The 288,358-nt window shown below is 35.0% G+C and overlaps 1 protein-coding gene across 10 annotated transcripts; it reads right to left on the minus strand.

Moving 5' to 3' along the window:
- Positions 1 to 27,091: 27,091 nt before the first annotated feature.
- On the minus strand, positions 27,092 to 228,730 carry ADGRL2 (adhesion G protein-coupled receptor L2). Of its 10 annotated transcripts, none has more exons than XM_061121545.1 (21): positions 228,629 to 228,730; positions 193,386 to 193,558; positions 111,658 to 111,871; positions 83,584 to 83,693; positions 76,775 to 77,575; positions 70,099 to 70,392; positions 69,456 to 69,559; positions 68,455 to 68,640; positions 64,576 to 64,759; positions 53,314 to 53,439; positions 52,844 to 53,049; positions 51,595 to 51,768; positions 50,460 to 50,669; positions 49,363 to 49,583; positions 47,972 to 48,038; positions 39,599 to 39,690; positions 37,615 to 37,783; positions 34,913 to 35,041; positions 34,267 to 34,363; positions 32,446 to 32,574; positions 27,092 to 29,121 (listed from the first exon to the last, which is right to left on the minus strand). In XM_061121545.1, exons 2-21 carry the CDS (start codon positions 193,456 to 193,458, stop codon positions 28,367 to 28,369), a joined length of 4,341 nt encoding a protein of 1,446 aa, XP_060977528.1. In that variant the 5' UTR covers positions 193,459 to 193,558; positions 228,629 to 228,730; the 3' UTR covers positions 27,092 to 28,366. The 10 variants fall into 10 exon arrangements, with proteins under 10 accessions (XP_060977528.1, XP_060977525.1, XP_060977526.1 ...); XM_061121542.1 differs by lacking the exon at positions 228,629 to 228,730 and adding an exon at positions 228,374 to 228,509; XM_061121543.1 differs by lacking the exon at positions 228,629 to 228,730 and adding an exon at positions 228,051 to 228,143.
- Positions 228,731 to 288,358: the final 59,628 nt, after the last annotated feature.

The following is a 288,358-nucleotide window of genomic DNA, read 5'->3' on the forward strand; positions in this document are numbered from 1 at the left end:
ATATACAGCCTTGACGTCCTCCTTTTCTTATTTGCAACCGGTCTGTTGTTCCATGTCCAGTTCTGACTGTTGCTTCCTGACCTGAATACAGATTTCTCAAGAGGCAGGTCTTTCCCTTTAGCAGTTCTAATTTGTATCCTTTTGCATCTGTAATAAAATTGTAAATGCTCAGCTGAGTCCAGCTCTTTGTGACCCCATGGACTGTACCCTGCCAAAGGCTCCTCTGTCCATGGAATTCTCTAGGCAAGAATACTGGAGTGAATTTCATTTCCTTCTCCAGGGGATTTTCCTGACCCAGGGATCGAACCCGAGTTTCCTGCATTGCAGGCAGATTCTTTACCAGTTGAGCCTCACCTTAATCATGTCTGCAAAGTCTCCTTTGCCATGGAAGTTAACAAATTAACTTAGGTTTTTGGGATTAGGACATAGGCGTATTTTGAGCTATTATTCTGTCTGCCATAAATGACTTTTGCCAGGGTAAGGAGACTCACAGGCAGTAGCCTCCACTAGGTTTGTGTTCAGATCCAAAGCAATACTTTGAAATCATTTCAAAAGGCCCAAGTATATTTTGCTAAATGTAATTGGTTTCTGTCTACATAGACCTTTCTTGTTAAAATTTAATTATTACTATCCTTAGGGTTGTCTTTCCTTAATTTTTCTTTTTATTTCCTCCTACATACCTACTATTATTAACCCAGATCTCTCACAACAAAAGTTTATATCTGAGAACAGAGAATAGGATTCAAAATCTATTGCTACATTCATTATATTTATTCTTAAAATGGCTTCTGATCCTAACACCCTCATTTTCTCAGTAGCAATATAACAGAAAAGCAATAGCAGGTGAGACAATGAGCAGAGGAATTAACTGCATGTGAGTTATAAATTTAACTCCCCTTTTTGTTAGCTGTATGTTCTTGGAGAAACCACTGAATATCTGTAAGCTTCAGGTTCTTCATCTACATAATGGAAATAATAGTTTTGTTGTAATCACGTTAATATTTAGATTGCTTTCAGAATGAGATCTGGCACAGGGCCTTGTACCTAGGTCCAAAAACACCCCCTTCTTTCCTTCACCTTCACTTACCATTGCCTACCGAAGTAGGGCCTATCTGCTCTTAAGATAACCAATTCACATAATATCATGACATTATATATTCCATCCTAAGCCTTTCTGTCTACATACTCACATCACTGAACCTGGGCAAGGTAGGTCTGACCCCAGGTTAACACTAACAGGCTTTTATAAACCATTTAGGCATGCCTTGTGTGACTGTGGATGGGGGGATGAAATACGAGAGGACCTGACCTTCACTGCATTCTTCTACCATCATCTCATTCTACTCTGCAGTCAGCATGACTTTGTCAAGGTTACCTGAAAACTCCACTATAAAGGAAACCATGTCTGTCCTGACTCTTCAGCAGAATGTGGGGCAAGTAGGTACACCTCATTCTACAAATAGCTGCTGAACTGAGTAAACTAACAAATGTCCTGTTCCCTCTTATTTTTTCATTTGACCTTTTTCTCTGCCCTCCACAATCCACTGTTACTTCTCCTCCCTGAACTATGATCATAATTTAAGGGCTATGGTCAGTGATTTAAGTCCAAACTATGATCAGTATTTAAGCCCAAATACTACTCAGATCTCACTCTTTGCCCAGTCCACACTGTCTCTTCTGCTTCAAAATTCCTCATGAAATACAATCATGATCATGGTTATATCACAACTAGTTTGATCCTTTTGACTGAATGACAAAATTGCTTAATGAAATTGCTTTTTTTGAACAATGTGACTGATTGATATACTGAATTGACTATACAAAATCTAATCGCAATTCACATTTGTAGTTTGAAGCTATAAAATGATATCCAGTGGGGGCCACCAAAAATGTTGCTGGGCTGCTAATGACACTCCAGGGTCACATTTTATAGAATTTTTGTCTCAAGTTTTAGGGTTTCTCATTGTTTCTTTCATAAAGTAATCATGCCAAGGTGTGGGTAGGGACTGGGTGGTTATAGCAAATGGCAAACTGTGTTAATGGGAGCCAGGGAGGAACTTAATTATTCTCCCAATTTCCAAAGGCAATGATGTATCACATTAATACTTTTCCCTTGCTTTTCCTGCACACGAATGGCTGAAAGTGAAATGATGTCCCAGTCCCCAGTGTGTTTGCAAAGGTGTCATAAATTGCACCTCTGTACCTTTTCAATGGAAGAGCTGTTTTCTCCTGATGCTGCTTGTCTGCATAGACCATGAACTGAATGGTATGGGCTATGAAAATAAGTGTTATTCCAAATTTATTCTAGAAGCCTTTTTTAAAAAGATTTTTCCTGAATGATTTCCATTAGGCAGGGCTGATGGCTCTTACTAACCAAGTCTTCTAAGGGTGTGATTTTTTTATTAGCAAATCTGTCAATTTTACTAGGATTCTTTTTTTAAAAAGATTTATTGGGTTATAGTCGCTTTTTAGGGGGGACTTCCCTGGTGGCTCAAATAGTAAAGCATCTAGCTGCAATGCAGGAGACCTGGGTTCGATCCCTGGATCAGGAAGATCCTCTGGAGAAGGTTCTCATTAGCTATCCATTTTGTACATAGTACTGTATAAATGGGGCTTCCCTGGTGGCTTAGATGGTAAAGAATCTGCCTGCAATGCAGGAGTGTGTGTTAGTTGCTCAGTCATGTCCAACTCTTTGTGACCCCATGGACTGCAGCCCACCAGGCTCCTCTGTCCATGGAATTCTCCAGGCAAGAATATCAGAGTGGGTTGCCATTTCCTTCTCCAGCAATGCAGGAGACCGTGTTCAATTCCTAGGTCAAGAAGATCCCCTGGAGAAGAGAATGGCTGCCCACTCCAGTATTCTTGCCTGGGAAATCCCATGGACAGAGGAACCTGGTGGGCTATAGTCCGTGGGGTCCCTAAGAGTTGGAACGACTGAGTGACTAACCACCCCCGCCCCTGCCGCCCCCCGTGCCCCCTCCAACACTGTATATATGTCAGTCCCAGTCTCCCAATTCATCCGATCCCCTCTTCCCTGCTTGGTGTTCATACGTTTGTTCTCTACTTCTGTGTCTCTGTTTCTGCTTTGCAAATAGGTTCATTTGTACCATTTTTCTAGATTTCACATATATGCATTAATACATTTTTCTCTTTCTGACTTACTTCACTCTGTATGACAGTCTCTAAGTTCATCCACATCTCTGCTTCACCTCCTTCATTCCAAATGGTACAGCTTCATTCCAAGGAGCATTCTTGAAATCTCTGAAATTTCAGAAAGGATATATCTGCAACTTGCAACACTGTGATTGGGCAACTCAACATTTCATCATGAAGAATGCAAATTCCCAGGGCAATGCCTAATGATGTGTGACAAGGGCCAGCACCTGCGCGTGTCACTGCACAGTGCACATGGGAAGGGGGCGTCAAGTGAACTTATGATTCTCACTGAATCTCAGCTGAGTCCTTAGGATATCAGACTACATTGCCTTTGGGAAAATAAGCCCTGTGAGTAGGTTGTACAACTGTCAAGTGGAATCCTCCAATTGGAAATATTCTGAGAAAGACTAGATAAAATTGCCAAGGCAATAGAAATTTGTAGGAATTAAATTTTCCTTGGAACTCCAAATTTTATTTGAGACTATAATGTTTAATATAAAACGCCAGTTACGGGGGCTTCCCTGGTAGCTCAGATGGTAAAGAGTCTGCCTGCAGTGTGGGATACCCAGGTTCGATCCCTGGGTTGGGAAGATCCCCTGGAGAAGAAAACAGCAACCCACTCCAGTATTCTTACCTGTAAAATTCCATGGATAGAGGAGCCTGGCAGGCTACAGTGATTTTCACTTTCAGAAACAAAATAGTTTGTATGGTAAAGAGAAAAAAAGGGAAAGAAGCAAGGATGGAGGGAGAGCTTGAGGAGAAGAAGAAGAGAGGAAAAGAGAAGGAGGAAGTGAGGGAGAGTGAAAAAGAAAATTGATTTTGAGATAGATAAAATTATTTCTCACTATTGAGATTGTGTGTCAATTTCTTTTCTTTTTGCTTGTATTTTGAATATTTTATAACCAAAACTTATATTTTATGAAAATTTTTATTTAGAAATGTCCACAGTGCCAGACATCTCATTACCTATTTTGCCAGATAACCAAGATTTCCATCTGTTTACTTGTTCAAAACAATAGTTCTTGATTTCTTTAGTTTTTTTCATGAAAAAGTGAATAAAAACTAAATCTGAATTTTACTCTTCTACACTATTTACTGTTTTAATCTCTCCAGATGCTTCAGCCTTACATATCAGATATAAATCTATGGTTCACCTGTTCTTCAGTTATTAAAGGAATAAAGGAATTCTTTCTTTTTAGGAAAGTTCAGCTCATGATGGCTACCAAAAGTCAGGTAAAAGATGAAATGCTAGGGTAATAGTCATGCTGGCCTTCTGTCACTTGCCTCGCTCTTTCAGTTCTCAACTAAAATGTTAATACTGGAAAAAATCATGATGACTTAAGAATGAAGGTGGTATAAAATAAAGAGAACTGGACATATTGGTCTTGGGAAATTTGGCTTCTGCTCTTGGGTCTCCCAGCTCTACCATCCAATCCTGCCTGTTGTCTCTATTTCCCCAAAAGTAAAATAAGAATGAGAGCTACCCTTTCTACTGCTCAGCAATCTAATAAAAGGATGATGGATGATAAGTATGCATAAGTCTTACACATTTTTAGCAAGCTATATTATTGCCACATTTTTTTTTTTACCTCCAACTATCAGTTAGTTTGTGCCAGGCCCTGTGCTAAGGACATTATATACAAAATGTATGCGTGTGTGTGAGTCTGTCAGTCATATCTGCCTCTTTGAGACCCCATGGACTGTATCCTGCCAGGCTCCTCTGTCCATGGGATTTCCCAAGCAAGAATACTGTGGGTGGGTTGCAGGAACATACCATCCTAAAATCTCAGTTCCTTAAAACAGCTCTTTTCGTCTTCAGACTATTCTCTAGAGTAGCTAATAATCCACGTGGTGACTAAGAATCCCAGTTGCTTCAGTCCTGTGGCTCAGCCACCTCAACTCACTGCCTCCCCCATAGACAGTGAGGGGAGACAGAGTGTGTATGATAGAAAAACCACACACAGGTTCACTGCCTGACATCAGAAGAGACACACAGGACTTTTTGTTTCACTCAGCTGCAAGAAGGCTGGAAAGAGTAGTATTCAGTAGTCTTAGGAAGAGAAGAGAATTTCATATTCAAAAACACTGGTAATGTCTAATCTATTCTAATTTGCACATATAAAGTAGCTACTGGTTGTCAACATTTTATGTGGCAAAAATGTGTTTATAGGGATAAAACAAAATCAAAACCTGAAATGTTTATTGGAGTTCACTGACACTACTTAACCCAGCAATCTAGCACAGAAGTCAGTTACTCAATTCCCATTTTTACTCAGTTTCCAAAGTCACTTGGGCAAGTCACATCTCCTCATGGGTCTTGGTTCCTTAAACTATACACAAGACCCTGAAGTAGCTGCCATTGACAAGTGTCCCTTCCAGATCTCCATTTCACAGTATTTGCCTGGATTGCACTGTGGACGACGGAAGTCCTCCAGAAGAGATGGTCCGAGGAGTTCCAGTTGGACCGCTACTGCCATCTCGCCGTCAGTTCTGCAGGCGCTGCAAGTGCAGCATTTGAACTGGAAGATCCTGCCGATTCCTATTTCAAGACTGAGGATGCTGAGGTCCCACCTGCGTGAGTTTCTCGCTGTGCTACCATAAGTGATTGAATGTCAGAGAAAAAGTTAGTACATGACTCCTAACACTGAAAATGGCGCACTAAATTTTGTCATTTTCCCCACTGTTTTATTATCCTTACCTGTTGAGAGAAAAGTGATTAAGCAGTGAGTGTTAGTTTTACTTGCAGAGTGAGAAGAAACAGTGCATGCAGGTGGAACAACTCCTTCTCTATGATTAGCTAATGAAGCAGAGGGGAGAAGGAATGAGAAGAAATAATAGCAGCAGTCCAAGCCAGGGTGTATTTTGGCCACCTGATGTGAAGAACTAACTCACTGGAAAAGATCCTGATGCTGGGGAAGATTGAAGGCAGGAGTAGAAGGGATGACAGAGGATGAGATGGTTGGATGGCATCACCGACTCGATGGACATGAGTTTGAGTAAGCTCTGGGAGTTGGTGACGGACAGGGAAGCCTGGTGTGCTGTAGTCCATGGGGTCACAAAAAGTCAAACACAACTGAGTTGACTGAACTGAACTGAAGCTAGGGTGTAGGGGAACTAATACATTTCCATTGGGATAGAAACCAGACTGACTTACTGTGAGGAGTTTCATAAAATACACATGATTTTCATCTTTTTTTTTCCCTTTTTTTGTCCCCCATCCCTTGAATTCAAGAGAATCATTATGCCATTGGTCCAAACCTTACACCATGAAACACAAATATGCACAGTCAGAACATGGCTGTTCAGCATACAGTCTTCATCTGATTCTTAGTGTTACAAATGGTATTCACTGCAGTACTTAAATATATCTAATGTCTGGAGAAGGAAATGGCAACCCACTCCAGTATCCTTGCCTAGAGAATTCCATGGACAGAGGAGCCTAGCAGGCTATAGCCCGTGGGATTGAAAAGGGTCAGGTATGACTGAGTAACTAACACACACATATATATGTAGTAGTTTGTTACTTTTAATCCTCACTCCTATCTTGCCTCACCCTTCTCTCCCGGCAATGGGAACCACTAGTTTGTTCTCTATATCTGGGAGTCTGCTTCTCTTTGGTTACATTCACTAGTTTGTTTCATTTTCCATATTCCATGGATAAGTTATAGCATACTTTATTTGCCTTTCTCTGTCTGACATTTCACTAAGCACCATTGCCTCCAAGTCCATCCACTGCAGCATTTATTAATAGTGCATTTAGTCCCATTGTTCTGTGTGTATGCTTTTCTAAGCAAATTAAATAGAATCGATTCCTGCTGTCTACACGCCTGCATTTCAGACCACATGATATCAATGTAGTCAAAATAGAATTATCCAACCTGGGTGATATTAGAGCAAAAGCAAACCTATTCTAAATAAATATTACATTATGTTTTGAGTTCAGCAGTTGTGGTTTTTGTGGAGTGAGTGGCACAATAGGATAAAGGAGAGATTCAATATCACACACAAGTTAGTTGTTGTGGTGGGCTACAAGGAGGAAGGAAAATGAAAGAGATCTTTGAAGACTGTAAGGGAAGGTGTTTGGCAGATCAAGCAGGGGAAATACTCTAGACACAGGGAGGGAAAGGCAAAAAAAGGTGTGCAATTAGAAGAAAATTGAGGTGTCTCCAGAATGAAGGAGAGCAGGAACTGAAGGAAGGGTGAAAACCTGAATTGAGTGGTAAGAAGATTAGTATGGGAGGAGAGAGAAGAATGGATGAGGGTGCCAAGAATAACCAGAATGAATGAAAGAAGTTGAGAGTTTTATTGCTTTGCTCACACTACCTATTTGTATGGTGCTGTTTCCTTGAGTGCATAATTAGAAGTACTGATTCTCCAATTTCTTCTCTTCTTCAAATTTCTTGACAGTAATGAGCACATTACACACACTAAGACTAGTGTTTTTGTTGTTTGAACTTCTGATTAAGTTAAAAAATTTGCCAGGAAGTCCTCAACTTTAGAGAAATTCACAATAGTCTGGGAGAGACAGCTTACCTGCTTAACTCATTCATTTGAGGATCATTTATTGAGCTACTGTATTTGATTAATTGCCCGAGTCTATTTGAATCTTTGTCATTTAGTCTCAAATTCAAGAATATGCTTGACTTTATTTTTTATGTTCAAAGAGACCTGGGTTTCTGACAAGATCTTAAAATCTGAACAAACATTAAAATTACAAAAGTTAATGATGCGTATAACCAATTCACTTCAGAAATTGTGGTCAAGTATGTGTGGATACTATTCATGAAAATTTCTACTTATATTAATGAAGAGAAACTTAGCCTCAATTTCCCTTTGCTTCTCCAGGACATACAATTAGCAATCCAATCCTGTGAATGTTTCCTCCTCATTCCCACTCATCTGTCTCCCACCCAATATCTAAACCACTTTAACCTTTCAAGACTGCAGTTCTCTCCTCTGCTGCTTTTTACTACTGGAATAAGAACTACACACAAGGCCCTATGAACACCTGTGTTTGGTCATTCCTCACCTCAGAAACACACAAAGTCCTTCCTAGAATAAAGTACAAACTTCTTACAGCGTCCTAAATCCCCCACAATTTGTCTTCACAATGTTTTCCAACAGGATCATCCCCCTCCTCTATTCACATTCCACATTGCTTATAATCTTTCTGTGCCTTAGTTTCTACATCTTTGTACTGGATCATAATGGCACTTCCCTTACAGCAATACTGAAGGAGTAAATAAGTGTCTGGCACATAATTAGCATTATCTGCATTAAAGCTGTAAATATTTTTATTTGTAGTACTAATGTGGGGGCTTCCCAGGTGGCAGAGTGGTAAAGAATCTGCATGCCAATGCAGACACAGGAGATGGGGGTTCGATCCCTGGGCTGGGAAGATCCCTTGGCGGAGGAAATGGCAACCCACTCAGTATTCTTGCTGGGAAATCCTATGGACAGAGGAGCCTGGAGGGCTACAGTCCCTAGGGTCACAAAGAGTGGGACATGACTGAACAACTGAGGATTCACACACAGTGCTATGTAAGCCCAACTTTGAATATTTGAATGTAAGTGTATATATTTCCCAATACTCAACTATATTTTCTGCTAACATACCGAGTTTTATTTGCTGAGATGTCCCCCATGATCAGGCCCTGGGTTAGGCATTGTCACATTGTTATTTCATTTAATCTACTTTATATGAGCATACATAAGAAACCTGAGAGAAAACTTAATTTTCATAACCCAAAGAGATCTTTCGGTGGAGAGAATAACTTGCTCCATTTGCTTGATCTTGTAACAAATCAAGTCCCATGTGTAAGTGGACTCCATAACATTACAGGACTATTTCAGCATAGAGCATGAAAGCTGGTTTCATCAAGCAGTAAGATCTATTTAAAACATGCTTTTTTACAGCTGTATTGCATAAAGTCTGGATTTGGAATTGCAACCAAGAGTCATTGAGAAGATTTTCAGTAGGGCTTCTAACCTAAAGCAGAAGCACCTGAGATAGAAGAAAATCTCTTCTGTTTTTAAATATAACCCGAAAACACTTTTGAATCATCTTTCACAACCTACTGCAAAATTGGTGTTTCAGAATATCCAAAATGCCTTCACTGTAATAGAAATTATCCTGCAAGATCTACTTGCTGTTTTTCTTTCTTTTGGAGAAGTGAAATCAATTAATGCCCTTTGATAAAATAATAATTCTACTTTTACTATTTCAAGCACCTCTTCTTCTAGGTTAAATAGAAGCTTCTTTGGGATGAAAATGAAACAGAAGAGTGAAAATGTTGGCTTAAAGCTCAACATTCAGAAAACTAAGATCATGGCATCTGGTCCCATCACTTCATGGCAAATAGATGGGGAAACAGTGGAAACAGTGGCTGACTTTATTTTTCTGGGCTTCAAAATCACTACAGATGGTGATTGCAGTCTTGAAATTAAAAGAGACTTACTACTTGGAAGGAAAGTTATGACCAACCTAGACAGCATATTAAAAAGCAGAGACATTACTTTGCCAACAAAGGTCTGTTTAGTCAAGGTTATGGTTTTTCCCAGTGGTCATGCATGGATATGAGAGTTGGACTATAAAGAAAGCTAAGCACAAAAGAATTGATGCTTTTGAACTGTGGTGTTGGAGAAGACTCTTGAGAGCCCCTTGGACTGCAAGGAGATCCAACCAGTCCATCCTAAAGGAGATCAGTGCTGAATATTCATTGGAAGGACTGATGCTGAAGCTGAAACTCCAATACTTTGGCCACCTGATGTGAAGAGCTGACTCATTTGAAAAGACCCAGATGCTTGGAAAGATTGAGGGCAGGAGGAGAAGGGGACGACAGAGGATGAGATGGTTGGATGGCATCACCGACTCAATGGATATGGGTTTGGGTAGACTCCAGGAGTTGGTGATGGACAGGGAGGCCTCATGTGCTGTGGTTCATGGGGTCACAAAGAGTCGGACATGACTGAGCGACTTAACTGAACTGCACTGAATTATCTCTGTGTCTCTTTATGAACTTTCCCAGAAATTTCCCATATAAATTTGGGAAGGCCAAAACAGTATGAAGAATTCTGGCATCACTATTGATAACTTAGTAAGAACAGTAAGTCAGGTTTTTTAGATATTTTGCTATGATTTCGGAACTGACCAGTTCTTCCTGGTAATAATGTTCATGACTGTCCCTCATTACCTCCTAGTCCAAGGCACTGGGTTCATCAAAGCCATGCATCTCTTGCTCCAGCGTGTGTATACACAAGCTCTTCTTCTCGTCTACGTGGTTTACAACGAGCATGGCATCAAGAGGGCACTATCCATATTCACCTTCAAGACAATCAAGAAGATCCACCCCATGGTGCCAGTGGCAATCCGTGCTGCCTTGTCGGGCAAACTGGAACTCACCGCCCGTAACGCCTTTTCAATGCTATCCAGTGACCCATCCACTGCCTCCCAGTCTACAGCTGGGGGCCGCGCAGAGAGGACCAGGGCCACCGGGTACCACATACCCTGTGGTGGCCACTGGCTTCCTCCTTCCATTGGAGCCTCAGGCTCCCCTGCCTGCTTGGTATCCTTCCGACTATACCAAATGTCTCGCTGTTCACATTGTTCGCGGAACCCAGGGTAGGCATGGCGTGAGTGGGGAAGCTGGAAGAACTGCAGACATGTTTATCCTTTAACGGTGGGTGGAGGGGCAAAGGGGTTTTCTCGGGAGGGGCTTATATACGTTTACAGAACAGAAGTGGCCCGTGGCCAAGCGCGGACAACATGATGCGCCAGTGCAGCTCTATAAGTGATCTCAGTTCAGTTTAGCTGCCCAGTCATGTCAGACTCTTTGCAACACCATGAACTGGCACACCAGGCTTCCCTGTCCATCACCAACTCCCAGAGCTTACTCAAATTCATGTCAATTGAGTCAGTGATTCCACCCAACCACCTCATCCTCTGTCCTCCCCTTCTCCTCCCGCCTTCAATGTTTCCCAGCATCAGGATCTTTTCCAATGAGTCAGTTCTTCGCATCAGGTGGTGATAGTATTGGAGTTTCAGCTTCAACATCAGTCCTTCCAATGAATATTCAGCACTGATTTCCTTTACATGGACTGGTTGGATCTCCTTGAAGTCCAAGGAACTCAGAAGAGTCTTCTCCAACACCACAATTCAAAAGTATAAATTCTTCAGCACTCAACCTTCTTTATGGGCCAACTCTCACATCCATACATGACTACTGGAAAAACCACAGCTTTGATTAGACAGACCTTTGTTGGCAAAGTAATGTCTCTGCTTTTTAATATGCTGTCTAGGTTGGTCATAACTTTCCTTCCAAGGAGCAAGTGTCTCTAAATTTCATGGCTGCAGTTACCGTCTGCAGTGATTTTGAAGCCCCCCAAAATAAAGTCTATCACTGTTTCCATTGTTTCCCCATCTGTCATGAAGTGATGGGACCAGATGCCATGAACTTAGTTTTCTGAATGTTGAGTTTTAGGTCAACTTTTTCAGTCTCCTCTTTCACTTTCATCAAAAGGCACTTTAGTTCTTCTTTGCTTTCTGCCATAAGGGTGGTGTCATCTGCATATCTGAGGATATTGATATTTCTCCTAGCAATATTGATTCCAGCTTGTGATTCACCCAGCTCAGGATTTCTCATGATGTACTCTGCTTGTAAGTTAAATAAGGAGGGTGACAATATACAGCCTTGACATATTCCTTTCCCGATTTGGAACAAGTCTGATGTTCCATGTCCACTTCTAACTGTTGCTTCTTGACCTGCATATAGATTTCTCAGGAGGCAGGTCAGGTGGTCTGGTATTCCCATCTCTTAAGAATTTTCCACAGTTTGTTGTGATCCACACAGTGAAAGGCTTTGGCATAGTCAATAAAGCAGAAATAGATGTTTTTCTGCAACTCTTTTGATTTTTCGATGATCCGACAGATGTTGGCAATTTGATCTCTGGTTCCTCTTTCTTTTCTAAATCCGGCTTGAACATCTGGAAGTTCATGGTTCACGTACTGTTAAAGGATGGCTTGGAGAATTTTGAGCATTAGTTTACTAGTGTGTGAGATGAGTGCAATTGTGCGGTAGTTTGAGCATTCTTTGGGATTGCCTTTCTTTGGGATTGGAATGAAAACTGACCTTTTCCAGTCCTGTGGTCACTGCTGAGTTTTCCAAATTTGCTGGCATATTGAGTGCAGCACTTTCATAGCATCATCTTTTAGGATTTGAAATAGCTCAACTGGAATTTCATCACCTCCACTACCTTTGTTCATAGCAATGATTCCTAAGGCCCATTTCACTTCACATTCCAGGATGTCTGGCTCTAGGTGAGTGATGACATCATCCTGGTTATATGGGCCATGAAGATCTTTTTGGTATAGTTCTTCTGTGTCTTCTTGCCATCTCTTCTTAATATCTTCTGCTTCTGTTAGGTCCATACCTAACAGGTTACTATCCTTTATTGTGCCCATCTTGGCATGAAATGTTCCCTTATTATCTCTAATTTTCTTGAAGAGATCTCTAGTCTTTCCCATTCTATTGTTCTCCTCTATTTCTTTGCGTTGATCACTGAGGAAGGCTTTCTTATCTCTCCTTGCTATTCTTTGGAACTCTGAATTCAAATGGGTATATCTTTTCTTTTCTCCTTTACCTTTTGCATCTTTTCTTTTCTCAGCTATAAGTGATCTCAGCTGCTACATAACCATGCAAAGTCATTGTTTACAGAACATGAGATAAGAGGGTGTGAAAACATGGGGCAAGAGAGCCTGACTGATGCCCTCTTGGCATCTTATAAGATGCCAACTCTTATAAGATCTTTCTATATCTCAACCTCTTTGTCTACATTTTTATACTTTAAAAATCTTAATTTTTATACTTAACTCTTTTATGTTCAGGCTTTTGCTTTTTTTGTGTGCATGTCACCCCAAATGAGATGCTATCCATTTTCCCCCCAAAGGTAAAAATATTTCCTACAGTTTCTTGATTTTTTTTTTTTTTTTTTTTTTTTACACATTAAAGTACTATATAGACCAAGAATCTGCTTTAGGAAAAACTCTTTCAATTGGTCTCTGAGTCTATTTTATATCATTTGTAGATAGGTTAGGTAAATGTTTAATTAAATAATTGATATTTTATAATCAATGGGGAACTGAACATGGAACAATAGTCCAGAGAACTTTTGAAAATTATGGTAAAATATACATGACAAAAATTTTATCATTTTCACCATTTGAAGTATACAGTTCAGTGCCATTAAGTAGATTCACATTGTTGAACAATCATCACTCCCATCCATCTCCAGAACTTTCCTCATCTTCCAAAACTGAAAATAAGGGGCTTCCCTGGTAGCTCAGTGGCAAAGAATCCATCTGTCAATGCAGGAGACATGGGTTCTATCCCTGGATCAGGAAGATCCCACATGCAATGGAGCAACTACTCATGGGCTATAACTGTTAGCCTGTGCTCTGGAGCCAGGGAGACACAATTATTGAGCCCACGTGCCACAGCTACTTAAGCTTGTGCACCCTAGAGCCCATGCTCTGCAAGAGTAGCCATTGCAATGAGAAGCCCGTGTACCACAACTGGAGAGTAGCCCCCACTTGCCACAACTAGAGAAAAGCCTGAGCAGCAACAAAGACCCAGTACAGCCAAAATAAATTATTTTTTTTAAACCTAAAAATAAGAGAGAAGCCTGATTTTTTTTCCCCCTCTGCTCTAACATTTTATCATAGTGCCACATTATTCTTCTCATATACTCACTGGCATGTATGACTGCCAACCATGATCATTTGCCTTTCTAGAAGATATTTCTTGAGCTTCTCAATTGGTGGGCAGGTTGATACAAATAATTCCTAGCCCAAATCCCAATGATTACATGTATTCTTGAGAAACAACTCTCCTGACTGAGGCAAGATCAGGCAATACCAGGATCTTTGTTGTTTCAGCATGGTGCATGCATGCTAAGTCACTTCAGTTGTGTTCAACTCTGTGACCCCATGGATTGTAGCCCACCAGGCTTCTCTGTCCATAGGATTCTCCAGGCAAGAATATTGGAGTGAGTTGCCATGCCCTCCTCCAGGAGATCTTCCTGATCCACGGATGGAACCCATGTCTCTTACCTCTCCCGCCACCTAGGGAGCCAGTGGAATTCATGAAAAATAACTGCTTCCAGGATGTACTGATATGGTTCTTCCTGACTCTGGCTATAAAAAGTGCATGACTTATGGACATATGCACTGTACCTCCCAGAATGCAATGTACTGGCCATTTCAATATTCTTTTTGCTTTCTTTGATGGATTTGGAAAGAGAAACAATTGTGCATTTAGTTCTCAAGCCGCATCCAAAAGCAAGGCCTGAACAGTAGACGATAAGCCCCTTGGTGTTCTGAATAGTTTAGGGATGCATATTTAAGGAGTATAAACTTTTCATTATTGTTTTATATACTCACGCCCATTCTAAAATAATTTCAGACTTGAGATTTCCCAATAAAAGTCTGAGGTGCAAACCTACATAAGAGCAAACTTGCAGGCATACGTTCTGGCATGCGTTCTAAGGAGAGGTCCCTGGGCATTGCCTCTGATACCTGTCCTCAGTGTACCATGACAACTGAATGGCCCAGGTTCAGTACTAGCCCTTGTTTTAAGCATTCAGCTTGGATTAGTTTATCTCTATAGATTCTTTCTCTTAGGTTTTTGCTTTACTTTCTGGCTAGCTCATTCATGCATTTTAAAATATTTTGTTTAGTGTTTTGAACTATGTTCAGTGAGAGAACCACTCAGGATATCTAGACCTCCACTGCCAGAAACCAAAGTTTATTAATATATATGTTCCATATATGGGGCTTCCTCAGTTGCTCAACTGGTATAGTATCTGCCTGCAATTCAGGAGACACAGGAAACACAGTTCAATCCCTGGGTTGGGAAGATCCCTTAGAGGAGGAAATAGCAACCCACTCCAGTATTCTTGCCTGAAAAAAAATCCCATGGACAGAGGATCCTGGCAGGCTACAATCCAAAGGGTTGCAAAGAGTTGGAAATGACTGAGTGACTAAGCACGCATGTTCCTTATATACAAATATTTAATGCGTGTTCAGTTTGCATCAAGTACTCTGCTAGAAACTGGGATACCAGGGAGGAAAGGTAGGCAAGCTACTTGCTCTAATGGAATCATATTCTATTGGAGTTAAAAATCACAAATAAGAAATACAGATATTAAAGTGTTTAATTTTCACTTACACTGAAACAAAATTCCTGGCACAGATAATAGTAGGTTGGAGGGTTCGTTAAAGTGTAGATCATTGTGTCTGGAAGTCAGAGAACCTTCTGAAGTAGGATGGTGGGCAGGATTTAGGGTGAGGCAGCATTCTGGGCTAGGGATGAGACACTGAGTAACTTAATTAGAAACTAGTGGAGGCAGGCATGGAGCTCACGTCAACAGTTTGTCTGGGGCGAGTGGGGTCAGATCATGAGACCTTTGAATGTCAACCCTCAAATTTTATTTTGTTGTCACTGAGAAGTAAGGGAAGTGGGCTCTATATACCTCAGCTGAAGGTGCAAACAGAGCAAAAATGGACCCCTCTGGAGCAAGAGGGAATTTTTGAGCCTGATGACCTTCTGACTTAAAGTGCAGCATCAGCTTTTCTCTGGGTCTCCTGGTTGCCTGCCCACCCTGTTGATTTTGGATTTTCCAGCCTCCACAGTCATATGAGCTAATCCCTAAAAATAAATCTCTTCCTATGTATATTATACACACATCCTATTGGTTCTATTTCTCTGGAGAGGCTTGACTAATATAACAAATATCAAAGCATTCATTTTAGTCAGAAAAAAAATCTTTCCTTACCTGGACAGTTTGTTTAGGGAAAAGTATACACTGGTTTTCTGATAATTAAAAGCTCAACTCTATGATAAAACAGCCTTCTCTAAGATTCAGTGGGTGTTTAAAATCCTCAAGGATATTCTATGTCATTTCAAACACCTCCTTTCATTTCATGAAAGTCTTCCTTACAAAATTCTGTTAAAGCTGGGTCGAGGAACATTTACACTGCATCAACTTGTTACCGTTAAATATTCATACTTGCACTGCCAAGCAATATTATATTTTAATACCAATTGCATTTTCAGGAAGAAAAGAGCTTGAACTCAATGAAACAGATTGCATTCTTGAAGCTTTCAAACTTCCATCAAACTCCTCTCAGCTGTTTTATTTTTCTTCAGCATACATTCTCACTTTTCTGCTTTCATTGGCACCGTTTGTATATTAGTCGATGTATGTTGAGGCGATGATAATTAAATTTCACTTGAAGTTAAGAGACAGAGTGATTAAATTTGAACTTAAATCTTTCTGAAATAGGTAGCTGTCTTGTATTTCACAGAGGGAAAATTCTACTTGAATATTGGGAAGAATATAATTATCTTGTTCAAGATACTAGGTCTTTCAAGAAACAATATGGTATTATCTTGGGAAGAAAGGATAATCGGAAATTCAAAGGACGTTTTCTGTAGTTATTTTACATTTTCAGGAAGAAATTGTACTTCCCTCTTACCCAGACATTTGCCACAAAAGATAAGAGAAATGCCAAGGAAGGCTCTGCTTGCTTCCCCCAGTGTAGAAGAAAAAAGGGAGAACATGTGATGTCTCTGTGTGGCAGGTGGAAAGATAAGGAAGCAATCTATGCAGCAAAAGCTGCCCCAGTGATGGCCACGATTCACTTTCTTCAGAAGCTGCAAGCAACAGCCACGGCTGACAGCTGAGTCCCCCAGTGGCCCTGGGCCTTCTGGGGGTCTAGTCAGGTGCAGCTGGGTCAGACTGCGGGGAGAGGAAGATCTACCCAGAACTGGGCCTGGTTAATAAGGATACCTGGATTAGAAAATTCAGCTTTGCCTATCAGGAATCTAGTTCACCTCCTAAATAGAAGGGCTAGTCAGTTTCCTATTGCACTGGGACTTTAATTCAGCAGTTTCCCTTATTTCACATCCCACATTGATTAAGGAATCTGAATGCAAAAGTCAAAGTTGCATTACAAGCTCAGGTTGTACTTCAGTGCCAGATTGACAATCATCCCTATTCTCAGTGTGAACTGGGAGCAAGCACTAATTAAAATTATAAGCTAGAGAGAACATGCATTGAAAAAAAGAAGCCATCCCTAACCAATAATTCCAGGGATAAATCACAGTTGATTTGCTAACTTATAGAAGTGTCTAGGAACTATGATCTACAAATGTCTTGAATATGATTCTAATCAACCTGCCAAACAACAATCAAGGAGGCATATAATTAGAACAGGTTCACCCAACGAGCAGCACATAACATTGTCTCACCTTGAAACAGTGCATCCTGTCTCAAAAGTAAGAACTCCCAAAGAGTCAGTATTCTCCTTTGAAACACACCCAGACAGACTCCTAGCAATCTGGGGCTTCAGACCTGTCCTGGTAAAGATTCACTGGGCCTCCTGCTCTTTCTGTCCTCCTCTCCTTTCTTTCTGACCCTTCTCACATCTGCTACCTGAACGTGGAAAGGATTCTGAACTGAGATGCCCTTTGTGATGATGCAAATCCCAGTTGGTGCTTTGCAACCAATAATGACAAAGAGCAGGCAGGAAATTCCTAGAAAATATGAGTCAGTCTCTTTCTTTCACAAGCTATTGACACGTCCAGCAGTTCCTGGTTGCACACCACTGCAGGCGTAGAAATGGCTGTTCTTGTTGTCCATGGGAGAGCAAGGACAAGAAAAAACAAAGTTTTGAACACTAACTACTTAGTGTTAGTCTTATCAGACTTCTAAGTTTTTATATGACAGATCACTACATTTATTCTTCAGAAGAGGCCAAAGCAGTTGATTAGGAAATAGCAACATAGAAAAACAACACCTAGAAAAATGTGAAGGTGATATTTCAACCCACGTCTCTATAGTTCCCAGGCTGGAATTGGCCAGGACCTCAGTTCCCTTCATTCTCCTCCTTTTCGAACTTAAACACGCCAAGCTAATCCCTCATTCAGAACCTTTTGACCTTCTGCTCCTTATGTGTGAGATCGTCTCTCTCAAGATCTTCAACCAAATACTTTCTCACCAGCCAGGTCTTCATATTGGGAGGGCCTTCACAGGGAGGCTTTCCCAGCACCCTCCCTCTCTCTGCCTTCTTGTTATAGAGTTCTCTGCCATTCACCCTTCAGATGACTGTGCTATGTGCACAAGCTCTGGAGCCAAACTTCTGGATTTGAACCTGGACTCCTCTGTTTATTAACTGTGGGGTATAGACAGGGTACTTGAGTTCTCCATGCTTCAGCATTACTGTTGTTTAGTAAGTCGTGTCTGACCCTTTTGTGACCCCATGGACTATAGCCTACCAGGGTTCTTTGTCCATGGGATTTCCCAGACAAGAATACTGGAATGGGTCGCCATGCCCTTCTCCAGGGGATTTTCCTGACCCAGGGATGGAACCCATGTCTTCTGTATTGACAGGAGGATTCTTTACTACTGAGCCACTGGGAAGCCCATGCCTCAGTATCCTCATCTGTAAAATTAGGGTTATGAGAACACCTATGGTACCTATTTTTTTTTTTTTTTTTCTGCACAAAGGTTTCTTTTTATTCATAACATAGGCAAAGTTATTTAAGTCAATAAATTTTTAAGGATTTTCACACGTCCTGATTCTTTCCACTGCCAGTCACCATAGTTCCTCCAAAGTCGTCATCTTCAAGGCAGCCCTACAAAAAGTTCTGCTCAATCCACAGCTGTGATGCCACAGCTGTTTTAGTTGGGCCTCTCTGATCTTCAGTGGAGTGCACTTCAAAGTTTGCCACCTGTAATCTTTAAGATCCAATTTCCTCAAGCAGTTCACTATAGGTTCCTGTTTAGGGTCAGGAGATGGGATGTCTAGTTCTCTAAAAGCTTATCAAGTTCAAATGATATTAATTCCTATGTTATCACACCCTAGAACTTGACAGAGATCATTGGGATATGCCAACACCTTTGGAAACTCCAGACACTGTATTCCGAAGATAAAAGCCTAAAAAGAGGGGCCCATCTTTGTTTGTTTTATGTCAACATTAAAACTGAGTACTAGGATCAAGACAGCTGGTAATTTAAAAGCTTATTTAACTTTATAGCCCTGGATTTTGAAATTGCATGAAGTAATACAGGCAAAATGTTTAAAACAGGGACTGCTATACATACACTCGGCATCCTACATGTGTTATTCTTCTTCATAGTACATTTTGGGAGCTAATGTTATCTTCTGGTCTAAAAGTTTATTAGGATGGAGTCTGCTCTGTTCCTTACTATGCCCTCAGCAGCTAGAAAAGCACCTGGAAAATGATAAATTATTCTGTAATTTAATCAATCAATTATTGTCACCTAGAGATTGGATGTTTCAAATTCCATATTATATTGCCTTTTGGGCTTTAGAATAAGATGATACTGGATCCAATTCTTAGTTCTGGCACTCTCTAGCTTTGTGATTTAAAACTCCTTAATTAACTTCTCAAGTTTTATCATTTGTGAAAGACAGATAAAAATAACTACTCTTAAGCTGGATGAATAATATAAGATACAGTCATCAAGGCAACATTATTCAGCAATGAAAACGAATGGACTACAGCTGCATCAATGTACTTCACAAGCATTGCGTTGAACAAAGGAAACCACATAAAATATTATATATTGCAATATTCCACTTTATAACTTTTAAAAACTGTCCAGGTTAATCGATGGTGTGAGAAGTCAGGTAGCGTTACTCTTGGGGGTTTAATGCCTGGAAGAGGAAACAAGGCAGCTTCTGCTCTTCCATACTGTCTTCTCTTCTGGGTATTAATTACATTGGTGTGCTCATTCTGTGAAAATTTGGAAAGAACTACCATTGTAATGTGTATATTTTAAGTAAAGATGATGATGGTAACAATGGACTACTTCCTTGTATGATTGTGAAAATTAAGTGAAATACTGTATAATAAATAAGGCATGAAATAATATAAATAAAGCGCATAACAGAACTCACTGTACACTAATTCCCTTTCCCTCTTTCAACATGGGCATAAAATAGCAGACATCAGGTTCACCACCCACAGGGTATTCCAGGCCCCTCGAAATCTGGCCTTAATCTATCATCCCAGACTTTTGGTACACAACATTATACTTTTCCAGCCTCACTGAACTTCTCACTCAAATCATCTCCTGCCTTTTCAAACCTGTTTGCCTTTCACGTAATTTCCATCCATCTAGAACGCTTTCTACTATGTTCACTCAGAAAACTTTACTTATCCTTCTAAACACACCTCCAGTACTATCTCTTCAACCAAGCTTTTCTGAGTACACAATAGTTGTATCTTTATCTTATTGCAATTATCCTTTTAAATATCCCTTTAATTTTCAAGGATGTTACTTCATTATACTAAGCCTCACTTTCCTCACTTATAAAATGTAGACAATAATAGTTTTTGCATCATGGAATTATTATAAAAATTATAATTTTACATGAAATAATATTCACGAAGGGTTTAAGTTCAGAACTTTGCAAATAGGTACAGATCAATATATACTAGTTATCAACATCATTAATTTAAGGGCAGGGACATCCTTCACTTCTGTGTTCCACCAGTTACTTTTATGCATGAACATGCAATAAATACTTAATCAGTATTTATTAAGGAAAAGCAGCAAGAGACTTGTCTATTACTTTGTAAGAAAGAATGACAAGGCAAAAGAGAAAGTGGAGAAGTAGAAAAACTGAATGATAAACTTCTTTGCATAAGACAAATATTTTTTAATTAACTAAAATATAATAATATTCCAGGAGACTCATTCCCTTGGCTCTCATCAGCCTGGATCCCTGCAGCCCCTGAGTGCTCCCTACAGTCATTCATCCCCTAAAGCAGGCAGCCTGGTGGCTGTACCTGCATTGTTCATAAAAGTGTTGCTGATATAGCCTGTCCACATGGCTTCAGGCAGATAATGACAATCCAGCTGAAGTCCTGATGACTGATTACTTTTACAAAACTCAAAGTCATGGGATGTTTATGCTACTCACAGTATCTTCTGAAAGAAAAAAAAAAAATCTACTATCTATTGAGTGCCTATCACGTGCCAGGAGCTGTGCTAAGGCACTTTACATACATTACTTCTAATCCGCACAGCAACCCTTGGCAAGGTAGGCTGATTCCAATTTTACGGAGGAGGAAACAATTTGAGAGAGGTTAAGTAACCTGCCCAAGAGAGAGCAAAGGCTTAAACCTATGCCTATGTGAATCCAAAGTTTCCATAACCGTTAATACCTCTACTTCATTATTTATATGAATATCTTACCATATAAAATGAACACTAAAATTGGGATAAATATATAAGGATAACAAGTAAGACTGAAATACTGGAGACTTTTTCAATGCTACTATCTTTGTGGTTATAACTCTTGCTAACTATTAAAAAAGAAAAAAGGAAAGAAAGAAAAATTAAAAAGAAATAGGGATTTTCAAAATTTTTAAAGAATGTGAAGTGTTAAGAGGAAAACTAGAAGGAAACTGGAAAGTAAAATTGAGGAGAAATTTGAATGTAAGAAACCTTATATTCCAATAAAGAGTAATGGTTAAGACTAAAAAATAATATAAAACATATGGTATTTTTTTTTAAAGCCAGATTTTTAAAAGAATCAGAAGACAATGTGATGAAAGAGGAAATCCAGACTAAAACACATTCTAGGAAGAAAAAAGGCTAAAATCTATGAAATGATGTTATATAAAAGTAGATAGATAAAATGTTTTAAAATCAAGTAAATAACACACACAAAAAAGCAAGGGAAAATTAAAAACAACAAACTTGAAGAGGAAAGAATCAGAGGAGAGAAAGAAATGAAGGGGGACAGAAGTGAGGCCCAGCAAGGCTGTGCAGACAGACAATCCTCAGCTGCAGCGGCCGGGGCAAGGGGGCAGGAACCCAGCGCACAAGGTCCCCTGTCCCTGGGCTGTCTCCCTCATCACCATCACCCAGAGCCAGCTAGGTAATGAGCAGCTCCCTAGAAAGTGAGAACACACGGCTCTGTGGCCCTGACTCTGGGAGAGCCCCAGGGAACGTGGGTGGGCCAGGCGCTCCCCGGAGGCAGAATCCAGGAGTCTGGCTTGGGCACCCAGGTAAGATCCAATTCTCACCCACAGCTGTGCAGTTGGTGAAGGTGACGTACGTAGGGGCTCAGCTTCCTCACTTGTAAAAACACTTACCCTCCACAGCTGTGAGAACAAATGCAATAAATCATAAAGCTCAGTATAATGCCTGTCTGTAAAAGACAGGCAACAGCTTAACTCAAAGAATCCCTAATCTGCTTGTCCTGAGTTCAACACACTTAATTCCAAGGCTCTGCAGAACACTTTTTTTTTTGGGGGGGGGTGGGGGTAAGTACTATTTTAGTTCAAGCTCTTCATTGTTCACAGGAAAGGTCTCTGGCCAAATGTTAAAGACAAAATTAGACTATGAATTTGAAATGTCCTGTTTGAAATGCACATATATTCACCGTTTCTCTCAAACAGACACACTATTTAACACAACTATTAATTTTTAAAAGAACTGAAATCAAATATTGTGATTTTTCATATGCCTTTTCCATTATAGTTATGGCTCAGTTTTGAAAGAAAATAAAAAGCATGTACATGAATAAATTGTCTCTCATTTTTTGTGATTGTTGATCAGATTGACTGGGTCAACCAGTATTATTTTATTGATCAGGTAAGGATTACCTGACTCGAAATCTTGTGATTTTTTTTTTTCCTACTACAAATGCTTTATGACTGTCTTTTAAGTTAGTTCCAGAGGGAGCAAATCAGTAACTAATAAACTTTACATCTGACTACCACCCAGCTAACAGCCCCACTTCTAAAATCTGAGGTAAATAGCTATCTTTTAGCTGGGGTATCTTCCTCTGAAACTCTTTGACCTATTTAAACTTTTTTTTTAAACTGCATTTTCTTTTATAACTCTATGGATTCAAAACAAACAAACTTCTCTAACTACCAGCAGAGAAACAGTCCATGAGGTACAAGAGATATGCTTGGGACCCTGCGTGAAACCGGAGGTGGTACATGTTGGTTAAACACAAACTCTGGAGCCAAACAGATGCTAGCGCAGGTTGGCCATCACCAGCTGAGAGGTCTTGAGCAAATTTTTCTTCTTTTGCAAAAGTGGATAATGAGCACCCTTCTCAGAGGATTTTTAAGAGGATTAAGTGCAATAAAGTATTTAGTATTTAAAGTATTTAGTTCAGAGTATGGCATGTATGAAGCATTTATTAAATGGTAGGTGCTAGTACTTTTAATTTTGTTGCAATATTATGAAAAGTATTAAATGGGACAAAATCATTTAGTCTGAGATATCTTTAAAAATTAGGCAGCAATTTTGTAGCTTCTTTATTACAGTGTTAAAAGGCTTTACTATTTACTACTGCTATGTTTTGGCGAAAAGCCGTCTGTTTATTAAGATTGATATTTCAGGAGAGAAACATAAATGAGTCTTTCATCTAATCAATACCTCTGATACCTATCATTGTTCCTGGGTGTTCTATATAGTAGCTGTCAGCTTTCTAAGAAAAGATCAAAAGATTAGTCATTTTTTGCCTAATAAAATCAAACAAAAAAGCCATGTTGCTGTGACTGCCAAAACGCTTTTTAAAAACTTAGTTCTGACATACAATTAAAAAATGTTTATGAAAATATATTCAGAAAACCATTCAAAAATTGATCATTCATCACTAGTCTCTTATTCTCACCCAACATTGGTTTACTTAAGATTAACTATGCCTTTTAAACATTTCTAAGAGCTTTAATAAACACGTAGTAGAAAAACGTGTGAAAGATTCATAGGGCAATTTTTTTTTTTCCATGGTAAAGGGTTTGGTTAGCTCTGTTATATTGGGTTACCTGTTTTGTTGTTTCTTATTTCATACAGTGATTTTTATAATGTTAAGTCCTAGCACACCTAACAGCATTTCACAATGCGTGAATTCAGAAAAAATATACAAGTTAAAACAATAGGTTTTACAAGTCAAACTGACGTCTGGAAGGCTTCTTTCTGAGAAACTTCACACTCAGTAAACAGTACCACCACCAGGAGAGGGAGAGAGACTCAAAAAAAGCCTTATTAAGAGATGAGGGGTGGTCTATTGCCAATATTTGAAAAACACTTACAGTATATTTAATTAGTCTAATTACATGGTGCACTTACAGCTTATTAATGCCCTCTGATAGAGATATGTGGCCTTGAAAGCTCAGTGCCCATAGCACCTTGAAATGAAGTTGGATAATGTCCAGAAATTTCCATTAGTCCCCATACCTTTTGGAACAAAGTACTAGTAAAGTGCGTAAAATACATGGTGGTTAAAAATGTGGTATCTTTAAACATTCAAGTTTTTCTGTTTGGTGCATTTAGGTAACATAATGTGTCTCTACAATCATTTGGAGAAAGACTCAGAGTGACATGACAGAAAATTTGCATTTTATACCTTTCAAATGATAATTAGGACGGTCATAAGTTAATCTCCAAACCCACTAGTATTCACTCACCCTTGAGCACTAATGTTCCAGGCTGCCAACACATGCTATCGAAGGACTATTCACAATCAACTTGATACTCACTAGCAGGAAGCATGTGATTTTCACCAAAAAGCATACTAATTGTATTACACAGTGAAGCAATGTTCATCTCCATTCAACCTTCCATAATGTTTGAGATTTAACACAACAATTTCATGGACAGAGAAATATGTGGAACACAGAACCATGTGAAATCTTGGTACTAAGTTTTATTTTTAAAACACTGCAGGGATTATTGCCTTTAAAGAAAATTTCATTATCAATAAAATATGAAGAGCTGTTTCATTTCAGAAATTCAACTTGTATGCATTCTTTTTAGTTTTTCTACTTAGAAGGGTATAACTGCAATAAAGATTTTACTAAGTTGAAGTTTTTTACAAAACACTCTATCCCACGAGAACATCTTAAAGGTCAGCCTTAAGCCTGAGGTTCAAAATTAAATTGATGGAAAATTACATTTTCTCATTTATCATTTAAATACATACATAAAGCAAGCATCCTGAATACACCCATATGACAAGAGCACACGAATTTTTCTCTTAATATTGGGCAATGAATTTGTGTCTGATGCTTCTTCCAGGGGGAAGTATAGTGACAGTGACTTTCTGTCAAATAATTGTTGCTGTTGTTTTTCTGGTTAATATATATAATTAGGCTCAAATGAATGTGGATGAGTTGAGCTGCTGACATATTTAACTAATTTATGGATTCTAAGGGATTGTCTTCCACATAAATAATTTTGAAAGCCTATAAGATGAATATATACAGATGTATAAGTAATAATTTTTTTCTACTGGTGAAGAGAACAAACACAAGCTGGTATTTTAAAATAAAAGTGATCAATCTGGACTAACATTTATCAAGCCAAATCTAAAATAAATAAAAATCATTCCTTATTATTTATTAATAGGCCAGTTGAGTAACTGTCCCTGAGATAAGGTGTAATAATGTGACTTTATAAATATTCACGGTTTTTACTACCAAAGAGAAACAATTAAGAATGTGGAAATTGTATATCCAGGTGAAGTCTGGACAGACCCAAAGAAACTACTGGGTTGATAATACATCAGTCAATAGATTAATAATTTTAAACCTAAGAAATTAATCTGTATTAGGGAGAATCCTGGATAGAATTTAAGGCAACATTTATATATTTTTAAAAGAAAATTCATTTTAAAGAGATTGTTTCAGCAGCAAAGATGAATGATAGCTTCCAAATTGTATTCTCTATTATGAAGACTTATAAATTATCTATGCTGAAGAGAACATTAACCAGTTAAGTACCAAGTGCTCTGCACTAGTTCACATCATACCAGTTTTAGAACAGCCTCAAGAGAAATACTATAAATTGAAAAATCAGTGCTGCCTTTTTTTTTTTGGCAACTCATCACTGAACCAATCTAACCATAGCTGGCCTGTATACTAGGAAGTACAGATTATATTACATTGTAAAATTTCACACTTGCACAGGATAATATATAACAAAACAGAAAATTAAAATGCTTGATTATATAATGTCCTCTTATAGCAGATAAAGGTTTATAAATTCCTGCAGAATTTTACCCAAGGAAATATGAATACCCTTCTCAAGGACAGTTAAATCTGTTTGAATATTAACATAATTTTTATGGTCAATTTCCAACTTGTTAGGAATTAACCATATGTGAATACAATCCTCCATTGTGACCCTACTAAATGTTGATAGTATTTTATTACATAGTATCTACCTTACTACATTCACATTTAGATAAGTATGCTTTAAAATGTTTTTCTTATTACTCTTTTTAAATAGGCATGACTAAGTGTGTCCACATGAAATAAAGTGATTTCTAACTTGGTGGAAGCACTTGAGAGAACCAATAAGCTTTAGAAGAATTTGGTATAAATGCTGATGATGTAGACAGGAAAAATCTATTTGTTGAGATTCAATTATATGATTTTTGAACCTTCCCATGATAAAAAACATCGTCATCCGTAGCTGCCTATAGGAATACTTATAATCTTCAAGCTCTAACAGTACGTTTTAGAATTTTCTTCTCAATACTGATGAAAACTTTTTTTTTAGATTTGGAGAATTTCCAATGCATCTCCTTTTTTTCATTTTTACTTGTTTTGGCTCTGTTGCAATGCAACAAACACAAGTACTTTCAGTATACTTCCCTATTGAAACCTATCTGCCAGATTTTGTGCACTGGTAATTGGCAATTAGAATACAAATATATTCTTTTCAGCATATAGAACCATCAGGCAGCTGAAGTGTATTCTTTTGCATATTCGTGGGTTATATTGTGAAAGGACCTAGTGTACCCAAGGGGAGCTGGGTGGCAAAGTAGCCATGCATTAAAGCCAATTATATGTCATACATAAAAGTGCACGTTAACTACTTGAAAAAATTCACATTTATTTACTGTCAAACCGTGTTAAACTTTACACTGGGTATTAGTGATGGGCTCATTATTAACAGGTTTACACAAAGGGATGAAAAGAAAGGCAGAATTTGGCTGAAACAATTTACATTTCATTAGAACTTTATCATAAAATAAATTAATTACTAAATATAGGCAGAAGGAATATGGAAGAGTAATATTTATGTTTTATTTCATTTTTTAAAAAAGAATAGGCACCTTTTGTTCACTAGAAAGTTTGTGAGAAGTGCCCAGTGCCCTCGCTGCCCCCTGTTCAAGAACAAACAGGGTGACACAACCTTTTCTAGATTTCACCACATTTGTGCAAGGCATGGCGTAACTGGCTTCAAAGAGTTTTCCCCTCATAAAACACGCTCTTTTGGCAATAAGAAATTTAAATGTAAGAATAAGGACTAACATGTCAAAGCAGAACACTGTATACAGTGGAAAATAAGTGAAAATGGGTAGAACTTACCATGACAAAGTGTAAGAAAAAACATTTCATAACATATGTGCAACCAAGAGCTTTTCACAATATTTTCTTCAAACTCTTTAAAATTATTTTTAATGACAATTCTATTTCAGTTGGACACAAATGTATTTATTTTACCCTAGCAATAGAACAAAATATAATTTCTTTAGCCATTTTTGAAGAGTTCATTGTACAGTTGAGGAAACATATGAAATAAGGCCTGTGGCTTGATTGCTAGTGGTTAAACATGTTTTCAATCTTTGCCTTAATGTAAAAGGTTTGCAGTCAACTGCAAACTGCTGCAGAATATCTCTCCTGCTTTTCCAAGTCTTGTCAGGAACAGTAAGGTACAGTAAATTTGTCCCACAGGATTTTAAAGCCTACGTCTTGTATATAATACAATGCAGGCCTACAAAAATGGTGCAGCCATATTTACAAATTTAGTTCACAAACTGCTGCAGTAAAATGGCTGGAAAGTTCTGTTTTGTTTGTTTCACAATTTCTCTAACAGCAGCAGAATCTTAAAATACCTGGTTGGCATCTCTTTTCTTTGTAACAAATAATTCATTTTAGTATACTCTGTATATATACAAAGTTTTTTTATGTTTTATAAAAATTCACAGAACTGCAAGGTTCAGTCATCTTTTTTTTTACACTGGAGAACCACAGGTCAACAGGGCCATCTCTTCAAGTGGCGTTTCAGGGAGCTGCATAGGGCCAATGGAGTCTGTCTGTATTCACTACTTGCGTGTGGCCTCTGGAATTCCTTAGTGGCACTATTAGAGACTTGTCACCAGCTGCATTTGTCCTTCTCTGACGTCTCCTTCTGGAATACACCCTTCTTTGTTAATGGGGATTATGTACCCATCGCTATTGCCCCTGCTGATCTGGTAGCACATCTGGAGCTGGTGGCCAGCTCCAAGGTTTGGCATGCTCTTATAGTAGATGTCCTCGTTCTCACTCCTCCGGGACGGAGACAGGTCTTCTTCCATGTCGGGGCTGCTCTCCTGATAGGGAGAGTCTCTAAGGTTGGGCATGCTTGTGTACAGAGAGTCTCTGTTGGGGGACTGGAGGTGGTCCTCGGCCTCGGCTGTCAGCTGGGACACGTAGCTGTCAGTCCCCTCGGGCTTTGCTTTCTTCTGGGGCTGGTACAGAAGGGAGTGAGTCCTCTGAGGGATGAGCGGCGCCTCGAGCTCTTTGTGATGGAGCTCCAGTCCAGGATTGTCACCGTGCATTAGAGACGAGGCGTCTGCCACGATAGCGTCGTCTTCGCTGCTGCTCCCTCCGATCACAGGCTTGACTGGCAGGGTGAGCTCGAGGTTGTGAGCCTTGCTGCCGCCCCGCAGGTTGTTGTGCACTAATTCTGAAATGATCATCTTCTCAAAAGCGGCGTCATTCAGACTTAGTCCACAGTCCACAACCTGAACGCCGTCGTTATAGTCCCCCTTGCGCAGTGAGTAGCTGTTGTTAAAATTACCATTTAGCGGTAGAGTATCCATGGCACTTGTATCCCTGGCATTGTTCAGTGAATGTCCTGAAACAGAAAAGGGAGGGGTCCCATTACTGTCTCTGTTCCTGATGAGAGGCTCGTTACTTCTTTAGAACAAAACTTTTTAATGTCGTTCAGGACAAAGTTGTATTCGAAAGCTAACACTTGGAAAGTGTCAGGCTTTCCCGCGTTCCCAACTGTAAACAGTTGCAACCCCTTAGATAACAGGAACAAGTGTGAAAAAATAATACTGTTTTCTGGGGAGGGAAGAGGGCATACAGAATGTTGATTTATCAATTTTGAGGAGACAGTATTTATCAATTGATTTTTGGTCAAATCTCTGACACTCTTACAAAGAAGACTTCACTCCATGCCCTTGCATAGTTAATGCAAAGCAATTCATTAGTGACATTTACATTTTAAAGTACGAGACTATGGTTTATAAAAATAAAATTAACAGAATTTGTCCTAAACAACACTAAATTAAAAGGGAATAAGTCACATACAAAAACTGAAGGCAAATGTACAACATAAACCCACAAAACTGGCAAGCAACTCTTTAAACAACATTCTAACATTTCCTTTTTCTGGAGATGAAGTAAAAAAAAAAAAAATGAAGAAATGGACAGACACAAAGAATTCATGTTTAACAAAGATAGCCATCTCTCACACTGACTGGACCAGGGGCCCACAAGCACCATCCAACCACACGATAGACAGCAGGTGGAATGACTCACTTTGGACAACTCACATCATGTCTGTCTGCTCAGGCTATCTGGCCTAAGAGTAGCTGATATATAAAAAAAAGTAAAATGATTTATTGTAACATGATGAAGAATTTCTAAGCTTCTCAGCAACTTAGTCAGAGCAAGGGTTCAACAAATTAGATTACCAGCAATAGCAGCCTTTTGCTTTTTCATTGAATATTTCTTATGATTTTGAACTTTTGTTTTGGTACTAACACTCTAATAGCAATGGCCCCAGGCTTCTAATGGTCAAAGTTTGCCTGCAGCCCTGCAGTTTGCATCAGTCACAGTGACAGCTTCTAATGAACCAGCAGAGTCTACTATACGAGACTGGCCCACAGACACCATGGGCATGGAGGTTAAACGTAGAAATGTTAGATTTCTTAAATATGGGTCACAGAAATTAAACCAAGGATAAGTATTAACTGTGGAATGGGAAAAGGGTGTCAGCCTTGGCTAATACATTTTTATCTCTAAAGGAATGAAAGATTGGATACATCTGCTGAAGATATGAAAAGAGGTTTAGGAGGAAAAAAAATATGGTAACATGCTCTCTTTGTATTTTTCTACAGACACATAAACATGTAAACTAAGACATCACAGTGCTTCTCAGGCAGATGAAAAAAAAAAAGTTTTAGAGAAAATTAAATGGTCTGTACCATGGAAAGTTAGGTTATTCATTCTCAAAATCCTAGAGAAAAAAATCACTTGTCTACAGATAGGTCTGGAAAAAAAAAGAATGAAATGATGTTATTGAAATGAAACTGACCACTGTGAGGCTGCTGCATTGTATGCAAGGCTTGGAGGAGTTTAGGAAAAAAAATTAATTCTTGGAAAAAATAGGAAATTTCCCTTTTTAGTGCTCACTCCACTTATAAAGCTGCAGATTATCCTAGAAAACTCAATGTCACACCAATAAATAACTCATAATTGCTCAATTAATTATCATTAGCAGAAAATAAGAAAATAGGAAGGATCATATTGTTGATTCACGCTATTTTAAAAATTCTGATCCAACTTCTACATTTGAAAAATTGACAATTCGGTTCGTATTATGCTCCGTGGCACATATAACAAAATGAAGTAATGATAGTTCTTTGCAAGGCTTCCTTCAGCCTGGTTGACATAATTCACTAGCTTTATAAATTCATATATGTGCCACAAATTTTAGAAGATCTATTACTAGGAAACATTTGATGTTTTAAATTACAGTGACTCGGGGATCGGTTGCTAGCATTTGTTTCCTCCATAGAGGTATGATCTTGTCATTTTTCTTTCTTTGTATTGTTGTTTAATAAATATAAGAATATATACTGGATAATCCAAAAGGTGTTTTCTATGATATACTGCAGATCTAAGCACATCTTTGGCTGGTTTTGAAGAGGCAACTTTTTCTGCCCAAGTTCAGGTAATTCACTGGAAGACTTTCCACAGCCTGTAGCAAGATTACTGTGGGAATGCAGAAATGATAAGTCAATTATTCAGCATTCGGGTTGACAGTACCTCAGGCTTTAAGAAGCAAATTATTTCAGCATTGCATGTACTTAAGTATGAACAGCATTTGCTACAGACCTCTATTACTGACAAAAGGCAGTACATGTAAATGTACTGTTTGAATTTGGAAACATGTGAGTTGCAAATTGTGAACCACTTGCCCGCTGAGTCTACTTCATGACTGCTACTTATGTTTTAATTGTGCCGGTTAAAAATCATGCTGAAAAAATTTACATTTGATAGGCAAAGTTAAGTTTTACTCCCATACTTGTCTCTCTGTAGGTTGCTAGAGGAAAGCATAAGGAAAGTAAGAAAAACAAGAGAATGAAAAGAGAAGCTGCAGTTACGTTAAAAAAGAATTTCAAGAAAAAAATGGAAACGAAGTTCTGTGTTTAATTTAGTGGCAAATATCAATTACAAATAAAGATTATATGCTAATAGTAATTATGTAATAACTTTCACCAAAATCTTGCAAATTCTGTTAATATTAAATATATTTTTACAGTAAATAAGCTATTAGAAAACATAATAAAATACAGGATGGGTTAGTGACAATCTCTCCTCCTCCCCCCAAAATAACTACAGATAGAAACTAACTAATATAATATTAACTTTATTCTCAAAGTTTTTTAAGACAAAAAGAAAAACTACCATAAAGCTGCACTATACTATAGTGTGGTTAGATTGATAATGCTGGATGCAGTTTTCTATACCTAGGCATCCAAATTCTCTTTATTTAGCTAAGTCATGCCAGAAACAAACTCTGTCAGCAAGCTTTAGAGTCAACTGAATAGTATATTACATAGACAGGATACCTCTAAATGATATAAATCTTGAAGATGGGCTCTCGGACCATGTGATGTCAGTCCTGTAATAATATATTAAGATTTATGCCACCTGTGTCAAAAACATGGATAATTATTTGTAAATACTATCACGACTGAATTTTTACTATAATATAGTGCAGTTTTAGAAGCCTGGCATGGGCAATACCATAATTCTTTTTAACTGAGAAATTAAGGATATAATAATAAATATATGGCAACTTGAGTATTCTAGAGAAAGGGTAAAGATCAGAGCTCTGTTTGGCAGCAAAGAAAGGTAGTTGTATTCGTAAGTATAAGCACACCTGGTGAGTTAAACACGGGAGCTGAAGGGGCATTACACACAACTGTTTCAGCGAGCAATGTGTTATAGGGGTTGTTAGTGCCGTGGGGCCGAAGAAGAGGGTTTGTTAGTAGGTAATTGCCAGTCATTCCTAAAGCAAAGAAACAGAAAAAGATACATCAGTTCTCTTGTTTTAGTGTTACAGTTGCAGTAAAGTACTTTTTGTATTCATCAAGGGTAGTGGATAAGTTGGCAAAGGAAAATCTGCTGAAATTCTCTGACAGTATTTGAACTACTAATTTGAAGGAGAAAGGGGAGAGGAAAGTTAAATTTCAATAATTCACAGGTGCTTTCTAAGTCCCCCAAGTAAACACCTGCTGAGGATGACATTTACTAATTTATACAAAATCACTGTTAAACAAAAATGGCAATTAAATGCACAGAGATCAACATTATGTTTCGAGATGTTACTGCTTAATATTAAAAACCTAACCACTGAAGCCCAGAAGAGGGAATCTCAAACTTTCAGGATTTACAGGTGTGGGATTATCCCTCATGAAAACATCTGTGTTAATACCAACTTTGATACAAGCAGGAGGAAAAACAACTTTCACAAACAAGTAAAAAGTATGACGCATTGCACCAAGCTTCTCTTAGTAAACGCAAAAGCACACATGCTGAGGGGAAAAAGAGAGACTGCGTATGATGAATTATTAGACCATTCACCGCGTCTATGTAGCAAGACTTTTCCTTCTATGATCTTATTTGCCAGGTTTCAAAAATGAATCATTGAATAATTCATTTCCTTTTTGACAGTCATCTTAACAGAATTAGGTAAAACATCAGAGCAATGGAATAAACACACATTTCACTCATTCTAATTGACAAATTACAAACCTTTCAATACTTATCAAACATATGTTTTGCATAGCTAATGTAATTTGGCTAAAAATATTTTAAAATTCAAGTTGGTTTTGATGCCATACATATGCTTTTTTCATTTTAAAACAGAATCTCATCGGAACAATGCCAACAATGAAAAACATCTTTAATATTCCATTGTGATAAAATATATTACAGTATAACAGTACATCAAAACTGAAATTACTTGATAAATTACCTTTCTAAGAACATATAAAATAATATATGATTTTTTTCATAATAAACTGAAATTTACTAAGCTTGTACTCAGCAATATGTGTCTGTAGATGCACTTGTCCTTATCTTGCTAAGTTATTTTATTTGCCATATTAATTTAAGTTAGAATTATACTGATTATGTGATGAGTATAATTGTAGACACATTAAAAATAACAATTCAAATGTAAAAGTTACTTCTTAAGTTCTCACATATTTTAATTATTTATGAAGAGTTACTATAAATGTTTTTAACATTTAGTTTTTGAAAGAAATATAAAAACAGAAGAATTTTACAAATAAGATTTTTTACTACAAAACTGGCACTGTTTAATGTGAGCAGTAGTTATTCTAATTATATTAATTTTTGAAGAAGAAAATTTTCATAAATGTACATTTAGGAAGGAATAATTTGTATCCCTAGGAACATATTTTAATCTATGGCAAAGTATGTTCTCAGAAATTACATTTTCCAGCCTTACTCTATTAATGTGGAGTTTGAAATTATACTTTTTGCATTACATTATTGAATAAAAAGAATTTATATGTACTTTAATAAAGGATAAAAGATGACTCAACAGGTTTAAGAAAGAGCTTATGATATAAACTCATTTGAGAGAAAAAGTCAGTGTTTCCTCTAGAAATATTGTAAATTGGCAAAAGGCACAAAATTTATATAGTAAACTCAAATTTTCCTAGTAACTGACCTTGATTAAGTGTTGAAGTGCTATTGATGTCACCTGAGATAAAAGAAGATTCAGATTGTTTTCTCACAGTGTCATTCCACATCCTTCTTATACGACTCTATTAACATAAAATAGCAAGACACATGTTATGTTAGCTTTCCCAAGCTTACCTTACAGTAAAGAAACACAATGATTTACCTTAAACAATCTGTGTAGGATGATCTTTTGACTTTAAAAAAAAAAGTGTATTGATTCTGTTCTTAAACTAAGGAAGTCTATACTGCTGTGTTTCTTCTTTATTAAGGAGTATTTAATCTTCTAATCTTAAAGAAATGTTCAATTATCATCTTTTTTAAAAGTGGAGATGATGGTTGACTAACAAATGTTTACTGCATGCTCCTTGAGTCCTATATTATGTGAGCTTAGGATACCAAACTATTATGACATACTTCTTAAAGAAGGATAGCTCTCGAAAAAGGATGTTTATACCTAAAGAAACATCTTGCAGAAATACTTAAGAAGATATTAAAACCAAAAAACTGAGAGGGCAAGTATTTGCTACCTAGATATTATACTGAGAAGACAATTAGTGCATCTGAACAGAACATGTCTCAGAAGGCATTCTATAGAGAAGGTTAATTAAAGATGCTGTCAGAGTCTTTGTTACCTGTGTGCCAGAGGAATAGCGAGCGCTGGTTCTGGTGGTGGACGCCTTCACCGAGCTGTGGGGACTCTCAGTCGGGAGGCCACCGCAGCAGTATGAGTGTCTGAAGCACTTGCCGTATTCTTTTCGTACCTGCATGGAATAACCACGAGACCAAGGGATTAATATAAACATACTTGCTCCTTTTGCTCTCTAATTAAATGAGCAGAGCAGATGAAAAGTTCCACTAACCCTTTTCCACGGAGATTACAAAATCAAATTCAATTGAATTGGTAATCGGAAAAACACCTCTGTCCACTAGACAGTTCAGTCGGATTTTAAAGTGTGATATAACATGTAGAAATATGCTTTCTATCCTGTTATTATTGTACAAATGTAATTAATACAATGGTAATATTTTAAAAGCCTTATTCTAGCAATAGCCTTAGTCAACCCAATTTTCTATCTCATGCCAAGAAAATAGGATAAAAACTTAGTATTTTCCTTGCTTAATTACATTTAACCACTTGTAACTCAGTCATTTAAGTTTCATATGCTTTATGTCCTCTTAGGTAGGTCAACACATAAACTTCTTTTACTGGATTGCAGTGTTGTGGGTAACTTCTTTATAATGAAAGACTGCATTGGCACAAGAATAAAGGGGAAATAATGTCCTTTGATACATATGCCATTAATTAGGATGGAATGTTTTCTTCATTTTCTGATGTGTCTAGCTCTAACACTTAGTGTAGAGTCTGAGATGCTTAGTTCACTTCATTAGCACATAAGGGAACTATTTATGCAATTTCCATTCACATTAATGAGTTACCCACGTAATTTCCCTTTTCCCCTGAAGCTTGGATATATGAATAGATAGAAAAGTTCTTAGGCCTAAATGAAAGACTACAGTTTAAAAAGTGGAGTCCAAGCAATGCTAAATAATAGGGCCCCACTTAGGTGGTCAAGAATTGGGAGGAGTGGGGGATATTTCTGGATTCTGTGAAGGTATATCTTGGCATACAAATATGCTTCATGTAGCTAACAGCCAGACTTTGAAATTATAAGGAGGAAGGATGAAAGGCTGCACATGAAATTATTTTTTTCTAGTAGGTTTCAAAACACATTCAAAGCCCCCTGACAACCTTCCACACCTCCTCCCTGCAGATCATAGTTCTATGACCATTGTCACTGCAAAGACCAAAACTCTTGACACTTATTCCTTGGGAAACTAGAGAATTAAAGTCACTAATGACCTTTAAAATCTAAGTGCACTTGCATTTTCATTCTTTTAGCTTTATTTAATTATAGCTATTAGAACAAATAACAAAGTGGTTGAACTTTCAAAGTATTTTCTTTGTCTAAATATACTCACTCAAGCAGTTAGAACCATGATTTTAACTAAATCATCTTATATTAGGTTCTAACAACTCATCATGGCAATATCCAGTATGACGTATCCAAGACTAAGTAGAACTTGTTCAAATGAAGTGAAACACAATAACTTAAGAGATAATTGTTAATTAACAAGCACAGCAAGATCTCTGCAAAATTAATACACAAACCCTATGAGGAAATAATGACGATGTCATTCTTTTTCTGCTAAGTTTATGCTTTATCAAAAACATCTGACTGAAGTTATGATGATCATCTGCATGTATATAACCTGCTCATCTATGTAGAAAATATTTAAAAGCCAAAGTAATTACAAGGTCATACCTGTATAGTATTTAGGAAGTTAAAGTTCAGTGTTATTAAATAAGACATGATACATCAAAAAAATTTTTGCACATTTAATGGCTATTAACTGCTCTGAAATGCTATATAACCAAGACAATGACAATCACAATGGTATTTTATTCAAATAATACCCTCTGGTGTTGGTTTTGCCTAATGCCTATATTGCTATGAATGTACATTATCTGTCAGTATTGCACATTCCACTGTCATTATCTCAAAATTATAGCTTATTCCGAGCTGATGGAAGTAACAACACTATCATCTTGTCAGGACTGAAAACTTAATAGTTTTCACTTTCACAATTCTATTTCTCTGTTCAATTTAGTGACCAACTAGTAATAACAGAATAAAAAGACTACATTAGATATGCAGACAGGGAAAGGATGATACCTAGTGAAAGGCATGGAAATTTTAAACTTAAATGGCAGCTAGTTGATTCTCTTAGGTTTACATCTTACAATAGATTAAAATTTTTCACCTGCAACTTTAATTTTTGAATCATTTTTGCTGACTCCACTTAACATTAAATCAGGACAAAATAATAAGATGGGAAATATGAAATTATTGGGTTTTAAATTCTTTCAAAATTACTCAAAAGGCAACATTAATATTCATACTTATATATCTTATGCTTTTAAAATTGATGCCGTTTAACCTTATACTCAATTTTTGTTTTGAACTACTGTATTCCTTATACTGAGAAAGAACAAGATTATTTAATTTTTTTTTTATCTTGTATACCCTCTGCACAAAGCATTTTTGTAGACTTCAAAGAAAAAATCTTACAAGTATCTAGTTTATAATATTGCCAAATTGAGATTCAAGAGATGACTGGTGTTGACATATCTTATATGTGAAGCCTGAACCTCCTGACTTGCATTACAATTAATTTATGAGTAAAATATGATGCTATTAATAATATGCCAGTGGTAACTTAAAATCTCTATTAAATGTATTATTTTCAAATCAAAGAACAAGTTTTCACTCACTTTCTTTTGGAGAGCACAGTGAAAGATGAAAATGAACACTCCCTGGAAAGCATTAAAGATGGTGAAGAGATATGCCATCACAATAGTCTCCTCATTAATAAAAAGCAACCCAAATGACCAGGTTAGGCCAAGAAGACATAGAAGAGCGAACGCGCCAAGCACCCAAGACCTGAAAAAATAAAGTGAATTTTATTAACAGATTCAATGAGAGAACAACACATATCACACTTAAATATTAGCATATCATTAGTAGCAGTTGACTTTCTCTATGTTCATATTCAAATTCAACAGCATTTTGGCTTTAACCTTTCATTGATTAAAGAAAGAACAATAGCATTTAGTACTGCAGTCTCCAGTGAAAACAGCAACAGCAGGTATGACCTTTTCTTATTCAGAATAAATAAGTATGAAAACTATATTAAAATACAAGGTGTAAATTAACCCCCATGACTCTATTGTCTTTTATGTGCACTGTGGTAAAAGAAATTAAGGAGTCCTTAATTAGTTTACTCCTAAATTTTTAGTCCTGTGGTGCACTCATGACACTGAATAATGTGACACATACAGAAAGGTTAAATGGCAGATAATCACTTAACACCTGAACTTCAGATTCTAGGAAACTAATCTTAGGTGAACCTAAGGTTTTATAACTAAAGCATGAAGAAGCCTAGCTGAAATGGGACAAAAACATGAGAACAACTTCAAAATAAAATAATTTTGGAGAGATTTCATCATGAATAGCTTAAGGAAAAAAGAACTGTAGAAAATAGGACGGAATGAAAGGATTTAAAGTCAGTGCATTCCATGTCTAACTAATGATCTTACTTGATAAATGGCTTATTATCTTCATAGCTAGAAAGCATTATAAGCAGAAAAGAGAAACAAAATTATTAGACAGAATTAAAATAGAAAGTAATAAGAAAGCATTTATATATTTTATAAAATTAGTCAAAATTAAGAAAGTCAAAATGCAGAGGCAAGCAATTAAAAAATAAAGGCATATTATAGTTTAAAATACTCTAGCAAATAAGATATTCCAAAATAATTTAAAAATTAAGGGCAATTCATGATATTGACGGATTTGTAAAAATATAAATCATGCCATAAATTTGTTAATGTAGCATTCTACCTTACCCAGGTAAGTCCGTATTATAGTAGCCATCACAAACACGGTAATTACTGGTGTAGATGAGAAGACAGAAAGAGGAAAAGGAAGAAAAGAGAGAGATGCTAAAGATTAGCTCTCTCTCTTACCATGCAACATGCAATGAGAGCTGGCACTAACCTATCTAAAACATCTAATTTAAAAAAAATTACCTTTACTATAAAATCTGCCATTTTTAACATTTAAAATATTTTCTATACCCCATTATAACCAACTTGAACAATATCTCCTCAGATTTTAAATTAACTCATATTTTAAAAAATAACTGAAAACTCTTATTAATTTTTTTCAACAGCTATCGATTTTTTGTAATTGGATAGCACTTTTTCCATTGATATTTCCGTTTTTTCAACCCTGAATTAAAGTAAACATTTATTTAATTATCATGAAAACAACAGATAATCTCCAAGTTAACAATAGTAATGGAGCAAATTCTCTTAGGAAAACAGGATTAGAAGTAGAAACTGCTCAGAATCCTTAAATCAAAAAGTCATTTAACAAAACAAACTTAATATAATCATATCAGTCATGCAAACAGGAACATCATTTTGAACTGCATTTTAAATTTAAATGAGATTGCTAGTTTATGGAATTTCCATAAAGGCACTAAAACATTTTTTTGGCTCTAGATCATGACAGAAATTATTATCTAATTTCTGACCATTGTCTGTGACATGGTAACAGTGAGATTCAAACTTGATCAGTAAAATTTCATTCTGAATAATTTCTACAGTTGAAAGATGGTATTCATGTATTCGCTGTGGAGAATATCTTTCACTTAGTTTGTCAAGCACTAAAATTAAAATACAAAATACTTACTTAATGTTTTCCAACCTGCTAGAATCTGGTTTTAATGTGTTCGAGTGCTTCACCATTTTGCATAATGTGATCACCAGAAAGATAATATTTAGCTGTTACAACAAATAAAGAATTAGATAACTATGAGAAAAAGTTAAATACATTATTACAATATACTTAATGGGTTAATGCAGTTAAATATCAATAACATGAGTATATGGTAGACACTGACTCAATTTTAGTTTACTTATCATTACTTATGCAATGATCAAGTTGAGTCTACACAAAAAATTTTCTGGCCATGTATGACTGATTTTTTTAATAGATCATTTGACATGAAATTGCAACCTCATTAAATAAGTATCATGTGGTGATGATTAAATAAATTAGAAAGCCTAGTGGCTTTAGCTAGAGGTACTCCGGGCTAAACACCATCTAATGAAAATATGAAGTGAGTTCTTTACAAGGGGCATTTACATTATGCAGTTTATAATGGAAATATCTCTGAATTTAAGACCCTAAAACTTAGTTGAGAGTCTAGTTCTTGATTTTGGCTGATAAAATGAGGAAAATAATATTTGAACAATCCTTTTGTAAAGTAATGTTTAAGGATCAAATGAGATAACTTATGAAATGTGGTTCCTGGTTATATAAACTAAGATATAACTTTTAAAAAATATAAATTTATTTGCTATTTAAGTGTTAAAGGACATCATTTCTTTTTTCCTGATGTCTCTACACTGAATGGAAGTAGGTAAATTCTAAAGAAAGTCTGTTTTGAGTCCCTCCAAACACTCAGTTATGCAACGATTACTAACTGGGGAAGATGGAACCTGACATGGAAGAACAGTCTGGGGAATCAACTTGAATGAACTTCAGAAGAAAAAGGGGTGTGTTTTGACTGAGAAGAGTTAGGGATATGTGATTTCCATTTGCTTCTATGGAAGCCTGGCAGAATGCTGCATGGAGTGAAGGCAGTTCCATTTTTATGCTCCAAAAATAAAACTATGCTAAATTTGCTATTGGGTTTTTTTTTTTTTTTGACATTTTATTTACTTCAGAATACTACTTTTAAAAAGGCAAAATGAAGTTATTTTGTGAGCACTGTGATTAAGTGCAAGCACAAATGGTATATTTAGAAATATGTAAAAACAAAAGCAATTCCTTAGTGGTAAATAATCCACATAACTTTGTCACAGTAACATAGTTTTTACTGAGTCACAAAACCATCTGATAAAATGATAACACTATTTTACTCATACATCACTACTTCTGATTTTATAATTAGGAAAAATGATGTAAGGCAATAAAGAAAATTTTCAAGTCCTTTCTAATGAATTTAGGAACAGAGCAAAAGCTTTAATCTAAGCCATATATCAGTCCTTTTGTCTACTGCACCTTGTTATTTCTCTTAGATGTAGAATTTCCTCTTAAGGACTAAAATGAGGTTAATGGGAATAATTTTAAAGTGCTGGCAGATAGCATTCCATTGTTTGATGTTAATTACTTGAAGACAAAAGAAGCTCTTCACTTAAAAAAGCACTTAAAAATTAATTTCTTAAAATACCGGCCTAGAGAAAAAGTAAATAATTTTGTAAAAAAAAATTCTAGCTTTGTATTCGGGAGGTTATAAAGTCCAGTTAGTCATATATAAATAAAGGCTTACATTTTCAGGGATATTACAGTATCATGCATTTCATTCAACTAATATTTATTGACCTTACTGCTCTACATAAGAACGTGCTTATTGTATTGTGGGTAAGACACAATTTATTGCCTTTGAGAAATTTGGGAGATTTTTCTGATAGTACAATAAATATTTAATTTGGTTTTTAAAGAATCATGGTACAGTTATCTCTATAATTTTTGTAAAGGCAAAATCAGCAATGTTTTTATTTTTTATTTTATATAACAGTAAGCCTTAACCAGGGCAATTTAGGAATGATTAAAAACAGGTACTCTACATATCCTAAAAACAAACAAACCAAAACCCATTTAAAGAAACAAACTGATTACAACTCTTAGGTAAGAATGGCTGCCTTAACAGCTTCAAAGTCAAAATCATTTAAATATTTTGACCCTTCTTTTTGAACATCCTGATGAAACCATTTATTTATTACAAACTTCTAGACTTAGGGTTGCCCCTCCACTCTAACACTTTTTCTTAAATAATTTTCCAAAGCACAAAGGGCCACAGTTTGGAGCTAATTATTTTCTAAGCATATTAATTATCCCCTCAGGAATAAAATAGTAGTATATTAAAGGAAAGAAAATATATTGTTTCGAGAGAACAGCGTCGAAACATGTATATTATCTAGGGTGAAACACATCACCAGCCCAGGTTGGATGCATGAGACAAGTGCTCGGGCCTGGTGCACTGGGAAGACCCAGAGGAATCGGGTAGAGGGAGGTGGGAAGGGGGAATGGGATGGGGAATACATGTAAATCCATGGCTGATTCATATCAATGTATGACAAAAACCACTACAATACTGTAAAGTAATTAGCCTCCAACTAATAAAAATAAATGGAAAAAAAAAAGAAAAGATATTATCCACTGTCACATCAAAACTACTAATACAAGGAAAGAAAAGAATGTGAATGTGAAAAAATATGGATGTATCAAGTATTATGCCATAAAAAGAAAACGAGTAGAAAATGTGAAATTGTGGGGGTGAATCCATTCAAACATATTTTTCAATGAAGAAAAACCAAGCAAAAAAAAATCAGTTATTTAAGAACTAGCTCATTTTCTAATAAAATTGAAATAAAAATGAAGTGTACCTATGTAAAAATAGAGCTCAAATATGATACAAAGACATTTTTTTCTTGTTAAGATAGAACTAACCAATTTGGAACTGCCACAGAAAACATATTTCATTTACTCCTTAAAAAACATCTCCCCTTCTTTTCCCCTTCCCCTACTGAGGGTTTCTTAATGTATATATGTTCAGTGTTTCTTCCTAGCTGCAAACATGCACAAGACATAAAGTTCAGATGATACAGAAAATTACAGGGAAAAAGAAATAGCACCAAAAACCTATAATCCTATTCCAGAAGTGCATGCGTGCTAAGTCGTTTTAGTTGTGTCCACCTCTCTGAGACCCCATGGACTGTAGCCCACCAGGCTCCTCTGTCCATGGGATTCTCCAGGCAAGAATACTGGAGTGGATTGCCATGCCCTCCTCCAGGGGCTCTTCCTGACCCAAAGATTGAACCTGCATCTCTTAGGTCTCCTGCACTGGCAGGAGGGTTCTTTACCTCTAGTGCCACCTGGGAAACCCACTGAATTGATTATTTTACAAATTTGTGATGTTGAGTATATTGCCAAAGACTACGTAGCTGCTATTAATATAGTGTCAATGCTGAGATTCAATATACTGTCTTCTAGCTCCATGGCCCAATCTTGTCAATAAAACTGGCCAGTTTATTCTGGTTCATAAAATTAGGAATCTCCAGCAAAAAAAGGATATACTATACAAAGAGTTTTGTAAATTTTTAAAAGGTTCCACTTCTCTAAAGAGTAATCTAATTACAAATCAATAAGAGATGATAAATGAATTGATATAGTATTAATTAATATATAAAATTAATACATAAAATCCTGTATGAATGACATAAGAAAGTGTGCTTCTCAAATGATTCCCATTTGATGGACTTGCCATAATAACCAATTCTCCATTCCCTTTGCAAAACACTACCATCCATACTCAGCAAATGGCTAAAATGCCCACACACTATTCCTACTAGCCAAACTGTACATTGAATAGTTTTGTTTTCTTAAACCTGATTGTGCTAGTTATATGCACACACAGATAAATATCACACAAACCAATAAAATCCTAGTGGGGAAAAAAAAAAACTGTTGTTTCTAACTTATTTAAAATTGCTTCCAAAAGGTGTTCCTAAAGTGAGTCTATTTAAAAAAGAAAATCTAAAATCCTAGAGAAATAATCATAAAACCACAGTAGAATTCTTGTATCAGATTCTTTCACAAGTGCCTGTGAATTCTCTAATTTACAGAAACTGAAAATAAAAATTTAGCCAAGGCACTAGTAGTCAGGTTGCTAAGAAATTTAGTTAAATCTGACACTAATTTAATCTTTGAATTATGACGATACACAATTAATGAGGCAATGGTATCTTTAACAGGATATAATATCATTATTTTAAGACAAATTATGAAAAAAGACATGCAAGACTTATTGTGAATCATAAAAGCAAAAATGCTAAGTGTGAACTATTTTTCTTCAATGCCACATTAAAAATCACTAATATATATTATTTCTGAAAAAAAACTCTACTATCTAAGAATTGAACATTTTAATACATTATCACCAAAATACATGAGTGAAATATTTTCTGAAATTAAACAAAATATTTACTGAAGTATAAACAAATTTTTAAAATTTTGATTTAAAGTTCTCATATTTTCTCCAGTGTCTAAAACTGCAAATGCTAATTTTTAGTGTCATTGATAAAAATTGCTCTTATGATCTTTCTCAAGAGGCAATGCATTCAAATAAGTCATAATTTTGTATAATAAGACATTTCAATAGATTTTTTTTTCTTTTCTACTCTGTTCTTTTAAAATATAATTATGTGAATCAAAACAAGAAACAGAGGGGCAAAAAGAAACATCTCTGACAAAATCTGTTGTTCAAAACAGTCACCTGAAGACTGACAACCTTAGTTTCAAATGACATACTGAGTGTTTTCGTCTTAGCATTTTCCCTATGACATATATGGCTATTTCCAGCCATATACCTTTGTGCTTTTTATTTTTCTGTTCAGAGTATGTGATTTCTTTCTCCTCACTTTTTTCTTTCTGATTTATTTTCCTGCCTTTCTTATGCATTTAACAAATGAAATCACAACCATCAATGAGGATTTCTCCCTATTTCCACTGGAAGGCAGGCAAAAAGGATGAGAAGAATTGTCTTCACCACCCAACCACTATTGTTATCACTTCAAGTCCAATGAAACCATTTTTTGACCTCATGTTCTTTTTCTTTCCAACATAAATGCTACTAAGTCTAAACACAGTATTTTGGGATAAGTTGAAAGGTGTGATGCATCAGTGAGAAACGAAAAAGATGGAGTTACAGCTATGTACATAGAGATTTGTCTACAGCTGGTACATATGTCGCTAATCATTCATGTAGAAGCCTCTAGTAAGTACAAGGTAAAAGAGTTGTGCTACATGTTTTATGTTAATTCACCAGCCTAAATGTCCATAATTAAGATTAAGTTTGGAGATGAAGCAACTCATCCAGGAATTAATCAGATTTTAATTCTGCTCTCTCTCTCTATGTGTGTACACAGGTAAATAGATAGGTATCTCTTAATGGAATTCTATGTGAAAGAGTGAAAGCAAATTGAAAAGAATTTCAGCTAAAAAGTGTTAAATTGCTAAACAGGGCATTTTCTCTTCTAATAATAAATAATACTCTCCTCCTTATCCCCCCAAAATAATTTCATAAATTACTGCTAAAACACTCTGCCAGTGTAATTTGCTGATAAAATTCATCACTACTTGATGATATGGCTTAGCTAATTCTCACTCACATTGATGATCATGAAAATACAAAGAAGTTTAAAGAAAGGAAAAGGTACCATAGATTACAGAAGTGCACGGTTTGTTTTAAAGCCATCCACCTGCTCAACTGAATCATATCCGTCTGAGCTTAGCAGCTTAAAATTCATTCCACAGCTTGCAGTGCTGACATGGATATGATAAGACAGAAGAACAGAAACACCACTCTGAAGTAACCTAACTGAACTGCACATGTTCTGACCCTTTTTGTCCTCCCTAGAGCTTTTGCTACCTAGCAAATGCAACTCTAAAACTGCACTTGTATCTCCAGATCTTTGCTGTTAGCCAAGCAGAAACCTATTTCTCCCTGGGACTAGCAGCCAGGGAGGTGTTCTCAGAGGAAGACTTCTAAATGAGTGTGTGAGCTGAACTCTTACTGAACTGAATTAATTATTAATGATGCAGATGGAGCTGTCCAAATGATAAGAACAGCTCCTGACGTGTCATGATCCAAGCTTTCATTAAACTATTTCAGGCATACTAATGGTTTCCCACTGCTCATTACTTACAAGCACTTTTCTCATAGATATAATAACTCTAGTGCCTGTAGGCAAGATATCCTATAGAAATACAGAAGTAGGAAGTTTTATCTCCTATAACATGTTTTTTTTTCCTTCATTGAAAATGATTAAAAATGTACACTTATTTAATACTACTAAAGTTACATGATTTCAATTCAGAAAGCTGGAAATACAAAACTATGCTTTCTAGGAATATCAATATGTAATTTTTGTTACTCCTTAAAAGGGTAGTATACAATATAATTTATTTTGTGTAATTTGCTCGAGTGTGTCTGCACTGATTTTTAAATGACCTATATCACCATAAGGAGATATATATGTATATACACACATATATACACACACACATTAATACTAAACAAACGTGCTGAAAAATCATATATCTCACTTTAGGTTACATTTGAGATAATGTTTTACACCTCAATACAATTCTTTGTCTTTCTATGTTGGGACGATTAGAGGGCAAAGTAATTGAAGGAGAATTACTCCAAGGATCTGTACTGTGATTGCTACCTGCTGTTTTGTTTTGTTTTTTAAGTTGAGAACACTGTTCCCCAAAGCCCTTCACATCTCAATATAAATGATTTGGTAGAAGATAATAATGACAAGGCTATAAAATAATAGTAGGCTCTCACTATAAATGGGCAACATAATAAAACATCCTTTACTTCTTTTCTTGCTGGAAGCTGAGGATAAAGGAACGTTAACTCCTTTTGCCATGTGAAAGGTTTTTTAATATTCTAAAGTCAGTATTTATCTTCTGATATAAAAAAAAGAAAAATAAAGAAAAACTGCAGTAGGACAGATGTATAGATCAAATATCGCTACAATGGTCTTTACAATTTTCAAGGTATCAATGTTTGGCCAACAGCTCAGGGAAAAAAGAAGCCTGTGTCTTTGAGGACCATACCTCTTCAACTCAGCTGTTTATCATTTAAATCAAGATAGGCTCAGGCTGTGTTAATTTAAGTAAACCAAGAACAAACACTGGATCATCTGGATTGAATAACTCTGATGAGAAATCAACTTTCCAAGGAACACTTGGGAGTGTTTTACTGGTGTGCTTACTATAGGCATTCATCTCAAATTTTCATTTTACTTTTATAAGTAACTGTATAAAATGATTTATTTTAATGACAAAAGGGTATACACTTGAGATAGTTTTACGTGTCCTTGAACTACTAAAATTTTTTCTTAATTTTATTAAAATACTAGTAACTATAATTATAATACTACTAACCATAGGAAATATCTTAATAAGCTTACTGTGTCACTTTTTTATAGAAAAAACAACCTTGATAGAAATAAAAAGACATAGGTGATATATAAAGTTGATTATGCTTCATTTTCAATCTTACAATAGTCAGAAACCATTATTTATAACAGCATGATGTTAAAACTGAGTGAATGGCTTTTAAATACTGAAATCCAAATATTTTAGCTTTTATAAAAATTTCAACTGTATTTCAAATATTTGATTGGTGATAATTTAAGTAAAAAAAACCTTAATGTCTTTTACTTAAGTTGTATTAAGTTCATTTTAAAACAAAATTTCTTGGAAACCAATATGTGCATTTGGTATTTTAAGTCTTAGAAAAATAATTTTATTTCTAATGAATTTAAAATTCATTTAGTATTATTTTATTACTGTAAGCTTAAAAAAAATAACTGTTTTGTCCCTTAGAAAGAATCTGGGTTTGGAATTTATTTAAAAGGACTAAATTACTAAGTAGAAATTATGATAATAAACATTAACCTAATTTTCTTTTACTTCTATAAAACATTTATTTAATTCATAAATGCTATACAGGCTTGGTGCAGAGCTAATACTATAGATTATGAAGACATAACTACCTAAACTAAACCTCTTAGTAAAAAACTTCACTAGTCAAAAACAGAATATGCTACACATATTATTCCTTTCTAATTCTCAAACTACTTTCAAATCATACAATCTTAACATGGCTTTTATATATACATTTACATATATACATATATTAGATTATGACATCACATTTCTGCAAACTAAATTACAAATGAGGAAAAAAGTACTTCTTAAAAGAAAGAGGGTTTTCAGAAATGGTACTAATTAGCATGTATATAAACTCTCAATAACTATATCATAGGTAAAATATACATTATTTTCTTTTGTAAACTAGACATGTTAATAAAATCTTGGCATGTATAGACAGATAAACAGTAAAACAAATTATCCTTACTTCCATTGTACAGCTAAAACGGCAAAAATAAAAAGGAAAGAAAAGCAGAGTCTGCTTACCAGAATAATGAAGGTAACAGGTCCAATGAAACTCCATATAAAATAGTTATCAACATGAAGCCAGCAACTATTAGGAAAAGAAAAGAACATTAAGTGGATCCTCAACGTCACAAGTAAGACAGAATTTTAAAAATCTAACAAGCAAAACTATCTTTACAGTTGTCTCTGAAAATTGATTTATCATGGACAAGAACAATTTTAATAATTGAGTTGGCTCTGACTTAAAGAGTAGTAATTATTTACCTCAAACTATTGTTCTTCATTTCAGGTTTTAAATTTGATAAAGACATACATAACTGTATTGGGAAAACAATAACCTCCCACCCCAATCCTGAAAAATTAAAACCTCTCAGTTTACTAAGAAAAACTTGAAACTCAGCATTCCAAATTGTCTCATTGTTCTAAAGTTCTTATCTTCAAAATTTGCCTTTCAGATCTACATCTGAGCTAAAATGTTTCACCCGTCTGGAACACAAAGGATAAGAAAAAAATAAGTGTTCAGATGTAATGTTTGTTGTAAAACAGTATATCACAAATATAACACCTCAATTGGGAATGGATGGATACTAGGGAAAAAAAAAAATCCAAGCATAGAATTCATACATTATTAGAGTAAATGATGCATAAACTTATTAAGACAGATTTTACTTAGTAGTTCATTCTTCATACAACATTGAATCCCCAACGAATTTCTTTTGTCTTTCATCATCTGTGTAGTCAAAAAGCTTTCTTTAGTCCAAAGAATCTTTATATAACTAATTTTATCAAAGGAAAAAATAAACAGAATTGGAAGGCAAATTCATGCCTCTAGCAAACAAAATCCTTAGAAACATGGCTATGTCTACCTTCTGTCACTTTCCATAAATACCTGTATTTTTTTTTTTTTATAAATGAATGACAGTCACTTATTTTAATCCTTTCAAACTGCCTGATAAAATATTATCAAAGTAAAACATATGGGATGGAGTGTGGTACTGTCACAATTCAAAACAAGAGTTAGCTAGAGGGTCGGCTGCACAAAGAGAGCTAATGAAGCATTAGCTTAAAAACTGAGTAGTTAAACCTGTCAGATGCTTTAAGTTCAGAAGAATTTCTTGCTTAATATCTTTCTAAGGCTAAAAAGTTATTTACTTTTTCAATTTGTTTCAGGTCAATCTTTTGTGTTAAAAAGAAAGTCCATAATTTAGAATCTGCCTCACCAGAGTACAAATCCTCTGAACCTAGAAAATTACAAAAGACTTGATTGTAATTTGTGCACGGCATGCCCATTCTCTTACCAATAAAGCTTTCAGATGCTATTTTAGTCTGTCAGGGACCCTCACTGACAGCTAACAGGCTTTAAAAAAAAATTATTCACTTGAAAAACACTCAGGTCACTTGCAATTACTTACGCTTTTTCTGTTCCATAGCTCTTATAGTCAATAGCAGCTGAAACCCCAACCACTGTGGCAGGAAACAAGTAACCAGCAACATAGTAGTATTTCTTTCTTGAATATTCACTTTCAAAGACTTCAACCAACATTAGATAGAGCTGAACACCTTCTAGACACATCCAAGCAAAAGCAGCCAAAAAGAAAAAGTGTAACAGTCCTGCAAATATTGGGCATGCAATCTATAAAGGAAAGAAGCAAAAACCCAAAAGGGAACACGTCAATATAAACAGACCACTTCAAAACTATACAGTATTCACTGATAGTGTCTTTAAGATACATCATTATTTAAATGACTGCTTCTTAAAAATCTTTTATTTTAATAAGTGAAAATACTGCTAAATATGACTCAATGCTTATGAAGTGTAATGCTAGATGTGCTAAAAATATCATCACTATAAGACATTTGTATTTTTAGTAAAACTAAACGCAAATAAGAAAACATTTCTCTTCTAGAATTACATATTTTAAATCTGAATATTCTATTTGTAGATAATTTGTTTTAAAAATCTTTAGAAAAATTGCTCCCAAAAACATAAGTTCTACTTTTTTCTATTAGAGAATTTTAAAAATTTTGCTTTAATGGTAAATATACTAGCTCTAATTAGTTAACATCATTTTCCTGTCATATTGTGGAGCATTCTCCAATTTATTCTATAGTGTAAAGCATTAACTAAGTTATCTTTCTTACATTGAGACCTCATGATAAAGAATAAATTGCTCAGATTATGAGGAATGATCACTGGTCAGAATGACTAGGTAAACAAAATGAAAAACTTAATATTATCTTTTCATTTTAGTGTCCCCAGCATTCTTCTACTCAAATTACGTGTTTTATTAAAACCCAGAAAAATGCAACAGTACCTTAATATAAGAAATGAATTAACCCACAATATTACTTAATGATTGGGTTGTCTTTTATTATAAATTATCCTTTAATATTGCCATGTCAACTATATTAAGTTATAAGGTCAAATATTAACAGCAGCACATGTGGATAACTTGTTATAATAATAATTTTCAGAGATACAAGGTCAACAAATGGAAGGGGTACTTACCATGTATTTTGTCTTATCAATGCCTATTAGGAAAATAAATTCAGCAATAAAAAGGTTTATACAAAGGTTCTTGTGAATAGTATTACGGTCACTCTGCAGACCACGGAAAAAGCAGAAAGTGAAGATGCAGATAGCCAGACAAACAAGGGAAATGACGATTCCCACCCAGGTGATGACTGTAAGGAGTAATTCATGAACTCCATCTTTGTACTGAAAATAAAAAAAATAAATATGAAGGACTTTAGTATTCCTATGTTACATTAAATAAATATAATATGAGTTACACATGTGAGAGTTTGTCTTTTAATACTAAACTCTGAATATTCATGTGTGTTCAAATGGGGCTCAATGCTAAAACAAATTTTTTTTCAATCATGTAACAGTTCAATACTATCTTATTGAATTTTATATTCAAAGAATCATCTATGAAAGTAGAAGATTCTACTTAGAAAATGACTGAAATTACTTACATAAACACAGAAAACATTTTAAAGACTAGTTATTTAAAAATAATTGGTATTTTAATGAATTTCCAGACTAACAAATAAGTCATATTTTAAATTTTAATTTTCTCCCTGAGATTTTATATACTAAGAGTTAAGTACATAGTAGATCTGAGAGTTTTCATGCTGTAGTTCTTAAAATATTTTTATCTTCTGGGTATTGTTCTCTTAATCAGAAGAAGAAATGAATTCTAAAATATCCCAGAAGTCTTTCTGATCTTTCATAATCTGCAGTCTTATAGAGTGTGCAAAGTGTTTGGGAACTTACCGAAAAGTTTTGAAATGAGATTCAAACATTTAAGATGGGGAGGGCATGTTAATATTTAAACCCTCTGTCTCTTTTATATAATCTATTGTTGCTGTTAGTTTTTTAAATCCCTGATGCCTCTGCTTAACACCTGACCACAGGGGAAAAACTTAGAACAAGTCTATGAAGTACATGATTTTGAGAAGTAACAATATATAGTGTTGAAACTGCCTAAAATACATGGACAGTGTAGAAACAATTAGAAATCCACATTACTTTGTTTGCTTTTTAGTTACGATAAGCACCCAAAGAAGGGACAATTACACAAGCTGTTTTGAATCTCTGAGGTTTTTCTCTGCTACTAATTAGAAGTGCAAATACTTACTGCAATTTCCCTGTGGGCCATGAGAATTGCAAAATTGGTTAGGTGGCTGCATGCACACGTCGTACGAGTTTTATTAGTGTCAACCAGCTTGCAGCCCTGAGTAGACCAATATCCCATCATAGTTCTCTCTGAGTAGTTCCAGAAGGAGCAGTTTGCATTGAAATAATTGTCAGGCTGGGAAATAAAATGACAAGATAAAATTAGGATTTTATACTCTAAGATGGCAATAGCAATTGTTTAATATGTGTAAAAGGTAATTTAGATTAAACTTTTGCATGTTTCGGACTATAAAGTTTTTCATCAGCAAAATTGTAGGCTATGTTATACAAGGCAGATATCTAACTTAAAAGGGGCTTTATAGTCCGAAACACTCTAAAGTATACTCTAAATTACCAAAGACCCATTTTACACAATTACAATTTCCATCTTCTGATTTTACATACTGATGGTATATCAGATTCATTTTTTCTTTTCTGACAAAATTTGCTCTGATAAATTCTCTATGGACCAAGTGTTTAAAAATCCATCTTGTTTTGGGCCCATTTTTGTTGTAAGGGACACAATAGAGATGATTCAAATCCTATAGTTAGTACATCAAGGCTCTAAAGAGAGTGAAGCAAACTACAGAAAATATGAGAAGAAAACAGCCACACAAATGTATTGTTCTTTGCCAATTGTGGAGATTTACATGGCTATCTATGCCCACTTATTCACTCTAACTACAGCCAAATTCTGCAGACAATCTTCCAATACAGCGCAATTATCTAACTACTAACTTGCGTCCTAAGGTATAGCAGAGGAATCACATCTCTTCAATTCTATATTGTTAAAAAAACACTGCTTGATAATGTGTGTTAGTATAACACAAAACAAACCAAAAAGATCTGCCACATGAAAAAGGCAGAGTCCTAGTACTCCGTTATCATGATGGTAAGGTAAGAGTTAATTTTCATTCTAAAACAAATTACAGGCATTTACATTTTCCTGTTGATTACTGAATTAGCTTTCATTAAGAATACACTTAAATTCTAATAATCACTGAACCAGGCTCATTTAATTTTATGTTCACAGACTTAAATAAACTTGTGTCTCTGACCTAGTCCAACATTTGAAATTCAAATAGGAAGTCTTTTCTTTCCTCTCTGCCACTTCTCCATTCCCCTTCTCTCAATCCACAACATGTCAGTTTTGCTTTCCATCCTCACTGGTTTTATAACCTTCCACTACTTCATTAGCATACATAACTTACATCAATGTGTGGTAAGGTAAAAAGCACAGGATCTGTCAAGTATACTCGGCTGGATTCTTTATTGATTGAAACTGAAATGACGTGGGAATTCACTGCAATGGTGCTATTTCGACCAATGAAGTCAGCACCCAGTTTTATGGTTGCATTTTCGGTACTAAGGAACTGTCCCAGACTCCGGTAAATGATGAATACCAACTTTGCAAGACCTAGGAAGGTAAAAACAGTCATATGTCTTTACAGAAAATATGCTTATAAATAAGATAAGACACAGTAAAGTAACAAAATGAAATCCTTATGAAATCTTTATTCAGATTAAGTTTACTGGGAAAGAGTAGGTGTTATTTTAAATCTGCTTTTAAATGTTAAGCCTTATTTGTTATATTAGGAGTCAAATACTCAGCATTTTAGAATTAACAGGTTTAACTGAACAAAAAACCTATCAATTTTTACAAGATTTTGCTCCATCTTACCATTCCTGCTGTTCTGTTTGACCGTATTTGCAGAGAGTTGGATTGAGCTGCCTGCTCCTTTGATGCCCAGCGGAAATTTAAAGTCTTGGACCTGTCCTTCTGTACTGAGTACTGCAACTTCCAGAACTAGATAAGGTAAAAGATAAAGGAGGAGAACAAAGGGGGATTCTTTATATTCACCGACAAAAAGTCAAATTGCACAGAAACCACTACTCTCCTTGTTTACTATTCTAAAAACTTTAGTGTTCAATTACAACAAAATTATGAACGAACAACTAAATTATTCTAAGAGGTCTTAAACTTTACTACTTTAAAAATTTAGGTGTAATTGTTTTAAAATTTTCTTTAGAGTTTTATATATCTTTTGTCAACTAATTCTAGTCTTTTGGCCTATGAATATGAAGCGTCTGATTTATAGCACACAACTATCAAAGTTTCACTGAAATCATGTTAAACAAAAATATCTCAAAATTATTTTTTGACTCTACGTTAAAGTAATTTTCAGTGACCATTACTTGGTAATGGTAAAACACAATACGAAGTATAAAATTTGAATACCTCTACTGCATGTAGATATCTATTTCTATGTATTGCTACATAATGTATTTTAATACATAGGATTATATAGGTCAATTTTGCAGTAATAAGTTTTCTATAATTTCTAAAAGCAGTTGCCCAGCATAGCATTATTTATGAGAAAATGTCTACGTCTGGCATTATGTTCATACTTCCCATTAATTCTCACTAGTAGTGATCAATTTTTACATACTCAAGTCAGGCAATCTGGTCTGCCACTTGTTTTGGTAAATAATGTTTTACTGGGACTCAATTATCTATTAACATACTGTCTATAGCAGTTAAGTATTTGCAGCTTAGGCCACATGGCCAGAAAAGCTTAAAATGTGTACTACTTGGATTTCTACACAAAAAGTTTGCAAACCATTTGCCGTATGGTCCAAAGTTCAAAATTTCTAATGAGGTAGGAACATTAGGAAACATGTTAGGAAATCAAGTCAAGTCAATAAAGAAACATTAAGAATATTTATATGATCAGCAAGACTGTTTAAAAAATACTGCTCAACTCTGCTTAAAAAATACAATAGTAATATTCTCAACATAAATGTTGTCTACTATCATCCCAATAAAGGTTATAATATTTTATATCAGCATACATTTATTAAAAAGAATGAAAAATATTATTGTTTCTACTAAACTATTTCATATTAGTAATCAGAATGTGCCATTTTGATGAAATGAGAGGAACTGGATGGAAAAATTTTCATTTCAGATATTTGAATTTTTAAAAGTAACACATAATTCAATAAATACAGTCCACATACTTTTCTCTAAATTTTACCCTCTCTGATGGCATATATCCTTGAATAGCTATTTCTGTACTTAGATAAACACGTATACATGTGTTTGTATGTGCATACACATGTACATGCACATACACACAGAGTGTGATGAATTCACTCACTGCCTTTTAGGAAAACGAACTCATACCATTATAGAGTAACTCTTGGATGCTATTTTTTAAAAATCTTTCTCAACTTTCTTTTGTAAAATACTTACAGATTCAACTATAAATATGAAATCATAAAATTACAGAGATTTTTATAAGCTATGAGGCCACATGTCAAGCACCTGAAATATTAAGTTTATAATGACAGACCTGTAACTCTTAGAATTCTACCTGCTGCAGAAGCTGGTTGAGATACTTTGCTTAGAAAGATTAAGCAGGTGAGTATATAGATGATCACTTCCATGCGTGGGTAATGCTTTGAAGGAGACACAATGAATGACAAAAATATACATCTAAAATATACTTCCTTCTTCTTCACACTGAAAGGGGTTCTCAATTATTAATTATTCTTAAAACAAGACAGAAGACAGAGTAGAGGGAAATCTTTTAAGCGTTCATGAAATATCTCAAATATATATGAACAAAGAGTTAATTTCATTTAACTTAAAATAATGTTGATAGTAAAAATAATTTGTTTGAATTTTCAAAAACAGGACCATTAATATAGATCTTAGCAGAGATGCAATAATCAACTTTATACTACAAATAAAGATAAAGGGAAAATTTCTTAGAAACAAAACTGACTAAAATAAAAATTCAACAGTTTATGATCACTTAAGAAAATGAACTCATGGTTAAATATATACTGAATCTTTAACAAACTGATCCAGTAAGTATTAAAAAAATGTTTTTCAACTCATTTCATAAGATATATATATAATTTTGATGCCTAAAACAGTAAAAAGAAAAATTACAGAATATTCTCACTTATTGAAAGTATGTAAAACATTTAATTATATATATGTTAAGTATATCCTAAACAAATTGCGTTTAACTGAAAAAGGCATACATAAATTAATGCATTAGAAAACACATTAATGTATTTAGCCAAATTAAGAAACAAGAAAATATTAAGCGAAAGAATTCAACAAATTTCAACATTCATGTAGTATAAAAAATCTTTATAAGACAAGAAGGATAAAACAAAAATTCCTTGCCCAGATAAAGGCTTAATTATCAGTTAAGGGTTAGTATCCAAACCTATAGGAAAAAAATGATGAAAAACTAGAAGCATATTTTTAAAAGTCAGGATGATCCCTATCACAACTTTTACTTAGCACTGTACTAAAAGACCTAGCTAAGACAGTAATTCAAGAATAACAAAAAGGTACAAAGACTAGGAGGAAAAAGCAATTTGTTAATCATTTACAGAAAATATAGTCAACTACATAATGATGTGAGGGAGACTATACTATCAGAAGGAACATAATTTATCAAGCTGCAATAAGCAAAATCAACTGTATACTAATAAACAATCAGAATATATAATTTTTTAAAATATTATTTACAATAGAAATAGTGTACATTTCCTAGCAATAAGCCTAGGAAAATAGAAATAAGCTTATTTCCTAAAATAAGCCTGTAATTTAAAAAGTATAAGACATTATTGGGAGAAATATATAACTTTTCTAGGAAACCTAACAACAGATAGAGAATTCTATCCTGCTCCAATCTGGGAGAACTCAACAGATAAATCTGTGACACTTCTTTCAAAGCCTATCTACAAACTTAGTATAACTCTAATAAAAAACTCCAACAAAAATTTTTTGAGTATGTGGAACCTGACAGGCTGATTTTAAAATGCACATGGAAGAGATATGCCAAAAAGCAAGTAAGAGGAATTCAATTCCTCAAGGAGCAGGGTTGAAAGAACTCACCAGATATTAATATAACTAAAAAAAAAAAAAAAACAAAAAACCACACAACAGCAACAACGTAAAACAGACACTCCCAACATGTATAGAAACTTGATATATGACAGAGATATCTTGACAAACCATTGGGGAAAGGAATGGATTATGTTTTGGAAGTGCTGAAACAACTGATTATCCATATGGAAAAAAATAAAATTAGTTCCCTCACTAGTATCATAAATAAAATAAACGTCAGGTTGGATTAAAAACATAAATGCAAAAAGGCAAAGCTTTTTCATTTCTAAATAATGTATAAAATCTTTGTCACTACAAAGCAGAGAAACATTTCTTGGTCAGGGGACCAAAAGAAAAAAAAAAATACTATTTTAAAGCAAGATTTCAAAAGTATCAATCTTAAAAGAAGAGACTCATAATTTGATTTTATTATTCTGTAAAACAAAATATTAATATAGAAAGCAAAAAAGAGAAGACACGGGCAGAATAAACATTTGCAAACTATGTAATCTTCAAAGAATTAGTTTACAGACTGTTCCAGAATGCATTACCTACAGAGAAAGAGATAAACAGGAAAAAATGTGGACAACATATTCACAGGAGAGAAAATTAATATACCCAATAAATTAAGTATCTCGCATTAAGTAATCAGGGAACTGCAAATTAAAATATGTGATCAATTCAGGTCTATTAGAATGACAAAATTTATATCAATAATAGAACTTTGGCAAAGAGAGTGATGGGGAACAGTGATATTACTGGTGAGAGTGTAAAATTGGTAAAGCAGTAGAAAGCAATTTGGCAGTATTTAGTAAAGTTAAACATGGGTATGCTCTATCATTCCAGAACTATTTCCAGGTTTGTGTGTGTGTGCGTGTGCATGTGTGTACGCTCATATGTATCTAGAAAGGTATAAAGTATGAGTAAGAGACATTAAAAAAACTTTCCTCTCAGTTTTTCTAGTATCATCAAGAAAGCATAAGCTACTAAAATATCTATCACAGGCATAATTAAATAGCTGTGCATTCTTAGGACAAATGAATGAACAAGAGATGCACATATCAATGAGCATAAATATGAAAAATGTACAGTTATATTTATAGTGTGAAATCATTAATGTTAAAATATGAAAGTGAAGTGAAAGTCACTCAGTTGTGTCTGACTCTTTGCGACCCCTTGGCCTTCTCCATGCCAGAATACTGGAGTCGGTAGCCTTTCCCTTCTCCTGGGGATCTTCCCAACCCAGGAATTAAACCAGGGTTTCCTGCATTACAGGTGGATTCTTTACCAACAGAGCTATCAGAGAAGCCCTAAAATACGAAAAGTAATTGCTAAATGCACATACCTGTAGAGCAAAAGTAAATAAATAAAAACTTGTTAATGCTTATAAAGTAAGAATGATGGCTACCGCCTTCTTAATCAGATCAGGAAGGAGGGGCCCAGAGGATTTCTAGATTATATATACCTATTTCTTTCCTCCAAACTTGAAGTAAATATGGTGAAATGCTATGATGTGGCTCAGTGGGTGACTGGTACACAGATGTTTATGATTTTCTCTATACTCTTGTATACTTGAAATAATATATGCTTTGTTCAACATACTTCCTGAAAGTGAGTACACTTGATCCATAGGAGAACCACCTGGAGCCTCACTCATAGCCAGTGCTGTGGATGGGATTTTAATATAATTATCTGTCCTTATGTTTGTCAAATTCATTTCTGAGTAGTGGCTGCAGTGAGTGGGAAGGGGAAGAAAAGTAAAAGAGTGTATAGAAAAAACTAGGACCTCTGGCAGCCGACCAGCATTGTACCAAGTTCCACTAGCTTGAGTCCCGGGGTGAAAACAACATGGAGTAGATGGTACGGAGAAGAGCAAAGTCGAGGCTCAGGTGACACGGAGTTAAGGAGTTATAAACTTTATTGTTTAGAGCTGCTGTGATTCTGGGGTTTTTGTTACCACAATATAACTAAGTTTAAATTGATATATACAATCAAGTTGGCTGCTAAGCACATTGGTAAAATAAACTATAGGGAATTTTATAATGCTGGATTAGGCTGATAATAACTAAACCACCTAATCAATCTTAAGAGCATGAAGAAAGACAATCAAATATTATGTGTTTCTTTTCATAAGATGCAACAGAAAATCACTGGGGGTGGGGGGAGGACAGGTGGAATGGAATTTAAATCGGAGGTTATTAGACCAGCCAAAAACCTAGAAGGCAGAAGGAAAATTTTTTTCTCTCCTGTAGGAGCAATGCATCAGTCAGATGTACACGAACTTGTTTGTGTACTGGTTAAACAAACTAGGTACTAACAAATTTCCAAAAATTAAATAATTGAAATCTCCTTTTTATCATTTGAACCTATTTTTTTTAAAATTTTTTAAAGTATGGCAATGGCTTGTATTTTTTTTCTTAAAGTCTAAGATACATATTAAATAATTTATAGTAATAATGTAATGTTAGGGTTTGCTTTAATAATACAATGGTGAGAGGAATAAGTGAAAGCAGATTACGTAGATGTTGTTGAAGCTGGGTAATGAGGACTTTTTATCAAAATTAAAACTTTTCCTTTTCTCGGGATATCATTAAGAAAATAGAAAGGAAAGTCATATACTAAGGGAAATCATTCAGAATATACACAGATTGACAAAAGATTTGTATCAGAAGTATATAAACAATCCTGACAGTAAGCGTCTACCTACAATGCGAGAGACCTGGGTTCGATCCCTGGGCTGGGAAGATCCCCTGGGGAAGGAAATGGCAACCCACTCCAGTACTCTTCCATCCAGTAAAATCCCATGGATGGAGGATCCTGGTACACTATACTGCATGGGATTGCAAAGAGTCGGACACGACTGAGCGACTTCACTTTCTTTCACTTTCACTTTCTATAATCCTATTAATAAGACAAATAACTCAACTAAAATGGGCAAAATATATAAGCAGATACTTTATATAAAGATGTATGAATAGCCAAAAACCACATGAAAAGTTGGAACAGTTTTCAGCAAAATGTAACTTAGCAACCATACAAATGAAAAGTGAAACCAAAATGAGATTCCATTACAAACCACCAAAATGACTAAAAAGAAAAAGGCATTTGAAAAGACAATTGTAAATGCTAGTGAGAATGTGAAGCAACTAAACTTGTTGTTAAGGAATATAAAAGGGTTCCTAAATGTTGTTAGGAATATAAAAGGGTACAACAACTTGGGAAAATAACAACTTGACTAGTAATAGTCAAAAATTGGGAACAAACTAAATGTGTGACCAATCAAGTGAGTAGATACAAAAATGTGTCCTTATAATGGAAATTCAGCAATAAGAATGATTTAATTACTGATGCTGGCACCAAAACAGATGAATCTCAATAACATTATACTGTGTAAAAGAAGCAAGATCAAAAAGAGCATACAGTTTATGATTCCATCAACTGAAGGTCTAGAAAAAACAAAATTATAGTGACATAAAACAGATCAGTTTGCTTGGGACTGGGAATATGAAAAAACTATCAAGGATAGTAAAGGACCCTTCTGAGGTGGCTGAAACCTTGACCAAGCAGTTGGTTAAATGAGTGTACATTTGTCAACACTCATCAAAAAGTACACTTAAAACAGTTGCTTTTATTGTCTGTAAAGTATACCTCAAAGTTGACTTTAATAAGCTATACTCAGATATAATTATAACATATAATTTTATGAGGTCACATATAAGGGTAAATCATATAATCAAGTGAAAACAGGGATTCAAGGAGAAACCACTAAAGAGGAGAATCAAATTGTCTTAATAAACAAAGATACTGTAGAGATACTCTAAATTTAGATAAGAACATAGAATGAAGACATAAAAGGATAATGGGATATTTTAGTCCTCATGTCTAAAAAGAGAACAAGTCCTAGGAAAAAGTTGAATCTTGAATGTCATTAAATTACGGATGATATTTTTCACAAAACTGTGAAATAAAAGATATAGGAATATATTGGAATATGTAAAATGATCTTCATAGCGTTAATTCTTGGGTAATCAATACATGAATACATTAAGATAAGGACCTTATTTTTTTGTATTGAGGTATAGCTGATTAACAATGTTGTGATGGTTTTGGGTGAACAGAGAACGTTCATGAAGGGTCACAACCATACACATACATGCATCAATTTCACCTAAATCAAATCCCCTATGACTATACAGGGGAAGTGAGAAATAGATTTAAGGGATTAGATCTGACAGACAGAGTGCCTGATGAACTATGGACAGAGGTTCATGACACTGTACAGGAGACAGGAATCAAGACAATCCCCAAGATAAAGAAAGGCAAAAAAGCAAAATGGTTGTCTGAGGACAACTTACAAATAGCTGTGAAAAAAAGACAAGTGAAAAGCAAAGGAGAAAAGGAAAGATACACCCATTTGAATACAGAGTTCCAAAGAATAGCAAGGAGAGATAAGAAAGCCTTCCTCAGCGATCAATGCAAAGAAATAGAGGAAAATAATAGAATGGGAAGGACTAGAGATCTCAAAAAAATCAGAGGTACCAAGCGAACATTTCATGCAAAGATGGGCTCAACAAAGGACAGAAATGGTAGGGACCTAACAGAAGCAGAAGAGGTGGCAAGAATACACACAAGAACTGTACAAAAAAGATCTTCACGACCCAGATAATCACGATGGTGTGATCAATCACACTCACCTAAAGCCAGACATCCTAGAATGTGAAGTCAAGTGGGCCTTAGGAAGAATCACTATGAACAAAGCTAGTGGAGGAGATGGAATTCCAGTTGAGTTATGTCAAATCCTAAGATGATGCTGTGAAAATGCTGTATTCAGTATGTCAGCCAATTTGGAAAACTCAGCAGTGGCCACAGGACTGGAAAAGGTCAGATTTCATTCCAATCCCAAAGAAAGGCAATGCCAAAGAATGTTCAAACTACCGCACAATTGCACTCATCTCACACACCAGTAAAGTAATGCTCAAAATTCTCCAAGCCAAGCCTCAGCAATATGTGAACCATGAACTTCCAGATGTTCAAGCTGGTTTTAGAAAAGGCAGAGGAACCAGAGATCAAACTGCCAACATCCGCTGGATCATTGAAAAAACAAGAGAGTTCCAGAAAAACATCTATTTCTGCTTTATTGACTATGCCAAAGCCGTTGACTATGTGGATCACAATAAACTGTGGAAAATTCTCAAAGAGATGGGAATTCCAGACCCCCTGACCTGCTTCTTGAGAAACCTGTATGCAGGTCAGGAAGCAGCAGTTAGAACTGGACATGGAACAACAGACTGGTTCCAAACCTGAAAAGGAGTACGTCAATGCTGTATATTGTCCACCCTGCTTATTTAACTTCTATGCAGAGTACCTCATGAGAAATGCTGGGCTGGAGGAAGCACAAACTGGAATCAAGATTTCCAGGAGAAATATCAATAACCTCAGATATGCAGATGACACCACCCTTATGGCAGAAAGTGAAGAAGAACTAAAGAGCCTCTGGATGAGAGTGAAAGAGGAGAGTGAAAAAGTTGGCTTAAAGCTCAACTTTCAGAAAACTAAGATCATGGCATCTGGTCCCATCACTTCATGGCAAATAGATGGGGAAACAGTGGAAACAGTGGCTGACTTATTTTGGGGGGCTCCAAATTCACTGCAGATGGTGATTGCAGCCATGAAATTAAAAGACGCTTACTCCTTGGAAATAAAGTTAAGACCAACCGAGACAGCATATTAAAAAGCAGAGACATTACTTTGTCAACAAAGGTCCATCTTGTCAAGGCTATGGTTTTTCCAGTAGTCATGTATGGATGTGAGAGTTAGACTATTAAGAAAGCTGAGCACCGAAGAATTGATGATTTTGAACTGTGGTGTTGGAGAAGACTCTTGAGAGTCCCTTAGACTGCAAGGAGATCCTACCAGTCCATCCTAAAGGAGATCAGTCCTGGGTGTTCATTGGAAGGACTGATGCTGAAGCTGAAACTCCAATATTTTGGCCACCTGATGCAAAGAGCTGACTCATTTGAAAAGACCCTGATGCTGGGAAAGATTGAGGGCAGGAGGAGAAGGGGACGACAGAGGATGAGATGGTTGGATGGCATCACGGACTCAGTGGGCATGGGTTTGGGTAGACTATGGGACTTGATGGTGGACAGGGAGGCCTGGCGTGCTGCAGTTCCTGGGGTTGCAAAGAGTCAGATACGACTGTGCGACTGAACTGAACTGATTTTCCCTCAAAGTTCCCTCTCAGGGCATTATTTTTCAGAAGTCAGTAAAATATGTACTATATACACTATGAGAAATCTACGCATAATGTTCTTTCTTTAATTAAAAAACAATTAAAAACCAGTGTAAAGGATAATCATGTAGAACTCCGAAAAACACAACTATTAGGGGAAAAAAATTCCTGACCATTCTCAAACTGAGATAAAAATGTCTCAAACATATAACAATATGTGTGTTCTATATATGTGAATCTGATGGGAGCAGACAATGTCAACCTGGCCTATCAAAATTTCTTGCACTCTTGGAAGGAGCTTAAAGTGGGAAATTTTAGGGTTTTTTTTTTGGGGGGGGGCATTGCTTTTAAAATAGTCCTCAAAAGGTTTAAAAAATAAATGGAGGTCACAACACAACACTTCAAATACTTTTTATGATTTTTCTTCTGAGATAATCAAGTCTACACTCGTTTATCTTATAGGCACATCCCTGAAAACATCTGAGAATTATTTAATGTGTATCTTAGAAAATTCATTAGACTACTAAATAAATTAAACTCAGAAATAATGACAGCTCTAGACAGAAAAGAGAACTTTTATTTTCTATTTCTACTAAACAATGGTAGACTATCACTTTCCTTGTGACTGCTCTCCCAAAGCAAGTCAAATTATTTTGACTTAAAATGAAGTTATTTATCACTTCAAACCTCATTAAGTAAATAAAAATATGATTTTAATAATACCCTCTTTCTAAAAACTCAGTTATTTAAAATTTTGTATCTGAATCCAGGTATCATAATTAGGTTTATGTCCACTTCTCCCATACAACTTGCTTTTCTGCATTTTTAAATATAAAGTTCCATGTTTCAGTAGGCACAATAAGATAATAAGATATGGCATCCTAGATAGCAGAACTTCATTCAATATCTGCTGCTCCAATACATTCTTTCAATGACAGAGTAGTCTGTGTTCCCTTTTGGTTTTTTTCACATTTATGCTTTGGATATTTCTTTACTTTACTAAGGGATACTATAAACTTCATCTGAGCTCAACCCCACTGAATAACAATTCTAAATCAGTTAAGCCTATACTGACTGACAAGTTACAGTATACCATTATATACTTAGTATATATACATTATATATTATAGTATAATCAGTATAGAATTATACTAATTTTTTAGTATAATTTCACTGAACTTAACGGTACTTCTTTCAAATATCATCAAAAGTGAATTCTTGCCTCTCACTGCCAGCATTTAAATTCTAAACAATCCTCCAAAACTATCTGCAGCTATTTTGCAATCTATAAAGCATGAATATTCTGCTCTATGGGGGATGTACATCACTGACCACATTTTCACCTGAAAGCAGTTGTGTTTAATATAAACATTTGGCTCACATATCTGTGTGCCTAAAATATTTGACTGGGAGAACACATTCCAGAAAGTAATTTAAATTCATTAGGAACATATCATATAAATGGAAAAGCATTTGCCCTAGTTCCATAGCAAGCATTTTCACTACTTAAGCAATCCATATTCTGGCATTTAAGTACTCTAAACACTTCTTTCCTTTAATGATTTTTTTTAGTTGGAAAAAAGTACATCAAACCAACTTTCATAAGACATGGAATAGATTTTGGCTTCTGCATTAATTTTATGAATGTAATCAGTTACATTTCTTATTAAAGGACAAACATAACTTGACAAAAGAAAACCTCAGCACTTGGAAATAAAAGATTCATATTGGAATCATAATTCTCTTAAACATCTATCTTCTAAATAAAAATTAAACTCAACAACAGATTCACTCACCAATATTTTCTGTGGGCATTGATACCCTGGTTGGTTCTACAAGATTGTCAGCCAGGACAAATGCTCCTTCTTCCAATGTATCCAGCAACATCGTTGCAGTATGTGCTTGTTCAGAAGAATTCATGTGTTTCCATGATTCCAAAGCTTCTGGTCTCAGAAGATTGTCCACTGTATCAACAATTGCCTAAATCCATTAGAAGATCATCATTAGTATTGACTGCTTCTAGTACCAAGGTGACTTTTAATCACTGACTAGTGAAATTGTAATATTTATCTATCTTGTAATATTTATCATATTATACATACTTTATTACATCAAGACAAAAATATGATGATTTACTCTTATGGAAGAATATCTGGACAACACATTACCTGGCCAACTTGATGTCTGACCCTTTCAAAATACAACTAACTGAAGATTAGTAGACTACTATTTAATTATAAAGACTAAGTATATAAAGAGACAGTTCATTTCTGTTTATCTAATCATATCTCAATCATTGAAAAGAAAGAAAACCAGTGTCAGCTCTTAATCTGAGGTATTACACATACATGCATGGTCACTCCTACATATAATCTCAAGACATAAATGTTCTAAATAGAAAACATTGGTATCTCTAGGGTAGCCTAATATATTTGCTAGAAAATAAAATCATGTTGGGTTTTGGAAACCTGAACTAAAATAGTATCCAAAATTGTGCCTTATAACATTGTCTACTATTATTACTAGGAAAAAACCAAGATGATTTCACAGTTTACAAATTATTTGTGAATATTTCCACTCTTCCAATTCCCTGGCTAGCTAAAAACACTAGAGAGTATACCATCATGTGTAAACAATGATCTGTTTTTAAGGGGATCAGGAAAACAGTCAAAATATTTAAAGCCAGACTAATAATTTAATAAAAACAGAAAAGGCGTCTTTATAAATATACATGTTATAAATATTCATATATGTAGGTTTAGTGTATTACCATGCAAAACAACATTAAATAAAAATGTAATCCAGTCAGTTATGCAACTGAAAGTTGGCTTTTGTACTGATACTTACTGCAGCTGTACACTGACTATGGCTTAATAGCTGAAATCACTAAGTTTATTTACTTTCTCCCATGTACCTAGTCATAGTGCATCATTAAACCCAAATATAAATTGCTCTTATCTACTGGCAATCATTGAGAAAAAAGAACATACATTGTACAAACACTACAAAAACGGCCTGTTTGAGGTATTGTATTGAAATGAGCAGGTGGAAAATTTGTTTGAGGCTACTGTCAGAGTGAGATTAATTAGCTTAATCCATCTTAATATCCTTGTTTTGTCTGCCATGTGAGTCACCAAAACCTTCCTAGCAGGTAGAAGATACTTGCAAGTGGAGTCAAAGGCTTTTCTCTCTCTCTCTACTGGGAGATAAAATAGTCAAAATGCTCACACTGATACTGCTGCATCCATTAACTGGAGTGGAACAGAAAGTGGTCTGCTGAGGCCAGATTCATTAGTTACCAAGAAACACAGACTGGAGCCTCTAATCTAAGCTACAAATGAATCCTTTGTCACAAAGCAGGAATTTGTTTCATCTGCATAGTGTAAGTCAGCTTCTAATTTGTAATTTAAGGTGTTTTATTAGTCTTATCTGAACAGAGAAGCTCATTTGAGACATACTGAAAATGACACTGGTCAGAAATTAAGGTCATGCTGAAATTTACTAGCTATATACATAACTCGCTGATGGCATGCTTTCATTCATTTGAATCGCTCCTTATTTATTATCATTTGTATTTTTCTAGTGGCATCAAAACGATCATTATGCTAATCATATTCCTGATGTAGTCTCCCTGCCAAAGAAAGAAAGCTGTTCTACTCCCACTGAGATATACATCCTGGGCAACATACCAATTATTACATTTCACACATTAACTAATACCATAAAGGTGAGCTGAAAATTTCAGTATGACAAATTCTATAAATTTCAGCATGTATTTCTTTGACCCCATTAAACAGGCTAATAAGGGACTTTCAAAATATTACTACCTAAAAAAATACTTTCCCACTGCTTTTTCTTTTAAAGTTCTCAGATCCAACAATGTCTATTACTAGCTAGTGAAATGTTATTTCTCCAGATCTTGCCAACCAAAATTGGTGAAGTCATAACTTCTGACTAATCTCTATTCTACAAAATTTACAAAGTTCTTTTGTTTTGTTTTCATACGTATATAAACTTGTTCTTCAAAGTTTGATTGACTAGGAATATGGTCCCCAGATGAGTAAAGTTAGAAAGTAACTATATCCAGCAAAAGGAACTTCTAAACTTCACAGAGTAAAACAAAATGTAATGTAGTATTATTATTTTGATCTATCAGACAGCATGGCATAATTCTATGGTTAGCCTCACCACGTTTCCTATTTTACTTGCATGTACCAGCGAGGAAAACTGGCTTCAGTAGAAAAAGATTCTGAGGCAAACAGTGGCCTATTATCCTTCACAGAAACATATATATGTACAGTACGGTCACATTACTTATATTTCATTCCTAGTAACCGCTCCCAATATCAACCTGATTCTAGTAATGACACCTAAAATTTTCAAAACAAAACCTATTTTATTTAAGAGTACACCACAGAGATAAGAAAGCAGTGACTTTTTCATGCACATACATTATGACTATACAGTCTTTGATATGATAAACTGCCAAGAATATATCATAGCTGTTTTACTGAAGTTGTTTTTAATCCACAGAGATGACAACAGGGGATAACAAGTCTTTATGATTACTTTCCAATTCAGAGGATATTTCATTTAAATTCCTGTATGTTTGGATGAATGCAAAAACAGCAAAAGATATAAAAATAAGCTATTTGCTTATTCTGAGAGTAATATACCTGGGAAAAGGAACATTTGTACAGCTGATATGGGGCACATTATATAATTATCAAAGACTGAAATACATTGGTTCATGCAGCAAGAAGATAAAGCGTAGCAGGAAGCTGAAGAAGGGAGAAAGCAGGGTGACAGCACAGGAGAGATACCTTAAGGTAAGCCCTGCATGTCTTCTCTCGTTTTTGGAGCTTTTTAGTAAAAGAAAAGAAAATCAGAGGTTAGACTTTTATCTGTTGCATATGGGGAAAGAAGAAGAAATCCTACAAAAATTAAATTGGTGGTCCTGAGCTCAAGTTTATCATGTACTATAGTCCTCTGGATTTCTGCGAGTCTATACTGACTGCCAAGACTGTGTATTCACAGCTTTTAACTTTATTTTACTAAATATAATAATGCAAAGTATCTTGATAAAACTAGAGACAAAATATGTGATAAAAAGCAAGAAAAAACCTATAGAGCCATTTTAGCCACAGATTTCAGATTCATATGAATTTCATATAAATACTTAATAATATGGCTAAAATAACTATCAAATTTTTGTCAAGGTAAGAAAAATTAGTAGCACTAACACACTATATTTCTACCAAAAAAAACTTGTCCTTCTCCCCAAACCTAATATTGAAAACAACTGTTTAGTATCTAACACTCCTAAATGCATCACAATTTTGTTATAATCACAAGAGTTGCCTGTATGAGTTGTTTAACACAATATCTCCAATTGCAGATAATGCCTTCCAAAGTGAGTACTGACAACAACTAGGTAGATGAAGTTTACTACCAACTAAATTTCCCTCAGGTAATTAGCATCATCTGGGGGGCAGTGAGGTGAGGGCACGTTGCTCCTTTCGCAACTACAATTATTTCTTGAGATGTGAACCAAATTAGAAGTTTTGTTTCTATCTGTATGTCATGGGGACCAAAAGTCAGGCAGTCAACTGCTGAAGAATCCAGAACAGACATACAAAACATCTAATTGAAAATAACAGGAAGTTTCTACCTACCTTGTTATAACTCCGTCCAGCTGAATCCTTCTCACTTGGTTTCAGCTCCTGCAGCTGTGCATCAAGAATGTCCACCAATTGCTCCATCAGTCTCACTGAAGAACTCACATCACCAGCAAACACTGGACCTTTGGTATGCTTAGCCAGTTCATTGGCAAGGCTGGCAGCATTTTCTCCACTTCTGATCTGAAATGAGAGTTTATATTATCTCAGTAAAGATTTCTTGTTTGTGGCTTCTTGTTCTTTTTCCAAGGATCTTTGTTGTGGTGAGAAAAATATTCACAAATATGTCAAAATCTGCAACTGAGACCAATAACTTTCTCTTTATTTCAGATGATTAAAGCTTCTTAGATCCTCAAAAAGAAATTAAAGGAAACAAAAGAGAAAAAAAGTCCTTTAAAAAAATTTTGAGACAACTCTCTCATTTCACTGCAACCATTTTAAACTGTTGCTTAAAAATCTTATTAATTTATTCCAATGATCCAGAAATTTAAGTCAGAATGTAATCAGTATAACACTGAGGGTTATTATCTACTGCTTACCTTTCAGAAAGGTAGGTGGTAAAACTAAAATGTCACTACATTGCACTGTATTAAAGTTACTAATGCCTTTCAAGTCATTTTTACTTATTCTGTCATAATCAGCTGTGATATGAACATCTGCTTGCATTCTGTGGATTCAGTTGCAAACTTAATGATATTTGATTTATTAGGCCAGTGCACTATTTGTCTTATGAACATCAAAAGAAACAGAACAAACTAAATATGAATGAAATTAGGCAAGTATGTATTCATTAAAAAGCTTCACATAGAAAACAGCAAGCCCTAAAACATGTGTAACTTTGAATAAATAGTTTACAGACAAAACTATGCATAATTTTTTACTTTTATACAGAACAAAGAGCAACGAAGCTGGTCTTAACATACAAAGCTAAATTATTTATGTTAGAAGTTAAAGCCCTTAATCACCAATGTGTATCATATTAAAAGGTTCCAACCAACCTTCTGAGCCAGCTGATTTACCCAGTGTGAGGTACAGTTGCTAAGATCGGGGCCCTTAGGGTTCCATGTTCCAGTGGAAAGCACGCAGAGATATGAGGCAGTTCCTACAACAGATGCAGAAAACAACAGTGAAATTGAAACCATTTTTCCTGCATGCATTCGGGAAATCCACTATGATGATCCTACTCCGTGTGTTAAATTTTGAATAAACGCTAATGGAAGTAGTTGACAATAACTGACAAAAAGCAGAATATAAACAGTAAATATAAAGTCGGCACAGAAATATTAGACATTTACAGCAAACAAACAAAAAGCCCTTTTTCTTGGGACTTATCCAAAATGATACTTTGTAATGAGAAACGCAGCTGTAAGGCAGTCTCACTAGAGAATCCATGGGCCTAAATCTCAGGCTTGACCTAGGACTTGAAGAAGGAGTGGGAATTCAAAGGCTGGTCTTAAAAAGACTTTTAGAGTTTCAAAACCTTTAAGTTGTCTACATGTGCTATATTACCAAAGTAACAAAATAACAATTAAGTTAGCTATTGTAAATATCTCTTTCCTCAAATAAAATCACTTCAGTGTAATTCAGAACCTACTTAAAGTTTCAATAGTATACATAGTATCAATATTTGACAGGAAATACCTCTCGTTCCCTTGGGACACGGTCGTTCAACCATCATTCCCCTTTGTGTCTGAGGCCACCTTATCCCCCTTGCGTCTAATGCTTCGCAGAATCTCTCTGGCAGGGGAAAAATATTTGTTACAGGAGGAATTTTGGTTGTAGAAACTGCTGGAGGTGCTTTTGTCCCCTTGCTTCCTTCCTGCGATCCAGCTACAGTTGTGCTCATGGGGCCTTTCTGTGAAGTAGTGCTTGTGGTTGATACTGTGGTTTTGAACATCTCAGCTGAAGAAGTTATTGTCACAGCTGTGGTAGGCACTATGGAAAAGAGATGAGTATGTTAATCTCAAACACACATCACATTCATATGTGAACATGTGCACGTGCACACACACACACACACACACACACACAAAATACACAACCATCCCAATCCAACAAAATGGGGATCACTGAGAATATCCACAGGGTAGGAAGAAGAATGAATCTCTTCATTTATTCCAGCTTATTCATATTGTTGGCTATGAACGACTGGCAGTTTGGGTTTTACCCTAGATTTTGCTCTCTGACTGTGTTTTAGGCTTACTTCTCAATGAAATATTTGATAATACAGTTTGTGTACAATTTCAACATATATCATCTAACAGGAAATGAAGGATAGTTTAATATAGAGTTTCAATCTACATATCAAATATGGTGTCATATCAGATATATAATTTAGAAAAAGCCATTTCTTATATAAATTCATACTCTGAAACAATAAAATTCAAAGTATCAACAAAAGTCTGACCATTACATATAATTAGGACAATAGAGAATTTCAAGTCACCCACTCTACATCTTATGGGGAAACAAATCCTGTGACATCTTTCCACCCAGCAGCCATTCTTGCTTGAGAGATTTTTGAGCATGGCTGATTAGATCCAAACAGAAGATAAACTTGGCATGCTTGTTCTGTTTTAGTAAGGAAACATCTGAGGCTTTGACATCTTTACTTTTGAAAACATAGGTATGAAAAGAAAGTAGTTCTGATCACAGGTTATGTGTAATCACATCAAGATAACAACTTGGACCAAATTATGCCTAATTCAAAACCAACTCTACATATTAACAGAGAGTTTAAAAGGACCTACAGTTAACTCACTTAAAAGCAGAAATTTAAAAAGAAAAAAAAAAATTAAGGTTATTCTGGACTTCCAACATTATTTTTAAACTGTTAAATCCATTAGGTTAAAATAATAATGGAGTTTAATGTTTTCCTTCATTAATGACCACTTAGTTCAAAAAACAAAACAATTCTGTCAGTAAAATTTTAATGGCATCATTTAAAATCTATTAGTGATCACACTAAAGCTTTATCAACATTTAGATTATTGAATCTTAAAACTTCATAATTTTGAGACTTTAAATCAAGTACAGCAAATTAAAAATAACTATTTTTAATGATAATCTTATAAAACATTAAGTTATTTTATGGTTTTGCTACACGTAAGAACCAGACTAGAACATTAAAACTTCTTTGAAAACATGTCCATTTATCACTGACATAATTAGTATTTTAAGCTCTGGTCCCTAGATAATTTGTATAATTCTGACTCTATGACAGAGTATGCTAAGCTTATCAGAAAAAGCAGTGTACACCTACTTCTAGATCTTTAGTAGTGACAAACTTCTTGTTACCAATAAACGCAAGATACCCTTTTGACACTCTCTTTTCATTCTATCACTAGAGAAACTTCTTAACCAACTGGTTTATATCCAGGGCATTGGTTACTGATCATATGAGAGAATCCTGTGTACATTAGTCAAGCATCATGCCTAGCCAGCTGTTGCAGAAACCTATTCAAACCTGTTTATCTTTTTTCTGTAAAGCACTTGCCTGACATCTTGTTAAACCTCGTAATTTTCTTTTGATTACAATGCAGCCAAGCTTCCAGTGCTTTCTCAATTAACATTTGTCAAAAGCATCACAATCTTTTGAAGAAGTGTTAAATGAATGTTGCTGAATCAAATCTTAAAGTGGGTGGGAAATCAGAGCAAAGAGAAAAGGACACAGCAGAATGGTTTAGTGCTACCCCCTCTGATGTATCCCTTGACACTGTACTAATTAGTACATATTTAATGACTGAAATATGTATTAACAATATACAATTAGTGATCTATTAGCTAAGCATCAGTAAAGATTCAAATAAATGAGTTAAGGTAGGCAATAAAATGACCTCTATTAAATGCACAAAACTTCCTGAAATATTCTATAGCCCATTTCCATGTGCCACTGATGATACATTTTCATATCTTTTACCTTTTGTTCATTAAAAGAAGTTAAACTTCTTTAAGCAACACATTCTTCACTAATCAATGAAATATTGGGGTATTATGAAAATAAACATGAACATCAACTTTAAGTGGCAAAATTAAACCCTTTAGGAGGACAACTACAAAACTGTGCAAGGAGAAGGTTTAAGAACTTCAAGAAAAGCAATTTTCTAATACGGAAGCTAGAGATGAGGAGGTATTTATAAAAATTAATGTTTCTTTCCTTAGATGAAGACAGGTCACAACAGGGCACCCCATGATGATAAAAGCTTACATTTATTCAGCATTTATGTACCAGATGCCGTGCTAATCATCACTCATGGATCATCAGATCATCTTATTTAATCCTTACCACAATCCCATGAAGTGGGCACTATGATTATCTTTCTTTTACAGAACAGAAAACTAAGTCATGAAGGAGGTTAAGCAGTTTGTTCAAGGTCATTTGTCCATAATGCTCTTAAATGTTATGATCTTACTTTTCTAGACAAAAGATTTTCATAGACTCTGAGAAAGTACGGCACCCCACAAGCAATATGTCCTTATTTTGGAGCATTTAACTGACACTGTGCTCTGTGTAAATCTCTAAAAGAAGAAAAAATGTGGGAATATAAGGTACTAAAACAGTAATAATAAAAAGTTTCACAATGAAATGTTTGTGGCAGAAGACTCAAAACTCAAGAACTTCCTATAAATGGTAGCAGGAAACATGGCAACTCACAATAGAATTATATTGTAAATCTAAAACCTACTGTATACAGCCTTCCCAGAGTTATCAGGTGCCATATCAACACACAGATTAAATGACTTAGCATTCTACCTACCATATATCATTTAAGTACGGAGACCTAGCAACACTAATTAATTAACTAATTAACACTAATGCTAATAAGCTATATATTATTAGGTACCCATGAAAACCTCAACAAACACAGTCAGACTGGTTCAATTTACTATGCCAGTATTTATTGACAACTTGCTAATTATTATCAGCTTTTTCCTATGTGAAAACATTTTAAGGATAATATGTATTTATGATAAATGAGAGGGTAGTTATTTCCCTCTTCCAAGTCCCCAAATTCATCCATTATTCACTGAATGAACACTAGCTAGAGTGAGAATATAGTCTAGTAAGGCAAAAACTGCAACAGATTTATTAAATTTACCCTTATTCAATATCTAAAAACACCAATCATCTTTTAATTACCATTCATTATCAGCGGGAAGATGTTTTAAGAAATAAGTATTCTATGTTAAACACTTCTTAAATAATAAATATAACTGGCTTTCTTAAAAAAATTTCCCTCATGTTGTTTGCCATGTTTCATTATTACTCTAAGTCAGATATTCAGAAACCGTCAGAACTTAAGACAATATTTTTCAATAATGTTTGGGATATCAAAACTGCAGACAGATTAAGTAAGTATAAATCAATTCAGATTAAGACATAGAAAAGAGTTAATATATGACTGAAATGGCTCCCCCCCCCCCGCCCCCCGCCCAAGCCAGCATTACAGAGGAAGAGAGCAAAAGAGAAAAAACAGAGCTAGTTTAAGATAACAGAGCAAATTAACTAAGTAGAGATCACAGAAAGCTAAAAATTTAAAGAAAGAAGGAAGGTGTATTTGAAAGCATTATGAAGGCAAAGTAATAATATACTTGTGCTGTTAGGAATGGAAGGCATGGATTTATATATGGGGGAAAAATACTGCAGCTAATACAGTGTGAAACAGTCCATAATTAAAATGATCCATTTTACAACACAATATATATCTTGGCTACATAGATGATAGCAAAGCCAGTACACAGACTTGCTGTCAGTGGCTTATGGTTTGACCTAAATGTATGGGCCAGAATAGCTCTGCAAGGCCCCATTTACATGCAGTTAAATATCAGCACACATCTTGGACAAGCGAGGCAGGAGTCTCTCTAAAAGCATTTGAAGATAAGTTATAAAGAGCAGGCAAATAAGAGAATATGCTTCAAACATCATCAAGAAAAATTTAGGTCAGATAAAAATCTTTACCACTACGGTTTTAATAAGAAGTCAGTATGGACTTTCACCTTCTGAGAATATATAAGAGAGGCTACTTTGGATAACACAACACTGCTGTAGGAATAAAGCTACCACATATGGCAAAGTTTCTCATTTTCAAAGCTAGTAACTGCTTTTTCCAAAAAGCACCCAAATTATCAAAGATTCTCTCATCTGAAATGTGTCAAATTATTTACTAGAACATATGGCACATGTGGAAAGTGACATTATTACTCATCTTGTATTCCATGAAGTGCTCTGTGACAAGGAGGTGGGCAATGATTCCTTGTTGAGCTGAATCAACCTGTTCTCAACTTTAGGAGTTATTTAATTATAATCGGCATTTAAATTTTTTTTTACTTTTTTTTCCTAATGGAGGGAAAGAGATTTACTGCTACCCAAGAAATATTTAACAACTGTGAGGGTAATACAGGTTACAAAAAAAGATATAATACATATTCTCCAGGCAAGAATACTGGAGTGGGTTGCCATTTCCTTCTCCAGGGGATCTTCCAGACCCAGGGATTGAACCCAGGACTCCTGCATTGCAGGCAAACTCTTTACCAACTCAGCCACCAGAGAAGACCCTTTTACAATGTCAAGTTTGGTCAACTACTGAACTTTGCCTTTTACAAAACTACAGGATAAGAGCGAAGCATGGTACTAACTTTTAGGAAAACAACTGAGATATAAGAATTATCCCAAATTGCTGGCCTCAAGAGAAAAAGATATGTCTGAATTTAAAAATAAATGATACTTAGATAATATCAATACAGATTTTCATGGCCTAATGGAAGATTTCATTGTTGAAAGTTTATCAATGGTACACTACTACAATTTTAAGCCAACAAATTCTAGATATACATGAATTAAAGAAAAAGAGGGCTTGCGCTGGTGGCTCAGGTGATAAAGAGTTTGCCCGCGGTGCGGGAGACCAGGGTGTGATCCCTGGGTTGAGAAGATTCCCTGGAAAAGGGCATGGCAACCACTCCAGTATTCTTGCCTGGAGAGTCGCCGTGGACAGAGGAGCCTGGCGGGCTACAGTCCATGGGGTCACAAGGAGTCGAACATGACTGAGCGACTAAGCACAGCACAGCACAGCACTAAGGCAAGTCATTATTGCTCCTGTGGTATGAAGAAAATTCACATACTTCATATTCTATAATCAAATTAGAAGTTCAACTATAAAGGCTCATGCTTTTGAGGTCCTAGCCCTATGACAATATTTAGGATTTAGTGACTTACTAAGTCACTTACTTATTAACTGACTTAATAAGTTACATTATTCCTTAAAATATGTATAAGCATATGTAGCTATGTTTAAGCATGTGGTTGTATACTGCTTTAACAGAGGAAAAAGGTATTAATTCCTGTTCCACCTTGTTGAAGAGATTGATTTACTTAGTCCAAAGAACATTCTGGTTCCTACAATTCTGAAGTAACTTAATAATGTGAAAATTTCAATTAACTCAGAAAATTGAAAAAATAATTCAGATCTTTTAAACACAAATATTATTGTTCAACTAGAAAAGATTTATAATTAGGCAAACTCCATAATAATATATTAAGAGATCATTCTTTTATCACGAGTATGAGGTAATCTTATTTTAATGAAAATTCAAAACTTAAATTTACCCTCAAAACTTTACTGCAGGAACTGAAGTAACCTGACAAACTAAAATACATTTCCAAAGATTTATAAAGTAATGATCCTTTATAAAGATACCTAAAGAGAACACAAATTTTAAAAATGCTAGCAGAACTGTCTTCAGAAAGCAATACTTGGGATCATCTAGTGCTTAGTCCATGTGTAACAGTTAAAGTCCAGAAATATTGACCTAATACCATCACAAATTTATTGGAAAATAAAAACATGTAATTTTACATGATGATCTACAGACAGCAGACACCAAAACTTTAGAACGCTTATGCCTGGCACTGTACATCAAGCCTAGCAATTCTCCTGGGACTTCCTAACACATATTTCCTTTAACCACTGGCGCCAAGAAGTTAAGAGGTCTGCACACAGATTATAATCAATTCAGAAGTCAGGTAGAAAAAAACACACAAAGCTAACAGGTTTGTAGTTGGCAATACATTTTTAGCAGTGGAAATCTAAACTGATGAAGGATGCTACAATTTTTTGAAACCAACACTTAAATTGAATTCAGAAAAAGAAAATGGACTAAAATAAGGCTAAAATGTACACACATATGACAATTTGAAATTCCACAATATTATCACTTGCCCTTTAACTATAAGAAGGGGAAGAACATAAAGAGGGATAACTTAAGTCTTAAAAATAAACTGTTTAAAAAAGATATAAGCATTAGTAAGTAAAATTCTTACCTTGGGCAGGATCAGGTGGACCAAACTCCAGAGAATATCGTAAAATGAAGTTATTGTTCCACACATAGAGTTGGTTATCTCTTGGATTGTAATCCACTGCAGCAATATACTGGTACTGGTTGGGGAAGGGAACATCTACATATTCTCCTCGGTTTAATCGGGTATTGTAAATATAATCAATTGCATTCTTGCCTGTTTCACTCTCATTGTCTTGATAAACTGACCTGACCACATAAAGGACTCCACAGATCATAAAAGCATTTGAGGCAGCTCGTTTGTCATACACAGTCTCCCACGTTGCTTCAAATCGAAGAGTGTATGGATTCAGTTGGCTAATAACTATCATTCCATTGTTCTGCTCAGTGGCATAAATGACCCATAAGCCATTTTCATCAACTGCTAGGTCAATATCAGTTTTTCCTCCCCATCTATATGGTGAAGTATCATGATAGTTAGCATAGTTAATTATGGCCTCTCCACTCTTAATTCTAGTCCTCAAGTCAAATTTCACAATATTCCTTGTTCTTTCTTTGTTAAAGAAGACAGCACCATCATATACCACAAATCCAGTACCATCTACTCGATTTGGAAGTTTATAGGTTGTCGTTTGGCGACTGTTTTGGAAATCTTCTAAAGATGCATATTCTATTAAAGTATCAGTACGATAGGGAGTCCAGGGCATGAAATAAATTTTATCTGCAGCCTGAAGAGGGTCCTTGCACCAAGCACCTGCCTTTTGTTCAGCTTCATATATACATGGTGAGTCCACAATTGCTTTCAGGGTCCCAGGGCACACAAAAACTAACATTCATAGAGAAAAAACAAGAATTAAGCAAAGTTAAAAGATTATACAAGCAAGCATAAGTTTCAATGATTATAGATCAAAAAAGAAAAATTCACCTTATTAACATTTAATTTTATCAAAATTTATACTTAAAACAAATACTACCTTTCTTTCCTCAAGTTGCTATAACCAATGCACACATTTATTTTCACAAATACAAACCAAAGTTTAAGATCATTCATAATTGAGCTAACAATTTATATTTTTGCTATGTGTTTTATCTTACAGTTCTTTTATGCTTTAAAACTTTGTGCATAAAAGTGAACAAAGTACTTTTAGACCAAACTTAGTACTCTCCCTCCCTTAGCCCACTTATAACCCCCAAAAGCAAAACACCAAAATAAAGCAAATAAAACAAAAAGTCCAGTGTGAAGGCTTATTTAGAACTTCTACGGAAGTTAGACTGAAAACAAAAGTACTTCAGTTGAAGGAACATAAATATTCAGAAAATGCAATTAGAAGCAGAGAAAAGTAAATACAAGGAAAGCAGTGATGAAACGACCAGGAGACCCTGTAACCATGGCATGCTATGGAGAGGGTTCTGGAAGCCAGGCAAGATGACACTTTAATAATAAAATATCCAAGGGTGTCAGAAAAAGAGATAAAGGGTGAAACGAAACAGAGAAAGGACAGCTTCCCCTCGCCGACTTCAGAAATTTTACCCCATCACCAGATTTAGCAGTCATATAATTTCAATGTAAACAGTCGACTTCTTTATGAGGTGCATTTATGAGGTCCTGCTGATTGTATTTTAATGTCAGGAATATTGTGGGGGAAGGGATGGGAGGAGGTAACATCCATAAGGCACATAACAAGGAGCTGGGGTTCAAACTGTATACGTTATTTACCTTTTTGCTCCACTTCTATTTTAAGCATCGGAAGAAAAAAAAAAGTGCAAGGAAAAAAGAAAAAAGATTAAAATAAATTGACTATTAGTCTAAGACTGAATTCGTAATAGATGCTAAATATAGGAAGAATAAGAGCTGTACTACTTTGGATAAAGAGAAACACACAACAGGAAAACCTAGCAGGAGAAAGATACTAAAGTTACATAAAAGAACATGGATCAATCATTTTAGTAGATTAAGGAGGCAATACAAATATGTTGGCATGTTGTTTCACTTAGTGTACCTGAATAAATAATGAAACTCTTCACTAATGTGTGGTACACAGACTCTTGCCTTTCCAAAGTCACTCAGCATTCTTACTAAATAAGTTTTACTTTAAATAGGTATACTACAGACACAACTGCATGCATAGGTGTATTATTTCCATTTATTTTATCATGTGAACTCATTATTAAGCTGACTAAAATTAGGTAAACATAACAATAAGGATATATGTTTATAAAATGGCAATTCAATTTTGAAGCTCAGGTCAAATGTAATGAATACTGATATTTTTACATTTTTCAAAGGTACGTATGTAAGAAGAAATATATAATTATGCAGCTCAGTATGTTTCAATTTTTTCTATTAAATTTTCTGCTTCTAGAAAAAACCATCTTAACTATAAAAAATTAGCCTCCTTTTCAGGAATATATAAGCCTCCCCCTTTATCCCAATAGTTATATTGAAGGATGGGATAAGATAATATACTCTCCCCCCCCCCACTATAATTAGTAACTTTACTTATTTACACATATATTTACTTTATATTATAAAGTTCTCATTAAATTCTCTATAACACATTTCCCAAACTTGTAATACAAAATCTATTTTTAAAAAAAGTAAGCAAAATACATACAAGGAAAAAGCAAGCACAGTAGGCAAGGAGAAAAAGGAAGAAAGAATTATGGTTAGCTCATTATGACATTGTCTACCATCATTAATTTACACAAAAGCAAGCTAGCATGCAACAATCATACTGAGCATTCAAAGCAAATACCTTGATTTCCACAGACCCCATGAAAGGTAAATGCTTTCATAAAACAAACCTGATTAGTAGAGTTACAGGAGAAAAAATCCTCCCTTCAAGATACTTAAAGAAATAGATTATGCAGTTAGGAAGTGTGCTATAGAATATCCTTGCTGGTAAACAGTATTCAAATCATTATGAACTATAAAATATTATTTTAGATTGTATGTAGGCTTTGAAGTATGTTGCCTGAATTTCATAAAGTGATCAGATTAATGTCTGTGATTCCCTCTCTTCCCTTATCAAAATGCATTAGGGTGTGCCAATACTATATCTCCAAACGGATTACTCAAACATACTGTAGTTGCACATTTCATTAAGATGCCTTAGCTTGATTAATTTTTCTTAAATTGCAATAATTCATCAAGATTAAATACTGACCTCCTGAAATACCTTAGGGAAAAATGAACTTTGTCATAGGAAACTTTTCACATTAAGAGACCCTGCCCCAATCCAACTTGATCTATTTAACCACTTTCAGGAAACATACTTGCTCTATTAATGAGTAAATCTGACTACATCCAGTAAAAATGAAATTCAGTGTTACTGACATGGAACAATTCTTTTCTTTATTAACCACTAGTTCTAAAATTACTGCTCAGTGAAGAGCAATATTATACCTGCTCAGAATCAGTAATGGAAGGGCGTGGTGGGAAAATAAGGATAAAAGAAATCATTAGTGGTGAGTCTGCTCAGACTAACTCTATAGACAGCTATATTCTTTCCTTTTAGGAAAGGATGATTTTACTCAAATAAATCAATTAAATGCAAAGAATGGAAATAATAAATTTTAAAATATGTTATGCATTTAAAACAGAAATTAAAACAAGTTCAATAAAGGATGTAGAAAGTATATTTTGTTTTCCACTATTGAAAATGGCTGAGTTAGTTTTATTACTTGATACATTAAATCGACAGTGCAGTTACTATGCAAAATATTAAACAGGTAAGACTTCATTTATGATTTAATTGGTATCATTTATATAAAAAATAAAATGGATATATATTATATATAATCTATAATTTTAATGAAAACTGAGAAGTAATATCCAAATGTAAAAGTAAAAATAAATTAAAACTTTTGATGATTGATAAAGTGCATAAAATATGGATATTTAAAACAAAAGACCTCACATTATGATTTTTATGACAACCTAAAGGATATATAGCTCTGTCAAATTAGTCAAAATTTCATCAACTCAGAAAAATACAATAAAATTAATGAAATTAGTATTTTTATCACAAATATATATTGTAACTTGTCTTAAGAGGCTGTATGAATTAATTCATAACAATACATTTACTATGCTACAGAACAAACATAAAACACATGACTCACTAACATCAGTGGAGGACATAGTTTTGAAGACAAGAAATTGACCCAAACAAAACCTACATACTCTGTATCTGAAGTGACACACTATTTCACTCTGAATAATCTTATGTTTATTCATTAACAATGACACAATCAATAGTAAAAGGTTTTTTACTCATCAAATGAAACTTATGGCTAAATTTATGGTATAATTTTAAAAACTTAATGATAATTTGAAATAAGAGAGTTCAAAAATCAAAACCAAATCGTGCCTATAGGACATGGAAATTCTGATTTGACTATTCCTCTTTATCCTATAGGATCCTTATGACTTGTTTTAAACCCATATTCATTCAATTACTAACCAAATATAATACATGTGTCTGTCTATAAACATACAAAGTAAAACAAACTATAGCATGTATAATGGACTCTGTTGCATAAATTTATTATAAAATTTTCAGAGATCATGGAAAGTTTCCGAATTTTTGTTTTTAAACTAAGAGACAATAGTTTGGGATGGATATGTTCCTGAGGCATTTGCTCAGGACAGACAGTGGCATAAAGCCAGGTGATAACAGACACATAATAAATGCTATTTGATGGTGACAGTTTTTATCAATTAAGCAAAGGGTAAAAGGAGTATGCAAACATTACAACATACTAAAACACTATTAAAACAAGGGAAAAGTGAAAGCTAGGAGATTAAAAGAAAAGTAAGTATGAAAGATGATTATAACAGACAGAAGCATGAGGGGAAAAAAGGAGAGGAAAATGGGGAAAAGAGATTGAGGAGATACAAAGACCCAAAATAAGATCAAAACTATCTAAAAATATCACTGGCAGTGAAAGTCCTGGAATTTAGAGTGTGTCGCCACTGTACGGTATACAGGAAGTATAATTACTTCTATTCTTTAGCAAGGAGTAGTTTCTACAAAGTCACAGACTGCTTCGTGCAAGTATCTAGAAAGGTAACAGCAAATTGATTACTGTCTTTGTTTTTTTTTAAGGACAAACACTAAAAGAACAAATACTTCTCTTGAAAATAGCTATTTGCAGTTTGGTGCACAATGTACAACACTTCTGGAGAACTGAAAAAGTAAAATTTTGAAAGTTAGATGTTCCAGAAGATATCCACACTTTTCTTTCTTAAAAAGCACAAGAAATAACCTTAGAAGTCTGAAAATAATATTTTCTTAACACTGTTTTTGATCTACAGACTAGGTTACAGGAACTGGCTCCAGAGAGACAATTCTTGGCAGCTCTGACTGATTCCACTGTGTGGGAATGGATGCTGTATTCCTTTTCTAACTTGAGGACAGAGACCATGCTAAATTGACGCGAAAGTGACTTTACAGAACAAAATTTTGGTTAGCTCCAAAGAATACAATGTTCCTCTAGTGGCACAGGAGAATGATTATGTGAGCCACCAACACTACACGCAGGAGAAACGATATAAAGATGAGTGCACTCAGTAGGCTTCCAATCCTACAAACGGTATAGAAAATACTGAAAACATAAAAAGCATCCATTTCACGGTAACACAGGAACACAGAGCAGGAATGAAAAGAAAAGATAATCTGTGTTTGGCCTTTAACTGATTCCCCACACAAAGGCAATTTATCAAAACTGCAGGCAGAGAAGAGAGATGTGTAAGAATGTATCACTACCATATTGGACATAGTATAGCTATTTAAAATTGGCCCTTTGTTTTCAGAAATATTTAGAGTTTAAGCATACGAATCTATCAGAACTAGTGATCTGGTTTTTAAGGTTCTGGAAAAAGCAATTTCACTATTAGTTTTGAGTCCATCTTTTTTTTAAGGAGGGAAGTCCTCCTAAAGCAAATCAATTAAATTTCTGCTAAAGAATTCTTAACTCAAATGCCTATGAATTAAGATGACATGACACGTATTATTTTTTTAATTTAAAAAGTAAAGGTGATAAGAACAATACCAAACAAATTAGCTGATAAAAATTAGGCAATATACTTAAACTTTTTAATTGTCTAAAGTGATTTTTTCTCCTGAAAATGCAGAATACAATTTATAAGTATGAATTCTGAGGTTAGGAGGAAAACTACACAAAATTACACTATTAGCTGAAGCCTATTTATAAGTTTCCAATTAAATTTTAAATATCCTGCTAAAGGATATTACTAAAAATGGATGTTGAGAAATTAAAAATACGTGTTACATACTTGTTACATCTATTTTATTTAGTGTTAAGATTTTATCACTGAACTGGTAAAGGACTGCTCCCTTAAGAACAAGGGACAAAAAGGAAAGCACTTGCCTCAGTTAACTGCAGTGGAAGCTTTTACCAGGCATTAAAGTTACCACAACAGCAGGTAGCCATTCAAGTAGCTTACTATGAAAACTGAAGTCAATTCCTTCCTTAGAAAACTGTGAGCCAAACCAATTTGTCAGCAACTGGTGTTGGGCAAAAGTACAGATTTCTATCAGCCCTATTGAATAGCTAATTCAAGTTTGTTTTCTGGAAAAACACTAGCCTTAAAAGCCAAACACTTAAGAACACAGACAGACACTTGGCCAGCTTCACACTATGGCTTCCTTCCACACTTCATGAAGCTAATTGGAGGCCCAAGTCTGTTAGTGCTCTGCATGCATAATAGTTTTGTAGGCCATAAACATATGCTTCTTTCACATGGGTCCTCTTTCAGCATCAACGAGAAATACTGTAGAAAGTGAAAAATACAAACTCCATACTTACTGTAAGGGACACATTCATACTGGACCTCAAGATATTTGTATGTTCCGGGACATGGATCAGGAAATACATCTGACCCAGTAACTACTATACACTGTGTTCGATTGTTGCACCTGGAAAACAAAACAAATCAAACTTGTGTAACAACAATGTATTTATTTATTCTTACTAAAAAATATAATAGAGAGCTGATCCATATTGTCTTTAAGCAACCAGTACCATAAATTTAAAAAATTCAACTGCTAATAGCTTATTGTAAAGAGTTACAAAAAGTCCTATTTTATCTATGTTGTCATACCTCTCTATCATGGATCACAATGAATTTTAACTGCAAGTAAAAAGAAAATCACTGATAGTTTTGTTATTTTAGTATACACTTTAATTGAAGTTTTTCACATGTTCAACATGTACTGAAAATAAAACTTACTCGGTTTCCTACTACATTTAAGAATTAAAATTGCACTTAAAAACGATATTGAACTAGATGAATGGAACTGAACAAAACATGGAGTCATAAATTGAACAGCATGGAAATAAATTTTGAAAACATATTAAAACAAAGGAAGAGCCAGGTTTTTAAGTTTATTCTCTGAATCAGGTTTTTGTGTTGTGTTCTATTACAGATACTTATACACTCTAACCAGATATCAAGCCAATAGATTACACCTTCCATGCTTTTGGCCTACCTATACGATAGAATGCATTGAAAGCATTTAGCATAGTGCCTGGTACATACTGAGTGTCTAAGCATTGCGTTACACTCACTATTTTCACAGATCAATATACTTTTATTTTCAACATATGATTATATAGTCACTTTTTCTAAATTAGTACTCCCTGTAATACAACATTAAAAAGAGTGTCATTACCATGAGGCCTGGAATGCCCTATTTATTCCTATTGGAAGTATTTTCTTATTTTGTATTGTCAATGATTCATTGTCATTGAGACTATTAGGATTAAGTTAGAATCTAGGCAAGATGATTATTTATTTAAGTTCTATGAATTTGTCCCAATGATCTTGTTATAAGCTATATAAAGGCAAGAACTATTTAACTTTCAATTTAATTTTAATTTAATTTCTTTTAAATTTTACTTGATTTCAACCCAATGGAATGTTTGCAGGGGTCTTACCATGTTTTCTGTTAATATATAAAGTAGGAAGACAAAGCAAGCAGAACAATAACATTTTAACAAAATTTACTTAATAATTTGAGTGTGAGACATTCCATAGTGCATTACTAGACTACAGAACGGCAAATAAAGAATGAAAACGTAGCCTGGTTTTTAGCACAACTAATTCAAGTAAGGGGAAGGAGAACTGTGTCAGAGAGGAGTAGGTATGTAAGTCATGCACCTTAGAGCCACTTAAGCTTAAAAGTTAAAAAACAAACACAAAAACAAAAAACCAGGTTGATTTTCCCTGCAGAGCAGTAAGACCTGAAAACTTCTATAGGATCAATTATGCAAATTTTATAGGTCAAGGTATTATAAAATGAATTTCAAGTGGATGCTTCAACTATTAAGTAAATTATAACTAAAATTGCTTATACAAATATTAAGCACAAATCCCTTTATTCAGTATGGTTCAGTCATTTAAAGAAATTTGCCAGTGCTTCTCCATTTAGTGTAAATGACTTAATGTGACTCATGGAAAATTTTGATATCCTAAAATTTTAAATCACAAATGGATTTAAGATTTCACAACATATCAATGTCTATTATTTCAACTGGTTCATTTTCTTCTTAATTTCATAAGAGTTCATCACTTCTTTTAAACTTTCTTGATCCCAGGAATTCTCAACCACTAACCTAGTCCCCATCAAAAATTAAAATCTTTAATTTCCTTGCTTGTAATTATTCATACCAACAAAGATCCTCCCTTTATCTCACCCTCAAACTTCTCAAAAACAAAGAAATCTAAACTCCTGGGGTTAGATACCCCTTTCATACATCCCATCTATATACATTTTATAGCCACTCAACAAAGCTCTGCCATGTTTTAATATTTATAAAAATTGTCTTAATATTTATTCAAAATATATTCATGATAGAAACCTGATAAAATAACAGTATGTTTGCAGGAAGTGTATGAGATAAGTAGTCTTGCTTCCATTAATTTGTTTAAAAGATAAACACCATAAAATGAAAAATAATTGCTCATATTTACTTTTTCTGAATAACTTTGCATTAGTCAATTAACCACAATTACAAGTTCAAATTAATGTCACAATTATAATAATTTATATCAATCACATAATTTTTATTTCGCTTAATAATCACATTGCACAAGACAGCAAAAAGTACTAATTTTAGGGCTAAGTGTTTAAGTAAAATTGAAAAGGTTAAGAAACTTAATGGAGTTCCTACAAATACAGTTATATAGATTTCTAGAATTCACAGCCTCCTAAGATGTCAAAAAGGTTTGTTTTACATATCAGAAGTGCAAGAAAATAATCTTGAGGGGGAAAAAAAAAAGGAATATGGGTACTAAAATAGTAAAGGGTCAGCAAGAAGAGGAACACAAAAAGGTGCAGAATATCAGATTTGTATATCAGTATCTTGATTGATGGAAAAGAAAACCTAAAATCTTAGAGGACCAAATGACGGAAATAAAATTACAGACTATGTATATTCTTTCATGAATGAATGAAGCAAGTAGTCTTAAGTTTCCAAATACAGAAAGTGTAAGGAAACAAGGAAAAAGGAAACACCCTTTGTGAGCTGTTAGTACTAAGAAAAATCCAAAAATTCCTTCACCATTACGCTGTTAGTAAGACTGTAAAACTACAAACTGCTATTATTTAAGAAGACAGGGAAAAATAAAGCAATTAGTTAGCCACAGAGGAAAAGTAAATTCCCACCAACTGCTCAGCTTCAAGTTTTCATTCTAATGAAAATAAAAAGTCTAACTAAGCCCAGAAAGGAAAGGCATTCAACTGTTTGCATTCTCAGCCCTAAGAACATTTCCAGGCTTGAATTCTTCTCTCTTCCTCCATAGAAAAAGATTTATCATAAAGGTATGGCTATACGAACAATGAAAGTATCAGTATATTTAGTAATATATGGGGACTCATTCTGTTAAAAATTTATACTTTTCTTAAATGTGAAACATAAAAATTCAGTATGAATAAGAACAAGGCAGAAGAGGATAAATTGGGTTTTTTAAATAGGTGGCCTTTAATTATGACTTGAAGGAAATGGAATTACTGTTCTCATAAAGAAACACTTCAGCTTTTGAATCACTGAACTTATTTTATTAGATGTAAGGATACTCAATGAGTTAGGATAGTTAAAGCACTGGTTCTCAAAATGCGGTTGTCAGACAAGGAGCATCAATTGGGATCTTGTTAGAAATTCATTCTCAGGTCCCACCAAAGACTAACAGCCTCAGAAACTCTGGAGGCTAGGACCCAGTAATCTGCTTTAACTAGCTCCACTGATGAATCTGATTTATGGGGACCACTGGGTTAGAGGCAGGTTTAGGTATATTAATAAAGACTAGGTTATAGATGGGAACACATGTTTTTGCTCAATAAAATACAAGTGACATAGAAAAGCCTTTAGTGATGAATATGATTTATGCAGCAAGTACATGGTACAGTTTACAATGTTAACATATCTTCCATTGCTAATTTTAATCATAATAATCAAGGATCCCTTGATTCCTAACCTGAGAAGTCTCAGTAAGTACAAATTCTAAGTACATGTATATATCACATGTTGAGCCCACTTTCAACAACAGAGGGAAAGTGTAATCTTTTCCTAGCTAATTAAAGTATCTAATACTAACTACACTTGGAAATAAAATTGTTGGTAATCTGTAAAAATATGTTATGTTTCCTAAACACAAGGTGTCATTAAAAGTAACAGAAATCAAATCAAAACCCAATGAAACCACTGCACATTTTTCTATATTTAACCTTTGTTTTATGTATTCAAATACATTTTAATAAAGTTGCTCAACTATGGGAAAACATACTATTTATTGTTTTTAAAAAGAACTCAAGGGGCATAAAAGCAGTCCTTACAAAAATTTACCTTTAAGCAATTTCTTGGATATAAGATTTAACATCATCGAATAAGTAAATGTAAAACTACATATGTACTGAATCTCAAATTCTAAGCATATAGTTATGTTTAATGTTCTAACGACATTTCCAAAAATTTCCAAAAGTTGGCATGTAGAGGTCAACAGCTACACATTATTTCACATCACTGGTTTAAAAGCGTCATTAGAAAAACACCTATGTATCATTGCTATACATTATTTTAGGTTACAACTTTCTGGCTATCATATTAAATATTTCTTCCTCTAATTTTCAAACCTAAAATATATAATGTTTAACACTCATCCTTAGAATTCCATATGTAAGTAAAATAAATCTAATAATAAACACTTGGTAACATGATCAATTGAGATACTAGAATATAATTATTTCTGATACTAATATTCATAAAATTTACATTTTAATCATAAAACCCATCACCCACCACACACAGAAAATCCAAAATCTTGCTTTAAAGGCCATAGAGCTGCTTTAAATGGAGCAAAAACATCTGAATTAAAAAAAAATTATTTAGCAACTCATTCCTGTCTTTCTACTCATAATGGGAAAAATTATATTCAAAAATAAAGCTAAATGTACATCTCAAAAGCTGAAGAAAATAAAACAAAAAATATTGGAGATTAATGGTCTATTAGAAATTACTTTCCATGTACAATGGAATACCAATATACCTGCTTATTAGCAAAATTTAGAGTATGATATTTAAAGTCAGTGATATTGTCTAGGTTTGTGCACAGTATGTAAGAGAAAAATACTTTCAGGACTATCTAGAGTATCTTTTAACCATCACAATTAGCAGATGGTAAGAAGTTCAAAGTATTATGTCTATTTTATTTTTTAGAGGTAGTCAACGACCTTAGGTTTCAAAATTAAATTCTAAGATATCCATAGTATTTTTTTTGAAATTAAGATAAATGTTGCCAAGAAAAATGTGTAATTGATAAAAATGTCTTTTATAAATATGTATTATAATTAATTTACATACTAGTATATGGAAATTACTTAGAAATTATCAGCACAGATTAACAGTGGTATTTTGAAGAAACATCATCTTTTTATTTTGCAGACAGTAGTGCTTCATCTCTAATGAAACATCAATAATGCAAACTATTAATATGTTGCTTTCCTTAATCTTTTAAAACTGTAAATGAAAGAAGGAACAGTGTACACATTACTTATTATAATCTGAGAATAAAGTATATAAAAATCATCAGCATACCATATCATTTGACTCTGTTCAGAAGCAAAATTATTTGCTAATTGGGGAGATTAGTGCTTAAAAGCAGAGGCTTTAGAATAAAACAGAATTGAGGTTTTAGTTCCAGCCCTGCTGCTTACTTAACTGGGAATCCACAAGCAATGTATTAAACCTTTCAACCCTAGCTTTCTTATCTGTAAACCATAATACCTCCTTTAGAAGTTTGTCATTAAGGTTAAATAGGATAATGTAAGCAAACCCGTGGCAGAATCCCTCAACAAATATGAAATACCAATAACAACAAAAATATCAATAATAAGAGTAAGTACTCCTTTATATAAACTGGATATAGATTTGCAAACCTTAAAGGTGCAGAACATTTTTTGTTCTTCCAAAGCATTCCCTGTATCTCCCATGATTTCCTGTGTATGGCTTTAAAAACAGGCTGAAGTAGTCAGCAAATTTGTTTTCTTTCCAACTCTAATTTTGAATTGTACAATGCCCAACAAATTGCTTTTACTCTTCTTTTCATTATCTTCTGCTCATTATTACACTTTACCAAGTGCAAAGTATGGAGATGAGATTCCATATGTAATCTATTGTGAGAGGTGTTTTAATCAATAGTCTTGTTCTGCTGATTAAGCAGGGGCTTCTGTTTTGGCAAGATAACATTAGTCTCTCCAGGCATGCTCCAAAAACCATTGGGAATCTTCCCCAGATCATTAGATATGCTACAATAAAGCTTTGGTACATTCTCTTTTCTTCCTTAAATTACTTCTTCACTGTCCCATCACTCCCATTTTGACGGCACTGCATTATTATTGCATCTCCCCTGAAACATGCTCTAGAGCTATGTCTCCAGGACATAGGATGCCATTTTCCATTGAAGCTTCTGCTTGAAAATATAAATTAAGAAAATTTCATTATCTCCTGCCAGGGGGTATTATTCACCACAGTTCTAAGGAAGATTAAAAATGCAAAATCTACTGACTTGAACAAATACTCCAGCATTCAACAGAAAAGTTCAGTCTATCATGACAGAAACTAAAAATTAGTGTTTGCTGAAATCTGGAGTCACCCTCTAGAATTAGACCAATTCTTTGTTGAGAATGTATGTGCAGTGTAGATTGCTCCAATAATTTCAATCTCTTAGTGGCATCTGTTATTTTTTAAATTCAATTATAAAATATGAGTAATAACAAGTCTGTTTCTTTCTTGAGATACCTTCTGGAGATGAAATAAATACTTTAAAGGTACAAGGGCAACATGTGATGATATTCCTTTCCAAAGAGCCAAATGTAAACACCATATTCACAGGGGTACTTTGGAAGAGTTTCATCCAAATGGGGAATCTGCACTTTTCTAACTGGACATAACGCCTACAGTTGATACTATAAACCCATTCCCTAATTAACAGACTAGAAATGATGCTCATTCTTGAGTCTCAATTACCAAAAAGTTATCACATGTCAATAAGTAAACTTTATTATCTTCAAGCACACACATTTTTAAAGTTTACAAATGTTACTAGAGAGGACAAAAAAGTAAAATGAAAATAAAGAAAGAAGGTCACTGTCAAGCTATACATTTTTATTAGAGGTGAGTATATGCCTGGTATATAATAACAATTCAGTAGTGACTTTTGAATGAATAATGATGAATGGTTAATCTGATTATTGCTACTTGTAAATAAACACAGTTATTAGAAAATAAGTATCAAACATCTAATTTTGCTTCAATCAGCTGTACCTGATTCTCAGAGAATTCTGTCAATTTGGATAGAGTTTTGTATCACGAAAGCCAATAAAACTAAGGAGACAGATCTAATTTAAAGGGTGGAGGAAAAAGTACCCTTTATCTTCCAAATAACTTTTTCATGCACTAACAATTCCAAATGATCAAGGAATGCAGTACTCTAGGCACTAGGACCCTGTCTTTCTGAGTCCATACTTACAGTATATTTTTTTACACACATAGTAGATTACATTAAAACACGAATAGTTAAGTTCCCAAATAAATTTGCTCAAACAAAGCAATCAAATAAACTGAGGGGATAAAAAGAAGTTATGATCCAAAATAGAAGATTACAATGATCCCCACAGATAAAAGAGGGACTGAGTTGAATGTTAAATCAAGCCTTTTTAAAAACTATAATGAAATGCTCTTTTATCACCTGAACTTCCATTCTGAACAGCTAAGGAAAGTGGGTCCTGCTTTCTTTAAATATTTATTAATGATGATTTGTGAGCCTAACTAATTGCTATATAAACATAACATTAGGAAGCTAAATGATGTGTAATTAATATGATAAAAAAGAGGTCTTCTAAAGTAATGTTCCCATTTGTCACATAACTATGTTCTCATAATTTATTTAATAATTTGTGTATTGTAGAAGATTTCTATCCATCATATAGTATTTAATTCTTTAGGCATGTTAGGATGTTACACTCAGAGAATTATATATTGTGCCTTCTAAAGTGTTCTAAAATCCTTGAAATGAAACTGAATTATTGAAATGAAGTTGCTACCCTCATCTCTAGGAAAATATATTTGAATACTGATACAAGCATGGATACACAATTTGGAAAAATAATATAATTTTATTCCATTCAGTTTCCTATATACTGGTATTTTCAAAAATTTGAAATATAGTCTTAATTTTTTTTAAATTATGACTGTATTTTAATCTTTGCAAATATATTTGAAAAAAAGTATAGAAAAAGTCAATTTATTATTTAAACAACTATATGCAAAACTACAAAATATTTTTCTGGCCTATCAATTTTAAATATAAACCTATTTGACTGAAAAAGTTTATCATAAGTAACAAATATGTAATAATAGAAAATGAAAAAAAATTATCAGGTAACCTACAGAAAATCAACAAAAGCTTGATAGAAAATCCTGTGCAGGCCTATACCCAGAAGGTTGTCATTCTAGTTTTTACTGTGTTGAAAACAGGGATAACATGAAACTGATACCTTCCATAGTCATTCTGTATTAGGAATTAAAACCACAAAGTATGCATACTTTAATATCTATAGTTAAATTTGCATCTCAGAACCTCAAAAACAACCCCTCAAAAATTCCACATTAATTACTAAAATAAGGTTTTTGAAATGGCAATGCTGATTTTCTAAAAACAACTCTCTATGTTTTAGGAACCTTTGAAATTCCTTAGTTTTTACTGGGCCTTGGGGTCAGTTTAATGCAAATTAGGCTGGACTCAGAGTCTTATTAATCCAGTACAAAATCTCTTGTTTGTAGAAATGCACATTCAACAAAAATGCACTTGCTTTTAATAGCAAAATAAGAAATATTTATTTACAAAGCATGCCGCTGAGACTGGTTCATTCACAGGGTCATCAGGTCTAACTTCTTAATGAAAAGAACAATATAATTTAAGTGAGGATAAAAACTATAAATATTTGAAGTACTTTAAAAATACTGCTTCTGAGTCCAATTTTTCAAGACCTCTGCTTTTAATAATTCAAAAAAATTATTGTGACCTGTATCAATTAAGAGCAATTATTTATAAAAACGTTAACCTACTATAGTTTGTACTTGCAGAAACAATCTCATTTTTTTAACAAGGGAAATGGGAAATCACTATGGGATGACCTAGTTAAATTAAATTAGCAAGAAACTTGTTACCAGACCATATAAAAGACACAGCATAATAAGACATGACCTTGCAGAGACTTGGAGCCAATCTATGATGTTTTTCCTTTCTATAACCCTTGCTAATTATCTGCAAAGTTACAGACCCTTTTGTCATGGTTTATTTTTCCTCAAATTGTGAGGGGATTTTTGGTTTCTAAATATTTAATTAGTCTTGTTATGATATGAGAATTGTTGTACATTTCAAGCATTTTGATTTTTATACTCTATTCCTTCTAATTATCCTCAGATTTAGATTGGTCATCCAAAATCTTTGCCTTTTGTAATTATTTACTTCTTAAAGATCATTCCGTGAAGAAATATTTTCACCCTTATGGCTCTTCTTTTCCACAAATGGCTTTTCTGGTCTGTTAATTGCCCGCTCAGAGGATTAGAGTTTGAAATAATGCAAAAGAACATGCAACTAAAAGGAGTTTTAGAGGGCAAAACTGAGTAAACTAGATTTTTGTGGTTGCTATTTTAAATTCACCTTAAAGATAACACCCTTGGTTTAGATGTGATTTTGACAAACAGGAAAATTATGCCAAAAATATTTTTTTCTGCCTCCTAAGATGTTTCATGAGATGTCATTTAGTCAGTATTATAAATCTCTGCATATAAAAGAAATTCATCTCTAGTCTAATTGACAGCTAATAAATTTCTTCTTTTACAGACCTCACTTTGATTACAGCACAGCGGCTAATGTTCACAGAACTTCCTACGTAATCAAAATGAAAGCACAGAAACAAATTCATAAGACTTTTGGTGGCATGGCTTTTAAAAATCTACTATCTATGCAAAAGTTAAATCAAATTTTTATTAAAGTATTTAAAATTGACTCAAGAAAATTTTTTCATTTTTTTATTAAAATGACTACATTCTATACGTGCTCATTTTTTTTAAATCAAGAGGCAAGAAAGCACTGCTGTTCTTTACCCCAAATGAATTCTTTCAGTAAGAAATTTTTCACAACTTTTAGTACATTCTTTCCTCATCAAACTTGTTTTTCAGTTAAATGCACTGTTTTTATTACTTTTATTTTACAGTAGTTTATTTTCCTCATGCAACTTATAAAGTTTATAAACAAGTATATAGAAATGTTTTGTGCAAAGAGGGGATGCAAAAGCAAAAGTGAGCAATATCTTAATGAACTGAACGGATACATTAATGCTGGAGAACAGGGAAATACATAGCATTAATGGTCAACAAAGGGAAAACTCTCAGAAAACAAAATGCTATGCAATTATTCTGCAAGTCATGAATCTTTTTTTATTAATTATGTGGTCTAACTTTGTGCCTCATAAAAACCATAATCTTGTTATCCTTGTGTTATTCTTTCTAATTTAAAAAGATGCATGTGAACTGAATTCTCACAGAAAACACTGTCTATACACTTCCTGAGCTTTTTTTTCCTTATGGAAGAACCATTTGAAGAATCTTTTCTCTGAGGGTAGAGCATTTTTTGAACTGAGGACACCACACTGATAGTCTGAACAACTCCTATATTCCAAATCACAGTGATGCCCTTAATGCAAGCCAAAGAAGAAATGCACATTTGCAAGAAGCATCTGCTAACGAAGAGGGTTAGAGAAGGCTAGCACGTAAACTATTCTGGCCAAACAGTATTCAGTTCCTCCCCATTTACTTGAACCTGAAGCGATCTTTCTCTCCTTTCCCTATGGCAGCAACTGTCTATATAATTAATTTGGCAATTAATGATATTCTGCTTTGTGGCTCTATTCTATATTTTGCATAAAATTGTTATTTAATTCACCAGTATTTTCCATGTTTAAAATTGAGCTGTAAATTGCTTATGTTTTTGTTTATATTATTTTTCAAACACCCCCAAAGAGTGTCAGGCACTTCATTGTATCAGTTCTCATACCATGAATGCCTTCAGCTGTTTCTAGGACCCTAGTCTTATCTCCTCAGTTAGATGTTGTTAGGCTTCTTTTAAATTCCTTGGAATGCCTAGTCCTATTTAGGGCAAAAAGTGCTCACTCAATAACTACTTCCTAAATTGGAATTCTCATTCCTCTATGTTTTACCGAGGGTTTTTTAATTGAAGGAACAACTGAAAGTCTCCTGTTGGTACATACTAATGTCATTTACTGTAATAAAAACTGCAGAAATTTTGTAGAGATGTTTACCTAAGTGTTCTGTAAGACAAGAAATGAAAAACAATAAAAACAAAAGCCTGGAACCACAGACTCATGGGGTACTCTTAGCAGTAGAGCAGGTGCAGAAGGCTAAAAACAATCCTTAATACCCATAATCTGAATATAAATAATCAAATTCATCAGAGAATTATAAAGAGGCAGATACTCTGTGGTTCATACACTCTCAAAATTAATGGAGTCTCACCTAACTGATAAATATACGGCAAATTTCACTGGCTTACTTCTGATAAATCAGAACTAATCTTTAATCATGACAAAATATTCATAATCTAATCCTTTTATCAAATTGACTATCACTGCAGGAGTCTCCTGTGTTTGCACAATTAAAAACCCCATGTTAGCTGTATATAATAAGGCATTACATTTGATGCAAATCCTTTTCTATTGAAATAAGTGCCAAGCTGACAGCAGGAAGTAGCTGATAAGAAAGCAACAAGGCATTGCTGATGGCATTCTCGATAACTGAACACCTACCCATAGGCATTCAGTCTACAGTGTATTACCAAAAGTGCTCGTTTTTTAAAAAAGCACAGATCAAGGCAAGGACCCTCTGTTACATCTCAGTCACAAAGGCAAAAAATTATCTAAAATCAGATAGATAAATGATAGATACCTAAAGTGATAGAAAGGAAGAAAGGATGGAAGGAAGGAAAAGATAATTTTATATCCACTGGTGGTTCCGGTACTAGAAACAGTGAGACAAGACATTATCTGCTGCTATACCCTAGTTACAGAATTTTGAAAGCACAGTTATACACTTATTATACCACATCCAAACAATATCTAAGCAGCAGAAAATAAACGTATGGATATGAAATTATGTTTTACCATTCTCTGTAAGTGAAACTTCGTTGTTCTCAGACTCAATATGAAGGGCTTAAAAAACACTAGTGCTATTTTCTATATTTCAGAGTTTAAAATTTCAAATATAATATTTTATGTAACTATTCCTTAATTTTGAGAAATATATAAAGAACCCCATCTTTGAAAAATCCTTTCCTCTGTAGTCTAAGTGCAAGAAGAGAATTCACAATACCTCAAAGGAAGGAAAACGTTAATAAGATGCAGTGTGGTCTAGAAAGTTTTAAAAAGTGAGGACAGAAGTTGTGTAACTCCTTTAATAGACCTACTCAATACTCCCTCAACGTTTTCCTACCTCACTACATTGCACATCACTTTCCTTTATCAGTTTTTAGAAATCTACTGTGCTATCTGAGAGATCTGGTATCAGAGTTATTTCTGTATGTATCTCATCTTCTTTACAGATTATATTATCTTGGAAAGGGGAGCCTTAAGCATCTTTGAACCACATGGGTAGCACTGTGCTTCATTCTAGAATGTATTGACTTCATAAACGCCAGTGTGTACACTTAAAAATATATATTCTTACCAATTGTTCGCAAATATCTCAGAGTGTTTGACACATTAGTTTGCCTACCACACAACTCAGTAATTATTTGGAAGCATAAATCAATGAATGAAAGATAATTTTCAGAAGTGAAGCGCAGTTCTATCACCATGTAAAACTGGTTTATGTGGTTTGCATAAGTTTCTAACCGTTGAAGGCAGAAGGCTTCCATTCCGTTAACATTCCTAACCTAAATTAGCTCCATATCAGTAACTTATCTAAAAGCTCAGTTCATCGTGAAAGCTCAGTTCATCACGACCTATAAAATGTTAGACTCAAGAGTTTTAAATACCACTAACACCATGTAGAAGCTTGGGAGTACAGGGCTGTATGCTGTGAAATAGCAACACTGCTCTTCTGAAAGCTAACATGCCCTCTTAGGCCACAGATATAAACAGGGCAAGCATATTCAAAAATGAATGACCAGGAAAACATTTTTATCACTGCAGATTAAAGATATAATGTCTACCTAACTATATTGTACACATTAAAATCTACTGCTGTTTTAAGATTTTAACATCTTACAAAAAACACAGCTAAAAAAAAATACAGCTAAATATATCTGAAGTTGCACATTTTATAGCCAGAGTTTTAGAACTATTTTTATTTACAAAAAGTAGTCTAATACTTAAATAGTACAATCACACATAACATTACATATTTTGTTAGAAATAATAGTTTATTAAATATATTTGATGTCATTATTATGAAATAGAAACACTGGAAGATCTTGCTACTGCTCTTATCTTTGACCCTTTAGCTCTTCCATTTCAGCACCCTCATTAATGTCAAGATGCCATTAGAATGTCTGCCCACTTTTACATCTCTACATCATGGACAAGAAAAAATCTTCTGGGTTCAATCAGTAATGTTTTCCTTTTGCATTCAACTAAAAGGCAGAATAGCATCACACAGGTCAGAATATTATCTTTATTAAAGAAAAAGGACAACATGACAAAAGATAAACTTTAGAATGTAAAAGGCCATGTTTTAGACCTGAACTGGGCATTTTTAAAATGTGCTTTAAATTATTTTAGTTTTTAATTGTCAGACTTCTTTAATACCTGTAACCAATATCGCTGATAGGACTTGTTTTTATAATTAATATTACTACCTTCCTTAGGTTGGGTGACATGGGAAGCAGAATTTGAGCCACAGCCTCTGAGACTCTTATAATGCCCTTAGAACTGTCAGTGAAGCCTTAAGTGAAGCAGGATTAGGTAGTCTGAGAAGTACAATTTGGCTGCAAATAAAGGCCTAGCAAATTCCTGGGGGAGGGAGCTCTGAGGTTGGGAGAGCGCTTCAGAAATATCTTAAAATGCAGCAAACATGAGGCGGCCAACCTTCTGCACCCTGGCATTCAGTGGACTTCCTCTAGGGAAAAGGATTTATGATCCCTTTAGCCCATGGCAGTTCCTGGGCAGGGACTCACTTTGAGCCCTTCCGCAGGCAGCTCCCTTGGCAGCTGAGGGGGAAAATGGCCTGCTCTGAAGCGGGAATCTGGAGGGCATACCATAACATCCACTGCGATGCTATAATTGTAAAGAGTTTAATGGACTGTTTGCAAAAACAGTTCTTTTACTACCACTTCTCATTTTCGTGGTTTTTATTGTACTTTATCTTCTTGTACACACTGATATGTCAATCCTGTTTACTAAGCGATATTCAATGGGTTTCCTATGGAGCAATGAACCTTAACAGGCAGTTTTTAATTGGCCCACATAGGAAACCACATTACTATTAATTCCACAGCTACAGCATAAAATAAAACCATTGCTTCTCAAACTCTAGAGCAATTAGACCTCTCGGCTATTTGACTAACTCTGCTTCATGATACCCAATGCAGTTAATTATATTTTTTGATGTTAATAGTCTCTGTCAGTCTCAAGCATAACTTCTCTTTGATGAATATTTAAATTATATTTGAATAAAAATAATCTTGGTTACATTTCATATTCAGTAATCATCACAGCTTAATAAAGGTCTACTTGTCAAGGGTTGAAAGAAACAGAAATTCACATACAAAGGTTCTAAACCAATGCATCAGATGATATACTTGCAACAACCATAATCTATATGTTGACCCAACATACCTGATTATACAGTTTTAAAAGGTATAGACTCACCCACACAATAACGCACAGCTAGACTTCAAAAGTTACTTATAAACAGTCTTTCAGATTATATACGCAGAATTCCATTAATTAACAATGATAACATCTTAGGACTGTGTCATAAGATAATTTAATGTGTGGAATAAAATGAGAAAATTTTTAAATGTGCTAGAAAATTTAGAATTCATTCTCTTCCATCCCCTTGTTGTATTGTTTTGAAAAGTTCTGAGAGTAAAACTAAAAAGAAACCTTTGATTTATAAAAGGATTTTTGATGATGTTATAGAAATCCACTGAAATCATTATTAATCATTTAATGATTACTATGAAATCATCATAATTTAAGAAAAATGTTTTCTGTTACAAAAAGGTTTTAACAGGAGTGGGAAGTGGGGGTGAAGCAAATTTCCAAACCTGGAACACTGGGACAGTGGAAAGAAAATATAAAAACAAAGCCCATTAGTATAATTTCTTGAGTACTTGTTTAAACCTCATATAGCTTAAAACTCCCTTAGTTTATATTATAATAGAAATGCTTCAAACCAAGCATTTATTTAACAAAAAATGTAAAAATGTTAATGTTTTCCTATCTCAGCCCTTTTATTGAATGAATAAATATTTTGTTATCTACTTAATTAAATTAATAAACTGCTTTGTTAAAATTTTAACTTATCAATTTTCTTCTTTCAAACCCTAAATCTTTGGAATATAAAGGAGACAAAATGAAATACAATTAAAAAGAAACAAATATCCTGAAATGCACACATCAACCTAAGACTGTATAGTGGAAAAGTGCCAATTTCTAGTAATACATTATAAATAAAAATAGTAGGAGTGGATTCAAGTTATATAAGGTCTACAGCTTATGAAACAGGGTTACCACTTTAAGAAAAAAATTACAAGTAGAAAATACAGTACCAAAGTGAATAATTATTTAGAAAAAAAGGGTAAGCACAACAAACATCACTAATTTTTAAAAGCCTACAAGTATCACAGTAACAAACCACAAAAAACTAAAATAACATTTTAATAATTTAATTGCTTTCCATTCATTTACTATACTTTCCTTAATATTTTTTTCACCGAGTATCTCAGGAATGTCTCTTCACAATTTCATAGTATTACTTTCTATAATTTTGCTTTTCCACCTAAACAGCTGATCAAAATTTATTTTTTATTATTAATGGTTTGTATACATTAGGTAAACACCTACAATGTGCTCATATTTGTTGAAATGCTATAGTCTGAGCTCCACAAACACAAGTATTCTGATAGATTTTGTTTTATATGATACTCTTTAAAAAAGGAGAACAGTATGGTGCATTTATAATTAGACATACTACCTTTGATCTGTTCTCTATGTTCTATATATAATTCACCAAGAATATATGGGAAAGAACTTCAGTTTTGATTAGTTATCAATAAGAACCAAATCTCCCGCCTGCCGTTTTACACATTTAATGACTAAAAGAATTTTATAGTGTAGCTTTTGATTTCATACATTTTAAACACTATTCCTCTACCACCTGACATATATTATAGGTTCCATAGGACACATTCAAATTGTAATATGATATCTTTCCTTCCACCTTTGGCGAAGAAGAACCAAAGAGCCTCTTGATGAAAGTGAAAGAGGAGAGTGAAAAAGTTGACTTAAAACTCAACATTCAGAAAACTAAGATCATGGCATCCAGTCCCATTACTTCATGGCAAATAAATGGGGAAACAATGGAAACAGTGACAGACTTTATCTTTTTTGGGCTCCAAAATCACTGCAGATAGTGACTGCAGCCATGAAATTAAAAGATGCTTGCTCCCTGGAAGAAAAGACATTACTTTACTGACAAAGGTCCGTCTAGTCAAAGCTATGGTTTTTCCAGTAGTCATGTATGGATGTGAGAGTTGACTATAAAGAAAGCTGAGCACTGAAAAACTGATGCTTTCAAACTGTGGTGTTGAAGAACACTCTTGTGAGTCCTTTGGACTGCAATGAGATCCAACCAGTCAATCCTAAAGAAAATCAGTCCTGAATATTCTTTGGAAGGACTGATGCAGAAGGTGAAACTTCAGAACTTTGGCCACCTGATGCAAAGAACTGACTCATTGGGAAAGACCCTGATGCTGGGAAAGACTGAAGGCAGAAGGGGATGAGATGGTTGGATGGCATCACCAACACGATGGACATGAGTTTGAGTAGGGTCTGGGTGTCGGTGATGGACAGGGAAGCCTGGCGTGCTACAGTCCAAGGGGTCACAAAGAGTCGGACACGCTGAGTGACTGAACTGAACTGATCCGATCTTTAACATTTATGTCACAATCAGTAGACAGTATAACGAGTAACAGGAGTATTTCTAGAGGCCAGTTCTTCACCAGAATAGCTAGTAAAAACTAAACTGTACACAAGGGTTGGGAAGATACCTGGAGGTGGAAATGGCAACCAACTCTAGTATTCTTGCCCATAAAATCCCATGGACAGAGGAGCCTGGCAGGCTACAGTCCATGGGTTCACAGAGAGTCAGACATGACTGAACAACTGAACATGAGCACAGAAGTGTCCAGAAAACAACATAAAAATAACCCCATTAAACTCGAACTAATTTATCACCAATGGAACCTACACTTAACAGGATCCCCAGATACCCTTGGGTACCCCTAAGCAACCATAAACGAGAAGAATTACAACAGAGAAGTCAGAGGATGAAATCAAAACCTTAAAAGATTGTGTTTAAATACCATACTTAAGCAAAATTTTCAAAAATGTGACCCTGTGAGCATGTTGCTTGGGACCCTAAGAATGTCATGGAAGAGGCCTGTGAAAATAAAGTGCTCTGACATTTAAGATTCATTAAGAGATTAATGGAAAATCTACCTTTAGAAACAGTACTATTTTCACAAATTACAGATGACTTCATTAAGAAGTCTGAAAAACAGAAAGGTGTCTTGAAATCGACAACTTATATAGAGGGACACTCATTTCAGACATTCTCTTCAAGGCCAAGGGGCATTCTGAAACCACGCCTTTATTGGTTGAAAACCATGTCTTTTATTGAAGAAAACCATGTCTTTCTTCTGAAAACCATGTCTTTATGCCAAAAAATATTGAGAGAATTGCAACACACATTAGCTACACCATACACTTGACTGGTTTAGAGGAAATAGATATTAAGATTACAGAATTGCTCACTTCTTTGTATTTCTTAAAAACTAGATTTTATCTAGAAATATCTGAGAGATACTAGTTCTCATCTTAATTATGAAATAAAAAACAGCACTAAAAATCCTAACTACACTGCTAAAAAGATATCTGAAGAAAATAGTAAAAAGGATTTAAGACTAAAATTTACTCTAAGACGTAAATATTAGTAAAATGCAATTAGAAATCTAATTACCCACAATAAATTTCCTTAGGAAATATACAATGTAAATATCCGTTCTGGTGTTTCCTGTTATTATTAATATAGTATAGGTGTGCAATCTCATTATATAACATATGGAAAATTAATGGGGCCATAATAAAGGATAGTTTAGCTGTTTTTAAACAACTGAACAACTGAATGATAACAACTCACAATTGCTATGTTTTTGATGTGGCAAAGTCAAGCAGTTAAACTGCTAGTAAGAAAATAAAACAAGAATTTATGGTAAACAAACAAATAAAAATATTTCTCTACCAAATAACATATAGGCAACTTTTTTAACTTAATTAGAAACTTCAGTAAAGTAAAAAGAAATAATAAAAATGGAAAATTCTCAACTTTACTCAAAATTATGTTTTCTTATTATGGCATAATTAAATGTATAAAATAATAAACAGCATACTTTCATACAGTGGAACTATTCCATAGCTTCAATGAATATATAAATTTATTAACTGGTAATAAAAATGCCAATATGAATTATATAAAATAAACAATTCCAAATTCTTAAGTAAACTTTCATTTCTTATACTGGTAGAAAATATGCAATATATCACAGTTCAGTAGCATTTATCTATTAGTTTTTCATAGGAGAAGAAATTGAAAAGTGAAAGTGAAGTCACTCAGTCATATCTGACTCTTTAGCAACCCCATGGACTGCAGCCTACCAGGCTCCTCTGTCCATTGGGATTTTCCAGGCAAGAGTACTGGAGTGGTATTTTCTTTATAACTGTGATTAAATATCAATTTTTATTTGCTCAAACTAAACTGTTATGTTATATTCTTTTATGGATTTTTATAATCCGTATTTATACACTGATACTAGACGTATGACTTCAGAAATCAGATACACAATAAAAAGAAATCATACTTTTACAAACTACTCAATGGGTATTTGAAAATAAGTCTTATGTAAGCAGATTTAGTATGCGTTCATCTAGTTACTTAACATTTCATTGGCCAGAACATTTTAGCAACATAATGCTGAATTACACTTGGTTTCTGTCAATTAATAAATTAATTTGTTTAAATTTACTTTTTAAATAGAAACCAATGTTTAGTGTATGAGAGAATGCTCTAAAAAAGTAAAAATCTACAAGATACATGACAATCCATGTACTACTGAAATGCCACTATCATCTCATCCATAAACTAATCTTTCAAATGAGAAAGCTAGAATAAATAATAACTAAGATTATGAAAAGATTACTATAAATAAAATCTACATCAAATGGATGTTCACATTTACTTTTATTTATTCACCTCTCCACTTTAGTTTCAAAAATAAAAACACCAGAGTTTAAATGAGATATGTCTTTACTTTTAAAAATTCATCCCTATCTTTCATCTGACCAGTATCTGTCCAAAAATCAAATCAAACTCAAATTCTTATGGTATTATTTAAGGCTCTTAATTTCACTGAATAATCCTTAGGAAATTCTCAAGATCAGTAATGTAGTGTCCGTAGAGAAAATGATTCTGGCTTTCTTGACCAACAATACGTAGAGTAAAATCCATATATTGTGTGTGTCTGTTAGTCACTCAGTTGTGTCTGACTCTTTGAGAACCCATGGACTGTAGCCTGCTAGGCTTCTATGTCTATGGGATTCTCCAGACAAGAATACTGGAGTGGATTGTCATTCCCTTCCCCAGAAGAACTTCCCAACCCAGGGATCAAACCCTGGTCTCCTGCATCGCAGGCAGATTCTTTACCATTTGAGAGCTACAGGGAAATAGTACCAATAAAACCAGAAGTTCACACTTTTACTCTCAGTCTACATTATCCAATAGAATTATTTTACAATTTTCACCTTAAAAGAAGAAACAGAGGACTCTGCAGGGCAGAATCTTGGATGTGACATTGTTCCTTTCTCCTACATTTTATAAGCAAGGTCATAAGGGATATTTAGATGATTTGTCTTCTAAGCCATTTTACTAGTCTTTTTTGCACACTAAATGTGAATGTTTAATATGGTTCAAGTTTATTATTGCCAATAGTCTTTCCTTTCTATAATGAGTGCTTTGGTTTAAATGCCCATCAGTAAGTGACATGCAAAGTATGTGTCCAATTAATGTTATCAATAACAGCTTTAATGGTTATTTACTCTACTAAGGTTCAAGAGTTTGTACTGTAACCTCCCAATCCTTGGACAAAGAGAGGTGCCTGTAATTCCAGTTAGTTGTCTTAAAACAAATTAAGCCAAGAGAGAAAGAATTAGCACAAATCCATCACTCAACAGAAAATAACCTAAATACATCACATAGATGATGAGTTAGTAGTATTTGATTTATTTATTTTTCCCCAGATGCATTTTATCTTAATGGACAAATGGTTGATAAACCTGACACCACAGATAGATAAAAACACTTGGGATAAATAGCATAAAGGTAAGACTGCAGTTTCTCAAAAATGCAGGCTTAAACCCTATGAGAATGAATAGGTGCACTGAATAAATATATTAAGCAAGAGAAGGGTACCCCTGACTAGCAAGTATGGATAATAATACAAAAATAAAATATGCCAACCCCTAAAATATTATAAAACATCAAATTAGATAAGGCAGATTTAGCTAATTTTTCCCACTAAAAATTAATATGAAAGGGATATAAATGTATTAGACAGGTTTTAAGTTTATTGATACCTATAAAGAGATCAGGGAACAAAGAATTAAATAAAACCTCCTTCATATACCTCTGCCTTGGACATAACATTTCTTTATAAAGACTGAACCATCAATATAAAAGTGGAAAGGGTTTTATGTCAAGGAGAGCATGCCTACACTGAAATCTATAATCATGAAGTTAGCCAGAGAACACTTGTAGAATTGCAACTGGAATTTAATGAATTTTCTTGCTTAACTTCTGAGCATCTTCTAACATCCATCAGATGTCATACGAGGGTTTTGTGGGGATCTGTGCATGCATTTAAGTATCTCCTTTCTTTAAATATTTTATACACAGTATCTTTTAGTATACTTGAAAATAATAGAAGTATATATACAAAACCTAGATAATAGAATTTTAAAATGATTATTAAATATTATTTAAAAATCAATTTTCATGCAACTAAGATATTAACGAGGTTCCAGGTATAGATACTTTGAGGTTTCAGCCTCTGAGACCAATAGTTCAACCTTTTGCAAGGTTCACAAAGTAAAAAGAGGGTATCATATTGCCCATTTCTTCCCAAAGATATTTTAAAAATAAGTGAGGAGAATATATGTGCTACAAATGTGAATGAGTGCTTTGACTGCAATGACAGTTGACTTTCAGACTGAAATGAGAGAACTACAGTATGATGAGTCCCAAATTTCTCAGCAGTTCCAACAATCTGTTATTCAATAACTCTCTTAAAATGGAAGCAATGCCCTACGTTTTTTCCTTCATAAAAAGGGTCCCTAGTTGTGTGTCCTGCTTCATAGCAAGAAGAGAGGTGAAAAAGTCAATGTGTGCATTTTTTTCAGTCTCATTCTATGACCTACTGTAACATAAAGAATTATGGAACAGAAAACAAAAAAGAAATGCACATATATATAAAATGACACCTTTTATCATATGCTCAGGCACACAAGAAATCATCACCGCTTGAACTGCTATTGGATTAACAATGTTAAAAATGTAATTAACATATGTGAAGATAATAGGCTGGGGCATTGGAAAGTTTAGAAGAAGAAAATTCAAGAATACAGAAGTTATTGAATGGGGTACCGGATGGGAATACATTAACTTGGTCTCTACTCATCAAGCTTACTTTCATCATCCCAAACTTTTTAGACAAGATCGAGGCTCTGAAATCAGTTTTGTCTCTTACTTAATTTATTAAATTGTTCCCATGTTCAAAAAGCTAGACTTTTTCCCCTTAAGTTAAAAATCTCTGAACTGTACTCCTACTTCATTAATCTAGTGTTTATTCCTTTTCTGGATGTCTGTGACTGTAGAGTAGTACCTAACTCTTCTGTCCTATGCAAGGCTGAATGCTGCTTTGTTGATTTCCATCCTGAAACTTTCCTATCCTAAAAATCCTAATATGTTCTTTTATTTAAACTAAGTAGAATAAAATTCTTCAGCATCAATAAAGGAAAAAATGAATCTTTCTTATACTTTAGTGCTACCTTATGAGACATTACCCTCCTCTTCTCATTCTGATTTCCTAGATGGTACCTTTACCTTTTCCACTTAAGTGCAGGGGTTCTCTAGAGCTTTTGCACATACCAACTGCATATAACCTCTGTAATGTCATCTATTCACCTAAAACTACCAACCTTACATTTATGTTGCTTCATCTGTGTGTTTTTCTTTCAACACTCTTTTGAGTGCCAGATCTGTATCTGGCACTTAACTACTTATTTATGGATGGATCACTTAACTACTTATTTATATTCCACCATGTTTCCCAACTTAGAGAAATTTAAACTGGTAGTTTAACAACCAAAAATATAATCAATTTTATTTAATAAGAAACCTATTGTAGTTCTATGAGGTTCTATCCAGTCGGTATCCGTAAGTGGGCTTAAAAAAAATTGGGTAAAATCTTAAAAAGAATAAGGCTAGTTCCCTAAACCTAGGGCACTATTTTACTTTCCTTGGGCTATTTCCACACAAACAAAAGGGCTTATCTTGGAATCAACTACCCAAAATATACCTTTCCCACCATAGGGAAAAACTGAGGAATATTTTTACCATCTTCTTGAGGGCAGTACAGATTACTTTTAGAACCTCTTTGCAATGAGAAAGGTACACTGATGTACATCTGATAGTATGAGTTCAGACTCGGAAAAACTGAACCTACCTATGCCCATTAACCTAACATTTATTATTTTTTAAAAATGCAGTAAACATTTACATGCTTTCTCACTTTCAGATCTCTTGACCAGAGTGTTATAACAAACGTTAAGAGCAACTGCAAACCATAAACTAAGGCAATAGACGACCTGGAAGAGAACTGGCAAATGCTTAGAGTGAAGAAATGAACAGAGACAGTTATAAACAAAAACAGAAGAGTAACTTAGAAACAAATTTAGCACATCTCTCTAACTAGATTTTACCCAATGTTACAAACACTATTTTTAGCAAAATTCTAATTTACTTATTCATCAAATACTCTGAAGTATTTGATGAATAGTAAGAGGGTTTTTTTTTAATTTGCCCTAATGAATTCAAAGTGTTGAAACTATTTCATATTTAAGTGAACTCACAACAATTATCTTTAAAGAGTGCTAAAAATTATCTCTAATGGTAATTATTTTATAGAGTATTAAAAATATATCATTTAGGAAAGAGTTTCATTTCTTACTTTTCAGGATGAGCCATTCAATACATTTAAAAGATAATAGAATCAGTTACAAAAAAGGCCTTGGTTGCATAGTTTTAAATAAGCAGGAAATATAAAATGGAGAATAAATAACAATTATTAATACTTTTACCACAAAGAATTACAAGTGTATTTATTTAGTTGACTCTTAACTGGTGAAGTGATAACAATGAGGAAGGGAGGTAGGAAAGCCTTGAAGTAAAATATAAACATATTTTCATGGTATTGAAATTTCTGTGTTATCTATTACTATACACAAAAAGTGGGGAGTTTCAAATACAACAGAAAAAAATCTAGTGCTTTTATTTAATCTTTCCAAAAAGGAATTTCCTACATTAAAGAAAAAAGGTCTGATTTTTAAAATTATTAACATATCTTTTGATGATTATAAATGGAAAAGTTTTGCCAAATTATTAGGATTTGGTGAAAAAGCTCTTACTTTATTTGTAAATACTGAAAAGATATCTTTAAAAAGGGACAAGTATTCTACATAGTCAATAATTATTCTGTAATAATTCAATTGCAAAAATATTGTCTACCTATTTTTCTTACAGTTATTTGAAACTATGTAACAGTCAGATATGGTAGACTTCCTTTAGGGTTTTTAATCTAACATATACAGAATGGAGTACTGATAAATTACCACTGTGAAACTCATTTAAAACAACACTGTATTCCCTGTCAATAAAAAGTTAACATTTAAATCGTCACTGTGTTGATTACATAATTATAAAGCCACTAATATAATAAAACAATTTAAAAATAAGAGTTTCTACAGGCAGTGTTAGAACTCTTTATTTTCACTAACACACCATAAATTGATTAGAAATTTTCATAAAGGAACAGCAGTATGCTTTCACAGGATTTAAATATGCACAAACTTTAGTTCCTTTAACCTGTGTCATCAAGGGTTTTTCTGGTGGCTTAGTGGTAAAAAATTTGCCTGCCAATGCAGGAGACATGGGTTCAATCTCTGTTCCAGGGAGATTCCACAGGCCACAGGACAACTAAATCCATACACCACAGCTACTGAGCCCATGTTCTAGAGCCTGTTCTCTGCAATAAGAGAAGCCACTGAAATGAGAGGCCCATGCACTGCAACTAAAGAGTAGCTCCTGCTTGCCACAACTAGAGAAAAACGCTCAACCATCAACAAAAACTAAAACAATGAAAATTACTTGCTATCTTATTTTGTACATTTACTATAACATGTCATTATATTTATATTAAGAAGTAGGATAAGGCTTATGTGTTGTGCTAGATACTCAACCATGTATTTAAATAAATAAACTCATAAACAAAAGTTACCTGCAATGTGCAATTCCTCAGGGCCTGGTCTTTCAGATTCTCTTTGTACTAACTCCCACTGCTTTTTGCCTGTCAGTCTAGTAAAAACAGGTAATTACACATAATCGTTTCTCATTTCCTATTTCTCTCTGGCCTAATTTTAGATGTTCATCTCATATCACTACCACTGAACAGTAGGATCAACATGTAAATGTCCACCTAATATAGGCAGTTCCCAACTTTTGAAATACTATGTGCAAATTGTTCTACTACTATCTTATTGGAGCACAGAATTCATTCTTTCAAAGAAGGTAAATTATGTTTTGCAATTTGTTTCACAAGCTAGATTTCAAATCTAACATAGTCTATAAAGGACTTTTCTGCAAAAAAAGAAAAAAAAGCATTTATCCAGTGCCGTTTGTACAAATAAGATTTTACCTTTTTTAAATAACTACCCTTTACAAACTAAACATAAAAACATTTTGATGGAAATCTTTCAAAAGTATTATATATTCTCTTATTTATTAAAAATATCTTGATCACTATCAACATTAACAAAAAACATACTTACTATAATGTGTTATCAATAAAAATGTTAACATGTATTCTGTATGAAATTAGAGATTTTACAGCAATTTGTACCCATATTCTTAGGGACTGAATTTTTTAAAAATAGTTTTTCCATTATTTCCTTCGTTGCTGTTATCACATTTGGATGTTTTCATTGTGCCTACACTGATCAGACCCCAAAAATCTACTGTTCTACTTTTAAGGTAGATTAGCATATAAGCTACTGGACAAAAGATTGTTTTCAGTGTAGGAAAAGAGTCAGGAGAGAGTAAAGGCTTTGAACTGAAAGATAATGGGTTTTCCTAGTATTTTTTCTTAAAAAATCCAAAATCAACAATGTATAACAAATTCTGTCAAACTTGTTTTCCGTCAGAGTTTTTATGTTCTAAATAACAGGAACTGCTGGATATTACTGTCTTAGATCAGTCATAACTAAATCTTTTTTTAATATCTTACATATAAGAAAACTCTAATTAAGGTGCCATGAGTAATAAGCTTAACAAAACAAAAAAAGATGCCAAGAATTAGGTAATCTGTGTTATGGCAGAGGAAGTCCATAAACATTGGCAGCAGTTTTTCATATCCTATTTACTTGTAGGAAGGCAACTGTCCAGTTAAGATATACCATTCATGTTTTATAGTTTATAACACTTTCCAGTACATCAATCTTAAAACACAAAATTAACCAATTGTATATTACCCAAATATATTTCTGTCTTCTTTCCTTCTTTCTTTCCATCTATCTTGCTTCCTTCCTTCTTTCCATTCTCTCTCTCTATCTATCTATTTTCTCTCTTGGCTTTCCTGGTGGCCCAGTCAGTATAGAATCCACCTGCAACATACAAGACCCAGGTTCAATCCATGGGTCAGGAAGATCCCCTGGAGAAGGAAATGGCTACCCACTCCTGTATTCTTGCCTGGGATAGAGGGGCCTAGCAGTCCAAGGAGTCACAAAGAGCCAGATAAGACTTGATGACCAAACTATCACGATTTTCTATCTATCTATCTATCAATCAAGAAAGAGAGAGAATGAGCACTACTGAGTTTTCTTAGCTTTCATAATGTGTTGTTATCTTGTTTGCTTTTTTAAAACAGCATTAATACATGTCATAGATTGAGAGGAAATATTTGCAAAAGACATATGGAATAAAGGATTCTTATCCAAAATATATTTATAAAAAAACTCTTAGAGGGAATTCTCTGCTGGTCCAGGGGTTGGCACTCCATGCTTCCATAGCAGAATGTATGGATTTGATCCCTGGTTGGGGAACTGTGATCCTGCAGGCCTTGCGGCACAGCCAAAAAAAACTAAAAGTAAAAATAAAAAATCTCTTAAAGCTAAACAATAAAAAAGCCACACAGTTAAAAGGGGGAAAGGATCAGAACAGACACCTCACTAATAAACACAAATAAATGGCAAGTAAGTATATTAAGAGATGTTAAACATGATATGTCATTGCAAGCATGTGGCTAAGTGGCTTCAGTTGTGTCTGACTCTTTGCGACCCCATGGACTACAGCCTGCCAGGCTCATCGGTCCATGGACTATCAAGCAAGAATACTAAGAGTGACTTCCCATTTCCTCCTCCAGATTATCTTCCTGACCCAGGCAGAGAACCTATGTCTCCTGTGTCTCCTGCATTGGCAGGTGGGTTCTTTACTGCTGAGCCACCTCGGATGCACTCACAGCATGCAAAACATTAACAACAATAACTGTTGTTGAAGGTATGGAGCACCCTTCATTCACTGTCAATGAGAATGAAAAATGGTACAGTGACTTTGAAAGACATTTTGACAGTTTCTTACAAAACTAAATACACTCCTACCATAAGATCCAACAAGTCATGCTTTGTGGTACTTGCCCAAATGAACTGAAAACTTATGTCCACACAAAAACCTGAACAGATGTTCACAGAAGCTTTATTCATAATTGCCAAAACTTGGAAGCAATCAACAAGTCCTTCAGTAGGTGAATGGATAAACTGCAGTACATCCAGACTATGGAATATTATTTAACACTTTAAAAAAATGAGCTATTAAGCCATGAAAAGACATAGCGGAAACTTAAGTACATATTACTATGTGAAAGAAACCAATCTGAAAAGGTTACATACTGCATGATCCCAACTATATGACATTCTAGAGGAGGCAAAACTGTAACAAAATAGTAAGATCAGTGGTTGCTAGGGGTCAGATGGAGGGAGGAATGAGTAGGTAGGACACAGGATTTTTAGATCAAAATGTTCTGTATGATACTGCAGTGTTAGATAAGGATCATTATAAATTTTTCAAAACCCACAGAATGTACAACAGCAAGAGTGAATCCTAATGCAAACTGAGGATTTTGGGTGATAATGATGTGTCTATGTGAGCTCATCTATTACAACAAATGTAACACTGTGGTAAGGGATGTCGGGATGTTAATGGTTAGGGAAGTTGCACATGTGTGCAGAAGGAATATGATAATTCTGTGTACATTCTGCTAATTTTTGCTGAAAAATGAAGTCTACTCATTAAAAATATTAAGGAGCAATTACTGCCAAAGACCCAGACACTGAAACATTCTTGATATTATAAAATATTTCAAAATTTTGAAGTCTTAAAAAACAAGACTATATTTTGATTACTCTTAATTGTATGATATATAAAAAATGTATAATAATTCAGTCTATGTCATTATCTATGTCAATGTATAAATATGTCAATCTATATAAGGTAGAAATCAACATTAGTAGGGAAAACCCTAACTTGGTTTAATGAATAGGCTGAGATATGGACTGTATCCATCCAGTATGGAATTATGATAACACTTTCACTAATTTGGATGTTGTAGCTAAAATTAGGTATTAACACATGAACGTTTACCTTTGAGTCATAATTTTGAAGGCATCTGGGAGGTAGCAGTCTGTATTCTCCATCTGAAATGGGTCAGCATCACAAATCTTGTCGTCTGTCCGACCATAATTAGCACTCTCAATCATGATAACATCACTGCCTGGACATCGCAGATCTATAGAATAACCTTCACAGGATAATTCTCGACGAACTAGCCCAAACGGTAAAGCTGCTCTGCTGAAACCTTAAAAAAGAAAAATAAAATTAAAATGAACTCATGTATGAAGTATATTACTTTATTTTTTTGAAGTATATTACTTTAATAAATCATTTTCAAGTAATATTAGTCACATCTATATCCGAGAGGTACCAAAGAATGTTTTCAAACCATCCATTCATACATTTATTAATTAATTGCCAGGATCTTTACTATGAATCAGCAATTTATTACTAAATTTTTAAAATATATCTTTACCTGGAGTATTCATCTTTATAAGAATTGCAAATTACTTTAATAAAGTTTTTTCTGTATAGCCTAGACACAATCAGAAACTACGTGGCTCTTTTTGAGTATATCCAAAGAAAAACAACACATTTGATCAATCGATTTAAAAAGAATGACAAGATTAACAAATATAGAATGCAACATTTAATAAAGGAATACTTACATTTATAAATGAAATCAAAGCCATTACATAGGACAATGGTGTATATTATGTCGCTTAATGTAGACATATTAACTGTGCTATGTTGAATTATCTTAAAATACATTTGTCTTCAGTTCAGTTCAGTCACTCGGTTGTGTCCGACTCTTTGCACCAGGCCTCCCTGTCCATCACCAGCTCCCGGAGTTAACCCAAACTCATGTCCATTGACTAGGTGATGCCATCCAACCGTCTCATCCTCTGTCATCCCCTTCTCTTCCTGCCTTCACTCTTTCCCAACATCAGGGTCTTCTCAAATGAGTCAGCTCTTCGACATCAGGTGCCCGAAATATTGGTGTTTCAGCTTCAACATCAGTCCTTCCAATGAACACCCAGGACTGATCTCCTTTAAGATGGACTAGTTGGATCTCCTTGTAGTCCAAGGGACTTTCAAGAGTCTTCAACATCACAGTTCAAAAGCATCAATTCTTCGGCACTTAGCTTTCTTTATAGTCCAACTCTCACATCCATACATGACTACTGGAAAAACCAAAAAGTCCGCCTTGACTAGACAGACATCTGTCGACAAAGTAATGTCTCTGCTTTTTAATGTGCTGTCCAGGTTGGTCATAAATTTCCTTCCAAGGAGCAAGCGTCTTTTAATTTCATGGCTGCAATCACCATCTGCAGTGATTTTGGAGCCCAGAAAAATAAAGTCAGCCACTGTTTCCCCATATTTGCCATGAAGTGATGGGACTGGATGCGATGATCTTTGTTTTTTGAATGCTGAGTTTTAAGCCAATTTTTTCAGTCTCCTCTTTCACTTTCATCAAGAGGCTCTTTAGTTCTTCTTTACTTTCTGCCATTAAGGGTGGTGTCATCTGCATATCTGACGTTATTGATATTTCTCCCGGAAATCTTGACTCCAACATGTGCTTCCTCCAGTCCAGCGTTTCTCCAGAATGATGTACTCTGCATATAAGTTAAATAAGGAGGGTGACAACATACAGCCTTGATGTACTTCTTTTCCGATTTGGAACCAGTCTGTTGTTCCATGTCCAGTTCTACTGTTGCATCCTGACCTGCATACAGGTTTCTCAAGAGGCTGATCAGGTGGTCTGGTATTCCCATCTCTTTCAGAATTTTGCAGTTTAGCAACTGTGCGGTAGTTTGAGCATTCTTTGGCATTGCCTTTCTTTGGGATTGGAATGAAAACTGCCCTTTTCCAGTCCTGTGGCCACTGCTGAGTTTTCCAAATTTGCTGACATACTGAGTGTAGTACTTTCACAGCATCATCTTTTAGGATTTGAATTAGCTCAACTGGAATTCCATCACCTCTACTAGCTTTGTTCATAGTGATGCTTTCTAAGGCCCACTTGACTTCACATTCCAGGATGTCTGCTCCAGGTGAGTGATCACACCATCGTACATTTTGTGACAGCATCACCCTTATGGAACAATGTGTGTGTGCTGTACTCAGTTGCTCAGTCAGGGCTGACTCTTTGCAACACCATGGACTGTAGCCAGCCAGGCTCCTCTGCTCATGGAACTTTCCAGGCAAGAAGTGGGTTGCCATTTCCTACTCCAGAGGATCTTCCTGACTCAGGGATCGAACCTGCACCTCTTGCGACTCTGGCATTAGCAGGCAGAATTTTTATCACTAGCACCACCTGGGAATCCTCTTATGGCATAAAAACTTGTTTCAATTTGTAGAGCCTTGACTGAAAACTGACATAAGTGAAAGGATTGAGACATAAGTAAAACGACTGAGCAGATGGGTATTCATAGGACCTAGCACTGCTCCAATCTAGTCCCAAAAGTTGAAAATTCCCAAAGAGGCAAAACTTCTGAGATTCAGTTTTGTCATTTAAAAAATGACATGTAACACCTATGATGTTACTTTTCCTACCTGTGTGACTCAAAAACAAGATATGTGCAGAAAAGCACTTAATTGAAAGTGCTACATCAACTTATGTATGGTGTAGCAGGCTGAATGTAGATAATCACTGTTCATGAATGTGATAAAAAAACAATTTAGAATTGATTAAAAAATTAGAATTTTAGGTTTTAAAATTTTCAACCAGGGATCCTCTAAAGTAATAATAGAACAGAGAACAAAGGTAAAAGCCAAGAAAGCCAAGAGCAGCCAAGAAACACTGTGTGGACACAGCACATCTATGTGTGCTGGTTGCTACCTATGGGATACCGACCACATCAAAAACTTCTCAGTTCACTTCAGCCGCTCAGTCGTGTCCGAATCTTTGCAATCCCATGAATTGCAGCACGCCAAGCCTCCCTGTCCATCACAAACTCCCGGAGTTTACTCAAACTCATGCCCATCGAGTCGGTGATGCCATCCAGCCATCTCATCCTCTGTTGTCCCCTTCTCCTCCTTCCCTCAATCCCTCCCAGCATCAGGGTCTTTTCCAATGAGACAACTCTTTGAAAATTCTACATTGACCCAATTTCTTATTTCAGTTCTCTAACTTGTTGCCATCTATAGCATTCCTGTTACAAAAGATGAACATTAATTTTTGTATTTTTTCTTATCTCTATAAATTATTTTGCATCACATAAGCTTTCCCTCACATCCCTTTTTACTGGAAAAAAAAATTAAAAATGATATTAAGAAGTAAACTGTTCCAAGACATAAACTTCCAAGCTGAAAAACTAGGTTCTGCCCAGGTCAATTCAATGCGAAAATCTGTTCGTTTTAACTATTGCACAATGCCTCTCACTAAATGAACAAAACTAAAAGTGTCCTGGATAAACATGCATCTTCTTTCTAAGATGCAAATAATCCTGCAAAAGGATTATTGGTTCACACGTTGGTTATCATTTAGAAAATGAGCAATTCTAAAACGTGACTGAGTTCTCAGTTCCACTGAGAAAACAAAATGTAACTGAAATAGAGAGACACAAAAAGGACACAGTTTAGAGCACTAAAGTCTTCAGAGGACTGAGGCAAACACCAGCCTTGGTAGGTTTTTACTAAGAAGATTTATGGTCTTCTGAGATTTCTAAGAGAGAAGTACACTATCAATGAACAAGGAATACAGAAAGGAAGAAGGGCAATATCAAGACAAACAGTAAAGAGGCCAACCTTTCAGCCTTTTCCCAAGTCCATAAATAAATGCTTACATATGTCATTACTTTCTTTCATTTGCTGATACTGTGGTGCTTATATAAACAGTGCATCTTAAACTAGTACTATATTTGTTTTAATTGATTTATTTAATACTATAATATTCATCACCTTAAATCGTGTTCTCTTTCCTAAAGTCTTGCTCAAAAACAAATGAGAGAGCAAAAACTTAGGAAAGCGAACACTTATGATTTAAGACAATGAACAACACAGTATTAAATACTATGAAGAAGCTGACAGAAGCTGACACTTATTTATGTGACAAAATAAGCTGTGTGAAAATTCAAGCAAGTGACATCATGTGAAATTTTGGAGCAGAGCATATTTTAAAAGCAGAGATGATCTGCAATTGTAATTCCTTGTAGATCATATTAGAGAATATTACAAATGAGAACATGTTATTGTAAGAACATGTTATTCTGGCTTAGAGTCAAAATTCGTAAGTTGTAGTATTTGTCAAAAATATAGAACTCATTCTGAAACACTGTGGTTTTTAAGTTCAGCTTTAATTTTTATTGATGATAGTTTCCAGGATTATAATCATGATTCTAAGTGAATTTTCTTCTGCTTTTGAAAGATATTTGAAAATTGCAGAAGTCTGGCAGTTAGTTCAGATAAAAGATTTCTAAGTTAATATTAGTCATCCACAAAAGTAAAGTACGAAAAAGAAAGGAAAAAAATAGAAAGATGTAAACAATTTACTAATGTAGATTTCCAATACAGAGTCTTCTGAAAAAAAGATAACGGTACTTATACTTTCACTGTATAGAACGGAATGAATTCTTCATGGTAAATGTTGATTTATTTAACACTACAACGTTCATTGTCTTAAATTGAAAGTGTTCTCTTTCCAAAAATCTGGCTCAAAAACAGGTGAACAATGATTTAAGACATCATAATATTAAATACTTATTATCTAGTTACTTGTTATTAAAATAGTATTAACATAACATGTTATTAACATTTTAGTATTAAACACTTTTTATTCATAGTATTAAATACTTATTACCACATGGTGCTGTTATTACGTTCATTTTTAATGTATGTCTTTCCTGCTAGACTGTGATGATAGTTATAATTCCAGTGCCTAGATTGGTATATGATACATAATTCCAATAAATTCTGTCAAAAGAAATTGCTAAACTTAACAACTAGTATTTGTCTAAAACAATATAAATTACAATGTGTTTTCTATTTTCTATTGGGCTTCCCTGGTGGCTCAGAGGTTAAAGTGTCTGCCTACAATGCGGGAGACACAGGTTCGATCTCTGGGTGGGGAAGATCCCCTGGAGAAGGAAGTGGCGACCCACTCCAGTATTCTTGCCTGGAGAATCCCATGGACAGAGGAGCCTAGTAGGCTACAGTCCACAGGCAAAGAGGCGGACACGACTGAGCGACTTCACTTTCACTATTTTCTAAATTACAGTGTGTAATCTATTTTCTTTGGCAGTGAAAACAGAGTGTGCATTGAGAAAAAATAAACTATAATCAATAAAATTATGTGTATCCTCAAAACAAGAAAAATATTTAAATTCTGTCAATTTATTATTTTCTAGGTACTACTGGGGTTCATTAGTGTTTCTCAAAAGGAAGATATATGAACATTATCTTATTTAACTTTATTTAAATCCTATGGATAAACATTTATATTCATAAAAAAACAAATCTGAAGAAATATATTTAGTGGCTAACATTTATATAGCAATTACAAAGTTTAGATACTGCCCTAAATGCTTTTTATGGATCACCCTTTTTTATGCTCACCAACATCATCAACAATTACAACAGTAAAAGAAATGGAGTAGTTACTGTAATAATACCAATTTACAGAGTATGAAACTAAGGCATCAAACAGGTCATTCAAGGTTTCAAGGATTTACTGTGAGTTAGATTTTAACACAGGCGAGGTTCTCAGATTCCAGAGCCCATGTTCTTAGTAACAGCCATGAATGGAAAGGGATTCTGGGACTTTCCAAGACCTCCATGTCAATAATATAAACAAGATTTATTTTATAATTTTTCATACTATCTGAAATTCATCAAAAATGTTAGTGAATTGACAGGAAACAATTATTTTAAAGGTTCACACAACATATAGACAATGATGAAAACTGTATTTATGGAAATGCAGTGATGTGTGCCACAAACTTATCAAGAGAGCAAAATCTACACTGTTCAAGTGCAGACATGTATAAAGAGCTCAGTTCAGTTCAGTCACTCAGGTGCATCTGACTCTGCGATACCACTGACTACAGCACGCCAGGCTTCCCCCTGTCCATCACCAACACCAGAAGCCTGCTCAAACTCATGCCCATCGAATCGGTGATGGCATCCACCCTTCTCCTCCTCTATCGCCCCTTCTCCTCCCGTCTTCAGTCTTTCTCAGCATCAGAGTCTTTTTAAATGAGTCAGTTCTTTGCATCAGGTGGCCAAAGTATTAAGAGTTTCAGCTTCAACATTAGTCCTTCCAGTGAATATTCAGGACTGATTTCCTTTAGGATGGACTGGTTGGATCTCCTTGCAGTCCAAGGGACTGTCAAGAGTCCTCTCCAACATCACAGTTCAAAAGCATCAATTCTTTGGTGCTCAGCTTTCTTTATGGTCCAACTCTCATATTCATACATGACTACTGGAACCAGTGTCTGGGTCAGCCTTGTGAACCTGGCTGAGTCATTTTTTCTTCTGGGTTTTAATTTATTTTTCTGAAGAATGAAAGTAATTTCAAAGTCCTATCAAATTTCACCAATCTATGATTCAAAACAAGCAAACACCTTTTAATCAAGTATACACGCTAATGAATAAATTTGTTCCTCATAAACATATATGAGAATGTTAGCATGGATGGACGATGGCAAATAATGTAGACTGTATGTACTGCCACGAAAATTCTCAAAAGCACCTGAGATGAATTAGCCAAGATAGCTCAAATGGTAAAGAATCTGCCTGCAATGTGGGAAGACACAGGTTCAATCCGTGGGTCGGGAAGATCCCCTGGAGAAGGAAATGGTAACCCATTCCAGTATTCTTGTCTGGAGAATTCCATGGACACAGGAGCCTGGCTGGCCCCAGTCCATGGAGTCACAAAGAGTCAGACATGAACGTGCAACTAACACATACAAACACACACAAACCACAAGCAGACATCTTTCCTGACTAACTATTCCAGTCAAAGATTTATTGGAAGAGAGAAAATAAACATGCCCAATTATGAAATCAAAAGAAAAACGTACATAAACTTTTGGGGGGTGGCTCCTAAATTTTATTCAGAAACTCATGAAAATATTCCAGATAATTGAGTTTTACTTCTCATCTTCCTCCTCTTCTTCATCTTAATTAATCTAAAAGTAATGCAATTCATAACTTTGTTGTTAGCAACTATGCATAACCAAATACCTCAAATATTTTTGGTGAGATATTTCAGATACATTTTGTAAAAAGGCACCTTGGAAGTTACAGTAAACTTGCTTTTCTTTTTTCTATTGTTATAATACCTCCACCAAGATTCCCAGCTTTTCCATTCACTTTGACTCTCTCCTGAAGACATTGCTCAACAGTGGCAGCATCCATGCATCCATCTTCTGTTAAGAAGGGTACAGTCAAGAATAAACTTCAAGACCTGCTTCCTACTTCGCCACATGCTTTTTCACAGGCTCCATGGTGGCAGAGGATGGCAGAAAGCATATATTTTTTAAGAAAAATGTAAATTGTTACTCTTTCTTTAGTCTTTTCTCCCTATTTTCCTATAAACTTCAAGGGGTATGGCTTAAAAGTTAAAACTCTTTCTACCAGCAAAGAACTTCAAAGAAGTTTGGAAAGTCTTAAATAAAACTATTGCAATTAATATTAATTTTTAAAATTCAGTATTTTCACTAAGTAAAGCTTGTGAAAAGGCAGAACAAAACTTACTCCTAAAAACATGTATTCTACATTGCTATTTATATCACATTAATATGGGGTGCTTCCCTCATAGCTCAGTTGGTAAAGAATCTGCCTACAATGCAGGAGACCCTGGTTTGATTCCTGGGTCAGGTAGATCTCTTGGAGAAGGAATAGGCTACCCACTTCAGTATTCTTGGAGTATTCCAGTATTCTTGTGGCTCAGCTGGTAAAGAATCTGCCTGCAATGTGGGAGACCTGGGTTCAATCCCTGAGTTGGGAAAATCCCCTGGAGAAGGAAAAGGCTACCCATTCCAGTATTCTGGCCTGGAGAATTCCATGGACTGTATAGTCCATGGGGTTGCAAAGAATTGCACACGACTGAGTGACTTTCACCCTCTAAAGGCTTAGCGAGTCAAAAGAAGAAATCACCAGAGTTATAACCACCTTATCTTAATTGCACCTTCTTCCTTTTGAGTTCAGAATTGTTTTGGAGCCTCCCTGCTGCCTCAGATGGTAAAGAATCTGCCTGCAATGCAGAAGACCTGGGTTTGATCCCTGAGTTGGTAAAGTCCCCTTGGAGATTGGAATGGCTATCTACTCCAGTATTCTTGCAGAATTCCATAGACAGAGGAGCCTGGCAGGCCACCGTCCATGGAGTCGCAAAGAGCTAGACATGACTGAGCCACTAATATTTTCTTTTACTTTTCGATATTGTGCATTTTTCAGAACAATTTTCAAAATAACTGGCTAGGAGTATATGACTGACTCGCAAATATGAATTTGCATCAGAGTCATCTGGAAAGTTTTTTTTTTTTTTTTTAAAGACAGATCTTCGAGCCCTAATCCAGTCCTACTGAATCAGAATCTCTGGGTTCAGATGAAGATAGGATATCTGTATTTGGCAAAAACATATTTATTTGCAACACACTGATATAGTAACTAAGATGTGCTAAGAATTTCTCCAAGGCTTTTTAAAAATAGGTTTTCTTTATTACATATTTGTTAGGTCATCATCATATTTCCTCTTAATTCTCTAATATAGTTTTCCTTTGATCTGTGAAAATATTCATAATAGCCACCATGAAATGTTTATCTTCTAAAACTAATGTGTGGGCCCACATCAGAGGTAGTAGTTTCTATTGAATGCTTTTATCCACTTTTTCTCCTGTCTTGTAAATTTTGTTGGGTTTTTTGAAAACTAAACATTTTAAATAATATACTGTTAGCAACTCTAAATTTCTTTCCCCTGAGAACTATGTTGTTAACGTTATTTTCCTTTTAGCGTTCTGACTGAATTTAATCTGCTGTCTTCTCCTGCCTTCCGGGTGACTCAGCAGTAAAGAATCCACCTGCCAACGCAGGAAACACGGATTCGATCCTCTTCAATCCCTGGGCTGGAAGATATCCTGGAGGAGGGCATGGTAACCCACTCTACTTTTCTTGCCTGGAGAATCCCATGGTGGGCTACAGTCCATAAAATAGCAAAGAGCTGGACATGACTGAAGTGACTGAGCACACATGCACGCACACTGCTCCTGTAGCTAGAAAGTGCTATGTCTATGCTCATTGTTGTTATTGTTGTCACTGTTATTTTAACTCTTATGTTGATTTTCTAGCCTGAGTTCTTACGGATTACACCTGTTCCTGCATAGCTTAGTTCTGTTCCTGCATCGGCCAATGATTGAGCAAAGACTTCCACACAAAATTGATGAACCTGTAATAAGGTCGCCACCCTCTGCTGATTGATTTGTGTGCTAGGGAGAGTGTTCAAAGCTCAAGCAGTTTTCAAGTCAGCCGTGGTTCTTTCCTTTCTGCAGTATCCCCTCACATCTCCTCTGCTATGTGTATAGCTTTCCAGTCAGTCAAGAATGCACAGAAAATGTTTGGCTCCTTCATTTCCAAGGTTTCCTGATTATGCTCCAGACTGACCCTCAGTTTCCCCAACGGGGACCCCAACCTCAGGTTAGCAGAGCTAGGGGGTTTCCCCATCTGTTTTCCACAGTGGTTACTACTTTTACTCCTAGGCATGGGTTTCCACCCTCTACTCTAAATCAAGCCAACTCTTCCGGGCAGTTCAGTCACAGATTTTCAAGACCCCTGCCTTGCTCTGATGAAACTAACCACAATGAAGTAGCCAAAGAATGTGGCAGGGGGTGGGAGGGGGAAGGAGTGTAAGGACAGCCCAAGGCTACAAGGCTTTAAACTTCAACTGTGTGTAATGCAAGTTCCATCAGCTTTTCATAAAGAAATCCTTCCTGATTTCTTATTTGGCTCTGGTTAATTTCTAAAGCCCTAAAATGCGGTTGTTGACAATTCTGTTCAGTTTTATAACTGTTTGCAGGAAGAGGAACTGCTACTCTCTTCATCCCATCATCAATCGAAGTCCCTTTAAGGACTTAACAAATATTTACTGACTACAAATCCTCAAAACAACCAAATGAGATAGGTATTATTATTATTACTATTTTACAAAGGAGGAAATTATGGCACCGAAAAATCATGTTTTCCAAAATCATATACATCAGTAAGAATGAAGTCAAGGTTTGAAACCCCAGTACTTCAGCTCCCAAATTCATGTTCTTCAATGTAATTTTAATGAACGTCCAAATGATAATGGCAATTAGCAGCAGGTGTGGGGACCACTATTGGAAAGAACATAGTTAGGATGTGCTGGGTGCCTCTAGTCCAGTGCAAGAAGGGCAAGAAAGGAAATAGTTCTCTGATGGTCAAGTAGTCAACGAATTTGCTTAATCAACATCAGCAGCATAAAGAAATGTCTAAATTAAAGCTCTTTAATCACACTATGACATTTATTCTAAGTTGTATTTCAATCTATTTCTATCTCAACAAAGAAAAATGTAAGCATCCCAACAAACAAAATATAATCCAATCCATCTTACAATTCTGACAGTTGAAGAAAAAACTTATGGGAGGCCCTGTGAACAAAAAATCAATATTGCTGCTCTGTGCTGTGCAAATGTAAACCGTGGCAAATAGTGGTGCTTGGAGTAAAATAAACCGTTTTGCTCCGTTTTTTCTACTATAAACAAATGATTTTGGAAAGACAGTCCCCCCACCCACCCCCAAGGTATAAAATGTCAAGCGATAACTCTCTGTGCTTTAGGCCAGTGATTGGAATAAATATCTCCTGGCAACAGGTGCAGTGACTTAGGACTGAAATCATTCACATTCAGGGGATAACTCCTAATAAACAGATGTACTGCTATGAGATGGGAATTCGTAAGACCAGAATCGGAATTCTAACATTGGATTTCACATCATTTATGGGCATTTTGCAAGAAAAATGTGCTACTCTGGCAATAAATAGTATGTTGTGATAAGCTTGGACTTCAAGCTCTTGATTAGGAACATTTTGCTTTTCTAACATTGTCTCAATCAGTCTGGTCTTTGGACATTTCTGTAAAATCATACATTTCTTCAAAAGACTTCTTATTAAGCTATAAAACAAAAACTTCAACTTTTCTGGTTTTACTTTGAACTAAACCCTGTCATGGATGCTCCTGCTCATGGCAGCTAGGGTCCCCATTCAGTTCAGTTCAGTAACTCAGTCTTGTCCTACTCTTTGTGACCCCATGGACTGTAGCACACCAGGCATCCCTGTCCATCACCAACTCACAGAGTTTACGCAAACTCATGTCCATTGAGTTGGTGATGCCATCCAACTATCTTATCCTCTGTCATCCCCTTCGCCCACCTTCAGTCATTCCCCATAAGCACCACTTATTTGATTATCAGGGTCCTCTACGGGACTGAGGCTGTGACTTCAAGCCCCACAGATATTAACGTGGACCACAGTCTATTACCAGTATTGCCATATGAAATCATTGATTTATACCTGTTTATATATGTTGAGTTTCATTCCTAAAACGGAAACAAGAAAAATAATTGATGAAGAAGGTGCATGATTTCTATCAGGCTGAACTCTAGTTTAGAAGCTTCCAGAAAACTTATTTCCATTTCATTTTAATTTGATGAAAAGAGAAAGTTGAAAGTAAACCTAAAAAGTAAATTATTTCACTTTCTTCAACTTTTTCATTTATCACTGCATAGTAATGAGATTATTATAAGTAAATTTTAAAAATCAAGGATTTGTAATAAAACTTGCCATTGTATGAAAATCTTTCAAATTGCCAACATCCGCTGGACCACAGAAAAAGCAAGAGAGTTCCAGAAAAACATCTACTTCTGCTTTATTGACTACTCCAGAGCCTTTGTGTGGATCACAACAAACTGCAGAAAATTCTTAAAGAGATGGGAATACCAGACCACCTAACCGGCCTCTTGAGAAATCTGTATGCAAGTCAGAAGTAACAGTTAGAACTGAACATGGAACAATAGACTTGTTCCCTCCCAATCAGGAAAGGAGTATGTCAAGGCTATATATTGTCACCCTGCTTATTTACTTATATGCAGAGTACATCATGCCAAATGCCGGGCTGGATGAAGCACAAGCTGGTATCAAGATTGCTGGAAGAAATATCAATAACATCAGATATGCACATGACACCACCCTTATGGCAGAAATCGAAGAACTAAAGAGCCTTTTGATGAAAATGAAAGAGAATGAAAAAGTTGGCTTAAAACTCAACATTCAGAAAACTAAGATCATGGCATAAGGTCCCATTACTTCATGGCAAATAGATGGGGAAACAATGGAAAGAGTGACCGAGTTTATCTTTTTGGGCTCCAAAAGCACTGCAGGTGGTGACAGCAGCCATGAAATTAAAAGACACTTGCTCCTGGGAAGAAAAGATTTGACCAACCTAGACAGCATATTAAAAAGCAGAGACATTCCGTTACCGACAAAGGTCCATCTAGTCAAAGCTATGGTTTTTCCAGGGGTCATGTATGCATGTGAGAGCTGGACTATAAAGAAAGCTGAGCACCAAAGAATTGATGCTTTTGAACTGTGGTGTTGGAGAAGACTCTCGAGATTCCCTTGGATAGCAAGGAGATCCAACCAGTCAATCCTAAAGGGATCAGTCCTGGATATTCATTGGAAAGACTGATGCTGAAGCTCCAATAATTTGGTCCCCTAATGCAAAGAACTGACTCACTAGAAAAGACCCTGATGCTAGGAAAGTTGAAGGCAGGAGGAGAATGGAACAACAGAGGATGAGAAGGTTAGATGGCATCACCAACTCAATGGACATGAGTTTGAGCAGGCTTCGGGAGTTGGTGATGGATAGGGAAGCCTGGCATGCTGCAGTTCATGGGGTCACAGAGTCGGACATGACTGAGTGACTAAATTGAACTGAACTGAATCTTTGTATACTAAAGGCAGTATGTTAAAAACTCATTCCCTGTAAGTTTGCATAATGTCACTCTATTGTTTTGCTCTGTTAGTTCAATTTAAGAAATAACTTTTATCAATCAAACCCTAAAATAACTAATTTTTGTGTTCATTAACATATAATTCTTTAACCTGTTACTATTATGTGAGGAGTCTAAACCATGACGTATGTAGAAATAAAACAATAACAAAAACTACTTTCACCTCACCTCTGAACTTGTGTTCATGCCAAGAATAGAGAAGATAAAGTAATGCAATATCATTTTCCAGCATCCTGGCCTTGTAAATGTTGCAATTTGTGTGTTAATAAACTTAGTTAGCATGAAACAATAATCCTTACAAATATTTAAATTTCTTGCAAAACAAAGTGTTTGAAATATTTAAGGTTATGTAACCACAAAACTGGGCTTCGTGGGTGGCTGAGACAGAAAGAATTTCCCTGCAATGCAGGAGACCTGAGTTCAATTTCTGGGTGGGGAAAATTCCCTCCACTCCAGTATTCTTTGATGGGAAATCCCGTGGATAGATGAGCCTGGTAAGCTACAGTTCAGTGGGTCGCAAAGAGTCAAGACATGACTGAGCAACTTTCACTCACTCAACCACAAAATAGTCAACTCACTATATATGAGTTATATACTTACTTCCTGTGTTGTTCTGGTTTACAATTGTTTTTATTTTGGATATATTTTAAATTATGAGGTACTTTGAACAAGGATTTTTTTTAAGATGAATGTTTATAGTTTCAAGTAAGATCAATTTATACACAAAACACTAAGATTTACATAGGAATACACAAACATTTCTAATAAATATATGATAAAAAATAGTGCGTAATTAACTCCAATCACATAAACAGCAAAAAAAACTGTGTGATGTGCTAAAATAACAAAATTCTGGACACTCGACACTCAAAAGGTAAAAATATACAGTCAGATGCTATCAGCTTCTTGGTTCAAATATGCCTACTCCAGAAAAGGCTTTCAATATTTTAAGGAGAAAGTATGCATTATAAGTCTTTCAAAACATTTGAACATTAAATTCCTTATTAGAAAGAAATTGATCTCTCCCACTTAAAAACTTGCAAATTATCCAACATTGATTAATAATTCACAAGTGCCACTAATACATAGCAATTTAAAAGTTATAAAATACTATCAGTTTAATACTGAACTTTAAAAGAAAAATCCTTTATGTCTAAAGAATAAGATATGCTACAGATAGATGCTTTTAATAGTCTCAGCATACACTGATAGCTACAACTTTGGAAAGTTCATAAACATACAATACTTTCATTCTGATCTACTTTGAAATACTAGTGAATATTGTATTAAGCCTCAATATTATCCTTACCACCTAGGGCCTAAGCCCTCTGCACAGGATGTTCTAGTCATTTTTCTCTTAAGAAACAATTATTCTCCAAAATCCAGTTCAAGGATTCCCAAACAATAGGCAAAGAAGAACCTGAGGCCAGGTTTGGGTCATCTATTTTCTTTCTTCCAATAAACATTTATGAACACCTAGTCTGTGCCTAAGCACTCCTACAAACACTTGGGATACAACACTGAAATAAATGACAATGATCCCTGTGTCTGGACAGCTTCCACAGAGAGTGAGTTCTCCTTGAGGAGTTATCTTATATATTTGGTTCGCCATTACAATGCCAAGCCTAAAAAAGAGTCAGTTTACAGTGGTCTCTTTATAGTGGATGTAAAATAAAGACATGTTGAACAAATAAATAGGTGTAGGAATGCAATGAGGGAATGAAAAACTATGAGCTCCACTATCAGAGCAGTCAACATGTTATTTACTTTTATTCCTCTCCTACTGAACTCTGAGCTGATGAAGAGAAAAAAGTGAAGCCTATTTATTTTTTTATCCTTACTTTCTGACATATTGCATGGCACACAATATTCAACTTTTGCTTAATTTTATGCATTATTTTATTCATAATTTAAAGAAATTAAACATACTTTAATTTCTTGTACCGTTTAATATGTCAAATATAACCAAGAATATAAAATGAAGATGTTTTATAGAGGGGGAGAAAACACACAAATCACAATTGTGTCTTTTTATATATTAAGTTCCTAGTTTGGAAGTTTAAGCTAAGTACATTATCAGAAAATGTTTTATTTAAAAATCCAGATGTCAGGAAATATATATATATATATATATATATATATATATATATATATATAAATAAATGTAACTAAGGTGACATCCTCACCAGAGTCACCAAATTATGGGACTCAACTATGAAATGCACCCTTACATGACTGACCACCTGCTGGAGTTCAAAATCACCCAGGAGTTGTGGTCACTGGTCATGTAAACTCATCAAAGAAACCAGAAGAGCAACTTTACCACTCCCCCTTTCCTTCCCTCAGTAAACACTCTTCATATTTATTATTTTTATAACTACTAGTTAAAACCAGTTTAACATTAAAAAGTTACTATAAGAAATGCAATTTCTCAAGTCGAATGACTAGAACTACCAAATCAAAATTCGTAAGTAATTCTGTATGAATTATTCATTGACAACAACAGCAAAAAAACTAGAGAATAATTACAGAAAGTAAGAAAATATCAATTTCATCATCTCTTTAGATACAACTTATTTCTACTTCCACATTGATTATTTACTGTTTTCTAACAGTTTTATTATTTTTTGTTACCCTTCCTATTATCAGAAATTCCATTAACTTGCCTCACCCCACCCAACTTCAGAATATACATTCTTAAAAGCACTTAAACAAAGCAAAAATATGAGTCTTGTTCCTTCATCCAGTGACTCACCCCAAGCCAACCAGCTAAAGGACTCTATTCCTTTCCTGTCACTGTATTAGTCTGATGAATACAACTACCAAGGGGTGAAGACCTCATTTAAAGTATTCCCCAGGAAGTTCTCCCATATCAGAAAATCAAAATTCAGATTTTAAGTCTTTTTGTTAATATCTTCTATTTAAACATAAACAATATTTAAAAGCCCCACACCAAAAAAAACCCTATTAACCATAATTTCATTTTTGAAAAGGTACACTTTAGTTGAATCACAAGAAGGACAACAATGTATGTAAGATTTTCATGTCAACTAACTTTTATTTGGTAACAATAAACTCTAAAGGTGTGAAGAAGTTACCAGGGTTACACCTGGCTTCCTCACTAAAGGCATCTATAACGGGGGCAATTAATACCAATTCTAGTTAACTACACTGAAACTGTACTGAAACCACCCACTCATCTCTTTCTCAAACAGGGATTCAAAGGTAATCACATTCACTACTGCTGACTCAAACAAGTATTCTAGAAGGGAAAGGCATTGTATCTCCACAAACATTCCTATGAGGTATTTATTTCTCACTTCAGGTAGGAAAGATAACACAGACTGAAACTAGTCTCAACTCTTATCTTGACTTTTTCACAAATTGTTAGCCACACTAACACTTTGATCATTAAAAAACAAAAAGTGTCAAGCATTTAACCTTTTCCTCACTGAAGAAAGAGAAATTCCTTGTCTTTCTTCCAACATGCCATAAAAGACTTTCCCTAAAACCTCAAAGACTTTAGGAAGTCAGGGCTTTTTAAAAGAAAAATCTATTTAACTGAACACACTCATACTATTGAAGATGACAGAAAAGCTTTTCTGCTAGAGGAGGGAAGGCATTTTCCAATAGGGTTCTAGAAAAAGAAATTCTACTGATGTCCTTCCTTTCCCATCTCAAAAAAGAAAGAAAGAAAGAAACCTCATGGGATCAAAGTTGATTTATTTCATTTCCTCCCCTTTCCCCAAAACAATGCTTAAAATTTTATTATGAATTATATTTTAGGACTTCCCTGGTGGTACAGTGGTTAAGCATCCCCCTGCCAATGCAGGGGACACAGGCTGCATCTCAGGTTTGCTGTGTGTGCTCAGTCACTTCAGCCGTGTCCAACTCTCTATATGACCCTATGGACTGTAGCCTGCCAGGCTTCTCTGTCCATGGGATTCTCCAGACAAGAACATTGGAGTGGGTTGCCATGCCCTCCTGCAGGGGATCTTCTTGACCCAGGGATCGAACCCACGTCATCTTTGTCTCCTGCATTGCAGGCAGAGTCTCTACTGCTGAGTGGGCCTGAGAAGATCTCAAATGCCAAAATGCCAAGAGGCAATGAAGCCCATGCTCCAAAGCTACTGAGGCTATGTGCCACAACTACTGAAGCGCTAGAGCCTGTTCTTTGCTAACAAGGGAAGCAGCCACAATGAGCAGCCCTTGAAAAAAAATGAAGAGTAGCCCTTGCTCGATGCAATTAGAGAAAGCTCGAACACAGCAATGAAGACCCAGTGCAGCCAAAAAAAAAAAAAAAAAACCAACTTCCATGTCTTTAAAAATAAATACATAAATAAGTTACAGGACATATATGGAACTTCTTAAACCCCAAACTAGACAGTTACTACTAACATGTAACTCTCCCTTAATAAACAAAGGCTATATTGTATCTCATGAACAAGTTGTAAAGTTAAATTTATAAAAGATACAAAGAGCAACTGGAATAACTAACCAAGTTTATATAAGATATATAAAACAAAAACTTTTTAAGAAGTTAATCCAGTGAACACCATAATAGTGTGCCGTTATATTCTTCAATGCTCCTGGACCAGTTAAAAGCTGTAAAATGAATGAAACCAAATCCAGTCCTCAGCCCATTTTGTGAATTTCACTTGAAAATGCAAACTCAAATAATCAAAACCACCTCCAAATGGGAATCAGCATTTCTGAAGTTATCTTTTACTAACATCTTTCACACCTCTGCCTAAACACATTTATTGCTCAGTCATTCATTCACGTGTCTTTGTGTTGTCAGCATATTCTAATTTGTCCACCAGACTATTCTTCTGATATAAGCCACAGAAACTAACAATTCTCAAAAGCAAAAAAAAGAAAAAGAAAAATGAAATTCTCAAGTTGGAGTCAACTCCACTTCCACAAACCACACAAAGCCTATTAGCGATACAATTTATCCCTGACAAAGAGACAACTTACACAAGTATTCTACTGTGCTACTCTTAGTGAAAACAGAAACCATTCCCCAAATAAAGGTATGAAGGTTATCATATAATTCCTTAATTGACAATATAATGATTTTGATTGCGCGGTTGGTTTCGGTGTACTATTTACATTGTGATGTTGAGGTCTGTTCAATTTTTAACGGAAAGATGAGGTTTTAACGAACACACTCAAACTATTCTCAAATCTGTGTTACCAGAGCAGTCAGGAAGGGACGAGGGGATGGGAAGAATAAATTTAATCTGACATCATAAAGAGAACAAGAAATTGTACAATGACATCGTACAGTGAAAATGCTGCCTTAAAAAACAAAACGCTACTACTTCTCTGCAGTTAAAATTATATCCTATCTTGTATTTAACTGCCAAACTGAACATAAAGAGAACAAGAAAAAGCACCTTAGCGGATCCAACCCTGCCCTTACATAACACAGCCTGGTGGCATCTTTCATACTTGTGTCCTATATGAACCAATAGCACAGAGGCAATATAGCAGTTCCAACTTCTGTATTCAGACATTTTAATGAATTAAAAGGAATTGTAGGGAGAAAAGGCTCTTAGGAATCCTGTTTCAGCCCATATTGCTGTGACTCAGTGTATTATTCTAATGTCCCTTCCCTGGTAGTTTAAATGTTTATTTCCCTTTAAAACTTTGAATACTTTTAAATTTCACCCTTACGAAGCTGAATATTGCCAGATAAAAAAAGCTCCCTTACTATTAAAAAAAGAAAAAGAAGAAAGGCTTGATAAAGGTCTTAGAAACAAGCACTTCTTATCAGAAAATGAGAGCAAGATTAGGTGAATCTGATTTATAATGACAACAGGCATGTTTTAGAAAATTAACTCCCAAGATAAACTGTCTAAACAAATACCACAAGGTTTAAATACTTTATATAAGAAGTGCTTACAAATCATGAGAATCAGTTTAAAAGCAGGTAAAGGAAAACAAAGGAAAATGAAATAAACATAAGTAACAAATAAACATATACAATGCTCAATTTAATTGGTAAGAACAAGAAGGCAAAAAATTAAAATCTGATGAAATCTTCTAACAAATTACCAAAGGTCTATTTGTTTGAGTATTGTAAAACATATAGCCTCATGTATTTCTGAGATTACAAACTGATACAATCTTTCTGAAACCAGTCTCATGGAATTTCTTTTGCAAAAATTGTTCTGAAAAGAACCCAAAATTTGACACTGATTTGGATAAAAAGATGCTCGTAACAATGAAAAGTTAGGCAAACTAAGGAATCAAAATAGTAAAATGGCTCAAAAGTACATTGATAAAATAGAATGATGCAATCCTCATAGACAATCTTAAAATTCATAAGTGATAATAAATACTACAAATAATAATTTAATAAACAATATTTACTGATTTGGGAATGTGTTCTCAGAAAATTATGCAAAATAATATACACATAAATATGTAGTAACAAAAAGAAACCCAGGAAGCAGACATCCTTTTTTGGGATAAGAGTGACCAACTATTTAAGACCAACTGGGCTCAGCTGTCAAGGAGGTGATGAAAACTGACCAACAAATCAGAAGTGCCAAGAAGCAGAACTTGGGTTAAAGTGAATGGGTGAACAAAATGGCACTGTGCTGAGTAGGATAATGAAAATCCTGTTCCCCTTCTGGGGAATGATCTGAAAATATACCATCTCTCACCCTGAGAATCAAAGTGTTTCCGAGACCTTTCTTGTTCTTAGCTACCAGACTTTGTATATCAGATGCCTACACAGACTAGGTGGTTTTTCCAAAGACTGGATATGCCCCTGCTCCTTACATCCTAATTCCCTCATTGCATCCGATATAGATTTTTCTTGGGTGGTCTGTGCCCAAACATATCGATTCAATAAGGAAAGAAGTATTTTGCTAAAGCAAGGCCTGTCTCCTATAGATTACATGAGTTTTTCCTACTCCCCACCCCTTCCAACTCATAATGACCCTCTCGTTTGTTTCAAATTTCCCCAACCCAATCTAGGCTTCTTCCCAGTACATCCCCTGGATGCCACTTTGTTGTTGTTCATGTTAACCCTTACATGCGGAAAAGTGAGTGAGGGATCTATTTTTAGAAGAAAATGATACCTGTGGCACCAAGGTGTTACGTAAGAAAATCCAGTAATTTTTTTTCATACAATTTTTTTAAATGTACAGTTAACCTACTTGCATATGGAACTGACTCAATAATTTATTCATAATCTAAAAACATAGTTTGTGTATGACTGCTTTTGTAAGTTTCTGTGTACAGAATTCTCTATTGCATGTATGTTAATTTTCTAGGCTTCTCTCTTATTTAAGGGCTCAAAATCTCCCTTCTCTTAAAGCTCTCCCTAGCAGAAGACACAGCAAAAAATTATCATGAAACAAAAATCAGACCTGATTCAGAGACAGAATATTTTTGCACTTACAAAAATTATGTGCACAAGACTCTCCAAGTCATGTTAACAAATGTTTATAGCTTTTTCAAAGAGAGTTAAGGTATTCACAAAGGAAAAGAACACTACAGGAAGGTTCACTGGTTATCGCGGTGCCCTGCATGTACATTCTTCGACTCCTGAGTCCTCCTGAAAAGGCAAACAGTAAGAGGCAGCACATCCAGATTCCTCAGGATGCTGCAAGAATGCAGAGACAAAGAACCACTCCTGCCCTTACTGAGAGGCTCTCTCCATCTCCCTGGTGATGTGGACTTCTGACATCTCGTGTCTGCTCTGCTCTGCAACAGTATTCTATAAGCTTGTCAATCACAATCACTTGTAGAAAACGATCCACTTATATCACATAAGCTGACTAACTGCTTTCTTCCTGTACGTTTTAAAGCCTAGTTGTTGGCTCCACCTATATCTTAAAAGTATTAATATTCCACAACAAGAAGATTTATTTCTAGGAACTTTTAAACTATATTTGATTATGTGGATGTACACTGTTTAACACAGAACATCTAGATTTGAACCTAGCTCCTGTTTACTAGATGTGTGATATTGCTCAGAGGTAAAAATCTGTACTTTGGGTTTCCTTCTCTACAAAATTGGGATAATAATTCCTAAAGGAAACCAACCTGATTATTCACTGGAAGGACTGATGCTGAAGCTGAAGCTCCAATACTTTGGCTACCTTATGCGAAGAGCCAACTTACTGGAAAAGACCCCGATTCTAGGAAAAACTGAGGACAGGAGAAGAAGCGGGCGAGAGAGGATGAGATGACTGGATGACATCACTGACTCAATGGACATGAGTTTGAGCAAATTCCAGGAGACAGTGAAGTACAGGGAAGCCTGGCATGCTGCAGTCCATGGGGTCGCAAAGAGCCGACATGACTAAGTGACTGAATAACAACAAAAAATAGTTCCTACGTTTCATAGGGTTTTGTGATGATTAAATAAGTAACTATATGTAAAGTATTCAAAAGAGCGTTTAACAAATATAAAATACTCAGTTCAGTAAACATACTTTCCTTAAAAAGTGGTGCACTTGATACCTGGTATAAGCTCTCAGCTTCATCTCCAGTAAACTAAGGAAACAGCCTAATTGGTTACATTGTAAACCAGATAAAACTGAATAACTCATTATATGTAGATAATTTGAAGATTACGAAATCATAATTACAGGTAATGAGAAATAAGGTAGTCCCCGTTGTTTCCATCTGTCTCTCATATACTTTCTTTAAGGGCAGAAAGTTCATTTGCCGCGTGTGTGTGTGTGTGTGTGTGTGTGTGTATGCGCGCGTGCACGCATGCACATGCAAGTGCACATGCAAGCATAGAATACTAGCAGATAGGTAAGAAAAAGGGATTATGACACACAAAGATTTAAAATATTCTAGACACAGCATACATTATCTCAGCTAATTATCAGTATGACTTGGCTGAATCCACAGAATTCTGGCTTTTAGCGAATTCTTACTCATCCTTTTTTAAGATTAGAAATAGGATGAGTTTTCTCTGACCATACACTTAAGCTATCCCACCTCACTCCCTAAACCATGTCATAACATTGACAATACATCAATGGACACGCTCTGCACTATCACAAGGCTTTACACTTATCTATTTATGTCTCTCCTTTTAAAACTAAAAATTCCTTGAAGACAGAAATGGATACTTATTCCTGTTTTTATCCCAAGCATCTATCAGAGTGTCTGGTTATATTATTAATAATAGTAAGCACTCAGACACATGTGGCATTAATTTTACAGCTCAGAAAATGGAGGTTTTGGGTTATTTATCCACGGTCAATTTACTATAGAAGGAATGTGAAGACTGGCTGTATTGCTCCTCTAATGAGACCATGATACGTTGTAAAGAAGTAGTTATTTTTGTGCTTCGAGGCCACTTCTCATCAGCACCTGGACAGCCGATTTTACCATGGACATCACTGCAATTCTAAGAAGTCCCTCAAAACTTTTCCTAGGTGTTTAAAATACACCCATCAGATGCACATTAAAATGAAACATGATAAATTTTTCATAGACTATCCAGAGGCTACATTAAGCTTGTTTTGTAAACTATATGTTTGAATATATGATTTCCTTACCTAGTAACATTTTTGTGTGATAACACAAGCCAAAATTTAAATGGATAAATCTGATAAGCAAAATTTCAAAGTCATTCAAAGGTTAGCAACAAAGATTTTAATGATGAAAACTTCATTACATGTAATATTATTATAATTTTTTCTGAGCATTCAGATGATGCCAACATCTTTTATTATTCAAACTAAATGATCAAACACTTAAAAAATAAACCTCTGCAGGATTAAAAAGAAATAGACTAAAAAGGTTCTATATTCTGCTCTATTGCCTTGTTCACCTTTGCTTTCAGTGTCCAGCGCAGTCAGCTTGTCAAATAAACTAACCTCTTAATAAAATTTAATTTCATTATGTCTGAGAAACATGCTTGCCCACACATCCTTTTTGTGATAAGTGTCTATTGGAAATTTGTATGAGTATGCCCTCTGGAAACTGTAAAGAAAGAGATCATTCTACATGGGGAACTAAAGGTTGTTTCCCTAAGCAATACAGCTCGCACAGACTGTGATTCCCAGAGCTGGAAAACTATTGCTTATATTTTTAGGTAGGGCTGTCATCTTTCCTAGATCCCTTTATCTTAATCTTCTATATTTTACTAACAATTTCATCAAAACCAAAATAATCACACATTATCCACTGTTGCTAAATATTCTTACCATTCACTTTTTTCACATTCGATATGTGTTAAACGTTATATGATCTACAAGAATGAGAGATACCATGATGTCAAAAATTTAATGCCAGTAACTTCAATAACAGAAATTACATAACTAACAGCAACTCCACTACCTTTTTACCTATGCCAGACATCCTGGAGTGTGAAGTCAGTGCGCCTTAGGAAGCAACACTAGTGGACGTGACGGAACTCCAGCTGAGCTATTTTAAATCCCAAAAGGTGATGTTGTGAAAGTGCACCCAATATGCCAGCAAATCTGGAAAACTCAGCCGTGGCCACAGACCTGGAAAAGGTCAGTATTCATTCCAATCCCAAAGAAAGGCAATGCCAAAGAATGCTCAAACTACCGCACAATTGTACTTATTTTTATATGCTAGCAAAGTAATGCTAAAAATCCTTCAACCTAGGAGGTTTTACCAGTATGTGAACCAAGAACCAATGTTGAAGCTGGATTAAGGAAAGGCAGAAGAACCAGAGATCAAACTGCCAACATCTGCTGGATCATACAAAAAGCAAGAGAACTCCAGAAAATCTACTTTAGCGTCATTGACTATGCTAAAGCTTTTGACTGTGTAGATCACAACAAACTGTGGAAATTTCTTAAAGCGATGGGAATACCAGACCACCTTACCTGCCTACTGTGAAATCTGTATGCAGACAAAGAAGCAACAATTAGAACCAGACACAAAACAACAGACTGGCCCACAATTGGGAGGAGTACATCAAGGCTTTATATTGTTTCCCTGTTTATTTAACTTATATGCAAAGTACATCATGCAAAATGCCAGGCTGAATGAATCACAAGCTAGAATCAAGACTGCAGACAGAAACATCAATAACTTCAGATATGCAGATGACACCACCCTTATGACAGAAAGGGAAGAGGAATTAAAGAAGCTCTTGACGAACATGAAAGAGGAGAGTGAAAAAGCCGGCTTAAAACTCAACATTCAAAAAACAAAGATCATGGCATCCAGTTCCATCACTTCCTGCCAAATAGATGGTTTTGAACTGTGTTTCTGGAGAAGGATCTTGACAGTCACGTAGACAGCAAGGAGATCAAACCTGTGAATCCTAAAGCAAGTCAACCCTGAATATTCATTGGAAAGACTAATGCTAAAGCTGCGACTCCAGTATTTTGGCTACCTGATGCAAAGAGCAGACTCACCAGAAAAGACTCTAATGCTGGGAAAGACTGAGGGCAGGAGAAGGGGACAACAGAGGATGAGATGGTTGGATACCATCACTGACTCAATGGACATGAGTTTGAGCAAACTCCTGGAGATGGTGAAGGACAGGGAAACCTGGTGTGCTGCAGTTCAAGGGGGTCGCAGTCAGATATGATGGAGCAACTGAACAACAATCACTACCTTTTCAGGTATAATTAGGAATTTCTTCATGATATCTTCCCAGCATCCATCATACTATAATTTGAATTCATATACTTTCAAGACTAAAGATGGAAAAGTCTGTGTGACAGTATAGATTCTATTCTGTTCACAACATAATGACAGCACTCCATAAGGTGAGTACTTAATAAATATACATTAACATGCCAATATAACCTATCATATGTCTAAATGCTATTAGATCAAATTTTAATTTCTCGCAATAATTCCATTTTTAACCTTTTAAATTCCATTTTCTACGAATAGCCCTGTTCTTACTGTATACTTTGGTTTTCTGGTCATGGGCATCACTGAAACATTTATGAGTAAACACCATGTGCTAAATAAGCAAGACACAATATACTAAAAATAAATTTTTCAGTTTCTACCTTTAAGCAGTTCAGTCTTAAAAGTATGACACAGAGCACCTCATACAGTGAGAGAAAGGTGGATGATAGAAAACTATGTCAACAGGAGAGTGTCCAGGAAGGTTCCTTAGGAAAGATAATGTTTTAAAATTGCCAGTATCAAGAAACAGGTAAGGCTCTGCTCATAAGTGAAATGACATAAAGACCACATCAAGGTCACTTATTAACCTATTACTATTTTTAATTGTAAGAACATTCATTAAAAAAAAAAAACTACAATATATGGAATGCATAGTTGAAAGTGTCCCATCAAAACATTTCTTCTCACTATAGTTTTTGTTTAATCAAGAAAGCTAGCCTCATTTCAGTGATTCAACATTTCACATATGTTTGCTTGGTTATTTTGAAAAGTTATCAAATACTTTTTGGTATTTCTAAAATACTAAAATAAAACTCAGTGTACTAAGAAACTCAAATTCAATTAGTGTGTGTGTATAAAGACTAAAACTGATTTTTATTTCACTATTTATCAAGAGGTCTTTTTGACTCACTGTTTACAGTCCCACCCTCATCATTTCATGAATGGCTCTTCTGAAATTCTCTCATAACTCATCATCTCTGTGCTTTGGGTCATTCTCTACTTCAGTTCAACAACCACTCTGCTACCTTTATTCTTCTAAAAGTCAATCTAATTCCAGCAGGTTTAATAGATTTGACAGTGCTCCCAGGTCTTTTTGATAAACTCCAAAAGCCCAAGTATGGCATGCAAGACCTCTTGACTTTCTAGTCACATTCAAAGTGTCTAGACCCCTTTCAATTCTCTACCCCAAGTAAGTAAAATGGTACTCATCTTTCAATGACATACTCTAACATCACAGGGTATTTTCTGAACTTGACTATCTGAAATAATCACTTGCTCTGTATGCTCTCAGAGATTTTAGAAAGACCTAAATTATCACATTTAGTAATTAGGAATAATTATATTTTTATAGGTACTATCTTAGAATATCAATTGTTGCATCTTCCTTATTTGTCTTTTTATTACTAAAAGTATCTGCAAGTAATAAGTTCCATTTTTTAAAAAATTTCAATCTAAGAAAAATTTAAACATCCAAAATTTCATTTGGGGATGTTGGAACTGGGAGAGCCTTTTAGGATTATCCATCCAGTTATTTCTTTACACACACTCACACATAAACTATACCCACATAGATGATACTATATATTGAAACAACATACTTATTGGATTCACATATAATTAATACAAATTTCAAAAATGGACTCATTATAACGTTGTCCATTTGCTATTTTAAGTGCTGATCATAACCCACTAATTACTATCTTCACAACTGTTAATGGGTGGCGGTGGTATTTTATAATTCAAAAAGCACCAATCTAGTCTAAATCCTTAAATAAAGAAATAAGATCCCAGGATCATTATGTGAATTCACAGAAACTCCTGAACTAATGTTAGACGCAATATTCTAAGACACTGGTCACACTGCCTAGGCAACTATTCTGTACATTCTCAATATGCACTTTGTGTTTTACCAATTGGTTTGGTAAGAAATCTAAAACTTCCAATGGACACTCAAAAGTTTTATTCTAGATAAAATAATGATCCTCCTCACATCACATTTAATATCTATTTGAATTTACACTTAATAATCCCTATTAAACATATAAAACATATGATCCGAATATCTATCTTTGGTTAATTACACTAGGGGGCACTTTTCAACATCTCTAGACTTCAGGACTAAGTGCATCTTTCTGAGAAAGGATGTCACATTCCTGGAATTTCAGAGCTATGGTCTTTTAATCCATTACCAGTTTTCTATCAAGGGATTACTGAATTGTTTTTCTTACATTAATTATATATAGAATCCTCAGGCAGAAATTCTGACAGAAAGAATGTAAACGAGCTAAGCAGATGTCATTTTAATTAAAAAGAATACATACAAATATTTCATTTTGAATAGGAATTCAATAAAGGTTTAAAATTATTCTTATTTGGCAGGTTTTGTTGTTTAAATAAGAACACATTTAAAAACTTATCACATTGATTATTAATAATGCAGAATAACTAGTCAACTTAGAGCTTCGTCAGCAAAGGCAGTGAATATCTGAGGAATACATAGGAAGAGAAGACAAAGGAAATACAAAAGCTGATGCTTAACTTGCTCTAAGAATCTGAACTTTCGCTTTCTGGCAAAGAATTATCTGATTACTACCAGATTTAAAAGTCTATAGTTTGGGCAATATAAAAGGTATGTAATTTTGCAAGTAACTGCAAAGAAATAACATGTATATTTTACATCTAAAATGATACATGAAGTACAAATTATGTACAAACTATTTTAAACTGCTTTCAGCAAAAAAAGGTAAAATTTACTTGTTGCAAACATGCTTCTTTGAAGATCCCCAGGGCATTGTTAAATATTAAGTTTTAATTAGTGTTGATTAACAAATATCATCCAACATAAGACCCTTTTAGTTTTAGGTAACTGCTATCAAAGTGACCTGCCTAGAAATTCACAAACCAACAGGGCATGCTTAATTTGTCCCTGTCTTCAAGTAACATCAGTTTGGGACTGTTTCAGTGTACACTTTTACAACAGTAATAGGGTATTCAAATTAGGGGGGCAGGGGGCAGAATTTATGGAAATTCCAATGCTTAACTAAATCACAGAATGAGGTTTTGAAATAGTAAATAATAAATCACAATGAATCCTCAATCTGGTTGTCAAGGAAACTACTTTGCCTCTGCCATAATTGCTGCGATCCCCATCTTGCCCCCTTTGACACCAATCCTTATCATACATTCTGGTCAGAGACTGAGAAAGTAGCTTTTCTATTCCTCTCAGGCAATCATGTAACATGTATTGAGCTTGACTGAACAGGGCCATGCGGCCATACAAACGCTGAATTCAAGGCCTCTCCTTTTCTATATAGAGACAGTAATTAACTAGTAAGCAGCAGTGTATTTCTATCAAGCTTTAGATAACAATAACATATCTCCATGCCATGTTTTAGTAGCTGTGTGTGTAGAAAGTTTGTACTAACTGATTTATTGTCACAAGATCTGTTTGTGAACCAGCAATCATTAATGTCTTAGAGGTAAACATAAATTTTTTAATCCCTTTGAAAATAAAGATCAAATATTACATTTAATAAGACAAATATTTACATTTAAACATTAATATTTATAAACTAAATATTATAAATAAAACAGAAAAATAGTGCCAAATATGTATTATCAGCTCAAATGGGTTACTTAACTTTCTCTTCCTTACATCTATTTTCATATATCAGTCATTTTTAGTAACTATTATAAAATAAAATCCTGAAGTAAATGGGCAGTTTTATGCCTCTAATTCTATATGCTGCTTATTGCTTTCTATTAATTATTTTGATTTTCCTTAACTGTTTTCTAATATAATTCTCAAGTGCTTTCAAATGTATTTCTTGAATTCAAATTGCTATGTATTCTGGAATGCTCAATTAGATCACTCAGTTTTGAAGCTTTCTCTATTCACTTCAACCATTAAATGATATAAAAGTAAAATCACCTGTGTACTTTTCAATGCTATCAGTCTACACTGAAATGAAAATTATCTTCCTTATCAGCAGGACAACTTCCAAAATTCAATGTACACATTCATTCTTTTCTCTTTTATTTATTTAAACTCAACATTGGCTCACACACAAACCATGTTTCTCTAGAGCTTGTCACACTTAACTAGCAATAAAGATAATAACACTGACTACACAGTATTATATGAAAGAATGCATATGTAATGTTTAGCTCTGGTCAATAACTGTTTACTCAGAAAGCATTTAATTAAATTTTAGCTTTCAACAATATTAACAATTTTTCCATTTTCCATTTAAAATTAAAATATCAGGCAAGTAAATTGTACAATTTGGAAGAACAGGTCAGAATGTTTGCTAAAACTTTAAAGAAAATTCTGCAGTAGCTTCTAGGAAACTATATTCTCTCAAAGTATAGTGCCAAAAAGAAAAAGGTGTCAGGATTCTTTAACAAATCATTCACAAACACAGGGTTGCTTAATTCGTATAAGCAATGGAGAAAATCGTTTCATTTGAAACCAGAGAGAAACACTTATGAGTACCAAAAAAATAGCAACTAAAGACTTTTTCTCTTAATCTTTGTACTTGTAACTACTACTGTGGTTATAATTTTTAACCTCAAAGATACCATGTACCTAAGTTTTTAAAAAACAAAGAAAACTGTCTGGAATAAGCAGCTAAGCAAAGAAAGTAACTAGTTTAAACTGATGGGGAAAAGTGTAATAATTATGGAAATTCAGGTAGAGTATTAGAAATGGAAAAATAATGGAACTAAACTGTCTGACACCTAGAAAAGGAAGATCTAGGATCAAAGTTTGGTACATGGATCAGCAGAAAACCAGTAAGTTGCCAGGACATATTAATCTTATACTATGAAATTTATTAAAAGTTTCGTACAAATATCAGTAGAAAACCAGTAAGTTGCCAGGATATATTAATCCTATATTATGAAATTTATTACTTAAAATATTTTTCTCCATTTCTTATCTTGTTTCAATTAGATGGACTTATTTATTTTCTTTTACAATTAGTAACTACAAAGTATCCTTGAAAACAGAGGAAGGGGGCTATTTGTTTCTTCGAAAACTGCCATCAAAGCAATTTACTCAAACCTTAATTAATAATGCAAATAGATGTGAAAAGAACATGTCCCCAAATGTTCCTACTGGCTCAAATACAGTTAATCTGATATTTGAATACTGGTATCTGATTTTCTTGATTGAGTAGTTAACTTAAAAACAAAATTAAAGTACTTTTGTAGTATACTTTAGTACTCAGGTTATATTAGAATGTTATACCTTTTAAAAAATTCTCTGCTTAATTTCTCTTCTAATAAAATTCATTATGCTGAAAATAAACCGCATAACTTCTCAAGCTGAAGCAGCATGCCCCATAAAAGCCTTACTCTCCAATGAAACACACCATACCTTAACTGGGGAAGTTAATTATGTGCTTTGGTTTCACAACCAACTGCTGTTGCCAGCTGCATTCTAAATAAAAGTAAATAGAGACAGTTTGAGCTGCCAACAAAAGACATAATTAAGTAGAAAAAACGCTGTCAATAAAACTTGGCTACAACATTTTAAACTTTGAAACCTACCCAGGCCAACCAGATTTGGACTACATTGTATAGTCAATACATCTTAACCACTAACCATTTGGGTCAAATAATAATGTAGAAGGGGAAAGCTCACAAAAACATATTTGTGGAGAAATAAAGTTTTATATAAATGAAAGTTAAATCAGATGGTTATTTATTTATTTAGCTTTTCTCAAGAATTCCACAAAAGAATAAAGCTCTACATAAAATGATCGAAGGTCTATTTTTCTAACTCTGCTCTTCTAGCTACATTGGAGAGAAACTGGTTCATTACATTCAAAAGATATGTAAGGTCTAAATTATCTCCTGGAATTAGCTGAAAAGGGCTAGTAAAGCATCTTATGAGAACTGCCTTCAGTTTAAAAGATGTCATGAACACAAATGGCATTTAATGTTTCCCTCAGGGTTATCGTCTAACCAGAAAGTTAACTTGTATATTTACAATGTTTCTAAGTTTTCAAAGTGCTTTCACATTTGATAGGTCATTATCCACATAAACAGCTCTGGCTGTTTCGACATACTTTTCAGAAAGCATGACTTTTTTTTTTTAACTGCAAAATAAAAAAGGGTTTTTGTTTTTCTTTTTAACTGCAATTTTTGAGAAAAAAATGACTTTTACCCTGATGAATACAAAAGAGCTTAGAATCTATGTAGTAATTATGAGGTATATTTGGATAACAAAGTCCTTGCTTAAGTTTGCTAGAAAGCAGTGTCTCTTAGTGATAACAGAAATCCGTAAACCTTGCAAGCCACAAGGATTATGTGGAAAAACCACCTCTGACTATTGAGCACCAACCTGATGTTTGGATGTTTAACCAACTTTCCCATGTCTAGCTAGATCAAATGTCATGAACCATCATTTCTCTTATCTTTCCAATTCTCCCTAGATACCTAAAATCAGAAAATAAACTGTGCAAAATAATTGTATATAAATCTAAAGGTTTCCATAGTACATCTATGTTGGCATAGCAGAAAATCAGGGAGATCAGTTAAAATGGTGGACCCAGAAAAATGGCAGTGTAGCTCATCAGGCAATTTTCACCCTCAATGAAAGAAAATGGATAAAGAGAAGAAAGAACAAACTGATGAATCAATCAATATTCACCAACCAGCACTTGGTGTTTTAGCATATTCCAAGGCAGCTTTAGGGCAAGATGAAAACAATCTCTTGCATCTGCATAAACAACTCCATCCAAGGAAATATATATAAGTAAATAATTAGGGGGCACAAACTCTGTGGTGTAAAAACTGGGATAAAGGTAGATTCATAAGAACTGGAACTGGGAAAGAATATGTTATGTAGGAGAGATTTCAGCTTAATCCTGAAGGGTGAGCAAAACAGATAACAAAGGAGGATGGACAACTAGGAGGAAAAACAATTTCAAAGATGGCTGGCTCACTTGCTTATTACTAAGTGCTATTTGTAACACTTGAAAATAACAGAAGTAATCTGAGAAAGAAATATAAACGTTAACATGGGGTTATTATTTAAGCAAAGCACACAGGAATTAAGGCCTTACCCTCCCCACCCAAAGTTCTACCACATCATTTTGTGGCCTGGATCCATTAATTCCCATACCATTTCATAATGATATATAGCTTCACAGTAGCATATAAACCTATGCATCCATAATATGCAGTATGAGTATATTTCACACAAATATCGAAAGAAAAGAGGTTGGTTCCCGGTGGGTAAGTAACACCACCACAATGTTAAAGACTGAGAGATGCTCTTGTAATTAAAGACAGAATTTGAAGAGGCAGGACTAAGAGATTTTAAACTTTCCAGAGAAACCTCTATTAAAAATGTAGGCTGACTTAATCATGCATCTCTGTAAGAATCAGATTAGGTTGTTTCATCTCTTTTACTTTTCTGGAGACAAAGAACATGCAACTACTTGAGAAATAAATCCTCCAACATCATCTGAGACTCAAGGAAAATGCTAGAAAGCATTCCAAAAAGGGCACTTACAAGAATATACATATAGTCACTCTTGGAAAAGGGAGAAATATCAGGATATCTCTTCAGACACAGTGAAGAACTCAAAGTATTATTATTACCACTGCTCAGATGAGACCAAATCTAAACATATTTAAAGGACTTATTTTGTTCAGTTTTAGTAATTAGAGCCCAAAATCAAATTTATTTGTTCTGTATTTTACTTTCTGTAACACTTGATTTTTTTTTACTAGAGGTATGAAGAACAGTCATTGTAAGAAATTTACATTTCATTACAGATATAACTGGCTCACTTGTCAAATGCATTTCAAAAATTTCATTCTGAATTGAGCAATTTATCTCCCATCAATTAGTTACAAAGCTTAAAAAATGGCCTTAAGATTTGTCTAATCCAATTGGCTAATGTTCTAGATGAAGAAATGATAGCCCAGTTCTAAGTCTCTTGCCCTCAGATACACATTTAGTGGCCATTTAGTGGCAGAGAAAAGTCAAAGCAAAAGATTTACCTGCAACTGTAATGATTCTAGTTTTTCAAACATTTACTCCTAAGTATCCTTAATTCTCCCAAGTTGTTTCAGTAATGACTCTGTGTTTTAAGAATAGTTCATTTTCTCCAGGCATTTCCTAATCATACTGACTCCAAGTCTATTCATCTCTATGTTGAATTTCTAACCCTACAATGCTATCTTCAGTCTGGTACTACACTGGGGATAATTCAAGTCTCAAAGCCAATCAGAGGTACAGATTTCCTCTTAAGAGGATTGAGGTGTGTGTAAAAGGAAGGAAGAGGCAGATAAGTTATTTATTATATGTGATTTCATTGATTTGATTTAATTAAATGGTTTTAGGGAGCGGTTCCTTCTTTCAGAATTAAGCTTTAAAACTGCAAATTTTTGATATGAACTAATTGTACTAGAATCCAGTAGAACCAAAATACACATAGTATATGATGTGTATCCTTTTAAGAAAATCATAATTTCTAGTGTGTTCAAGAATAAGACAATAACCACACAGGCCTGTATTTCAAGTTTCCCATGATGCCATTTACTCTAGCTCTTAGTCTTTTATGTGACATTGAGCTATGTTATAATTACAAAATAGTTGAAAAGAATGACCTCTTAATTTAAAAGGGACACATTATAACATTTCTCTCTGGTATGATACTATTTTAATTCCGTTTGTGAAGACATTCAAGTTGGAAAATGACCATCTGTAGTGCGGTTGCATTATTTGGACAAACTAATGAATAAATGTCCTCCTTTGCTCCAAGAAGGAGACCATTAAATGACAGAAATTCAGAAAAAGAAAAATGAATCAGATTGATTCAGCGCCATGTAAAAAAGCATTCTTCATTTATTATTTACAACTTTCAAACAAAAGAATAATCTTTAAACACATGCTTTTTTAAAAGTATAAATTTTCTAAAATCTAGCTTTTACACTAAGTCAAGAAGTATGTTAGCAAACAAAGCAAACAACTAGAATTCAAACTTCCTATCAATTCTTCTCATGATGTCTTCAAATTTATTCATACATATAGATAGGCTATGTCCCAAACATTAATATCTTATAAATGTATAATTTTAAAAACATATACACAGTAACTTCAATTTTACAGATTGTTAAATTTTCATCTATTTTGAAATATTTTCCAAAAGTGTAAGCTGTCAGTATTCACTGAGTTGGGAAAAGAGATAAATGTTTATTTACAAATAAATTATTTTAAGAATGTCAAATCAAATAATAGATTTCTGACCTATACTGTTAGTAGTTATTCAAGTAATTTCTATGCATGTGCAATATGGAACCTATAGCAAGTGCTTAAACTGTGTACCTAGTGAGAAACCATCATCCTAGGTTATGTTACAGAAGAAGGGCAAAGAAGGCCACCATGATAGTCTTCTAGTTTTCCTGCAAGTATAAGGATGGGCTTTGAACAGACGAGATTTACTCACATGGAAAACTATGGCTTCCCTGAATCCCTTGATGCTTACCAAAGGAGAATAAAATTCCCCTCCAAATGATAGTACAATTTTAGAACCAGGAACTATAAATACCTATTCATTGAAATTACACAGTATTTTAATACAGTAAACAAATGGAATAAATATTCCTAGTCTGTTTTTAAATTTATAAACATGATTTACAGGATTGTTTTTTTCTTTCAAACACAATTAAACTACCTTTGTCAAGCCTGACTCATGATTAACACCTGGCAAACACTTTAAAGAGTTTTGATTAATACTAAGCAGAAAAGTCAGCTATGCACAACAACCTCTAAGGGCAAGGTCCCTGGGTTGGGATCCTCCTAGAAATACTATTATATCCTCATTTTAAAGATAAGTAAAACAATGCAAAAGAGTTTAACTGGCTAAAGTCACCAACAGTTGAACACTCCTATTAAAGACTGAACAGGTTGAGATTCATACTCAACCACTCTGGCCCCTATGCTCTCAAGCACTATGGCATGTCATCTTAGTCATGTCAATTGCAGCAAGCCATTTTGATGCAGAGATAAAAGCAAACATTTTTTAGTTTGTAAGTGAATGCTGAGAACCATCCCATTTTACGTCATCCTAAAGTGAGAATACCTATCTTAACAAAACATTGTTACTTCAGTCAGTCAGTCAGTTAGTCCAGTCACTCAGTTGTGTACGACTCTGCGACTCCATGAACACAGCACACCAGGCCTCCCTGTCCATCACCAACTTCCGGAGTTTACTCAAACTCATGCCCATTGACTTGGTGATGCCATCCAGCCATCTCATCCTCTGTCGTCCCCTTCTCCTCCTGCCCCCAATCCCTCTCAGCATCAGGGTCTTTTCCAATGAGTCAACTCTTCACATGAGGTGGCCAAAGTATTGGAGTTTCAGCTTCAGCGTCAGTCCTTCCAATGAACACCCAGGACTGATCTCCTTTCGGAGGGACTGGTTGGATCTCCTTGCAGTCCAAGGGACTCTCAAGAGTCTTCTCCAACACCACAGTTCAAAAGCATCAATTTTTCGGTGCTTCACTGGCATTCAAAAAATTATTATAAAGCGTGATGACTAGGGAGACAGAAATAGGAATTAAGACTCAACATTATAGGATGAGGTGTAGAACAGGAGTGGTTAAGATGAGCACCCAGAGAATCCTGTCTCAGGAAAAGAATCAATTCCACTTTTGACTCTACTACATAAGAGACTGATTGTGGTAATCCATATCCCACTTGTCCGTAACTTGGAAACTATAGCTGAGAATTTATCAATCAGTGAAAAGTAGATTAGCTGTATAAACCAAGGGCAGGAAGTAACAGTGAAAGTCAAGAATTTTTAACAATTTTTCTCTCAGTTTGAGTTATCTCGATTCTGCCACTAACTTACTATGTTAACCTGAATAAACATCAAGTCATGACCATTCTTCAAGCCAAAACTGAAGGGGCTAGATTAAATTATCTCCAAAGTTCCTTTTAAACTTCTATAGACTTTAACTTAGTCACTCAAGGTAAACAAGAATTTATTGACAGTAAAGTAACTCTACTTGTTATTATTACATAAAAAGCTCTGTTAAGAATAAATCAGGGATTTCTCTCATGATCTGAAATGGCCTAAGCAATGGAAAAAGTAATTTTATAGCACTTTGAATGAGTGTAAAAGATTACATATTGCCCACTTTAGTATTATTAAGAGCTTTATAAGAAAATAATATATATAAGTACAGCCTTAAAAACAGGTTGGGATTTTTAAATATTTCACAGTAGACCACATACAATGTTCTGATAGAAGTAAATGAGACAAGAGCTCAATATACAAGTATCTGCATCAAAAAATACTTCAGGAACATATTCAAAGCATATGATAAAATCAATTTGAAGTCCACTTTAAGCAAGCACTAAAAACTTTTCATATTTGTGATTGCAGTTATATAGTCACATGTGGAAAGCATTTTGATAGTTAGGCTTTTCTCAATATCCTAAAAATTAGCTCAAATATGCTAATTTTTTTTAGAAATGTCAACTTTGTGAAGTACCGTAACCGTTCCTCGAAGACATAAAAATGTGAAAATTCTCAAGGTCTAGATTCTTACTCAAATGAATAAGGATTTATTCCACAAGCACTTGATATAGAGTATTCTCCTTTATGCACTTTAAAAAGTTGAACTACTACAGCAAATGAATAATTGATTTATGGTGGAAAAAGTTCAAGTGAAGGACATATTATTAACTGTGCAATAAAGAGGCTGGTTGGAAGAAAATGTACCTCTCTGGAACATTTTAAAAGCAATATTTAAGAAATGCAGATGCCAGATAAGGGCAATGTTCTTCATTTCACATCAGCACATAAGTCACATAGTAAACCCTAAGTCCCCCTCCAAAAACAATAACAAAAGGGCAGATTATATATCAAGCTGAAAATAAAATGCAAGTCTTTTTCCATGTGAACATGTAAAGAGAGTACTGCACTCAATTACTATTTTAAAGAAGAAGATTTAACTGTTATTCCAAATTTCCCAAAGTACATCAATAATCTAATCAAAATATGGTACAAATACTACCTAACAATGAATAGTATAATTAAAAGTCTATAGGAAGTAATGTTATTCACAATGTTTTGGTTATTCAAAAGCTGGGTGTTTTAATTTTACTTGGGCTTCCCCTGTGGCTCAGTGGGTAAAGAAACCGCCTGCAATAGGGGACACCTGGGTTCGATCCCTGGGTTGGGAAGATGCCCTGGAGAAGGGATATTCTGTCCTGGAGAATTCCATGGACTATACAGTCATGGGGTCGAAAAGAGTCAGACACGACTGAGCAACTTTCATTTTCACTTAATTTTACTTAATAATTCTGTTATTTTAATGATAAAAATGTATTTTTTTATACAATTTTGCCCACATCCTGAGAAATACCAACTCTAGTCAGTCAATTTTTCAACCAAACAGCAAAAGATAAGTAGTATTAGGGAAGTGGGCTGGCAGTTGGACAGTTGTTCACTCTGCCCGTCATATTCCCTTAATGAAACTCTGATTTGCCTTTGTTCTGACAATAGCAAACAGCTGCTTGTAAATGAGCCACCTTTCCTAGGCTGCCTCCTATTAGTCCCCACTTCTATTTGACAAGGTCACTTGCTGCAGAGATTTGTAGAAGAAAGTGTGTGCAGCCCATAGAATTAAGAGTTTAGAACACAGGCAAGCAAGCATTTTTCTTTTGGTAGCTTGATCAAATCAAGACTGAAAGTTTTCTCTCAGTACTTTAAACATTTTTCCTTTAAAACTAACTAGCAAATGACTTTTCCATTAAATCTTTCTTTCCTTTACATCTACATGACATAGTATAAAAGACAGATTTAATCATAAAATGGTATTTACAACCACATATTAATAAATACTAGGGCTTCCCCGGTGGCTCAGACTGTAAAGACTCCACCTGCAATATGGGAGACCTGGGTTGGGAAGATCCCCTGGAGAAAGGCATGGCAACCCACTCCAGTATTCTTGTCTGGAGAATCCCCATGGACAGAAGAGCCTGGAGGGCTACAGTCCATGGGGTCTCAAAAAGTCGAACATGACTGAGCGACGAAGCACATTAATTAATTCTAAGATGTTGCTTCTCTGTTGTTTCACAATGAGAAACTTCAGATCTAATTGACACTATAAAGCAAACCTCACCTTTAATTTTCAGCTTGACCTATGATCTTCAGAAGGGCTTAAGCTACTTTATGACAATATCATACAATTAAGTTGTTTCCAAACAGAGGCATGCAGAAAGGGTGGAATGGCCAGTTTTCAATGCCACAGATGAAAACAAAGAAGGCATGTTGGAACAGTCGTCGTTACAAGACGAATCATGACTTTGTGGTTTTGAAAGTTTATGAATAGGAAAATATCTAGGAAACTCTTTAAACATTCTTAAGATTAAATAATTCAAACATCGAATAACAGAACTTCGGAATTAAATAAGCATTCAAATATAATTTTCACTATCTTTCTAGTCATATTTAAAATTACAGAGTTTTAATGTTATTCTTATCTTGACATACAACCATTACAAGGAAGGTGAGCCCATAGTAAACTTTATTGAAGGATAACTAAAACAAAACTGAAGTTCTATTTAGCGACACTGGCACTTTGGATGTGAACACTGTTGAGAATTAGATATTGCCATTTTGAGGGGGGCACTAAGAATCATGTTACTATCTCTAGTTCCCTCATTCTCTACTCAGAGATTACAATACCATTCATAGAATATACAATCTATGTTTTTAAAATTTCCAGCTTCCTGCTATCTAATTACACTTGCGAAGTTTCACCAGTATCAGGTCATGTGGAAGGCATCTGAATTCTAAAAATGCTTTTACTACTTTAGCTAAGTTGACTTTCTACTTAAAGGCTACTCCATTTTCTTTCTAATATTTAGTCATAACTATTATTTTTTTTTTATTTTTATTATATTATTATTATTATTCTCTATTATTTATAATTTTCAAATAAAATAGGTTTTTCTATATTTCAATCAGTATGTGTCAAAGCATTTTTGCCACTATTAATTATAGAGAAATATTAATGATTATGTAAGTATTTATTTTAATGGAACTATATTTAATCATCTAGTGTTAAAAAGTATTCATATAATAAATAATTAAAATACGCTAATAGTAATCCCTTAAAACAGCCTTTACTTTTTGCACAAAGGTTTGAACACTCTAGTAGTTCACTATTAAGAGCACAAGACAGATTTTCAGCTTCATTTATATTCAGAGGCACGCAAATCACCAAAACTCATTTACATCCCTTCATTTTCCTTAAAGCATGTTAACAGCAGGTGTCTATCCATCCCACCTTTGAAATAGGTAGGTGGCTGAAAATGCCTCTACTTTTCAGTCAAGACCCTGAATTAAAAATAAACTTGAGCTTTAACTTGATCATTTTCTCTACAAGATGCAGTAATACAGAATAAATATAGTACTTAGTTTGTTCTTATTTTAATCCACACTCCACATACTGGTTTCACACCACAGATTTGCTTATTTTAACCCTGCATGTTCTCTGAAAACTTGAGCATTCAAGCTAATAAAGCTGACAAATGATCTAGCAAGAAACTATAAATGTTCCTTATATTCTTATTTTATTTATTTTTGCACACCATAGACTTGTCAGCATTCCTTTACACTAATGAATGCTAAAATATTTTCAAACCATCACAATGGGAAAGTAATTATTATATTAGCTGTATACTAGCCCTACATTGTACAAAATATATCTATGTAGATATACATAGAAAAATGTCTTTGCATCTTCTGTTGGCAATTTTCCAGAAATAAAAATACCTAATATTTAATATTATTTCCAGAGACATATACCTCCTTCTACCTAACCTGACATGAGTATTGCAAGAACCAGACTGAAACACAAAACTCAGTCGGAATGAATAAAGTCTTTGTGAGAGGAATATGTCAATAGAAAAGATTACAGAAAATATTCAAATCATCAGCATCACAAGCATTTTCAAAATAAAAATACTGAAGACTAAACTAACATATTTTACAAGTTGATAAAAATCTTTTCAGGGAGAGGAGGTGATTCTACTATTTGAAAATTTTCAGACTAAACCAGCCTTTTAGAAAACACTGTCTCCATATCCATGAAAAGCTAAAATTCAGCAGGGTGTGATCTAACTTAAGTTTTTCTTTATTACTGTGGCCACCTGCATTTCCTCTGAAGTTACAAAACAGATAGGAAGGAAACAAACCAATCTACATTCTAATCTTAAAAATAGATGCTACATTTCTAAACAATTCTAACTTCTCTGGGTATCAGTGTCCAGGGACATATTAATATTTAAAGTTAATGGGAAATAAAGTAAGATCTATTGAAATGTAACTTGAAAAGTACAGTTTTATTTATTTTTCAATCTCCATCAATAACATACTCATTTGTTATTTATTTATCATTCACCAGATCAGACAATAAAAATAATGACTTCTATAAAGGTTAAGAAGAGTATCATTTACTAATGCTCTAACTAGTTAAGGGGTTACAAAGTTTTTTGAAAGGTAGTTTCACTTAAATGCCAACCAATACAAACATACAAATTTTCATGAGTAGAAAAAGGAAAAGCAACACCTCTCCCAAACTTAAGTATGTTTTGGTTGTTTTATCTCTGCTAACAAAGAAAGGGCAATCCACTCCAGTATTTCTGCCTGAGAAATCCCACGGACAGAGCAGTCTGGTGGGCTACAGTCCATGGGGTCTCAAGAGTCCAACATGATTTAGCAACTAAACCACCACAACAAGAACAACAAAAACAGCAATAAAAATCCAAACCTTGATCATTTAGTAACATTCTTTGTCTGCATATAAATGCAAAAATGTCTTCATGGAACTAGTTCTGGCAACTTAAAATGCAGTTTATATTCTTGTATCTTGAAAATAACCTCACAGTCTGTAATTTTCAAATAAGCTAAAATTAGATTATCATTATGGTACTTTCTAAAATACAAAACTATTATTTGAAATGACTAAGAAAAACCCATTTGCACCTTTCTTTTACTAGAAAACTGATTCTTACAATTAGAAATGTTATTTTATAAAATCATTTGTTCATATATCAAAATGTTTCAAGAAAGGATAAATAGGAGTATTCAGTATTTCTCTTAGAACATTTCAAGTACAAATGGAAAAGCAATACTAGTTATTTCTTGCTTTTGGATTAAGTAGGTCTGCTAAAAAAGATCTAAGGAATCCAAGTATTCCAATTTAGATAATTAGGAGTAAATATAAGTTTTTGTACAAGCCTGCAGTTTGAAACAACTGTTAGGTTACCAAAATGTATTTTTAATAAATTAACTTCATTTTATTCTCTTCTTATAAAAATTCTCATAACTGTGGATAAAAAGTTTTATGTGGAGATACACACACCAATATGTATGAAATTAACTCTGAATAATTGTCTGGCACAAGCCATCATTAATTTCATACAAATCTCATAATGAACATCACAAGTATTTTTTGCTATCATTTCATAAAGGAAAATATATATTTCCTACTTGTCCAATTTGGACATGGTAGAGTCACTATACATAGATATCTAATATTAATAATAGGAGTAGCCAATCATAATTGGATTTTGTTAAGAAACAGCAAGATTAGTCTCCATTAAAATAAAAACTGATCTGTGTATCTTTATGTCATATTTTAAAGTACTGTAACTCAAACATCTCAAGGGTTTTAATTGGGCAGGTAATCTCTCTGAAATAAGAACATTTAAATTTTAAAATAGAAGAAAAAAAAAGAAAAAGCAGTTGTGAGCAAGGGAAAGGCAAATGATTCAGAGTAAATAAACTACAGTGTAAAAGCTCTCTCAAGTGTTTACAGAAACTATAAGAAGTCTAGCATGCCTGAAGTCAAGGAACCCTACTGAATACTGGCCCCATGCCAGTTGGAGAGAGAATCCTAAGTTAGATTACTGAGGGGTTTATACTAATTGAGGCCACCAAAGCCTTCTTAATAGAGAAACAAAAGGACCCAATTTACTTTTCACAGAGTTCACCTTTACCAAACTGTGGAGAATAAATGAAGAAAGTAGGGGACAAGGAGAGAAGTGTGTGACCACGGCATCAAGAACCATAACTGTAAAACTAACCCCATTTATCATTTCTTATATTAATGCATGTCTCCCCCACATATTAACTAAGTGCAGATTAAAACTAGTCTGGTTTCTCTTCAACAACATCACCAGTTTCAAATATTTTTTAAGGAAGAATAAGTTCATATTTGCTTATGATATCTATGGCAATAAAAAGGGCTCACACTAAACATTTTCTTTATGCTAGGGTAGGTGCTTTAAGAATACCTTATATTTAATGTTTCCTTAATCCCCCATGGTAGATATTATTATTCTGACTTTGCAGATGCAGAAATTGAACCTCAGAGAGTGACTTTTCCTAGGTTATAAATATTGAGATATGGAATTTCATTTTAGCATTTTCTGACTTCTGACTCATTATCCTTTTTAAAAACTTAATTATGCTATTCTCTTATTTTTTATGCAACAGTTGAGAGTAAGTTGCAGACGTGATACCCTTTAACTCTAAATAATTTTGTGCGTTCTCTAAAAACAAGGATGTTCTCCAACATAAGAACAGTACAATTCTAAGAGAATGAGAAAAACAAATGTGGTAAAATGTTGACAATTGGTAAGTCTTGGTTAAGACTATAAGGGAAATATTTGTACTATTCTGCAACTTTTCTGTATACCTGAAATTATTTCCACATAAATGTTTACTAAAATAAAAAAAATTAAATTGTGAAAAAGAAAATCACCAGTTTCTTGGATATAGCAGTGGCAGAGATGAATATTACCAAGGAAACCCTTAAAGAGTAAAACAAAGAAGTTGGTAATTTTTATAACACACACATACTCACACTCCTATCCAAAGCTGAACTTTACCATTAAGTAGATTTCACAAATACACTTTGTGTCTATGTAAACCTTCACATTTATCTGGGACTTGTTGCCCAGCTTTTCCTTGCACTGATCCTGAGGAAGGCTTTCTTATCTCTCCCTGCTATTCTTTGGAATTCTGCATTCAAATGGGTATATCTTCCTTTTCTCCTTTGCTTTTCACTCTTCTTCTTTTAACAGCTATTTGTAAGGCCTCCTCAGACAGCCATTTTGCTTTTTTGCATTTCTTTTTCTTGGGGATGGTCTTGATTCCTGTCCCCCGTACAATGTCGCAAACCTCCTTCCATAGTTCATCGGGCACTCTATCAGATCTAGTCCCTTAAATCTATTTCTCACTTCCACTGTATAGTCATAAGGGATTTGATTTAGGTCATACCTGAATGGTCTAGTGGTTTTCTCCACTTTCTTCAATTTCAGTCTAAATCTGGCAATTAGGAGTTCATGATCTGAGCCACAGTCAGCTCCTGGTCTTGTTTTTGCTGACTGTATAGAGGTTTTACTTTTTGGCTGAAAAGAATATAATCAATCTGATTTCAGTGTTGACCATCTGGTGATGTCCATAGAGTCTTCTCTTGTGTTGTTGGAAGAGGGTGTGTGCTATGACCAGTGCGTTCTCTTGGCAGAACTCTATTAGCCTTTACCCTGCTTCATTCTGTACTCTAAGGCCAAATTTGCCTATTCCTCCAGGTGTTTCTTGACTTCCTACATTCCTGCATTCCAGTCCCCTATAATGAAGAGGACATCTTGTTGGATGTTAGTTCTAGTAAGTTCTAGAAGTTAGTTCTTGTAGGCCTTATAGAACCATTCAACTTCAGCTTCTTCAGCGTTACTGGTCGGGGCACAGACTTGGATTACCGTGATATTGAATGGTTTGCCTTGGAAACGAACAGAGATCATTCTGTCGTTTTTGAGATTGCATGCAAGTACTGCATTTCAGACTTTTGTTGACCTTAAGGCAGAAAGTGAAGAACTACAGAGCCTCTTGATGAAAGTGACAGAGGACAGTGAAAAAGTTGGCTTAAAGCTCAACTTTCAGAAAACTAAGATCATGGCATCCGATCCCATCACTTCATGGCAAATAGACAGGGAAACAGTGGAAACAGTGGCTGACTTTATTTTTCTGGGCTCCAAGATCACTGCAGATGGCGACTGCAGCCATGAAATTAAAAAACGCTTGCTCCTTGGAAGGAAAGTTATGACCAACCTAGATAGCATATTAAGAAGCAGAGACATTACTTTGCCAACAAAGGTCCGTCTAGTCAAGGCTATGGTTTTTCCAGTCGTCATGTATGAATGGGAGAGTTGGACTAGAAAGAAAGCTGAGCACAGAAGAATTGATGCTTTTGAACTATGGTGTTGGAAAAGACTCTTGAGAGTCCCTTGGACTGCAAGATGATCCAACCAGTCCATCCTAAAGGAGATCAGGCCTGGGTGTTCATTGGAAGGACTGATGTTGAAGCTGAAACTCTAATATTTTGGCCACCTGATGCGAAGCACTGACTCGTTTGAAAAGACCCTGATGCTGGGAAAGATTGAGAGCAGGAGGAGAAGGAGACGACAGAGGATGAGATGGTTGGATGGCATCACCGACACAATGGACATGGGTTTGGGTGGACTTCAGGAGTTAGTGATGGACAGGGAGGCCTGGCGTGCTGCGGTTCATGGGGTCACAAAGAGTCAGACACGACGGAGCAACTGAACTGAACTGAACTGCCCAGCTTTCACCAGGTTCTCTACAAAGTCTCCAAGCTCCAAAATTTTAAAAACCACTAAAGCCTCCATCTCACAATAAATCTAGAAGGTAGGGTAGTCACAAAACATAGAGAGATAACTCTAAATAAAACAGTAAATGAAATAGAATCTTGGTTCTTTATAGATGAATAAATTAATACCTGACACTCACTCAAATGAAGTGCAAACATCATATGGATTAAAAATTTAAAAAAACATTGCTTATTCTTTACTTTTTAATTAAATATTTGAACTTTATAACTGTATTTCATTTGAACTTAGTATTAGCAATTCCAAATAAGGAAAAGCAGAGTATAATCATACACTTTTAAAAAGTGTCTGTGGATAAAAATTAATCTGTATATAAACAGTTATTTTTTACAAACTAGTTACTTTCAAATGTAGATTTTTTTCTCTCTCTCTTATGCATGAATATAACTGCCTCTGCCTCTGACTTTTTAATGCAGACCTTAAAAGGGACACATGGCACTGGCCCCCATGCACAGAGAAGGGAAGTCAGAACCTCCAGGGAAGAAGTTTGGTTTGTTTTTAGACACCCAAAACAGAGTTCCCCTCTTCCCAAGGGCTCAGCAACAACACTACCCTGTTTACTATTAAAACAAAACACTATTACATCCAGGCTATTTTTTGCTATTTTTAGAAAGTAGACATTTTAAAACATTGTGCTTTTAGTAATCATCAAACACTAATAAAAATAGTTATGTATGACCAAGACACATTAGAATTCTGACATTAAATACTGTAATTTTTAAAGCAGAATCAACTGGCTACTATTAGATCACTAGAAATATTTTACTAGGTTTATTTTCTCTCATCTATCCTTTCTAACAATAGGTAGAGAGTCTAAAAGGGAGAAAGTTCCCACTTAAATTTACTTAAGAAAAACTATTAAAATTAGTGGAATTTTTTTTCTGCTTCTCAAAGTTTAAAAAGAAATCACTATTTTATATAAAATAGATCTTAAATTCTTCTATCTAGAAGCATAATGCAGTTCTTAAATAACTTTGTATAATTTATTTATAAACACAGACAGCATTTTGTATTCTAGCAATGAAAGCATTCTGTTGCCACTAACAATTCTGTACTTTAACTTCACCCTTGATTAATGTTAAGACATGTACTATTCCAATGCATGCTATACACAGTCCTCAGGACCTATTTCATGCAAAAACTAAAATCATATAAATCCTCCAAATCAGTGATAGATTACCATGTTTTTATGTAAGGTACAATCTACTTAATAACTCAATCATTAAGATATGCTTGCAAAAGTGGGTACTCTGTGGGAAATGAAATGTAAGAATTATAGAAATGATTAGTATCAGTAAACCAGTTTCAATTAAGAATTTCCAATGATTTTCATGGAAATTTATATATAACTTATTATTTCTTTAAAATAACTTTTGACTGCCACTGTAACAACTGTAAATTTAAAAAAAACCTAAGTGCAGTTCTAATTATTTCTTTAAGAAGACTTTTGAGGAAATAGTACTTGTTAAGTTTATTTCTAGATATTTACAAGGAAGCCAAATACATAAAGAGTTGTATTCATTCACCAAACCAACAGCTATTAATTAGGCCAATGTATGTCAAGTACTAATCTGTAAAACAGAACTTGAGGAAACAAAACACACAAATAAAGTATTTATAGATACTAGAACTATTAAGAAAGAAAATAAATAGGATGATGTAACTTGGAAGGTGCTTCCCATAAAATGACTACAAAAAGCCTCTCTCAGGGTTGACATTAATTAGAGCCAAGTCCTGAAGAATGAGAAAATACTCAATAATGTGACAAGCTAAGGAACGACTTTCAAGCAAAAGAGAAAGTCTAGTATGTTCCATGTTCTTCTCTAGAAAGAAGGCAAATACATGCAATGTCAACTTTGCTTTCCTATTCCTCTAAGCTTAGCATGACTTAGTAAGCACATGGACTCTGCAAAAAAATAAGTGTAGATCTGAATCATGACTGTACTAATTTAATAACTGTATGCTCTTGGACAGTAAGTTACTGAAACATTTTAATCCCCTTTTCCCTAATCCACATTTTGTAGAAAAAAAGATCCATACTTTGACTCTTGACAAAAGTATCATCAATAAACAAATAACACCCAATAAATTTTCCTTGTTTCTTCCAAAACTGATGTCCTTTTCATCTTTTTAACTTTAAACAAATACCACTTGCACTTGAAATTCTACAATCTATGTAGAACATTTTAAATAAAATTATTTCAAATGTCCATTAAAACAAAATTTTCAGGGTCCCTTAACATAATCAAGATTTCATGGTGAGTAATAATGTAAGTAAGCCCTCTCTCCCCTTCCCTTAGGGTAATGTATTGTCACTTTGGGAATTCTTTTCTCAGTACTGTCTGTGGGGCGCGTAACAAAGGTTACTTAAATAATACAAAGTCTTCCTCACATCTGTGGGTATCTCTCAGGAGAAATGAATCATTAGCTCAAGATTAGTAGCAAAAACTACTAATCTCACATTTGAGAAAAATATGAGAAATCAGGAAGAATCAGAGATTAATTCCTGGAACAAGTAGCTTTTAAACAATTGTGATCAGAGCAAAGTGATCTCTTCATATAGGAAGGAAAAGTATGAAGGAAAGACTCTTGAGAGTTCCTTGAACTGCAAGGAGATCAAACCAGTCAATCCTAAAGAAAATCAACTGTGAATATTCACTGGAAAGACTAATGCTGAAGCTGAAGCTCCAATACTTTTACTGATGCAAAGAGCTGATTCACTGGAAAAGACACTGATGCTGGGAAAGATAGAAGGCAGGAGGAGAAGGGATGGCAGAGGATGAAATGGTTAGATAGCATCACAGACTCAATGGACATGAACCTGAGCAAACTCTGGGAGATAGTGGAGGACAGAGAAGCCTGGAGAGCTACATTCCAGGAGGTCACAAAGAGCTGAAGGCAGCTTAGCGACTGTAACAACAATGAATCATACACGACTCTCATCACTTCTCAATATTTCAACATTTTAGCTAGTAAATCATCAGAACTGAATGATGGCACAGAAGAAAAAAAATCTGGCAACTGTCACAACTGCTTTTTTAATTTAAAATTACATTAAATTTTAGAAAACCATTAATTCAAGGTTATAGTTTCAGAAATATAGGAAATTGAAAGAGAGAGCACTTTAGTGAACTTAAAGTCTCTCTTAAACACATTTGTTTAGAATGAACAGTGAACAGAGAAAGGGGGTAGAGATGCTAACATATGGAGAATCAGCCACCTGTGAAGTATGTGGGAGCTCTCACGTGTTTTAGAAATAAAGTAAAATAGACAATCAAATCCAAGGAAATGCACAATTCTCATTTTTCTACTTCCATATACATTTATAGTAATTTAAAATTCCATGTTAAAAAAGATGTAAATAAAGCTAAGTGTCAAATTAAGCAGGAACAGTGTAATAATAATACAACTTTATTTTTTAAAAGTTTACCCTTAATAAATAAGCTACAGGTCAATTCATTTGTCTATGCATTCCCTGGTGCAATATCGTACATATGTCAATGACCGCTATTTGGAGGAAAAAGAAAAATTATTTTATGCCCTTTATCAGTGTTATAGGAATCATATTCAATTTCCTCTGAATCAGAAGCAGGTCCTCACTAAATATGTACACAATTGCCAAATGATATGCTGCCTTCAAACACATTACTTAGCAATTAATTTTGCATACAACAAAGCCTTCATGCTTGAGAGTTCTTGGGCACACACCTTTTTGTTAGAAAGATATATGAAATTAAGCCATGAAATATATTCAATAACTTACTATTTAGGAAGCTTATGATTGTTGTCATATTACTGTCGAGCCCTATGTATTATAAATAAGTGTATAGCAAAATATAATATTAAAAGATCTGAAAGGATGAAAATGTAACATGGTTTTCATAGTTTTAGTAACATGATACAGAAAAATTGAATTCCAGCATTTTTAGCTCTTCCTCCACAACAGACTGCTACTATCAGAAAATCGTAATTATTTTTAGGTTGTTCTTATAAATACTTAAAATCATTGAAAAACAAAGTATCTGCTGCTATCCAGATAAATTTAATTATTGGTACTAAGGAACTACAAGAGTCTAGAGGTGATTTAACACTTGTGACATGTAATTCAATAAGTTTGGGTTATATGTATTGACTTCTAATCTTTTCAGACAACTTCATTATTTTTTTTGCAACTAATGTATATAACTCAACTACCAATCTTTTGGTATGGGAAAACATGCTCCTTTATCCTCTTGTAGGCTCTCAACATATGATATCTGGTTTCCTGGGGTTTCCCCCCTTAATTAGTCCTAATATAAACAATTAAATCTCACTTTACACTAAATGAAATTTAAATAACAGCAAAGGACTGAAGCATCCCTCCTCATCTTGCCATCTCTTCATCTACTCACTTACAACCCATTCACAGCAACCTGAAAATCATCACAGGAGAGAGTCACTGGTGTTTACAGCAAAATGTCACACTCCTCAAACTGCAGGATTGGGGAAAGGAGGGCACACATACTTTCAGATTCTTTTTCCTTATGAATGCGAGCTTAGTTGCATAGGTTATTACGAAATACTAGGTATACTGCCGGGTGCTACACAGTAGGGAGTTGTTGGTTATCTATTTAATATGTAGTAGTGTGTGTATGTTAATCCCAAATTCATGTTCTGACACCTGCTAGCCCTACCTGTGGATCATAAGTAAATCATCTAAATTCACTGCTAGACCCTCCATAAAATGAAGAAACCCCAGACTTTGAAAAACCTATTCTCAATATGAGAAAGTACAACATTAAAAGTCATATTGCCAGCCTTCCAGTGTTTGCACATTTTACTTTGTGACTTAAGTGTTTAGAAACAGGCATGGTTTTTATGTTATTTGGTTTCATGGGCACATTCTTTTTTTATTTTCTAAACAAGGTCTAGTAATTTCTTTACAATAATTATCAATATAAAAAGGATCATTTGTGTATTCACTTCTCCAACAAATATCTATTTAGCATTTCCTCTGGCCAATTTCCATTGCATCATAGAAAAAGCAAGAGAATTCCAGAAAAACATCTACTTCTGCTTCATCAACTATGCTAAAGCCTTTGACTGTATGGATCACAACACACTGTGGAAAGTTCTTAAAGAGATGGGGATAACAGAACACCTTACCTGCCTCCAGAGAAACCTGTATGCTGATCAAGAACAGTTAGAACCAAACATGAAACAAGTGACTGGTTCAATATTGGGAAAGGAGTACATCAAGGCTGTATATTGTCACCCTGCTTATTTAACTTTAAGCAGGGTGCTGTGCTGGATGAATCACGTAAAATGCCACACACCAAAATCATGTAAAATGCCAGGCTGGATGAATCAGAAGCTGGGATCAAGACTGCCCAGAGAAATATCAATAACCTCAGATATGCAGATGACACCACACTTATGGCAGAAAGTGAAGAGGAAATAAAGAACCTCTTGACGAAGGTGAAAGAGGAGAGTGGAAAAGCTTGCCTAAAACCCAATATTTAGAAAACTAAGATCATGGCATCTGGTCTCATCACTTCATGGCAAATAGATGGGGAAACAATGGAAACAGTGACAGACTTCATTTTCTTGAGATCCAAAATCATAGGGACAGTGACCACAGCCATGAAATTAAGACACGTGCTCCTTGGAAATCTTCAGGTGGTTCAATGGTAAAGTATCTGCCTGCAGTGCAGGAGACCTGGATTTAATCTCTGGGTCCCGAAGATTCCCCTGGAGGAGGAAATGGCAACCCACTCCAGTATTCTTGCCTGGAAAATCCCCATGGACAGAGGAGCCTGGTCGAGCTACAGTCCATGGTTTTGCAAAGAGTCAGACAGGACCAAGGGACTTTCTTTCTTTCTTTACTCCTTGGAAGAAAAGCTATTACAAAGCTCAACACTGTATTAAAAAGCAGAGGCATTACTTTGTCTACAAAGGTCCGTCTAGTCAAAGCTATGGTTTTTCCAATAGTCATGTATGGATGTGAGAGTTGGACCTTAAAGAAAGCTGATTCTTTTACACATGGCTGACCAGTTTTCCTAGCACCACTTGTTAAAGAGGTTGTCTTTTTTCCATTGTACATCCTTGCCTCCTTTGTCAAAGATAAGGTATCCATAGGTTCGTGGATTTATCTCTGGGCTTTCTATTCTGTTCCATTGATCTATATTTCTGTCTTTGTGCCAGTACCATACTGTCTTGATGACTGTGGTTTTGTAGTATAGTCTGACGTCAGGCAGGTTGATTCCTCCAGTTCCATTCTTCTTTCTCAAGATTACTTTGGCTATTCGAGGTTTTTTGTATTTCCATACAAATTGTGAAATTATTTGTTCTAGTTCTGTGAAAAATACCGTTGGTAGCTTGATAGGGATTGCATTGAATCGATAGATTGCTTTGCGTAGTATAGCCATTTTGACAATATTGATTCTTCCAATCCATGAACACGGTATGTTTCTCCATCTGTTTGTGTCCTCTTTGATTTATTTCATCAGTGTTTTACAGTTTTCTATGTATAGGTCTTTTGTTTCTTTAGGTAGATATACTTCTAAGTATTTTATTCTTTTTTAACAAGTGGTGCTGGGAAAATGGGTCAGCCATGTGTAAAAGAATGAAACTAGAACACTTTCTAACACCATACACAAAAATAAACTCAAAATGGATTAAAGATCTAAATGTAAGACCAGAAACTATAAAACTCCTAGAGAAGAACACAGGCAAAACACTCTCCAACATAAATCACGGCAAGATCCTCCATGACCCACCTCCCTGAATATTGGAAACAAAAACAAAAGTAAACAAATGGGACCTAATGAAACTTAAAAGCTTTTGCACTACAAAGGAAACTATAAGTAAGGTGAAAAGACAGCCCTGAGATTGGGAGAAAATAATAGCAAATGAAGAAACAGACAAAGGATTAATCTCAAAAATATACAAGCAACTCCTGCAGCTCAATTCCAGAAAAATAAATGACCCAATCAAAAAATGGGCCAAAGAACTAAACAGACATTTCTCCAAAGAAGACATACAGATGGCTAACAAACACATGAAAAGATGCTCAACATCACTCATTATTAGAGAAATGCAAATCAAAACCACAATGAGGTACCATTACACGCCAGTCAGGATGGCTGCTATCCAAAAGTCTACAAGCAATAAATGCTGGAGAGGGTGTGGAGAAAAGGGAACCCTCTTACACTGTTGGTGGGAATGCAAACTAGTACAGCCACTATGGAAAACAGTGTGGAGATTTCTTTAAAAACTGGAAATAGAACTGCCATAGGACCCAGCAATCCCTATTCTGGGCATACATACTGAGGAAACCAGATCTGAAAGAGACACGTGCACCCCAGTGTTCATCGCAGCACTGTTTATAATAGCCAGGACATGGAAGCAACCTAGATGCCCATCAGCAGACGAATGGATAAGGAAGCTGTGGTACATATACACCATGGAATATTACTCAGCCATTAAAAAGAATTCATTTGAATTATTTCTAATGAGATGGATGAAACTGGAGCCCATTATACAGAGTGAAGTAAGCCAGAAAGATAAAGACCAATACAGTAAACTAACACATATATATGGAATTTAGAAAGATGGTAATGATAACCCAAATGCAAAACAGAAAAAGAGACACAGATGTACAGAACAGACTTTTGGACTCTGTGGGAGAAGGTGAGGGTGGGATGTTTCAAGAGAACAGCATCGAAACATGTATATTATCTAGGGTGAAACAGATCACCAGCCCAGGCTGGATCCATGAGACAAGTGCTCGGGCCTGGTACACTGGGAAGACCCAGAGGAATCGGGTCGAGAGGGAGGTGGGAGGGGGGATCAGGATGGGGAATACATGTAAATCCATGGCTGATTCATGTCAATGTATGACAAAAACCACTATAATACTGTAAAGTAATTAGCCTCCAACTAATAAAAATAAATGAAAAAAAAAAAAAAAAACAAAGCCAAGCACCGAAGAATTGATGCTTTTGAGCTGTGGTGTGGAAAAGACTCTTGAGAGTCCCTTGGACTGCAAGGAGATCCAAGCAGTCCATACTAAAGGAAATCAACCCTGAATATTCATTGAAAAGACTGTTGCTAAAGTGCCAATACTTGGGCCACCTGACGTGAAGAACTGACTCATTAGAAAAGACCTGATGTTGGGAAAGATTGAAGGCAGGAGGAGAAGGGGACAACAGAGGATGAGATGGCTGGATGGCATCACCGATATGATGGACATGAGTTTGAGTAGGCTCTGAGAGTTGGTGATGGACAGGGAAGCCTGGCGTGCTGCAGTCCACGGGGTCGCAAAGAGTCAGACACAACTGAGCGACTGAACAACAACTATGTATACACAGTTCTGCTTGCATTGAAGACATCAAGAGAAGTAAGAAGAAATAGGTGAACCTGGTTGGTCAAAAATAAAAAGTGTTATAAAAAATTTAATATTTCGCTTCTTTCTACAGAGTTTATAAAAAACAAATCCAGTTTTGTAAAAAAGGGCTTACTCATGTTCTATTAATATAGTCATCCACTGGAAAATTCATTTATTCATTAATCTATCCATTCATCAAATATTTATTCATTTAAAAATATTTCCTGTGTCTTACATTTTACTTAGTTCTAGGAATACAAACTACCAGAAGGTATGGTCCCTCCCCTCAGGAAGCTACAATAAACACTCAAAAAACTAGCTTTGAATCAAGATCTATTTTGTACATGAAAAGAGTAGTTATCTAGTAACTGTCAGATAAGAATAGTGAAGTCTACAGGAAGACAAAGAGTATAAAAGATAGCTCAAAAATTAGTCACAGCAAATTAAAAAGGAAATAAAAGTTACTAAAAGGTATTAATTAGCTCATTATTCATCAGTTGATTTTTTTTCTGGCAAATTTACCAGTAGGTATAATGTGAAAATATCATGACTAATATATTTCTTTTTTAAATACTTACTTTTCAAACTTTCAAAAGTTTTTTTTCTCATCCATTTTTGTTTTCCTTTTAAAATTTAAATTTCTTGGTATTTAATATAATATGATAAATACACATAATTAATTTTCTTTTCTCTTAATGTACAAACTTTGCTAGTTTTAACTTTAGCATGTGAAATAAAATTCCAGCTTAAAAATAAATTATTTCTATAAATTACTTCCTCCTATACTCTATGACAAAGGTTTTAACTTTAGCCATGTGAAATGAAATTACACCTTAAACATAAAATTTCTTCTATAAATTACTCCCTGGTATACTCTATGACATAGGACAACAACACTAAGTCTGAATTCTTTTATAACAAAATAACTCATGATAGAAAATGTTTAAGATGTAAACAAAATATTCATTTATTTGATTAAAAAATATAAAATGCTAAAAGACAGTTTAAAATATTGGCAGAATTAATAAAATGTAAATTTTTCTGGGTATAACACTGCATAGCACCACCTTTAGTCAAACATGTGGAACGTGTCATGACATTCTGACATCTCTTATCAAGTGGCAGATTAAGTTTCTTAACTGATTGAATATTATTGAAAACATTAAATTCTTTGCAAAATTAGCTATGGTTATATACTTTGATACTTTATCATCCAATTAAAATGTCAGTGAAATGTGCATATGTTCTAAAATTAATGAAGGCAACTGGAAATTGGTTTCAACTGGAAAACAATCATGCATTTAACAATCACATGTTGAAAGCAGTACTGTTAAGACAAAATTTAAAAAAAGAATAAAAAGTACACCAAAGGCAAGCAGACGTTTTAAGTTACAAAAATATACTTTGTTCCAAGTAAGCACCTTTATTTCATAGTTTAGATACACATAGATATTCAGCTCCTTCCATCTGACAATTTCCCAGTTTATTAAGGAAACTGAACTAGGGAAATTAACTAACAGACCCTGATTCAAGATCAAAAATCTTGGATTCCTAGAAATCATTTTTGATGACGGACACAAACTTATCTCTTGTGTCATGTTCAGTTCAGTTCAGTCACTCAGTCGTGTCCGACTCTTTGCGACCCCATGAACTGCAGCACGCCAGGCCTCCCTGTCCATCACCAACTCCCGGAGTTGACTCAAACTCATGCCCATCGAGTTGGTGATGCCACCCAACCATCTCATCCTCTTCGTCCCCTCCTCCTCCTGCCCCCAATCCCTCCCAGCATCAGGGTCTTTTCCAATGAGTCAACTCTTCGCATGAGGTGGCCAAAGTATTGGAGCTTCAGCATCAGTCCTTCCAATGAACACCCAGGACTGATTTCCATTAGGATGGACAGGTTGGATCTCCTTGCAGTCCAAGGGACTCTCAAGAGTCTTCTCCAACACCATAGTTCAAAAGCATCAATTTTTTGGCACTCAGCTTTCTTCACAGTCCAACTCTCACATCCATACATGACCACGGGAAAAACCATAGCCTTGACTAGACGGACCTTTGTTGGCAAAGTAATGTCTCTGCTTTTTAATATGCTGTCTAGGTTGGTCATAACTTTCCTTCCAAGGAGTAAGTGTCTTTTAATTTCATGGCTGCAATCACCATCTGCAGTGATTTTGTGTCATGTTACCACAGAACATTTTTTCATATAACACAAAGATTCTAGTGACTGAAGCCATACAATATATGATTGTAATACGTGCCAGAGATATTGCACACTTAACACTTTAATGTACACTTAGAGAAAGAATTCAGAGTAATGGCATATCATTTGCTCTTTAAAATGGAGAAAACAAAGTCTTTTTCTTATTTTATAAAAAAAAATTAGTAAGAGATATTCCAAGAAAATAGTAGCTTCTGGATGTCAAGATTTCAAATCCTTTTTATTTTTCCTTTATTGGTTTCTATGTTTGAATTTCTTAGAATTTAATAAAGCCATTAAAGTACTTTTATATTTTTAAAAGCTTCTCACAGTATTACAGACCAAAAAACAACTACCAAAAAAGTGAGGATTAATTAAACACTATTAAGTGTTGTTTTTTTTTTGTTTTTTGTTTTTTTTTAATTATTTTTATTTATTTTTTTTTCCAGTGGGTTTTGTCATACATTGATATGAATCAGCCATGGATTTACATGTACTCCCAATCCCGATCCCCCCTCCCACCTCCCTCTCCACCCGATTCCTCTGGGTCTTCCCAGTGCACCAGGCCGGAGCACTTGTCTCGTGCATCCCACCTGGGCTGGTGATCTGTTTCACCATAGATAGTATACATGCTGTTCTTTTGAAATATCCCACCCTCACATTCTCCCACAAAGTTCAAAAGTCTGTTCTGTATTTCTGTGTCTCTTTTTCTGTTCTGCATATAGGGTTATCGTTATCACCTTTCTAAATTCCATATACATGTGTCAGTATGCTGTAATGTTCTTTATCTTTCTGGCTTACCTCACTCTGTATAATGGGCTCCAGCTTCATCCATCTCATTAGGACTGGTTCAAATGAATTCTTTTTAATGGCTGAGTAATATTCCATGGTGTATATGTACCACAGCTTCCTTATCCATTCATCTGCTGATGGGCATCTAGGTTGCTTCACTGTATTTTATTTTCTTAAACTATGTCCATTATTTACAGTTCTATTGGTAACTCATATCTGTTCTTACTAACTTTCAAAATGTGAATGTTAAAACATAATTAATAAACCCTAGACAATTAATTTCATAGAGGTGTATATCAAAAATATATTCTAACATGTAGAAAATAAACAATGGCATGAATATGTGACTATAAACTGTATGCCATATTAAAATAAAAATTCCATAGCAGACTGAAAATAAGTCATATCCAATTAAAGAGTAAGCACTCTTATTCGGGGAAAAATGTTAAAAGTGTCTACAGTTTCTTTTTTGTTGTTGTTAAATTTTGTAAATGATTTTTTTTTCCAGATCTTTGTACACTTGCTATCATTTTTAAAGGTACTAAAATTTCACTGGCCCTGATGTAAGTAATCATCCCCAATTCTGACAATTTTCAGAAATAGAACAGTAAGTCAAATACTGGTCTTGAATCAATCTACTGAAGCTGAATATCAAAAGGCATGAGGATGCACTATGCTTTGAAAGGCAGCAAAGATAAGATTAAGGAATATATAGCCTTAAGTCTTATCTCTAAATATTTTTATAATATATCTGTTCTTGCCCTAAGAGGATATTTATAAAAACAGGAAAAATGATGCTTAGCTTCAGTTCCTCACACCAACTAGAAAAGTATGCTGCACACAGTAAGAACTCAATAAATGTAGCATTTGCTAAAAGAAATAACAAATGACTTTATGAATAAATCAAGTCAAGGAGTAGTAGTACTATTACCTCAATGGTATTTCTTATATGTCCTAAGAAAAGTAGGTCTAGTCAAAGCTATGGTTTTTCCAGTAGTCATGTATGGATGTGAGAGTTGGGATATAAAGAAAACAGCACCAAAGAATTGATGCTTCTGAACTGTGGTGTTGGAAAAGACTCTTGAGAGTCCCTTGGACTGCAAGGAGATTCAACCAGTCCATCCTAATGGAAATCAGTCCCGAATATTCATTGGAAGGACTGATGCTGAAGCTGAAACACCAATACTTTGGCCACCTAATGCGAAAAACGGACTCATTTGACAAGACCATGATGCTGGGAAAGATTGAGGGAGGGAAGAGAGGGGGATGACAGAGGATGAGATGGTTGGATGTCATCACTGACTCAATGGACATGAGTTTGAGTAAACTCTGGGAGTTGGTGATGAACAGGTAGGCCCGGCGCGCTGCAGTACATGGGGTTGCAATGAGTCAGACATGAGTGAGTGACAGAACTGAACTGAACTGAAGTATAATTAGGTCTGGTTTTCTCCATTCTGACATGTCATATATAGAATTTCAAAATTCCTATATGCAGCCTCATTTAAACCAACATTATATAATCCCAGTAGAATAATAATAAGTTTCAGTGACTAGAATAACTGCTTATTCCTCAGAGAATGAGAGTATTAGAATATTCAACTTCCATCCTCCCTGATTTCCAGTTTCATCTCCCTAAGTATAACCATAGACATCATGATCATTACATTTCCTTATTTCCCTATTCCAAACTAACCATTTATTTTACCATTCCAATGCATTATCAACGATCAGTCTCAAAATACCAATGCAACAGTAAAGATTTAGACAACAGCAGTGAGACTGGAAAGGATTGATTGCTGTATAAAGATAAGAAAGGTCCTCCTAAGGGGTCCATAGGTTATACCAATGGCATATCTGGCCATTGATATTCTCTCTAAATATGTCACAAATGGGTTTTTAAATTTTTATTTCTTTATTCAATAACTATTTAAATATGCTCATATATCCAGAGGGCAAAAATTAAAATTAAAAAATAGCAGTATATTCAAATCAAATATAATCTTTCAGTTTCTGTTTATTGATTAGGAACAAAAGCACAGTGCAAAAGCTGTCAATGGATGGTGAATTTGAGTTAAGAAAGTTGCCATCAGAAGGAACCATCTGTGGGCTGATAGAGGCTTTTCTATTGACATAATGCCTAAACATGCAGTCAACTCAGTGAAAAAATAGAGCTCAGTAAGATGTCTGGCACCAGAGAAAAAAAGCATATGGTGAATGTCTACATCTTCCACGTTCTCAATAGACTGTCAGGCTTCAAAACACACATAGCCTGAGTGTGAATAGTGTGTGTTCATTTATGAACCTTTTTAAAAGTCATTTCCTTTTTATACATATGCACTGCTTAAATTATGGATGGCTAAATTGTAGGCACCATGCTACATACATCTAGAAACATTCCAAAAGTGCAGTTTATTCCCTGGAGGAGAAAATGGCAACCCACTAGAATATTCTTGCCTGGGATATTCCATGTACAGAGGAGCCTGATGGGCTGAAGTCCATGGGGTTGCAAGAGTCGGACATGACACAGCGACTAAACAAGAAGTGGATTTAAATTATTACACAAATTAAAGGGTATCAAGAATGTTCTATCAGTCATTGGGATGAATGAATCTCACCTCTGCCTTCATTACTGATTTAATGCTTTTGATTTAATACACATAAGTTTCCTCAGGTACAAAATTGAGAAAATAATACAAACTCCACACAGCTGCTGGAAGTATTACCCAAGACAATGATGAGAAAATACCTAGCATAATCCTTGATACCTAGTACATGTCCAACAAAGGGCAGCCGTTTCTTTTAGTTTTAAAATACAAGTAACAAATTAAGGAGAGATTTTCAATACTATTTGTCTGTATACCTATAATAATAGTTTTCCAAACTTTATCCATGTCTTCAGTTCAGTTCAGTTGCTCAGTTCTGTCCAACTCTTTGTGACCCCATGAACCGCAGCACGCCAGGCCTCCCTGTCAATCACCAACTCCCGGAGTGCACCCAAACCCATGTCCATTGAGTCAGTGATGCCATCCAACCATCTCATCCTCTGTCGTCCCCTTCTCCTCCTGCCTTCAATCTTTCCCAGCATCAGGGTTTTTTCAAATGAGTCAGTGCTTCACATCAGGTTGCCAAAGTATTGGAGTTTCAGCTTCACCATACGTCCTTCCAAAATACACCCAGGACTTATCTCCCTTAGAATGGACTGGTTGGATATCCTTGCAGTTGAAGGAACTCTCAGTCTTCTCCAACACCACAGTTCAAAAGCATCAATTCGTCCACACTCAGTTTCTTCAGAGTCCAACTCTCACATCCATACATGACCACTGGAAAAACCACAGCCTTGACTAGACGGACTCTATTAACAAAGTAATGTCTCTGCTTTTTAATATGCTATCTAGGTTGGTCATAACTTTCCTTCCAAGGAGTAAGTGTCTTCTAATTTCATGGCTGCAATCACCATCTGCACTGATTTTGGAGCCCAGAAAAATAAAGTCAGCCACTGTTTTCACTGTTTCCCCATCTATTTGCCATGAAGTGATGGGACCAGATGCCATGATCTTAGTTTTCTGAATGCTGAGTTTTAAGCCAGCTTTTTCACTCTCCTCTTTCACTTTCAACAAGAGGCTCTTAACAGTCTTGATTTACTCCTTTCTCGATTTGGAACCAGTCTGTTCTTCCATGTCAAGTTCTAACCCTTGCTTCCTGACATGCATGCAGGTTTCTGAAGAGGCAGGTCAGGTGGTCTGGTATTCCCATCTCTTTCAGAATTTCCACAGTTTATTGTGATCCTCACAGTCAGAGACTTTGGCATAGTCAATAAAGCAGAAATAGATGTTTTTCTGGAACTCTCTTGCTTTTTCGATAATCCAGTGGAGGTTGGCACTTTGATCTCTGGTTCCTCTGCCTTTTCTAAAACCAGCTTGAACATCTGGAAGTTCACGGTTCACGTATTGCTGAAGCCTGGCTTGGAGAATTTTGAGCATTACTTTACTAGCATGTGACATGAGTGCAATTGTGCGGTATTTCGAGCATTCTTTGGCATTGGCTTTCTTTGGGATTGGAAGGAAAACTGACCTTTTCCAGTCCTGTGGCCACTGCTGAGTTTTCCGAATTGGCTGACTTATTGAGTGCAGCACTTTCACAGCATCATCTTTCAGGATTTGAAATAGCTCAACTGGAATTCCATCACCTCCACTAGCTTTGTTCGTAGTGATGCTTCCTACGGCCCACTTGACTTCACATTCCAGGATGTCTGGCTCTAGGTGAGTGATCACACCATCGTGATTATCTGGGTCGTGAAGATCTTTTTTGTATAGTTCTGTGTATTTTTGCCACCTCTTCTTAATATCTTCGCTTCTGTTAGGTCCCTACCATTTCTGTCCTTTATTGAGCCCATCATTGCATGAAATGTTCCCTTGGTATCTCTAATTTTCTTGAAGAGATCTCCTCTTTCCCATTCTATTGTTTTCCTCTATTTCTTTGCATTGATCATTGAGGAAGGCTTTCTTATCTCTCCTTGCTATTCTTTGGAACTCTGCATTCAAATGGGTGTGTCTTTCCTTTTCTCCTTTGCTTTTTGCTTCTCTTTTTTTCACAGCTATTTTTAAGGCCTCCTCAGAGGGCGATTTTGCTTTTTTGTATTTATTTTTCTTGGGGATAGTCTTGATTCCTGTCTCCTGTATAATGCCAGGAACCTCCGTCCATAGTTCATCAGGCACTCTATCAGAACTAGTCTCTTAAATCTATTTCTCACTTCCACTGTACAGTCATGAAGGATTTGATTTAGGTCATACCTGAATGGTCTAGTGGTATTCCCCACTTTATTCAATGTCAGTCTGAATTTGGCAATAAGGAGTTCATGATCTGAGCCACAGTCAGCTCCCAGTCTTGTTTTTGCTGACTATATAGAGCTTTTCCTTCATTGGCTGCAAAAAATATTATCAATCTGATTTCAATGTTGACCATCTGGCGATGTCCATGTGTAGAGTCTTCTCTTGTGTTGTTGGAAGAGGGTGTTTGCTATGACCAGTGGGTTCTCTTAGAAGAACTCTATTAGCCTTTGCCCTGCTTCATTCTGTACTCCAAGGCCAAATTTGCCTGCTATCCAGGTGTTTCTTGACTTCCTACTTTTGCATTCCAGTCCCGTATAATGAAAAGAACATCTTTTTGGGGTGTTAGTTCTAGAAGGTCTTGTAGGTCTTCATAGAACCATTCAACTTCAGCTTCCTCAGCATTACTAGTTGGGCATAGACTTGGATTATCCATGTTTATTATTTTTTAATTAAAGCAAGCTTCATATAATAGGCTTATGGAATATTAAGACCACACGAGTGTTTAGTAGCTAAGTTGTGTCCAACTCTGTGACCCCATGGACTATAGCGCACCAGGCCCGTCAGCCCATGAGATTTCCAAGGCTAAAATACTGGAGTGGGCTGCCAATTTCTTCTCCAGAGGATCTTCCCAATCCAGAGACCAAACCTACATCTTCTGCATCATAGGTGGATTCTTTATCACTGGGCCACCAGGGAAGCCCATTATCAATACCACTGCTTATCAGTCGCTCAGTCATGTCCAACTCTTTGTGACCCCATAGACTGCAGCAGGCCAGGCTTCCCTCTCCTTCACCATTTCCCAGAGCTTGCTCAAATTTATGTCCATTGAGTCCATGATGCCATCTAAACATCTCATCCTCTGTCATCCCCTTCTCTTCCTGCCTCCACACTTTCCCAGTATCAAGTTCTTTTCTAATGAGTCAGTTCTTGGCATCAGGTGGCCAAAGCTGATGTGAAGAGCTGACTCATAAGATCATATGAAAGGTTAGTTGTAAATTTCTGATTCTTATATTTTTAAAATTCTGTATTTATGCCCCACTGATAACTTTGTCAAGGTCTGAGCCCACTATTACTTGTTACATTTTTACTGGTGGTAATTCATTAAACTGACTATAAAAATTGTCCATCAAATCTATTTCTCTTTATGTATTTCCTATCTTGATGAATTCTGGATGCAACTAGACTCCCCACATTTACCACTCACCTTTCCTTAATATAAACAGCTGTTTCTGTGAGCACTGAGTTTGCTCTAACTGAAAACTGTCTGGTGCATAGGCACTGGTGAAAAGGCAAATCAACCCAACTATGAGATCATACCAACAACCCAACACGATTGATCAAGATGTGGGTCTTCAACCAAGGGCAGCTAGTCATGAGCCCAAGAACAGTGTATGATACGGCTCCATGAATAGACAGGAATGAGACCAATCACTTTCCTTCTCTTTCAAGAATCGAATTGGGAAACAAGAGGCAATTTCAGGATTAATGGAAAAGCTGAAGATGCATGATGGATCAAGGCTGAATGGATTATACAAGATACCACCCTATGATAAAATGTGAGAGAACAGAAACTATGAGTAAGGCAAACAGAAAAAAGATAGGGAAAAGAAAGAGCAGAGGGAAAGAAATCCCAGGGGTAGTTAGGAGAAGAGCAGGCAGATACAAAGGAAACCTATTGCAAATGAGCAGAGCCCCACAAACTCCTGCTACACCACATCTTGGATCTGTGCTAGATACGATGACCAGTTTTCTTTCATCTTCTAAATCCCACAGGGCAAGCCAGCCAGGCAGTCTCCCTGAATTCAGTCCAGTTTATTTTATTCCCACACACCCATTATTCTCCATTCTTTACTACCAGCAACCTTGAAGAGATAACTCTTTTTCTCATCAGTGATTTACCAAATCTCATCAATTCTCCTTCTGAAATCTCATCAATTCATTCCTTTTTATCTAATTCCACTGGAAATTTTGCCACTATCTCATTCTTTCTCACCTAGATCACTGTCACCTAAATGATCATAAGAAAACAGATACAAATGGTCAGACCACAGGATGCTTTTGAACTGTGGTGTTGGAGAAGCCTTGAGAGAGTCCCTTGGATTGCAAGGAGATCCACCTCATCCATCCTAAAGGAGATCAGGCCTGGGTGTTCATTGGTAGGACTGATGCTGAAGCTGAAACTCCAATACTTTGGCCACCTCATGCAAAGAGCTGACTCACTGGAAAAGACCCTGATGCTGGGAGGGATTGGGGGCAGGAGAAGGGGACCACAGAAGATGAGATGGCTGGATGGCATCACCGACTCGGTGGACATGAGTTTGAGTAAACTCCGGGAGTTTGTGATGGACAGAGAGGCCTGGCGTGCTGCAGTTCATGGGGTTGCAAAGAGTCAGACACGACTAAGCGACTGAACTGAACTGATATGAGAAAAACACCTTTGAAATTATGTTACCTATCTGATAAAATCCTAACTCTTTCACATGATCTGACCCATATCCCATAGTTTTCATCCAATGCTATCTCCTATCACCTCTCACCTTGGAAACACATTGAACCACTTGCAATTCACATTTTTCAGTGCAATGTTTTTACACACGCTAGTCCCTCTCCCAGAATGCTTCATTCTTCAGCAGTTCAGTTCTTATGTGTTCAAGTGTCTCTGCCAGAAAACCTTTAGTTCTCTCTAGTTCCCCGGTAGGTATCATAAGGTACCACAGTTTTTTGTAAGGTTTATTAAAAGCAAGAGCCATGCCTCACACACAGTACAGTCCTGGTATATGGCAGGTGTTCAATAATTACTAATGAATACATGATTTTTAAACATCACTTTTGTGTCAACAGTCATAAAAAGCAGGTATTTCTCTAATTTTATAATTAATGAAAATGTAAACTCAAGTGAAATAATTCACACAAATTCACATAGCTAGTAAAAGTTAGAATTTGAAATTAATTTTATACCAAAATTTTCTGCCTTTGAATATATACCCTTTCTTACTTCAATGGGAAACTCTGGTATAAATGTAATTTCACTATGGGATATGTCAGTGAAAGGAAAAACAGAGACCAAGTCAATACAAAAGACAATAATATCTAATCCTAAATCAAAGCTGACAGGATAAATCCTGTGAACTGTTCAGCAGTATCACTGAAATGTTACTGGCTGTTGAAAAGCTATGATAAACTTTCACAGTTCTAGGCAAACTAGATGAAATTTCATAAAAATCTTCACATTTTGAGTAGTTAGTACTTCATTATCTTACCATAATGGAAAAATAATTAGCAAAAAAGAAAATGAAAAAGCAATCTACAATGGAATATGTATTAAGAAAATCCAATGCCCAAAGGATAGATAGATCATAAACTCTTTTTAGAAAATTATTTATGACAATCAAAAACACAATTAACAGAACTAATTTAAGAATAATTTTGTGATCCAAGTTATTAAATTTCAAGGAAAGTAACACTATTGTAAATGCTTCAAGCACAAATTAATTTGAACAGTACTTAGCAATAGCTTGTGATATAAATTCATAGAACATGAAAAATTCTCTATTTTGCTTTCAACATTAGAGTACTATACTATACAAGATGTTTTCTAAATAAATAAAATAAAACAAGTATTATATCATGTAATAGTAAATCTTCCAGTAAGATCAAAACACCTGAAGAAACAAAAATATTTTTAATACTCCTTTAACACTTGATTTTATTTCATTTTTTACAATCTTGGAAAATTTCACTGTTTAGTTATTTTCAGAGACTCAAACACAAAGCCTCATTAAATGTTCTAACCTAAAACACCACCCCCAGTTTTTTGCCCTCACCAGTATCTCCAGGCCAACAAAATGCTGACAAGTATTGTTTTCATTGCTTTGGGGAGAAAAACCCTGGACAGCAATAATCTTCCTCACAGACATGGATATAGTTGTTTTCAGTGTTCTGTAAGGCATCTCCTTGCCACATAAGCACCTGCAGCCTTGCATTGTCCTGCTAGGCATTCCTAAAACACCTGGGCAAGCTGTTTACCAAAAACATGAGACTTTGGAAGAGATGAGGGATAATTAGCAAATAAAACTATTCCTGGCACTCCTTCGACATGAGTGCAGAACTGAGCTCCAAGTCGGCACCTGGTGAAGGGAACTGCTATATGTGATAATTCCAATTTACACATTCAGCACAACATTCTGTCTGCCTGTCAATTTGAAACAGTTTCCTATTCAGTGATAACAGATACCCCAAAAGAATGCAGTGTCGAAATGCTGACATGAATTTTTTATGCACCAACTAGACCCTCTTTCCTCTGGACCAGCTACATCTGCCTTCCTCACATTTGGAATGGACTGACAGTTGGGCACTTTTTTCAACTCCACCAACAGAAAAACTGAAGTAAGTAACAGATCTTTCTGCAGAACAAAAACCAGTAAGTTTTCTTATGTACCGTTAAGAAAAATAATTTAATGAAGTGGTTAAAAAAAACAAAAAATCACTGCATCAGTGTATCTTAATGTATATAGTGTGATACTTTTCAGCTGCCAAAATCATAAAAGTACACGTTTCTACTATTAGAGTTTACTAACTTTTTCTCTAAATTGACAGAGAAAGCAAAAGAAAGGGAGGGAGAGAGACACAGAGACAGCAGACTAAACCTGCAAATGCTAAATGAAAAAGAAAGAGAAATTTAACTTAACTCTAGGCAAGTTTATTTTCCAGATGCTTTCATATGACCATATTTTGACGAACTATTGATACTATACACAGGCAATTAAGTTAAATGTTATATTTTAATTACCTTCATATTTAAATAAGAAATATATGAACTGTGCTTATGAAGTACTATTATTTTGTGGTTTGTTTTTTTCTCCTACATATATACTAGGTTATACACATAAGTATCTCTCCCCTTAACAATCTATAACTTTCCTTCCAGGTTATCACTCGGATGATTAACCATCTGTCCCAGTAACGAAGCCATTGTACAGCAAAATCATTTCTGGAACTCTCCTATTACATCTACCCTTGAAATGGCAACAAAATTCTTTTTTTTTGTTTTGTTTTTATTTTGAACTTACATCCTAAGAATGGAGTGACTTACTAATAAAAATATAAATCAGTCAGGAATGAACTTGATAAAACAATGTTTCAATTCAAGAGACATCATTACTGTTATAAAACAAGAGGTGATAATCAAATACTAGATGTGACCCTCAGAAACTAACATTTCTGAAACCAGAAATGAATGCTGAAAATATCAATGAAAATTCCTTAAGTTTTCTGAGCAAATCTTTTAATTACCAAGTATTTACAGCTACACCATTTAGTATAACTTCAGTGTTTTATAACTCCCAAGTCTAAGCCAAATGCTTTCTTTTCCAAAATTAATGAGTATAGAAAACACTTTTAGTACTCTGTGTGTTTACCGCAATTTCTACTAAACAAAGATTTTGTCTTTTATTTTCCCCCTATGTTAGAGACAGACAGAGACAGCATGTTAAACCAGATATCTATTTGGTTATTGGAAGAAGAAATGCACAAGCCAAATTCACCAGAACGTTCTAAATGATGAGAGACATTCATTACTCATCACTTTTTAACTGATGCCTTCACAATTGTTGTTGTTGTTAAGCTGCTAAGTCATGTCCAATTCTTTTGGCACCCTATGGATTACAGTCCGCCAGGCTCCTCTGTCCATAAAAGTTTCCAGGCAAGAATACTGGAGTGAGTTGCCATTTCCTTCTCCAGGGGATCTTCCTGACCCAGGGATCAAAACCAAGTCTCCTGAATTGGCAGGTGGGTTCTTTACCAGTGAGCCATCAGGGCCACCAAGGGAACATTTCATGCAAAGATGGGCTCAATAAGGGACAGAAATGGTATGGACCTAACGGAAGCAGAAGATATTAAGAAGAGGTGGCAAGAATACACAGAAGAACTATACAAAAAAGATCTTCATGACCCAGATAATCATGATGGTGTGATCACTCACCTAGAGCCAGACATACTGGAATTGGCTGTATACTGTCACGCTGCTTATTTAACTTCTATGCAGAGTACATCATGAGAAACACTGGGCTGGAGGAAGCACAAGTTGGAATCAAGATTGCTGGGAGAAATATCAATAACCTCAGATATGCAGATGACACCACCCTTATGGCAGAAAGTGAAAAACTAAAGAACCTCTTAATGAAAGTGAAAGAGGAGAGTGAAAAAGCTGGCTTAAAACTCAACATTCAGAAAACTAAGATCATGGCATCTGGGCCCATCACTTCATGGCAAATAGATGGGGAAACAATGGAAACAGTGACAGACTTTATTCTGGGGGGCTCCAAAATCACTGCTGATGGTGCCTGCAGCCATGAAATTAAAAGATGCTTGCTCCTTGGAAGAAAAGCTATGACCAACCTAGACAGCATATTAAGAAGCAGAGACATTAGTTTGCCAACAAAGATCCGTCTAGTCAAGGCTATGGTTTTTCCAGTGGTCATGTATGGATGTGAGAGTTGGACTATAAAGAAAGCTGAGTGATGAAGAATTCATGCTTTTGAACTGTGATATTGGAGAAGACTCTTGAGACTTCCTTGCAAGAGTTGCAAGGAGATCTAACCAGTCCATCCTAAAGGAGATCAGTCTTGGGTGTTCATTGGAAGGACTGATGCTGAAGCTGAAACTCCAATACTCTGGCCACTTGATGTGAAGAACTGACTCATTTGAAAAGACCCTGATGCTGGGAAAGACTGAATGTGGGAAGAGAAGGGGACAACAAAGGATGAGATGGTTTGATGGCATCTCCAACTCAATGGACATGAGTAGAGTAAACTCTGAGAGTTGGTGATGGACACAGAGGCCTGGTGTGCTGCAATCCATGTGGTCGCAAAGAGTTGGACATGACTGAGAGACTGAACTGAACTGAAAGTTCTCAAACCATAGAAAGCAAATGGCAATATTAGCTGGATTCATCACTGGATTTTGAAAAGTGAAAGTGAAGTCGTTCAGTCATGTCCGACTCTGCAACCCCATGGTATGTAGCCTACCAGGCTCTACCATCCATGGGATTTTCTAGGCAAGAATACTGGCGTGGGTTGCCATTTCCCTCTCCATGGGATCTTCCTGACCCAGGGATCAAACCCGCATCTCCAACATTGCAGGCAAACTCTTTGCCATCTGAGCTATCAAGGAACCCCTGGATTTTGAGAGGGAAGCTCCATTTAAAGAAGAGAGGCCACCATGAGCTGACTTAGATGAAAGTTATTACTATCCAGATAATTTAAGAAGTATCAAAATCATCTAAGAACTGAGGTTTCTGTGAGCAACAAGGGTTTGCTACTATTCATTCTTAAAGTATACTTATACTCAGCTGTTAATCCCAAAAACTCCGTTCTTGCAAGCCACATACTATGGGTACAGCTACATAATTCTTTCCCATATTCACAAACTCACCACATTGGCTTCAGTGATAAACAGTAAAACTGCTATACCATGCATGAAGTATGTTTTTTAAATACTGCTTTGGTACTAACACTCCCTGACTACTTCCCAACTAGTTGAAATATTTTTCCACTATGGAAAACAAATAATAAGTAGGTAAAACATTGTCCCTGACTTCAAGGAATTCTCCAAAACATAAAAAGATGTAAGAAACGACCCTTCCCCCACAAAAAAAACAAAACCATATGTGAACAAAGAAAAGAACTATAAACTGTTCTGTGCAGTATAGTAGCCACTAGTCACCTGGGGCTATTTTAAATTAAGAAACATTTAAATAAAATAAAAATGTATCTTTCCAGTCACATTATTCATATTAATCATTCAGGGGTTCAAAAATGACTTATAACAAGTGACTCACTCTACTGAACTTGTGCTGCTATATAAATTCAGAGAATTCCTGATTAAATGAGAGAAAGTCTCCTTTTAAAAGCACTAGCTTCCAAAAGTATCCTAAAGAACAAATGAGAACTGAATAGGTAGGAGGGTGGAATATCTTGGCATTGTTTTTAAGGAATTATTAGTAATATAGATTGGCTGAAGCTACAGGAGGAAAACTGCACTCTGAAGTCAAAGTCAGAATTATATGCTACACTTTTTAGATTTTAACTCCGTGAAAAACTGGTCATAGAATTGACAATTGAATAACACACATAAAGCATGCAAAGACAATGACTAACATAGATGTTCAAAAACTGAAAGTGTTAGTTGCTCAGTTGTGTCCGAACCTGCAACCCCATGAACTGTACTGGGCCACGCTGCTCTGTCCATGGAATTTTCCAGGACAATAGTACTTCATAAGCACAGTTCATATATTTCTTATGTAAATATGAAGGTATAAGAATATAACATTTAACTTAATTGCCTATATATAGTATCAATAGTTCTTCAAAATATGGTCGCATAAAAGTACATGGAAAATAAACCTGCCTAGATTTAAATCTCTTTCTTTTTTATTTAGCATTTGCAAGTTGTCTCTGTGCCTCTCCCTCTCTTTCCTTTGCTTTTTCTTGTTAATTTAGAAAAACAAGTGAGTATACTCTATATACAGTAGAAACGTGTACTTTTACGGTTTTGGCAGCTGAAAAGTATCACACTATATACATTAAGATACACTGACAATGATTTATTTATTTATTTATTTTACTGCAGTGGGTGCCATAAACTGAAAGAAAGGGTAAAGAAGGGGAGGAGAGATAGGATAAAGAGGAGCTGAGGGGTTGGAGGACAGATGACACAGAGAACCTGAGAAGACAGAATGAGAACAGAGCTGCTGGTTCTAAACTCTCTTCACTCTGCTCTTTGCGACCCCATGGACTGACTACAGCCTACCAGGCTCCTCCGTCCACGGGATTTTCCAGGCAAGAATACTGGAGTGGGTTGCCATTTCCTTCTCCAAGCTTCACTATGCTAGACTAACATTAAACAGCTGAGACTAATGAAATGTTAATTGTTAAGCTTCAAAATTGTCTAATTGATGCCAACAAACACTTTCTTACCACTCTGCTCTATAACATAGATTAGTAAGGAACCAAAGTAGCATCTAGCATTAACAGTCATAAAGCGGTTTCAGTCTGGAAAAAGTGTTCAAAATTACTGTGAGCTCTGAAGTAGGGAAAGTATTTAAAAAAGAGAAGTTAAATATGGGTTGTATCTATGACTGCAGCATAATGTCAACCATCCCTGAATCCTTGCACTTCTTGTATATAGCATTTCAAATCTATAAATGACTCTCTGATCTGAAATGCATCTTGAAATGCATTACAAGATACAGAAGAGGTGCTGGTCATTTAAGTTATTTATTTGTATTTTTCTTCTAAATCTATGTATTTCAAACTCTCGAACTACATTGTCAAGGATTATAAAGCAAATAAACATTACTTAGGAATACTTCCAATGACGTATCTGTCCAAATCTTTAATTCTTCACTACTTCATGAAACATGTAATCTTAAGACACATCAGGGTCTATGTCTGTTTTACAATGAAGTCTATCTTCCCAAAAGACCAAAATATTATTTAAAATTAGTTAATTTTTTTTAACAAAATTACTAGAAACATTTGTTTGGACCTTGTCAGAAGGGTTTCAATTTTACATCCTTACATTTTAACTTGCCTAATCAGTTGAACAAAAGTACTTTATGTAAAATGATTCTTTTAGTTGCCTTAGCTACAAATCCCTACAGGATATTATAATTGAAATCTACTCACGTGTAAGTTAGGAATAATTATGGCCCCAAATTAAGCCAAACACAAAGTTAATTCAAATAGTCAGCTGCTGCCATTTAAATGGTTATGGAGTTTTATTGTTGCTTAACATTTCTGAATGTTTTTAAATGCACTTTGTTCTTTTAGTCTGTATTTGGTATTTTAGTACAATTAGAAATGGGATCAAGAAGCAAAGATTCACCAGCCTTTAGACTACAGTCACACCTATATCCAATCTTTTGTCACTAAAGGTTTTCCACTCAATCTTTGCTATCAGTCAATTAACAACACAATTGAAAGAATGATGTGGCAGCTCTCAAAGGTAAGCTTTCTGGTAAATAAAGCAGGATCACAGAATCTACACTGAGTGCCATTATTGCAACAAAAGTAAGAGCTTTTGAAAGCTAACAGGGATAGTCTCTATTTGCCTAAACTCTAAAACAAAGCTAAGGATTAAATGAGCTTCCTGTCCTAAAGAAACAAAAGGTAAAAGATAAGGACAAAAACCCATACCTGAAGGAGGGGCTGCAAAGGCATGCCTCAGCTTTCCTAATGACTGCTAATCAGTGTCAAGTGATAAATACAGTGAAAGTTTAAATTATTACTGTGATTTTTCAGTTTTTCAGATTTCTGGGTAGGTTAATCATTCTCAATAATCGTTTGTACTTTTAAAGAGAAATAATGATATTTTTATAAGATAGGTATGCCTGTGGCTGTATAACTTCTGAAGATTATCTGAAAGTTGCAGAGAGTTAGCAAGATTGGTCCTTCTGTAATAGTTATTTACATTTCAAAATAAAGTCAATCAGCACAGGTTTTAATGTGAAACAATAACAATTTGAAGAGTTCTGAAGAGATTTTTTTTTTATCATCATCAAGTTAAACAATGTTAGGCAATATACTTTTAAGTATTTCTGAAATATTTTGAATGACAACCTCATGAGTTAAAAAAAATACACCAGTGATCTGAAGGTAAATATTAAGTTCCACAAAAAGAAAAATGGACTGGCAGGAACTAGAGCTTGGCAAAAGAACAATCTTGTCAGGACTGCTTCTTCATTAGCAAACTGAAAACTTTTACACTACTAACTAATCTCCAAGTTGTGATTTTAAGTCTAAAATTCCTCAATTCCACCAAAAAATTTTGTAAAACTATTTTGATCTCTAAAATCCTATATAGAATTCTCTGTTTAAAATTTGCTATGTACTTTTCTCTGGCTTTAGAATGCTAATGAACCTAATGAACTTCCTGAATAAATAAATGTAATCTGTGATCTGTATTATCATAAAGTCAAAATAAATTATATGCGTAACTTTATCTCTGACAGGAAAAGAGAATAAAATTACTTCCAATACTAATAATAAAGAAATAATAGCTTTGATTATACATAATACTACAAAATGGAAAAATCATTAGATGATCTTAAGCAGAGCTGTTTTTGATAACAGGTTTACATTCAATACTCTTTTCAATAGGTTTACATCCTTACTCTTTTATGGTGTTAACATGTCAAGGTAATAATAATATTGAAGTGAAAATGACAATTCTTAGTTTTTGAAACACTGACTTTGAAAAGTTAATAAAATATAAACTTTTCCTAAATGAATTAATAATATACACTTTGTAATACATGACTTTATAATGTTACTTTAAGTAATAACAGTTATAGTAAAATGCTATTAAAATGATGTTTCCATGTAACAGAATGAAAGTAGGCCAAATCAATGGGGAATAGAGGAAAATATGAGGGAGAAAGGGTCAGACTGCATTGTTACTCAGGGATTTTTCAATACAAATCATCAGCTAAAAGGTCAGTAGAAAGCATATAAAATAGGACTAAAAGTGTAACAAAATGCAGAATTCAGTGGAAAGTTCCAAGGTAGCTTAGTTCCTTTTTTAAATAAAATGAATTCTAAAACTGAAAGTGATGTTATTTTTATATTTCAACTGTGCTGTTAAGTAAGGTAAGACACAAACTTCAGTTTGCAAAGGTAGAAATCACTGTAATGCAAAAGCTGATTCTCTAGACTATTTTAATACCTAAAACTCATTGATCCAGATGTCCTCTCACAGATCAGCAGCCTCAGCATCACCTGGGAGGTTATTAGAAATGTAGATTCTCAAGGACTATTCCAGATTCCTGAATCGGAATCTACATATTAACAGTTTCTCCAAGTGAATTAAGGAATTTCCTGCCAGCTCAATGGTAAAGAATCAGCCTGCAATGTGGGAAACTTGGGTTTAACCCCTGGGTTGGGAAGATCCCCTGGAGGAGGGCATGGCACCCACTCCATTATTCTTGCCTGGAGAATCCCCATGGACAGAGGAGCCTGGCAGGCTATGGTCCATGGGGTGGTAAAGAGTCGGACACAACTGAGCAACTAAGACACCACACATAAAGAGTCAGACACAACTGAGCAACTAAACAACAAAGTGAATTATATGTAGATTTAAATTTTGAGGGGCACTGGTATAGATAAAGAACATTAAAAACATCCAGCAAGACCTCCCTTACATTTCTTCTCCTGTACACAGCCCTTCCTGAACCTTCCTCTCCCTGTATCAAAATACACATTCTCCTTTCCTAGATAAGTCTTCCTGTCCTAGCACTGGATCCCATTTCCCTTCTTTCTGCTAGGGAGACCTGGGTTTGATCCCTGTTGGGAAGATCCCCTTAAGAAGGGAAAGGCTACCCACTCCAGTATTCTAGCCTAGAGAATTCCATGGACTGTATAGTCCATGGGGCTGCAAAGAGTCAGACACAATTGAGTGACTCGCACTTTCACTACAAACAATCAAAAAAGAAAATTATAAAAAGTACTTTCTTTAAACAATAGAATGCACTTAACCTGCACCACCTGTCTCCTTCACTTTACTTACAACTTTTGAATCAATCTGCCACCATCAATCACCTCACCACAGCATTCTGTCATACAAAAGTAGGTCGCTTAAAATCCAACAAAGAGCTCTCTCCCCACTACCAACAGCAACGCCCCATCAACCCTTTTTACTGTGTTTGACTAAGTTATTAAATCCCAGACACTCTTACTAACATATTATTTTGATTCTAATCAAAACCTAAATTTAATATCAGACATATGTATGCCTGGTTTAGATTTTAGTACTACAAAGAGAAAAAGAAAAATCAGTAGGTGGACAGAGAACTAATGATTAATACAAACAGACACACACACACACTAGACAGAGAGACAGGTATAAAAGCAATGTAAGAAATACTCTATAAATAGCCAGCAAAATAAAAGAGAATTTTACTTAATCTTTTTTGATTAAGTCCTTATATGCAAAACAAAACTCTACTTTATCTGAATCCCTCTATTGTTTCCATGAAATTGTTGTGTTTCTTGATATTCTAAAATTCTCAAAATAAAGAATATCACAACAAGGTATTTCAAAAGGTATTTTAATTATGAATGTCCTATTTTTTTGCTTGCCAGTCTCTCTCTCTCTTTCTCTCAATTTAACAGCAAAAATCCCTTAAAAACAAACTTTATTAAACAGACTAAATGCAAAAACAAATCATTTCAGTAGCATTATTATTAGAATCAGAACAGTAACATTTTCATCCATAGTTCAATCTGTATAAATATAAATTTATGTTTTTTTCCCCTCCTTTTTTAAAAACTACTTTCCATTACCATTTTTTAATTTGGGTATGTCCCAAATTCTTCTACTTTGTTAGTTAAAATCTGATCCATTTCAAATGATTTAATATTAGTCTATTCCCTTTAAAATTAACTGAAACCTTAACTCTCACCTTATAACAAAGTTATTTCCTAATGATTAAAATTTTAAATAAAAACATTTAAGAAACACAGGGAAATGTAAGTGAATAAACATTTAATCTCAAGATTCTTAAGTGGAAAAATAATGGAAGACTTCACAAAAGAAAAGAGCTATACATCAAAAAGTTAGAAAAGGGGAAAAGGGGGTAAATAAAGCAAATCAAGTAAAATATTGATAACTGTTAAATCTGTGGCTAGTGTTATTTTATAAAATTCTTCTATTTGAAATTTTCTTTTAAAATTAAGCAATATGAATTAAAAGGCAAATACAATTTTTATAATAAAAATGACAAAATGATATCATCAAAGAGTTTAAAAAATATGAATAGCTATAACAACATAAACAGAAAAATTGGCAAAGGTAGTGAACAAAAAATTCACCTCAAAATTATAACCAGTCAATAAGTAAATCCATATATAATGGAAAAATACATAAAATGTTTTTGTCCTCACAATTATCTCTCAAATTGCAAATTTAGTTTACAATATCTTTTTTTTTTACATGACTAAATGTTAATTCTTTTAAAAATGTGAAATCAATGCCAGTAAAGCACATAAACTGATATTTCACAGATTAATAATCAAAGTGAACATGGGTATAACCTTTCCAAAAACTAGTTTGGAATATGTACACATGCCTGATATAATAATCAGAGTTCTAGAAATTCACTCCCAGAAAATGGGCAAATATGATGTAAAAGATTTATATAGATATTTAATTTACTTAAAAGAATTTCATTCAAATGGCCAACAGATAGAGAGGGAGTATTAAATCAGTTTTGACATATACATGACAAATTACAACGCGGCTGTTAAAACCTTTTATCTAAATATATAATGACAAGGTAATACAAGTTATGATAATAAAGTAGAAAATCAGTATATGGAAAGGAAGAACCTAATTTTGTTTTATACATTGTAATTTTGTTTTATCATTTGTGTTGGGGGAAACAAAGGGAACTGTTTGGTGGTTAGGTATATTTAGGTCCTAGAATTATGAACAGTTTTAAATTCTTAACTTTCTTATTTTCTATCCTTTCTCATGAGAATGTATTCCGGAGAAGGGGAAAATTTAAGAAAAATAAACCCTCAAAGCAAGAATAATGGTGAACATAAAAGTCAAATTCAGGAGAGTCCCATGCTGCTAAGGAAGGATTATAAATGTTGTTTTGGTTCCTAAAGCTCTGAAACTCTGATATGGAATTCCCTTCTCAGCCTTACATTTTCGCCGAAAGATCCCAGGGCCAAGGCTAGGTATTCTCCTGGAATCACTTCTCTCAAGTTGACAAAGGAGTTCAAGAAAAGGGTTGAAAGATGTCATGAGATATTCACTAATCCACATTGATGTCTAATAAATGTAGACTGCACGGCTGTCATATGTCATTCTCTGTCATTGTAGGAGGTGAAAAGAAAATAAAGAGTACCATAGGGTACCAAGCATATGTTTCAGTAAGACACTCCCTTAGTAACGTGTCAGATAAATAGTTCTTAGAGAAACAGCAGCTCTACATTAATACTCATATGTGCTCAATCATTTATATTATCTTATTCTCTAATACCACAGTACATAAAAAAGTGAAAAGGTGTATTAATTCCAAAAATGAGGCAAGAGATTCATCAAAACTGAAATTACTTCAGAGTAATGAACACAATTACCATTCAGCAAAATTAAGGTGCTTTATATGCCTCCTATGCTTTTAATTAAGCCACCTTTAATACACTATTATTTCAAACTATTACAATAACTGTGATAAATGTCTAATGTGAATATAAAATCAATATTTCAAAAATTCACTTTTCGATGGACAAATTTATGACCACTTTACTTTAGCAAATTACTTCATAATAGATTTATTAAACAAAAGATTTAGTAAATAAATTTAAAGATTTATTAAATAAATTAAACAAATAAATCTTTGACGCAGTCATTCCAGTCAGAACACAAAAGTTTACAAAATTAAACAGCCAAGCAATAGAGTGTTATAGAGGTATGTTGCGTGGCTGTGGTATGTAACACACTGATTTATAACATTTTTCCACCAGCAATAGACTTATTAGTGAATCAACAGAGATTATGGACAAATTAACCTTTTCCAAATACTGGAAAAAGAAGCAAGAGAGGATTAATTTTAGAGTGGAAAGAGAGAAGCAAAAGTGAGAAGAAAAAAATCAACAACCAAGCACTAGAACTTAATCTCCATGTATATTAAATATGCACATTTGGACACTGAATATTGGTATCTAAAATCACCAAAGTATATTCCAAATTAATTTTTTTTAAAGATGCTACTGTTTCCAACAAATAGATTAATCTTTTTTTTTTTTTTTTTTAAATTTTGAGTCATAATCAGAACTGGTAAAATCCTAGTAGGAGTACTCTGCAGCATTTGGTTTTTAAAAGATCAGAAGCAACTTCATATAATATGTAAGTGGCATTAATATTTATATTTTTGATACAGAATTATATCACTACTTATGTAGAAGAAAGCTGCTGCAAATAAATTAACCCTGCACACATATAACACAATAAAGAATATTTACAATGTCCTAAGAGCAATAGGAAATGGCAACCCACTCCAATATTCTTGCCTGGAAAAACCCATGGACAGAGGAGCCTGGTAGGCTACAGTCCGTGGGGTCACAAAGAGTCGGACACGACTGAATGACTTTACTCACTAAGAGCAATATAGTTAGATACTTTCTTGAGGAATAAAATCACATTCATCTGCACTAAAAATATAAATAAAATCATTTTTAAAAATGCTTTGTTTCAAATCAGTGTTAATTTACATAATTTGCAAATTAAAAAAATAAAGTTATATTTGCCATGCAGTGAACACAGATATATGGTACAGTTCCTATTAATTTAATGGGCGTTATAACTCCCATTAAGTTTAATAGGAGTCGTACAGCCAAATCCCCATGTACCTTGCTGAAAATTTACCTCCTAGCTTTAAACTAATCACATGTTCTGAAATGAACAAAAGTATTCAATTTTGCTAGACTGGGAAATCTAAAGTCCCTACAGTAGGTCAATTCAATGTTATCATGGCAAGGCCATGTAGTGAAGCCCAACAACAACAAAAAAGAAAAATATTATAACAATGAGAAGAGACAAACTGAAGCAAGGGGTTACGAGTGTCGAAAATATAACATTCACCCTTAACAGAAAATGTATTGTTTTTTTCAATCTGGAGTCAATTTTCCACTTGTTTTCTTTCTCAGTACAATGCTTAAAAAGAGAAAAAAAACAAATAAAATCCCCTTTTGAAGCCTAAAATTATGCCCAAGGAGCCTGATCAGAGGGATAAAGAATCATATGAAAATGTATACATAACTGGTTACCACTTCTGAATCACAGTGAATTAAATCATAACTTTTTCTGAAAAAAAACCTTTTAAAGTTAGTTTATATCCACACCCATGTTGCCATATACCTTACCCTCAACCACCCACACATATATAATATCACAGTGGTTCTTTTTTTTTTTTTTTCTTTTTTTCTTTTTTTTTAAATTTATTTATTTATTTATTTTTTCAGTGGGTTTTGTCATACATTGACATGAATCAGCAATAGATTTACATGTATTCCCCATCCCGATCCCCCCTCCCACCTCCCTCTCCACCCGATTCCTCTGGGTCTTCCCAGTGTGATGCTGAGCAACATCAGCCTCATCCCAGAAATTTGTCAGAAATGCAAATATGTGGGCCCCACCCAAGAACTTCTAGGTGATTCATCTGCTCCTCAAGTTTAAGAACCACTGCAATACTTTATCCCACATCCATGCTATTCTCTATGTTGGTTTTTTCTCTACTACCATGCTCACGATTGTCTTTACCAAGCTTGTTCAGCTCATACTGAGATTCAGCTCAAGAATCAACATCACTTCAGGCTAGAAGCATTTCCAGACACATACCCACTCAACTACCCTTTATCCCAATGCTTCTGAAATATCACCATCATGGCACTTATCACTCTGTTATTACAACTGTTTAAAGCTTTCAACTTATTGACACCATGACCCTCTTTAAAGATTTATGCTATTCATGTGATGGATATAGAGTAACTGCTTACCATAAGTCAGGCATTGTTCTAGTCACTTGCATGTCGATGAACAACAAAAAAGATCCTTGCCCTTGTGAAGGTGACTTTGTGTGTGTGTGTAAATATAAATTCTGAACAGCTCATTATAAGTATGTACCAATAAAAGAATGAAAGATTAAAAGGAATAAATAAATAGAGGTCTGAAAAAATATTTATGGGCCTTTTAAAATTCATATGTCACCCCTAGATCAACTTTTTTCCTGCCACCTACCTAGATTCTACAGCCAACATTTATTACTGAGACATCATTGACACAAAAGTCACTGTAAAATGTTCTTAGAAAATTTAAAATATAAAAGCTGCTAGGATACTACTTCTACAGCTATGTTCTTAAATTTTCTTACTCTGTATGTGTGTGTGTGTGTGTGTGTATGTATATAAATATCTGAAGCTGTATCTGGCATATCTGGCATTCAGTTTATACCTGGCATAATAGTTTCTTTGAAATAAGCAACAATATAATCTGAGTTAATTAACTGAAATTTCAACTAATGAAATCTAATTACATACTCACTGCATAAAGAACTCAACCTGATATCCATATTGCCTATTTTGCTGAAGAACTGCTATTATTTGTAACTTGTCACTTTGGCAAGCCTTCATATATCTTGACTTATACTTGCTAGGGGCTCCATTATATAGCATAATTTAATTCTCTAGGACACAAAAATTCAATTTACTTTCCTACTTACTGATACATGATTCCACAGGGGGTTACTAGTCTTATAAAAACTGACTTTTGAAAGGCTTGAGGTTAGTTCTCCGGGAGTAAAATAAATTCTAAAAAAAAACCTTACAGAGTATTTTCTGGTTTTTTATAATCATTTTTCTTGAAAATTTTAAACACAACTTTCAAAAATACACAGGAAAGACATGCAAGGATAAACAATGAAATATTGTTCCTACTTTGCAAAAATCAGTAAATTTTAATGGATGAAACTTTACTCTATTAAACACTAGCTGATAAAAAAAAATGGAGACAGATAGCAATATAAGATAAGCTAATTCTAGCAATTAAACCTTTATATAATTAGCTTTTTCCATGGTAAAACACACAAAAATAAGCTTAGTGATTTGCTCTTTAACATGCACACAAAACATGACGTAACTGTAATATATGCCTGGACTGAGAACAAATATGTAATTCCTTCTTGCATATGTGGAAATTTACCTTTCATATATAGACATGTAAAACAAATCTAAAAGTATGTTAAGTCTTTAAAATCATATACTAAGGTAAAACACTTCTGTAAACAGAAGAAAAAAAAGCCTTGAAAAGGAAGGCACAGTCCCTGGCTGAACACAAAACACAGACATTTTTTTTTTTAAGTCTAAATTAGTTGCTACTACTTAAAAATCTAATGTCTGGTTTCTACCGAAAAATCAGAAGATTGGCAAAAGCAGGCTAAATACTGGAAAGGCTATCAGAGGTCCCCCGGCAAGCACTTTTCTGCCTGCTGCAGACCGCCAGTAGTTATTTGAGGTTTAGACCTCCGCACAAGACCACAAGCTCCTCAAGAGAAGGGACCGTGACTTGCCCAGGTCTGAACCCTAAACAACTGGCTCAATTTAGTCACGCAATAAGGAAGGAGGGAAGAAACCACCTAAAAAGCCTTATCTGAGTTTATCAGCAAAGATTCAGGAGCTGACACAAAAAGTGCTCATCTCTGTAAGATCTAAAAAGGTAACAATCACGTAAGGGACCCAAAGAAACTCAATGGCTAAAAGGTTAATTTATATCTTCTTTCCTGTGCTCTCATACCTAACTTCGATAGGTTTTCTCCATAGGTGTTCACAGAGCATTATCTGCTGGCTGGCAATAAAGGTCTATCACGTCACATAAAACTTTTTCTAAGACAAAACCATGTGACACGGGATCAGCGTTGTTAACAGTGCGGTGCGCAGTAGCTGTGTGTACTCTCACAGCGAGCAGTGTGGTTCCTCCCAGGTTCTTTTTAACTGTAGGAGGGAACTGCTTCAAAAGTAACACACCCTGGCCTCATGCACCAAAAAATGAAATTCTCTTAACAGCAGATATGAATCCTGACCTAACAGGTGACACTAAAAATGAAACCGCAGTATCTCCTAAAAAAGTTGCTAGTTTGCTAGCCCCCTGCTGAGTTAAGCAACTGTGTCAGTAAAGTGGTCTCATCTAGATCGGAAGTTTTTTTATTATGTGGACTAATGAGCCATTGATCCACACCTGGAATCTTTTTAAATGTATAAAAACATTCAAACATAACAGCAGGAATTCAGTTAGTTCTTCTCCTCCCCCCCAAAATACAGATGCAAAATTATACACGACACACAAGATTTTCATAATTTCAAGCCAGAGATTGATATTATCAACTCAGTTTCTGTTCGTTGTTTATAATTACAGTACTATTCATTCAGACACTACATTTTAATGTTAGATTTCATGTATCTTTCAATTCTGATGTAAAGAGCAATATCTTCTGAAAATAAAATACTAACCTATTTGCAACTTTCATGTGTGACTTAAACCCAGATGAGCATTATTTACTTCCTGAACACAGAAGTTCTTATTTTAAAATTTTTCTCAACTTGTTATTTATCTAAATTATATTATTAAGTTATATCAATATACTGAAAGTAGGGGCTAGAACAGAAAAAGTTAATGTTTTGAAGCTTATCACAAAGACACTGGAATGATCATCTACAATCTATTAGTTGAAAGTATGCCTCTTTTTTTCCCACCTACTATTTTATTAATAGGTATAAATGGGATGGGACCATTTAAAAGTACATATAAAGCCAATTTTAAAATTCTAAGACATTTTCATCAAGAATACTTAACTGTGACAAAAAAATCCAGTACATTTTACATGCATTTCTCAGAGATTGTACATTTCTTTCACAGATTTTACATACTGAATACAATGACTACCACTACCAACTAGCCATAAAATTAACATATTTTAGTGCCACATTAACTTCTGACCTACTCTGTAAAAAAGCACCTGAAAGAGTGTCATTTTCACATGGAAATAATATGTAAGACTAAAAAAATAATGGATACCAGAAAATCCATATAGTAATTATGGTTTCAACTAGTTCATTAACACTCTAAGTGTATTCTTTTCTTCAAAAATCAGGTCTGTCTTCAAAAAGATAACATGAGAAAGGAAACACTAATAAAAAAAACAACTTTTTCCAGAAAATTAAAAAAATATATATTTTTAAGTTTTAGAACAATGACCACACACTTAAGAAGCAGACAAAACTAAAGATGAAATGAAAGAGTTATCATGAAATATTTTCAATTTTACTGGAAAAATTTAATCAATAAATGCAAAATATATACCAAAGCAAAGCTTTTGGTTAGTTCTCTCAGTATTATTTATGATGATTATATTTATAAATATACGCAAAATGTAAATTTAGACTTCTAGCACTTTCTATAACATACAGCTATGCAAAAAAAAATTCAATCATCAGAAAAAGAATATGATATTCAGGAAATTTATTTAATGCTTAATTCTAAAAAAATAAAAAATATTCATTCTAGTCACTCCTATATATATATTAAAAAAAAAAGATTGAATATTTTAAGTTCTCCTGAACTTAAAAAGTAAAAATTTAAACTGTATCTTACCTTCTGTATTCGGTAAGAAGCTGATTACAATGATAAACCACAGACTTCGCATTCTGCAACCAGAAGACACCATTATTGATCCCTTTAAATATTTTCTTTGTATTCCTTAATGAACCTAGTTATAAATGCCCAGCTTCATCGAACCCAGCAGTCTGCATCATTGATCCTCATATCTGAAAAACAAACAAATCCATCATTTACTCTATGGTCCAGCAATGTCACAAAAAATGAAAAAACAATAGCAACAACTCCCCTCTTTCCAACCTTTCTTCCCTCCTTCTCAGAAATATAAAAAAAAGTCATATATTTTGATTCTATATTCAACAGGAAACTACTCCTATACACTAGATATCTGAGCCTTGCATTCTGAAAACAAGCAAAGCCCCCCAAATTAAAGGTAATCAGAGCATATGAATGCAAATAGTAGTTAAATAAATTCCCAAAGATGAATTTTTCTTGGAAAGATTAAAGTTATTCCAGAATAAATAACTGTCTTTCAATGCCACACAGTAGTCATTTTACCAGCTTTAATATATTAATACAATATCTCCAACAAAATTTCATTAATACATATACTTTGCTTCTAGTGATGGTAACAGCAGTATTATCTACTATTTTATCCTATTATCTAGTAAAGTAGACTACAGATATAATGAAACAGTTTATTTTTCTACTCAATGGTGTACAATTTTTAATATACGGTTGTAGCTTATGTAATTATGGCATTCCAAACACTATACTGCAAACTGTTATTTATCTGACTGCTAGTTATTCATAGGAATCATTTAATAATGTGATTGACTGTCTCTTAAATATTTAAAGTTTTAGATTTTCATATATCAGTTATTCTTACAGCAAAACTTAGTAAGGTCAAACCCATGTCCTTGAGTAGTTTAACCCATCCACTGGACCCAAAAAAAACCTAGACCATAATGGTTATATATCTCCAAGTTTGCATCACCATCACTAAAACGAAGAGCCAAGTCTAATTCTGACTAGCCTTTAAGTGCCCAGTTCTTCAAATGAAGAGGATACAAAAACTCAGGTGTGATTTAATCAGCATTTCTACGTTCCCAGGATCACATGAAACCAGATCATTTGCTAGGTTCTACAGCAGTGTTTTACTCCTTTCTAGCATAGCATGAGGAGTCAGAGTAAGTACCAGCCTTACAATATACACACTATGAAGGCACTTCCCAAACATAGCCTGCCTCCTCATCTAGCATCTGAGCAGAAAGAAATTACAAATTCTTCCTGTAAAGTTTTCCCAAGCTCTCCTTAACCTTTTGCAAATAGTTTTTTAAAGTGAAGCAGTGATGGGTATACCTACCCACATTATGAGGTTGTGTCTATAACTCAAAATGAACTCTTACATAATTTAGATGCTATCTCTAAAGCATAAAGAAAATTTAAAAAACCAAATTTCCCCTAGATAATGTTGAGCTTTTCATTTCACGGCAGTTAAGGTATTCTGAATTTGCTATGTGCTTAATGCATCATGCTGCTATGCTTAGTCCCTCAGTTGTGTCCGACTCTTTGCAACCCCAAGGACTGTAGCCCGCCAGGTTCCTCTGGCCATGGGGATTCTCCAGGCAAGAATACTCAGTAGGTTGCCATGTCCTCCTCCAGGGTATCTTTCCAACCCAGGGATCTAACCCAGGTCTCCCGCATTACAGGTGGATTCTTTACCATCTGAGCCATCAGGGAAGCCCAAGAATACTGGAGTGGGTAGCCTATCCCTTCTCCAAGGGAAGTTCCCCACCGAGGAATCGAACCAGGGTCTCCTGAATTGCAGGGAGATTCTTTACCAGCTGAGCTACCTGGGAAACCCCTTAATGCAGCATATGTGATTCTATTATAGCAGCTCACTATATTCTACTATCAGTTCCCTACAATGTAACTTCTATGGAAAAACAGTCAGATTCTAAATGGTTTGGAACACTGATCAAGCTATAAAGTCACTATCTTGCTTTGCCAACAAACATACCAGAAAGAACATAAAAAATTAATCTGAAGCTATTATCTAGTGTTTACATATTAAGATTCATAGAACTACAAAAGGAATTAGCAAGACAGTCTATAATGAGTTTATTTTATCATGCCTATAGTTTGAGATAAAGCTGCTTCCCTATATACACTTCCATGATCCATAACCAACCTAGTTTTTTCAGCTCTCTCTAAAACCCATGAAGACAAAATTAGGCATCCTAATGAGAGGAATCAGAACTGGCTTATCTAGTTCTAAGAACACCTCAGATTTTCTCAGAAATAAAACAACAACAAAAGGAAAAGCAAACTTCCTCCTCAATATGCCAAAAATACACAAAGAAAAAAGATACATCAAAAATTAATCTCATAGAGAACACATGGAATACAACCCTGCAAAACTGGCTGGTTCTCTATTCATTTTTCACTCTGAGCTCCCAAGACTATTCAAAAGACAAAACCAAAAGTAAATGTTTCATTTACAACTGCTGTACAAAGTGCCTGCCTTAAAACTACAAGCTATTTTATATAAAGCACAGACAGAAGTCGGATAATTTCATGGCCTGTCACATTTAAAAGCCCAATCACGAACAGTTTCTTAAATCCCACAGACTGGTCAGTCATTGTATCAAGCAATTAGAATAATTTTAATATGTGGAATAGGTGCATTAATGTTACTTGCAGTAATTAAGTCAGCCTTTGGAATGCTCCCAGTTCAAGCAAAGAATCCTGACTCTCCAGATTTTGGTTGTAATAGGTACTTTTATCTCAATGAACTAATGCATATGGGCGGCTTGCCTACATGCACAACTCTTGAACACATTTCCACTTTCTTCAAGCAACTCAAGATCAGTCTGTCTTTGGTCACTGGCTATTTGAAAGAGTCCTTGTTTGTGGGAAGAAATAGAAAGAAGAAATCAGGGACTGATGACTGCTTTGTAGGAAACAGCTGCCAAGATAGGAAAACCTCTGTTAGTTAAGGGAAAAGGAGGAGGAAACCACACAACCCAGACCTCTTTTGCGGTCTCTGGCCAGGATAGAACATTTCATGAACTGATTTAACTGTGCTAAAACTTCAATGTATTCCTGAGGTTTAAATGTGAAACACAATTTTAAAAATACACTTTAGTCAATTATAAGACTTAGTATAAATGACTGTTTCTAACCGAAAGAGATTCCAAAATGTAATAAATTCATGGCTTTTTTTTCCCACACAAATAAAGCTTAGGTCCGTGCATCTGTCTGTTCAATGAGTAAAAGAATATCAAATTGATTATTCTCATTCTACTGCGTACAGCCAATCACTTTCACATCAAATAAAATTATTTTCAAAAGTTCAAGCTTTAAATGCAATTTTGAAAACAATCAAAAGATTTTACTGTTGTGATTCAAATGAAAAACAACCTTCCATTTAAAAATGTCAATGAAAATTGAAATACTTAGCAGACCATAATTGGCTAAGGACAGAATGAATAAATAATCAAACACTAGTCATATAATGTTTGTCAAATAATCAAACATAGTGAAATTAGTCCCAAGAAAACACTGCTCCTAAATCAAACTGGAGCCACAAGATTCTCACTGGCGTAGATGGAGCCAACAGACTTGTCCTTCAAACTCTATAATTACCTGCAAAAGGCAGCTCAGTGTCTCACAACGCAAAACAAAAAAAAAGGAACAAAACCAGGAAAAGGCTATTACACTTTCTTTGAACAAACAGAAAAGATTAAGGGATTCCTCATACTAAAAAACAATATTTCTTACCCTTCCCAAGAACTTCAGGGAAAAAATAGGACTATGATGGCATAGCGCACAGATGAAACCCCTCATAATGCTAAGCAGCAGTACATTTCTTAGTAAAAACTGAAACAGAGCATTTCTACTTAAATTATGAATGACTCTTATCCTTATCCTTTCAAATTCAGATTCAAACAATTTCGTCCTTACCTTGTTTCTATAAATACATGACACTGTCTACCAAACCTCTGTCAAGATTTTTTTTATAAGGAAGTATCCTATTACTCTACCAGGTAAAAAGTCAATTAATGCATCATTACTACTAAACCTTTCAAAACTCAACAACTTCCAGGAGCATGCCTCAGAACTGTTTATAACCCAACAGTCCTCAATGTTTTATACACTACATACAAAGTACAGTTACCCATAGCCATTCAGATAGTAACCTGCTTATATTTATTAGCTGCATTAAACATCTCATGCCTTAAATTGTCAGCAAATTTAAGAAATACTATTAATCAATTTTAGTATCTCTGTATTTATGTTACATTACTAAAAAATCATACTTAACTTTATATATAAATAGATTTATATTTAGCAAAAATAGAACAAATAAAACCCATTTGTTGAAAAGCTCAATGACAGAAGCAGGATATAGCATGCTTCAAATCAATGAGAAAAAAAAAAAAGATAATTTAAATTTTTCTAAAAATGGTTAACTGAGGTTGATATCCTATTAAGTGCACAGCCACTATAAAGATTCGTATCTAAAGCTTTATCTTTGATTTCTTCTCATGGACACCGAACTATTGTGAACACTGGATATTAATCCCAAACAACCAAAAGCATGAGAACAGGAAAAAGAAAGCCATCTAAGTGGGAGACCTAACAAAGTTACCCATCCTTGATATCATGTACTAATGCTGTGTAAAATGAAACATTAATGCTTTGGGTAAGCATGAAATTCTAAGCACTAAATGTATGTCAACTCTAAATGAGAGCTAAAGATTTCTGCACAAAATCAGTCTTTCTGATCTAATTTGTGCTATAAAATTATAATCATTATGCGACAGAATTTACTAGCAAATAAAAGCTGCTCTTCTATGTTTTATCAAAACTATAGTTACCAAAACAACAGGATGATATCAACCCCATTCTGCCCCCACTGAAAAGATTTAGAAAATGAAAAATAAATTACAGAAATTCGCCTTCTTTTGAATAGAGGAGAAAACATGGACACCCTTGGGAGTTTTCTTTCAGTAAGCTGTCGAAGTAAACCCCTGTTATCACTAATCAGAAAGGCTTCTTTTAACTCCAGACGTTTGATGTTATTTTCCATTTGAGTTTATTTTCTTTCCCTTCACAAGGAAAGGGCTGGGCTGGAAATGCTAACAGGCATTTTAAAACCATGTGGCCAACCACTAGTTGCCACTATCTTTCTCTGATTCATTTCTGCAGGTATTGGTATCAAATATACAGTACTTTCATTAAACTATTTATTTTAAAGTCCCCTTAACATTCATTTTTGGTCTTTATTGAGTCTTCTGTATTGTGAAGACATAGATTCTCCTATCAGAGGACTCAGAGGAGCAGCAGAAAAGAGTTCAGGAACGCTCCAGTAAATTACACCTGCTATCTGCTATAATATCCAGGAGTCATGCTCAGCAGGCACAAGAGGCTTGTACCTGAGGACACTTGGAGGCACAGACCAGGGCAGTCTGCCATTCTCTTCATTAAAATGCTTCCATTTGAAATAATAAAAACAAATGGCTGTCATTTTCAAACCAATGCAGGGGACATTTTATGACTGAACATAAAGTTGCAAATGAAGTTTCAAAAGAAGAGTGAAAAAAATGACACTACAAGCCCCGTTCAAAATATTACCTTATATAACAAGAAAGTTGATGGCTTCCCCTAACAACAGCAACAAAAAAAAAGCATAAGTCCATTTGTTCAAAATATTTTGTATTTATTGTTAAATTGCAGTATACCTACAATGTAGAATTTAGTGTTTTCCCCAATCTGGGGGAAAGGGAAAGCTATCTTTAAACAGCAGTCCTCTCCAAAATTGACATTTTATTTCTTAACTTTCTAATTATCTAGAAATTTCATGCAACTTTTATGAACTGAATATAAATTACAGGTATACTATGGACAGAAATATTCTGTGAGCACCTACTATGCTAATATGCAAAAGAAATACTGTATCAGACACATATCACTAACCCCTATATAAAGGTCAATATTTAAAGGTCAGAGTCAGAATTCTGAGGCTCAGAAAAGAAATTCCATTACTGGAAGTCACTCAGCTAGCAGGTAGCAGAGCCTGAATTCCAATCAAGGCTAATTACAAGGACATTCTTCCTTAGGTGCTAAACTATTCATTCAGCAAACATTAACAAGATATACGACATGGTAAGTGCTGAGAAACAAAAGAGACAAAACTCCTAACCCTCAGCGAGATTACATTTTAGCTCAAAAATAACCTTTTCTAAATAAAATGCTACAATTGCCTGGCACATAGGTAAATTCCTCCAAAATGATAGTTAGACTACACAGATTAGTTTACTTATATTATTTCATGAAATCTTCACAACATCCTGAGGAAATACAAATTATCATCCCCAATTTCCCTTAAAATGAGAATACTTAACCTGTTCAAGGACAGTACATAGTAATGGGACTGGGATATAAGACCATGGTCTACAACCACTATTGTCACTAATTAAGTAGTTCAGATAAACCTACTCACTTTGTGTGTTTCATTATCTTTCCCTTTGGAATCAAAAATAGAAATAGAACAAAGTCATTTTGGGATTATGAAAGTGAAGAAATACCAAAAGAATAATGAGTTGATTTTCAAAATGTTTACATAAGTAAAACTAACATCCCTCAGGTAATGATAGCCAAATGTTAATTTTTAGTATTTCCAGTGAGCCATCTTAATTTTATTCATTTTTAGTGCTAATTAAAGTACTCACAATATATACTATAAATTAACAAATTATTCTGGACAGATAAGTCTTATGAACTAAAATACCTGAGAAGTTGGTTACAAGTCAAATTACAAACCTAAGTATTTCATCAAATAGAATTAACAATAAATCATAACAGTCATGGAAAGAACGTTTTAATGTTAGCATCTATGATATTATGGTCTCATCACTGTTCATGCAAACAGAAAATAAAAAATTCAATGTTGCTCATGAGATGCAATCTTATACTCAGCTAACTACACTGGATCCTTTGTTCATTAATCATTGTTACTAGCCATTCTCTGAATCAATATTCAGATTCCCTCTTGGTCTATATATATAACCACTAAATGAAATAATAATGACCCAGGATCTGCCATATATTAGATCATCAATATCACCATCAGGGGTTTCTTAAATGTAATGAGGTAATCTGAGTAAAGTATGTCAAATGAACTTAAAAATGAAAAATTAACTATAGAGAATACGTGATGAGAAGCTGAAGAAAATTTTGTGAAGTATATAGCACATTGCCTTTTGTAATCAATGATAAAACTCAGCTGCAAGCTATGTCAGTATATATAGTGTCATCTCAACTTGCAATTCTAAAATAAAATAATGTTAACAATAAAATTGCATGTATGTCAGTTTAAGCCAATGATTATCTAGTGATTACATTCTAGATATTTTTGATACTGAAATGAGTATTACCTATTCATTACTATATTTATGTAGTGGTCCTGTGTTAGGTTCTAAAGGGATTATAAAACAGATGAAGATATGATTGCCACTTTCAAAAAGTTTAGTCTTCCAAGGATAATTAAATGCATTAGAAAATGATTAAGACCCCAAATATGCATTAATAACTGCTAAACTCCCCAAAATTTAATGGTAATAAAGATACTTTATACTAAAGTTATGAAAGAGAAGAGATAAAATGTTTGAACTTGTGTTTCCCTTGAAAGCCTTGTGTACCTTGCATACTTGGGTCAACCAATATCATCGCCTTTGTGGGAAAACTACACATGATCAACAGCAAGATGATGGAAGGGACTTCTTCCAAAAGAGGCAAGTTCCTGTGCCTTAACCAAGGTCACTGTTCTGAAACCCTGCATTCCATACTCTATGTTCTGTGTGCACAAGCAACACTCAAAATAACAGTATTTTATTGAGCGGTAGAAAAAAAGAATACACTTACTTTTGAAAACTAACATCCTTAACAGCATTAGAAATAAAGCTGTAGCTTAAGTGAATGAACAGAACAGACTCTTACTTCCAGTGTTAGACTGAGATTCTACGTGGTCGACAGGTCTGATCTCTAAAGACCATTCAAAGACTTGTAGGGGAAGGCAAGAAAAATATTTATAGACACGATTAAGAAACAGCATGGACTAACTTATTTTGAACAAATGTTGAATATTTTAAAAAAATAAAAACAAAAACTAGTTCATTATAAAATTAAAATACAACTTTATGTTTCAGTGCTTCTTAATTACTAAACTCATGGAGTGAGGGAGGTATGTGGTTTTTAGAAGAGGAATTTTCAACTTTAAAATATAATTTTATAATCTCTATTAAAATTTCAGGTAACATTAAAGTGGGAATAAAACAGTGTTTAACAGAAAGAAATATTGCTTATAAAAGGCTGAGAAAAACTGACTAGAAGCTTGAATTACCTGTCAAGACTCTTATTTGGTAAAACATGTACTTTCACAGCATTTCAGCAATTTTTTTATAAATCTTCCTAATCAGAATACTGATATTTGAGAAAAATATACTTCCGGTCACTCCTCCACATATAAAGCAAAACACTGTGCTTAATAATTACCAAAGATAACCAGTAATTCTTCAAATCTCTTAATCTAAAAATTATCAATAATATCCCATTATGCATAGAAAGATTAGAAGCAAGAAATTATATAGACTGATATTATAAAGTAGAGATCAGGAAAAGTTTTTCTGTAGAGGAACAGATAAGTAAATATTTTAGGCTTTAAGGACCACAGCATCTCCGTCACAACTATACAATTCTGCTTCCATAGCACAAAACCTGCCATAGACAATGTGTGATGAATGGGCATGGCTGAGTGCCAATAAACTTTACTATAAAAATTGCCAGCCAGTTTACCAACTCTTGCTCCCATACAAGACGGGGATAACTGAATGCAGTTCAGTCAAATAATGAACTGATCAATATCAATGTCTACCAAAATATTCAAACTGACTTCAGCCTATTATTTTAAGAAAGATTTAAATGTTAATATAAAGATAAATTAACCATGTTGGAACACGAAAAACAAAATAAAGCGGCATTATCCTGACCAAAACAAATCAGTGTTTCCATGTGTGTGTGACAGAGCCGGAAGGACAGCATACAGTGACTGGGGAGAAACTCCAGAAAGGAAAATGAAAGGCATTACCACAGCAACCTATATCTCACTACTTTGGCAGGGGAGAAGGTAAAACCAATCAAAACAGTAAGTAATGGGAGGCTGAAAAATAACGAGGTTTAGACAAGGACCCTTGAGGTATTCTACCACTAGTATGATGGTTTCAAATAGCTGTCAGTAAAAGTGGCTTCAAACTTGTGAAATTTCTGTCAGCACTGTTATTCAGTCATATGAAATACTGGATAGATCTCAGTCCCATACTGTATTCAAAAGGAAACTACTAAATTCTAGTTTCTTCAATTTCTGCTATAAAGCTAAAAATTCTACAAAACCAAAATCACCAATCTTACTCCAAAAAATTATGATGTCACAATACAAACATACATTTCTTTTAGAACAAAAGTATTTTTAGAATTTTCCAATTCCCTGTATCTAGTCTCTTCCCAGTCAATATTTGACTGCTACTATTATAGTAAATACTTTTATTTTCTGCAATCTAATATTTCTTGAAATTGAATAGTCACACTGTTAACATACCATAAGAATAATATTTCTAAAAAAAAAAAAGAATAATATTTCTAAGCTACAATAGGTATCATATTTAAAATACACGAAGGCTAAACTTTTCTATCAATATTATATATAAGACAAAAGAGTGGAGAAGGTTACAAATTTTTAATAAGAGCATTATATTATAGTAGTAATAATCTAGGTGTTTTACTGGAAGTGAAGTGGATTACTGTAAATGAAATTTCAAAATGTCCTTTCCATTTTACAGATAACACAAAATGACTTTTTTTCATGTCTCTAGCGATAAGGGTAAATTTGCCACACATTTAAATGGTGCCTTCACACTTCCCACCCTGACTCATGAATTAATAATTTAGTGACATTAATACAAGAAGATAAATGATAAAAAGGTTAAGGCTCATGGGTCAACCATATATCATACTTCTTTTAGCACAGCTAATACTTCTCTGCCAATTATAGCTAAAACTTTTTAACAGTTTTCAATAGCATTTTTACAATCTAAGTAGCGGCTTATGCACACACAATTTCACACAATTCAGGCTTAATAAATCTCCTGCTGGTACCAAACAATCATTCTAGGGGATTAAAGTGCAACATCTGTTAGCATTAATAATGTTTTATATAGTCACACGTATTAAAGAAGACTCTACACCATTATTAGTCTCCTAAAAATCCTTCTAGACCAATATACTGATTTAGCATGAATTATACATTTATGCTTTACAAAGAAACACATTAATGTGAAATGGTAAAATTAAAAAAAAAAAAAAATCACACGCACTATGGAGTAACAGATTTCCTTTGACATAAGCTTACTAAGTGTACCAGTACATGCACAGATACATACACACACAAAATTAGCTCAGTCTCTAAAAGTTTTTAAAATCAAAAAAATCCTCTGAAGAATTCATTGTAAGTTAGGATAAAATACAGTGCTGTGAAGATGAAAGTTACTTCATTTTCAGGTAGTACTCATTCACTCACAATTTTATTGATTCTTTTCCCAGAGATATCTTAATCCCCTTTCATTCCTTTCATTCCCTCTGCCCTTACTTCTTTCTTGGCTAATTTCTGGCCCTCCAACCAACTTGCCAACTTCCATTAGATTAATCTTCCTAATTTCACTCTAAACCATAAAAATGTGTAAAACTGGAACTAATCCTAGAAATCACTTTATACATAAGACAAAAACACTTGGGGTTGTGACTTAACAAAGGCAGATCTCAGAAGTGCTGATTTGCAAATTTTCTCTTAAGTACATATATTATTATCTCACTGTAATTTATCACAACAAACCTGGTATCTCTGTTTTAACAATAGAGGGACTGGAGGGGCAGTGGTAAAAGGAAAATGTTTTTTTAAAAATTGGCAAAAAGTAAAAAACAGGAATAGAGCCCAAAGAGATCTAACTTCAAAAATAATTCAACCCTTTATTTCTGTCGAACTTACTTGATTTTGAACATGCCCTTCAAATTCTATTCAAGATTTATTTTCACCCATATAGAAGACATTCCCCTCCTTTCCACCTAAGGAAATTCTTTACAGACTTGCACCTATGCCATAAAGCCAACAAGATCCCATCCAACTGAAAAAAAAAAAAAAACCCTCTTTCCTAAAACTCCTACAATCACTATGTGTACCATTTGTATAACAGTGATTGGGTTAGCTTATAACTCCTGTTCAATTAAGCTTTTAAACTATCATTAAAACCTCTTTTGTAAAAATTTTCAATATTTATTTTTCTTCAACGTAAGTCTCTTCAAACCAAACCAAAAAAAAAGAAAAATGTCCAGGATACATACTCTGTTCAAGGCATTGAATCTGGTACCATACAATACAATGATGTGGAAGATTATTATAACTTTTAATGGATGTTAATTACTATAATTTTTAATGGATGTCTTTTTAGGCTAACAACTAAACCTAAGAATGAACATCCTTTATTTCCCACTCTTCCTCTTTAACAAATAAAGTAATTTTTGGAGCATGGGAGGCTTATCCTCTCCTCTGCACCTCTCTTAGCATATTCCCTCTGCCTAGAATCCCTTCTGCCAACTGCTCTTCCTCTTCCAAGACTCATTTTAGGCCAATCACTTAGCTATCTTCCTCTGTCCTTCCCTCAGCCTCCATGTCACACACCAGAGGAATATGGCCATTTGTGTACAAAATACAATATGCCTACCACTATCACAAGGTTCTGAAGTATTTTCAAAATTGTGCGTTAAATGAAAATAGAACACATGGCTTTCACATCTATAATCTCAGTTCAGGTACCCCTGAGTAATGCCTGGCAAATAGCATATAATAAATATTTTCAACAGAAAAGAAGGAAAGAAATTAGGTAAATAGAAAGGAGAGAGGAAGGAAGGGGTGAATGAATAAACTGAATGTTCAGGAATCAATTTGAGAAAGATAAAGAAAAATAAATGAACTCAGAAACTGAAGTATAAAGTTGAAACAACATTTTTAAATGAGAAACAAATTTAGAGATCTCCTAAAATAGGGAATTTTAAGCATTTTTTGAAATACGTTAATTAAATATTGAAGAACTGCCAATTTAAGACACAAAAAAATAAAAATAGCTTTTTTTCAGAAGTTGAATTTATCACTGTTTGGCATAAAATAAGTTTATGTTATCATTTATAGAAGTCAAATAAACTCCCTCAAGGAAGTTTTAAAAACCACGAAGCCTCCTCACTGTAAGAGTGAGGAAGCAAAAAGGTCCACTATTAGTGGGGAAACTAAACCTACAACTTAGGCCCAAGCAAACTCAAGTAGAACAATCCCATGATGAAGTTCTTCTTTAAAATACAGATTTCCTTCAACTTATGCTGGGGTTAATTAAATCCCTATAAACACACATGAGTTGAAAATATCTAAGTCAAAAATACATTTAATGCATCTAACCTACCGAGCATCATATATCAGCCTAGTCTAAACTAGCTTCCTTAGTGGCTCGCATGGTCAAGAATCTGCAGTGCAGAAGACCCAGGGTTCAATGCGTGGATTGGGAAGACCCTCTGGAGAAGGGAATGGCTACCCACTTGAGTATTCTTGTTTGAAGAATTCCAAGGACAGAGTCCAATAGTCTTGTCTGGGAAATCCCATGGACAGAGGTGCCTGGCAGGCTACACGACTGAGCGACTAACACACAAAAACCTAGCTTATCTAAAATGTGCTCAGAACACTCACAGTAGCCCACAACTGGGCAAAATCATGTAACACAAAGCCTATTTCATAATAAAATGTCGAATATCTCATATAATTTATTAAATACTGTACTGAAAATGGAAAACGGAATGACTGCACAGGAACAGGTATTTGTCATTGTGGTTAAGAGCTGCAGATTGCTGCCGTGGCCCAGCAGCAAGAGAATATTGTAGGGCGTACAGCTAGCCAGAAAAAAGTCACAATTCAAAATCTGAAGCAGGGCTTCTGGTGAACACATACCACTTTCACACCATGGTAAAGTCGAAAAATCTTAAGTCAAATCATTGTAAATCAAGGGCCATCTGTATTTGAAAATTCAGTAATTAAAATACTGAAAACAACTTAAAATTTTAAAAAGTACTACAAAATGTGCAATTACATAAAACTATATTAAGTATATCTGAGAAATATGCTTTTAAATAAAACAGGACAAGGTAAATAAACAAATCTGACATTTATTTTCAAAGTACGCTAAAAACAGGCAAGATAATTTTCTCTTGCAAAAATTTTTGACAAAATGGGCTTCCACATCTACAAATTCTCCCAGCAATGTTTTGAATTTGAGAAAACACTGTTTCCAAGGTGAAATTCTCTTACAAGTTTATTTTTTAAAATAAAGATCAATATAAAGGTAAAGATCAATATACGTGATCACCATTCAGAACAAAGAATGAAAAAATTAAAACCCACACCTCTTTTCTGCTCCAAAGCTACAGGACTGATATTAGCATTCTAATTCAACACCAATCTTGGGCTTATATCTCACCTCTGTATGAAAAAACAGTTAATTTCACACTGGGAATTAAACTTCAGCCTTAGTTTGCAATTAAGGTATCTGACATTGCCTATAATGCACACGGGTCGGCCCTGCAGATTTCTTTCTTTTGAGTATTTTTCATTTACTGCAGCTGTTGAAAAACCATGGCTACTTCTAAATCCTAACTTTCCACCCTTCCTCAGACCAGTATTTGCAATTAAATTGACTAATATACAAGTCAAACAACGTTGACAATAAATCTAAGCAGCTTGTTTGCAGAAAGATGTCTGAATATCAAATATGAAATTTAACAAGTTTTAATAATTAAGACTCTGTAAATGGTACAATATATATGTCTGTCCTAATTTGGGAAGATGAGCTTCTCACATAATACTAACCACACTAAATATAAAAACATTCTGGCATTTCACTAACTTAAAATCTTGAAAGGCTACAACTACAATTTACAAATTTAATTTTATTAACATTTTAAATCAAACCATAGTTATTATTCAGTTTCATATAATGCAATTTAGAGTAGTTTTCTGCTGTGAATACCAGAACACAATGAGATTTTAATCAGATTTTAGTATTAGTCACTAGAAAACATTCTGGAAAGCAGACAACCACCACCACCCCCTAAAAAACTATCATTTCAAATTAAAGGTAAAGATAGTCCACCTGTGATATCTAGTTACCCACTGAAGAAATTGTGGAAGAATTACTCTTTGAATACTAGAAAATATCTGATGCCAAAATTTGGGCCACCTCTGCTAAAAGATTATATAAAATATTAAATGCTATTGTTCACAGGTTGCTAAGTGAGTAGATGGTTACACCATGGATTTGTTAGAATATTTTGTTAAAATTTCTTACATATCTTACGACCATTAAAAATCTTTAAAAAAAAAATTTTTAAAGATGTCTTTTTAAACATTTCTATTTTATCTTAAAATTCACAACACAGTATCAATAACCACATTTAGTTAACCTCCCTTTATTTCAGGTTGATTACCTTAATGTGAATCTGTTTTCAGCATAACTGATCCAGCAGTAGAAAAAGAGTGGGAAGCCAGCCTTCATACCAGGATACAATTCTGACAAATACCCTCCACTGACTTCCTTTTAAAACTGTGAATACAAGGGAGGAACCTAATCTTTAGGATGATTTGGGGGCAGGGATTTTGAAGCTCTGATTGCAGGTCAGGAAGAAGTACCAAAAAAACCCTACTTGGGATGGTTTTCATATGGTAATTCAATCAGGCATCTTTACTGTAAGAGTAAAATGAGAAAGACAATTTATATTCACAGGTGGACGGATGGGTATACATCAATACTTCCTGTTTTCAGAATGAGAACATCAATTTTGATAAAAGTCAGGTCAGTCAGTGATATACCAGATTCAGGAAGATAGCAAGAATAATAGAATACCAATAATAAAAAATATTCAAAACCTCTGGGCAGATTTAAGAAAAAGAATAAGAGGGAACATACCAAAGAAAAGTGAGAGAAAAAATAAAATTTAAAGAATGAAAATAGGTGTCAAAAGACCAAGCCTATACTTATTACACTTATTATTATCCTTATAATTCCTATATCTAAGAGGACTCAGAAGCTAGTTAAGTTCTAGTGCAATTTATTGTGATCTTCATTATCATCCATGATAAATGTTTATTCAAAAATATATTGAAGGCTACTCCAAGTTAATTGCTAATGATTGGGGCTGATAGGCGCTTCTGGTTGTTGTTCAGCCTTGTCACCCATAATTAACAAGATACAAAGGATCAGCTATAAAACCTCAATGTTACTGTTGGGTCTAAATAACGGAAAAGCTACTGAGGAAATGATTTCATTCTTCTTACAATGAATAAGATGTAGCTGGGAAATTTCCTATGTACCAACAGAATAAATATCTAAGTTCATGATTTAGAGAAACAGAAAACTAAAATACAGATAAACTGCAATGAATTAAAAAAAAAAAAAAGGGCAGGGTGATAGCTAAGGAAACCTAAGAATATCAAATTAGCTGGTTAAGGAGCTACTAAGAATATTACTAAAATGCAATGAAACAAAGAGTATCTCAACAAGTCTAATCATGACAAAAGAGCTCTTTCACTATTAAACAAAGATTTCTCCCTAACCAAATTATAATTGCTGAATTTTATAATCTTGACTATTTTGAAAGCACCTCATAAAAACACAAATATACACCTAAACTAACATGACACTGTAAATCAACTATACTCCAATATAAAACAAAAAATAATTTTTAAAAAATCTGAAGGAAACTACAAAACTAAATGAAACACAAATTAACCAAAAACCTAAACCAGTAGTTTCAAATCCACATAATAAGTTCTCCCTTTAATCAGCACTTGAAAAAACATAAATATCTCTTAAAGACATGCAGGTATATACTCAAGAATATTTTTAGAGACATCTAATCTCTTAAAGATATGCAGGTATATACTCAAGAATATTTTTAGAGACATCTAAAGGAAGCAAAATAATAATTTTTCACAAGTCACATTAAAAATATACATATCAACTTGAAGCAATTTTTGCACAGCTGACATTCTTTAGGCATAATACACACACCTCAAAATAGGGTCAGAAAAATGGGCTCGTTCCTCCTCCCTTGCTCTCAATAGGCTAATGGCGGGAATGAATGACTCGTGCAGAACCTAGGTTTTGATTCCCAGCTCTACCTCTACCCTGAATTCAACCAGTGGCCAAATTCTATCCCATCACTTACAAAACTTTTCCAGTCTGTCTACTGCCATTGCCTCTTATCTGGACTGTCATCTACACCTTCTAACTAGGTTTCTGTTTACTCCACTATGTCCGTACTCTAGTTCATTAGTCACACCATGATGACAGCAATTAAATATAACACTTCCTTAATTGAAAATATTAACAGCTTTTTATGGCCTTCATGATAATGTCTAACCTTAGCATGTAAGACTCTTTTTAAACATGCCCCTAACTAAGATCCCAGTGTCATCTTCCTCTATTTCCTGGGCAATCCATATCTTCCATATCTCCTTAAGGTAACTTAAGGTACCATCTGCCTTTTATCCCCCTGATCTTTGTCTCTGACTTCTCCTCGGCTAAAACCTCCTGCTAAAACCCTCCTCTGTCTTCAGATCTGTTTAAATGGATTCTCTTTTTTCCATGTTATTCATTTTAAATTCACTCCTGCTACCCTGTATTTCCACAGCCCTTCCTCTACACTTCAGGTTGGAATATTACAGTATAATTATAATTATTTGTGGAAATATCTGTTTCTCTGATGAGATTTTAAGCACCTAGTGAGCACAGTCCTCATACAGTACATTTCTTCAGGCAGGGCCTCAATAAATGGCTGTTGGTTTAATATGAAAAGAATTAAAGCTTTGAAGTTAATGGATAACTAGATGAAATGTGCTAATAGATAAAACTGTGCTTGTAAATAGTAAAACACAAACAATATTTTAAAATATAGACTTTAAGACCAATGAAAGTAAGTGTATACTTTTGGTCCGGCAATTGTGACAAATTCAGTACTGTAAGTACAGTCACATTTTTAAAACCACATGTGCTGCCATAATAACCTCTGTGGCGATTGTAGGAAACCAAAAATAACACCCTGAAAGTAAAATCCACAGCATTATAAATACTGTGAATTATTAAAGTAAATCCAAGTCCTTAACTGTCATTTAGACATACACAACACTGCCAGGAAAGGTTACTGTGAAATTCAGAAGAGAAACTGTACTTTGAGAACATACCTGTATATGAAATATCCTATTTTTCAATGGACAATTTAGGTATGACTTTCATTTTAATTAAACTCTCAAAAATTATTTATTATAGTAAAAATTGGCCACTACTGTGTATCATAATACAATTTAACTTATCAAAATTGGGAGTAAGTTGTAGGATAATGTCCAAAGATGGATCGTGCTGGATTAGTGACATCTTCTGACTTTGAGAAACCTATAAATTGCACAACAGAGAATGGTGACAAGGTTGACCTCGAAATTAAGATTTACTTCTTTCAAGTTTAACTTTATGATCTTATTTGTACCCTACAAATGTCCCTTTACATTAAAAGTTCGTGTAAGGAGTTTTAATTAGATTAACCATCTGGAATATAAGCTAATTCCAAAAACGGAAACATTGGCCTTTCAGCTAAACAACCAAATACACCATTAGGTATTTGTATCATATGGTGAAAGACAAAGATAAGTTTATTATTATTATGTCGCAAACAGGTACACACACACACTAGAGCAATTTTCAATTTTTTACAATATATTATACACACATTAAATCAAAAGCTCTGCTGCTCTAGATTTATTATTATTCAACTTCTTCACCCGTTGCGCTTGCATAGAATCAATAAAATTCAAAGTACATATAAAGGAATTTCCCTACTGAAGATAGGGAGCTTCTAATTTCCACTGAATCGTTTATAAAAATAACTTTCAATCTATTCATAATTGTTGCAATAGAGGCAAAAAAATCAGCGGTTTCTATACCATCATAATAGGTGATTTCAAACAATTTTAACCTAGATGTCAAACAAATTTCATCAATTTTTGATTGTATGTTACAATGATGTAAAATATTAAAGCTTTAAGAGTACAGCATTAAAAAGTCAATTTGGTAATTAAGGAATGAATGTTCAAACAGATAAGTGGAGCTTTAAAAATTCTGAATGGTCTAGTTGATACTGTCCAAAAGTTAATATTCATTAGCAGTGTTAATGAAAAAGTTAACTATGTAGCTAAAACTACATACTGTTTCCTGGAATTCTTTCTAATAGTTTTAGTTTGACTTTCTAATTATTGATCCTGTTATAGCTCCCTATCTAAAAGCCTATCCTTATACAGAGCTGCATAAACTTTCTACTCTTTTTAGATCTCTTTCATGCAATAAATAAAAATTAATGTCAACAAGTTAAAACAGTAAAAGTGCCACAAAGTTTAGCAAAGTGATAAATTCTAAGAGAAAAGAGAAAATCAACAGAAACTTGTCTTATGCATAATACAATAATTTATAAGTTTAGATAATACAGCCTAATTTTCAGCCAAAAAATAAGATTAAGACAATGTTAAATCCTGGCAAAGATATAATACATATACTTTCCTTACCATATTTTGGCTAAAACAAATCTGAATAAAGTAGGACGGCAGGCCAATCAAAGGCACCAACTGTGCCATGTAGCTGCCCATATCAATCCTTTTTATACACAAACTACTTTTTTTTCTTTTAAATAATTTTATTCATAACACAAATTTAATTATAGGATGGCAGTACATATGCACTCCTCAAACAGTCGTTTACGATGCTTCAATGAAAAACTTATTTTCTTTGAGAAAAAAATATATGAAACAGAGTTTTTATTTTGTAGATTGAATAAAAGTATGCAAAGTATAAAAAGATCCCTCCTATGTTACAATGAATTGTCAGAACTAACATTAAAAGAATGTTTTACAAGAGTTGAATGACAAGCATCAAAGTATAACAAATTATGAGGACTCAACATATATTAAGTCATATGGAAACACTTTGAAGGCCACCAACAAATAATGAGATTTCATATTAAATAAAACAAAAACTATTTCACATTAAATAAAACAAAAAACATTGATTACTAATCACTAAATTTTTATCTTAACTCCATTAGGAGTTCAAACAGCAGCTTCCTTGGGAAGTCAAATGAAAAACATGATTTAATTTTTTTAAAGGAGAAATAAGGCCCTCAGCCATAAATTCAGAAATGAATGACATCAAATTATTAAAACAATACCTGAAGAAAACACTCTATCAGAGGGAATGCCAAAAATACAAAAACAATACACAAAATATCAAAATGACATTCTTAAGAAGAATGCAAAAAATACCTGACATTATCATCAATTTTATAAATATAAATAAGATCTGTGATAACTTACTCTTTAAAAAACAGGCAAAATCAGCTTTAATAAAGTAAGCTAACAAATTAAAACTATATTCTAGCTTATTTCCAATTAAAACTTAACATCTTGGTGAGCTAACTGCAACCCTCTTGATAGGCTCTTCTTGGTTTTCACAGAATTAACAGGCAATATAGAGAATGAAGCTATTAGTGTATGATTCTCAATATTCTTAAAATACTTAAGCAATAGTTGTAGTACAGAGTTTTCAATTTAGTACTGTTCTAAAGAGCTATAATTCTTATTCTCTAATTTCTTTAAAGGATATTCTTATACTGTTAAAAATAAATTCTAAATGTTTTTTAAAAATTCAACTCTAGAAAATGTGAATTTGAAGATACTAAAAATTTGTTCTTGTGTTTTTTAATTATATAATACTATTAACTGAATAATAACTGTCTTAAAAGATATCTATTCTCATTTAATGAAATCAATTATAGGTTTCCAGGCTGAAATGTCTAAAGAACTTAAGTACTTAATATATTAGTAACGCAACACAAAAAAATTTAAAAATAAAAAAAAAAAATGGGAGATGCCGGGCAGAGGGAGAGCACCTACATTATTAAAACAGCCAAGCATAAAAGTTATGATTGACCATCAAGTTTATTATAATTCTACATCACCACAATTCTACAAAATATTTTATAAGCACTATTCAACCATAAATTCCTATACAGATTATAAAGACAGAAAAGTGCTTTGAGAACTGTGTTTTTAAATACATTAGTGTGCTGCTGTTAAGCGAATCCCACATAGCAAAGAGTTAAAACAAAGACTTTTTTGAAGTGTAATTCAAGTTAATTTCAAGGATCCGGTATTTATTTTTATACCAGGTATTGTGGGCCTGATTAATTAATTACTCTAAGAGATAACAAAGCATTTGTTATGATGCTCTAACAAATAGTGAAATGCAGGGCTAAGCCTTTTCCCAACCTAAATCAACTTTTTACTTAGGGCCACTCAAATGAGTAATAATAACTACCTTTCTGCTTTGACTTGCATTTGGTCAAAACAAAATGCCTCTTGAATCCATAAACTGGTTAAAAGAGCATTAAATAAAAAAGTTTTTTTTTTAATTACACAAAAATTCAATGATTCAATGGGTTTTCTTTTCCTTCTTCTAATTGATTTCATTAAATGACAATAGATACCTTTTAAGACAGAAGATACCTTTTTAAAAAAAGGTATCTATTAAAACAAATATAAATCATTCATATGATTAATGATCACATTTACATTGAAATATGAAAACCAAACTTAAGAGACAAAATTGTCCATAAGTAAAAACCATCATATTTTTTAATTTCAGGTATTTGCTTAGGTGTTAGACGTTTATAAGGTAATACAATTAAATCTAAATTATTAGTAATTTGTAATATCTTTGTTGATAAAAATAGCATACTTTTTATTAAAAATACCTAGTATCTTATAACTTGTTTATTAAAATGAATAGAAATTTGATATCCTAAGGTCTTAAACATTTTCACTCTTTAATAGACCTTTGAATTAGCAATATTAGGATGTCACAAAATCATACCATACAAAGTGTACATAATGAACTTTTTAAACATCTGTTAGATTTCAATTTGAATTAATCTACCAAATAGACAATCAGAAATGCCTTTGAAACGTAAAGGCAAAAAGACACTGTTCATTTCTACAATTAAAAATGAAAGCTATAGTTTTTAAATTCTTGTAATAAGGCAATTTAAAATATATTTTAAAATTATTTTCTGACATAGTTATTAAAACATGCAGCTCACAGTTTTGCATTTCCAGATTCTTCAAATAGGTATATATAAAATTTTGAATAAATATTATTTAGAGTTTACTTTGACTTTTATTACTTAGATATAGCTTTGTTAATGTGTTTAAGATGTTAAACGTTAAAATATTTAACTCTCAGTTCAAACAGTATAAAATATATCGTCTTTTTTTTAAATCAGAATTTCTATTTTTATTATTTCAAATATACATTCATAACACTATTACTATTATCTGGAGAATTTTTCTTTATATTGTAGTCTACTCGTATCTTATTTAAAAAAGCAATCTGCTCATATAGATGCAGAAACAATTTATATTCAACATTAATACAAATGACATGATGTCTTATCATAATTCATATTCTTTTTTATTGTTCATTCCTGAATGCTTAATATAAATTTCTTTGGTTATTTACCAAGAATGCCAGGGTTATTTTAAATGGAAAAGCAGCTGCCAATTAATTTTCTCATCATAAATATCCTCAATATAATAAAATAACAATAATCTTTCTACAGCAATAATTTAACTTTTCACTAGCACACTTTCTTCACAATTAATTCAAATTTCATTATTTTAAAAGTCGCTCAGTAGTCTACCTTTAGATTAAAGACAAAACGGGTAGAACTTACCCTAGCTGTGCCTTTCAATAACCTCACAGAAGTTATGTACTCTGTGACAGTTACTGTTCCTCACGTAATAATTTTCCTGGAATGAATTTTCTCTAGTAACCCTTAGCTCACTGTGAAGGGAGGTGTGGCATTTAAGGGAAAAGAGTAATGAACTATAATATCAGATTCTATATTCCAGTGCCTATCATATTTAGCACCAACTATGATATGGTATGATAAGAAATCTCTTTGTATATTATTCAAGGCGATGAAGCAAAGTTGGCAGTACAGGATATCTATTCATAATTTTATGGAAAGGAGCGTGTGGATATTTTTGTAAAACATAGCATGTAATCCTATTGAAACATAATTGCTGTTGCTAATATTCTTACCCTGATATGTTCTGCATCAATGTAGCACAGACTTGTTAAGATAATACATGACCATGCTGAGAAGGTAATACTTATACAAAAGCCCATGCCACTACCATAAATCTCCTTATTAGACAACAGTTTTCATACTTAGAGAGGCATTCAGTATAATAGTGAATAACTCAACTTTTCACATTAGTAAAGATTAGCTAATAATATAATAAACCCACAACAGTAAATTTCATCCAGAAACAGTCTCTTAAAACACAAAATAAATATTTTTGTCATCTCATCCCTTGGTAAACTAAGGAAAAAATGAACTATTATATCTCTTTTCAAGTATTCTTAAGTAGATAACCTTTCCTCCTCCTAACAAGCAAATTCTTATAATTCTACCATACCAAAATGTAAAATTAAAATGATTCATTTTTAGTAGAATTTAACATGATATCCTATCCTTAAATTTCCTGGCACAATTAAATATATGCAGGTAATTTGAAAAATCTGCTCACTAAAACTTTGATCCAAATGCTCCTACAGGCTTTCCATTTAGATTATCAAAACACCTGCTTGCAAAACTCTCTAGTATTTCTGAGTATCTGGTTAATAATTTTTTAGAAATTTAGTTGACACGGGGTTCACAAACAAGATCCTGTTTCTAATTAAGCAGTCTTTCATATCTGCATTTATATTTTACCAAGCTAGACAGCAGTTTTCTAACCTACTTAATAAAAGGTCCTTATTAGTAGTTTACCCGTTTTAAGTGTCACTGCACAAATCAGTCCATCTTTGCAAGTAAAAATCACTAATCCAGGTCATCATTTTGGTTTTAGAAAACAACACATGCAACAAATCTAATCTGATCTACTAATATAGAGGAATGTAATTTACTCCTTATCATTAACTGATTGTTTTATATTTTGCATAATCTGGAAAATTATCTAAAATTTTTGAATCTCTTTTAACAATTAGGTATTAAAGCAGAAGACGTCTGCAGCCATCCTCCCAGAACTTTGGTCAATCATTTCAAAGAAGCAGAATCTCAAGATGAACATGATTCACTATCTTCAATATCTTTCTAGGAAATTTTATTAATTAAGAAAAAGTAAAAAGTATATCTGTAATCTGTAAATACAGAAAATTATAAAAACCTGGCATTTATTACTGTAAATTTCACTAGAATTTGGCTAATCTCAAAATGCTTTATTTTCCTTAGAACAATTTTTCTCAAACAAAAATAATGTTAATAAAAGGGAAGTGATCAATTTATACTGCCTTGATTATTTTATCTCATATGCAAGCTCCCTCTACAGGTAATAACAAAGGTTAGCAAAAATATTTGAAACATACAGGCAATTGTGTGGTAAAGATGCAGGACATAATTGTATAAAAATACTATTATCTAGCATTGTTCCTCCTCCTTACCCATTACTTGATAAATAACTGCTCCTGAAAATCTGTGGTTCAGTATGATCATTCTTGCCCATCAACTTGGTTAAGAACACAGTTAAGGCCGGCAGGATACACAAACTTTTCACATTTCACCCAGAGGTACTCTCACAGTGTATTTCAAGGAAGAGAAAGCATTACCTTGCTTACAGCACCAGTGTGAAACTGGCAACTCACCCAAACCAAAGCTGCCCAAGACCTACCCGGTGCACCTACTGAATGCAAAGAAAGCTATCAAAAGTGGCTTCTTTGGACTGATTCACAGTCAAAGATGAAAAATCATATTTAAACGACTACAGTTAACAACTACATTTTCTTTTTATTTAGAATAACTCATAAATTTAACCCAGAGAATATTTACTTTTGAAAACTAAATGTATTTTCATTAATTCAGTACAAATAAAGAAATTCAATTGCTTTCCAAAAATGTTCTTTCTTTATCTCTCCATAATATCTTTTTTAGAATCTGTTTTAGATTTCTGTTTACACATTCTCCTTTTCTGCCATGTTCCTTTGCCCAGGTATACAGAGATAAGATGGAGCCTCGTCAATGAAGAAAAAAAAAAAGCCAAGTTAAAAACCATTTCAAAGTCTTGGGGCAAGGTGTTGCGAAAAAAATGTTTCTTTTTGATTCCTCTCTCCTTTAAGATTTTTGGCATACCACACCTTTATAAGGTATAAGCAGTGATTGTAAATTTGATGCAAATTGTTTGACTTACCTATAAATGAATTGACAAAAGCTTATCAAAAGTGATTTTTTTTAAACTAAGATTATTAAACAAAATATGATGAAAGATATGCTAATTTTCATGCGAAAACATAGAGAAATATACAGATATCAATTATATTTCTTTTTTCCAATTAAAAAAGAAAATAAGGTTAATAGGAAAAGCAACTTATAATAAGCAGAATTTTTAGTGAGATTTTTGCTTAAGAGGAAGAAATAAAATTTTGTTTCACTTATATTTTTAAATATTCAGACTGCAGACCTAGTTTAAAATCAAAGGCAATATAAAAAGTGGGTTCCAAAGCCTAAGGGTCACAAAGCATTTGCAGCAGAAAAAAACAAAGGGAGGGGCCGTCCCCATAATAAAGCTCATCGAGAGCACTGTCAAGAAAAAGCACCTAAGCAGTAAAAATCTTTCACACAAGCAGCAGAACTTGGAAAAGGACAAAAACAACTGTGTCCTTAGTGAAGGTGAAAATATCAAGGATATTATAAATTTAGTATAATTTTTATTTGCTGATGCATATGAAGCAAAATCAAGTGTTTTAGGATTACGCCCATCTTTTTCAAAATGGAACAAGATATATAAAATGGATCAATGCTTCATTCAATACACTACTTTATCAATTTCCATGAAAATATGTGCAATCACTGGGATGTAAGTACAAAAGCTTACCTCATCAAAATTAACAATTCCCAAGCTGCCTTGAACATTTTAAACCACAGAAAAGTCAAGAATTTTAAGATTTAAAATACACCGTAAGCATCCTGAGGTTAAAAAGATGAGTGAAGAAAATGCTATTGTAAAAAATGCGTTCTGTAATACCTAATCAATAACAACAATACTAAACAGTAAAAAATGTTAAGACTTTTAAAGCACAGGAATAAAATTTCTGCAAGGAAGCTACCAGTGGAATAAAGAAATAAAATTCCAAGAAGAAATCCTTGCTTCGAAGTAAAGACACAGGGAAAATAGTTTTCAACATGATTTTTTTTTAATGTAGTAACTTGTAGTTGACAACTAAGTAAACATAATCTACATAGAACAGAAATAATCTATCAACTAAAGACCTTATCGAAAATCTTGTAAACTTACCCATTATGTGAAGAAATGATGTCACAGTATTTAATTTTAAGAATAAATGATTAAAGCTCACTTTATAAACTAACTAGCAAGAATTCTCTTTTTCCTCTCTCTACAGATAGACCCTACTTACTATCCTCTACTAGAGAAAGCATGAGTCAAATGCAAGGTCACGTAGACCGCCCCCCCGACAGCCAAGAGCCATCTTTGACAGTAATTGGGGTTAGATTATTCTGTCACCTAAATCCAGTGCAATAATCTGTTTAGGGTGTGGACTGATGCAAAATCACCTACAAAATGAGGCAAAGTATGCATAGCACAAGAATTTAATGGTCTAAAGGCAGGAAATACCTTTGAGAACAAAACAGAGATCAAGTAAGTCATATCATTTTCAAAGTCATTTTAAAAACAGATATCTTAATCATCTTACATTTTAAACTTGCCTCTGTGTTAATTTTTAGCCAGTAACTGGTGATTAATACTGATGTATACAAAGGAACAAAACGGAAAATGTATGTTTATGTACCTACATGTTTGTACACATTTGACCAAGAAAAGAGTTAGAGTATTATCTAGTTAACTAAAAGAACAAAATTAAATCCTTCCTCTTTTATTCTATATCTCACAATGCATTCTTCTTTGCTACTACAATGGCTAAAGTTTTTGTTATTCATCCAGAAAAAGATACAGGGTTGTATCTATCTGGTTTTGTTCTAACAAAGTAATATGTGACGGAATTGATCAGAGTCTTAAGTTAACCATTTTTTCAACTGCTCTCTCTCAAATTTAAAAACTGTTTTTATCCCTGTTTCTTTTCACAGCTACCTAATGAAAAAAATTTCAGTTACTTCATGCATCTTAAAATAGAATTAAGATCTGGTTATTATTTCAGGAAGTTAACTTCTGTTTAACCTGCCTGCTTTTTAATCTTGTATTTCTATGTTTATTAAAGTATTGAAACTATCCTTTAAAAAGTCTCCCAAAGAATTTTCAGCTTTAAGGAGGCTTCTTTTTTAAGGAACTCATTTTGAAATATTGAAATTCAAAGATTAAGGTATAATCCCTGGGTGTGAATTTTAATGTTTATAATGGACTCCTCACAGATTGGGAAAAAATCAATGGCAAGACCAACAGGGGCCCGTTTTGCTCAGCATACGTTTTCTTGTCAGGTCGTGATTAATGCTGTGCTCTGTAGAGGGAGACATTACATCCGGGCTAAAACAGTCCTAAATTTTACCCTCAGGCAGAAATCTGATTTAAACATCTCTATTTAAAGTGACATTTGTCCTCCCTTTTCAACTGGTTTCCCCAGAAATTCCAGGAAGTTGACTTCATGACCTAAATACAACCGGGTGGCTGTGAAGCGCAGTTGTGCCTGTCCTTGCACTTCAGTAAATCTGGGTGCCAGAATGAATCCAGGTGGTAATAAAACAGGTGCCTAGCTATCTGCTCGGATGAATCCCATGCCATTTTACTGCTACAAGAATTTAAGATTTAGAGTTCAGTGGAATTCTGGAGTCACTAAATATTTCAACTATGTGTTTCTTTGGCTGATAATAACCTAGCTATCACTACTGATGGATAAGTGTCTTTTGATTCAAAAAATTACATCTGATTTTTCACTACATTGAGTTGAAATATCAATGGATTACAAATTCTAGAAATCCAGAAAAGCAACGTCATGGAATAGCTTCCATTTAAAAAAAATAAATAAATAAAGGAAAGCAAACAGAAAAAATGTTCCCATAACGAAAGTCCCCAAGTAAACAAGATGTATGTGTATATAAACAGGCGCCAATATTCTTACACTGTGAAACATGGTAACTTTTGATATCATTAAGCAATTTAGACAGTGCTGGCAAGTTCCTACTAACCAAGGTAATCTAATTTCTGTTGCTTTTCAAAGTAAATTGATTTTTTTTCTTCTTTTAGCCGTCTGGTAATTGAACAAATTTATACAACTGTGATGGGATTTTACTTACCACCACACAATGCATAAAATCCTTTACAAAGACAAACTATATTACTTTATAAAACTGCATTTTTGTTGTAATTAAACAAACTGTATTTAAACTTGCTCTGTGCTTCCAAAGCAATCAATAGCATTTTGCTATAAGCTGCACTTTACTTGCAGGTGTTAAGCAGTTTCTTCATTTGCTCTACCTTTTTTGGAAGATAATTTTTATTTACAAAATCCGAGAATTTTTCTGGTAAAAATAGCTTTAAAAAAACTGTTGGTAAGAATCTATTGGAAAGTGTAAATTATTGCCCACATTTAGTACATCAGATAAATGACCCTAAAAAAATTTTTAATAATTTTTGTCATTTAGGACTTTTTCTTACATTACACCAGGATCCACTTAAAAAATACCTACTTACATCAAAACAGCATTTAAGGGATTTTCATAATTTATGCGTGCATGCCTACTCAGTCGCTCATTTGTGTCTGACCCTGTGACCCCATGGGCGCCCCATCAACTGTAACCCAGCAGGCTTCTCTGTCCAAGGAATTCTCCAAGCAAGAATACTGGAGTGGGTAAGCTATTCCCTTCTCCAGGGGATCTTCCCAACCCAGGGATGGAACTCAGGTTTCCTGCACTGCAGGTGGATTCTTTACCATCTGAACCATCAGGGAAGCCCTCATAATTCATAACATATATTTAACAAAACCTATATATTAAACTTAACATACAACATTGAAGTCTTGAATAAAATTTAGGAATCAGATCCTAGTTGTAGTTACTCCTTTAAAAGTTATCACATCAGGTCAAGAAAAATGATATTACTTTAATATTCTAATTCCATAATTCTAATAAGTAGTAACTATCTCTAAATTAATAAATGTCCTTACCTTTTTTCTGAAAGCATTAAAAAATAATCACCACCAGTACTTCACCAATCTTAGGTAGCAAAAAGATTTTAATAACACTTTCAATTTTTCTGATAACATTAAGTCTAATTATAGTAATCCACATGATCAAATACTTTTCAATCTTTCAACCTTCAATCAAGAATTATTGAAGAGATGAATATTTGGGTGGGGCTACAGACTATTTAGTGTTATATAAGAGAGGATTTAATGAAGCTACGATTTTAGTCTATCTTTAAAATAGAAATGCTTTCATCTTTCTTGTAAATAGTTACAAAACCTCTATCTGTTAAGGTAATGTGAACTAATACTAAAACAAACTACCTTAGTAACTGATACGACCAAAACAGGATTTTAAGTCCTTTCCAGGTCTAGCAGCCAAAGTTATTGTTTTTAAATAGCAATCCTATAGGACACTAAATTCTTCAAATTTCCAAAACTAATCTATGTGCAGTTAATCTGTGCGAGTGGTATGGATTCTCATTAACATGAGAGCAGATTTCTACCAGGTAGGGTTCGGCTCATTCCTTGAAAAAATGACTGTAAAACTCTCTTCATTTCATACTACACTTGTCAGTAAACTCAGTGTTATTGAGTATTTATTCACAAAAGTTAGGTCAAATAAATATTTTGATAGAAAATAGAGCAATAACATTTTATCACTATGGTGTGCTTCTAGTGATCTTCTGACCTTTCCAACATTTGTCTTAACTCACATATTCCTATATTACTTAAGACAAAATATTATTTTAAAAATTTTAATAAAACACACAAAGCTCAAATAATGATCAAACAAAAGTTCTAACCCTAAGTAAACCTGGCTTTTAAAGCGATCTTCTTGCTAATTGTAAGAAAGGAAACGCCCAGAAGCTTGGTGTTAATGTTTCTGCTCATTGTGAAAACTGTAGCAATAAAAACCCCAACTGTTTGCCTTAAATTAAGACTTAGAGTACTCCATGTGAGATCTGTATATGTATACTAGTTTTTATAACATCTGGAAGTTTTCTTGTCTGTTTTTGATATTAGTCCATAAATAAAGCAGAGAATCAAAAGCCTGGAAAAATTATATTTATTGGAAATCTTCAAGTCCAAACCTCAAGTAATTGGTTTGTTCTACCCCACATGATTCAATATTCTGATTTTCCCAACTACCTGCTCCCAGAGCTATCTGCATTTCTAAATTTGTTTTCTGTTGCCAACACATAGTAACTCAGTGATTGAAAATGGCAGCTGAAGTGCTTCTACAACACATTAATTTTTCTCTAAGTAGTCCAATTTTGTCATCTAAATGTTGAAAAATCTTTTCACTGCATTTTACACCTTTAGAGATTTGCTGAATTCAGGTTCACCTTCATATAAAATGAAGAGCAATGTTTTCAAGACAATTTTTAGATTATCACTAATAGCTTTAAAGGATAATGTGTTTTCTTTACAGCACTCTGCATTCAAAGCAGGCTAGTTAACAGCAACTTAAGTGCAATAATAGCAATTACATCAATGTGGGCTTTTTTACCTGGAAAGTACTTCTCAGACAACTGAAGAGATCAGATAAATAAACTATCATAAAATGATTTCAGGGTAATAATATACAATTTGAATGTCACTAAAAAAGTTTTCATCTTAATCTGAAAAAAAAACTATCATCCTATTTCACTGAAGACTTACAGTATTAGGTGATTAATGGTTATTTTTCTCTCTGAAACTTTTTTATTAATTTTCACTTTTAAAAGGAAAACAAGGACTTCTGAATGCGTCCTTTTTTTTTTAAAAAAAAAAAAAAGAAAAGCCCCCTCTAATGAAGGGGTATCAGTTCATGTTCAAAAATCAACCAACCATCAAAGGTAGAACTATAAGAGATATGTGCTTATAAATCTCCAAACCATCCCTGAGATTCATTTTCATCCTAAAATGAGGTTTTAGAAAATCTAAAGCTAAATAAATAAAACCAATATTTCCCCAGAAGTTGAAGATAATAGTTCTCCCTTGGCCCATCTGCTTGCCATAAAATAACCCAAATGACCTAAGTACCTGTTATTTATTTCTTTATTCACAGATATTGAGTTGTTTAAAGAAATTCAGAGAACATATTTCTCTGCAAGGGCAAAAAAAGCCATTAGTATATGCTATATACATATGAAGAAAAATCTCTAAGCTGACTTCCAGAGCTTATTATTCAATAAAATACAAAAATTTGAGACAAATCAATATTTAAGCAATTATCTCCATATACAATTCATGAAAAATCTGAGTATCACTTTGAAATCTTTTTCAAACTTATACTTGCAACACAAGTTGCATTAACCAAGTTTATGTTGTTTTTAATACTCAAAACTCTCCACGGACTTTTTTTTTACCTATAAATTTAGCAAGTGTATTAAAGTTTCCTGAGTATACAAATGAGTGTCCTTTCATCACAAGATTCTATCGCTTTATACATTAATTAAAAGACTTTCTCAGCCATTTTACTAACAAAGTGCAGACCTTAGAAAAGTATTAAGTTAACAGGAAAAGCTTTCTCACTCTCTCTTCCACTGAAGGGACCCCAAAAGACAGGCAACAGTGACTCTCATAAAATAAAAGGTCACTCTTTTTCTAGGAACAAACCATTTATCAATAGAAAATAATTGTCTTTCCATTTGCAAGGGCTCCACAGCAACAGACAATGTTTTTAGCTCAGATAATTACAAAACAGTAAAAGTTCAGAAACACAGCCTGAATCCACCTCCCTATTTTTACCCTTTACAATTCTCATTGCCCTTTGGGCCTCCACTTGGAAGCAAATGGAAGACAGGCTGAAGTTTTCTCAATTGAGCTGAAGCTAAGAAACCTTTGATATGCTAATAGTCCCCTTCAAACGGTAAGAATTCACACTTGCATTAATTCAAACAATTTGTGCAGAATGATGTGAAATGGCACCTCTTTTAGAAGCAAGCAACAAAAGGAGAGAATCGGAATGTCTGAAGAAACTAAACAACAGAACATTTGTTCTGCAGCATTCTATCGTGCATAAACGTACTGGAGGGTGGAGGCGAGGGACTACAAAAAGTTCCACAACACACCTGAACAGAAGTATATTTTCTTATAAAGGGTTTCTCAAGTATTACAAAGATACTAAATTTAAGTTACAAAGTTACCCTTTACCTAGGTCAAGAGTCCCATCACAACTGGGAATGTTGCCAAAGACACCACACAAACCATTCTATTTTTCTGCCACGGAGGCAGATTGCCTCCTTGGTGCCCATCTTTTAAGGTCTGCCCAAGATCAAACTTGATTTAATAAAAGACATCCCAACAGGCAATTATTTACCAAACGGATGTGACTTTTCCTCAGTGTGTAACTCTTGAGTTGAGCAAAGAGCAAACTCGGTGGGGCCCGTTCCAGACACAAACATTGCCAAGGAAAATGAATGGACCAACCATGTCCGTTAATGTACGCCTCTGAAAGAGAGAAGTACACATCGTGTAAAGAATGCAGAAGAAAATTTAAGAATTGGGGGCGGGGCGCGGAGGAGAGTGCCTGAGAACCTGGCCTTTGTAACGGGAACCATATGGTTGGTGGCTGCGGCTCAGACGCTCCCAGGCTGCTTGGAGAAGCTGCTAAGCAGCCTGACACCTTTCAAGAAACAGGAGGAAAACATTTCCTCGGTCTGAATCTGAGACAAAACAGTGTGCATCGGGAAGAACGGAATGAGGGGGCCAGCGAAGGGGGAAAGGATGGGTTAGGGGGAGGAGTCCGTAGAAGGTGGGGAAAGGAGATGGACACCGCAGGGCTTGTCCCTCCAACTATGCTTTCAGAGGACAGACTGAGGAGGGGATTAAAACAATATTTAGGGATAAAGAAAACCGTGCCTTAGCAGCCGCTCATTGCCGCTTTGGCACAAAATAAAGCTTCCAACGATTTCTCCTAACCCAAGCCCCGTAGTTTGGCGAAAGGAACAAACTTTCTAGATCCCTAGCGAAGGAGTCTTGCAGGAGTGCCTCCCCACTGCCGAGGCGCTTCTGTCGCTCCCCTCGCCCTCGCCCGTCCGCAGGAGAGCCGGGTGGCCCCAGCCAAGCAAAGAGCCCACGCTCGTTTAAGCGCGCTAAGAGTTGGGGGGCGGGGGGGGGGGGTTCTCCCTTGCCTCGCGGCCCTCCCACGCCTTTTCCCCCTCAGCTCCCCACCCGGCACCCTGGTCCCACAAACCAGGCTTCCAGAAGTTCGCAGCCCCTGCGCCAAGCCCAGAAGCCCACACCCCGTAACTTCGGCCGCAGGCCCAGCGCAGCCCGCTGCTGCCCTCTCACTGCGGGTGCGGGAGGCACTTGGCCTCCCTGGGGCCCGCCGGGTGCTCGGCCCCGCCGCCCGCCCGGCCCCGCCGCCCTTAATCGTTGCCAGCCCCCTTGCCGGCCTGGCCACATCTGGCGGCGCTTTGCTGTCATCCTCGCCTCTCCACACCACCTAACCACCGACAAAAAGCAACAACCACCCACCACATATCAGCCCATCGGCCCCTCATCCCCCGCCCACTTGCCCCGAACTCGCTCCCAGCGCTCGGCCTCCCGGCTCCACTCACAACCCCGGACGGATCTGCAAGGAGGGGCGGGGGGGACAGGGGCGAGCTCCCCGCCGGGCCTCCGGCGGGGGCGCGCCCCACTTTCTGCCTCCCCAGACAGGCTGTGAAAGAGCGAACGGCACCTTCTGACCCAGACTCTCAGTAAATCAAAAAACACTCCCCTGTCCCCCCCGGGGCCCCCTGCAACTAGGCTGTAACCAAGGGGACTTCACGACACTGGCAGGGCGAAGCGGCAGCAGGCTGGGCAGGAAGGGGGGTTCTGCGGATCGATTTCCGAGGAGGGGGAGGTGGGGGTGGGGGCCCGAGCCCGCGCCGTTCTCCCTCTCGGCCCCGCCGAACTTTAACAGCGCAGCCCCAACTCACCTTCGGCTCCCTACACCTCCAGCATCCACCCCCGTGCGGAAGGCGCAAAGCAAACAGGTCTCCGAAGCCCGGCACAGAGGCACATTGTTCGCTCCCGCGGCTCTTACCTCGGTCTGCGAGCGCGCCCCGGGGGCGGGCCGTCTGGCGCAGGGGCCGCGCGGGGAGAGGCGCAGAGGGCTGCGGCCACCCGGGCCGGCGAGGGCCGAGGCCGGCCGCCGAGTCCGCGCGGGAGGCAGCGCCGCGACTCGCCGGCCGGACACAGCGCCGCGGCTCGGCTCGTCCTCCTGCTTGGCCGCCGCCGCCGCCGCCTCCTCCTCCTCCAGCCGAGCAGCCAGCGCCGGGCGGCTCCTGGGGTTAGGTCAACATTTTCCTGCAGTTTCCCACACACCGCTCCACGAGAGGCGTCTTTGGCACACGCGCGCGCGCGCGCGCCCAGACCGCACGCTCCTTCAGAAAGATCAGAAATTCGGGAAGCGGAGGGAGAGGGGTGACGGAGGAAAGAGCCCGACAGAGGTGCGCAGACTTGAGTGTCCCCTCCGAGCGGCAGACGCGGGAGGGGCGAGCAGACGCCGGCGGCGCGAGGCCAACTCAGTTCGTCAGGCGAAGCCACTCAGCCCGCCGTCCGCGCCGGCCGGGCTGGCATCCCTCGAGCCGACCCTGCGGCCTGGGGAGGGAGACGGCAGCGGCCCCTCCTCACATTGCGGGTCCCTGGGCCGAGGTGGAACGGTGACCGCCGCCCCCCCAAGACTGGCTGAAGGCGAGGACTGGGGCTTGGGGAAGCGGGGAGGTGTAGGGACGAGTCACGCCAGCAACGGAGGAGAGGTCCCCCCCCCGCCCCCAGACTCCGACGATCCCGAGGAATTCTCCGGTAAGCTCCCGATTTCGCGCCGGTACCTCTGCGTGTGCGTGTGTGTGAGGGGAGAGAGAGTGAGAGGGAGAGAGAGGGAGCGAGAGGGAGCGAGACGGGGGAGCGCGAAGTCCTGACACAGACTCTCCGCGAGGTCTGAACTGGAGTCACCTCCAGCCTCCTCCTCCTCCTCCTCCTCGGCCTCCTCCGCCCCAAACCCCCACCTCCCCACCCCCGCGAGTTCGGCTAATCATATAAACATATTAGCGTCTACAGCGACAAAGGATAAATCTCTCCCTCCTGATTTTTCCAGCAAAGGGCTCAGGCAAACTCAAAAGAAGATTACAGGCTGCTAAGTACAAAACGTGGAGCAGATAATCTATAACTCATTGCCGGCCAATAGCCATTTTCCACTCCATTTGAGCAGCTGCGGCGACGGTGCACCCGAGCACGGGGGAGGGGAGCGAAAGGGGACACTTACCGGCTCGAGAGGTTCGGGTGGCGGCGGCGGTGGCCCAGCAGCCGCCCGAAAACTGGCCGGCCCCGGCTCCGCCGGCCCGGCGGCCGCAGGGCTCTCCGGGCGGCGGCGGCGGCGGCGGCGGCGAGGGACGCGCGCGCACGGACGCGGAACGCGCCCCGGAGGCGGCCAGTGGTGGCTAGCGCCCCTCCTTTTCCCTCCCCGTCGACTCGCCCTCCCCTCGGTCCCGGGGCTCCGCATTCAGTCCACCCCCCCCCCCCCCACCGCCCCTCCGCATCCACACACCCATTCCCCGCCGATCCCCCACCTCCCCAAACTCCACTCACTGCGCGCTCGATCCTCCGCGCGCTCCTCCGGCGCGCGCTGTCCATCCTGTCTACACACACGCACTTTAAAAACATTTATTTTATTTCTGGAACGGGGTGAAAGGTATTTGGGAGACCGCGAAGCTCCGGCCTCCGAGGCGGGGCGCCGGGGGCTGGCCTGCAGCTCGGGGGTCCCCTCCCCTCTTCCCTCCAGGCTCGGGAGCTCTTTTCTTGCCTGCACTTCTGAGAGGCGCCCAGGATGCGTCTTTTACCCACCCCGTCTCCAGGTTTTCTCTTTTCTCCGCGCAGCGAACCGGAGGCCCCGAAACTTTTAGTTTCCGCGGCCCTCCTTTTGTGTGACTGTTCGGAGGAGAAAGAACGTCTGTTCGCCTCGCCTGCCTCCGTCCGGCTGCGGCGCGCGGGGGACGCTCCAGGGTTAATGCGTCTTTGATACCTGAGATTTCCGGCGGGCTTGTTAATGAAAGTTACATTTTTTTTTTTAATTGCGATGACTTTTTCTTTGTAGTTACAGAGAGCTAGCCAAACTTTGACTTTGTTGACTATATTTCACAAGAGCGTTTTGTTTGTTTTTGATTAAACCCACCAGAATAAGCAAAGGAAGGAAAGGAGACTACAAGGCTCTTTTCTAGCAAGTGCACTCATCGCGCTATTTAGGTCTGTTTCCCTCATTTCCTTACATTGAAACTGCGTTTGCTCTTGTCCTCTGACCACACTTCCTTGCACCTCTCTGTTGGTAGTGTCAGCAAACAGCCAGGCAGCGCCTACGATGGACCCAACCTGAAGAGAAGAGACCACGACGGAGAAAATCGTGCTTGAAAAATGTTTGAAACCTAGTTGTGTCCTTTGCATACGAATAAAAACAAGCCTGGATTTTTTTTTTTTTAATTACAAAATTTCTGAACTGAAAGTGACTACATTTTCAGATGTATTTCGAAATCACTGTTTATGCTAATGAATGCAGACATCAATTAAAGAAGCATGTTTGCATTGGTTTTCAGGAAAAACTGATATTCCAAGATTTAAAAACCTCTAGAAAATAGAATGAAACTTGAGATTCTTTGCTTTCAGAAACAATACATACTGTTTGTTGCTGTGGGTATGCTGCAGTCATCATACTTCAGAAATCATTTCAAATAACAGTGTTATTAAAATGTCAACAGCAGATTTTTCGAAAGACATGAAGACTCTAAATACCTATATTTTGTCACAAAGCCAGATGTTTGTTGTACTAAAGTAAGTACAACTATTGGTCAAGTTTTCTCTCAACTTGTAAAAAATCAAGTTAAAAGTACGTATGTGTAAAATAACTGAAACATGCCTTGTTGGTTGATTCCATTTTAATTTTCACAGATTCAAACAAGAATCCTTGATGATCAATTTTTTTTCTACTCAATGTATTGATGTTTTAATATTCTTACCAATATTAAAGATAAGAGGAGCCACTTTGAGCACTGGTGCTTTAAACTACATAAACACTTCCATTTGCATAACATCATTCAAATATTATTGATGCAGGATATAAACAAGGCTAGGAACAAAACACAGTTATGCAGAACTAGTGTGAAACCTTATTTCGTTTTTACATCTGTCAGAATTTAGTCAAAAAGAAGGTACAGTTACAGAACTCTCAGACCTCAGAGGTCATTTATATTATGGTCTCCTTTGGAACTTAAAATTATTTTATTCACAATTATAAACCAAAATATTTCAAACAGATAAAAGATTTGCATTTACTGAAAAATTTTAGCCCTTTCTTTTGTTCATCTTTGAAGATTTTTCATTTATCCAGGCATGATTCCCAGTGAGTGCATAGATCAGTCTAATCCTATTTTCTTTGGGGAGGCAAAACTTGGACTGAAGTTTTTATTTAGTAAGTTTAGTAAGGAATCAGTAGAAAATTTTGCCCGATTTAAGCTGCCCATATGTTTGCCCATTTACTTATTTATTTAACTCTCTCAGAAAGAATCTCAGGAAGAACTCACTGTCTACATTTCTTAGGTCTGACGTACTTTGATGTTCAGGACATAAGTGAGTCACTCTCCACTGTTCCTGAAGAGACTATAAAAAAAGGAGGATGCATGGGAGGGGGAAGACATTGTCAGAAGTGGGTTAAAACTATAGGGAGTGGGAAATGCCTCATACAGGTTTTTAATTTTAATTCAATAGGATATGTATTTTATAGAGTTCAAAGGGTTCAGTGCTTTTTTTCCTAAGAATATAATAAGCTTGGTGTTTTTAAAATTATATCTAAATGTATTCATTCTCTAGGAGGTAATGTTTTAAATATTAAGGAATTTTTAATTCTTTCCTTACGCTTCACACATAATAATGCTTCATCCTTCTCTGTATTCACAAAGGATTGAAACAGAGCTTTTTAATTGCATTGATATATTCAAGATTAAGCTGTTAGCCACAAACCTGCGTTACAAAGGAACACTTAAATGACACACACACATATCCAGACAACATAATTTGCCTGACACTTCATGACAATTCAAAACATAATTTATAACAATACAGGTGTTGTGGTAGGAAAAAAAATGAAATGAGAAGCTTAATAATGTCTGCAGATGTTAGGAAGCTAAGGAGAGTTGGAGTATGTTATGCATTCCCTGCAATCCAATCAATTTCACTATTCAATCTATATTATTCTTTAAGTAATGGCAAAATCATTGACTTATTCATAATACTTGCTAATTGTTTTAAAAATAAATTCTACAAAGGACAAAGGAAACACCCACTTCCATTTGTTTTATGTTAAATCAACATCTAACCACTCATGGTGATTTCATTCAAAGAAAACAGAAGGAACTCATTAGTTTATGTGGTTTGAGAGATTGATGGGCTTCAAACATTTTAACCATACATGTTTTTTCCAACTGTAGAAACTCGTGTTTTTAATTTAAACATCTTTAAGAAACTAAAGATTATTTTATTCAATGGATTCACATATTTCTGATACAGAAATTATGCTAACTTTTAAGGCTATTTACCATCCAGGCATCTTTCTTTAGAGCAAAGTGATGAGGTACATGTCAAAATACAAGTGTGAATACCAATAGTATAGGTACCAATTTAAAGAATCTGAAAAAGTATGAAAATGGGCAGGGTTGCAAAATATTGTGGTTAGTCTAAGCCAGCATAACACTAGGAGTAACCTGTTCAATGCCCAACTCCAACAAAATTGGATATAGGTAAGCCAATTCTAAAAGGGGACACAGAGGAAGACTGGGGTGGAACAGGGAGAAGATCCAGATCTTGATAGTGGGCCAAAACTTAGTGAAGTTTGAGCTACACTCTGTAGAGACCAATGAGACTAGATTGTATTCATTATTTTTGCCTGTGATGAGAGAGCTCTGTGAGAGTTCTAAAATTAAGCAAAAAACAGGTGAAACTGGTCTAGTTTCTAACACAGAAATAGAAATAAAATTAGCTAGATTTCATCCTAGACTGTGTTCCCTTTTCTTCATTGTCACTGCTCAATAATGCTTAGTGCTGAAACTAGTTTTCCCTACTCTAGAAAAGAAATCTTTTAAAGCTCTAGAGCAAATCAAAGCAATATATAAATACCCAAACTAAACTAGAGCTCGTTCAAAGTTCCTAGCTTTGTTTTTCATCTTAACTTTGCCATGCATATAGGCTGAAAAGAAATCAAAACTCATTTTCCATGAAAGCAGAAACACATGAAAGTACTTGCCAAAGCCAATAAGCTTTTAACTCTTCTCCCAGTTCTCTCCAGGCCGAGTAAATCTTGGTCCAAGAAGGACGAACCCTATCCAAAATGTAGAGATGCAGTCTCCAAAACTAATGATAGCTTCATCTGTATTATAAATGTGATTCTGGTGTACTGTGCTTAATGATATTATTTAGAAGTATATAATCACACGCATTATTAAATATATATCATTTTGTAATTGTTGTTTCCTTGCTAAGTGGTGTCTGACTCTTTGCTACCCCATTAACTGTAGCCCTCCAAGTTTTTTTGTTCATGAGATTTCCCAGGCAAGAATCCTGGAGTCAGTTACCGTTTCCTTTTCCAGGGGGTCTTCCTGACCCAAGTATCGAACCCATGTCTCTTGCATTGGCAGGCAGATTCTTTACCACTGAGCCACCAGGGAAACCCCATCTTTAAATATCTACCAAAATAACTGGTAGCTTGACTCTTTCTGTGCACCTAAAATATTTATATATGTCTAACTGTGTATAAAAGATTATACCTTTTTTTTACCATTCTAATACTCAAAAGTAAGCAAGTTAAAAAAGATACCCCTCATAATCATTGCTCCACTGAGTTTTACAAAACTCACCAAGTTAATCTTTCTTTCCGTAGATTATTCTCATAACTGTTGGGTAATCTCCACACCTTGAGGATTTTCTACAATCATATCCTATAGATCTTCTATAAATGTGTCTGTCAAACCAGGAAGTGTGAGTATAAGAACACTCTCTTTATAGAAAGCTGCCTATGACTTCTTATAATATTTTTTATCATAAATTATCATCCCTTCTCTATATATTCAAACCTCTGTCAACAACACAGATGAAACTTCTTTAAATTTATAGAAAAATTCTAAAACTAAAAGTAACCTAAAATCACAACTCTTTGTTTTAAATATAAAGCGTATAAACATCAAGTGGGCAGTTCTTAGTAAAGCAGTATGCATCAGATGAAAACAATAGCAAGGCAGTGGTTAATAGTAGAGGCAACTCCACTTTGATTGAATCTAAACCCTCAAAGATAACCAAATAGCAATTCACAGAAGTCTAAATTGAATTTTTAGTGCCTCTGAGAATATGACTTTGATTATTCATGTCATAGTTCATTGTATTTTAGTATGGCAAAACTTGCAAAATGCTTTTAAGAGTCAGGAAACAAACTCACAAATGTCCTCTTTGCATTTCAGAAAGTGAGTCAAAAATATAATTCTATAAAACTTATAATATTTCATATTAGAACACATTAAAGTTATCTTAATGATACAGCATAAAATAATAATTGAAATACGTCATTTTAGTATTTTTTAAACACAAAATTGTTTTGTTTCAGCTTTGAAAATATTTGATCATCTACAATTATGTAACAGGAAATGTTTGACCTGGAATTTTTTATTTTTCTGATCATACATATTAACTGTTACTAACATTGTTCATTATTTGGTTCTCTAATCAATATGGTGGGTTTTTTTTTAACTCAACTTATCTTTTTTATTTTAAAAAGACCTTTATTTGTTGTATATATATATATGTATTTTTAAAATTTCATTTATTTATTTGGCTGCTCTGGGTCTTAGTTGTAGCATGTGGGATCTACCTCCCTGACCAGGGATGGAACCTGGGCCCCCTGAACTGAGAGGTCAGAGTCTTAGCCACTGGACCACCAGAGAAGTCCCTATTTGTTGTATATATTTTAATGAAAATAAGTTTGAGCATATGGAAACTAGAACAGCTATTTGCAAAGGCTTTTCTTCTCAACCTAGTTCTCATCATAGTTTCTTGATAAGATAATACAATGTTGCCATCTCTATTTTCAAGAATAATTTAAATCTTTATAATTAGGTTTTCAACTTATTGTAACTCTTTACAATGCATTCTTAAAGTCACTATGAAATCCATCACTTAGGTCCTAGACCAAACAATGATGTAATAGGCATAAGTAAAGTGCATTAGAAAAAAATCTTTTTTTTTTCTAAATCAGTATCCAAATTTAGAATCACATTAAAATGTAGTCTGCATCTCAAAGAAGTACTGAAATGATTTGGTAATGATAAGGTTTTGTTGCGTGATATTTAATGAAGAAATTTTGGTCTAGGTGAAACAATAAAAATATATAAATAACCTCTCCAGCTGTTCTACATTAAAAAGTTGTCAAACTATCAGGTGGATAATATATTCTTTGAATGATTTTGATTCAGTGATAGGGCTGTGCTGTACTGAACACATCTCTTATCCAACTGTACTGGTTACCAAAAATCACATGTCTACAATATAACTTAAGAGGAGTATTAGTCCATTAAGAGTGTTCCCCCTCATTATGGAAATGTAATTTATGACACCAATTTAATTAGTACTGTGTCTTTACTACCTGAATTTAATGACCCAAATTCAAACCACATATATTTCATTGTTCAGACAATGTGGAATACACTGCAAGAAAAGCTAATTTCCTGTTTATTATGTAATGATAATTGAAACACAATAATTCATGCAAATATGCTGTTACTGCTATATATGAAGTGGCATGTCTCAAGGAAGATGTCATGGAAATAACATGAAAAATATTTATAGTTTGTTAAAATCAGAGAAAATAATTGAATTTGTTAAAATAAAATCAGAGAAAAGACTTCCAGCTATAAAATGTAAATATTCCAGAAATCAAAGAATGTAAACTATTTTTAAATAATACAGATCCCCAGAAGAGTATCATTTATCATTTTAAAATAAACTTATGGATAATCAAATAAGGAATCTGAAAAATATTTTTTAAAATGAATTTTGACATTTCATATAATTGCTCAATATTTACTTTCTTTCTGGTGCCCTATTACAAAATTATTTTAAATATGATTTATATAAATCAAAAAAATTTATGCAGATGTAGATTTGAGATGATAATGCTGACCAGTTTGTTTATATTGAATATTTCTATACAGGAGGAAATCATGTGATGTCAAAATAGATACTAAATTCAATCTTTAGACTACTCTTTAACTGTTTAGGTAAATTTATATCTTATCAAAATTTGGAAATAACTTGTTACACCTTATCACTGAGGGAAGTCTATCTTTGCCTCAATTTTCCAGTTAATGAAAGAAGTGTTTAAATACTCTGTAGTTAGATTATTAACTTCTACAAAACTGAAACAGATGTGTGTCTTAGTATGCCATTAAATTTATGATTTACATAGAACCCTTACATAGAGCTGAGCAGAGGCCAGTGATTCTAATTTGCTCTAGATTTACAATAACCTGATCTGGTTTTTGTAAGTACTGAAACACTTTAAACAAAATTAGAAAGCAGTTGTGCTTTGTGTGATTAAAGATGCAATTCCCTTTGGAATAATGAGAGAAGTTAGAACATGTTTCTTTCTTTATGGATGTTTCTATTATAAACACGAGTGCTGTACATTATATATTTTTGTTACTATGATTTCCTTGTTTTTAATTATAAAATAAACCAATTGAATTTCACTGGAGTCTCAATTGAAACTATGCCAAAATTTAGCTGAAGAATGTGTACTGAGATTCATAAAAATCCTTAAAAATTTTCCCAGGGTCTTAAGGTCTTGTTATACAAATACTAGTTCACCATAATTTTCTAGAGCAAAATATCTTTCTGATTAAGACCTACACAGCAAAAAGACTTGAGTGCCAAACACATTTCAAGCCCTAGAAAACGGCATATACAAAATTGCTCAAGACAAATGATTACTGGATTCATTTGGTTACAAATAGAAAGAGGTTTATTTTATCTCATTACACAAATAATAACATGTATAGCACTGGTATTTAAATCTCCTTCTACTTTGTTTTGTGAATTATAAGCCATCAGCTTCTAAAAATCAAATCTATAAAAATACATTATTTTTAACACTGTGGATACTGTTTCCTTAAAAATCAGTCAAAAAGGTTGATATATCATTGTGAGCATTTGTGTGTATATTTATGTTTATAGAAAATAAGTACATGCAAGAATATTAATTCATTAAAAGTTTATCTCTCATAAAACCTTTATTAGCCCTTGAAGTCTTTGCCACTTCATATAAAATGATTTATCTTTTGAATAAGAAGGTTCCATTAATCTGTTTGACAAAAGAATTTTTAAATCATTTAAATAATTTATTTGAGTGAATTATTTAAATTCTGTAAAATATATATATATATATATATATATATGAGGGCATATATGTATATATCTGTGTCTATATATTTGTGTTCTGGCACAACATCACAGAAGAAATACAAAATAGAATTCAGAATACATTGTCCTTGACATCACCAGTGTCACTTAGTGTAGCTGCCCATGTGTTCTTTGATCACCCACTATTTGCACAGGACACCCCCTGCCCCACCCTTAAAGGGCCATTTGTGCTACATTTGGTACAAAAGGGTGATTTAATGTCAGAGAAACATGCATGTTATTTTCTATATTCATTTTTAATTTTGTGTTTTTACTGAGATATTAGGCTGACATATTTTTCAAAATGTAAGGATAATAAAAGCAATTATTCAACACTAAGAAAATCTGCTTTCCTCCATTCGGTGCTCTAGGTGCTACTAGAAAGTAGTAAACATACTCCCTCCCCAGAGAAATATATCATCTGTGGAAACAAAGGGCAAATACACATGGAAAATAAATAAGAATATACATAAAAATGTATAAGCAAATACACAAAACTAATTAGGACATAAAGATTTAAATAATATGTTTAATATGCATGGCATTCAGGAATTTTAACTATATACTATTTCTTCAGACTGGTACTTCACAACATTTTCTCTCAAATAGATCTTATTCTTTTTTTTTTCCTTTGAATATGCATTTTTATTTATAATGAAACCACTGGATTTTCCCCCAACTTTAGTGAAGTTATGGAATAAATTTGCCACAGGTTATCTTCAGTTTTATTTTTAAACATGTCAGAAAATAAGTTTCACTTGCTTATCTCCTGCACACAACAGAACAATTTTTCTGTCATATATATATGTTGTTTTTATCTAAGTCAACTTTTTATTGGAAACTTCATCCAGTTTATTCTTTGCAGCACTGTTCTCCTCTCTGTTAGGTTTTGGTGGGTTCATTTGGGTTTTATTTTAATTTTGTGACCCATGTTTTCAACAAATTTCTTATAACTTTAATTTACCAGGAAGGTACTAACTTTACCCAAATGAATGTCTCAATCTGTGCTCATGACATGTAGTAAAATTTAAAGCCTTGGTCTTCTCCGGATTCTCCCCCTTGTCCAATCCATATATATCACCATACCATCATGTACCCATAGAATTCTCTAGGCCAGAATACTGGAGTGCATAGCCTATCACTTCAGTGGATCTTTCCAACCCAGGAATTGAACCGGTGTCTCCTTCAGTGCAGATGAATTCTTTACCAACTGAGCTATCAGGGAAACCCACTGTATACCCATTACTCACAATACTCAAGCCTTAGTAAGGAGGAAAGAATCCCTCAGCACTCTCATACAACTTTTAAAGTCCCTGATATACCAAAGTAGCACCAGGAACTCTTGGGGAGACAGTAGTCTTTTAAATGTTCATTAGATGCGTAAAACTGCTTTCTGAACTTCTCTAGAAGCACCTTCCTCCCTACCCATGTTCTTGTATCTAGAAAATGTAAACATTCCCCCAAATACCTCCAAGTTGTAGGATTCAGAAAGTAATATCATACTGCTTAGAAGTGCATGCACCAATCGAAGCAGTTTTTGTTTTTTTTAATCATTTCTCCAACTCTCGATATTTTAAGAATAGTGTCTTTACTGTTTAATAAAGAGCAGGAGCTCTTGGTTGTCGGAAGGCATTTATGAAATAAATTAGTTAGAATCCTGTAATCATAAAAACTGTTATAATATTTAGTTCAATAAGGCAGCTGCTTGTACAAACAGTAAAGCACTGCTTTGCTGATATAGATATTGTAAGTCAAACAACCTAGAAATCTTGTACAAGTGTACTTATCACAAGTGTACATATAAACAATATGCACATAAATCTTAACAAATTTGTTTAGCCAATTTATTGAAATATTTTTATAGATCATATATAAATATTTTAATATCTACACAAATTAGTGATTAAAATGAAATTTAAATGTTTTCCAAGAATTAATTTGATAATAATGTTTGTGTGTATGTGTGCTTTTAAGTAAAGAGAAACACAAATATAGACTAAATGTTCAAGGAGTTTCTAGCACTATTAATTATCTTTGTGTGTGTTTGTGTCTGGGTGTATTGGGGAGGTAGGAAGTATATCAAGGAAGACAGAAAATTAATTATTGCATTTGAGTTTTTAAATTCAGAGAAGTTGAAAAGTTGATTGTTCCATTTTACCTAGAACACTACTTCCTTCAAATGCTTCTGTCTCAACAACCTATATAAGATAAAGATGTTTCTAGGGAACCTCAGAAATTTGAATCAACGGGCTTACATGGAACTTTTCAAGGGTTATATTTTGCACCCTGGCATTTTGGTCTTATTTAAAAGCAAAATCCCTGACATCTTCTACATTATGGTAAAAGATACCATACTTCCATTTTAGTTCACTTATGATTCACTAAGCAGAGACTGGAACCCTACATTCAAGAGCCAAAAAGGATTTTTATCAATTTTTTCCTTCCAAATCACCAGCAATATTATTATCTTAGAGTATATTAATTAATCAAAAATTTCAAGGAAGATGTTCTGACTTCCTGCTGATACTTTAAATATTGTTTCTTTTTGTTTACATTCCAATTTATTTTTTAATCTTTCCAAAATATATTAGGAAAGTACTTTTCTAAGAAAATCATATTGAATATTATTTTATCTTTCTTTGATGACATAGAATTTTTCAGTGTTGAAGGACCATCAATTGACCATTGATTATCATAGCACTTATTACACACATCACTGTATTTATTAATTTATTCTTCCCCTACCAAATAGTAAGCTCCTTAAAATCTCACTAAAGTTTATATGCCCAGCTCTTAGCACAGCACATAATAGAAGTCATATATTATATAAAATATTTTAAATAAATCTATTTATATAATAGATTTTATGTAAAATCTAACCAACAAAAGTAATTTATTAGCCCCATAGGGGTTGGGCCACACAGTGTTTTATTTTTAATCTACTCTTTGTCAACTTTTAAAAATTAAAAGGTTTCAGTTAAAGTTGGATTTCCAGCTTGTGTGGGCTGGGGGAGGGTGGTTGGGAAGGGCCTGAGGGGAGCAGGTGTAGGTCCAGCAAATTTTAACATAGAATTGTTGTTCAGTCACTCAATTGTGTCAACTCTTTGTGACTCCATGGACTGCAGCACACCAGGTTTCCCAGTCCTTCACCATCTCCTGGAGTTTGCTCAAGCTCAGGTCCATTGAGTTGGTGATGCCATCCAGCCATCTCCTCTTCTGTCATCCCCTTCTCCTCCTGCCTTCAATCTTTCCCAGCATCAGGGTCTTTTCCAATGAGTTGGCTCTTCCCATCAGGTGGCCAAAGTATTGGAGCTTCAGCTTCAGCATCAGTCCTTCCAATGAGTATTCAGGGTTGATTTCCTTTAGGATGGACTGGTTTGATCTCCTTGCAGTCCAAGGGATTCTCAAGAGTCTTCTCCAACACCACAGTTGGAAAGCATCAATTTTTTGGTGTTCAGCCTTCTTTGTGGTCCAACTCTCACGTCTGTACATGACTACTGGAAAAACCATAGCTTTGACTAGACAGACCTTTGTCAGCAAAGTAATATCTCTGCTTTCTCATATGCTGTCGAGGTTTGTCATAGCTTTCCTTGCAAGGAGCAAGTGGCTTTTAATTTCATGGCTGCAGTCACCATCCACTGTGATTTTGGAGCCTAAGAGAATTAAATCTTTCACTGTTTTCATTGTTTTCCCATCTATTTACCATGAAGTGATGGGGCCAGATGCCACAATCTTAGTTTTTTGAATGTTGAGTTTTAAGCCAGCTTTTTTACTCTCCTCTTGATGTAAAATACCTCATAGCAACCCTCGGCAAGAGAGGCTTTCTCTTTCAAAGAAAAGGTTCACTCTTGGACTCACCACATCTCCACCATTCCTTATTACCTTCTTAGAACCAAGGCAGTACTTGTGCCATGAGTCAACCAATTTGTGATTTTCTTTTTGTTTTATGTTCTCCTTTAACAGTGGCATTCAAAAAAAGTGAAATGTATCTTCACCTATTATCTCTATAAAGTAGGAAATGGAATGATACATGAAGAGGACTATATATTTCACCCAACTGCCCTTCACTTACTAACTTTTTTTTACTGACTCATGTTAAATATTTTAACTTTTGAGCTGGTGACCAGTAATTTATATGTGAACAAATGTGTGATATGCATATACTGTTAATATGCATTTTAAGATATGAGGAAATGTATTAAATTGTAGTCATAGTCCTTTTTTGTTAGGCTTTGCATGGACACTAACTCATCCGTGCACTTACTACATAGCTCAATAATAAAGTTATAGTGCCCTCCTTATTCTTACTAATTGGCTTAATCCTCTCTACTTATGTTTACATGTAATAATTTTCTCTTTTACTCATCACTTGAAACCACTTTTCACAACTCTTCCACTGATGTTTACTCTTGCATTTTATTTTCTTTCTAAGACCAGTCTAATTTCCCTACATGAGACGATACCTTGGCATTACCAAATGATGGTTTTGATTCTTCTGTATTACCTAATATCCCATAAGTATAGTTCACCAAGGGAGAAAAAATGAAAGGAACCAGTCTTTTTCAACTAAATAAATGAAAATAAACACCCTTTTAAGGACTAATACATATAGTTCAGAAGACTTGCTAGTTAAACAAATAATTAAGACATGCTAATTTAGTAGAAACCATTAAGTACAAAATGTTTTAAAGCAAACAAGCTAAACTTTTACTAAAAATTATTAAAAGTAATTGATGGTCTCAGATATATTAAAAAAATATTCTTCCTTAAAGTTATACTTTTCAAAGGGGACTATTTATTTAGAATTGAGATTATCTTTTGAACCTGAGTTAGGATCTCTCTCTTTTTTTTTTTTAACTATTGCAAATGTATGTTTCTTATTTTTAGTATGATTTGTATTATCATTATTCCTAATTATTTTATTCTGTATTTCTATTTACAAATTATGATTATAGGTCAAAACATTTTCCCATGGAATATAACTCTATTTTATATAAGTATGCAAACTAGAAAATGTGATCATAACAAATTATTCTACAAAGTGAAAATCACTTGTATTAAACATGCTTGTGTTTTAAAATTCCTATAAATAATATTATTTGCATAATATCCTTTGTATCAGTTAAAAATCCCAAGTAATATATCCACTCTGAAAAGACTTTTGTGCTCATGTCATAGTCTTATTGAAATACTGTTCTCCTCTTTTTAAGAGCTTTGTAAAAATTTTAACTAACTGTTCTTTTCTTAAAGTGCACAAACACCTGCCTACCATTTTATTTTATTAAAGAACTATCTAGGCAGCTTCACCATTAAGACTATTAGAACAGTTAGCTCTATCAGTTGTTGGGATAGACACCATTTAAAGGAAATTATCACAAATCATTTCCTGTACCGAGAAACAGATATTGGCATATATGATTGAATCTCCTTTGTATTAGAAGTATTCTTTTGTTTTTCACTACACAAGGTGCTTCTAAATGATGAAAAGAAAACTGCATTTCCAGTAATTTCAGCATTTCTTTTTCAAAAATTTTATCTTTCCTCCCTTTTCACTTTTCCTGCCAAACTGTAAAATAAAGATATATTTAATTCATAAAATTGAATAATTAATTTGGCCAATTAATTTAGTCTGCATCCATGTTAAAAAGTATGAAAATAAGTTTTACTGTTATTTTTGACTCTTAATAGCATACATACATGAAGAAGTGGGATTTCTTTTCTGGATGCTTAATAAGCATCCCATGAGGCTATTCCTAGGTGAAATTGTTTATATTCACTTCTTACTTAAAATTCTACAAGTTGGTATAGTCAAGTATTTGGTAAATACCATTTTAAATCACTTTGCTTTGCAAAAGTCTTTGAAACATTGCCACTGAAGTGCTTGACATATCCTTTCAAAAAAAGCCACAGATGTTACTTTTGAAAAATAAGACTATATTGAAGATTAACCTTTTCTTCTCCCTTACCTTGAAAAAGATCAGCTGAAAAAGATCTGAAAAGGGCCTTATAAAGTATAAATTCTGTTAACTTTCAGTTCAGTTCAGTCACTTAGTCGTGTCCAACTCTTTGCAACCCCATGAATCACAGCACGCCAGGCCTCCCTGTCCATCACCAACTGCCGGAGTCCACTCAAACCCATGCCCATTGAGTCAGTGATGCCATCCAACCATCTCATCCTCTGTCATCCCCTTCTCCTCCTGCCCTCAATCTTTCCCAGCATCAGAGTCTTTTCAAATGAGTCAGCTCTTGCATCAGGTGGCCAAAGTATTGGAGTTTCAGCTTCAACATCAGTCCTTCCAATGAACACCCAGGACTGATCTCCTTTAGAATGGACTGGTTGGATCTCCATGCAGTCCAAGGGACTCTCAAGAGTCTTCTCCAACACTACAGTTCAAAAGCATCAATTCTTTGGTGCTCAGCTTTCTTTTAGTCCAACTCTAACATCCATACATGACCACTGGAAAAACCATAGCCTTGACTAGACAGACCTTGGTTGGCAAAGTAATGTCTTTGCTTTTTAATATTTTGTCTAGGTTAGTCATAACTTTCCTTCCAAGGAGTAAGTGTCTTTTAATTTCATGGCTGCAATCACCATCTGCAGTGATTTGGGAGCCCAGAAAAATAAAGTCAGCCACTGTTTCCACTGTTTCCCTATCTATTTGCCATGAAGTGATGGGACTGGATGCCATGATCTTAGTTTTCTAAATGTTGAGCTTTAAGCCAACTTTTTCACTCTCCTCTTTCACTTTCATCAAGAGGCTTTTTAGTTCCTCTTTACTTTCTGCCATAAGGGTGGTGTCATCTATATATCTGAGGTTATTGATATTTCTCCCGGCAGTCTTGGTTCCAGCTTGTGCGTCCTGTAGCCCAGCGTTCCTCATGATGTACTCTGCATAGAAGTTAAATAAGCAGGGTGACAATATAGAGCCTCAACGTACTCCTTTTCCTATTTGGAACCAGTCTGTTGTTCCATGTCCAGTTAATGCTAATTTTAAGATGCTCTTTAAAAAAATGTTTGTTTGTTTGTTTTCACAAAAGCAAAGTAACTTAAAAGTTTAGAATTTGAACCAGGCCACCTGGGTTCAGATCCCAGCTCCACCACTTTCAATCTGTGCATCCTTGCATAAGTTATAGAAGTTCATCTTTATTTTCTTTCCTTATTTACAAAATGGGAATAATAATTACATGTACTTTGTAGTGTTGTTGTGTTATATGAATTGATACAGGCAGTACCTGGCACATAGTAAGTCCTTAAATATTTGCTATTATTTTGGTATAATCCATACAATAAGACAGTTGACAATTATTCAAAATGCTGCTACATAAATGCCTAAAATTGTATGAACTGATGAGGAACAATTATGAACATTCTTAAATATTTTTCCACATGGGTTATATTAAAGCAAAGAATTTTAGAAGTATATTTTGAGATATACAACTTTATATTGACTACATAAAAATTTATTATGATATGTATGTCAGTGTTCTTGCTGGTACTTTGGTTTATTTTGTTTTTGAAGAGTCTGCTTGCTCTTAGTTATGTTCATAGCTTATGAGTTTCATTCTTTTTTTGTTATTAGTATAAATGGTTTGTTTTCCCTTAAATCCATAAGAAGACAATCTGGTTAAACTTATACTTTGTGAGAGTTAAATACAATTAAAGATAGTTGTCTTATAAACATCCTAATTCATATTTGTTGACTTATAACCCTTCATAGTCCAAAAATAATTTACAAGGATTTACAGGCAAATAATAACTATAACTAAGGCCACGATATGGAAGCAACCTAAGCGTCCATCAACAGCTGAATTAATAAAGAAGATGTGGTACATATATACAATAGAATACTCTTCAGGCATAAAAAGGAATAAAATTTTGCCATTTGTAACAGTATGGATGGACTTGGAGGTTATTATGCTAAAGTGAAACAAGTCAGGCAGAGAAAGACAAATACTGTATGATACCACATATATGTGGAATCTGAAAAATAAAACAAGTTACTCACTTATATTAACTCAATATACAAAAAAGAAAAAGACTTACACATAAAGAACAAACTAGTAGTTACCAATGAGGAGAGGGAAGAAGGGAGAGACAAGATAGGGGTAACGGATTAAGAGATACAAACTACTATGTATAAATAAGCCATGAGGATACACTGTACAACACAGAATATAAAAAAATATTTTAGAACTACATATGGAATATAACCTTTAAAAATTGTGAATCAGTATGTTATACACATGAAACATATATAATATTTACATCAACTATACCTCCATTAGGGCTTCCCTTGTGGCTCAGCTGGTAAAGAACCACCCGTAATGCGGGAGACCTGGGTCTGATCCCTGGGTTGGGAAGATCCCCTGGAGAAAGGAAAGGCTACCCACTCGTGTTCTGGCTGGGAGAATTCCATGGACTCTATAGCCCAAGAGATCACAAAGAGTCAGACGCAACTGAGTTACTTTCACTTTTCACTTTCATACCTCCATTAAAATAAAAAGTAACTAAGAATGGTAAGGCAAAGAGAAAATAAGGATTGGAAAGTAAAAGAGCAGGAAAAGTCAATACAGGCAACATATGCCTTTATGTATGATAACCTTAGATTTGGGCTTTCCAAGTGGCACAGCGGTAAAGAAGCCACTTGCTAATGCAGGAGATGCAGAGACATGGGTTTGATCCCTGGGTTGGCAAGATCCCCTGGTGTAGGAAATGGCAACCTACTCCCGTATTTTTGCCTGAAAAATTCCATAGACAGAGGAGCTTGGTGGGCTACAATCCACGAGGTTGCAGAGTTGGACATGACAGCACCTCCACCGCTTAAATTTGTGTTTAGTCTTTTTAGCAGTCCCATAAAGAGAAGAGCTGCTGTAATATTCCCAATGCTAAGCAAATGCTTCACCTGAGGAGACTAGAGAGAATGACTCTCTAGTCATTTAGTCTCTGACTAAATGGTGAAGTTGGTCAATTACTTGTCCTTCCATCTCTTCTCTACTTCTGGTCCATGCCTCCTCCACCCTGTCTTCTCCACTGTTGAATTGATACAGTTCATCCGCTCCATAGATGTCTTCTTTCTTTCCTCTTTGTTCTAACAATAAGACACCTCCACCCCCCACCTCCACCCTGCAAAAGTTAGTTTTACTTTTTTCTGAGCCAAGTTACCTAGTGTATTGTATACATACTTTCAAAGGCTTATTCTGGCAGATTCTTAATAGGAAGAAAGGCACCAAAATCTTGGAAGGACTTGAGGGAGTGAAGAAAAAGATTCAAGTGGCTTTGGTAAGGTGTTCCCCACTTCTACTGCCAACCCTGGGAAACATTGCCTTAAAGCAACTAAATTAAATGAATTAACTCTTCCTAGCAGGGAAAGTGATAAACTCAGAAGAGAGACAATGTCTCCACTGGGTATAACTAAGATATACTACTATTTAACAGGTGGGTTCTGATTCAGAGAATAGTTTACAATTAATTTTAAAATATACCTATTTTACTGTATACCACAGAGTGAATTTCAGTGTTAGAAATTATCCCCTTATTAATATATTGTATTACTAAGATAATAAGCTAGACTTCTTGGGTTATTTGGGGATATGTCTTCTTGGATATACCATTTTGTCTTATTTTTACTGGATTTTGTTCCAGAGACAAGGCGAGCAGGATAGGAGATGAACATTAATCAAGAACCATCTTTGTGTCATATCATGAAGACATTTTAATATTGCTTCATTTTAGGTTTCTCATTCAGCTGGCAAGACTTGGCAAGGCTTGATGGTAGTTTATGGCCAGCATCTGTTCTGATCTATAGGTGCCCAAGCCCAAACATTTACACATTACTAAATATTATAGTTTTACCCCTACTTTATTTAATTTTCCAAGTAAACTTCCAGGGAGATGTGAACCCTGAAGCTGGAGGCAGATATACTATTCAGGGACACCTGGTCCTGACTTTGCCAATTCCTCCCCATTCTGCCTACAGGAGGTTTTCTTGCTTGTGCTAATTTGGTTCTAGAACTGGGGGAGTCTGATGTTTAAAAGCATTTTCCCACATAGAAGTACCCAGGCCATGAGTATAAATTCTTCTAGAGTGGCCAGTTTGAGTTTTAGCAAACTGTGGTTTTCAACCCTGGCAACAGTGTCCTTGGCAGTGGTGTGGTTCATAGGGAAGCCAAAGAAGAGAGAAGCCAAGCCCAGGAACGCAGTGCCTGCATGCACCTGCTCCTGATACAGGCGGCCACCTGGAACCGCGTAGAACCACTTTGGTTTGTTTTGTTTTGTTTTTGGCTGCACCGTGCGGCTCGTGGGATCTTAGTTCTCCCACTAGGGATTGAACCTGGACCCAGGCAGTGAGCTCATGGAATGATAATCACGGGGATGCAGGGGAATTCCTTACTTTGGTATTCTTGGCTGAATACATTGGGAAATAGCTGTTACACATGTGATATCTTCCTGCCCATCTATAACCAGCCTGAAATGCTGTAAGTCCTATGATAAATGAGGAAATTGTGACGAAGAAAGGTTAACTTGCCTAAGGTGCCTAATGGTAAAAGAAGTATTAGGAGATGTGATTTTTAAGACTCTAAAGCCTTGCTTCAATTTCTTTTAGCTGAAAAACCTTTCCTCTGAAAATAATCTTACACCGCAGCCCAATATATTAATAAGAAACAAATATTTCTGTTCTGATTAAAGCAAGATAAAGGCCAACAGTTCACTCTCAGTTATGCCCTCATTACTAATTTTAGCAGCTCCTGAAGTACCTTTACAAAACACAATGTTGTGCTGTTTAGAGTTGGAAAAACACTGACTTACAAAATGCTGCTACCCTCAGACCCACTCTGTGTTGTTCACCTTGGTAAATAATTCATTTAACAAACATACTGTGTAGCTCCTAAGTGCCAAACACTAGGAATACAAGGATAAATAAGTTGTGTGTGCCATCAAGAAGCTCAAAATCTGAGGAATAAGGAGAAAAACCACACAGAAAAAATAAAATAAAAATTACCAGTGATATTGAGGCTTTTTGTATCAATTTTCAGAACAATAAAAGATAGGAATGTTTAGCCTTTAACAAATGAGAAAACTAAAATTAAAGAAGTTAAAACGTTGCATTGTCATGTATCCCTTGAATAAGGAAATAAAGATTACCATCTTGGTCTCAGGGATGCCAAAACTTAGGCTCTTTCTTCTGTGGGATGCAGCCTACAACTTGGTGTGAATCTTTAACAAAGTAAGCACACTTCACCACAGATTTAAATTTAAAAACGCAAATCATAAGAAAGGAAAAACAAAAAACAAAAAAACACAGAGAAACCTACAGATTAAATCATTAAAATCATTATCATCATAATACCACCTTATACAGCCACTATTATTGCACACCTATTATCTCCTTCCCTTCTCACAACAAGGTGTGAGGTAGAAAGAGTGGCAGATATTATTATTTGGATTTCACAGAAGGGGAATAAGCCTCTGGGCTATAAATGGAAGCTAACATAGTAGGGGTGAAATTTACTGACTTGAAGAAATCACCTTTTCTCACAGTAACTATCCCTAACTAGCAGTGAGACTGTGGAAAAGTCAACTAACTTTTTATGCCCCAATTTGTTCATCAGAAATAAAAGCAGAGGGTCTAGATCTTTCATCTTTAAGTGAATGGCCCTTGATTCTGACATGTGATGAATCTGCAACCTAGTATATGGCTTTGTTAGAATAGAATCTACTTTTTATTCCAAAGTTTTCTAGGATTTCACTCTGCTTGTTAATACAACACAGTATGAAAACTTCCTGGTTTCCTGGGTATAAAGTTTGGTCATATGAACCAGGGGTCCCCAGGCCTCCAGGCCTCATACCGGCACCTTCCATGAGATCAGTGGCAGCAACAGATTAGAAATAAAGTGTACAATAAATGTAATGCTCCTGAATTATCCTCCCCAATACAATACATTAGAAATAAAGTGTGCAATAAATGCAATGCTCTTGAATTATCCTCCCCACCCCTAGTTCTGGAAAAATTCCTTTCCATGAAATTGGTCCCTGATGCTACAAAGGTTGGGGATATAAACAATTTAATCTTTAATCCTGTTTATTTTAAATTAGATCATGCTGTTTAAAATATAGGTGAATAATCTTTGCTGGTTAGAAGCAAGGAAGCTATATGTAAATTCAAGTGGGTAGAGGAACACTGGAGAAAAATCTAGACAAACATAAAATGAGAGACACAGAGAAGAGATAGCATTACATGACTGTGTTACAGACCTCTCAGCCAGAAGGATGCTTTTCTAGTACAGACCAGAAAAGTATCAGGGCAGCAACACATCTTAGTGTTAGGGATATTAGTCTCAAAGTGTCTATAGAAACCTTCATTTCTCTGAAAGTAAAACACTGACACTTTCTTGACCAGCCTTGCTGATAATTTCATTTCCCAGGAGGCAGAGTAAGTAGTAAGGGTAACTCTACTCTGGACCCAATTCTGACAGAAACTAGCAGGTAAAATGGAAAAGATTGGGACCTTGGGAAAAAGCAGCCATGCGCTCTTGGAGTTTGATGTAAGCAGTGTTCTGCGTATACAAACACAAGTGATTCTAATGAGCAAGAAAATGGGAAGGAAACTAGAGAAACCAGTGTGCTGCACAGGGACCTACTGTCAGGCTCTTGAATTTCAAACAGCGTGTGCAAAAGGTGGTGAAAAGGGACATGAAATCAAGCACAGATATTGGGAGGTAGCATAGACCCATAAAAATAACATCAGCAAGACTAAAGCACAAAATAAGCTGGGGCTTGTGAAAAAGGCTAAAGGGAACCAAAAATGATCTCCTTAGCATGAAATGAGGTATAAAATTCATACAGGAGCAGGCCTATTTTCTAAAGTTGAAAAAGTAAAAATCATTCATGAACCAGAGAAAGCAAAATGTCTTTACTCCTTTCTGTTTCTTCCCTGCTGGTTCATTCATATCTCTGCTTGTATGTCACCTCTTCAGAGAGGACCCAGACCACGCTTCCTAAAATAATTCTCTCTGACATTGTCTAACCCTTAAATTTTTCTTTCCTCTAATCACTGGCTGCCATTATTTTACATATTTCAGCTGCTACTGTGTCCTGTATTAGGATGTAAGCTCTATGAGTGCAAGGACTTTGATTTGTTCAGTACAGTATATCCAGGCCTTGTATGAACCAAGCCCTATTCAATAAATATTTTTTGAATGAATAAAATCAGACCACTAGACACTGGCTAAAACTGGAAAAGCACAATAAGTAAAGGGATTATAACACAGGCAACATTTATTGAGTGCTTAATAGGTATCATGCACTCAGTATTTACATACATTCACTCATTTAATCATCATAGCAACTCTATAAAGCATGCATTATATCAGGTTGAATAATCTGTCCAACACCATACAACTAGAGAAGTATTGAGCTAGGATTTGAGGCAAAATATCAATAGTTAAGACTACGGTTTAAGTACCTCACTTGTATGCTCTACTGGGAGACCTTGACTAGTCTAGCTGATCATATGCCTCTTGGCCTCTATGAAGTATTACCAGAGACTTCTAAATGAGATGGAGTATTTAGTTAATTACCTTTGAGAAAATACAGTAGAGGGGATAAGAAGAATACTTTATGTTAAAAAATGGCAGAGTCTGCCAACTTTAGATCCATGCAACTGATGTTGCATGGGGGAGAATTGCCTAGATCATACTTAGACAATTTTGCGAGCATTTTAAAAATGTGGTTATTAGGGAAAAGTATAAATTCAGCAAGAATAAGCTATTCAGCCCAATTTTATATGTTCTGTTCTATAAAGTTAATAGACTAGCATATCAATGTACTAGATATCTGATAATATTATGTGTTTTCATATCTGGCTGTGTGATTGCACCCAATGCAATTTTAATGAATCTGTGTCACTCTAGAGGAGGGTTTCTCCAGAGATATACCACTGGCCTTTGTCTCTGGTCTTGTCTGATGAGAACATATTTATCAATGACTGAGGTAAAACTCTTAAGACATTTCTATCAAAAATCAGTTTCATGAGATAAGGAAGGTGAACAAATACACTGGATTAGAAGATTAAGGAAGTTCTTAACAACTAGAAAATGAACAAAATCTAACAATATGCAACTTGGTTGGAATAATTGTGAAGTCCTGCCGTGGGACCAAAACACCAACCACCTAAATTTGATCTGAGGGATTTAGTACTCAGGGAAAAACAGAGGAACTTTTTTGGCAGTGAATCAATGGTATAATATGATTACAAGAAGGACCAGGAGGAGGGAGAGGAAAAGGAGGAAAGGAAGAAGAATAAGGAGAGAAGAAAAAGAACGAATTTTGGCTGCATTCATTTATGATCTGCATAGTATAATGGAGGACATAATCTGACTAATTTCAGGCTGTTCAGATTACCATGCTCAATTCTGAAAGCAAGATTTTAAGGAAGATATGAATGAAAAGATGGGAAGACTTCTAGCAGTCTGTGTGGTGAAGGGTCTTCCCTGATAGCTCAATTGGTAAAGAATCTGCCTGCAATGCGGGAGACCCAGGTTCAGTTGCTGGGTCAGGAAGATCCCCTGTAGAAGGGATAGGCTACCTGCTCCAATATTCTGGCCTGAAGAATTCCACGGACTGCATAGTCCATGGGGTCACCAAGAGTCCGACACAACTGAGCAACTTTCACTTGCATAGGAAAAAGGTTGGAAGAACTGAGGAACTTTTATATTGAAAGTTGTTATACTTGATAGCTACATCAGAATACTGTAAAGAAAATAATAATAATTTGAATCATTATTCATCATTTTTTATTCACTAGGCACTGAGCTAATCGTTTTATATTAATTAATGCTGCCTACAACCCGAATAATGGGTTCTGATTATAGATTAGAAAACAGAAACTGAGAGAGATTGAGTAACATATCCAAGGCCATCAATGCTAGTGAATGATAATGCTTCAATTTGCACCCAAGTCTATATCTAGTATTGCCCACTTACCCTCTATAACAGGTTCCTTCCAATATATGGAAACTAAAATAAATTATGTGTGTATATGTTCACATATGATAAAATTATGTGAAATAACAGAGAAACAAAACTATTTACAGTACAGAAAAACTAGAAATAGATATATCAAAATTTCAAATGTGATTGTTTTCAGTACTGGAAAGATAGCTAATTTCTCTTTTCAATTATCCAGATCTTCTTTACTAAACCTATCCTAATTTTATAAAAATATCACCTATATTTTTTAATTAAAAAAGTATTGAAAGAAGGTTTAGCTTTATGCTGAATGGCCCAAAGAGATGAAATTAAGAAGCTGCAAGATATAATGAGGCCTATTTCAAAATAAAAAGAGAACCTCTTTTAGTCAGAATTTTTCAGATGTAGCTTGATAGAGAAAATACTGATTTTCCTTTCTGTGCAGATGCTAACCCAAGTCTGAAAGGACTAAAATGTTATTGTTCTGTGTGGTTAAGATTATAATCTGAAGGATCCATGCTCCTTCATGGATAGTTACATAGTTACTATATAGTTACTATATGGATAGACACATAGTTCAGTTCTGTCCAGCTCTTTGCGACCCCATGGACTGCAGCACCGCAGGCTTTCCTGTCCATCACCAATTCCCAGAGCCTACTCAAATTCATGTCCATTGCGTCGGTGATGCCATCCAACTATCTCATTCTCTATAGTCCCCTTCTCCTCCTGCCCTCAATCTTTCCTAGCATCGCGGTCTTTTCCAATGAGTCAGTTCTTTGCATCAGGTGGCCAAAGTACTGGAGTTTCAACTTCAGCATCAGTCCTTCCAATGAATACTCAGGACTAATTTCCTTTAGGATGGACTGCTTGGATCTCTCTGCAGTCCAAGAGATTCTCAAGAGTCTTCTCCAACACCACAGTTCAAAAGCATCAATTCTTCAGCACTCAGCTTTCTTTACAGTCCAACTCTCACATCCCTACATGACGACTGGAAAAACCATAGCTTTGACTAGACGGACCTTTGTTGGTAAAGTAATGTCTCTGCTTTTTAATATGCTGTCTAGGTTGGTCATAACTTTTCTTCCAAGGAGCAACCATCTTTTAATTTCATGGTGGCAGTCATCACCATTTGTAGTGACTTTGGAGCCAGTCTCTCACTGTTTCCATTGTTCCCCCATCTATTTGCCATGAAGTGATGGGACCAGATGCCATGATCTTAGTTTTCTGAATGTTGTTTTAAGCCAACTTTTCACTCTCCTCTTTCACTTTCATCAAGAGCCTCCTTAGTTCTTCTTTGCTTTATGCAATAAGGGTAGTGTCATCTGCGTATCTGAGGTTATTGATATTTCTCCCGGCAAGCTTGATTCCAGCTTGTGCTTTATCCAGCTCGGCATTGCACATGATCTACTCTGCATATAAGTTAAATAAGCAGGGTGACAATATACAGCCTTGATATACTCCTTTCCCGATTTGGAACCAGTCTGTTTTTCCATGTCCAGTTCTAACTGTTGCTTCTTGACCTGCATATAGATTTCTCAGGAGACAGGTCAGGTGGTCTGGTATTACCATCTCTTGAAGAATTTTCCAGTTTTTTGTGATTCACACAGTCAAAGGCTTTGGTGTAGTCAATAAAGCAGAAGTAGACGTTTTTCTGGAACTCTCTGGCTTTTTCGATGATCCAGCGGATTTTAGCAATGTGATCTCTGGTTCCTCTGCCTTTTCTAAAACCAGCTTGAACATCTGGAATTTCACGGTTCATGTACTGTTGAAGCCTGGCTTGGAGAATTTTGAGCATTATTTCGCTAGTATGTAAGATGAGTGCAAATGTGCTGTAGTTTGAACATTCTTTGACATTGCCTTTCTTAGGGATTGGAATGAAAACTGACCTTTTCCAGCCCTGTGGCCACTGCTGAGTTTTCCAGATTTGCTGGCTCTTTGAGTGCAGCACCTTTACAACATCATCTTTTAGGATTTGAAATAGCTCAACTTGAATTCCATCACCTCCACTAGCTTTGCTTTGTTCGTAGTAATGCTTCCTAAGGCCCACTTGTCTTCTCATTCTAGGACGTCTGGTTCTAGTCCAGTGATCACACCATTGTGGTTATCTGGGTCATGAAGATCTTTTTTTGTATAGTTCTTCTGTGTATACTTGTCACCTCTTTTTAATATCTTCTGCTTCTGTTAGGTCCATACCATTTCTGTCCTTTATTGTGCTCTTCTTTGCATGAATTGTTCCCTTGGCATCTCTAATTTTCTTGAAGAGATCTCTTGTGTTTCCCATTCTATTGTTTTCCTCTATTTCTTTGCATTGATCACTGAGGAAGGCTTTCTTATCTTTCCTAGCTATTCTTTGGAACTCTGCATTCAAATGGGTGTATCTTTCCTTTTCTCCTTTGCCTTTAGCTTCTCTTCTTTTCTCAGCTGTTTGTAAGGCCTCCTCAGACAACCATATTGCCTTTTTTGTGGTGGTGGGGAGGATGGTCTTGATCCCTGTTTCCTGTACAATGTCACGAACCTCCATCCGTAGTCTTTCAGGCACTCTGTCTATCAGATCTAACCCCTTGAATCTATTTCTCACTTCCACTGTATAATCATAAGGGATTAGATTTAGGTCATACCTGTTGGTCTAATTGTTTTCCCTACTTTCTTCAATTTAAGTCTGAATTTGGTAATAAGGAGTTCATGATCTGAGCCACAGTCAGCTCCCAGTCTTATTCTTGCTGACTGTATAGAGCTTCTCCATATTTGACTGCAAAGAATATAATCAGTCTGATTTTGGTACTGACCGTCCGGTGATGTTCATGTGTAGAATTAGACACATAAGCCAGGAAAAAATAAGTCAAGGACTAGGTAGTTGGTTAATATATCATTTCATATTGGGGTCTTTAATTCTGCTTCAAAGGTCTTATTTTATAGGTACTTTTAATAAAATATTTGTATAATGAATACATGAATTATACATTTAGAACAGGAAAAGTAGATCATGGATAATATTATTTTTTGTACCAGACTTTTTGCAAAGTATACACAGGTTGCAGAGACTCTACTGAAAGAGGTCAGTATCATTTGTTTGTTCAAGTTCCAAGGTACTCCTCGCTGTTGACATCTGAACATAAAATAAGTGGTCCCTCTAGAAAGTTTGGTTTGGGCATGATCTCTTCTCATACACTTTACCTCACTGACTCCATTCCAGGCTCCTGTAAGTACCCCTCTTTTTTTTTTTTTCTTTTAAACCAGGACTTCTATTAACTAAAAACTTCACAAAGTCTGGAATCATGTCTGTTTTAATCTACTTATATGATGGTTGATATAATAGACACAAAACAAATATCAGTAGAATTAATCAGTTTGGCTGATATATTCAGCAAGTTTTTCTTTTGTTGTCTAAGAATGGTTAGAAAGAGTGCCTTTGATTTTAAGTATAGACTAATAGCAGAGTTTGTCTCTAAGTATTGCCATCATTTGTTATCTTTTTCTAGATTCATGTTTTCTGTCTGTGAGTAGATAGAAAGAGCCACTGCTCTATGTCTTGAAGCTGTTCTTTTTATTTAAGTAAGAAAAACTGTAGATTTTTCTACTCAGAGTACAAAGTTGTCAAGTTTTTCCATATGATATGTGCTATGAGCTAAGTCACTTCAGATTTTGTGTGATCCTATGGACTGTAGCCTGTCAGGCTCCTCTGTCCATGGAATTCTCCAGACAAGAATACTGGAGTAGGTTACCATTTCCTTCTCTAGAGGATCTTCCCCACCCAGGAATCAAACCGGCATCTCTTGGGTTTCCTTCACTGACTAGTTCTTTACAACTAGCACACCACTTGCAGAGCCCTTCCGTATGATAGGTGTATAAATTAAGCTTACAATATGGAGGACTGGGGCTTCCCAGGTGGCGCTAGTGGTAAAAGAACAATGCCAATGTAAGAGACGCAGGTTCCATCCCTGACTCAGGAAAATCCCCAGGAGGCAGACAGGGCAACCCACTTCAGTACTGTTGCCTGGAGAATCTCCTGGAAGAGAAAGCTGGTGGGCTGCAGTCCCTGGGGTTGCAGAGTCAGACACAAGTGAAGCAACGGAGCACAGATGGAGAACCAGAAAAGATTTGAGACGTTATTTCCTCCTTCTCCAGGGTGAACTCTAAACCCACTTTTCCTCTGTGTTTTTACCATGCAATTTGTATCAACATGAACAGGGCCAGGCATAAAATAACTACAAGAGAAGTCAGTGTTTCTGTCAGTTCTTTTCATATAGTTGGAGGCAGTATTGAAGGGAACATCCTAGTGTTAAGACCTACTTAATCAGTTTCACAGTGAACAGATTGGATAGGCTTCATTTATTTTTATTGTTATTCATATTAAAGTATTTTCCTCACTTTTTTGTAGCTTCCCAGGCTATGGACATGACATACGATAGATATAGGCCTTCAACAAGAAAATTCTTGAAATGCATTGTCAGTTTAAAAGAATAACCATTTTACTTTAAAAAAGTGTAAGTAGATTTATTATTCAAAAAACATCTTGATAAAGGAAGGCACAGTGAGAAATATAGGAAAAAGGTCAAGGTAGAAAGTTTTGAGAAAGCTGTTATATGACTGTTAGTAAAAAGGGTGAATAAAAGTAATAATTGCCGATTAGTTAAATGATCAACTTAGGAATACATTAAAAATACCAATTTCTAGCCCACAAGCCTTTAGATTCTGATTCAACAGATATAGTCTGACTATATAGTCCCAGACTATTAAAAAAATGCCACCCAAGTTCTGATGCACAGCCGGGTTTAGGAACCATAGATTATATATAGTGGATAAGAAAAGAGTACAGAGCAGACTTCATTCTCAACAATTTCACAATCTAGTGGCTTTGCTAACATGACTATGAATGTTTGAATTAAAAGATGAAGATGAGGAACTGATAGTTATTGGAATATTTCAAATAAGAAAAACACAGTCTAAATTAAGGTGGTGATAATGAAAACAAAGAGTAGAGCAGACATTTGAAAGAAATTTTATGGGTAGATTTGAGAGACAGGGTTATTTCTCCTGAGAGCTCTCCCGGGTTTGTAGATAGCCATCTTCTCTCTGTGTCTTCATGGCATCCTCCTCTGTGTGTCTGGAACTTAATCTCTTCTTAAAAGGACAGCAGTCTTATTGGTTTAGGGCTCACCCCCAATGATCTCATTTAACCTTAATAACTTCTTTAAAGACTAAATGCAAATATATTCGTGTTTTGAATTCCAGGGAGTTTGAACTTCAACACATGAATTTTGGGGGGACACATTGCAGCCCTTAACAACTGAAAATAAAATGCACCAGTCAGGTCTTTAACATAGCATAAAATGCTCAGTAACTGTTACACCCATCCCTTAAATTTCAGTCCTTTCCTCTTCCATTCAGGCCATGTAAAATCTCAGGTAGAAAGTAACTGGAAAGTAATATTACAACCAGAAATGACTTCTTGATGGAAGCCCTCTAGATTCCAGAAGTTTGTCTATATAGTAGTGGTCCCTAACCCTTGTCATAAGAAATTATCTTAGGTTATCTTTACTTTGACCTGTGTTGGAATAAATCAGAGGGGAGAGGTATGTTCTGATCCAGGTAGCGCTTCAAAAAAACTCACTCAGGAACTCTTCCCAATTCCCTTCACTTATGGTGAAAAAGGTATTAAAAGTATTATTCAATCATTGCCTCCTATGACTATCAACATGCAGGAAAACCATCTCAGAATTTAATTTTCTTTATATAAGGGTATTAGGGCTGTTTTGGTTGCAAGTTACAGAAACAACTCAAGCTTCAGCAAAGGTAATTTACTGGTTCATAGATCCCTAGAAAGTTTAATAACAGAATTAAGGTGCAGAATCAGTCTTCCCTGGGATTCATCAAGTGATATATTCTCTCTTTGCCTAGGAGTCTGTTCTGTGATTCCAGTTCATAAAATTACAAGGACAGCCAATGATTGGCTCAGCTTTGGCCAAGTGCCCAGTGTGAGACCAATCAGCAGTGCAAGGTTAAGTGAGAAAACAAATCCTTTTTAAAAATTTTCAGAACACAAATGTAAAGATATTTGAAAGTTGTTGAAAAATAAACACTATATTTGGGAGTTCTTTGGTGGGCCAGTACTTGGGAATCAGTGCTTTCACTGCGAAAGGCCCTGGTTCAATCCCTCATCAGGGAGCTAGGATTCTACTAGCCTCATGGTGTTGTGGATATATGCTGCACAAATAAAAGTTTATAATATATCTATCAGTTTGAGTATTTAGCTAAGGAAATCATTTAAAAAACCAAAGACTGAAAAAAGTTCTATATTGTAGCCAGCAATATATTATTTTAACCTACTACAGTATTTACAATGATACTTGTTCATTTAACTAAAATATTCTTATTTCTACTCTTATTTACTTATTTGTTTGTTCACTGCAGTTCTTATAGTTTGAAACATGAGTGTCAAGACCAAATTCCATCTCAGTATAACTAGGTTAGCTTAACAAGTTAAACTCAATGATATTATTAATTTCTAACATTATAGGAGGGTGTACATGTTATTTTGAGGAGATTGAATTCTAAAATAATTTGATTTTTGGAGGTAGTTTTATGGGCAACAGGAATGGGAATAAAAGAGAACAGGACAAGAAAGAATGAAAATGGCAATTTCAATACTTGAAGTCTTTGTGGGTCTGATTCTGCTTTTTATCTTTTTTTTTTTTTAACCTGATTCCCGTTTATTTATCTTTCACTGCTTTTGATTTTGGCTTTGTTTTTTTGTTGTTGTTGTGTTTTTTGTTTTACAGTGTCTTTGTGATTTCTAATTGTGGGTTTGTACTTAAGGAATTTTTTTTCTGTAAAAATTCTCAGCAGCATAGAGTAAAATTAGGCTCTCCAGAGCTGATTTTCTTTTGATTCTGATGGGCACAAAAGGCATAACTAGGGACAAATTTAAACTTAATTTCTTATCTTTGAGTCTATAGACCATTGAGCTTATAAAATTCTTACTGGAAACACAGTAATGTTGGTTTCTGATTATAAATTTTCAAAGGAGAATTCTTTTTTTTTTTTTTTTTTAATGCATTTAAGACTTGCAGTTTTCCTTGCAGCCCTCCATGGGATGGTTTTATTTGTAGATAGGTTACTGATGAGGACATATCTATCTTGCATTCCAGCACTGAATTCTGGGCTTCGTCACTTTTCCCTTGTGCCAGCAAGGACATGACAAATGAAATTCATGTTCACCTCACTCAGCAAACAACCTTAGGGTGAGAGATATTTCAGGTCTCAGCAACCCTTTGTAATAAAACTCATATTTTCCTCTAAATTAATTTCAGAAATAACACTTGATAAAATTAAACATTCTCAAAGATTTTTAAAAAAGGAAATTAAGAATAAAATTTCTTAACTTGATAAAGGATAACTATAAAAAACCTACAGTTTAATGTTGAAATGTTCAGAGTAATCAAGGAATTGAAAATGGTAGTGGTGGTTTAGTCACTAAGTCTTGTCCAACGCTTGTGACCCCATGGACTGTACCCTGCCAGATTCCTCTGTCCATGGGACTCTCCAGGCAAGAATACTGAAGTGGATTGCCATTTCCTTCTCCAGGAATTGAAAGTGTGAGAATTTTTTATTTTTCCTTCACAAAAATCTTAAAAAATTTTTAAGTATCTGACTATATTAAGTTTTAAAAGGCAGATCTTTTGGAACATTGATCTTTATACTCTTGGTAGGAGTATAAAATTGATACTTTGAACAACAGTTAGCAATTATCTAATAAACGTGAAATTTTCCATACTCTATGACTCAGCAATTTCATTTTCAAGAATATATTCTAGAGCAAAGTTTCTCAGTCTTGTACTACTGGCATTTTAGTTCAGATAATTCTTTGTTGTGGGGGCTGTCTTGCACCTTATAGGATATTTAGAGCACCCTTGGTCTCTACCTACTAAAAAACAGTAGTATACCGTAAGCTGTTCAGTCACTAAGTTGTCTGACTCTTTGTGACACTGTGGACTGCAGCACGCCTGGCTCCTCTGTCCTCCTCTATCTCCCAGAGTTTGCTCAAATTCATATCCATTGAGTCGATGATGCCACCCAACCATCGCACCTCTGTTTCTCCCTTCTCCTCCTGCCCTCAATCTTTCCCAGTATCAGGGTCTTTTCCAACGAGTTTGCTCTTCTCATCAGGTGGCCCAAGTATGGGAGCTTCAGCTTCAGCATTAATCTTTCCAATAGGTATTCAGGGTTGATTTCCTTTAGGATTGACTGGTTTGAAGTCCTTGCTGTCCAAGGGACTCTTAAGAGTCTTTTCCAGCACCACAGTTAAAAAGCATCAATTCTTCCACGCTCAGCCTTCTTTATGGTCCAACTCTCACATCCGTACGTGACCACTGGAAAAACCACAGTTTGACCATATGGAACTTGGTTGGCGAAGTGCTGTCTCTGCTTTTTAGTGCGCTGTCTAGGTTTGTCACAGTTTTTCTTTCTAGGAGCAAGTGTCTTTTAATTTCATGGCTCCAGTCACTGTTCACAGTTATTTTGGAGCCCAAGAAAATAAAATATGTCACTACTTCCACTATTTCCCCTTCTAATTGCCATGAAACGATGGGACCAGATGCCATGATCTTAGTTTGAATGTTGAGTTTCAAGCCAGCTTGTTCACTTTCCTCTTTCACCTGCAACAAGAGGCTCTTTATTTCCTCTTCTTCACTTTCTGTCATTAGAGTGGTATCATCTCCATATCTGAGGTTGTTGATATTTCTCTTAACAATCTTGATTCCAGCTTATGATTCATCCAGCTCAGCATTTCACATGATGTACTCTGCATATAAGTTCAATAAGCAGGATGAAAATATACAGCCTTGTCATACTCCTTTGCCAGTTTGGAACCAGTCAGTTGTTCCATGTCTAGTTCTAACTATTGCTTCTTGATCTGCATACAGGTTTCTCAGGAGATAGGTAAGATGATCTGGTACTCCTATCTCATTAAGAATTTCCCACAGTTTGTTATGATCCACACCATCAAAGGCTTTCATGTATTCTATGAAGCAGAAGTAGATCCTTGTCTGGAATTCCTTTTCTTTCTTCATGATCCAATAAATGTTGGCAATTAGACCTCTGGTTCCTCTGCCTCTTCGAAACCCAGCTTGTACATCTGGAACTTCTTGGTTCATGTACTGCTGAAAACTATCTTGAAGATTTTGAGCATAAACTTACTAGAATGTGAAATGAGCACAATTGTATGATAGTTTGAACATTCTTGTGGCATTGTCCTTCTTTGGGATTGGAATGAAAATGGACCTTTACTAATCCTGTGGCCACTGCAGGGTTTTCCAAATCTCAGGCAAGAATACTGGGGTGGTTTGCCATTTCCTTCTCCAGAGGATCTTCCTGGACCAGGGATCGAACCCATGTCTCCTGCATTTCAGGTGGATTCTTTACCACTTAGTCACCTAGGCAGCCCATACCTCAAGTTATGATAAGCCAGAATGTTCCCACACATTGCCAAATATTCCCTTGGGGCAAAATCACTCCAGATTGTGAACTACTTGACCTAGAGAAAATTTTGTACCTATCCATCTATGCATGCTGAAGAATGTACATAGTGGCACTATGTATGATAGTAAAAAGCAAAAGCCAAGAACTGAAGCAACCCCACAATTCATCAGCATTAAAAAGGACAAATAAATTATATCATAGAGTGGATACTATACAACAGTCTAAACTAATGAATTATACTTATGTGCAATAAATGGTTGAATCTCAAGACTTGCTTTTGAATGGAAAAGTCACTTTCATTTACATATTATTGCAAACATGTAAACCAAACAATGGTATGTTTAGGGATGCAAATACATGAGACAAAATTGCAAGGAGAAACAAGGGACAGAGAAAATTTCAAACAATGTTTAACCTTGAATTGACATTAAATAATTGTAGAAAAGAAGTCAAGAGCTTGAAAGGTCACAGGGTACTCAAGTATTCGTGATTACTTCTCAAGTGTTTGTTTTACTTCTCATTATGTATTTGAAATTTTATTTTTTTAGTTACTAAATATAAAAAAATAATTTTTAAGTGAAGCAATTGTTTTAACCTTATAACCTGTGTAAAACAATTCAGTAATGTACCACACATGAGATTTAATAATTTTGGTTTATATATTTGATTGGTATATTTACATATTTGAAAAAATTTTAGAAGTCAATTTGGAATAGTGATTAGGAAAATTTGATGGTTAAAGCAAAATGGATTAACCATTCACCAAGAAAAACATTCTGTCTTCAAAGACAATGGTTACTAATAGATAACATATTCAACTAGCAGCTTAAAAGAAGGGCTTTTTTTTCCCCTTAAACAGGATAATCTAGTGTTAGTAATCAGTGCACAGAGTGAACTCCCTCTTATAAAAAGCCCATCAATTGTTTTTCCTAATTAAGATGAATATTATTCCTGTGAAATGAACCAAAAAGTTGTTTGAAACCGGAAATCCCAAAAGAGATCTATAATCTTCAGAAATAATTGCATGCAATTTTAATTGAAAGAAAAGGAAAGGCCTGTTTTCATCTTTCTTCTTTCAAAATGTTAAAAGTAATCAACCTGTTGGTCAATTAACAATGCTTTAATATAAGTATCAATCTGACCTAAAAATTGCCATTAGATATTTTGGAAACTGTTGTGGAATTTAAAAAAAATAAATAGCAAAATGACTACTGGCTATAGTTAAATCCAATATGGAACTTTTATCATTAATAAAATAAAGTTATGAATTTTTACTAATGTCCTTAGAAATATAGTATGTTTTATTATTGATTGAAGATTAGATGCTGTGACTATTCACAGAAATATGCACTCAATCTTTTTTCATTGAGAATGAGAGAGATCTATTTTTTGAATTACAGATTAATTACACTGATAAATTTGTTTTATATAAATAGTTGGCATTTATCTCTAACCTATTAAAAATTTTTAATAACATTGAAGAGTTATTCTGTTTTAAAGTTCAGTTTTAACAGATATATGTCAACAAAATATATGTTTACATTTCAAGTCATTTCATATAGTAATTCAGAACTTTGACTGTTTGTTTAAAGTTGCACACTTAGAAATAGTTTGAATAAGCAGATGTATTTATTTAATAGTTTGTTGCATTGACTCTGCTCTTGATTATGGGCAAGAGGTTGATTTTGTTGATTATCTTTCTAAAATGTCATATTATGTTAGTTGTGCTAAAGATGTTACTGCCACTGCTAAGTCACCTCAGTCGTGTCCGACTCTGTGCGACCCCATAGACGGCAGCCCACCAGGCTCCCCCATCCCTGGGATTCTCCAGGCAAGAACACTGGAGTGGGTTGCCATTTCCTTCTCCAGCGCATGAAAGTGAAAAGCGAAAGTGAAGTTGCTCAGTCGTGTCTGACTCTTAGCGACCTCATGGACTGCAGCCTACCAGGCTCCTCTGTCCATGGGATTTTCCAGGCAAGAGTATTGGAGTGGGGTGCCATTGCCTTCTCCGAAAGATGTTACAGAGTGGATTAAAAAGATAAAATTATAAATTAAAAATTTTGATTCCCCCAGTATTTCAGGGATTCCCAGGTGGCACTAGTGGTAAAGAAGCTGCCTTCCCAGTGCAGGAGACATGAGACGTGGGTTCGATCCCTGGGTTGAGAAGATTGCCCTGGAGAAGGAAATGGCAACCCACTCCAGTATTCTTGCCTGGAGAGTCCCATGGACGGAGGAGCTTAGTGGGCTATGTAGTCCATGGGGTCACACAGAGTCAAACACAACTGAAGGGGCTTAGCACCAGTATTTCAGATTAGCATTCTGGCAGCATAAACCTATAGAAATCTATATTTCCAAATACAAATAGATATGAATTTGGCCCCCCATTCTTTAGAAGAAGCTGATGTTAGATTTTCTCTTACATACTGTAATTCAAAGAAAAGAGAAAATTCAGGTTAAAATTTTAGATACATCTTAAAAATGGTATTATGGGAAGAATATCATCAAAATATTTAATCCCTCACAGAATATAATTGAGATCAATATAAGTGAATTTTGCAGATGAATGAAATTTACCCTTTTAATCATTAAAACCTTTTTCTTTGTAACAACTTCAAAATCTCCCAATATTATCTCATGTTCTGTATAGTAAGTTTAAGGATATACCATTTTGTTGCAAAATTCCAGGCCTGGAAAAGGATTTAGATTCTATTAAAAATCTTCCAATATGACTTTTGATTTAACAGATCAGGAGTTTTAAACCCAAGTTTATGGTATATCTTACTCAGTATTATACAACTAATCTCTGATTCCTCAATTCTTCCTGGTGGTGAATAGATGTGAAAGTTCTTCTCTGGTCCCTCCCAGCTTTGATAGTGTGCCTTCCTATTTGTGAGCCAGGCCATCAGAGAACTAGTTCTGTCGTAATTTTATGTACATGAGAGCAGGTAGGATGAAGGTGAAGACCGGGGACGTGTTAATGTGAACTCGACTCCATCCTTTCCGGAGTACCTCTCCCTCCCTCGACTGTCTTCTGAAATTATTGGCCTATTTCCAGATAAGTTGTGAGAAGTAACTACAATAGATATTTTAATGCTGACTTTACAATGGGTAATAGAATACCTTTGAGAAGAAATCTTTAACCTCAAAAATATTTGATTAGTTGCATTAGTTATTATGTTTACTATTAACATATGGTTTATTAACATTAAGGTTAAAAGCAACACTTTTTGCTAACATCCTTTATTTTATTTTAATCTTGAACCTTACTTACATGCAAGGACAATTGGTTGTAGGTGGGTAAATCACACTTTAGACTTTATATCAAAGTTTTCTGCTAATATTAACCAGTACGATCTACTGATTTAACGTATGAGTCTATTTTAAAAGTTGTACCTTCATGTTTTGGTCTTTTCGTACCATAACATTTTCTTCTTCTGAAAAATGTTCATAAAACACAATATTCTTATATGCTAAAAACTAACGTGAATCTGCAGATCTTTTTATTTCAGTTTAAAAATGGCTATTCTTTTCATTCATATGCCTGAATTCTAGGAGTATTTCTGTATTAGAGTAAAATTAATAAATGTAATAGCTTCAACCTTATTTTAAATATTTAATTGTTTTATTGTACACTTTTACCCAGTTAATCTTCACTTTATATTTTTACTTCCTTATGGGATTAGATGGAAGGTTTTTGTTTTTCTAATTGTTTAAGATAATTTTGGCTATGAAATTGATGCAGAGGTGTTTCCTCAACTTTATGTATATACGTTTAATTAATAATAGTATACTATTTTGAACAGTCTGCTATTCAAATAATGCTCTTATTCTGATAAGAATAATATCTATTTATTATAGGAAACTCAGAAAATAAAGAAGAGATGAAGACTACTAAGCTACCCATATTCCCACTGTCTGTGTGCCTTTGTGTCCTTTTTCTAAGCCTATAGTATGATCCCAATTCTCTCTTCCCTCAGTACACAAGCACAATATATAATGTATTTATAATGTGCTCTGCTTTTTCACTTAACATAGCACTTTTTGATGACTAGTTTATTTCAAGCTTTTTTTTCTACAGTGAGAAATTCCTTCTTTTTATAGGTAATATGCAAGAACCACTGGGGGAAGAACTTTATAGGAGACAGAAATAGCTTACTAAGAAATATCATTTTACATTGACCTTTCCCTTTTGATAAGATTGGTTTTTATTGTTATCTAAATTGTAAAGAGGTTATGATTAAGACTAAAACTAAATATTACCATTTTAAGTCATAAAAAGAGAAAGACAACAAAACTATGTATTTAAGCAAAATCATATAGTAGCTAGCTTGCCTAAGAGAAGTTATGATATATGCTCTTAGAAAACAAACATTTTTAAATTCACAGATGCTGCAAAGCCCTGGTCAAACATAAATTATAATCAGTTTTTATGTAACAGTAAAAACTCCAAAGGACTCTTGCTCACCCACTCTCAATATGTATCTTTCTTCTCATAGAATGTAAGCCACATTTATTTCTATATCTGTGTATATTTTAAAATAAATTACCCCAGAAAACAAACTATGGAATATACTATGTTCAAATGCAATCCAACAGAGAAAACAAAAACCTTATATTCCCTCTGAGGAGCCCTGTAGCATATTTGGTGGGTATTTTGGAATGCATATAGAATTTGAATGTGGTATCCATTTATTTGAAGAGTATATGCTACCTTATAATTATCAGATAATTCAATACATTTAGCAAATGATACTCCACTTTTATTGTAGCAATTCACTTTTTCTTGTTTGTGTTCAGTGCTATCAAATATAGAAAGAGCTCTTTACTTACCATTCTGGAAAAGATGAAATTTATCACTGTGCCATAAATAGCCTGAAAAACAAAGAAAATATTATTATTTATTATACCTCCATCCACAGGGATCCTAACTGCCAAATGTAATTCAGCTGCAGCAAAATAAAATGAAGTAAATCTATTGCAGAGAACACAATTCAGAGTTCTAAGAATTTTTAAACATGTTATCACATGCCTTTGGACAGAATGGCGTGCTCAGTTGCTCAGTTGTGTCCACCTCTTTGTGACCCCACTGACTGTAGCCCGCCAGGCTCTTCTGTCCATGGAATTTTGAAGAAAGGATACTGGAGCAGGTTGCTGTTTACTACTCCAGGGGATCTTCCTGGCCAGGGGATCGAACCTGCATCTCTTGAGGGATCGAACCTACGTTTCTTGTGTCTCATGCCTTGGCAGGTGAATTCCTTACCACTGTGCCACCTGGGAAGCCCCTTTGGATCAAGCAATTGTTGTGATAACTACTTTCAAAACCAGGAATAAAACATTTTATTTTTCCTAAACAAATATTCTTGGATTAAGAGAATATTGTCAAGAGTGGGTTTTTTTGTTGTTGTTTTTTCTCCCCTTTAGCTCGATTGAATTTTTCATTGAAACAGATGGGACAGCCATACTTAAAACTCTTTAAGGAAAAACTGAGGAACATTTTACATTCTTGAAGTCAGCATTAATGACTGTTAGATCTATTTATATGTAAATATATTTCCTTGGTGGAATCTTGAACTGAAAATCTGATACAGAAACTGAAAAACAAAATTAGGAGTCCATGCTCCTATTTTTACACACTAAATAAGTGATAATAAAGAGATATCTATTTTCTTATTGTTTTCTGTTGATTAAAACTGGTTTTAATTGCATCGCTTGGTAAAGAATTACAATAAATTTGTATGATGAAAAAGCATGTGTGTTCTTGAATTTATTGTGTCCTTTAAATTTTTTAAATTAACAGTGACTTTCACATTTAATAATTAGCATAAAATAATCTTTCTCAATGTCAATAGTTCTAAGATAAAGGAACATATCAGCTGTAGAAAAATATGCTTTTCTCATATCCTGATATATAAAGTCGTTATGTATTGGTCATTTTCTCTTTTATGTATCATAAACTTAATCTAGAGAAAAATACACAGTCCATCTCCCTCTGCCAAAACTAGGTGATAGCTTAAGAAATTTTTAGATAACATATGCAGAAAAGGGATTTACTTGACTATTTGGATAATGACATTTCAGATCCTTCAATGTTATTTTGAATAAAATAATCCTGAATAAAAATTGTAATGTGTTAGTGTAGCTTGAAATCATTATTTGCAGGAAAGATGATGTTTCAGTAAATGAAACTAGTGAAAATTTCAAATGATAAATATTGACAAAATTAATGACTTTTTGCTGGAATATAAAATTAAGATTTGAAAGGTGTCCTACTTAGTTTTTCACTTTTTTTTTAGATACTTTTAATATTAATGGAACATATGGCTTGTAATTATGGATATCTGACATTCTGGAATGATTGAGAAGTTCTCCCATGACCATAGTTTAAGAAAACTGCTTTTCATATTAATCATAAATGTCAATATTTTATTTCAATCTTTTATATTTATTGATTTCAATGAAAGATTTTTATGGAAAATTTTAGACTGAGAAATACTTTATTTTGTGTTGTGCTTATTTCTAAAGAATCATTAGTACAATTTTTGATGTTATAGCTTATATTTATAATTACTAAACTGCTAAAAAAATTCAAAGTATTTTTAAGCATCAGTTCCTGAAGAGGGCAGCACGTTCTAGATATTATTGAATTTCAAGCTCAAATATGACAGCTTTGGCTTTAGTATACTTTTTTTAGGAACTAGAGGGAAAAAATGGATATTTTTTTTATAGATGTCTGCTCCCATGATACAATAAACCAGCAGAAATTCTAGGTAACTGCAGACCAAGGTCAAAACTGTATTTGATTATTACAAGGGAACATTCAAATTAGATACCTAAAGCAATGTATTTAGGAAGGGAACAACAAAATACTAGTCAGGAGACTTTCTATGAGGAATGTGTTTTATCTTAATACTGTAGATAACTTTTCCTATTGGCAGTGCATTGACTGTCAAAACTACTAAAGGGGTTAGATTTAATTATCTCACTTCTTGCACATTTCATCTCAATTGCTATGGCAACATTCAGTTGCCTCAGCAGCAATGCACACTTTAATCAGATATTTCCTCCTCATTCCTCTATGAGCCAAAACTGTGTAGTCAAATTTACAACCAAGTGCTGATAAATCTGATAACACTTCCTACAATTTAATGGGCAACTTGCCTCCACCCACACATATAAATATTTTCAGAGAGGTTGGTAACTATTGGACAAGTATAATACTTGATAAGAACATAAACTTGGACTTTCCTATTTCATTGATTTTTTCTTTGCTATTTCTGTCACTATTCTTCGTTAGAAGTTTTTCACAAATTCAAAACTCACTCCCGCAAGTCACTAACATGGGTCACCTGACCTCAATAGGAGAGCCGATGAGTAAAGGAAACAACCTCCAACATTCAAATGTCAACCCTCCTCAAAAGGCTATTGAATTATTTACCTTTTATCTGAACACACTTTGAATTGGCACATCAAAGAGCCTTTTTCTATTTCTTGAAAGTAGGTTAAGGAGGAAAGAAAATAATTCAAGACAAAGCAAAATTTGATATTGGAAGAAAACTGTAGGGTATCAGACTCAAATGGAAGGCCAAGCATGAAGAAAATTTGGTTAAGCTTCAGTGATAGAGCAATTTTAATGAGAAGTGAAAGCATGATGCATTGAATTGCTGTTGTCACCTGGGTGATTATTAACCGTCTACATTGTTGAACAAATCACTTTAGCATTTTGCAAAAGACTAGAGAAAATTTTGTGGGGAGATAAGGAACTCAAACTATCTTCAGGTCGAATTTAGAGTGTTAACTTATGTTTTTATAAATAGCTAAATAAATAACATGTATAAATAAGGGGAATTTTGCAAATAGTAACTATTTTGATTTTATACTGTGTAATAAAAATTGTTTTAAAACATAATTAAGGAGCAAAGGGATCTAAGGTCTTCCTAACAATTTTAGTGGCTGCTAAAATTTGTATTTAGACAACAAACATTCTATTCTGAAGTTGTGATAGTTCTCTGGTGAGAAATTTTACACCGGTAGCTGACAGTAATATTTCAGCATGATTTTTTCAATCACCACTTAGTAGTATCTAGTAAAAATTTCATTAATTGAGACAACCGAAAAATATGTTTTCAGTTCCTGGGTCTACCAGTCTAACATTTCAGTAGTAATGGCTAGACTGCACCTTATGTATTACAGCCCACTAAATATGGGGTTCAAACAAACCTTATACATAAAAATATTCTGTAAAATACAAGTCTGTATTTTGAACTTTGTGTTGATTATTGGCCGCTTATGTTCAAAATATAGTTATTGAAAAGCTAATTTCTCATTAAAGATGAAGTTCGGAAGCTATATAACCTTAGGAATAGGTATAGGAATAGATGTTTAATTGAAAAGAGACATCTAAACAGAAGGCAAGCATGGACCCTATCCTCAGATACTTGGAAGTTTTATATAAAGGGGACAGTGAGTGTCTGAAAACTAAGACTAATATACAAGTTCAGAAAAGCAGATTCCAGCTCTTTATAAAGAAAAACTTAAAAACAATTAGAATTACTTAAACAATGGCACAAGCTGTGAAGCAGCAAATGCCTTGTTTAAGCATATTTCATGTACTGTTTGCATATGAATCTTTATTTTCTGTTGCTTGAATTCTGGAACAGCATTTTAAAAATGTGGTAGAACCACTCCAGAAATTTAGATCTGGGAGTTCAAATGAGTCACTTCTTAATGAATTTTCCAAGTACTAGTGCTTTATATCCATATGGAAACCTAGCTATGGTCTGCAAACAGCATATTCAACAGCAAGTTTGCAAATCTTGCTCTGGAGAAATGGTCTAAATGAGATAAACAAATGGTTCTTACTGAAGAGTTATCTAAAACCTCCAAGGAGACATATAAATTGGCCCTAATTGGCATTTCTTCAAGAACCTCAGTAGATACTGAGAAGTGACTAGAGGTGAAGAATGAGTTCCCTTTTCAGTCTTAACTTGGCTCTTCCACCTGAAGATGGGGTGTTGCCAGACAACGTGTATACCACTGCTAGTGTCAGACTTATTTCCTTGATGAAAGGAAGATTCGGCATTATCCTCAAACTCTATATACACTAAGAAAATAATAATTGTTCAGTTAAGGGTCCACAGCTTTTCTTCCATACCCAGAGAATTTAAAAGTTAAAAAGAAAATTGCACACCATGTGGGGATGCTCATCTTTAGTAAAATTGTTGAATAATATAAAGGAAAGCTGAAACCCAACTTGAAGGTTATAAATATAAGGAAATTGATGGCTCTTGAGTCAAAATAATGTGTGTAATAGTTTTATTTCTGTGTAATACTAGGTTCTATATAGTTCTGGTTTATGTTAGTTGGAAATAGTCTTTTTACTTAGTTTGATTTTGAAATTTCCTTGTGTGATCATACTTCTGAATCACATTGAAAAAAAACCAAGGGGCTCAGAAAGACCTTGCATAGTATTTAAACTTTATGTACTCTAGGGCTGTTGTTTGGAGCTTGAGATCTGTTGAAGAACGGCTGTCTTCCAGAAGCATGTGTCTACCTAAAGAGCTGATGAGATGTTTTGCAACACCAAAAAATGCTAACTTGTATTTTCACTCTCAAAGAATATGGATACTATAAACTTCATCATGTCTTTTATCTCCTCTGCCTCTCTAGGCCTCTGTAAATCAAATTTTACATTATGTTGTTTAAAATTCCACCTACTGAGATTTTGCTGGCAAATGGTCTTGAAACTTGTTTCCGAAATGCCCACCCACAAACACTTTTACTAACCAATCCCATTTGGTTGGCTGTGCTCCAACAAGTCTCTGGTGAACACAAGCATAAGTTACGGAGAAACAGAAATTTCCATGGCACTCTGGAGGGATGTTTCCGTCCTAAAGACACTAGTAGTAAACTAAAATGTCATTGCAAATTCATGAACATTTCCTAATGTTAGGAGTGGCAGTAGGAGGAAGGGGCTGCATTTGAGCAATGGTTGTTCCATGTGTGTAAACCTTGTCCCCAACTTAAGATCAAAGACTGTCTTCAATCAACAAGTATTTATTTAGTGATTACCGTGCCTGAAACTTAAGGAGCCACAAAAGGACAAATAAATTCTGAGATTTGTTGAATGAATGAAGAAAAACACATGACTGGCCTAAGAGACCTTATAATAATCTATAGGGTTATTCATTTAACATGAAATAAAGCACAGTATCTGTTTTGTCTTTGTCAGTTAAGATGTTCATCTATTTCATGACACAAAAGCTTTTAATATATTTCAACATTACTATCTTCATTTAAGATAAGTTAACCAAGGAAAAAAAAACAATCATGTATGGTCCTGTACCCCTACATCTGCCAGCTGGTACTTCTTGCCTGTGGAGTTTAAGGTATTTCTACTGAATCATTATTGTTCTGATTGTGAGCTTAATGAGGGCAGGGAAAGTCTAAATCTTTGTTTGCATTCTGGCCAGTGCAAAAGTGCCTGGTAAACCACAATAAACATTCAGAAAATGATTATTCAATGAATATTATATGAATAGTAAGAGGGAATAAATGGTGTTGACTTAAATGCAAGAAGTATTCAGGAAGGTTAGTGTAGCTTAAAGTGGTTTCAGTTTGCCAGAAGATATGAGACTTTTTCACTGGGCCTTCAGGAATAGATGGGATTCAAATAGTAGGTGGGAGGGAAATAAAGTGTTTCTAGTGGAGTTAAGAACATGAACAAAAAATTTGCTTTGGGGCTTCCCTGGTAGATCAGTGTATAGGAATCCACTTGCCAGTGCTGGAGACAGGGGTTCGATCTGTGATCTGGGAATATCCCACATGCTGCAGAGCAACTAAGCCCAGGCGTCACAACTACTGAGCCTGTGCTCTAGAGCCCAGGAGCCAAAATTACTGAAGCCTGCATGATCTAGCACCTGTTCTCCACAAGAAGACAAACCACCAGGATGAGAAGCCTGAGTACCTCAACTAGAGAAAAGACTGTGCAGAAATGAAGACCCAGCACAGTCAAAATTAATTAATTAATTAATTTACAAAAAAAAAATTGTGCTGAAGGCAGAGATTATAGAAAGGATTTAATTCTTTATGGGACCATCGGTTATATTATGGGTAAGTGATTTTGTTCTTTTTAGATTAATAGGTTTTACAGAGAAGTGCTTCTCAAATCTTAATTTGCATACCTGGGGATCTTGGTTAAACTGCAGATTTTAATTTGGTAGGTCTAAATTGAGGTAGGAGATTATCTATTTCTAACAAATTGCCAGATGGTATTGGTGCTGGTGCTAGATCCTGAAGTGCAAAGGTAGAGGGTCCTTGAAGCTAGACAGAGTCATTTGAGCTACATACAGAAGGCATTTGAAAATGACTCCATGCTTCCTAACAGTGATGGCATGATGAAAAGTGTATTCAGGAAGATTAGTATGTCAACCTCATGAAAAGTATGCTAACGAAGAGAGAATGTGGATATAGGAAAACCAGCTGGAAGTCTGTCTTACACTTTATCTGCATATTTCACAGATCTGATGCTCAATTACCTGTTGATTGATTAATTTCTGTGGACATGGTCAATTCAAAAGCATTTTCTCAGTGGAATAACTGCAGGCCCACTGACATTTTGAAAACAAATCAAATTTAGGTAAAAACACATGAGGAATCCCTGAATATTCTTCCTCTCCTCTCCATCTGGAAAAAAAAAAGCTATTTATTCTTTAAAAGACTTGAAGTATTAGCTCTTCTGTTCCTCTCATGTTCTGCCCTCACATGTATCTCTCAAACTCTGATCTTATTATATCATAATGATAATAATAATAATTAGTAATAGCAGCACAACTAATTTTTTTGATTGCTTATTAATAGTGCCAGGCAACTTGCTAAGTTTTATAATAAAATCTGTGAGGAGTACTGATATTAACATTTCTAGTTTTACAAATTGGAAAAAGTACTTGCATGCTGTCATACAAAGTCAGGTATGTAACAATAAATATATTTATTCAGACAGTGATTGATCAAAATGTGTTAAAAAAATCACTGAGGGATTGATTTTTTTATCTGATTGTGCTAGGTCTTGGTTGCAGCATATGGAATTTAGATCCCTGACCAGGGATTGAATCTGGGTCCCCTGCATTAGGAGTATGAAGTTGTAGCCACTGGATCACCAGAGAAGTCCCAAGAAATCACTGATTTCTTAATATACTTCCATTTTTGCATGTTAACTTTGTCTTTGTTCCCTGATCTCCAATAATTATGATAATGGATAGAATTAGTGAGTGTTTGCTATATTCCAGGTACTACTTTAAGTAATGAGATAACATGTGTTATCTCATTTAATGCTCATAATAATCCTATAACTTGGGTGTTAGTATTCTAATTTTACATATAAAGAAAATGAGGTATAAAGAGGTTAAATAATTTGTCTAGGTTTCCATAACTAAAGAGCAGATTCATGTTTTGAACCTACAATACTATGTTGTTGACTTTAGTCTAACTTGTCCTAGTAACATGGAATTCTGAGTGTTTTCTTAAATGAATACCATAAATTTCTTCAAATCAAAATATTTGTGAAAAGTTAATTTTCTCACAAACTAAGAAAGAGTCCATGAAGTCCAAGAAGGCTTGTTATTATTTCTTGGCTTCTGTCAGCATACCACCATGCCTGACAAAAAGTGACTCCCTCAGGCTGGCAGCCTTTCAGACATGGGGCAAAATCTTTTGAATAAAATGGTATCAAGTCTCAAACAACATGGGGCCCACATACTTTCTACCTCTCTAGTCATATTCCAACCCCTTACATCACAGAATAAAGAGTAGTCCCCCCAAAAGGGAAAGCTTTCTAAAGGCAGTCTCCATTAAACATTTTGACATTTGGGGAAAGTTAAACAACTTCTTGCTAGTAATAGGAATAATAATGACAATCTTCCAGATAGTTTAAGTGTGCCAGATGTGGTAACAATTATTACTTGATTGATTAACTAAACTAGAGATTAAACACAAGTAAAACATTTCATTTTATTCTATTACGAGGGAAATATTCTAATTAAATATTTAATACTATTAAATTTGAGTTTGTCAATATTAAATTGTCAATTGACAAATTTGATATTATAATATCATAGTTTTTGAAATTATGCACTTTTCTATATTACTTTAAAGAAAAGTAGCCAATATCCCAGTAGTATCCTATCAGTTTGCACAATACTTGTTATGTTAATGTTGAACCTATGATTAAGGGGATCATTGTAAAATTGTTCTTTATTCCCTTTTTTAATAATTATATTATTACAATTGGCTGGTGACTGCAGCCATGAAATTAGAAGATGCTTGCCTCTTGGAAGAAAAGCTATGACAAACCTAGACAGTGTATTAAAAAGTAGAGACATCACTTTGCTGACAAAGGTCCATATAGTCCAAAGTATGGTTTTTCCAGTAGTCATGTACAGATGTAAGAGTTGGACCATAAAGAAGGCTGAGCCTGGAAGAACTGATGCTTTTTCACTGCAGTGCTGAAGAAGACTCACGAGCAAGAAGATCAAACCAGTCAATCCTAAAGAAAATCAACCCTCAATACTCATTGGAAGGACTGATGGTGAAGCTGAAGTTCCAGTACTTTGGCTACCTGATGCAAAGAGCTGACTCACTGGAAAACACCCTGATGCTGGGAAAGACTGAAGGCAAAAGGAGAAGAGGACGGCAGAGGATGAGATGGTTGGATGGCATCACCAATTCAACGGACATGAACTTGGGCAAACTCCAGGAGATGGTGAGGAATGGGGAAGCCTGGCGTGCTGCAGTCCATGAAGTTACAAAGAGTTGGGCATGACTCAGCAACTAAAAGACAACAAATCCAATATCCCAGTAGTATCCTATCAAGTTGGCAAATTACTTGTTATGTTAATATTGATCTTATGGTTAAGGGGATAATTGTAAAATTGCTGTTTTGTCTGCTTTTAAGTAATTATATTAACCTTCAGTTATTTATTTATATCAATATGAACCTATGGATATCCATTTTATCCAAAGAGATACAATCTGCCATTACAATTATTCATTTTGATCTTCAAATAGTTTCAGATACAGTCATTATGATCCCCTTTAATCTGATTTCTTTTTTTGTATAAGTAACTTCCATATTTTTGGCTTAATAATATATTCTTGGCTCATTTTTGTATTTTTTATGCCCCAACTAAGGAATCAGCTATGTCTCCATAGAGTTCTTTTTTTTCTTCTTGTTTTTATCTTTTTAATTAGAGTAATATTAGAAACCAAGATTCAGGAGCAAGGTGTGCCCATTGTTTTGGTGTGTCATTGTTATCAGGATCAGGAGACATGGAAATATATGTATGAAAAAAATTCATCTATTTATATATCTATCTCTACAAATATGTACACACATTAACATCTCTATTTATCTCCCTATACAAAACTTCAGGAGCTCACACTGAGTTCTCCATTTCCAAACCAATGACACAGGACCCAGTATATCTTCTCTCTTTTCATATTTGTAACTACTTTTACCAACAAAGAAAACCATATTCACATCCCCACCCCCACCATGCCCTTCTCACCCGTTTTGAGCCACCCCACTGCTCTTTAGGCTGTGGGGCTCTCCTCCACAATCCCAATAGATGCTTATCTGATTTGTCCCCATATAATAAATTTAGCCTCCCTGGAGGCTCAGACGATAAAGAATCTGCCTGCAATGCAGGAGACCAGGGGTTGATCCCTGGGTTGAGAAGATCCTTTGGAGAAGGGAATGGCAACCCACTCCAGTTTTCTTGCCTGGAGAATTCCATGGAGAGGAACCTTACCGGGTACCCGTGTGTGGGGTTGCAAAGAGTCAGAAATGACTGAGTGACTAACACTTTCACTTTCAATAAATTTAGGACTAAATTGTTCTTGAAAGAAAGGGAAGGACAGAGAATAAAAGAGGAGGAGAATGGAAGGTGAAAAGAAGGGAATGAGAACCTCAAATACATTTACTCTGCTTACTTGTCTGCTGTGTAGATCCTAATGCTATTGCATATTACATATTTAACTGAATTTTTTTCTTTTTATTTGAGACACTAAAAACAAAATAATAAGCCTACTTTAACTAACTAGATTTCACATATTTGGCAAATGTTTATTAAGTGCCCGTTCTGTGCCAGTATAACAAATTTTAGTAAAAACCCAATTAGCTGCAGATCTCAATTAATCAACATATTTTACTCACTTGCTCTTCAGGAAAATTGGCCAATTATAAGAAATCACACCCAAACTGAAGATTTACTCAAACCAGGGTCATTCATGAAGTCAATATGGATTTACTGTAATTCCTATGCAATTCTATATGTTATACTATATAATAATAAATGATATTCAAAACTATGATCCTAAAAAAAATGAAGCTCAATCATAATTGAAACATTACCATGGTCACTACAGAGATTTTAAAAATCTCTTTAACAAATATTGTTAGTTTTATTCAGTTAACTACAAATTATATTCCACAAACAACAAATTTCTATTTTATTCACTCAAATATTTATGAAATATCTATATGTACCAGGCAGATTATAAAACAAAATTCTATCAAACTTTCTGTTCTCATGGAACTTACTATCTAGTGAGGGGAAAAAAGACACTAAGCCAACATGCCAACATATGTGGTATGCTGGTTATTATAAATGCTAAGAAAAATAAAGATGAGAAAATAGAGTATGAGTGAGTGGAGGTAATGGCAGGTGGTTGTCTTAGACAACTGTCTTAGACAGATGGTTAGCTTTTTTGTCATCAGGTTGTCACTTTATCCAATGAGATTATCTTTCTCAGGATGAGAAACAAATTATTCTCATCTTTGCCTGCTGCTTTTATGTTTGGGTCAAATTAATAGTGAATTCTTCAGTTCAGTTCAGTTCAGTAGAATCGCTCAGTCACATCCGACTCTTTGCGACCCCATGGACTGCAGCACGCCAGCTTCCCTGTCCATCACCAACTCCCTGAACCTGCTCAAACTCATGTCCATTGATTCGGTGATGCCATCCAATCAATTCATCCTCTGTTGTCCTTCTCCCCCTGCCTTCAATCTTTCCCAGCATCAGGGTTTTTTCCAATGAGTCAGTTCTTCAGGTGGCCAAAGTATTGGAGTTTCAGCTTCAGCATTAGTCCTTCCAATGAATACTCAGGGCTGATTTCCTTTTGGGTGGACTGGTTGGATCTCCTTACAGGCCAAGAGACCCTCAAGAGTCTTCTCCAATACCACAGTTCAAAAGCATCAATTCTTTAGCGCTCTGCTTTCTTTATAGTCCAAATCTCACATCCATACATGACTACTGGAAAAACCATAGCTTTGACTAGACAGACCTTTGTTGGTAAAAATAATGTCTCTGCTTTTTAATATGCTATCTAGGCTGGTCATAATTTTTCTTCCAAGGAGCAAGCATCTTTTAATTTCATGGCTGCAGTCAACATCTGCAGTGATTTTGGAGCCCCCCAAAATAAAGTATGTCACTGTTTCCATCGTTTCCCCATCTATTTATTTGTCATGAAGTGATGGGACCAGATGCCATGATCTTAGTTTACTGAATGTTGAGTTTTAAGCCAGCTTTTTCACTCTCCTCTTTCACTTTCATCAAGAGGTTCTTTAGTTCTTCTTCACTTTCTGCCGTAAGGGTGGTGTCATCTGCATATCTCAGGTTATTGATATTTCTCCCAGCAATCTTGATTCCAGCTTGTGCTTCCTCCAGCCCAGCATTTCTCATAATGTACTCTGCTTATGAGTTAAATAAGCATGGTGACAATACACAGCCTTGATGTACTCCTTTCCTGATTTGGAACCAGTCTGTTGTTCCATGTCCAGTCCTAACTGTTGCTTCTTGACCTGCATACAGATTTCTCAGGAGACAAGTCAGGTGGCCTGTTATTCCCATCTCTTGAAGAATTTTCCACAGTTTATGGTGATCCACACAGTCAAAGGTTTTGGCATAGTCAATAAGGCAAAAGTAGATGTTTTTCTGGAACTCTCATGCTTTTTCTATGATCCAACAGATGTTGGCAATTTGATCTCTGATTCTTCTGCCTTTTCTAAATCCAGCTTGAACACCTGGAATTTCATGGTTCACATACTGTTGAAGCCTGGCTTGGAGAATTTTGAGAATTACTTTGCCTGCATGTGAAACGAGTGCAATTGTGCAGTTGTTTGAACTACATCTAAGGGCAAAGGAGAAGCCCAAGAAGACAGTAGGAGGGGCAAAATCATGTTTAGAATCAAACCCCATACACACCAGAGATGCTCAGAGGACTCAAACATACCTTGTGTGCACCAGGACCCAGAGAGCCCACAGAGACCGAGATAGACCTGTGTTTGGGTGTCTCCTGAGGAGGTGCGGGTCAGCAGTAGACCCCTGCAGGGGCAGGGGCTCTGGGTATAGCATAAGCCCTCTTGGAGGAGGTCGCCATTAACCCCACCATAGCCACCAGAACTTACATAGGACTGTGGAAACAGACTCTTGGAGGGCACAAAGAACCTTGTGTGCACCAGGACGCAGGAGAAAGGAGCAGTGACCCCACAAGAGACTGACCCAGACTTGTCCGTGAGTGTCCAGGAGTCTCCGGTGGAGGCTGCTGCTCTGTCAGCAGTGGCCTGCTGCAGGGTTGGGGGCACTGAGTGTGGCAGTGTGTGCGGTGCAGGGGACCTTTTGAAGGAGGTCGCCATTATCTTCATTACCTCCACCATAGTTTGGCCTCAGGTCAAATAACAGGGAAGGAACAGAGTCCTACCCTTCAACAGAAAAATGGATTAAAGATTTACAGAGCATGTCCCTGCCCGTCAGAACAAGACCCAGTTTCCCCCTCAGCCAGTCTCTCCCATCAGGAAGTTTCCATAAGCCTCTTATCCTTCTCCATCAGAGGGGAGACAGACTGAAAACCACAATCACAGAAAGCTAACCAATCTGATCACATAGACCACAGTCTTGTCTAACTCAATGAAACTACACCCAAACTTGGGTGTAGGGCCACCCAAGAAGGATACGTCATGGTGGAGAGTCTGACAAAAAGTGGTCTGCTGGAGAAGGGAATGGCAAACCACTTCAGTATTCTTTCCTTGAGAACCCCAATGAACAGGATGAAAAGTGAATTCTTAGCTGCATTTAAATCATTTTGTAAAAACATCAAACAAGATGGCAGATTGGGAAAGTAGAAGGAAAAGAAAGGCTTAGTTGGGAAAGCAGTTCATGTGGATTTTTAAATTGAAAAAGAAACTTTCTGGGAATTCCCTCGTGGTCGAGTGGTTAGGATTTGCACTTCACTGTCAAGGGTCAGGGAACTAAGATCCCACAAGCTGCACAGCCCAAAAAAATGGAAAAGAAACTTTCTTATATTGCTTAGGTTTTCTAAATGAGTTACAGTATCTTCATAATTCTTAAAAACTATTCAGTCTGCTTATTTGAGTTCATTGTCCTTGAACAAAAAGGAATGGAAATTGAAGCAACCAAGACAGACAAAATCTACAAATCTTCCTATTGTTCATTAGCCACTTTCCAGATAAATATATTTCACTAATTGTTACAAATAGAGACCCTATTTTAATCCTTTAGATTGTGGATATGACCCAAAAGTCTTCTATTGGTCACAAGTAAAAATTTGCATTTTATTTCTTAGCTCAATAGGTATATGTCTACTCTAATAATATCATTATAAGTTTAGGAATTTTTATTATCAACTAAGAGGAAAAAAAGTAAGGATATGTAATGGTTGAATTCTAAGATAGATTAGTAACCAGAAGTCAGTATTATCCATATGTGAAGGAAGAGCACTGGACAAGGGAATTTGAGTCCTGGATTAAACCCTTCCTAATTCTTGTGTAACTTTCGGCAAATCACTCCTACTTTCTTATCCTGTCTTCTTGGTAAAATGAAGATGATGTTAGCTAGTGTCTAAAGTCACCACTTAGAAATAAGATTCCAAAATGGCACTGATGAACATATTTGCAGAGCAGGAATAGAGACACAGACATAGAGAAAGGACTTGTGGACACAGTGGGGGAAGGAGAGAGTGGGAGAAATTGAGAGTAACGTTGAAACATGTACATCACCATGTGTTAAATAGATAGCTAATGGGAAACTGCTGTAAGCACAGGGAGCTCTGCTCTGTGCTCTCTGATGATCTGGAGCGGTGGGATGGTAGGGGTGGGAGGGAGGCTGCAGAGGGAGGGGATATATGTGTATGTATTGGGAGAAGGCAAGGGCACCCCACTCCAGTACTCTCGCCTGGAAAATCCCATGGACGGAGGAGCCTGGTGGGCCGCAGTCCATGGGGTCGCGAAGAGCTGGACACGACTGAGCGACTTCACTTTCACTTTGCCCTTTCATGCATTGGAGAAGGAAATGGCAACCCACTCCAGAGTTCTTGCCTGGAGAATCCCAGGGACGGGGGAGCCTGGTGGGCTGCGGTCTATGGTCGCACAGAGTCGGACACGACGGAAGCGACTTAGCAGCATAGCTGATTCATGCTGTTGTACAGCAGAAACTAACACTGTAAAGCAATTATACTCCAGTTAAGAAATAAAGTGAAAAAATAATAAGATCTTAGAATTAAAACAAACAGAAAATCTATATAAAAAATTTATTCATCCTATGTAATTTTACATACACACTTTCTCTTTCACCACACACACAAGTATATTACTAAAGGAAAAAATTATTTTTCAGTCAAATAGGATATGTTGTATTCTCAATTAATAAAATTCCTTTTCACTAAGATTACTGTTCAGTTCCTTTCAATCCTTTCAAAAATTATAGTAATCCTCTCAAATGATTAAATCTGAGAAAAAAGAAATGGTGGGAGAAAAAGCTACAGTATGTTTTTCTTTTGATCTTTATTTTTTTATTGTGTTCACAAAATATGACTATATCTTAGTGATTTAGATTTCACATATGTCCAAAAATATTTTACAGGAAAAATTCTTGTACATTTTTTCTTAAATAAATAATATTCAAAGTACAAGTTAGAATTGGTTTACTTATTCTTGAAGAGTAGCCAAAAATAATTTCTATACTATTTAAATTATTGGTAAGATAATCCAATAATAAGATTTGTTAACTATAATAATATCTTAACTTTTATATAGTACATTTATTCACAGTAGAATATACTTTACCATAATACGCATATCATTTGCCTAGTTCATTCTCAAAGGTGTCTTATAAAATATAGGTTAAATTGTTTTAAAAATATTAGTTTCTTTTACTGATTTTGCCTTCATAATATTTAGCATCCCATACTTTCAATTTAATAAATTATTCCTTTTTAATACACACCAATTTTAATACACACATATATTTGCAAAGGCACAATGTCCACTGGCAAGGAGCATACAACTGGCATTTTAAAAACCAAAATCAAAATGAAAACCTTTTCACAAAATAATCAGAATATACCAACAAGTAACTCTGAACTCAATTTATTTATCCCTGTGCATTATAATATTATATAATAAGTTGTATTTTATTTTATTTCTTTTTAACCAAGCATTACTAAATCCATTGAAAAACCTCCCCTGATATATTGGCATGCTTTTATATCCTTCTCCGAACTTATGAATATAGGAATTCTTTTGGCCTCAAGCCATTTTATAAGGTAAACAAAGTCACATGAGGATTTATTAAAACCCCAAGTATGAAACTAGCCCATCTCCCTATGAATAGTAAATTTGAATGGGAGGGAGAGGCAGCTCAAAGACCTTGTAAACTGGCTAAAACAATATATAAATATTGAGCAGCCTAGAAACCACAGGACAAAGCTACATTTTCTTTCATTATAAATCCATAAATACTATTTAAGTATTTTTACATGAGTTTATATTCAAAAGTGGGAACCCTATTATCTTTCACAGGGCTATTATGAGGGTGAACTGAGATTATATTCACACAACTACTACTGAGTGTGTACTAAGAGCTGGGCTCTATTTTAATTGTATCTATACATTTAATCTTTACAACAGTATTGTAACCATTAGCATAAACCAGATGAAACTGACATTTCTGTAGGTGAAACACTGTTGAATTTCAACATAATACTATTGTTTCTCTCATCTTACAAACTAAGGGAACAGAGAGGTTAAGTAACTTGCTTAAGGAGAATCTATGTATTTTCTGTCTCACAATTGAGGAAGCTGAAACTCAAGGAAAAACAAGTGATTTTCCCAAAGATACATAGTATCTACTTCTCAGAGTTAGATCAAGAGAAACTGTATCTGCTACGCACTTTGTAAATTTTATATTGTTGAAAAAGTTAAATTACTTTTATTCTTAATATTATGAAGTCTCATCCTCACAATGGGTCTTTCATAAGCCAAAGGGAATGCTGCATCTAGTTATCAAGACAAAAGGCTTTTGTGGTTATCTTCTGAGATGCTTCCCCTTTGAACTGACAGGGTTACTTGCAGTCAACCATCTCTGGCTTTTTCTGTTATCAACTCAATGTTTAATGATTAAGGTACTGGAGGACTTTCGTTTGCTCTCAAATTAATTCCTACACTGTCCCTGAAAAAAAATGAGGTGCAAGGGTTATTGGGGATAATATTAAAACATTTATGAAACATTACCATCCCTCAAGTGGCACACAAATAATCTTCAAACATTATTTCATGTGATATAAATTGAGCTGGAACCAGGGGAATGTATATACAACAGAAGAAAGAGGAACCTAAACAGGGACATCTGATTGTTCTATTTTCAATTCTGCTCTGTTTTTACCAATGCCTCAGACACTGCCTTGCCATCATTTAGGCACTTAGAGACATTATCTTTGAGGGGCATTTGGTTCACTTCAATAAGGCCAGGAGAGACCATCTTCAGCCTTGGAGTAGAGAGCACTGAAATCTTTCTTAGCTCCTCAGCATGTGCTGTCTTTCCAATGAAATCCTGAAATACTATTGCTGACTTTTTGGTAAACATTTCACTTACAAGAGTAATATTTTATCTTTATGGTTCTCCTGGCCACAGAGGGTATAGTGGTTACCAGGGCCTGGCTCAGGAGTCAGCCTGTGTTTAAAACCAGACTTAAACTGTATTTGAAATTTCTGCCACTTTACCTGTGTGACTTGGGCAAGCTGCTTCTCAACTCTATTCATCAGTTTCTCATTTATAAAGTAGAGATTTTGTTAGTTCCTACTTTATACAATTTAGAAATATTTTAAATGAGACAATGTGAGGAGTGTTTTGAACATTGCTAAACATGCTGGGTATTTTAATGGATATTGATTCCTCATGAAATTTTGAGCATTTAATGCTCAAATCTTAATTTAAGCATGAAATCTTAATTTAACATTTAGAAACACATGCGCTTTCATGTGTTCATAGAATGCTTAAACATCCATCAGGAATTTACGTTAATTTCCTTAAGAACTGATTCTTCACACTCCTTGCAATCTCTAACTTTCTGCTTTCCAACATTTACATACTATCTCAGTTTTCCCAGAACAAGTCCACTTCAGCACCAGTTCCATCTGTCCTTGTCCTTTCCTTTCCTTCAATGTTGTGATACATTTCACCGTTTCTCCTTGTCACTTATTGATAACTGTTATATCACCAAAATAGATCCCAGTTGCTAACAGAGTAGCTATGGTTCATCACCTAAAATTAAAAGTGATGAGCTAGAGGAATATACAAAAACAGATTAAGGTCTACTCATTACTACATAAACATGGCTACAACAACAAAAATTGCATGTGGTATTACACATGGTAACAGGGATCTTTGTAATAGAAAAAAGTGAAATGTGAGTTCTAAGTCACAATAGGTTAATAGAAGACTGTTAGCTCTGATTTTTTTCTTTTTCTTATAGAACCTTTTAATTGCTGTGTTTCTAATGCACTTTCATTTGCCAGTAGTTCTCTTTTTTATTCTTGTAATAATCGTTTCTCAGGTACATCCTATAAATTACCCCTTTATTTTCCCTCTCCCTCTTCTCTTTAAAGAATTCTGAGAAAGAGAGAGAAAGGTGAACTGTAATTTTAAGTAACTCCTTTGGATTAGTTCATGTGCTCTTTAAAAAAAAAATCTCTAACTGTCATTAGCACTGTGCTTTCCTGCCCCCATTCTCAAACATGCCAATTTATCAGCTGCAGCCGCTGCTACTGGCCTGCCTTTTTCCTATTAAGGCACCAACTCTAGACAAACAAGCCCTCTCCATTCATTTCCTACATTCTTTACTTCTTTAACTTGTTCTAATTCCAGGTTTCTTCTAAGGACCCTCAATTTCAAAACCCTTCATTAGGCTGGTCAAAAGTACTTCAATTTTTGTGTTTCCTTTTATTTTGCAAAAGGCTGGCTTTCTCCCCAAACCCATTTGTTCAATTTTGTCTCTTAACTTCCTTACCTCTTACATCACTCTTTTGCAAGGCCAGTGGTTTTTAAAAAAACTTTTCTAAGCCCAGTTTGTCTTTAAGATGCTTCTGGAAATCTCACGTCTAGATTAAGTAGAAGAGATAAGAACTTGCCAAACAATTTAAGAGATGACTATAGGTCCTACATTTGACAAAATGGCAACAAATCAGAAATCCTGGGAAAAGAAATTAATTTGGGACAGAAAAAACTCACGGTAAGAGTGACTCCATGGCAAATAATTAAGTATATGAAGAATGAAATATTTTTTCTTTTTTGTAAACATAAAGACATTTGTTCATTTATTCATTCATACCATAAATATCCCTGATCCCCTGCTATGCTAGGGCTAGAATAATAAAAATGTTTCTAAAAGCAAAATATCCTCTTTCTGGAATGTTCATTTACGAAATGTTATTTTTTGTTGCATTTTTTGCTTCCAATTTTAACTCTTCACTTGAAGCCATTCAAAGTCAAAAGCTACAAACAAGACATCAAACATTTGATTTTAAGTGTTGAATTCAATATCATCTCTCTCAAAATCTTCAACTAGGGTGGTTAAAGTATGATAATAAAGGGATGGAACTGAAATGTTTTCACCTCTTTTTTTCCCTCTTCTACTTTTTCCACTAGTAGAAGAAAGTATAAGTGTTTGGCAACAAGAGGAGAGAGAGTCATATGGTGGATAACAAACCTTTAAATGAGAAAGCTGTTTATAACTCCTAAGAAAACTGCATTTATATAACTAATTATGATTCATATGATTTTATAGATTTGGTTTGAAACCACCTTATTAATGTTTAATGAATTAAGTAGGGAACATATTATAACCAGCTTTAAAGAGAAAAAAATAAATGATGCAAGTAGCACAGCTAGGAGACAAAGATGGGCAGGATTGAAGCTTAAACATAGGCTTCCCAAATCCTGGCCCAATTATTTTTCCATTATTATACACATATCTGTCTTTAAAAAATGCACATGCTAATGTAAACCCATGGGAGTGAAATTTCAGTCTTTTGTCATACAAATAGAAAATACATACCACATTCAGTTAGCTTATGTTTTATATATTTCATAGATAATAAGATATTTGAAAACAAATTAAATTTTTATCAAAATCCTTGGCAAAGTTTGCACTTTCCTTTTGTGTGTCCAATTTTTTGATAAAATTTTAATATATATATTTTATATTACAGTAGGAAGAGAGCATGTATACTTTGATTTCAAAGTGAAGTGAATTTTGAAATTCTGAGGCATGGCCCTGACATCAAAGATATTCAAATAATCACCACACTGATAACATTAACTTGATTGAATATTGCAGTCCTCTTGGTTCAAAATATTTTAAAGTTGTCTTCAGTTGATTTCTCTTAGAAAAATATAGCTTCTAAGGGGAATTCAGTCAGGGGCTATTAATGTGTTAGCTTTTAGAGAAAAAGTAGATAGGTTTGTGTAAAATTCACATGTATGTTTAAATTTTGAGTGCAAAAGATTACAAGTCATGTAAAAAGTAAAGGTAGTACTTAATGATATTTAATTGAAAAAAGTCTAATTATTATGTTCTGAATATGATGAGTATAATCATTACTACATTAAAGTTGATTTCAGGGTACAAATCTTGAAATGTAAAAACCACATCTCCCTAAACTAAGTGCCCCAATGCTTAGAATTCAAAATGCTAAAATATACTGTACAAAATGTCTGTCTTTCAAAGGTAACATGAGTCTAAATTCAAAGGAAACCATAAGGTTACTTTTTGCATGCTTTTTCCCCCCGTAATATATACCTTTCTTTATCACTGTGCTGAGTTGCTTCGGTCGGATCCAACCCTATGGACCATAGTCCACCAGGCTCCTCTGTCCACGGGATTCTCCAGGCAAGAATACTGGAGTGGATTGCCATGTCCTCTTCCAGGAGATCTTCCGATTGAGGGATTGAACCCATGTCACTTGAGTCTCCTGCTTAGGCAGGCAGGTTTTTTAGCACTAGCACCACCTGGGAAGCCTATTTCTTGTGTCTATTTTGACTTCATTCTTCAACTTCTCTCTAATTTCTTTACCCTTATTCTAGAACCTGTCACTTAGGATTCTCTTGTCCCATCTTTGCCTCAAATTAACCTCTGTTGTTTAATACACAAAAGGATGTGAGACTCTCAGTGTACTGAAAACATAACGCTCTGCCTTATAATACATGTTTTTCCATATGACACCTTTCTTTTTGTGGTAATGAACACCTTTAACTGTGTCTTTTTCCACTCTGTTCTGTAAAACCATCACTCTGCTTTTCTACATTCAACTTGTAGGTTTTGACCCTCCTTCTCTATTACTTTCTTTGAGATCTGAACCCCTTTCATCCCTTTTGCTGTGTTGCATGCCTTTCTCCTCTCAAAAGCCCCCTACTTCTGTTCATCACAGCTGATTCTCTAGATATTTCATCTAGGAAGGGGAGAATGTCTATCAGATGGTGAAACTTTCAACTCCTCAATGTGGAGTTGAAATGGCTGGAGCTCCAAATGGTAAGTCTGTGTAGTACAGACAGTAAGCTCTATGGGGGCTCAAAAACTTTGAGGCTTGTCTCTCTGTTTGTCTGGACACTTTCTGTGTCTGAAAAACCATGTGCCTATCTCAACGTTGTTAGGATTATTCAGTGCAGTCATTCAGGCCAGAAGATATTCAAGTTGTAACAGAAATATTGTCAAACCTAGAGTTTGACTTGGCCTCAGAAAAATGACAACAAAAAGTTGGTTTTAAGTTACACTGTGTTACTGGCTACTACTCAGGCCTCAAAAAAACAACTTGTTGCTTCAGACATGGCTGCTAAATAGACAAGAAATCCCATTCAAAGATGTCAGAAACTCCTTGTGCTTTGTCTTGATTCAAATAAACCTTAAAGTGAATGTGCAGCCAATAGTGCTAAATACTCAGTAGGCATTTAATAAACCCTGGCTTAGTAGATGAAAAAAAAAAAAAAAAGAATTTTGTCAGAGAATTATTTGGAAGAAAAATGCATTGACTACACTCTTTTCTTTAAAGTGACTTCACCCTAAGAGTCCCCTTGTTGAGAAACATGGTAACCTGGTTGAGATTTGCTTGGTATGTCGAGTAGAGTGAATCTAAGCCTGATATTTCTAGGACTTCTGATGAGGTTAATATCTCTGCTCTCTTTACCTGCTTTGTTTATCACTCATTAGTTATCAATCAGCTTTTACAGGTTAGATTCATTTTATACTTTAATCTGCCTGCTATGGGGTAGGTCTGGGCTGGAGAAGAGATTAGTTCACAGTATGTCTTACTATAAACAGGTAATAAAACTTTACCCTGGTTCCTTCTCATTGCTTCAGGTCAGGGCATTTTTTGAGTGAGCTGATGGTTTTGTATCTAAGTTGGAGGCAATGGGTTGATGGATTCTATCAAACCATTAATAATCTACTGAGCATTTATGTGCCAGCATTATTGTAGATGGTTACATGAATAACTTCACGTTTCCCTCCCAACACATCTATCCCCATTTTACAGAAAAGGAAACTGAGTTAAACAATTTGCTGAAGGTCTTACAGCAATTTGGAGAAGCCAGGGATGGATGTACACCCTGCACTTTTACTGGAGAGTCTGCATTCTCAATAGCTAAGGTTGCCCTAGTATAACTGAGTTAATTAATTCAACTTGTTGTGTGATGTTGTGGTTTTGTTTCATTTTCTGTCTGCCAGGCTTGCTTCGCTGGATTGGTTCATGCTGAATAGATTGCCTTGTCTACAGTTGCCAGCACAAAAGGTCTTTTTGTGAAGCTCTTTCTCTTGGCCTGATTATTCCAAAAGCAAAAGCACCAGCATTATCAGGAGGGCACTAGGCCACTGGTGTCTGGGGCAGAAGGAATAGAGAAGCAGCTGGTAGAATGAGTGACAGCAGAAGCAGCCAAAGTCTTGCCAGTTGGAGCCCTACAACCAGGTTAATTGTTTAGAAAATAGAATCTAGAGAAATGATCACTTAGGTCACTAGGTTAAGAATCCCAGGTAAACAGCACAGAGTTCAGGGCATAAAGAGAGGCCAGGACAACACAAAGAAAATGAGGTCAGAAACACAGCCTACATCAGGAAGACGGGTAGGAAAACCATGGCACAGTTTAGTTTTACTGTATGGAATGAGGAGAGGTCAAACTGGCAGTTGAGTAATAGAAAGAAGAGTATCCCACTGCCCTTGGTGGGGTCTCTTCTGAGGCTCGCCCTAACTGCCTTGTGCCTACCTTGGCTATGTTTTCTGTAAGATCCTGACAATGGACACCATGAGT

Source organism: Dama dama, chromosome 20 (genome assembly GCF_033118175.1).
Source record: "Dama dama isolate Ldn47 chromosome 20, ASM3311817v1, whole genome shotgun sequence".
Lineage (NCBI taxonomy): Eukaryota > Metazoa > Chordata > Mammalia > Artiodactyla > Cervidae > Dama > Dama dama.

Coding starts and splice junctions, on each gene's coding strand:
- ADGRL2 (XM_061121545.1), bottom strand. CDS start 193,458: ATGGTGTCTTCTGGTTGCAGAATGCGAAGTCTGTGGTTTATCATTGTA. Junction 69,560..70,098: donor GTGTCCCAAGGGAACGAGAG/GTATTTCCTGTC, acceptor CATCTGTTGTAG/GAACTGCCTCATATCTCTGC. Junction 51,769..52,843: donor TTACCTTACCACACATTGAT/GTAAGTTATGTA, acceptor TTTATTTCCCAG/CCTGACAATTATTTCAATGC.